Raw genomic sequence first — 243,793 nt, forward strand, 5'->3', positions numbered from 1 at the left:
ATTCCTTTACCTCAAGAAAACGTAGCTAAAGGTAAGCAGCCAGCAGGTAATTAAAAACAACTTACAATTTCACTCCTCCGTATCACGACACTTACCAATCTTTATTTTACCATTAGCGTGTGTACCAACGTGTGTATTAGTGATGGGCAGTCCGGCTCTTTCCATTGATTCGGCTCTTTCGGCTCAAGCGCTGGCTCTACATTTTAGTGAAGGCAGTCCGGCTCTTTTCATAGATTCGTCTCTTCTGGCTCGGCTCCCTTAGAAGAGCCGGCTCCCCTGCATGCATCTGAAGAGTCGGCTCTGCTCGTTCGCTACAAATAATCAGGGCTGCGTTCAGCCCCGACAAAATGTTGCACAACGTTTATTAAACAGAAACGGTGATGCATTGAACGCCCTGTTGTGATGACGTAAGAGTTGCAACTACGGTAGCTGAGAGGCCATTCTTTGTGTTCTTTTTTAAATGTTTCTGAGGACTGATGAAATCGTTATAAATGTGTGTTTAATACTGTAAAAGACCCTCAATGTTACAGTCACTGACCTTGCCGTCCAGAATGAAAGACAACATTCCAACTTGAACCCCTTGAGCAAGCTGTCTCTTTACTACCGCGTGGTTTGTTACATCTTGCCACTGATTGGGCCGACATTTCTGACACACCCACCAAACAAGAGAAAACGCTTCTAAAACCTGTTGCATTCCGTTGCACACCGTTTCCAGGTAACATGTTGTTCAACCCGGAAACTGTTGCAAAACGTTGCACACCGGTGTGAGATTGAACGTGCCCCAGCTCTTAGAGCCGCTCGTTCGCGAACGACCCATCACTAATACAGGCAACCGGAAGCAATCGCCGTTTTCCGGTTTGGTCACTTGACGTTCGACATCTAGCGTATTCTGTATGACTTGTCAGATGTTTTTTTGTAGCTGGATATATAACATTTGTTGAGTCTAAATATTAATGAGGATATGTTTTGGTTTTCCCTTTCCTCAAATGAAACAATCTTCAGTCTTAGGTTCTGATTTTAAGAGATAGACTTTTATTTTCCGGACAAAATAATAAGCCGAGCCTGATACGGTTTTTGATAAATCAAATTTTACTGTTGTTCTTATAATCATTTAGGGGGGCTTAGGAACATTTTGGGGTAGCTTCAGCCCCCCTAAAATAGGCCTAACGACGTCCCTGATAAGGAGTTTCAACCAACTCTGAGTTTAAACTTGAACTCTGAGTTGATTTACTCTGATATAGTAAACTCTGAGTTTTCGGTTACAGAAAAGCTGATCTGAGTTAGTTCAATCGACTCTGAGTAGGTTGACTCTGAAGCTGTGTCCCAATTCAGGGGCTGCGACCTTATAAGCATGCGACCTTAAATATGAGCACTCGGTCTTTCAAGGTGGCAGCCTCAGAAATCCGCGAAGAGAACTGGGGCACGTTCAATCTCACACCGGTGCGGAACGTTTTGCTACGGTTTCCGGGTTGAACGACATGTTTCCTTGAAACCGTGTGCAACGGAATGCAACAGGTTTTAGAAGCGTTTTCTCTTGTTTGGTGGGTGTGTCAGAAATGTCAGCCCAATCAGCGGCAAGATGTATAAAACCACGCGATAGTAAAGAGACAGCTCGCTAAATGGGTTCAAGTTGGAATGTTGTCTTTCATTCTGGACGGCAAGGTCGGTGACTGTAACATTGAGGGTCTTTTACAGTATTAAACACACATTTATAACGATTTCATCAGGCTTCAGAAACATTTAAAAAAGAACACAAAGAATGGCCTCTCAGCTACCGTAGTTGCAACTCTTGCGTCATCACAACAGGGCGTTCAACACATCACCGTTTCTGTTTAATAAACGTTGTTCAACGTTGTGCAACGTTTTGTCGGGGCTGAACGCAGCCCTGAAATGAGACGGTCTAACCTTCGGATGACCCATAATTGGCGTCACCTGCTGCGCCTGTTAGCAGGACATTGCGGAAACGTTTCTGACTTATTAAAATAAATATGAAATCAGAAAAATATTAATTTAGTTTAGAAAATATGACACGTTGATATAGATTAAACTATTCAACAGTATATTAAATTTAATTAATCAACCTTAGAAATATATGCATCATAAAAATAATAATATTAACACAAAACATAACTTATAATACTAAAACAGTGACAAACTTTTTTTTGATAAATACACACTTTTATTTAATGAAGGTTTTAATTGTTTATTTTATAATATCCAGCCGCCGTTGCAGGCGCGCAATGAATCTTGGGATATCCTCGGCTGATCCATTCGTTCTATCCTTAACAGCGCGGAGAAATGAGGACGCATTTTGAGGCTTCATTCTAAGCATCCTTCGAATTGCGGCCGAGATACGGCGGTTCGAAAAAAAAAACCGCTCGTCCGGAGTTTGCTCGCCCGTAGCGTCCGCTGCGTTCGTCCGCCGGAGTCGTGACTGGTCTCGTTCGAAAGGTCTTTCCCGGGGCTTTCCGGCGACGCCGGCCCCGAGTCCGTGCGACCAGCAATTGGTCAACCTCAATCGACTTAGGTTTTGGAGTGTTCGCGTTTCCAGCAGTTGGTCAACCTCAATCGACTTAGGTTTTGGAGCTTTCGCCTCTCCAGCAGTTGGTCAACCCCAACGACTTAGGCTCTTGAGCTTTCACTTCTCCAGCAGTTGGTCAACTCCATCAACTTAGGTTCTGGGGCGTTCGCTTCTCCTGCCATAGACTTAGGTTCTAGAGTTTTCGCCTCTCCGACAGTTGGTCAACCCCAATCGACTTAGGCTCTGGAGCTTTCACTTCTCCAGCAGTTGGTCAACCCCATCGACTTAGGTTCTGGAGCTTTCGCTTCTCCGACAGTTGGTCAACCCCGATCGACTTAGCTATATACCTGATGGCACCTGTTCGCCCTACCGTCCCCCGCGAAGGGGGAACCCGCCGGGTCCGCGGCCGGGAGGGTGCGCCTCGGTCGGCCCGGGGGACCGGAGATACTTCCGGTCGAAAATCCAAATTTCGTTACCGCGCCGCTCCGGCGCCTCGGGCCCGGGTCCTTCGACCTTCGGGTCGGTCGGTCCGCCGGAGGGGCCCTTTCGAATGAGCCAACCCGCGAGTATCTGGCCCTTTCCGCAGCGGAGATACAAGGTGCCGTCTCCGGATTTTCCCACGGCCGCTGCTCGGGCGCCTTAAGTCCCAGGACGTCGCCCTCGGGGTCGGTCGCTCTACCCGAGGGGACCTTTCGAACGAGCCCGCCCTCGACCCTCCGACCCTTTCCGCGGCCGAGATACGGCGGTTCAAAAAAAAAAAAACGCTCGTCCGGAGTTCGCGCGCCCGTAGCGTCCGCTGCGTTCGTCCGCCGGAGGCGCGGCCGGTCTCGTTCGAAAGGTCTCTCTCCGGGCTTTCCGGCGACGCCAGCCTCGGGTCCGTGCGACCCCGGGGGCCGGAGATACGGACTTCCACCGCTGCACCTTTAAACGGCCGTAGCTCGGGCGCCTTAAGACCGAGACCTTAGCCCTTTGGGTTCCTCATCCTCCAGGAGGGGCCCTTTCCATCGACCCCACCCCCGTCTCCGTACCCCCTCCCCCGGCCGAGATACGACCCCGGGAACATCGCCCCGTCAACCCGACCACCGTGCACCCGAGGCTGGCTTTGGACCCCGCGACGGACACCCTGGAGCTCGTACCCGGCGCACCGTTCGGTCCCTGCCATCCCACTCTTAAGCACTCCCCCACCGGACTAAGCCCCATCCTCCCGGCCCTTCTGGAGAACCAAACAGTTGGTCAACCCCAAAATTTCTCCAACCGTTGGTCAACCCGAAAGATTTTCCAGCAGTTGGTCAACCCCAATCGACTTAGGTTTTGGAGAGTTCCCGTTTCCAGCAGTTGGTCAACCTCAATCGACTTAGGTTTTGGAGCGTTCGAGTTTCCAGCAGTTGGTCAACCTCAATCGACATAGGTTTTGGAGTGTTCGCGTTTCCAGCAGTTGGTCAACCTCAATCGACTTAGGTTTTGGAGCGTTCGCGTTTCCAGCAGTTGGTCAACCTCAATCGACTTAGGCTCTGGAGCTTTCGCCTCTCCAGCAGTTGGTCAACCCCAACGACTTAGGCTCTTGAGCTTTCACTTCTCCAGCAGTTGGTCAACCCCATCGACTTAGGTTCTGGGGCGTTCGCTTCTCCTGCCATAGACTTAGGTTCTAGAGCTTTCGCCTCTCCGACAGTTGGTCAACCCCAATCGACTTAGGCTCTGGAGCTTTCACTTCTCCGGCAGATGGTCAACCCCATCGACTTAGGTTCTGGAGCTTTCGCCTCTCCGACAGTTGGTCAACCCCGATCGACTTAGCTATATACCTGATGGCACCTGTTCGCCCTACCGTCCCCCGCGAAGGGGGAACCCGCCGGGTCCGCGGCTGGGAGGGTGCGCCTCGGTCGGCCCGGGGGACCGGAGATACTTCCGGTCGAAAATCCGAAATTCGTTACAGCGCCGCTCCGGCGCCTCGGGCCCGGGTCCTTCGACCTTCGGATCGGTCGGTCCGCCGGAGGGGCCCTTTCGAACGAGCCCACCCGCGAGTATCTGGCCCTTTCCGCAGCGGAGATACGGGGGGCCGTCTCCGGATTTTCCCACGGCCGCTGCTCGGGCGCCTTAAGTCCCAGGACGTCGCCCTCGGGTTCGGTCGCTCTACCCGAGGGGACCTTTCGAACGAGCCCGCCCTCGACCCTCCGACCCTTTCCGCGGCCGAGATACGGCGGTTCGGAAAAAAAAAAACGCTCGTCCGGAGTTTGCTCGCCCGTAGCGTCCGCTGCCTTCGTCCGCCGGAGGCGTGACCGGTCTCGTTCGAAAAGTCTTTCCCGGGGCTTTCCGGCGACGCCAGCCCCGAGTCCGTGCGACCCCGTGGACCGGAGATACTTACGGTCGAATATCCGAATTTCGTTACCGCGCCGCTCCGGCGCCTCGGGCCCGGGGCCTTCGACCTTCAGGTCGATTGGTCCGCCGGAGGGGCCCTTTCGAACGAGCCCACCCGCGAGTATCTGGCCCCTTCCGCGGCGGAGATACGGGGGGCCGTCTCCGGATTTTCCCACTGCCGCTGCTCGGGCGCCTTAAGTCCGAGGACGTCGCCCTCGGGGTCGGTCGCTCTACCCGAGGGGACCTTTTGAACGAGCCCGCCCTCGACCCTCCGACCCTTTCCGCGGCCGAGATACGGCGGTTCGAAAAAAAAAAAAACGCTCGTCCGGAGTTCGCGCGCCCGTAGCGTCCGCTGCGTTCGTCCGCCGGAGGCGCGGCCGGTCTCGTTCGAAAGGTCTCTCTCGGGGCTTTCCGGGGACGCCGGCCTCGGGTCCGTGCGACCCCGGGGGCCGGAGATACGGACTTCCACCGCTGCACCTTTAAACGGCCGTAGCTCGGGCGCCTTAAGACCGAGACCTTAGCCCTTTGGGTCCCTCATCCTCCAGGAGGGGCCCTTTCCAACGACCCCACCCCCGTCTCCGTACCCCCTCCCCCGGCCGAGATACGACCCCGGGAACATCGCCCCGTCAACCCGACCACCGTGCACCCGAGGCCAGCCTCGGACCCCGCGACGGACACCCTGGAGCTCGTACCCGGCGCACCGTTCGGTCCCTGCCATCCCACTCTTAAGCACTCCCCCACCGGACTAAGCCCCATCCTCCCGGCCCTTCTGGAGAACCAAACAGTTGGTCAACCCCAAAATTTCTCCAACCGTTGGTCAACCCGAAAGATTTTCCAGCAGTTGGTCAACCCCAATCGACTTAGGTTTTGGAACGTTCGCGTTTCCAGCAGTTGGTCAACCTCAATCGACTTAGGTTTTGGAGCGTTCAAGTTTCCAGCAGTTGGTCAACCTCAATCGACTTAGGTTTTGGAGTGTTCGCGTTTCCAGCAGTTGGTCAACCTCAATCGACTTAGGTTTTATAGCGTTCGCGTTTCCAGCAGTTGGTCAACCTCAATCGACTTAGGCTCTGGAGCTTTCGCCTCTCCAGCAGTTGGTCAACCCCAACGACTTAGGCTCTTGAGCTTTCACTTCTCCAGCAGTTGGTCAACCCCATCGACTTAGGTTCTGGGGCGTTCGCTTCTCCTGCCATAGACTTAGGTTCTAGAGCTTTCGCCTCTCCGACAGTTGGTCAACCCCAATCGACTTAGGCTCTGGAGCTTTCACTTCTCCAGCAGTTGGTCAACCCCATCGACTTAGGTTCTGGAGCTTTCGCTTCTCCGACAGTTGGTCAACCCCGATCGACTTAGCTATATACCTGATGGCACCTGTTCGCCCTACCGTCCCCCGCGAAGGGGGAACCCGCCGGGTCCGCGGCCGGGAGGGTGCGCCTCGGTCGGCCCGGGGGACCGGAGATACTTCCGGTCGAAAATCCGAATTTCGTTACCGCGCCGCTCCGGCGCCTCGGGCCCGGGTCCTTCGACCTTCGGGTCGGTCGGTCTGCCGGAGGGGCCCTTTCGAACGAGCCCACCCGCGAGTATCTGGCCCTTTCCGCAGCGGAGATACGGGGTGCCGTCTCCGGATTTTCCCACGGCCGCTGCGCGGGCGCCTTAAGTCCCAGGACGTCGCCCTCGGGGTCGGTCGCTCTACCCGAGGGGACCTTTCAAACGAGCCCGCCCTCGACCCTCCGACCCTTTCCGCGGCCGAGATACGGCGGTTCGAAAAAAAAAACGCTCGTCCGGAGTTTGCTCGCCCGTAGCGTCCGCTGCGTTCGTCCGCCGGAGGCGTGGCCAGTCTCGTTCGAAAGGTCTTTCCCGGGGCTTTCCGGCGACGCCGGCCCCGAGTCCGTGCGACCCCGAAGACCGGAGATACTTTCGGTCAAATATCCGAATTTCGTTACCGCGCCGCTCCGGCGCCTCGGGCCCTGGTCCTTCGACCTTCGGGTCGATTGGTCCGCCGGAGGGGCCCTTTCGAACGAGCCCACCCGCGAGTATCTGGCCCTTTCCGCGGCGGAGATACGGGGGGGCCGTCTCCGTATTTTCCCACGGCCGCTGCTCGGGCGCCTTAAGTCCGAGGACGTCGCCCTCGGGGTCGGTCGCTCTACCCGAGGGGACCTTTCGAACGAGCCCGCCCTCGACCCTCCGACCCTTTCCGCGGCCGAGATACGGCGGTTCGAATAAAAAAACGCTCGTCCGGAGTTTGCTCGCCCGTAGCGTCCGCTGCGTTCGTCCGCCGGAGGCGTGACCGGTCTCGTTCGAAAGGTCTTTCCCGTGGCTTTCCGGCGACGCCGGCCCCGAGTCCGTGCGACCCCGTGGACCGGAGATACTTCCGGTCGAATATCCGAGTTTCGTTACCGCGCCGCTCCGGCGCCTCGGGCCCGGGGCCTTCGACCTTCGGGTCGATTGGTCCGCCGGAGGGGCCCTTTCGAACGAGCCCACCCGCGAGTATCTGGCCCTTTCCGCGGCGGAGATACGGGGGGCCGTCTCCGGATTTTCCCACGGCCGCTGCTCGGGCGCCTTAAGTCCGAGGACGTCGCCCTCGGGGTCGGTCGCTCTACCCGAGGGGACCTTTCGAACGAGCCCGCCTTCGACCCTCCGACCCTTTCCGCGGCCGAGATACGGCGGATCGAAAAAAAGAAAATGCTGGTCCGAAGTTCGCGCGCCCGTAGCGTCCGCTGCGTTCGTCCGCCGGAAGCGCGGCCGGTCTCGTTCGAAAGGTCTTTCCCGGGGCTTTTCGGCGACGCCGGCCCCGAGTCCGTGCGACCCCGGGGACCGGAGATACTTCCGGTCGAATTTCGGAAAACTTCGAACGGCCGTATCTCGGGCGCCTCGGGCCCGGGGCCTTCGAACTTCGGGTCGGTCGGTCCGCCGGAGGGGCCCTTTCGAACGAGCCCACCCGCAAGTATCTGGCCCCTTCCGCGGCGGAGATACGGGGGGCCGTCTCCGGATTTTCCGACTGCCGCTGCTCGGGCGCCTTAAGTCCGAGGACGTCGCCCTCGGGGTCGGTCGCTCTACCCGAGGGGACCTTTCGAACGAGCCCGCCCTCGACCCTCCGACCCTTTCCGCGGCCGAGATACGGCGGTTCGGAAAAAAAAAACGCTCGTCTGGAGTTTGCGCGCCCGTAGCGTCCGCTGCGTTCGTCCGGCGGAGGCGCGGCCGGTCTCGTTCGAAAGGTCTCTCAGGGCTTTCCGGGGACGCCGGCCTCGGGTCCGTGCGACCCCGGGGGCCGGAGATACGGACTTCCACCGCTGCACCTTTAAACGGCCGTAGCTCGGGCGCCTTAAGACCGAGACCTTAGCCCTTTGGGTCCCTCATCCTCCAGGAGGGGCCCTTTCCAACGACCCCACCCCCGTCTCTTGAGCTTTCACTTCTCCAGCAATTGGTCAACCCCATCGACTTAGGTTCTGGGGCGTTCGCTTCTCCTGCCATAGACTTAGGTTCTAGAGCTTTCGCCTCTCCGACAGTTGGTCAACCCCAATCGACTTAGGCTCTGGAGCTTTCACTTCTCCAGCAGTTGGTCAACCCCATCGACTTAGGTTCTGGAGCTTTCGCTTCTCCGACAGTTGGTCAACCCCGATCGACTTAGCTATATACCTGATGGCACCTGTTCGCCCTACCGTCCCCCGCGAAGGGGGAAACCGCCGGGTCCGCGGCCGGGAGGGTGCGCCTCGGTCGGCCCGGGGGACCGGAGATACTTCCGGTCGAAAATCCGAATTTCGTTACAGCGCCGCTCCGGCGCCTCGGGTCCAGGTCCTTCGACCTTCTGGTCGGTCGGTCCGCCGGAGGGGCCCTTTCGAACGAGCCCACCCGCGAGTATCTGGCCCTTTCCGCGGCGGAGATACGGGGGGCCGTCTCCGGATTTTCCCACGGCCGCTGCTCGGGCGCCTTAAGTCCGAGGACGTCGCCCTCGGGGTCGGTCGCTCTACCCGAGGGGACCTTTCGAACGAGCCCGCCCTCGACCCTCCGACCCTTTCCGCGGCCGAGATACGGCGGATCGAAAAAAAAACGCTGGTCCGGAGTTCGCGCGCCCGTAGCGTCCGCTGCGTTCGTCCGCCGGAGGCGCGGCCGGTCTCGTTCGAAAGGTCTTTCCCGGGGCTTTTCGGCGACGCCATCCCCGAGTCCGTGCGACCCCGGGGACCGGAGATACTTCCGGTCGAATTTCGGAAAACTTCGAACGGCCGTATCTCGGGCGCCTCGGGCCCGGGGCCTTCGAACTTCGGGTCGGTCGGTCCGCCGGAGGGGCCCTTTCGAACGAGCCCACCCGCGAGTATCTGGCCCCTTCCGCGGCGGAGATACGGGGGGCCGTCTCCGGATTTTCCCACTGCCGCTGCTCGGGCGCCTTAAGTCCGAGGACGTCGCCCTCGGGGTCGGTCGCTCTACCCGAAGGGACCTTTCGAACGAGCCCGCCCTCGACCCTCCGACCCTTTCCGCGGCCGAGATACGGCGGTTCGAAAAAAAAAAACGCTCGTCTGGAGTTCGCGCGCCCGTAGCGTCCGCTGCGTTCGTCCGCCGGAGGCGCGGCAGGTCTCGTTCGAAAGGTCTCTCTCGGGGCTTTCCGGGGACGCCGGCCTCGGCTCCGTGCGACCCCGGGGGCCGGAGATACGGACTTCCACCGCTGCACCTTTAAACGGCCGTAGCTCGGGCTCCTTAATACCGAGACGTTAGCCCTTTGGGTCCCTCATCCTACAGGAGGGGCTCTTTCCAACGACCCCACCCCCGTCTCCGTACCCCCTCCCCCGACCGAGATACGACCCCGGGAACATCGCGCCGTCTACCCGACCACCGTGCACCCGAGGCCATCCTCGGACCCCGCGACGGACACCCTGGAGCTCGTACCCGGCGCACCGTTCGGTCCCTGCCATCCCACTCTTAAGCACTCCCCCACCGGACTAAGCCCCATCCTCCCGGCCCTTCTGGAGAACCAAACAGTTGGTCAACCCCAAAATTTCTCCAACCGTTGGTCAACCCGAAAGATTTTCCAGCAGTTGGTCAACCCCAATCGACTTAGGTTTTGGAGCGTTCGAGTTTCCAGCAGTTGGTCAACCTCAATCGACTTAGGCTCTGGAGCTTTCGCCTCTCCAGCAGTTGGTCAACCCCAACGACTTAGGCTCTTGAGCTTTCACTTCTCCAGCAATTGGTCAACCCCATCGACTTAGGTTCTGGGGCGTTCGCTTCTCCTGCCATAGACTTAGGTTCTAGAGCTTTCGCCTCTCCGACAGTTGGTCAACCCCAATCGACTTAGGCTCTGGAGCTTTCACTTCTCCAGCAGTTGGTCAACCCCATCGACTTAGGTTCTGGAGCTTTCGCTTCTCCGACAGTTGGTCAACCCCGATCGACTTAGCTATATACCTGATGGCACCTGTTCGCCCTACCGTCCCCCGCGAAGGGGGATCCCGCCGGGTCCGCGGCCGGGAGGGTGCGCCTCGGTCGGCCCGGGGGACCGGAGATACTTCCGGTCGAAAATCCGAATTTCGTTACCGCGCCGCTCCGGCGCCTCGGGCCCGGGTCCTTCGACCTTTGGGTCGGTCGGTCCGCCGGAGGGGCCCTTTCGAACGAGCCCACCCGCGAGTATCTGGCCCTTTCCGCGGCGGAGATACGGGGGGCCGTCTCCGGATTTTCCCACGGCCGCTGCTCGGGCGCCTTAAGTCCGAGGACGTCGCCCTCGGGGTCGGTCGCTCTACCCGAGGGGACCTTTCGAACGAGCCCGCCCTCGACCCTCCGACCCTTTCCGCGGCCGAGATACGGCGGATCGAAAAAAAAAAAAACGCTGGTCCGGAGTTCGCGCGCCCGTAGCGTCCGCAGCGTTCGTCCGCCGGAGGCGTGGCCGGTTTCGTTCGAAAGGTCTTTCCCGGGGAATTTCGGAAAACTTCGAACGGCCGTATCTCGGGCGCCTCGGGCCCGGGGCCTTCGAACTTCGGGTCGGTCGGTCCGCCGGAGGGGCCCTTTCGAACGAGCCCACCCGCGAGTATCTGGCCCTTTCCGCAGCGGAGATACGGGGTGCCGTTTCCGGATTTTCCTACGGCCGCTGCTCGGGCGCCTTAAGTCCCAGGACGTCGCCCTCGGGGTCGGTCGCTCTACCCGAGGGGACCTTTCGAACGAGCCCGCCCTCGACCCTCTGACCCTTTCTGCGGCCGAGATACGGTGGTTCGAAAAAAAAAAACGCTGGTCCGGAGTTCGCGCGCCCGTAGCGTCCGCTGCGTTCGTCCGCCGGAGGCGCGGCCGGTCTCGTTCGAAAGGTCTTTCCCGGGGCTTTTCGGCGACGCCGGCCCCGAGTCCGTGCGACCCCGGGGACCGGAGATACTTCTGGTCGAATTTCGGAAAACTTCGAACGGCCGTATCTCGGGCGCCTCGGGCCCGGGGCCTTCGAACTTCGGGTCGGTCGGTCCGCCGGAGGGGCCCTTTCGAACGAGCCCACCCGCGAGTATCTGGCCCTTTCCGCAGCGGAGATACGGGGTGCCGTCTCCGTATTTTCCCACGGCCGCTGCTCGGGCGCCTTAAGTCCCAGGACGTCGCCCTCGGGGTCGGTCGCTCTACCCGAGGGGACCTTTCGAACGAGCCCGCCCTCGACCCTCCGACCCTTTCCGCGGCCGAGATACGGTGGTTCGAAAAAAAAAACGCTGGTCCGGAGTTCGCGCGCCCGTAGCGTCCGCTGCGTTCGTCCGCCGGAGGCGCGGCCGGTCTCGTTCGAAAGGTCTTTCCCGGGGCTTTCCGGCGACGCCGGCCCCGAGTCCGTGCGACCCCGTGGACCGGAGATACTTCCGGTCGAATATCCGAATTTCGTTACCGCGCCGCTCCGGCGCCTCGGGCCCGGGGCCTTCGACCTTCGGGTCGATTGGTCCGCCGGAGGGGCCCTTTCGAACGAGCCCACCCGCGAGTATCTGGCCCTTTCCGCGGCGGAGATACGGGGGGCCGTCTCCGGATTTTCCCACGGCCGCTGCTCGGGCGCCTTAAGTCCGAGGACGTCGCCCTCGGGGTCGGTCGCTCTACCCGAGGGGACCTTTCGAACGAGCCCGCCCTCGACCCTCCGACCCTTTCCGCGGCCGAGATACGGCGGATCGAAAAAAAAAAAAACGCTGGTCCGGAGTTCGCGCGCCCGTAGCGTCCGCTGCGTTCGTCTGCCGGAGGCGCTGCCGGTCTCGTTCGAAAGGTCTTTCCCGGGGCTTTTCGGCGATGCCGGCCCCGAGTCCGTGCGACCCCGGGGACCGGAGATACTTCCGGTCGAATTTCGGAAAACTTCGAACGACCGTATCTCGGGCGCCTCGGGCCCGGGGCCTTCGAACTTCGGGTCGGTCGGTCCGCCGGAGGGGCCCTTTCGAACGAGCCCACCCGCGAGTATCTGGCCCCTTCCGCGGCGGAGATACGGGGGGCCGTCTCCGGATTTTCCCACTGCCGCTGCTCGGGCGCCTTAAGTCCGAGGACGTCGCCCTCGGGGGCGGTCGCTCTACCCGAAGGGACCTTTCGAACGAGCCCGCCCTCGACCCTCCGACCCTTTCCGCGGCCGAGATACGGCGGTTCGAAAAAAAAAACGCTCGTCTGGAGTTCGCGCGCCCGTAGCGTCCGCTGCGTTCGTCCGCCGGAGGCGCGGCAGGTCTCGTTCGAAAGGTCTCTCTCGGGGCTTTCCGGGGACGCCTTTCCGGGGACGCCGGCCTCGGCTCTGTGCGACCCCGGGGGCCGGAGATACGGACTTCCACCGCTGCACCTTTAAACGGCCGTAGCTCGGGCGCCTTAAGACCGAGACCTTAGCCCTTTGGGTCCCTCATCCTACAGGAGGGGCTCTTTCCAACGACCCCACCCCCGTCTCCGTACCCCTTCCCCCGGCCGAGATACGACCCCGGGAACATCGCCCCGTCTACCCGACCACCGTGCACCCGAGGCCATCCTCGGACCCCGCGACGGACACCCTGGAGCTCGTACCCGGCGCACCGTTCGGTCCCTGCCATCCCACTCTTAAGCACTCCCCCACCGGACTAAGCCCCATCCTCCCGGCCCTTCTGGAGAACCAAACAGTTGGTCAACCCCAAAATTTCTCCAACCGTTGGTCAACCCGAAAGATTTTCCAGCAGTTGGTCAACCCCAATCGACTTAGGTTTTGGAGCGTTCGAGTTTCCAGCAGTTGGTCAACCTCAATCGACTTAGGCTCTGGAGCTTTCGCCTCTCCAGCAGTTGGTCAACCCCAACGACTTAGGCTCTTGAGCTTTCACTTCTCCAGCAATTGGTCAACCCCATCGACTTAGGTTCTGGGGCGTTCGCTTCTCCTGCCATAGACTTAGGTTCTAGAGCTTTCGCCTCTCCGACAGTTGGTCAACCCCAATCGACTTAGGCTCTGGAGCTTTCACTTCTCCAGCAGTTGGTCAACCCCATCGACTTAGGTTCTGGAGCTTTCGCTTCTCCGACAGTTGGTCAACCCCGATCGACTTAGCTATATACCTGATGGCACCTGTTCGCCCTACCGTCCCCCGCGAAGGGGGAACCCGCCGGGTCCGCGGCCGGGAGGGTGCGCCTCGGTCGGCCCGGGGGACCGGAGATACTTCCGGTCGAAAATCCGAATTTCGTTACCGCGCCGCTCCGGCGCCTCGGGCCCGGGTCCTTCGTCCTTCGGGTCGGTCGGTCCGCCGGAGGGGCCCTTTCGAACGAGCCTACCCGCGAGTATCTGGCCCCTTCCGCGGCGGAGATGCGGGGGGCCGTCTCCGGATTTTCCCACTGCCGCTGCTCGGGCGCCTTAAGTCCGAGGACGTCGCCCTCGGGGTCGGTCGCTCTACCCGAAGGGACCTTTCGAACGAGCCCGCCCTCGACCCTCCGACCCTTTCCGCGGCCGAGATACGGCGGTTCGAAAAAAAAAAAAACTCTCGTCTGGAGTTCGCGCGCCCGTAGCGTCCGCTGCGTTCGTCCGCCGGAGGCGCGGCAGGTCTCGTTCGAAAGGTCTCTCTCGGGGCTTTCCGGGGACGCCTGCCTCGGCTCCGTGCGATCCCGGGGGCCGGAGATACGGACTTCCACCGCTGCACCTTTAAACGGCCGTAGCTCGGGCGCCTTAAGACCGAGACCTTAGCCCTTTGGGTCCCTCATCCTACAGGAGGGGCTCTTTCCAACGACCCCACCCCCGTCTCCGTACCCCCTCCCCCGGCCGAGATACGACCCCGGGAACATCGCCCCGTCTACCCGACCACCGTGCACCCGAGGCCATCCTCGGACCCCGCGACGGACACCCTGGAGCTCGTACCCGGCGCACCGTTCGGTCCCTGCCATCCCACTCTTAAGCACTCCCCCACCGGACTAAGCCCCATCCTCCCGGCCCTTCTGGAGAACCAAACAGTTGGTCAACCCCAAAATTTCTCCAACCGTTGGTCAACCCGAAAGATTTTCCAGCAGTTGGTCAACCCCAATCGACTTAGGTTTTGGAGCGTTCGAGTTTCCAGCAGTTGGTCAACCTCAATCGACTTAGGCTCTGGAGCTTTCGCCTCTCCAGCAGTTGGTCAACCCCAACGACTTAGGCTCTTGAGCTTTCACTTCTCCAGCAATTGGTCAACCCCATCGACTTAGGTTCTGGGGCGTTCGCTTCTCCTGCCATAGACTTAGATTCTAGAGCTTTCGCCTCTCCGACAGTTGGTCAACCCCAATCGACTTAGGCTCTGGAGCTTTCACTTCTCCAGCAGTTGGTCAACCCCATCGACTTAGGTTCTGGAGCTTTCGCTTCTCCGACAGTTGGTCAACCCCGATCGACTTAGCTATATACCTGATGGCACCTGTTCGCCCTACCGTCCCCCGCGAAGGGGGAACCCGCCGGGTCCGCGGCCGGGAGGGTGCGCCTCGGTCGGCCCGGGGGACCGGAGATACTTCCGGTCGAATATCCGAATTTCGTTACCGCGCCGCTCCGGCGCCTCGGGCCCGGGGCCTTCGACCTTCGGGTCGAGTGGTCCGCCGGAGGGGCCCTTTCGAACGAGCCCACCCGCGAGTATCTGGCCCTTTCCGCAGCGGAGATACGGGGTGCCGTCTCCGGATTTTCCCACGGCCGCTGCTCGGGCGCCTTAAGTCCCAGGACGTCGCCCTCGGGGTCGGTCGCTCTACCCGAGGGGACCTTTCGAACGAGCCCGCCCTCGACCCTCCGACCCTTTCCGCGGCCGAGATACGGTGGTTCGAAAAAAAAAAACGCTGGTCCGGAGTTCGCGCGCCCGTAGCGTCCGCTGCGTTCGTCCGCCGGAGGCGCGGCCGGTCTCGTTCGAAAGGTCTTTCCCGGGGCTTTTCGGCGACGCCGGCCCCGAGTCCGTGCGACCCCGGGGACCGGAGATACTTCCGGTCGAATTTCGGAAAACTTCGAACGGCCGTATCTCGGGCGCCTCGGGCCCGGGGCCTTCGAACTTCGGGTCGGTCGGTCCGCCGGAGGGGCCCTTTCGAACGAACCCACCCGCGAGTATCTGGCCCCTTCCGCGGCGGAGATGCGGGGGGCCGTCTCCGGATTTTCCCACTGCCGCTGCTCGGGCGCCTTAAGTCCGAGGACGTCGCCCTCGGGGTCGGTCGCTCTACCCGAAGGGACCTTTCGAACGAGCCCGCCCTCGACCCTCCGACCCTTTCCGCGGCCGAGATACGGCGGTTCGAAAAAAAAAAAACTCTCGTCTGGAGTTCGCGCGCCCGTAGCGTCCGCTGCGTTCGTCCGCCGGAGGCGCGGCCGGTCTCGTTCGAAAGGTCTCTCTCGGGGCTTTCCGGGGACGCCGGCCTCGGCTCCGTGCGACCCCGGGGGCCGGAGATACGGACTTCCACCGCTGCACCTTTAAACGGCCGTAGCTCGGGCGCCTTAAGACCGAGACCTTAGCCCTTTGGGTCCCTCATCCTACAGGAGGGGCCCTTTCCAACGACCCCACCCCCGTCTCCGTACCCCCTCCCCCGGCCGAGATACGACCCCGGGAACATCGCCCCGTCTACCCGACCACCGTGCACCCGAGGCCGGCCTCGGACCCCGCGACGGACACCCTGGAGCTCGTACCCGGCGCACCGTTCGGTCCCTGCCATCCCACTCTTAAGCACTCCCCCACCGGACTAAGCCCCATCCTCCCGGCCCTTCTGGAGAACCAAACAGTTGGTCAACCCCAAAATTTCTCCAACCGTTGGTCAACCCGAAAGATTTTCCAGCAGTTGGTCAACCCCAATCGACTTAGGTTTTGGAGCGTTCGAGTTTCCAGCAGTTGGTCAACCTCAATCGACTTAGGCTCTGGAGCTTTCGCCTCTCCAGCAGTTGGTCAACCCCAACGACTTAGGCTCTTGAGCTTTCACTTCTCCAGCAATTGGTCAACCCCATCGACTTAGGTTCTGGGGCGTTCGCTTCTCCTGCCATAGACTTAGGTTCTAGAGCTTTCGCCTCTCCGACAGTTGGTCAACCCCAATCGACTTAGGCTCTGGAGCTTTCACTTCTCCAGCAGTTGGTCAACCCCATCGACTTAGGTTCTGGAGCTTTCGCTTCTCCGACAGTTGGTCAACCCCGATCGACTTAGCTATATACCTGATGGCACCTGTTCGCCCTACCGTCCCCCGCGAAGGGGGAACCCGCCGGGTCCGCGGCCGGGAGGGTGCGCCTCGGTCGGCCCGGGGGACCGGAGATACTTCCGGTCGAAAATCCGAATTTCGTTACCGCGCCGCTCCGGCGCCTCGGGCCCGGGTCCTTCGACCTTCGGGTCGGTCGGTCCGCCGGAGGGGCCCTTTCGAACGAGCCCACCCGCGAGTATCTGGCCCTTTCCGCGGCGGAGATACGGGGGGCCGTCTCCGGATTTTCCCACGGCCGCTGCTCGGGCGCCTTAAGTCCGAGGACGTCGCCCTCGGGGTCGGTCGCTCTACCCGAGGGGACCTTTCGAACGAGCCCGCCCTCGACCCTCCGACCCTTTCCGCGGCCGAGATACGGCGGATCGAAAAAAAAAAAAACGCTGGTCCGGAGTTCGCGCGCCCGTAGCGTCCGCTGCGTTCGTCCGCCGGAGGCGCGGCCGGTCTCGTTCGAAAGGTCTTTCCCGGGGCTTTTCGGCGACGCCGGCCCCGAGTCCGTGCGACCCCGGGGACCGGAGATACTTCCGGTCGAATTTCGGAAAACTTCGAACGGCCGTATCTCGGGCGCCTCGGGCCCGGGGCCTTCGACCTTCGGGTCGGTCGGTCCGCCGGAGGGGCCCTTTCGAACGAGCCCACCCGCGAGTATCTGGCCCCTTCCGCGGCGGAGATACGGGGGGCCGTCTCCGGATTTTCCCACTGCCGCTGCTCGGGCGCCTTAAGTCCGAGGACGTCGCCCTCGGGGTCGGTCGCTCTACCCGAGGCGACCTTTCGAACGAGCCCGCCCTCGACCCTCCGACCCTTTCCGCGGCCGAGATACGGCGGTTCGAAAAAAAAAAAACGCTCGTCTGGAGTTCGCGCGCCCGTAGCGTCCGCTGCGTTCGTCCGCCGGAGGCGCGGCCGGTCTCGTTCGAAAGGTCTCTCTCGGGGCTTTCCGGGGACGCCGGCCTCGGGTCCATGCGACCCCGGGGGCCGGAGATACGGACTTCCACCGCTGCACCTTTAAACGGCCGTAGCTCGGGCGCCTTAAGACCGAGACCTTAGCCCTTTGGGTCCCTTATCCTCCAGGAGGGGCCCTTTCCAACGACCCCACCCCCGTCTCCGTACCCCCTCCCCCGGCCGAGATACGACCCCGGGAACATCGCCCCGTCTACCCGACCACCGTGCACCCGAGGCCGGCCTCGGACCCCGCGACGGACACCCTGGAGCTCGTACCCGTCGCACCGTTCGGTCCCTGCCATCCCACTCTTAAGCACTCCCCCACCGGACTAAGCCCCATCCTCCCGGCCCTTCTGGAGAACCAAACAGTTGGTCAACCCCAAAATTTCTCCAACCGTTGGTCAACCCGAAAGATTTTCCAGCAGTTGGTCAACCCCAATCGACTTAGGTTTTGGAGCGTTCGCGTTTCCAGCAGTTGGTCAACCTCAATCGACTTAGGCTCTGGAGCTTTCGCCTCTCCAGCAGTTGGTCAACCCCAACGACTTAGGCTCTTGAGCTTTCACTTCTCCAGCAGTTGGTCAACCCCATCGACTTAGGTTCTGGGGCGTTCGCTTCTCCTGCCATAGACTTAGGTTCTAGAGCTTTCGCCTCTCCGACAGTTGGTCAACCCCAATCGACTTAGGCTCTGGAGCTTTCACTTCTCCAGCAGTTGGTCAACCCCATCGACTTAGGTTCTGGAGCTTTCGCCTCTCCGACAGTTGGTCAACCCCGATCGACTTAGCTATATACCCGATGGCACCTGTTCGCCCTACCGTCCCCCGCGAAGGGGGAACCCGCCGGGTCCGCGGCCGGGAGGGTGCGCCTCGGTCGGCCCGGGGGACCGGAGATACTTCCGGTCGAAAATCCGAATTTCGTTACCGCGCCGCTCCGGCGCCTCGGGCCCGGGTCCTTCGACCTTCGGGTCGGTCGGTCCGCCGGAGGGGCCCTTTCGAACGAGCCCACCCGCGAGTATCTGGCCCTTTCCGCAGCGGAGATACGGGGGGCCGTCTCCGGATTTTCCCACGGCCGCTGCTCGGGCGCCTTAAGTCCGAGGACGTCGCCCTCGGGGTCGGTCGCTCTACCCGAGGGGACCTTTCGAACGAGCCCGCCCTCGACCCTCCGACCCTTTCCGCGGCCGAGATACGGCGGTTCGAAAAAAAAAAAACGCTCGTCCGGAGTTCGCGCGCCCGTAGCGTCCGCTGCGTTCGTCCGCCGGAGGCGCGGCCGGTCTCGTTCGAAAGGTCTTTCCCGGGGCTTTCCGGCGACGCCGGCCCCGAGTCCGTGCGACCCCGTGGACCGGAGATACTTCCGGTCGAATATCCGAATTTCGTTAACGCGCCGCTCCGGCGCCTCGGGCCCGGGGCCTTCGACCTTCGGGTCGATTGTTCCGCCGGAGGGGCCCTTTCGAACGAGCCCACCCGCGAGTATCTGGCCCTTTCCGCGGCGGAGATACGGGGGGCCGTCTCCGGATTTTCCCACGGCCGCTGCTCGGGCGCCTTAAGTCCGAGGACGTCGCCCTCGGGGTCGGTCGCTCTACCCGAGGGGACCTTTCGAACGAGCCCGCCCTCGACCCTCCGACCCTTTCCGCGGCCGAGATACGGCGGATCGAAAAAAAAAAACGCTGGTCCGGAGTTCGCGCGCCCGTAGCGTCCGCTGCGTTCGTCCGCCGGAGGCGCGGCCGGTCTCGTTCGAAAGGTCTTTCCCGGGGCTTTTCGGCGACGCCGGCCCCGAGTCCGTGCGACCCCGGAGACCGGAGATACTTCCGGTCGAATTTCGGAAAACTTCGAACGGCCGTATCTCGGGCGCCTCGGGCCCGGGTCCTTCGACCTTCGGGTCGGTCGGTCCGCCGGAGGGGCCCTTTCGAACGAGCCCACCCGCGAGTATCTGGCCCCTTCCGCGGCGGAGATACGGGGGGCCGTCTCCGGATTTTCCCACTGCCGCTGCTCGGGCGCCTTAAGTCCGAGGACGTCGCCCTCGGGGTCGTTCGCTCTACCCGAGGCGACCTTTCGAACGAGCCCGCCCTCGACCCTCCGACCCTTTCCGCGGCCGAGATACGGCGGTTCGAAAAAAAAAAAAACGCTCGTCTGGAGTTCGCGCGCCCGTAGCGTCCGCTGCGTTCGTCCGCCGGAGGCGCGGCCGGTCTCGTTCGAAAGGTCTCTCTCGGGGCTTTCCGGGGACGCCGGCCTCGGGTCCGTGCGACCCCGGGGGCCGGAGATACGGACTTCCACCGCTGCACCTTTAAACGGCCGTAGCTCGGGCGCCTTAAGACCGAGACCTTAGCCCTTTGGGTCCCTTATCCTCCAGGAGGGGCCCTTTCCAACGACCCCACCCCCGTCTCCGTACCCCCTCCCCCGGCCGAGATACGACCCCGGGAACATCGCCCCGTCTACCCGACCACCGTGCACCCGAGGCCGGCCTCGGACCCCGCGACGGACACCCTGGAGCTCGTACCCGGCGCACCGTTCGGTCCCTGCCATCCCACTCTTAAGCACTCCCCCACCGGACTAAGCCCCATCCTCCCGGCCCTTCTGGAGAACCAAACAGTTGGTCAACCCCAAAATTTCTCCAACCGTTGGTCAACCCGAAAGATTTTCCAGCAGTTGGTCAACCCCAATCGACTTAGGTTTTGGAGCGTTCGAGTTTCCAGCAGTTGGTCAACCTCAATCGACTTAGGCTCTGGAGCTTTCGCCTCTCCAGCAGTTGGTCAACCCCAACGACTTAGGCTCTTGAGCTTTCACTTCTCCAGCAATTGGTCAACCCCATCGACTTAGGTTCTGGGGCGTTCGCTTCTCCTGCCATAGACTTAGGTTCTAGAGCTTTCGCCTCTCCGACAGTTGGTCAACCCCAATCGACTTAGGCTCTGGAGCTTTCACTTCTCCAGCAGTTGGTCAACCCCATCGACTTAGGTTCTGGAGCTTTCGCCTCTCCGACAGTTGGTCAACCCCGATCGACTTAGCTATATACCTGATGGCACCTGTTCGCCCTACCGTCCCCCGCGAAGGGGGAACCCGCCGGGTCCGCGGCCGGGAGGGTGCGCCTCGGTCGGCCCGGGGGACCGGAGATACTTCCGGTCGAATATCCGAATTTCGTTACCGCGCCGCTCCGGCGCCTCGGGCCCGGGGCCTTCGACCTTCGGGTCGATTGGTCCGCCGGAGGGGCCCTTTCGAACGAGCCCACCCGCGAGTATCTGGCCCTTTCCGCGGCGGAGATACGGGGGGCCGTCTCCGGATTTTCCCACGGCCGCTGCTCGGGCGCCTTAAGTCCGAGGACGTCGCCCTCGGGGTCGGTCGCTCTACCCGAGGGGACCTTTCGAACGAGCCCGCCCTCGACCCTCCGACCCTTTCCGCGGCCGAGATACGGCGGTTCGAAAAAAAAAAACGCTGGTCCGGAGTTCGCGCGCCCGTAGCGTCCGCTGCGTTCGTCCGCCGGAGGCGCGGCCGGTCTCGTTCGAAAGGTCTTTCCCGGGGCTTTTCGGCGACGCCGGCCCCGAGTCCGTGCGACCCCGGGGACCGGAGATACTTCCGGTCGAATTTCGGAAAACTTCGAACGGCCGTATCTCGGGCGCCTCGGGCCCGGGGCCTTCGACCTTCGGGTCGATTGTTCCGCCGGAGGGGCCCTTTCGAACGAGCCCACCCGCGAGTATCTGGCCCCTTCCGCGGCGGAGATACGGGGGGCCGTCTCCGGATTTTCCCACTGCCGCTGCTCGGGCGCCTTAAGTCCGAGGACGTCGCCCTCGGGGTCGGTCGCTCTACCCGAGGGGACCTTTCGAACGAGCCCGCCCTCGACCCTCCGACCCTTTCCGCGGCCGAGATACGGCGGTTCGAAAAAAAAAAAACGCTCGTCTGGAGTTCGCGCGCCCGTAGCGTCCGCTGCGTTCGTCCGCCGGAGGCGCGGCCGGTCTCGTTCGAAAGGTCTCTCTCGGGGCTTTCCGGGGACGCCGGCCTCGGGTCCATGCGACCCCGGGGGCCGGAGATACGGACTTCCACCGCTGCACCTTTAAACGGCCGTAGCTCGGGCGCCTTAAGACCGAGACCTTAGCCCTTTGGGTCCCTTATCCTCCAGGAGGGGCCCTTTCCAACGACCCCACCCCCGTCTCCGTACCCCCTCCCCCGGCCGAGATACGACCCCGGGAACATCGCCCCGTCTACCCGACCACCGTGCACCCGAGGCCGGCCTCGGACCCCGCGACGGACACCCTGGAGCTCGTACCCGTCGCACCGTTCGGTCCCTGCCATCCCACTCTTAAGCACTCCCCCACCGGACTAAGCCCCATCCTCCCGGCCCTTCTGGAGAACCAAACAGTTGGTCAACCCCAAAATTTCTCCAACCGTTGGTCAACCCGAAAGATTTTCCAGCAGTTGGTCAACCCCAATCGACTTAGGTTTTGGAGCGTTCGCGTTTCCAGCAGTTGGTCAACCTCAATCGACTTAGGCTCTGGAGCTTTCGCCTCTCCAGCAGTTGGTCAACCCCAACGACTTAGGCTCTTGAGCTTTCACTTCTCCAGCAGTTGGTCAACCCCTTCGACTTAGGTTCTGGGGCGTTCGCTTCTCCTGCCATAGACTTATGTTCTAGAGCTTTCTCCTCTCCGACTGTTGGTCAACCCCAATCGACTTAGGCTCTGGAGCTTTCACTTCTCCAGCAGTTGGTCAACCCCATCGACTTAGGTTCTGGAGCTTTCGCCTCTCCGACAGTTGGTCAACCCCGATCGACTTAGCTATATACCTGATGGCACCTGTTCGCCCTACCGTCCCCCGCGAAGGGGGAACCCGCCGGGTCCGCGGCCGGGAGGGTGCGCCTCGGTCGGCCCGGGGGACCGGAGATACTTCCGGTCGAAAATCCGAATTTCGTTACCGCGCCGCTCCGGCGCCTCGGGCCCGGGTCCTTCGACCTTCGGGTCGGTCGGTCCGCCGGAGGGGCCCTTTCGAACGAGCCCACCCGCGAGTATCTGGCCCTTTCCGCGGCGGAGATACGGGGGGCCGTCTCCGGATTTTCCCACGGCCGCTGCTCGGGCGCCTTAAGTCCGAGGACGTCGCCCTCGGGGTCGGTCGCTCTACCCGAGGGGACCTTTCAAACGAGCCCGCCCTCGACCCTCCGACCCTTTCCGCGGCCGAGATACGGCGGTTCGAAAAAAAAAAAACGCTCGTCCGGAGTTCGCGCGCCCGTAGCGTCCGCTGCGTTCGTCCGCCGGAGGCGCGGCCGGTCTCGTTCGAAAGGTCTTTCCCGGGGCTTTCCGGGGACGCCGACCCCGAGTCCGTGCGACCCCGTGGACCGGAGATACTTCCGGTCGAATATCCGAATTTCGTTAACGCGCCGCTCCGGCGCCTCGGGCCCGGGGCCTTCGACCTTCGGGTCGATTGTTCCGCCGGAGGGGCCCTTTCGAACGAGCCCACCCGCGAGTATCTGGCCCTTTCCTCGGCGGAGATACGGGGGGCCGTCTCCGGATTTTCCCACGGCCGCTGCTCGGGCGCCTTAAGTCCGAGGACGTCGCCCTCGGGGTCGGTCGCTCTACCCGAGGGGACCTTTCGAACGAGCCCGCCCTCGACCCTCCGACCCTTTCCGCGGCCGAGATACGGCGGATCGAAAAAAAAAAACGCTGGTCCGGAGTTCGCGCGCCCGTAGCGTCCGTTGCGTTCGTCCGCCGGAGGCGCGGCCGGTCTCGTTCGAAAGGTCTTTCCCGGGGCTTTTCGGCGACGCCGGCCCCGAGTCCGTGCGACCCCGGAGACCGGAGATACTTCCGGTCGAATTTCGGAAAACTTCGAACGGCCGTATCTCGGGCGCCTCGGGCCCGGGTCCTTCGACCTTCGGGTCGATTGTTCCGCCGGAGGGACCCTTTCGAACGAGCCCACCCGCGAGTATCTGGCCCCTTCCGCGGCGGAGATACGGGGGGCCGTCTCCGGATTTTCCCACTGCCGCTGCTCGGGCGCCTTAAGTCCGAGGACGTCGCCCTCGGGGTCGTTCGCTCTACCCGAGGCGACCTTTCGAACGAGCCCGCCCTCGACCCTCCGACCCTTTCCGCGGCCGAGATACGGCGGTTCGAAAAAAAAAAAACGCTCGTCCGGAGTTCGCGCGCCCGTAGCGTCCGCTGCGTTCGTCCGCCGGAGGCGCGGCCGGTCTCGTTCGAAAGGTCTCTCTCGGGGCTTTCCGGGGACGCCGGCCTCGGGTCCATGCGACCCCGGGGGCCGGAGATACGGACTTCCACCGCTGCACCTTTAAACGGCCGTAGCTCGGGCGCCTTAAGACCGAGACCTTAGCCCTTTGGGTCCCTTATCCTCCAGGAGGGGCCCTTTCCAACGACCCCACCCCCGTCTCCGTACCCCCTCCCCCGGCCGAGATACGACCCCGGGAACATCGCCCCGTCTACCCGACCACCGTGCACCCGAGGCCGGCCTCGGACCCCGCGACGGACACCCTGGAGCTCGTACCCGTCGCACCGTTCGGTCCCTGCCATCCCACTCTTAAGCACTCCCCCACCGGACTAAGCCCCATCCTCCCGGCCCTTCTGGAGAACCAAACAGTTGGTCAACCCCAAAATTTCTCCAACCGTTGGTCAACCCGAAAGATTTTCCAGCAGTTGGTCAACCCCAACGACTTAGGCTCTTGAGCTTTCACTTCTCCAGCAGTTGGTCAACCCCATCGACTTAGGTTCTGGGGCGTTCGCTTCTCCTGCCATCGACTTAGGTTCTGGAGCTTTCGCCTCTCCGACAGTTGGTCAACCCCGATCGACTTAGCTATATACCCGATGGCACCTGTTCGCCCTACCGTCCCCCGCGAAGGGGGAACCCGCCGGGTCCGCGGCCGGGAGGGTGCGCCTCGGTCGGCCCGGGGGACCGGAGATACTTCCGGTCGAAAATCCGAATTTCGTTACCGCGCCGCTCCGGCGCCTCGGGCCCGGGTCCTTCGACCTTCGGGTCGGTCGGTCCGCCGGAGGGGCCCTTTCGAACGAGCCCACCCGCGAGTATCTGGCCCTTTCCGCGGCGGAGATACGGGGGGCCGTCTCCGGATTTTCCCACGGCCGCTGCTCGGGCGCCTTAAGTCCGAGGACGTCGCCCTCGGGGTCGGTCGCTCTACCCGAGGGGACCTTTCAAACGAGCCCGCCCTCGACCCTCCGACCCTTTCCGCGGCCGAGATACGGCGGTTCGAAAAAAAAAAACGCTCGTCCGGAGTTCGCGCGCCCGTAGCGTCCGCTGCGTTCGTCCGCCGGAGGCGCGGCCGGTCTCGTTCGAAAGGTCTCTCTCGGGGCTTTCCGGCGACGCCGGCCCCGAGTCCGTGCGACCCCGTGGACCGGAGATACTTCCGGTCGAATATCCGAATTTCGTTACCGCGCCGCTCCGGCGCCTCGGGCCCGGGGCCTTCGACCTTCGGGTCGATTGTTCCGCCGGAGGGGCCCTTTCGAACGAGCCCACCCGCGAGTATCTGGCCCTTTCCGCGGCGGAGATACGGGGGGCCGTCTCCGGATTTTCCCACGGCCGCTGCTCGGGCGCCTTAAGTCCGAGGACGTCGCCCTCGGGGTCGGTCGCTCTACCCGAGGGGACCTTTCGAACGAGCCCGCCCTCGACCCTCCGACCCTTTCCGCGGCCGAGATACGGCGGATCGAAAAAAAAAAAACGCTGGTCCGGAGTTCGCGCGCCCGTAGCGTCCGCTGCGTTCGTCCGCCGGAGGCGCGGCCGGTCTCGTTCGAAAGGTCTTTCCCGGGGCTTTTCGGCGACGCCGGCCCCGAGTCCGTGCGACCCCGGAGACCGGAGATACTTCCGGTCGAATTTCGGAAAACTTCGAACGGCCGTATCTCGGGCGCCTCGGGCCCGGGGCCTTCGACCTTCGGGTCGGTCGGTCCGCCGGAGGGGCCCTTTCGAACGAGCCCACCCGCGAGTATCTGGCCCCTTCCGCGGCGGAGATACGGGGGGCCGTCTCCGGATTTTCCCACTGCCGCTGCTCGGGCGCCTTAAGTCCGAGGACGTCGCCCTCGGGGTCGGTCGCTCTACCCGAGGCGACCTTTCGAACGAGCCCGCCCTCGACCCTCCGACCCTTTCCGCGGCCGAGATACGGCGGTTCGAAAAAAAAAAAAACGCTCGTCCGGAGTTCGCGCGCCCGTAGCGTCCGCTGCGTTCGTCCGCCGGAGGCGCGGCCGGTCTCGTTCGAAAGGTCTCTCTCGGGGCTTTCCGGGGACGCCGGCCTCGGGTCCATGCGACCCCGGGGGCCGGAGATACGGACTTCCACCGCTGCACCTTTAAACGGCCGTAGCTCGGGCGCCTTAAGACCGAGACCTTAGCCCTTTGGGTCCCTTATCCTCCAGGAGGGGCCCTTTCCAACGACCCCACCCCCGTCTCCGTACCCCCTCCCCCGGCCGAGATACGACCCCGGGAACATCGCCCCGTCTACCCGACCACCGTGCACCCGAGGCCGGCCTCGGACCCCGCGACGGACACCCTGGAGCTCGTACCCGTCGCACCGTTCGGTCCCTGCCATCCCACTCTTAAGCACTCCCCCACCGGACTAAGCCCCATCCTCCCGGCCCTTCTGGAGAACCAAACAGTTGGTCAACCCCAAAATTTCTCCAACCGTTGGTCAACCCGAAAGATTTTCCAGCAGTTGGTCAACCCCAATCGACTTAGGTTTTGGAGCGTTCGCGTTTCCAGCAGTTGGTCAACCTCAATCGACTTAGGCTCTGGAGCTTTCGCCTCTCCAGCAGTTGGTCAACCCCAACGACTTAGGCTCTTGAGCTTTCACTTCTCCAGCAGTTGGTCAACCCCATCGACTTAGGTTCTGGGGCGTTCGCTTCTCCTGCCATAGACTTAGGTTCTAGAGCTTTCGCCTCTCCGACAGTTGGTCAACCCCAATCGACTTAGGCTCTGGAGCTTTCACTTCTCCAGCAGTTGGTCAACCCCATCGACTTAGGTTCTGGAGCTTTCGCCTCTCCGACAGTTGGTCAACCCCGATCGACTTAGCTATATACCTGATGGCACCTGTTCGCCCTACCGTCCCCCGCGAAGGGGGAACCCGCCGGGTCCGCGGCCGGGAGGGTGCGCCTCGGTCGGCCCGGGGGACCGGAGATACTTCCGGTCGAAAATCCGAATTTCGTTACCGCGCCGCTCCGGCGCCTCGGGCCCGGGTCCTTCGACCTTCGGGTCGGTCGGTCCGCCGGAGGGGCCCTTTCGAACGAGCCCACCCGCGAGTATCTGGCCCTTTCCGCGGCGGAGATACGGGGGGCCGTCTCCGGATTTTCCCACGGCCGCTGCTCGGGCGCCTTAAGTCCGAGGACGTCGCCCTCGGGGTCGGTCGCTCTACCCGAGGGGACCTTTCGAACGAGCCCGCCCTCGACCCTCCGACCCTTTCCGCGGCCGAGATACGGCGGTTCGAAAAAAAAAAAACGCTCGTCCGGAGTTCGCGCGCCCGTAGCGTCCGCTGCGTTCGTCCGCCGGAGGCGCGGCCGGTCTCGTTCGAAAGGTCTTTCCCGGGGCTTTCCGGGGACGCCGGCCCCGAGTCCGTGCGACCCCGTGGACCGGAGATACTTCCGGTCGAATATCCGAATTTCGTTAACGCGCCGCTCCGGCGCCTCGGGCCCGGGGCCTTCGACCTTCGGGTCGATTGGTCCGCCGGAGGGGCCCTTTCGAACGAGCCCACCCGCGAGTATCTGGCCCTTTCCTCGGCGGAGATACGGGGGGCCGTCTCCGGATTTTCCCACGGCCGCTGCTCGGGCGCCTTAAGTCCGAGGACGTCGCCTTCGGGGTCGGTCGCTCTACCCGAGGGGACCTTTCGAACGAGCCCGCCCTCGACCCTCCGACCCTTTCCGCGGCCGAGATACGGCGGATCGAAAAAAAAAAAACGCTGGTCCGGAGTTCGCGCGCCCGTAGCGTCCGTTGCGTTCGTCCGCCGGAGGCGCGGCCGGTCTCGTTCGAAAGGTCTTTCCCGGGGCTTTTCGGCGACGCCGGCCCCGAGTCCGTGCGACCCCGGAGACCGGAGATACTTCCGGTCGAATTTCGGAAAACTTCGAACGGCCGTATCTCGGGCGCCTCGGGCCCGGGTCCTTCGAACTTCGGGTCGGTCGGTCCGCCGGAGGGGCCCTTTCGAACGAGCCCACCCGCGAGTATCTGGCCCCTTCCGCGGCGGAGATACGGGGGGCCGTCTCCGGATTTTCCCACTGCCGCTGCTCGGGCGCCTTAAGTCCGAGGACGTCGCCCTCGGGGTCGTTCGCTCTACCCGAGGGGACCTTTCGAACGAGCCCGCCCTCGACCCTCCGACCCTTTCCGCGGCCGAGATACGGCGGTTCGAAAAAAAAAAAACGCTCGTCCGGAGTTCGCGCGCCCGTAGCGTCCGCTGCGTTCGTCCGCCGGAGGCGCGGCCGGTCTCGTTCGAAAGGTCTCTCTCGGGGCTTTCCGGGGACGCCGGCCTCGGGTCCATGCGACCCCGGGGGCCGGAGATACGGACTTCCACCGCTGCACCTTTAAACGGCCGTAGCTCGGGCGCCTTAAGACCGAGACCTTAGCCCTTTGGGTCCCTTATCCTCCAGGAGGGGCCCTTTCCAACGACCCCACCCCCGTCTCCGTACCCCCTCCCCCGGCCGAGATACGACCCCGGGAACATCGCCCCGTCTACCCGACCACCGTGCACCCGAGGCCGGCCTCGGACCCCGCGACGGACACCCTGGAGCTCGTACCCGTCGCACCGTTCGGTCCCTGCCATCCCACTCTTAAGCACTCCCCCACCGGACTAAGCCCCATCCTCCCGGCCCTTCTGGAGAACCAAACAGTTGGTCAACCCCAAAATTTCTCCAACCGTTGGTCAACCCGAAAGATTTTCCAGCAGTTGGTCAACCCCAATCGACTTAGGTTTTGGAGCGTTCGCGTTTCCAGCAGTTGGTCAACCTCAATCGACTTAGGCTCTGGAGCTTTCGCCTCTCCAGCAGTTGGTCAACCCCAACGACTTAGGCTCTTGAGCTTTCACTTCTCCAGCAGTTGGTCAACCCCATCGACTTAGGTTCTGGGGCGTTCGCTTCTCCTGCCATAGACTTAGGTTCTAGAGCTTTCGCCTCTCCGACAGTTGGTCAACCCCAATCGACTTAGGCTCTGGAGCTTTCACTTCTCCAGCAGTTGGTCAACCCCATCGACTTAGGTTCTGGAGCTTTCGCCTCTCCGACAGTTGGTCAACCCCGATCGACTTAGCTATATACCCGATGGCACCTGTTCGCCCTACCGTCCCCCGCGAAGGGGGAACCCGCCGGGTCCGCGGCCGGGAGGGTGCGCCTCGGTCGGCCCGGGGGACCGGAGATACTTCCGGTCGAAAATCCGAATTTCGTTACCGCGCCGCTCCGGCGCCTCGGGCCCGGGTCCTTCGACCTTCGGGTCGGTCGGTCCGCCGGAGGGGCCCTTTCGAACGAGCCCACCCGCGAGTATCTGGCCCTTTCCGCAGCGGAGATACGGGGGGCCGTCTCCGGATTTTCCCACGGCCGCTGCTCGGGCGCCTTAAGTCCGAGGACGTCGCCCTCGGGGTCGGTCGCTCTACCCGAGGGGACCTTTCAAACGAGCCCGCCCTCGACCCTCCGACCCTTTCCGCGGCCGAGATACGGCGGTTCGAAAAAAAAAAAACGCTCGTCCGGAGTTCGCGCGCCCGTAGCGTCCGCTGCGTTCGTCCGCCGGAGGCGCGGCCGGTCTCGTTCGAAAGGTCTCTCTCGGGGCTTTCCGGCGACGCCGGCCCCGAGTCCGTGCGACCCCGTGGACCGGAGATACTTCCGGTCGAATATCCGAATTTCGTTAACGCGCCGCTCCGGCGCCTCGGGCCCGGGGCCTTCGACCTTCGGGTCGATTGTTCCGCCGGAGGGGCCCTTTCGAACGAGCCCACCCGCGAGTATCTGGCCCTTTCCTCGGCGGAGATACGGGGGGCCGTCTCCGGATTTTCCCACGGCCGCTGCTCGGGCGCCTTAAGTCCGAGGACGTCGCCTTCGGGGTCGGTCGCTCTACCCGAGGGGACCTTTCGAACGAGCCCGCCCTCGACCCTCCGACCCTTTCCGCGGCCGAGATACGGCGGATCGAAAAAAAAAAAAACGCTGGTCCGGAGTTCGCGCGCCCGTAGCGTCCGTTGCGTTCGTCCGCCGGAGGCGCGGCCGGTCTCGTTCGAAAGGTCTTTCCCGGGGCTTTTCGGCGACGCCGGCCCCGAGTCCGTGCGACCCCGGAGACCGGAGATACTTCCGGTCGAATTTCGGAAAACTTCGAACGGCCGTATCTCGGGCGCCTCGGGCCCGGGTCCTTCGACCTTCGGGTCGATTGTTCCGCCGGAGGGACCCTTTCGAACGAGCCCACCCGCGAGTATCTGGCCCCTTCCGCGGCGGAGATACGGGGGGCCGTCTCCGGATTTTCCCACTGCCGCTGCTCGGGCGCCTTAAGTCCGAGGACGTCGCCCTCGGGGTCGTTCGCTCTACCCGAGGCGACCTTTCGAACGAGCCCGCCCTCGACCCTCCGACCCTTTCCGCGGCCGAGATACGGCGGTTCGAAAAAAAAAAAAACGCTCGTCCGGAGTTCGCGCGCCCGTAGCGTCCGCTGCGTTCGTCCGCCGGAGGCGCGGCCGGTCTCGTTCGAAAGGTCTCTCTCGGGGCTTTCCGGGGACGCCGGCCTCGGGTCCATGCGACCCCGGGGGCCGGAGATACGGACTTCCACCGCTGCACCTTTAAACGGCCGTAGCTCGGGCGCCTTAAGACCGAGACCTTAGCCCTTTGGGTCCCTTATCCTCCAGGAGGGGCCCTTTCCAACGACCCCACCCCCGTCTCCGTACCCCCTCCCCCGGCCGAGATACGACCCCGGGAACATCGCCCCGTCTACCCGACCACCGTGCACCCGAGGCCGGCCTCGGACCCCGCGACGGACACCCTGGAGCTCGTACCCGTCGCACCGTTCGGTCCCTGCCATCCCACTCTTAAGCACTCCCCCACCGGACTAAGCCCCATCCTCCCGGCCCTTCTGGAGAACCAAACAGTTGGTCAACCCCAAAATTTCTCCAACCGTTGGTCAACCCGAAAGATTTTCCAGCAGTTGGTCAACCCCAATCGACTTAGGTTTTGGAGCGTTCGCGTTTCCAGCAGTTGGTCAACCTCAATCGACTTAGGCTCTGGAGCTTTCGCCTCTCCAGCAGTTGGTCAACCCCAACGACTTAGGCTCTTGAGCTTTCACTTCTCCAGCAGTTGGTCAACCCCATCGACTTAGGTTCTGGGGCGTTCGCTTCTCCTGCCATAGACTTAGGTTCTAGAGCTTTCGCCTCTCCGACAGTTGGTCAACCCCAATCGACTTAGGCTCTGGAGCTTTCACTTCTCCAGCAGTTGGTCAACCCCATCGACTTAGGTTCTGGAGCTTTCGCCTCTCCGACAGTTGGTCAACCCCGATCGACTTAGCTATATACCTGATGGCACCTGTTCGCCCTACCGTCCCCCGCGAAGGGGGAACCCGCCGGGTCCGCGGCCGGGAGGGTGCGCCTCGGTCGGCCCGGGGGACCGGAGATACTTCCGGTCGAAAATCCGAATTTCGTTACCGCGCCGCTCCGGCGCCTCGGGCCCGGGTCCTTCGACCTTCGGGTCGGTCGGTCCGCCGGAGGGGCCCTTTCGAACGAGCCCACCCGCGAGTATCTGGCCCTTTCCGCGGCGGAGATACGGGGGGCCGTCTCCGGATTTTCCCACGGCCGCTGCTCGGGCGCCTTAAGTCCGAGGACGTCGCCCTCGGGGTCGGTCGCTCTACCCGAGGGGACCTTTCAAACGAGCCCGCCCTCGACCCTCCGACCCTTTCCGCGGCCGAGATACGGCGGTTCGAAAAAAAAAAAACGCTCGTCCGGAGTTCGCGCGCCCGTAGCGTCCGCTGCGTTCGTCCGCCGGAGGCGCGGCCGGTCTCGTTCGAAAGGTCTCTCTCGGGGCTTTCCGGCGACGCCGGCCCCGAGTCCGTGCGACCCCGTGGACCGGAGATACTTCCGGTCGAATATCCGAATTTCGTTAACGCGCCGCTCCGGCGCCTCGGGCCCGGGGCCTTCGACCTTCGGGTCGATTGGTCCGCCGGAGGGGCCCTTTCGAACGAGCCCACCCGCGAGTATCTGGCCCTTTCCTCGGCGGAGATACGGGGGGCCGTCTCCGGATTTTCCCACGGCCGCTGCTCGGGCGCCTTAAGTCCGAGGACGTCGCCCTCGGGGTCGGTCGCTCTACCCGAGGGGACCTTTCGAACGAGCCCGCCCTCGACCCTCCGACCCTTTCCGCGGCCGAGATACGGCGGATCGAAAAAAAAAAAACGCTGGTCCGGAGTTCGCGCGCCCGTAGCGTCCGCTGCGTTCGTCCGCCGGAGGCGCGGCCGGTCTCGTTCGAAAGGTCTTTCCCGGGGCTTTTCGGCGACGCCGGCCCCGAGTCCGTGCGACCCCGGGGACCGGAGATACTTCCGGTCGAATTTCGGAAAACTTCGAACGGCCGTATCTCGGGCGCCTCGGGCCCGGGTCCTTCGAACTTCGGGTCGGTCGGTCCGCCGGAGGGACCCTTTCGAACGAGCCCACCCGCGAGTATCTGGCCCCTTCCGCGGCGGAGATACGGGGGGCCGTCTCCGGATTTTCCCACTGCCGCTGCTCGGGCGCCTTAAGTCCGAGGACGTCGCCCTCGGGGTCGGTCGCTCTACCCGAGGCGACCTTTCGAACGAGCCCGCCCTCGACCCTCCGACCCTTTCCGCGGCCGAGATACGGCGGTTCGAAAAAAAAAAACCGCTCGTCTGGAGTTCGCGCGCCCGTAGCGTCCGCTGCGTTCGTCCGCCGGAGGCGCGGCCGGTCTCGTTCGAAAGGTCTCTCTCGGGGCTTTCCGGGGACGCCGGCCTCGGGTCCGTGCGACCCCGGGGGCCGGAGATACGGACTTCCACCGCTGCACCTTTAAACGGCCGTAGCTCGGGCGCCTTAAGACCGAGACCTTAGCCCTTTGGGTCCCTCATCCTCCAGGAGGGGCCCTTTCCAACGACCCCACCCCCGTCTCCGTACCCCCTCCCCCGGCCGAGATACGACCCCGGGAACATCGCCCCGTCTACCCGACCACCGTGCACCCGAGGCCGGCCTCGGACCCCGCGACGGACACCCTGGAGCTCGTACCCGTCGCACCGTTCGGTCCCTGCCATCCCACTCTTAAGCACTCCCCCACCGGACTAAGCCCCATCCTCCCGGCCCTTCTGGAGAACCAAACAGTTGGTCAACCCCAAAATTTCTCCAACCGTTGGTCAACCCGAAAGATTTTCCAGCAGTTGGTCAACCCCAATCGACTTAGGTTTTGGAGCGTTCGCGTTTCCAGCAGTTGGTCAACCTCAATCGACTTAGGCTCTGGAGCTTTCGCCTCTCCAGCAGTTGGTCAACCCCAACGACTTAGGCTCTTGAGCTTTCACTTCTCCAGCAGTTGGTCAACCCCATCGACTTAGGTTCTGGGGCGTTCGCTTCTCCTGCCATAGACTTAGGTTCTAGAGCTTTCGCCTCTCCGACAGTTGGTCAACCCCAATCGACTTAGGCTCTGGAGCTTTCACTTCTCCAGCAGTTGGTCAACCCCATCGACTTAGGTTCTGGAGCTTTCGCCTCTCCGACAGTTGGTCAACCCCGATCGACTTAGCTATATACCCGATGGCACCTGTTCGCCCTACCGTCCCCCGCGAAGGGGGAACCCGCCGGGTCCGCGGCCGGGAGGGTGCGCCTCGGTCGGCCCGGGGGACCGGAGATACTTCCGGTCGAAAATCCGAATTTCGTTACCGCGCCGCTCCGGCGCCTCGGGCCCGGGTCCTTCGACCTTCGGGTCGGTCGGTCCGCCGGAGGGGCCCTTTCGAACGAGCCCACCCGCGAGTATCTGGCCCTTTCCGCGGCGGAGATACGGGGGGCCGTCTCCGGATTTTCCCACGGCCGCTGCTCGGGCGCCTTAAGTCCGAGGACGTCGCCCTCGGGGTCGGTCGCTCTACCCGAGGGGACCTTTCAAACGAGCCCGCCCTCGACCCTCCGACCCTTTCCGCGGCCGAGATACGGCGGTTCGAAAAAAAAAAAACGCTCGTCCGGAGTTCGCGCGCCCGTAGCGTCCGCTGCGTTCGTCCGCCGGAGGCGCGGCCGGTCTCGTTCGAAAGGTCTTTCCCGGGGCTTTCCGGCGACGCCGGCCCCGAGTCCGTGCGACCCCGTGGACCGGAGATACTTCCGGTCGAATATCCGAATTTCGTTACCGCGCCGCTCCGGCGCCTCGGGCCCGGGGCCTTCGACCTTCGGGTCGATTGTTCCGCCGGAGGGGCCCTTTCGAACGAGCCCACCCGCGAGTATCTGGCCCTTTCCGCGGCGGAGATACGGGGGGCCGTCTCCGGATTTTCCCACGGCCGCTGCTCGGGCGCCTTAAGTCCGAGGACGTCGCCCTCGGGGTCGGTCGCTCTACCCGAGGGGACCTTTCGAACGAGCCCGCCCTCGACCCTCCGACCCTTTCCGCGGCCGAGATACGGCGGATCGAAAAAAAAAAAACGCTGGTCCGGAGTTCGCGCGCCCGTAGCGTCCGTTGCGTTCGTCCGCCGGAGGCGCGGCCGGTCTCGTTCGAAAGGTCTTTCCCGGGGCTTTTCGGCGACGCCGGCCCCGAGTCCGTGCGACCCCGGAGACCGGAGATACTTCCGGTCGAATTTCGGAAAACTTCGAACGGCCGTATCTCGGGCGCCTCGGGCCCGGGTCCTTCGACCTTCGGGTCGATTGTTCCGCCGGAGGGACCCTTTCGAACGAGCCCACCCGCGAGTATCTGGCCCCTTCCGCGGCGGAGATACGGGGGGCCGTCTCCGGATTTTCCCACTGCCGCTGCTCGGGCGCCTTAAGTCCGAGGACGTCGCCCTCGGGGTCGGTCGCTCTACCCGAGGCGACCTTTCGAACGAGCCCGCCCTCGACCCTCCGACCCTTTCCGCGGCCGAGATACGGCGGTTCGAAAAAAAAAAAAACGCTCGTCCGGAGTTCGCGCGCCCGTAGCGTCCGCTGCGTTCGTCCGCCGGAGGCGCGGCCGGTCTCGTTCGAAAGGTCTCTCTCGGGGCTTTCCGGGGACGCCGGCCTCGGGTCCATGCGACCCCGGGGGCCGGAGATACGGACTTCCACCGCTGCACCTTTAAACGGCCGTAGCTCGGGCGCCTTAAGACCGAGACCTTAGCCCTTTGGGTCCCTTATCCTCCAGGAGGGGCCCTTTCCAACGACCCCACCCCCGTCTCCGTACCCCCTCCCCCGGCCGAGATACGACCCCGGGAACATCGCCCCGTCTACCCGACCACCGTGCACCCGAGGCCGGCCTCGGACCCCGCGACGGACACCCTGGAGCTCGTACCCGTCGCACCGTTCGGTCCCTGCCATCCCACTCTTAAGCACTCCCCCACCGGACTAAGCCCCATCCTCCCGGCCCTTCTGGAGAACCAAACAGTTGGTCAACCCCAAAATTTCTCCAACCGTTGGTCAACCCGAAAGATTTTCCAGCAGTTGGTCAACCCCAATCGACTTAGGTTTTGGAGCGTTCGCGTTTCCAGCAGTTGGTCAACCTCAATCGACTTAGGCTCTGGAGCTTTCGCCTCTCCAGCAGTTGGTCAACCCCAACGACTTAGGCTCTTGAGCTTTCACTTCTCCAGCAGTTGGTCAACCCCATCGACTTAGGTTCTGGGGCGTTCGCTTCTCCTGCCATAGACTTAGGTTCTAGAGCTTTCGCCTCTCCGACAGTTGGTCAACCCCAATCGACTTAGGCTCTGGAGCTTTCACTTCTCCAGCAGTTGGTCAACCCCATCGACTTAGGTTCTGGAGCTTTCGCCTCTCCGACAGTTGGTCAACCCCGATCGACTTAGCTATATACCTGATGGCACCTGTTCGCCCTACCGTCCCCCGCGAAGGGGGAACCCGCCGGGTCCGCGGCCGGGAGGGTGCGCCTCGGTCGGCCCGGGGGACCGGAGATACTTCCGGTCGAAAATCCGAATTTCGTTACCGCGCCGCTCCGGCGCCTCGGGCCCGGGTCCTTCGACCTTCGGGTCGGTCGGTCCGCCGGAGGGGCCCTTTCGAACGAGCCCACCCGCGAGTATCTGGCCCTTTCCGCGGCGGAGATACGGGGGGCCGTCTCCGGATTTTCCCACGGCCGCTGCTCGGGCGCCTTAAGTCCGAGGACGTCGCCCTCGGGGTCGGTCGCTCTACCCGAGGGGACCTTTCGAACGAGCCCGCCCTCGACCCTCCGACCCTTTCCGCGGCCGAGATACGGCGGTTCGAAAAAAAAAAAACGCTCGTCCGGAGTTCGCGCGCCCGTAGCGTCCGCTGCGTTCGTCCGCCGGAGGCGCGGCCGGTCTCGTTCGAAAGGTCTTTCCCGGGGCTTTCCGGCGACGCCGGCCCCGAGTCCGTGCGACCCCGTGGACCGGAGATACTTCCGGTCGAATATCCGAATTTCGTTACCGCGCCGCTCCGGCGCCTCGGGCCCGGGGCCTTCGACCTTCGGGTCGATTGGTCCGCCGGAGGGGCCCTTTCGAACGAGCCCACCCGCGAGTATCTGGCCCTTTCCGCGGCGGAGATACGGGGGGCCGTCTCCGGATTTTCCCACGGCCGCTGCTCGGGCGCCTTAAGTCCGAGGACGTCGCCCTCGGGGTCGGTCGCTCTACCCGAGGGGACCTTTCGAACGAGCCCGCCCTCGACCCTCCGACCCTTTCCGCGGCCGAGATACGGCGGATCGAAAAAAAAAAAAACGCTGGTCCGGAGTTCGCGCGCCCGTAGCGTCCGCTGCGTTCGTCCGCCGGAGGCGCGGCCGGTCTCGTTCGAAAGGTCTTTCCCGGGGCTTTTCGGCGACGCCGGCCCCGAGTCCGTGCGACCCCGGGGACCGGAGATACTTCCGGTCGAATTTCGGAAAACTTCGAACGGCCGTATCTCGGGCGCCTCGGGCCCGGGGCCTTCGAACTTCGGGTCGGTCGGTCCGCCGGAGGGGCCCTTTCGAACGAGCCCACCCGCGAGTATCTGGCCCCTTCCGCGGCGGAGATACGGGGGGCCGTCTCCGGATTTTCCCACTGCTGCTGCTCGGGCGCCTTAAGTCCGAGGACGTCGCCCTCGGGGTCGGTCGCTCTACCCGAGGGGACCCTTCGAACGAGCCTGCCCTCGACCCTCCGACCCTTTCCGCGGCCGAGATACGGCGGTTCGAAAAAAAAAAAAACGCTCGTCTGGAGTTCGCGCGCCCGTAGCGTCCGCTGCGTTCGTCCGCCGGAGGCGCGGCCGGTCTCGTTCGAAAGGTCTCTCTCGGGGCTTTCCGGTGACGCCGGCCTCGGGTCCCTGCGACCCCGGGGGCCGGAGATACGGACTTCCACCGCTGCACCTTTAAACGGCCGTAGCTCGGGCGCCTTAAGACCGAGACCTTAGCCCTTTGGGTCCCTCATCCTCCAGGAGGGGCCCTTTCCAACGACCCCACCCCCGTCTCCGTACCCCCTCCCCCGGCCGAGATACGACCCCGGGAACATCGCCCCGTCTACCCGACCACCGTGCACCCGAGGCCGGCCTCGGACCCCGCGACGGACACCCTGGAGCTCGTACCCGGCGCACCGTTCGGTCCCTGCCATCCCACTCTTAAGCACTCCCCCACCGGACTAAGCCCCATCCTCCCGGCCCTTCTGGAGAACCAAACAGTTGGTCAACCCCAAAATTTCTCCAACCGTTGGTCAACCCGAAAGATTTTCCAGCAGTTGGTCAACCCCAATCGACTTAGGTTTTGGAGCGTTCGAGTTTCCAGCAGTTGGTCAACCTCAATCGACTTAGGCTCTGGAGCTTTCGCCTCTCCAGCAGTTGGTCAACCCCAACGACTTAGGCTCTTGAGCTTTCACTTCTCCAGCAATTGGTCAACCCCATCGACTTAGGTTCTGGGGCGTTCGCTTCTCCTGCCATAGACTTAGGTTCTAGAGCTTTCGCCTCTCCGACAGTTGGTCAACCCCAATCGACTTAGGCTCTGGAGCTTTCACTTCTCCAGCAGTTGGTCAACCCCATCGACTTAGGTTCTGGAGCTTTCGCTTCTCCGACAGTTGGTCAACCCCGATCGACTTAGCTATATACCTGATGGCACCTGTTCGCCCTACCGTCCCCCGCGAAGGGGGAACCCGCCGGGTCCGCGGCCGGGAGGGTGCGCCTCGGTCGGCCCGGGGGACCGGAGATACTTCCGGTCGAAAATCCGAATTTCGTTACCGCGCCGCTCCGGCGCCTCGGGCCCGGGTCCTTCGACCTTCGGGTCGGTCGGTCCGCCGGAGGGGCCCTTTCGAACGAGCCCACCCGCGAGTATCTGGCCCTTTCCGCGGCGGAGATACGGGGGGCCGTCTCCGGATTTTCCCACGGCCGCTGCTCGGGCGCCTTAAGTCCGAGGACGTCGCCCTCGGGGTCGGTCGCTCTACCCGAGGGGACCTTTCGAACGAGCCCGCCCTCGACCCTCCGACCCTTTCCGCGGCCGAGATACGGCGGTTCGAAAAAAAAAAAAACGCTCGTCCGGAGTTCGCGCGCCCGTAGCGTCCGCTGCGTTCGTCCGCCGGAGGCGCGGCCGGTCTCGTTCGAAAGGTCTTTCCCGGGGCTTTCCGGCGACGCCGGCCCCGAGTCCGTGCGACCCCGTGGACCGGAGATACTTCCGGTCGAATATCCGAATTTCGTTACCGCGCCGCTCCGGCGCCTCGGGCCCGGGGCCTTCGACCTTCGGGTCGATTGGTCCGCCGGAGGGGCCCTTTCGAACGAGCCCACCCGCGAGTATCTGGCCCTTTCCGCGGCGGAGATACGGGGGGCCGTCTCCGGATTTTCCCACGGCCGCTGCTCGGGCGCCTTAAGTCCGAGGACGTCGCCCTCGGGGTCGGTCGCTCTACCCGAGGGGACCTTTCGAACGAGCCCGCCCTCGACCCTCCGACCCTTTCCGCGGCCGAGATACGGCGGATCGAAAAAAAAAAAACGCTGGTCCGGAGTTCGCGCGCCCGTAGCGTCCGCTGCGTTCGTCCGCCGGAGGCGCGGCCGGTCTCGTTCGAAAGGTCTTTCCCGGGGCTTTTCGGCGACGCCGGCCCCGAGTCCGTGCGACCCCGGGGACCGGAGATACTTCCGGTCGAATTTCGGAAAACTTCGAACGGCCGTATCTCGGGCGCCTCGGGCCCGGGGCCTTCGACCTTCGGGTCGATTGTTCCGCCGGAGGGGCCCTTTCGAACGAGCCCACCCGCGAGTATCTGGCCCCTTCCGCGGCGGAGATACGGGGGGCCGTCTCCGGATTTTCCCACTGCCGCTGCTCGGGCGCCTTAAGTCCGAGGACGTCGCCCTCGGGGTCGGTCGCTCTACCCGAGGCGACCTTTCGAACGAGCCCGCCCTCGACCCTCCGACCCTTTCCGCGGCCGAGATACGGCGGTTCGAAAAAAAAAACGCTCGTCTGGAGTTCGCGCGCCCGTAGCGTCCGCTGCGTTCGTCCGCCGGAGGCGCGGCCGGTCTCGTTCGAAAGGTCTCTCTCGGGGCTTTCCGGGGACGCCGGCCTCGGGTCCGTGCGACCCCGGGGGCCGGAGATACGGACTTCCACCGCTGCACCTTTAAACGGCCGTAGCTCGGGCGCCTTAAGACCGAGACCTTAGCCCTTTGGGTCCCTCATCCTCCAGGAGGGGCCCTTTCCAACGACCCCACCCCCGTCTCCGTACCCCCTCCCCCGGCCGAGATACGACCCCGGGAACATCGCCCCGTCTACCCGACCACCGTGCACCCGAGGCCGGCCTCGGACCCCGCGACGGACACCCTGGAGCTCGTACCCGTCGCACCGTTCGGTCCCTGCCATCCCACTCTTAAGCACTCCCCCACCGGACTAAGCCCCATCCTCCCGGCCCTTCTGGAGAACCAAACAGTTGGTCAACCCCAAAATTTCTCCAACCGTTGGTCAACCCGAAAGATTTTCCAGCAGTTGGTCAACCCCAATCGACTTAGGTTTTGGAGCGTTCGAGTTTCCAGCAGTTGGTCAACCTCAATCGACTTAGGCTCTGGAGCTTTCGCCTCTCCAGCAGTTGGTCAACCCCAACGACTTAGGCTCTTGAGCTTTCACTTCTCCAGCAATTGGTCAACCCCATCGACTTAGGTTCTGGGGCGTTCGCTTCTCCTGCCATAGACTTAGGTTCTAGAGCTTTCGCCTCTCCGACAGTTGGTCAACCCCAATCGACTTAGGCTCTGGAGCTTTCACTTCTCCAGCAGTTGGTCAACCCCATCGACTTAGGTTCTGGAGCTTTCGCTTCTCCGACAGTTGGTCAACCCCGATCGACTTAGCTATATACCTGATGGCACCTGTTCGCCCTACCGTCCCCCGCGAAGGGGGAACCCGCCGGGTCCGCGGCCGGGAGGGTGCGCCTCGGTCGGCCCGGGGGACCGGAGATACTTCCGGTCGAAAATCCGAATTTCGTTACCGCGCCGCTCCGGCGCCTCGGGCCCGGGTCCTTCGACCTTCGGGTCGGTCGGTCCGCCGGAGGGGCCCTTTCGAACGAGCCCACCCGCGAGTATCTGGCCCTTTCCGCGGCGGAGATACGGGGTGCCGTCTCCGGATTTTCCCACGGCCGCTGCTCGGGCGCCTTAAGTCCGAGGACGTCGCCCTCGGGGTCGGTCGCTCTACCCGAGGGGACCTTTCGAACGAGCCCGCCCTCGACCCTCCGACCCTTTCCGCGGCCGAGATACGGCGGTTCGAAAAAAAAAAAACGCTCGTCCGGAGTTCGCGCGCCCGTAGCGTCCGCTGCGTTCGTCCGCCGGAGGCGCGGCCGGTCTCGTTCGAAAGGTCTTTCCCGGGGCTTTCCGGCGACGCCGGCCCCGAGTCCGTGCGACCCCGTGGACCGGAGATACTTCCGGTCGAATATCCGAATTTCGTTACCGCGCCGCTCCGGCGCCTCGGGCCCGGGGCCTTCGACCTTCGGGTCGATTGGTCCGCCGGAGGGGCCCTTTCGAACGAGCCCACCCGCGAGTATCTGGCCCTTTCCGCGGCGGAGATACGGGGGGCCGTCTCCGGATTTTCCCACGGCCGCTGCTCGGGCGCCTTAAGTCCGAGGACGTCGCCCTCGGGGTCGGTCGCTCTACCCGAGGGGACCTTTCGAACGAGCCCGCCCTCGACCCTCCGACCCTTTCCGCGGCCGAGATACGGCGGATCGAAAAAAAAAAACGCTGGTCCGGAGTTCGCGCGCCCGTAGCGTCCGCTGCGTTCGTCCGCCGGAGGCGCGGCCGGTCTCGTTCGAAAGGTCTTTCCCGGGGCTTTTCGGCGACGCCGGCCCCGAGTCCGTGCGACCCCGGGGACCGGAGATACTTCCGGTCGAATTTCGGAAAACTTCGAACGGCCGTATCTCGGGCGCCTCGGGCCCGGGGCCTTCGAACTTCGGGTCGGTCGGTCCGCCGGAGGGGCCCTTTCGAACGAGCCCACCCGCGAGTATCTGGCCCCTTCCGCGGCGGAGATACGGGGGGCCGTCTCCGGATTTTCCCACTGCCGCTGCTCGGGCGCCTTAAGTCCGAGGACGTCGCCCTCGGGGTCGGTCGCTCTACCCGAGGGGACCTTTCGAACGAGCCCGCCCTCGACCCTCCGACCCTTTCCGCGGCCGAGATACGGCGGTTCGAAAAAAAAAAAACCGCTCGTCTGGAGTTCGCGCGCCCGTAGCGTCCGCTGCGTTCGTCCGCCGGAGGCGCGGCCGGTCTCGTTCGAAAGGTCTCTCTCGGGGCTTTCCGGGGACGCCGGCCTCGGGTCCGTGCGACCCCGGGGGCCGGAGATACGGACTTCCACCGCTGCACCTTTAAACGGCCGTAGCTCGGGCGCCTTAAGACCGAGACCTTAGCCCTTTGGGTCCCTTATCCTCCAGGAGGGGCCCTTTCCAACGACCCCACCCCCGTCTCCGTACCCCCTCCCCCGGCCGAGATACGACCCCGGGAACATCGCCCCGTCTACCCGACCACCGTGCACCCGAGGCCGGCCTCGGACCCCGCGACGGACACCCTGGAGCTCGTACCCGTCGCACCGTTCGGTCCCTGCCATCCCACTCTTAAGCACTCCCCCACCGGACTAAGCCCCATCCTCCCGGCCCTTCTGGAGAACCAAACAGTTGGTCAACCCCAAAATTTCTCCAACCGTTGGTCAACCCGAAAGATTTTCCAGCAGTTGGTCAACCCCAATCGACTTAGGTTTTGGAGCGTTCGAGTTTCCAGCAGTTGGTCAACCTCAATCGACTTAGGCTCTGGAGCTTTCGCCTCTCCAGCAGTTGGTCAACCCCAACGACTTAGGCTCTTGAGCTTTCACTTCTCCAGCAATTGGTCAACCCCATCGACTTAGGTTCTGGGGCGTTCGCTTCTCCTGCCATAGACTTAGGTTCTAGAGCTTTCGCCTCTCCGACAGTTGGTCAACCCCAATCGACTTAGGCTCTGGAGCTTTCACTTCTCCAGCAGTTGGTCAACCCCATCGACTTAGGTTCTGGAGCTTTCGCTTCTCCGACAGTTGGTCAACCCCGATCGACTTAGCTATATACCTGATGGCACCTGTTCGCCCTACCGTCCCCCGCGAAGGGGGAACCCGCCGGGTCCGCGGCCGGGAGGGTGCGCCTCGGTCGGCCCGGGGGACCGGAGATACTTCCGGTCGAAAATCCGAATTTCGTTACCGCGCCGCTCCGGCGCCTCGGGCCCGGGTCCTTCGACCTTCGGGTCGGTCGGTCCGCCGGAGGGGCCCTTTCGAACGAGCCCACCCGCGAGTATCTGGCCCTTTCCGCAGCGGAGATACGGGGTGCCGTCTCCGGATTTTCCCACGGCCGCTGCTCGGGCGCCTTAAGTCCCAGGACGTCGCCCTCGGGGTCGGTCGCTCTACCCGAGGGGACCTTTCGAACGAGCCCGCCCTCGACCCTCCGACCCTTTCCGCGGCCGAGATACGGCGGTTCGAAAAAAAAAAAACGCTCGTCCGGAGTTCGCGCGCCCGTAGCGTCCGCTGCGTTCGTCCGCCGGAGGCGCGGCCGGTCTCGTTCGAAAGGTCTTTCCCGGGGCTTTCCGGCGACGCCGGCCCCGAGTCCGTGCGACCCCGTGGACCGGAGATACTTCCGGTCGAATATCCGAATTTCGTTACCGCGCCGCTCCGGCGCCTCGGGCCCGGGGCCTTCGACCTTCGGGTCGATTGGTCCGCCGGAGGGGCCCTTTCGAACGAGCCCACCCGCGAGTATCTGGCCCTTTCCGCGGCGGAGATACGGGGGGCCGTCTCCGGATTTTCCCACGGCCGCTGCTCGGGCGCCTTAAGTCCGAGGACGTCGCCCTCGGGGTCGGTCGCTCTACCCGAGGGGACCTTTCGAACGAGCCCGCCCTCGACCCTCCGACCCTTTCCGCGGCCGAGATACGGCGGATCGAAAAAAAAAAACGCTGGTCCGGAGTTCGCGCGCCCGTAGCGTCCGCTGCGTTCGTCCGCCGGAGGCGCGGCCGGTCTCGTTCGAAAGGTCTTTCCCGGGGCTTTTCGGCGACGCCGGCCCCGAGTCCGTGCGACCCCGGAGACCGGAGATACTTCCGGTCGAATTTCGGAAAACTTCGAACGGCCGTATCTCGGGCGCCTCGGGCCCGGGGCCTTCGACCTTCGGGTCGATTGTTCCGCCGGAGGGGCCCTTTCGAACGAGCCCACCCGCGAGTATCTGGCCCCTTCCGCGGCGGAGATACGGGGGGCCGTCTCCGGATTTTCCCACTGCCGCTGCTCGGGCGCCTTAAGTCCGAGGACGTCGCCCTCGGGGTCGGTCGCTCTACCCGAGGGGACCTTTCGAACGAGCCCGCCCTCGACCCTCCGACCCTTTCCGCGGCCGAGATACGGCGGTTCGAAAAAAAAAAAAACGCTCGTCTGGAGTTCGCGCGCCCGTAGCGTCCGCTGCGTTCGTCCGCCGGAGGCGCGGCCGGTCTCGTTCGAAAGGTCTCTCTCGGGGCTTTCCGGGGACGCCGGCCTCGGGTCCATGCGACCCCGGGGGCCGGAGATACGGACTTCCACCGCTGCACCTTTAAACGGCCGTAGCTCGGGCGCCTTAAGACCGAGACCTTAGCCCTTTGGGTCCCTTATCCTCCAGGAGGGGCCCTTTCCAACGACCCCACCCCCGTCTCCGTACCCCCTCCCCCGGCCGAGATACGACCCCGGGAACATCGCCCCGTCTACCCGACCACCGTGCACCCGAGGCCGGCCTCGGACCCCGCGACGGACACCCTGGAGCTCGTACCCGTCGCACCGTTCGGTCCCTGCCATCCCACTCTTAAGCACTCCCCCACCGGACTAAGCCCCATCCTCCCGGCCCTTCTGGAGAACCAAACAGTTGGTCAACCCCAAAATTTCTCCAACCGTTGGTCAACCCGAAAGATTTTCCAGCAGTTGGTCAACCCCAATCGACTTAGGTTTTGGAGCGTTCGAGTTTCCAGCAGTTGGTCAACCTCAATCGACTTAGGTTTTGGAGCTTTCGCGTTTCCAGCAGTTGGTCAACCTCAATCGACTTAGGTTTTGGAGCGTTTCGTCTTTCCAGCAGTTGGTCAACCTCAATCGACTTAGGTTTTGGAGTGTTCGCGTTTCCAGCAGTTGGTCAACCTCAATCGACTTAGGTTTTGGAGCGTTCGCGTTTCCAGCAGTTGGTCAACCTCAATCGACTTAGGTTCTAGAGCTTTCGCCTCTCCGACAGTTGGTCAACCCCAATCGACTTAGGCTCTGGAGCTTTCACTTCTCCAGCAGTTGGTCAACCCCATCGACTTAGGTTCTGGAGCTTTCGCCTCTCCGACAGTTGGTCAACCCCGATCGACTTAGCTATATACCCGATGGCACCTGTTCGCCCTACCGTCCCCCGCGAAGGGGGAACCCGCCGGGTCCGCGGCCGGGAGGGTGCGCCTCGGTCGGCCCGGGGGACCGGAGATACTTCCGGTCGAAAATCCGAATTTCGTTACCGCGCCGCTCCGGCGCCTCGGGCCCGGGTCCTTCGACCTTCGGGTCGGTCGGTCCGCCGGAGGGGCCCTTTCGAACGAGCCCACCCGCGAGTATCTGGCCCTTTCCGCGGCGGAGATACGGGGGGCCGTCTCCGGATTTTCCCACGGCCGCTGCTCGGGCGCCTTAAGTCCGAGGACGTCGCCTTCGGGGTCGGTCGCTCTACCCGAGGGGACCTTTCAAACGAGCCCGCCCTCGACCCTCCGACCCTTTCCGCGGCCGAGATACGGCGGTTCGAAAAAAAAAAAACGCTCGTCCGGAGTTCGCGCGCCCGTAGCGTCCGCTGCGTTCGTCCGCCGGAGGCGCGGCCGGTCTCGTTCGAAAGGTCTCTCTCGGGGCTTTCCGGGGACGCCGACCCCGAGTCCGTGCGACCCCGTGGACCGGAGATACTTCCGGTCGAATATCCGAATTTCGTTAACGCGCCGCTCCGGCGCCTCGGGCCCGGGGCCTTCGACCTTCGGGTCGATTGTTCCGCCGGAGGGGCCCTTTCGAACGAGCCCACCCGCGAGTATCTGGCCCTTTCCTCGGCGGAGATACGGGGGGCCGTCTCCGGATTTTCCCACGGCCGCTGCTCGGGCGCCTTAAGTCCGAGGACGTCGCCTTCGGGGTCGGTCGCTCTACCCGAGGGGACCTTTCGAACGAGCCCGCCCTCGACCCTCCGACCCTTTCCGCGGCCGAGATACGGCGGATCGAAAAAAAAAAAAACGCTGGTCCGGAGTTCGCGCGCCCGTAGCGTCCGTTGCGTTCGTCCGCCGGAGGCGCGGCCGGTCTCGTTCGAAAGGTCTTTCCCGGGGCTTTTCGGCGACGCCGGCCCCGAGTCCGTGCGACCCCGGAGACCGGAGATACTTCCGGTCGAATTTCGGAAAACTTCGAACGGCCGTATCTCGGGCGCCTCGGGCCCGGGTCCTTCGACCTTCGGGTCGATTGTTCCGCCGGAGGGACCCTTTCGAACGGGGACCTTTCGAACGAGCCCGCCCTCGACCCTCCGACCCTTTCCGCGGCCGAGATACGGCGGTTCGAAAAAAAAAAAACGCTCGTCTGGAGTTCGCGCGCCCGTAGCGTCCGCTGCGTTCGTCCGCCGGAGGCGCGGCCGGTCTCGTTCGAAAGGTCTCTCTCGGGGCTTTCCGGGGACGCCGGCCTCGGGTCCATGCGACCCCGGGGGCCGGAGATACGGACTTCCACCGCTGCACCTTTAAACGGCCGTAGCTCGGGCGCCTTAAGACCGAGACCTTAGCCCTTTGGGTCCCTTATCCTCCAGGAGGGGCCCTTTCCAACGACCCCACCCCCGTCTCCGTACCCCCTCCCCCGGCCGAGATACGACCCCGGGAACATCGCCCCGTCTACCCGACCACCGTGCACCCGAGGCCGGCCTCGGACCCCGCGACGGACACCCTGGAGCTCGTACCCGTCGCACCGTTCGGTCCCTGCCATCCCACTCTTAAGCACTCCCCCACCGGACTAAGCCCCATCCTCCCGGCCCTTCTGGAGAACCAAACAGTTGGTCAACCCCAAAATTTCTCCAACCGTTGGTCAACCCGAAAGATTTTCCAGCAGTTGGTCAACCCCAATCGACTTAGGTTTTGGAGCGTTCGAGTTTCCAGCAGTTGGTCAACCTCAATCGACTTAGGCTCTGGAGCTTTCGCCTCTCCAGCAGTTGGTCAACCCCAACGACTTAGGCTCTTGAGCTTTCACTTCTCCAGCAATTGGTCAACCCCATCGACTTAGGTTCTGGGGCGTTCGCTTCTCCTGCCATAGACTTAGGTTCTAGAGCTTTCGCCTCTCCGACAGTTGGTCAACCCCAATCGACTTAGGCTCTGGAGCTTTCACTTCTCCAGCAGTTGGTCAACCCCATCGACTTAGGTTCTGGAGCTTTCGCTTCTCCGACAGTTGGTCAACCCCGATCGACTTAGCTATATACCCGATGGCACCTGTTCGCCCTACCGTCCCCCGCGAAGGGGGAACCCGCCGGGTCCGCGGCCGGGAGGGTGCGCCTCGGTCGGCCCGGGGGACCGGAGATACTTCCGGTCGAAAATCCGAATTTCGTTACCGCGCCGCTCCGGCGCCTCGGGCCCGGGTCCTTCGACCTTCGGGTCGGTCGGTCCGCCGGAGGGGCCCTTTCGAACGAGCCCACCCGCGAGTATCTGGCCCTTTCCGCGGCGGAGATACGGGGGGCCGTCTCCGGATTTTCCCACGGCCGCTGCTCGGGCGCCTTAAGTCCGAGGACGTCGCCCTCGGGGTCGGTCGCTCTACCCGAGGGGACCTTTCGAACGAGCCCGCCCTCGACCCTCCGACCCTTTCCGCGGCCGAGATACGGCGGATCGAAAAAAAAAAAACGCTGGTCCGGAGTTCGCGCGCCCGTAGCGTCCGCTGCGTTCGTCCGCCGGAGGCGCGGCCGGTCTCGTTCGAAAGGTCTTTCCCGGGGCTTTTCGGCGACGCCGGCCCCGAGTCCGTGCGACCCCGGAGACCGGAGATACTTCCGGTCGAATTTCGGAAAACTTCGAACGGCCGTATCTCGGGCGCCTCGGGCCCGGGGCCTTCGACCTTCGGGTCGATTGTTCCGCCGGAGGGGCCCTTTCGAACGAGCCCACCCGCGAGTATCTGGCCCCTTCCGCGGCGGAGATACGGGGGGCCGTCTCCGGATTTTCCCACTGCCGCTGCTCGGGCGCCTTAAGTCCGAGGACGTCGCCCTCGGGGTCGGTCGCTCTACCCGAGGGGACCTTTCGAACGAGCCCGCCCTCGACCCTCCGACCCTTTCCGCGGCCGAGATACGGCGGTTCGAAAAAAAAAAAACGCTCGTCTGGAGTTCGCGCGCCCGTAGCGTCCGCTGCGTTCGTCCGCCGGAGGCGCGGCCGGTCTCGTTCGAAAGGTCTCTCTCGGGGCTTTCCGGGGACGCCGGCCTCGGGTCCGTGCGACCCCGGGGGCCGGAGATACGGACTTCCACCGCTGCACCTTTAAACGGCCGTAGCTCGGGCGCCTTAAGACCGAGACCTTAGCCCTTTGGGTCCCTCATCCTCCAGGAGGGGCCCTTTCCAACGACCCCACCCCCGTCTCCGTACCCCCTCCCCCGGCCGAGATACGACCCCGGGAACATCGCCCCGTCTACCCGACCACCGTGCACCCGAGGCCGGCCTCGGACCCCGCGACGGACACCCTGGAGCTCGTACCCGTCGCACCGTTCGGTCCCTGCCATCCCACTCTTAAGCACTCCCCCACCGGACTAAGCCCCATCCTCCCGGCCCTTCTGGAGAACCAAACAGTTGGTCAACCCCAAAATTTCTCCAACCGTTGGTCAACCCGAAAGATTTTCCAGCAGTTGGTCAACCCCAATCGACTTAGGTTTTGGAGCGTTCGCGTTTCCAGCAGTTGGTCAACCTCAATCGACTTAGGCTCTGGAGCTTTCGCCTCTCCAGCAGTTGGTCAACCCCAACGACTTAGGCTCTTGAGCTTTCACTTCTCCAGCAGTTGGTCAACCCCATCGACTTAGGTTCTGGGGCGTTCGCTTCTCCTGCCATAGACTTAGGTTCTAGAGCTTTCGCCTCTCCGACAGTTGGTCAACCCCAATCGACTTAGGCTCTGGAGCTTTCACTTCTCCAGCAGTTGGTCAACCCCATCGACTTAGGTTCTGGAGCTTTCGCTTCTCCGACAGTTGGTCAACCCCGATCGACTTAGCTATATACCTGATGGCACCTGTTCGCCCTACCGTCCCCCGCGAAGGGGGAACCCGCCGGGTCCGCGGCCGGGAGGGTGCGCCTCGGTCGGCCCGGGGGACCGGAGATACTTCCGGTCGAAAATCCGAATTTCGTTACCGCGCCGCTCCGGCGCCTCGGGCCCGGGTCCTTCGACCTTCGGGTCGGTCGGTCCGCCGGAGGGGCCCTTTCGAACGAGCCCACCCGCGAGTATCTGGCCCTTTCCGCAGCGGAGATACGGGGTGCCGTCTCCGGATTTTCCCACGGCCGCTGCTCGGGCGCCTTAAGTCCCAGGACGTCGCCCTCGGGGTCGGTCGCTCTACCCGAGGGGACCTTTCGAACGAGCCCGCCCTCGACCCTCCGACCCTTTCCGCGGCCGAGATACGGCGGTTCGAAAAAAAAAAAACGCTCGTCCGGAGTTTGCTCGCCCGTAGCGTCCGCTGCGTTCGTCCGCCGGAGGCGTGACCGGTCTCGTTCGAAAGGTCTTTCCCGGGGCTTTCCGGCGACGCCGGCCCCGAGTCCGTGCGACCCCGTGGACCGGAGATACTTCCGGTCGAATATCCGAATTTCGTTACCGCGCCGCTCCGGCGCCTCGGGTCCGGGGCCTTCGACCTTCGGGTCGATTGGTCCGCCGGAGGGGCCCTTTCGAACGAGCCCACCCGCGAGTATCTGGCCCTTTCCGCGGCGGAGATACGGGGGGCCGTCTCCGGATTTTCCCACGGCCGCTGCTCGGGCGCCTTAAGTCCGAGGACGTCGCCCTCGGGGTCGGTCGCTCTACCCGAGGGGACCTTTCGAACGAGCCCGCCCTCGACCCTCCGACCCTTTCCGCGGCCGAGATACGGCGGATCGAAAAAAAAAAACGCTGGTCCGGAGTTCGCGCGCCCGTAGCGTCCGCTGCGTTCGTCCGCCGGAGGCGCGGCCGGTCTCGTTCGAAAGGTCTTTCCCGGGGCTTTCCGGCGACGCCGGCCCCGAGTCCGTGCGACCCCGTGGACCGGAGATACTTCCGGTCGAATATCCGAATTTCGTTACCGCGCCGCTCCGGCGCCTCGGGCCCGGGGCCTTCGACCTTCGGGTCGATTGGTCCGCCGGAGGGGCCCTTTCGAACGAGCCCACCCGCGAGTATCTGGCCCTTTCCGCGGCGGAGATACGGGGGGCCGTCTCCGGATTTTCCCACGGCCGCTGCTCGGGCGCCTTAAGTCCGAGGACGTCGCCCTCGGGGTCGGTCGCTCTACCCGAGGGGACCTTTCGAACGAGCCCGCCCTCGACCCTCCGACCCTTTCCGCGGCCGAGATACGGCGGATCGAATAAAAAAAACGCTGGTCCGGAGTTCGCGCGCCCGTAGCGTCCGCTGCGTTCGTCCGCCGGAGGCGCGGCCGGTCTCGTTCGAAAGGTCTTTCCCGGGGCTTTTCGGCGACGCCGGCCCCGAGTCCGTGCGACCCCGGGGACCGGAGATACTTCCGGTCGAATTTCGGAAAACTTCGAACGGCCGTATCTCGGGCGCCTCGGGCCCGGGGCCTTCGAACTTCGGGTCGGTCGGTCCGCCGGAGGGGCCCTTTCGAACGAGCCCACCCGCGAGTATCTGGCCCCTTCCGCGGCGGAGATACGGGGGGCCGTCTCCGGATTTTCCCACTGCCGCTGCTCGGGCGCCTTAAGTCCGAGGACGTCGCCCTCGGGGTCGGTCGCTCTACCCGAGGGGACCTTTCGAACGAGCCCGCCCTCGACCCTCCGACCCTTTCCGCGGCCGAGATACGGCGGTTCGAAAAAAAAAAACGCTCGTCTGGAGTTCGCGCGCCCGTAGCGTCCGCTGCGTTCGTCCGCCGGAGGCGCGGCCGGTCTCGTTCGAAAGGTCTCTCTCGGGGCTTTCCGGGGACGCCGGCCTCGGGTCCGTGCGACCCCGGGGGCCGGAGATACGGACTTCCACCGCTGCACCTTTAAACGGCCGTAGCTCGGGCGCCTTAAGACCGAGACCTTAGCCCTTTGGGTCCCTCATCCTCCAGGAGGGGCCCTTTCCAACGACCCCACCCCCGTCTCCGTACCCCCTCCCCCGGCCGAGATACGACCCCGGGAACATCGCCCCGTCTACCCGACCACCGTGCACCCGAGGCCGGCCTCGGACCCCGCGACGGACACCCTGGAGCTCGTACCCGGCGCACCGTTCGGTCCCTGCCATCCCACTCTTAAGCACTCCCCCACCGGACTAAGCCCCATCCTCCCGGCCCTTCTGGAGAACCAAACAGTTGGTCAACCCCAAAATTTCTCCAACCGTTGGTCAACCCGAAAGATTTTCCAGCAGTTGGTCAACCCCAATCGACTTAGGTTTTGGAGCGTTCGAGTTTCCAGCAGTTGGTCAACCTCAATCGACTTAGGCTCTGGAGCTTTCGCCTCTCCAGCAGTTGGTCAACCCCAACGACTTAGGCTCTTGAGCTTTCACTTCTCCAGCAATTGGTCAACCCCATCGACTTAGGTTCTGGGGCGTTCGCTTCTCCTGCCATAGACTTAGGTTCTAGAGCTTTCGCCTCTCCGACAGTTGGTCAACCCCAATCGACTTAGGCTCTGGAGCTTTCACTTCTCCAGCAGTTGGTCAACCCCATCGACTTAGGTTCTGGAGCTTTCGCTTCTCCGACAGTTGGTCAACCCCGATCGACTTAGCTATATACCTGATGGCACCTGTTCGCCCTACCGTCCCCCGCGAAGGGGGAACCCGCCGGGTCCGCGGCCGGGAGGGTGCGCCTCGGTCGGCCCGGGGGACCGGAGATACTTCCGGTCGAAAATCCGAATTTCGTTACCGCGCCGCTCCGGCGCCTCGGGCCCGGGTCCTTCGACCTTCGGGTCGGTCGGTCCGCCGGAGGGGCCCTTTCGAACGAGCCCACCCGCGAGTATCTGGCCCTTTCCGCAGCGGAGATACGGGGTGCCGTCTCCGGATTTTCCCACGGCCGCTGCTCGGGCGCCTTAAGTCCCAGGACGTCGCCCTCGGGGTCGGTCGCTCTACCCGAGGGGACCTTTCGAACGAGCCCGCCCTCGACCCTCCGACCCTTTCCGCGGCCGAGATACGGCGGTTCGAAAAAAAAAAAACGCTCGTCCGGAGTTCGCGCGCCCGTAGCGTCCGCTGCGTTCGTCCGCCGGAGGCGCGGCCGGTCTCGTTCGAAAGGTCTTTCCCGGGGCTTTCCGGCGACGCCGGCCCCGAGTCCGTGCGACCCCGTGGACCGGAGATACTTCCGGTCGAATATCCGAATTTCGTTACCGCGCCGCTCCGGCGCCTCGGGCCCGGGGCCTTCGACCTTCGGGTCGATTGGTCCGCCGGAGGGGCCCTTTCGAACGAGCCCACCCGCGAGTATCTGGCCCTTTCCGCGGCGGAGATACGGGGGGCCGTCTCCGGATTTTCCCACGGCCGCTGCTCGGGCGCCTTAAGTCCGAGGACGTCGCCCTCGGGGTCGGTCGCTCTACCCGAGGGGACCTTTCGAACGAGCCCGCCCTCGACCCTCCGACCCTTTCCGCGGCCGAGATACGGCGGATCGAAAAAAAAAAAACGCTGGTCCGGAGTTCGCGCGCCCGTAGCGTCCGCTGCGTTCGTCCGCCGGAGGCGCGGCCGGTCTCGTTCGAAAGGTCTTTCCCGGGGCTTTTCGGCGACGCCGGCCCCGAGTCCGTGCGACCCCGGGGACCGGAGATACTTCCGGTCGAATTTCGGAAAACTTCGAACGGCCGTATCTCGGGCGCCTCGGGCCCGGGGCCTTCGAACTTCGGGTCGGTCGGTCCGCCGGAGGGGCCCTTTCGAACGAGCCCACCCGCGAGTATCTGGCCCCTTCCGCGGCGGAGATACGGGGGGCCGTCTCCGGATTTTCCCACTGCCGCTGCTCGGGCGCCTTAAGTCCGAGGACGTCGCCCTCGGGGTCGGTCGCTCTACCCGAGGGGACCTTTCGAACGAGCCCGCCCTCGACCCTCCGACCCTTTCCGCGGCCGAGATACGGCGGTTCGAAAAAAAAAAAAACGCTCGTCTGGAGTTCGCGCGCCCGTAGCGTCCGCTGCGTTCGTCCGCCGGAGGCGCGGCCGGTCTCGTTCGAAAGGTCTCTCTCGGGGCTTTCCGGGGACGCCGGCTTCGGGTCCGTGCGACCCCGGGGGCCGGAGATACGGACTTCCACCGCTGCACCTTTAAACGGCCGTAGCTCGGGCGCCTTAAGACCGAGACCTTAGCCCTTTGGGTCCCTCATCCTCCAGGAGGGGCCCTTTCCAACGACCCCACCCCCGTCTCCGTACCCCCTCCCCCGGCCGAGATACGACCCCGGGAACATCGCCCCGTCTACCCGACCACCGTGCACCCGAGGCCGGCCTCGGACCCCGCGACGGACACCCTGGAGCTCGTACCCGGCGCACCGTTCGGTCCCTGCCATCCCACTCTTAAGCACTCCCCCACCGGACTAAGCCCCATCCTCCCGGCCCTTCTGGAGAACCAAACAGTTGGTCAACCCCAAAATTTCTCCAACCGTTGGTCAACCCGAAAGATTTTCCAGCAGTTGGTCAACCCCAATCGACTTAGGTTTTGGAGCGTTCGCGTTTCCAGCAGTTGGTCAACCTCAATCGACTTAGGCTCTGGAGCTTTCGCCTCTCCAGCAGTTGGTCAACCCCAACGACTTAGGCTCTTGAGCTTTCACTTCTCCAGCAATTGGTCAACCCCATCGACTTAGGTTCTGGGGCGTTCGCTTCTCCTGCCATAGACTTAGGTTCTAGAGCTTTCGCCTCTCCGACAGTTGGTCAACCCCAATCGACTTAGGCTCTGGAGCTTTCACTTCTCCAGCAGTTGGTCAACCCCATCGACTTAGGTTCTGGAGCTTTCGCCTCTCCGACAGTTGGTCAACCCCGATCGACTTAGCTATATACCTGATGGCACCTGTTCGCCCTACCGTCCCCCGCGAAGGGGGAACCCGCCGGGTCCGCGGCCGGGAGGGTGCGCCTCGGTCGGCCCGGGGGACCGGAGATACTTCCGGTCGAAAATCCGAATTTCGTTACCGCGCCGCTCCGGCGCCTCGGGCCCGGGTCCTTCGACCTTCGGGTCGGTCGGTCCGCCGGAGGGGCCCTTTCGAACGAGCCCACCCGCGAGTATCTGGCCCTTTCCGCAGCGGAGATACGGGGTGCCGTCTCCGGATTTTCCCACGGCCGCTGCTCGGGCGCCTTAAGTCCCAGGACGTCGCCCTCGGGGTCGGTCGCTCTACCCGAGGGGACCTTTCGAACGAGCCCGCCCTCGACCCTCCGACCCTTTCCGCGGCCGAGATACGGCGGTTCGAAAAAAAAAAACGCTCGTCCGGAGTTCGCGCGCCCGTAGCGTCCGCTGCGTTCGTCCGCCGGAGGCGCGGCCGGTCTCGTTCGAAAGGTCTTTCCCGGGGCTTTCCGGCGACGCCGGCCCCGAGTCCGTGCGACCCCGTGGACCGGAGATACTTCCGGTCGAATTTCGGAAAACTTCGAACGGCCGTATCTCGGGCGCCTCGGGCCCGGGGCCTTCGACCTTCGGGTCGGTCGGTCCGCCGGAGGGGCCCTTTCGAACGAGCCCACCCGCGAGTATCTGGCCCCTTCCGCGGCGGAGATACGGGGGGCCGTCTCCGGATTTTCCCACGGCCGCTGCTCGGGCGCCTTAAGTCCGAGGACGTCGCCCTCGGGGTCGGTCGCTCTACCCGAGGGGACCTTTCGAACGAGCCCGCCCTCGACCCTCCGACCCTTTCCGCGGCCGAGATACGGCGGTTCGAAAAAAAAAAAACGCTCGTCTGGAGTTCGCGCGCCCGTAGCGTCCGCTGCGTTCGTCCGCCGGAGGCGCGGCCGGTCTCGTTCGAAAGGTCTCTCTCGGGGCTTTCCGGGGACGCCGGCCCCGAGTCCGTGCGACCCCGGGGGCCGGAGATACGGACTTCCACCGCTGCACCTTTAAACGGCCGTAGCTCGGGCGCCTTAAGACCGAGACCTTAGCCCTTTGGGTCCCTCATCCTCCAGGAGGGGCCCTTTCCAACGACCCCACCCCCGTCTCCGTACCCCCTCCCCCGGCCGAGATACGACCCCGGGAACATCGCCCCGTCTACCCGACCACCGTGCACCCGAGGCCGGCCTCGGACCCCGCGACGGACACCCTGGAGCTCGTACCCGGCGCACCGTTCGGTCCCTGCCATCCCACTCTTAAGCACTCCCCCACCGGACTAAGCCCCATCCTCCCGGCCCTTCTGGAGAACCAAACAGTTGGTCAACCCCAAAATTTCTCCAACCGTTGGTCAACCCGAAAGATTTTCCAGCAGTTGGTCAACCCCAATCGACTTAGGTTTTGGAGCGTTCGAGTTTCCAGCAGTTGGTCAACCTCAATCGACTTAGGCTCTGGAGCTTTCGCCTCTCCAGCAGTTGGTCAACCCCAACGACTTAGGCTCTTGAGCTTTCACTTCTCCAGCAGTTGGTCAACCCCATCGACTTAGGTTCTGGGGCGTTCGCTTCTCCTGCCATAGACTTAGGTTCTAGAGCTTTCGCCTCTCCGACAGTTGGTCAACCCCAATCGACTTAGGCTCTGGAGCTTTCACTTCTCCAGCAGTTGGTCAACCCCATCGACTTAGGTTCTGGAGCTTTCGCCTCTCCGACAGTTGGTCAACCCCGATCGACTTAGCTATATACCTGATGGCACCTGTTCGCCCTACCGTCCCCCGCGAAGGGGGAACCCGCCGGGTCCGCGGCCGGGAGGGTGCGCCTCGGTCGGCCCGGGGGACCGGAGATACTTCCGGTCGAAAATCCGAATTTCGTTACCGCGCCGCTCCGGCGCCTCGGGCCCGGGTCCTTCGACCTTCGGGTCGGTCGGTCCGCCGGAGGGGCCCTTTCGAACGAGCCCACCCGCGAGTATCTGGCCCTTTCCGCAGCGGAGATACGGGGTGCCGTCTCCGGATTTTCCCACGGCCGCTGCTCGGGCGCCTTAAGTCCCAGGACGTCGCCCTCGGGGTCGGTCGCTCTACCCGAGGGGACCTTTCGAACGAGCCCGCCCTCGACCCTCCGACCCTTTCCGCGGCCGAGATACGGCGGTTCGAAAAAAAAAAACGCTCGTCCGGAGTTCGCGCGCCCGTAGCGTCCGCTGCGTTCGTCCGCCGGAGGCGCGGCCGGTCTCGTTCGAAAGGTCTTTCCCGGGGCTTTCCGGCGACGCCGGCCCCGAGTCCGTGCGACCCCGTGGACCGGAGATACTTCCGGTCGAATATCCGAATTTCGTTACCGCGCCGCTCCGGCGCCTCGGGCCCGGGGCCTTCGACCTTCGGGTCGATTGGTCCGCCGGAGGGGCCCTTTCGAACGAGCCCACCCGCGAGTATCTGGCCCTTTCCGCGGCGGAGATACGGGGGGCCGTCTCCGGATTTTCCCACGGCCGCTGCTCGGGCGCCTTAAGTCCGAGGACGTCGCCCTCGGGGTCGGTCGCTCTACCCGAGGGGACCTTTCGAACGAGCCCGCCCTCGACCCTCCGACCCTTTCCGCGGCCGAGATACGGCGGATCGAAAAAAAAAAAACGCTGGTCCGGAGTTCGCGCGCCCGTAGCGTCCGCTGCGTTCGTCCGCCGGAGGCGCGGCCGGTCTCGTTCGAAAGGTCTTTCCCGGGGCTTTCCGGCGACGCCGGCCCCGAGTCCGTGCGACCCCGGGGACCGGAGATACTTCCGGTCGAATTTCGGAAAACTTCGAACGGCCGTATCTCGGGCGCCTCGGGCCCGAAGCCTTCGAACTTCGGGTCGGTCGGTCCGCCGGAGGGGCCCTTTCGAACGAGCCCACCCGCGAGTATCTGGCCCCTTCCGCGGCGGAGATACGGGGGGCCGTCTCCGGATTTTCCCACTGCCGCTGCTCGGGCGCCTTAAGTCCGAGGACGTCGCCCTCGGGGTCGGTCGCTCTACCCGAGGGGACCTTTCGAACGAGCCCGCCCTCGACCCTCCGACCCTTTCCGCGGCCGAGATACGGCGGTTCGAAAAAAAAAAAACGCTCGTCCGGAGTTCGCGCGCCCGTAGCGTCCGCTGCGTTCGTCCGCCGGAGGCGCGGCCGGTCTCGTTCGAAAGGTCTCTCTCGGGGCTTTCCGGGGACGCCGGCCTCGGGTCCGTGCGACCCCGGGGGCCGGAGATACGGACTTCCACCGCTGCACCTTTAAACGGCCGTAGCTCGGGCGCCTTAAGACCGAGACCTTAGCCCTTTGGGTCCCTCATCCTCCAGGAGGGGCCCTTTCCAACGACCCCACCCCCGTCTCCGTACCCCCTCCCCCGGCCGAGATACGACCCCGGGAACATCGCCCCGTCTACCCGACCACCGTGCACCCGAGGCCGGCCTCGGACCCCGCGACGGACACCCTGGAGCTCGTACCCGGCGCACCGTTCGGTCCCTGCCATCCCACTCTTAAGCACTCCCCCACCGGACTAAGCCCCATCCTCCCGGCCCTTCTGGAGAACCAAACAGTTGGTCAACCCCAAAATTTCTCCAACCGTTGGTCAACCCGAAAGATTTTCCAGCAGTTGGTCAACCCCAATCGACTTAGGTTTTGGAGCGTTCGAGTTTCCAGCAGTTGGTCAACCTCAATCGACTTAGGCTCTGGAGCTTTCGCCTCTCCAGCAGTTGGTCAACCCCAACGACTTAGGCTCTTGAGCTTTCACTTCTCCAGCAATTGGTCAACCCCATCGACTTAGGTTCTGGGGCGTTCGCTTCTCCTGCCATAGACTTAGGTTCTAGAGCTTTCGCCTCTCCGACAGTTGGTCAACCCCAATCGACTTAGGCTCTGGAGCTTTCACTTCTCCAGCAGTTGGTCAACCCCATCGACTTAGGTTCTGGAGCTTTCGCCTCTCCGACAGTTGGTCAACCCCGATCGACTTAGCTATATACCTGATGGCACCTGTTCGCCCTACCGTCCCCCGCGAAGGGGGAACCCGCCGGGTCCGCGGCCGGGAGGGTGCGCCTCGGTCGGCCCGGGGGACCGGAGATACTTCCGGTCGAAAATCCGAATTTCGTTACAGCGCCGCTCCGGCGCCTCGGGCCCGGGTCCTTCGACCTTCGGGTCGGTCGGTCCGCCGGAGGGGCCCTTTCGAATGAGCCCACCCGCGAGTATCTGGCCCTTTCCGCAGCGGAGATACGGGGTGCCGTCTCCGGATTTTCCCACGGCCGCTGCTCGGGCGCCTTAAGTCCCAGGACGTCGCCCTCGGGGTCGGTCGCTCTACCCGAGGGGACCTTTCGAACGAGCCCGCCCTCGACCCTCCGACCCTTTCCGCGGCCGAGATACGGCGGTTCGAAAAAAAAAAACGCTCGTCCGGAGTTCGCGCGCCCGTAGCGTCCGCTGCGTTCGTCCGCCGGAGGCGCGGCCGGTCTCGTTCGAAAGGTCTTTCCCGGGGCTTTCCGGCGACGCCGGCCCCGAGTCCGTGCGACCCCGTGGACCGGAGATACTTCCGGTCGAATATCCGAATTTCGTTACCGCGCCGCTCCGGCGCCTCGGGCCCGGGGCCTTCGACCTTCGGGTCGATTGGTCCGCCGGAGGGGCCCTTTCGAACGAGCCCACCCGCGAGTATCTGGCCCTTTCCGCGGCGGAGATACGGGGGGCCGTCTCCGGATTTTCCCACGGCCGCTGCTCGGGCGCCTTAAGTCCGAGGACGTCGCCCTCGGGGTCGGTCGCTCTACCCGAGGGGACCTTTCGAACGAGCCCGCCCTCGACCCTCCGACCCTTTCCGCGGCCGAGATACGGCGGATCGAAAAAAAAAAAACGCTGGTCCGGAGTTCGCGCGCCCGTAGCGTCCGCTGCGTTCGTCCGCCGGAGGCGCGGCCGGTCTCGTTCGAAAGGTCTTTCCCGGGGCTTTTCGGCGACGCCGGCCCCGAGTCCGTGCGACCCCGGGGACCGGAGATACTTCCGGTCGAATTTCGGAAAACTTCGAACGGCCGTATCTCGGGCGCCTCGGGCCCGGGCCTTCGAACTTCGGGTCGGTCGGTCCGCCGGAGGGGCCCTTTCGAACGAGCCCACCCGCGAGTATCTGGCCCCTTCCGCGGCGGAGATACGGGGGGCCGTCTCCGGATTTTCCCACTGCCGCTGCTCGGGCGCCTTAAGTCCGAGGACGTCGCCCTCGGGGTCGGTCGCTCTACCCGAGGGGACCTTTCGAACGAGCCCGCCCTCGACCCTCCGACCCTTTCCGCGGCCGAGATACGGCGGTTCGAAAAAAAAAAACGCTCGTCTGGAGTTCGCGCGCCCGTAGCGTCCGCTGCGTTCGTCCGCCGGAGGCGCGGCCGGTCTCGTTCGAAAGGTCTCTCTCGGGGCTTTCCGGGGACGCCGGCCTCGGGTCCGTGCGACCCCGGGGGCCGGAGATACGGACTTCCACCGCTGCACCTTTAAACGGCCGTAGCTCGGGCGCCTTAAGACCGAGACCTTAGCCCTTTGGGTCCCTCATCCTCCAGGAGGGGCCCTTTCCAACGACCCCACCCCCGTCTCCGTACCCCCTCCCCCGGCCGAGATACGACCCGGGAACATCGCCCCGTCTACCCGACCACCGTGCACCCGAGGCCGGCCTCGGACCCCGCGACGGACACCCTGGAGCTCGTACCCGGCGCACCGTTCGGTCCCTGCCATCCCACTCTTAAGCACTCCCCCACCGGACTAAGCCCCATCCTCCCGGCCCTTCTGGAGAACCAAACAGTTGGTCAACCCCAAAATTTCTCCAACCGTTGGTCAACCCGAAAGATTTTCCAGCAGTTGGTCAACCCCAATCGACTTAGGTTTTGGAGCGTTCGAGTTTCCAGCAGTTGGTCAACCTCAATCGACTTAGGCTCTGGAGCTTTCGCCTCTCCAGCAGTTGGTCAACCCCAACGACTTAGGCTCTTGAGCTTTCACTTCTCCAGCAATTGGTCAACCCCATCGACTTAGGTTCTGGGGCGTTCGCTTCTCCTGCCATAGACTTAGGTTCTAGAGCTTTCGCCTCTCCGACAGTTGGTCAACCCCAATCGACTTAGGCTCTGGAGCTTTCACTTCTCCAGCAGTTGGTCAACCCCATCGACTTAGGTTCTGGAGCTTTCGCTTCTCCGACAGTTGGTCAACCCCGATCGACTTAGCTATATACCTGATGGCACCTGTTCGCCCTACCGTCCCCCGCGAAGGGGGAACCCGCCGGGTCCGCGGCCGGGAGGGTGCGCCTCGGTCGGCCCGGGGGACCGGAGATACTTCCGGTCGAAAATCCGAATTTCGTTACCACGCCGCTCCGGCGCCTCGGGCCCGGGTCCTTCGACCTTCGGGTCGGTCGGTCCGCCGGAGGGGCCCTTTCGAACGAGCCCACCCGCGAGTATCTGGCCCTTTCCGCAGCGGAGATACGGGGTGCCGTCTCCGGATTTTCCCACGGCCGCTGCTCGGGCGCCTTAAGTCCCAGGACGTCGCCCTCGGGGTCGGTCGCTCTACCCGAGGGGACCTTTCGAACGAGCCCGCCCTCGACCCTCCGACCCTTTCCGCGGCCGAGATACGGCGGTTCGAAAAAAAAAAACGCTCGTCCGGAGTTCGCGCGCCCGTAGCGTCCGCTGCGTTCGTCCGCCGGAGGCGCGGCCGGTCTCGTTCGAAAGGTCTTTCCCGGGGCTTTCCGGCGACGCCGGCCCCGAGTCCGTGCGACCCCGTGGACCGGAGATACTTCCGGTCGAATATCCGAATTTCGTTACCGCGCCGCTCCGGCGCCTCGGGCCCGGGGCCTTCGACCTTCGGGTCGATTGGTCCGCCGGAGGGGCCCTTTCGAACGAGCCCACCCGCGAGTATCTGGCCCTTTCCGCGGCGGAGATACGGGGGGCCGTCTCCGGATTTTCCCACGGCCGCTGCTCGGGCGCCTTAAGTCCGAGGACGTCGCCCTCGGGGTCGGTCGCTCTACCCGAGGGGACCTTTCGAACGAGCCCGCCCTCGACCCTCCGACCCTTTCCGCGGCCGAGATACGGCGGATCGAAAAAAAAAAAACGCTGGTCCGGAGTTCGCGCGCCCGTAGCGTCCGCTGCGTTCGTCCGCCGGAGGCGCGGCCGGTCTCGTTCGAAAGGTCTTTCCCGGGGCTTTTCGGCGACGCCGGCCCCGAGTCCGTGCGACCCCGGGGACCGGAGATACTTCCGGTCGAATTTCGGAAAACTTCGAACGGCCGTATCTCGGGCGCCTCGGGCCCGGGGCCTTCGAACTTCGGGTCGGTCGGTCCGCCGGAGGGGCCCTTTCGAACGAGCCCACCCGAGAGTATCTGGCCCCTTCCGCGGCGGAGATGCGGGGGGCCGTCTCCGGATTTTCCCACTGCCGCTGCTCGGGCGCCTTAAGTCCGAGGACGTCGCCCTCGGGGTCGGTCGCTCTACCCGAAGGGACCTTTCGAACGAGCCCGCCCTCGACCCTCCGACCCTTTCCGCGGCCGAGATACGGCGGTTCGAAAAAAAAAAAAAACTCTCGTCTGGAGTTCGCCCGCCCGTAGCGTCCGCTGCGTTCGTCCGCCGGAGGCGCGGCAGGTCTCGTTCGAAAGGTCTCTCTCGGGGCTTTCCGGGGACGCCGGCCTCGGCTCCGTGCGACCCCGGGGGCCGGAGATACGGACTTCCACCGCTGCACCTTTAAACGGCCGTAGCTCGGGCGCCTTAAGACCGAGACCTTAGCCCTTTGGGTCCCTCATCCTAAAGGAGGGGCTCTTTCCAACGACCCCACCCCCGTCTCCGTACCCCCCTCTCCCGGCCGAGATACGACCCCGGGAACATCGCCCCGTCTACCCGACCACCGTGCACCCGAGGCCATCCTCGGACCTCGCGACGGACACCCTGGAGCTCGTACCCGGCGCACCGTTCGGTCCCTGCCATCCCACTCTTAAGCACTCCCCCACCGGACTAAGCCCCATCCTCCCGGCCCTTCTGGAGAACCAAACAGTTGGTCAACCCCAAAATTTCTCCAACCGTTGGTCAACCCGAAAGATTTTCCAGCAGTTGGTCAACCCCTATCGACTTAGGTTTTGGAGCGTTCGAGTTTCCAGCAGTTGGTCAACCTCAATCGACTTAGGCTCTGGAGCTTTCGCCTCTCCAGCAGTTGGTCAACCCCAACGACTTAGGCTCTTGAGCTTTCACTTCTCCAGCAATTGGTCAACCCCATCGACTTAGGTTCTGGGGCGTTCGCTTCTCCTGCCATAGACTTAGGTTCTAGAGCTTTCGCCTCTCCGACAGTTGGTCAACCCCAATCGACTTAGGCTCTGGAGCTTTCACTTCTCCAGCAGTTGGTCAACCCCATCGACTTAGGTTCTGGAGCTTTCGCTTCTCCGACAGTTGGTCAACCCCGATCGACTTAGCTATATACCTGATGGCACCTGTTCGCCCTACCGTCCCCCGCGAAGGGGGAACCCGCCGGGTCCGCGGCCGGGAGGGTGCGCCTCGGTCGGCCCGGGGGACCGGAGATACTTCCGGTCGAAAATCCGAATTTCGTTACCGCGCCGCTCCGGCGCCTCGGGCCCGGGTCCTTCGACCTTCGGGTCGGTCGGTCCGCCGGAGGGGCCCTTTCGAACGAGCCTACCCGCGAGTATCTGGCCCTTTCCGCAGCGGAGATACGGGGTGCCGTCTCCGGATTTTCCCACGGCCGCTGCTCGGGCAACTTAAGTCCCAGGACGTCGCCCTCGGGGTCGGTCGCTCTACCCGAGGGGACCTTTCGAACGAGCCCGCCCTCGACCCTCCGACCCTTTCCGCGGCCGAGATACGGTGGTTCGAAAAAAAAAAACGCTGGTCCGGAGTTCGCGCGCCCGTAGCGTCCGCTGCGTTCGTCCGCCGGAGGCGCGGCCGGTCTCGTTCGAAAGGTCTTTCCCGGGGCTTTTCGGCGACGCCGGCCCCGAGTCCGTGCGACCCCGGGGACCGGAGATACTTCCGGTCGAAATTCGGAAAACTTCGAACGGCCGTATCTCGGGCGCCTCGGGCCCGGGGCCTTCGAACTTCGGGTCGGTCGGTCCGCCGGAGGGGCCCTTTCGAACGAGCCCACCCGCGAGTATCTGGCCCTTTCCGCAGCGGAGATACGGGGTGCCGTCTCCGGATTTTCCCACGGCCGCTGCTCGGGCGCCTTAAGTCCCAGGACGTCGCCCTCGGGGTCGGTCGCTCTTCCCGAGGGGACCTTTCGAACGAGCCCGCCCTCGACCCTCCGACCCTTTCCGCGGCCGAGATACGGTGGTTCGAAAAAAAAAAAACGCTGGTCCGGAGTTCGCGCGCCCGTAGCGTCCGCTGCGTTCGTCCGCCGGAGGCGCGGCCGGTCTCGTTCGAAAGGTCTTTCCCGGGGCTTTCCGGCGACGCCGGCCCCGAGTCCGTGCGACCCCGTGGACCGGAGATACTTCCGGTCGAATATCCGAATTTCGTTACCGCGCCGCTCCGGCGCCTCGGGCCCGGGGCCTTCGACCTTCGGGTCGATTGGTCCGCCGGAGGGGCCCTTTCGAACGAGCCCACCCGCGAGTATCTAGCCCTTTCCGCGGCGGAGATACGGGGGGCCGTCTCCGGATTTTCCCACGGCCGCTGCTCGGGCGCCTTAAGTCCGAGGACGTCGCCCTCGGGGTCGGTCGCTCTACCCGAAGGGACCTTTCGAACGAGCCCGCCCTCGACCCTCCGACCCTTTCCGCGGCCGAGATACGGCGGTTCGAAAAAAAAAAAAACTCTCGTCTGGAGTTCGCGCGCCCGTAGCGTCCGCTGCGTTCGTCCGCCGGAGGCGCGGCAGGTCTCGTTCGAAAGGTCTCTCTCGGGGCTTTCCGGGGACGCCGGCCTCGGCTCCGTGCGACCCCGGGGGCCGGAGATACGGACTTCCACCGCTGCACCTTTAAACGGCCGTAGCTCGGGCGCCTTAAGACCGAGACCTTAGCCCTTTGGGTCCCTCATCCTACAGGAGGGGCTCTTTCCAACGACCCCACCCCCGTCTCCGTACCCCCTCCCCCGGCCGAGATACGACCCCGGGAACATCGCCCCGTCTACCCGACCACCGTGCACCCGAGGCCATCCTCGGACCCCGCGACGGACACCCTGGAGCTCGTACCCGGCGCACCGTTCGGTCCCTGCCATCCCACTCTTAAGCACTCCCCCACCGGACTAAGCCCCATCCTCCCGGCCCTTCTGGAGAACTAAACAGTTGGTCAACCCCAAAATTTCTCCAACCGTTGGTCAACCCGAAAGATTTTCCAGCAGTTGGTCAACCCCAATCGACTTAGGTTTTGGAGCTTTCGCCTCTCCAGCAGTTGGTCAACCCCAACGACTTAGGCTCTTGAGCTTTCACTTCTCCAGCAATTGGTCAACCCCATCGACTTAGGTTCTGGGGCGTTCGCTTCTCCTGCCATAGACTTAGGTTCTAGAGCTTTCGCCTCTCCGACAGTTGGTCAACCCCAATCGACTTAGGCTCTGGAGCTTTCACTTCTCCAGCAGTTGGTCAACCCCATCGACTTAGGTTCTGGAGCTTTCGCTTCTCCGACAGTTGGTCAACCCCAATCGACTTAGCTATATACCTGATGGCACCTGTTCGCCCTACCGTCCCCCGCGATGGGGGAACCCGCCGGGTCCGCGGCCGGGAGGGTGCGCCTCGGTCGGCCCGGGGGACCGGAGATACTTCCGGTCGAAAATCCGAATTTCGTTACCGCGCCGCTCCGGCGCCTCGGGCCCGGGTCCTTCGACCTTCGGGTCGGTCGGTCCGCCGGAGGGGCCCTTTCGAACGAGCCCACCCGCGAGTATCTGGCCCTTTCCGCAGCGGAGATACGGGGTGCCGTCTCCGGATTTTCCCACGGCCGCTGCTCGGGCGCCTTAAGTCCCAGGACGTCGCCCTCGGGGTCGGTCGCTCTACCCGAAGGGACCTTTCGAACGAGCCCGCCCTCGTCCCTCCGACCCTTTCCGCGGCCGAGATACGGTGGTTCGAAAAAAAAAAACGCTGGTCCGGAGTTCGCGCGCCCGTAGCGTCCGCTGCGTTCGTCCGCCGGAGGCGCGGCCGGTCTCGTTCAATTCAATTCAATTCAATTTTATTTATATAGCGCTTTTTACAATACTCAATTGTTTCAAAGCAGCTTTACATTAATAGAAGCAGTAAAAGCACAGAAAAATGACAGATAGCACAACATAATACACAATAGCATAAGCTGTCAAATTTGCTGAGGCTATGACTCGACATTATGAACGAGCGTATTACTAATGTAACGTCTAGGAGAAGAAGCTAAATTAAGCCCAAGCAGGCTACCTCCCCGGGGTAAAAAACCCCCTAGGAGAAAAAAAACAAAAAACCCCGGGTTGTTTAGCCGAGGAAATAAAAAATAAAAAGTCCTAGGAGGGAAAAACCCTTGGGAGATATATATGTATATAAACACATATAAACGGATAAGGAGATTAAGCGGGGATTAAGCGGAGATTAAGCGGGTTCTGCCGGTGGTCGTTGGTCAGGCATCAGCTGGGCATCACAGTGATGGACGACCAGTAGATCAGAGGTGAGTCGACTTTCACATCTACCGGAACTGGGTCTGTTTGTCCCATTGTCCTCAGGGTCGAGGACAGGACAGGGAGAGAAAAACAAAATCATATTAGCGTAGGGGCCGTTCACATGTAATGCAAGTGTCACACAGTGATGTGGTTTAATCAGCTTAGTTTCAGACAGACTAACTATTGCGGCATAATTATATTATCCACAGTTGAGGATTTTGCAAATTGGGGGCCCACTGCGACGGTATATATGGTAACTAAGGGTCACCTTCTGATTTTTAATATAAAGAGAAAATGAAACCTGTCGACCCGTTTGACTAAGGCCTGTAACCCCACTGTCCTCGTTAATGCAGGTTCAGTGGCAAACGGGTCTATATTGCATGCTATTTACAAGATCACGAGAAAACGCCAACATCGCAACCTGACCATACGTGCCAACCCGTTTGACTAAGGCTGGAGGCCCCACTGTCGTCGTTAATGCAGGTTCAGTGGCAAACGGGTCTGTATGGCATACTATTCACAAGACACAAAAAAGCGCCAAAATCGCAAACCGACCATACGTGCCAACCCGTTTGACTAAGGCTGGAAGCCCCACTGTCGTCGTTAATGCAGGTTCAGTGGCAAACGGGTCTGTATGGCATAGTATTCGCAATATAAAGAAAGCGCCAAAAGCCCAACCCAACCGTACGTGCCAACCCGTTTGACTAAGGCCGGATGCCCCACTGTCGTCGTTAATGCAGGTTCAGTGGCAAACGGGTTTGTATGGCATACTATTCACAAGAACACGAAAGTTCCAAAATCGCAATCCGACTATACGTTAAGATAAGGTTTTTATTTATTTATTTGGTAGGTCTGTTTTATGACCGCGAGTGCTTTGTTCGGTACAAATAACTATTTCGAGTTAAGTACTTTTACTAGACAAATTATGCGAATGCTTTGTTGAAGAGAAAAGTTTTAAGTCTAGATTTAAAATTATCGACTGTGTCTGATTCTCGGACATCGGTTGGTAAATCATTCCAGAGCTTAGGGGCTAAGTAGGAAAAAGACCTTCCACTTTTAGACACTTTTGATAGTCTAGGGATAATCAAGAGACCAGAATTTTGTGACCGTAGTGTGCGTGATGGATTGTATTCTGATAGTAATTCTCTAAGATATGAGGGTGCTAGGCCATTTAAAGCTTTGTAGGTGAGTAGTGATATTTTAAATTGTATGCGATATTTAACTGGTAGCCAGTGTAAAGATGCCAGAATTGGGCTTATGTGGTCGTACTTTTTAGATCGAGTAAGTACCCTTGCGGAAGCGTTTTGAACTAGCTGAAGCTTGTTTACTTGATTTGCATGGCATCCCCCGAGTAGCGAGTTACAATAGTCTATTCTAGAGGTCATAAAAGCATGGATAAGCTTCTCTGCGTCAGATGTAGACAGTATATGGCGTATTTTCGAGATATTTCTAAGGTGGAAGAAAGCTGTACGGCAGACGTTGGCGATATGACTATCGAAGGATAAGTTGCTGTCGAACATCACACCTAAGTTCCTTACCGTGGAAGATGGCACCACAGTGCAGCCATCTATGTGCAACGTGTAATCTGACATATTATGTTTGTAGCGATTCGGTTCAATAATAAGTATCTCTGTCTTATTGGAGTTCAGCTTAAGAAAGTTATGTGCCATCCAGTCACTAACATCGCTAAGGCAGTCTGTTAGCTTAGAAAACGTGTGTGTTTCGCTGGGATGTGAGGAGATGTAAAGCTGGGTATCATCCGCATAGCAGTGAAAACTTATGTTATGTTTCCTGATAATGTCTCCTAGAGGTAACATGTATAACGAGAACAGGATAGGACCTAAAACCGATCCCTGCGGTACACCGTATTTAACCAGGGAGTGATATGACTCTTCCTCGTTTACATAAACAAAGTGATAGCGATTGGTTAGATACGACCTAAACCATGCTAGCGCCTGACCACTGATACCAACATAGTTTTCTAGTCTATTGAGTAAGATTGTATGATCTATTGTGTCAAAGGCTGCACTAAGGTCTAATAATATAAGAATTGAGATTTCACCACGATCGGATGTTAATAGGAGGTCATTTGTAACTCTAAGCAACGCTGTCTCTGTGCTATGGTGGGGCCTGAATCCTGATTGGAACTTTTCATATGTACTATTATTTGTCAAAAATGTGCGTAACTGGCTTGCCATTACCTTTTCTAATATTTTTGAAAGAAAAGGGAGATTTGAGATTGGTCTAAAGTTATTAAGCTCTCCCTGATCAAGCTGTGGTTTTTTAATCAGCGGTTTAATAACTGCTAGTTTGAAAGATGTTGGAACGTATCCTATTTCTAGCGATGAGTTAAGGATATTTAGAACCGGGGTTGACACTACAGGAAATACCTCTTTAAGTAGTTTTGTGGGAACGGGGTCTAATATACAGGACGATGATTTGGATGACGTTACTAATTTAGAGAGCTCTTCTATTGTAGTAGGTTTAAATGAATCAAGATGTTCGTGTGGTAGTCTAGTGTTAAGTGAACTAACGGGTAGAGTGGTGGCTGCCTGTGTAGCTACGATGTTTTCCCTTATAGCCGTAATTTTGTTAGAAAAGAAGTTCATGAAGTCGTTACTATTGTGTTGGAGTTTACTATTGGTTTCTGTTTGTTCTTTGTTTCTAGTCAGTTTTGCAACGGTGCTAAAGAGGAAACGAGGGTTATTATGATTCTCATTTATAAGCTTGCTAAGATAGGTAGATCTGGCGGTTTTAATAGCCTGTCTGTAGTGTTTAACACTATCTTTCCATGCTGCACACCATACTTCTAATTTTGTGCTTCTATAATTTCTTTCCATTTTCCTAGTTGCCTTTTTAAGTGCTGCGGTGTGATGATCATACCATGGAGCTGGCGGTTTTTCTTTGATTCTCTTTTTTCGAATGGGAGCAACGGCATCCAATGTGTTAGAACAGACATTGTTTAGGTTTTCTATTACAATATCTAGATCATCACAGTTATCTGCATGTTCGAAAGGTCTTTCCCGGGGCTTTCCGGCGACGCCGGCCCCGAGTCCGTGCGACCCCGTGGACCGGAGATACTTCCGGTCGAATATCCGAATTTCGTTACCGCGCCGCTCCGGCGCCTCGGGCCCGGGGCCTTCGACCTTTGGGTCGATTGGTCCGCCGGAGGGGCCCTTTCGAACGAGCCCACCCGCGAGTATCTGGCCCTTTCCGCGGCGGAGATACGGGGGGCCGTCTCCGGATTTTCCCACGGCCGCTGCTCGGGCGCCTTAAGTCCGAGGACGTCGCCCTCGGGGTCGGTCGCTCTACCCGAGGGGACCTTTCGAACGAGCCCGCCCTCGACCCTCCGACCCTTTCCGCGGCCGAGATACGGCGGATCGAAAAAAAAAAAACGTTGGTCCGGAGTTCGCGCGCCCGTAGCGTCCGCTGAGTTCGTCCGCCGGAGGCGCGGCCGGTCTCGTTCGAAAGGTCTTTCCCGGGGCTTTTCGGCGACGCCGGCCGCGAGTCCGTGCGACCCCGGGGACCGGAGATACTTCCGGTCGAATTTCGGAAAACTTCGAACGGCCGTATCTCGGGCGCCTCGGGCCCAGGGCCTTCGAACTTCGGGTCGGTCGGTCCGCCGGAGGGGCCCTTTCGAACGAGCCCACCCGCGAGTATCTGGCCCCTTCCGCGGCGGAGATACGGGGGGCCGTCTCCGGATTTTCCCACTGCCGCTGCTCGGGCGCCTTAAGTCCGAGGACGTCGCCCTCGGGGTCGGTCGCTCTACCCGAAGGGACCTTTCGAACGAGCCCGCCCTCGACCCTCCGACCCTTTCCGCGGCCGAGATACGGCGGTTCGAAAAAAAAAAACGCTCGTCTGGAGTTCGCGCGCCCGTAGCGTCCGCTGCGTTCGTCCGCCGGAGGCGCGGCAGGTCTCGTTCGAAAGTTCTCTCTCGGGGCTTTCCGGGGACGCCGGCCTCGGCTCCGTGCGACCCCGGGGGCCGGAGATACGGACTTCCACCGCTGCACCTTTAAACGGCCGTAGCTCGGGCGCCTTAAGACCGAGACCTTAGCCCTTTGGGTCCCTCATCCTACAGGAGGGGCTCTTTCCAAAGACCCCACCCCCGTCTCCGTACCCCCTCCCCCGGCCGAGATACGACCTCGGGAACATCGCCCCGTCTACCCGACCACCGTGCACCCGAGGCCATCCTCGGACCTCGCGACGGACACCCTGGAGCTCGTACCCGGCGCACCGTTCGGTCCCTGCCATCCCACTCTTAAGCACTCCCCCACCGGACTAAGCCCCATCCTCCCGGCCCTTCTGGAGAACCAAACAGTTGGTCAACCCCAAAATTTCTCCAACCGTTGGTCAACCCGAAAGATTTTCCAGCAGTTTGTCAACCCCAATCGACTTAGGTTTTGGAGCGTTCGAGTTTCCAGCAGTTGGTCAACCTCAATCGACTTAGGCTCTGGAGCTTTCGCCTCTCCAGCAGTTGGTCAACCCCAACGACTTAGGCTCTTGAGCTTTCACTTCTCCAGCAATTGGTCAACCCCATCGACTTAGGTTCTGGGGCGTTCGCTTCTCCTGCCATAGACTTAGGTTCTAGAGCTTTCGCCTCTCCGACAGTTGGTCAACCCCAATCGACTTAGGCTCTGGAGCTTTCACTTCTCCAGCAGTTGGTCAACCCCATCGACTTAGGTTCTGGAGCTTTCGCTTCTCCGACAGTTGGTCAACCCCAATCGACTTAGCTATATACCTGATGGCACCTGTTCGCCCTACCGTCCCCCGCGATGGGGGAACCTGCCGGGTCCGCGGCCGGGAGGGTGCGCCTCGGTCGGCCCGGGGGACCGGAGATACTTCCGGTCGAAAATCCGAATTTCGTTACCACGCCGCTCCGGCGCCTCGGGCCCGGGTCCTTCGACCTTCGGGTCGGTCGGTCCGCCGGAGGGGCCCTTTCGAATGAGCCCACCCGCGAGTATCTGGCCCTTTCCGCAGCGGAGATACGGGGTGCCGTCTCCGGATTTTCCCACGGCCGCTGCTCGGGCGCCTTAAGTCCCAGGACGTCGCCCTCGGGGTCGGTCGCTCTACCCGAAGGGACCTTTCGAACGAGCCCGCCCTCGTCCCTCCGACCCTTTCCGCGGCCGAGATACGGTGGTTCGAAAAAAAAAAACGCTGGTCCGGAGTTCGCGCGCCCGTAGCGTCCGCTGCGTTCGTCCGCCGGAGGCGCGGCCGGTCTCGTTCGAAAGGTCTTTCCCGGGGCTTTCCGGCGACGCCGGCCCCGAGTCCGTGCGACCCCGTGGACCGGAGATACTTCCGGTCGAATATCCGAATTTCGTTACCGCGCCGCTCCGGCGCCTCGGGCCCGGGGCCTTCGACCTTCGGGTCGATTGGTCCGCCGGAGGGGCCCTTTCGAACGAGCCCACCCGCGAGTATCTGGCCCTTTCCGCGGCGGAGATACGGGGGGCCGTCTCCGGATTTTCCCACGGCCGCTGCTCGGGCGCCTTAAGTCCGAGGACGTCGCCCTCGGGGTCGGTCGCTCTACCCGAGGGGACCTTTCGAACGAGCCCGCCCTCGACCCTCCGACCCTTTCCGCGGCCGAGATACGGCGGATCGAAAAAAAAAAACGCTGGTCCGGAGTTCGCGCGCCCGTAGCGTCCGCTGAGTTCGTCCGCCGGAGGCGCGGCCGGTCTCGTTCGAAAGGTCTTTCCCGGGGCTTTTCGGCGACGCCGGCCGCGAGTCCGTGCGACCCCGGGGACCGGAGATACTTCCGGTCGAATTTCGGAAAACTTCGAACGGCCGTATCTCGGGCGCCTCGGGCCCAGGGCCTTCGAACTTCGGGTCGGTCGGTCCGCCGGAGGGGCCCTTTCGAACGAGCCCACCCGCGAGTATCTGGCCCCTTCCGCGGCGGAGATACGGGGGGCCGTCTCCGGATTTTCCCACTGCCGCTGCTCGGGCGCCTTAAGTCCGAGGACGTCGCCCTCGGGGTCGGTCGCTCTACCCGAAGGGACCTTTCGAACGAGCCCGCCCTCGACCCTCCGACCCTTTCCGCGGCCGAGATACGGCGGTTCGAAAAAAAAAAACGCTCGTCTGGAGTTCGCGCGCCCGTAGCGTCCGCTGCGTTCGTCCGCCGGAGGCGCGGCAGGTCTCGTTCGAAAGTTCTCTCTCGGGGCTTTCCGGGGACGCCGGCCTCGGCTCCGTGCGACCCCGGGGGCCGGAGATACGGACTTCCACCGCTGCACCTTTAAACGGCCGTAGCTCGGGCGCCTTAAGACCGAGACCTTAGCCCTTTGGGTCCCTCATCCTACAGGAGGGGCTCTTTCCAACGACCCCACCCCCGTCTCCGTACCCCCTCCCCCGGCCGAGATACGACCTCGGGAACATCGCCCCGTCTACCCGACCACCGTGCACCCGAGGCCATCCTCGGACCTCGCGACGGACACCCTGGAGCTCGTACCCGGCGCACCGTTCGGTCCCTGCCATCCCACTCTTAAGCACTCCCCCACCGGACTAAGCCCCATCCTCCCGGCCCTTCTGGAGAACCAAACAGTTGGTCAACCCCAAAATTTCTCCAACCGTTGGTCAACCCGAAAGATTTTCCAGCAGTTTGTCAACCCCAATCGACTTAGGTTTTGGAGCGTTCGAGTTTCCAGCAGTTGGTCAACCTCAATCGACTTAGGCTCTGGAGCTTTCGCCTCTCCAGCAGTTGGTCAACCCCAACGACTTAGGCTCTTGAGCTTTCACTTCTCCAGCAATTGGTCAACCCCATCGACTTAGGTTCTGGGGCGTTCGCTTCTCCTGCCATAGACTTAGGTTCTAGAGCTTTCGCCTCTCCGACAGTTGGTCAACCCCAATCGACTTAGGCTCTGGAGCTTTCACTTCTCCAGCAGTTGGTCAACCCCATCGACTTAGGTTCTGGAGCTTTCGCTTCTCCGACAGTTGGTCAACCCCAATCGACTTAGCTATATACCTGATGGCACCTGTTCGCCCTACCGTCCCCCGCGATGGGGGAACCCGCCGGGTCCGCGGCCGGGAGGGTGCGCCTCGGTCGGCCCGGGGGACCGGAGATACTTCCGGTCGAAAATCCGAATTTCGTTACCACGCCGCTCCGGCGCCTCGGGCCCGGGTCCTTCGACCTTCGGGTCGGTCGGTCCGCCGGAGGGGCCCTTTCGAATGAGCCCACCCGCGAGTATCTGGCCCTTTCCGCAGCGGAGATACGGGGTGCCGTCTCCGGATTTTCCCACGGCCGCTGCTCGGGCGCCTTAAGTCCCAGGACGTCGCCCTCGGGGTCGGTCGCTCTACCCGAAGGGACCTTTCGAACGAGCCCGCCCTCGTCCCTCCGACCCTTTCCGCGGCCGAGATACGGTGGTTCGAAAAAAAAAACGCTGGTCCGGAGTTCGCGCGCCCGTAGCGTCCGCTGCGTTCGTCCGCCGGAGGCGCGGCCGGTCTCGTTCGAAAGGTCTTTCCCGGGGCTTTCCGGCGACGCCGGCCCCGAGTCCGTGCGACCCCGTGGACCGGAGATACTTCCGGTCGAATATCCGAATTTCGTTACCGCGCCGCTCCGGCGCCTCGGGCCCGGGGCCTTCGACCTTCGGGTCGATTGGTCCGCCGGAGGGGCCCTTTCGAACGAGCCCACCCGCGAGTATCTGGCCCTTTCCGCGGCGGAGATACGGGGGGCCGTCTCCGGATTTTCCCACGGCCGCTGCTCGGGCGCCTTAAGTCCGAGGACGTCGCCCTCGGGGTCGGTCGCTCTACCCGAGGGGACCTTTCGAACGAGCCCGCCCTCGACCCTCCGACCCTTTCCGCGGCCGAGATACGGCGGATCGAAAAAAAAAAAACGCTGGTCCGGAGTTCGCGCGCCCGTAGCGTCCGCTGCGTTCGTCCGCCGGAGGCGCGGCCGGTCTCGTTCGAAAGGTCTTTCCCGGGGCTTTTCGGCGACGCCGGCCCCGAGTCCGTGCGACCCCGGGGACCGGAGATACTTCCGGTCGAATTTCGGAAAACTTCGAACGGCCGTATCTCGGGCGCCTCGGGCCCGGGGCCTTCGAACTTCGGGTCGGTCGGTCCGCCGGAGGGGCCCTTTCGAACGAGCCCACCCGAGAGTATCTGGCCCCTTCCGCGGCGGAGATGCGGGGGGCCGTCTCCGGATTTTCCCACTGCCGCTGCTCGGGCGCCTTAAGTCCGAGGACGTCGCCCTCGGGGTCGGTCGCTCTACCCGAAGGGACCTTTCGAACGAGCCCGCCCTCGACCCTCCGACCCTTTCCGCGGCCGAGATACGGCGGTTCGAAAAAAAAAAAAACTCTCGTCTGGAGTTCGCCCGCCCGTAGCGTCCGCTGCGTTCGTCCGCCGGAGGCGCGGCAGGTCTCGTTCGAAAGGTCTCTCTCGGGGCTTTCCGGGGACGCCGGCCTCGGCTCCGTGCGACCCCGGGGGCCGGAGATACGGACTTCCACCGCTGCACCTTTAAACGGCCGTAGCTCGGGCGCCTTAAGACCGAGACCTTAGCCCTTTGGGTCCCTCATCCTAAAGGAGGGGCTCTTTCCAACGACCCCACCCCCGTCTCCGTACCCCCCTCTCCCGGCCGAGATACGACCCCGGGAACATCGCCCCGTCTACCCGACCACCGTGCACCCGAGGCCATCCTCGGACCTCGCGACGGACACCCTGGAGCTCGTACCCGGCGCACCGTTCGGTCCCTGCCATCCCACTCTTAAGCACTCCCCCACCGGACTAAGCCCCATCCTCCCGGCCCTTCTGGAGAACCAAACAGTTGGTCAACCCCAAAATTTCTCCAACCGTTGGTCAACCCGAAAGATTTTCCAGCAGTTGGTCAACCCCTATCGACTTAGGTTTTGGAGCGTTCGAGTTTCCAGCAGTTGGTCAACCTCAATCGACTTAGGCTCTGGAGCTTTCGCCTCTCCAGCAGTTGGTCAACCCCAACGACTTAGGCTCTTGAGCTTTCACTTCTCCAGCAATTGGTCAACCCCATCGACTTAGGTTCTGGGGCGTTCGCTTCTCCTGCCATAGACTTAGGTTCTAGAGCTTTCGCCTCTCCGACAGTTGGTCAACCCCAATCGACTTAGGCTCTGGAGCTTTCACTTCTCCAGCAGTTGGTCAACCCCATCGACTTAGGTTCTGGAGCTTTCGCTTCTCCGACAGTTGGTCAACCCCGATCGACTTAGCTATATACCTGATGGCACCTGTTCGCCCTACCGTCCCCCGCGAAGGGGGAACCCGCCGGGTCCGCGGCCGGGAGGGTGCGCCTCGGTCGGCCCGGGGGACCGGAGATACTTCCGGTCGAAAATCCGAATTTCGTTACCGCGCCGCTCCGGCGCCTCGGGCCCGGGTCCTTCGACCTTCGGGTCGGTCGGTCCGCCGGAGGGGCCCTTTCGAACGAGCCTACCCGCGAGTATCTGGCCCTTTCCGCAGCGGAGATACGGGGTGCCGTCTCCGGATTTTCCCACGGCCGCTGCTCGGGCAACTTAAGTCCCAGGACGTCGCCCTCGGGGTCGGTCGCTCTACCCGAGGGGACCTTTCGAACGAGCCCGCCCTCGACCCTCCGACCCTTTCCGCGGCCGAGATACGGTGGTTCGAAAAAAAAAAACGCTGGTCCGGAGTTCGCGCGCCCGTAGCGTCCGCTGCGTTCGTCCGCCGGAGGCGCGGCCGGTCTCGTTCGAAAGGTCTTTCCCGGGGCTTTTCGGCGACGCCGGCCCCGAGTCCGTGCGACCCCGGGGACCGGAGATACTTCCGGTCGAAATTCGGAAAACTTCGAACGGCCGTATCTCGGGCGCCTCGGGCCCGGGGCCTTCGAACTTCGGGTCGGTCGGTCCGCCGGAGGGGCCCTTTCGAACGAGCCCACCCGCGAGTATCTGGCCCTTTCCGCAGCGGAGATACGGGGTGCCGTCTCCGGATTTTCCCACGGCCGCTGCTCGGGCGCCTTAAGTCCCAGGACGTCGCCCTCGGGGTCGGTCGCTCTTCCCGAGGGGACCTTTCGAACGAGCCCGCCCTCGACCCTCCGACCCTTTCCGCGGCCGAGATACGGTGGTTCGAAAAAAAAAAAACGCTGGTCCGGAGTTCGCGCGCCCGTAGCGTCCGCTGCGTTCGTCCGCCGGAGGCGCGGCCGGTCTCGTTCGAAAGGTCTTTCCCGGGGCTTTCCGGCGACGCCGGCCCCGAGTCCGTGCGACCCCGTGGACCGGAGATACTTCCGGTCGAATATCCGAATTTCGTTACCGCGCCGCTCCGGCGCCTCGGGCCCGGGGCCTTCGACCTTCGGGTCGATTGGTCCGCCGGAGGGGCCCTTTCGAACGAGCCCACCCGCGAGTATCTAGCCCTTTCCGCGGCGGAGATACGGGGGGCCGTCTCCGGATTTTCCCACGGCCGCTGCTCGGGCGCCTTAAGTCCGAGGACGTCGCCCTCGGGGTCGGTCGCTCTACCCGAAGGGACCTTTCGAACGAGCCCGCCCTCGACCCTCCGACCCTTTCCGCGGCCGAGATACGGCGGTTCGAAAAAAAAAAAAACTCTCGTCTGGAGTTCGCGCGCCCGTAGCGTCCGCTGCGTTCGTCCGCCGGAGGCGCGGCAGGTCTCGTTCGAAAGGTCTCTCTCGGGGCTTTCCGGGGACGCCGGCCTCGGCTCCGTGCGACCCCGGGGGCCGGAGATACGGACTTCCACCGCTGCACCTTTAAACGGCCGTAGCTCGGGCGCCTTAAGACCGAGACCTTAGCCCTTTGGGTCCCTCATCCTACAGGAGGGGCTCTTTCCAACGACCCCACCCCCGTCTCCGTACCCCCTCCCCCGGCCGAGATACGACCCCGGGAACATCGCCCCGTCTACCCGACCACCGTGCACCCGAGGCCATCCTCGGACCCCGCGACGGACACCCTGGAGCTCGTACCCGGCGCACCGTTCGGTCCCTGCCATCCCACTCTTAAGCACTCCCCCACCGGACTAAGCCCCATCCTCCCGGCCCTTCTGGAGAACTAAACAGTTGGTCAACCCCAAAATTTCTCCAACCGTTGGTCAACCCGAAAGATTTTCCAGCAGTTGGTCAACCCCAATCGACTTAGGTTTTGGAGCTTTCGCCTCTCCAGCAGTTGGTCAACCCCAACGACTTAGGCTCTTGAGCTTTCACTTCTCCAGCAATTGGTCAACCCCATCGACTTAGGTTCTGGGGCGTTCGCTTCTCCTGCCATAGACTTAGGTTCTAGAGCTTTCGCCTCTCCGACAGTTGGTCAACCCCAATCGACTTAGGCTCTGGAGCTTTCACTTCTCCAGCAGTTGGTCAACCCCATCGACTTAGGTTCTGGAGCTTTCGCTTCTCCGACAGTTGGTCAACCCCAATCGACTTAGCTATATACCTGATGGCACCTGTTCGCCCTACCGTCCCCCGCGATGGGGGAACCCGCCGGGTCCGCGGCCGGGAGGGTGCGCCTCGGTCGGCCCGGGGGACCGGAGATACTTCCGGTCGAAAATCCGAATTTCGTTACCGCGCCGCTCCGGCGCCTCGGGCCCGGGTCCTTCGACCTTCGGGTCGGTCGGTCCGCCGGAGGGGCCCTTTCGAACGAGCCCACCCGCGAGTATCTGGCCCTTTCCGCAGCGGAGATACGGGGTGCCGTCTCCGGATTTTCCCACGGCCGCTGCTCGGGCGCCTTAAGTCCCAGGACGTCGCCCTCGGGGTCGGTCGCTCTACCCGAAGGGACCTTTCGAACGAGCCCGCCCTCGTCCCTCCGACCCTTTCCGCGGCCGAGATACGGTGGTTCGAAAAAAAAAAACGCTGGTCCGGAGTTCGCGCGCCCGTAGCGTCCGCTGCGTTCGTCCGCCGGAGGCGCGGCCGGTCTCGTTCAATTCAATTCAATTCAATTTTATTTATATAGCGCTTTTTACAATACTCAATTGTTTCAAAGCAGCTTTACATTAATAGAAGCAGTAAAAGCACAGAAAAATGACAGATAGCACAACATAATACACAATAGCATAAGCTGTCAAATTTGCTGCGGCTATGACTCGACATTATGAACGAGCGTATTACTAATGTAACGTCTAGGAGAAGAAGCTAAATTAAGCCCAAGCAGGCTACCTCCCCGGGGTAAAAAACCCCCTAGGAGAAAAAAAACAAAAACCCCGGGTTGTTTAGCCGAGGAAATAAAAAATAAAAAGTCCTAGGAGGGAAAAACCCTTGGGAGATATATATGTATATAAACACATATAAACGGATAAGGAGATTAAGCGGGGATTAAGCGGAGATTAAGGGGGTTCTGCCGGTGGTCGTTGGTCAGGCATCAGCTGGGCATCACAGTGATGGACGACCAGTAGATCAGAGGTGAGTCGACTTTCACATCTACCGGAACTGGGTCTGTTTGTCCCATTGTCCTCAGGGTCGAGGACAGGACAGGGAGAGAAAAACAAAATCATATTAGCGTAGGGGCCGTTCACATGTAATGCAAGTGTCACACAGTGATGTGGTTTAATCAGCTTAGTTTCAGACAGACTAACTATTGCGGCATAATTATATTATCCACAGTTGAGGATTTTGCAAATTGGGGGCCCACTGCGACGGTATATATGGTAACTAAGGGTCACCTTCTGATTTTTAATATAAAGAGAAAATGAAACCTGTCGACCCGTTTGACTAAGGCCTGTAACCCCACTGTCATCGTTAATGCAGGTTCAGTGGCAAACGGGTCTATATTGCATGCTATTTACAAGATCACGAGAAAACGCCAGCATCGCAACCTGACCATACGTGCCAACCCGTTTGACTAAGGCTGGAGGCCCCACTGTCGTCGTTAATGCAGGTTCAGTGGCAAACGGGTCTGTATGGCATACTATTCACAAGACACAAAAAAGCGCCAAAATCGCAAACCGACCATACGTGCCAACCCGTTTGACTAAGGCTGGAAGCCCCGCTCTCGTCGTTAATGCAGGTTCAGTGGCAAACGGGTCTGTATGGAATAGTATTCGCAATATAAAGAAAGCGACAAAAGCCCAACCCAACCGTACGTGACAACCCGTTTGACTAAGTCCGGATGCACCACTGTCGTCGTTAATGCAGGTTCAGTGGCAAACGGGTTTGTATGGCATACTATTCACAAGAACACGAAAGTTCCAAAATCGCAATCCGACTATACGTTAAGATAAGGTTTTTATTTATTTATTTGGTTGGTCTGTTTTATGACCGCGAGTGCTTTGTTCGGTACAAATAACTATTTCGAGTTAAGTACTTTTACTAGACAAATTATGCGAATGCTTTGTTGAAGAGAAAAGTTTTAAGTCTAGATTTAAAATTATCGACTGTGTCTGATTCTCGGACATCGGTTGGTAAATCATTCCAGAGCTTAGGGGCTAAGTAGGAAAATGACCTTCCACTTTTAGACACTTTTGATAGTCTAGGGATAATCAAGAGACCAGAATTTTGTGACCGTAGTGTGCGTGATGGATTGTATTCTGATAGTAATTCTCTAAGATATGAGGGTGCTAGGCCATTTAAAGCTTTGTAGGTGAGTAGTGATATTTTAAATTGTATGCGATATTTAACTGGTAGCCAGTGTAAAGATGCCAGAATTGGGCTTATGTGGTCGTACTTTTTAGATCGAGTAAGTACCCTTGCGGAAGCGTTTTGAACTAGCTGAAGCTTGTTTACTTGATTTGCATGGCATCCCCCGAGTAGCGAGTTACAATAGTCTATTCTAGAGGTCATAAAAGCATGGATAAGCTTCTCTGCGTCAGATGTAGACAGTATATGGCGTATTTTCGAGATATTTCTAAGGTGGAAGAAAGCTGTACGGCAGACGTTGGCGATATGACTATCGAAGGATAAGTTGCTGTCGAACATCACACCTAAGTTCCTTACCGTGGAAGATGGCACCACAGTGCAGCCATCTATGTGCAACGTGTAATCTGACATATTATGTTTGTAGCGATTCGGTTCAATAATAAGTATCTCTGTCTTATTGGAGTTCAGCTTAAGAAAGTTATGTGCCATCCAGTCACTAACATCGCTAAGGCAGTCTGTTAGCTTAGAAAACGTGTGTGTTTCGCTGGGATGTGAGGAGATGTAAAGCTGGGTATCATCCGCATAGCAGTGAAAACTTATGTTATGTTTCCTGATAATGTCTCCTAGAGGTAACATGTATAACGAGAACAGGATAGGACCTAAAACCGATCCCTGCGGTACACCGTATTTAACCAGGGAGTGATATGACTCTTCCTCGTTTACATAAACAAAGTGATAGCGATTGGTTAGATACGACCTAAACCATGCTAGCGCCTGACCACTGATACCAACATAGTTTTCTAGTCTATTGAGTAAGATTGTATGATCTATTGTGTCAAAGGCTGCACTAAGGTCTAATAATATAAGAATTGAGATTTCACCACGATCGGATGTTAATAGGAGGTCATTTGTAACTCTAAGCAACGCTGTCTCTGTGCTATGGTGGGGCCTGAATCCTGATTGGAACTTTTCATATGTACTATTATTTGTCAAAAATGTGCGTAACTGGCTTGCCATTACCTTTTCTAATATTTTTGAAAGAAAAGGGAGATTTGAGATTGGTCTAAAGTTATTAAGCTCTCCCTGATCAAGCTGTGGTTTTTTAATCAGCGGTTTAATAACTGCTAGTTTGAAAGATGTTGGAACGTATCCTATTTCTAGCGATGAGTTAAGGATATTTAGAACCGGGGTTGACACTACAGGAAATACCTCTTTAAGTAGTTTTGTGGGAACGGGGTCTAATATACAGGACGATGATTTGGATGACGTTACTAATTTAGAGAGCTCTTCTATTGTAGTAGGTTTAAATGAATCAAGATGTTCGTGTGGTAGTCTAGTGTTAAGTGAACTAACGGGTAGAGTGGTGGCTGCCTGTGTAGCTACGATGTTTTCCCTTATAGCCGTAATTTTGTTAGAAAAGAAGTTCATGAAGTCGTTACTATTGTGTTGGAGTTTACTATTGGTTTCTGTTTGTTCTTTGTTTCTAGTCAGTTTTGCAACGGTGCTAAAGAGGAAACGAGGGTTATTATGATTCTCATTTATAAGCTTGCTAAGATAGGTAGATCTGGCGGTTTTAATAGCCTGTCTGTAGTGTTTAACACTATCTTTCCATGCTGCACACCATACTTCTAATTTTGTGCTTCTATAATTTCTTTCCATTTTCCTAGTTGCCTTTTTAAGTGCTGCGGTGTGATGATCATACCATGGAGCTGGCGGTTTTTCTTTGATTCTCTTTTTTCGAATGGGAGCAACGGCATCCAATGTGTTAGAACAGACATTGTTTAGGTTTTCTATTACAATATCTAGATCATCACAGTTATCTGCATGTTCGAAAGGTCTTTCCCGGGGCTTTCCGGCGACGCCGGCCCCGAGTCCGTGCGACCCCGTGGACCGGAGATACTTCCGGTCGAATATCCGAATTTCGTTACCGCGCCGCTCCGGCGCCTCGGGCCCGGGGCCTTCGACCTTCGGGTCGATTGGTCCGCCGGAGGGGCCCTTTCGAACGAGCCCACCCGCGAGTATCTGGCCCTTTCCGCGGCGGAGATACGGGGGGCCGTCTCCGGATTTTCCCACGGCCGCTGCTCGGGCGCCTTAAGTCCGAGGACGTCGCCCTCGGGGTCGGTCGCTCTACCCGAGGGGACCTTTCGAACGAGCCCGCCCTCGACCCTCCGACCCTTTCCGCGGCCGAGATACGGCGGATCGAAAAAAAAAAAACGCTGGTCCGGAGTTCGCGCGCCCGTAGCGTCCGCTGCGTTCGTCCGCCGGAGGCGCGGCCGGTCTCGTTCGAAAGGTCTTTCCCGGGGCTTTTCGGCGACGCCGGCCCCGAGTCCGTGCGACCCCGGGGACCGGAGATACTTCCGGTCGAATTTCGGAAAACTTCGAACGGCCGTATCTCGGGCGCCTCGGGCCCGGGGCCTTCGAACTTCGGGTCGGTCGGTCCGCCGGAGGGGCCCTTTCGAACGAGCCCACCCGCGAGTATCTGGCCCCTTCCGCGGCGGAGATGCGGGGGGCCGTCTACGGATTTTCCCACTGCCGCTGCTCGGGCGCCTTAAGTCCGAGGACGTCGCCCTCGGGGTCGGTCGCTCTACCCGAAGGGACCTTTCGAACGAGCCCGCCCTCGACCCTCCGACCCTTTCCGTGGCCGAGATACGGCGGTTCGAAAAAAAAAAACTCTCGTCTGGAGTTCGCGCGCCCGTAGCATCCGCTGCGTTCGTCCGCCGGAGGCGCGGCAGGTCTCGTTCGAAAGGTCTCTCTCGGGGCTTTCCGGGGACGCCGGCCTCGGCTCCGTGCGACCCCGGGGGCCGGAGATACGGACTTCCACCGCTGCACCTTTAAACGGCCGTAGCTCGGGCGCCTTAAGACCGAGACCTTAGCCCTTTGGGTCCCTCATCCTACAGGAGGGGCTCTTTCCAACGACCCCACCCGCGTCTCCGTACCCCCTCCCCCGGCCGAGATACGACCCCGGGAACATCGCCCCGTCTACCCGACCACCGTGCACCCGAGGCCATCCTCGGACCCCGCGACGGACACCCTGGAGCTCGTACCCGGCGCACCGTTCGGTCCCTGCCATCCCACTCTTAAGCACTCCCCCACCGGACTTAGCCCCATCCTCCCGGCCCTTCTGGAGAACCAAACAGTTGGTCAACCCCAAAATTTCTCCAACCGTTGGTCAACCCGAAAGATTTTCCAGCAGTTGGTCAACCCCAATCGACTTAGGTTTTGGAGCGTTCGAGTTTCCAGCAGTTGGTCAACCTCAATCGACTTAGGCTCTGGAGCTTTCGCCTCTCCAGCAGTTGGTCAACCCCAACGACTTAGGCTCTTGAGCTTTCACTTCTCCAGCAATTGGTCAACCCCATCGACTTAGGTTCTGGGGCGTTCGCTTCTCCTGCCATAGACTTAGGTTCTAGAGCTTTCGCCTCTCCGACAGTTGGTCAACCCCAATCGACTTAGGCTCTGGAGCTTTCACTTCTCCAGCAGTTGGTCAACCCCATCGACTTAGGTTCTGGAGCTTTCGCTTCTCCGACAGTTGGTCAACCCCGATCGACTTAGCTATATACCTGATGGCACCTGTTCGCCCTACCGTCCCCCGCGAAGGGGGAACCCGCCGGGTCCGCGACCGGGAGGGTGCGCCTCGGTCGGCCCGGGGGACCGGAGATACTTCCGGTCGAAAATCCGAATTTCGTTACCGCGCCGCTCCGGCGCCTCGGGCCCGGGTCCTTCGACCTTCGGGTCGGTCGGTCCGCCGGAGGGGCCCTTTCGAACGAGCCCACCCGCGAGTATCTGGCCCTTTCCGCAGCGGAGATACGGGGTGCCGTCTCCGGATTTTCCCACGGCCGCTGCTCGGGCGCCTTAAGTCCCAGGACGTCGCCCTCGGGGTCGGTCGCTCTACCCGAGGGGACCTTTCGAACGAGCCCGCCCTCGACCCTCCGACCCTTTCCGCGGCCGAGATACGGTGGTTCGAAAAAAAAAACGCTGGTCCGGAGTTCGCGCGCCCGTAGCGTCCGCTGCGTTCGTCCGCCGGAGGCGCGGCTGGTCTCGTTCGAAAGGTCTTTCCCGGGGCTTTTCGGCGACGCCGGCCCCGAGTCCGTGCGACCCCAGGGACCGGAGATACTTCCGGTCGAATTTCGGAAAACTTCGAACGGCCGTATCTCGGGCGCCTCGGGCCCGGGGCCTTCGAACTTCGGGTCGGTCGGTCCGCCGGAGGGGCCCTTTCGAACGAGCCCACCCGCGAGTATCTGGCCTTTTCCGCAGCGGAGATACGGGGTGCCGTCTCCGGATTTTCCCACGGCCGCTGCTCGGGCGCCTTAAGTCCCAGGACGTCGCCCTCGGGGTCGGTCGCTCTACCCGAGGGGACCTTTCGAACGAGCCCGCCCTCGACCCTCCGACCCTTTCCGCGGCCGAGATACGGTGGTTCGAAAAAAAAAAACGCTGGTCCGGAGTTCGCGCGCCCGTAGCGTCCGCTGCGTTCGTCCGCCGGAGGCGCGGCCGGTCTCGTTCGAAAGGTCTTTCTCGGGGCTTTCCGGCGACGCCGGCCCCGAGTCCGTGCGACCCCGTGGACCGGAGATACTTCCGGTCGAATATCCGAATTTCGTTACCGCGCCGCTCCGGCGCCTCGGGCCCGGGGCCTTCGACCTTCGGGTCGATTGGTCCGCCGGAGGGGCCCTTTCGAACGAGCCCACCCGCGAGTATCTAGCCCTTTCCGCGGCGGAGATACGGGGGGCCAACTCCGGATTTTCCCACGGCCGCTGCTCGGGCGCCTTAAGTCCGAGGACGTCGCCCTCGGGGTCGGTCGCTCTACCCGAGGGGACCTTTCGAACGAGCCCGCCCTCGACCCTCCGACCCTTTCCGCGGCCGAGATACGGCGGATCGAAAAAAAAAAAAACGCTGGTCCGGAGTTCGCGCGCCCGTAGCGTCCGCTGCGTTCGTCCGCCGGAGGCGCGGCCGGTCTCGTTCGAAAGGTCTTTCCCGGGGCTTTTCGGCGATGCCGGCCCCGAGTCCGTGCGACCCCGGGGACCGGAGATACTTCCGGTCGAATTTCGGAAAACTTCGAACGGCCGTATCTCGGGCGCCTCGGGCCCGGGGCCTTCGAACTTCGGGTCGGTCGGTCCGCCGGAGGGGCCCTTTCGAACGAGCCCACCCGCGAGTATCTGGCCCCTTCCGCGGCGGAGATACGGGGGGCCGTCTCCGGATTTTCCCACTGCCGCTGCTCGGGCGCCTTAAGTCCGAAGACGTCGCCCTCGGGGTCGGTCGCTCTACCCGAAGGGACCTTTCGAACGAGCCCGCCCTCGACCCTCCGACCCTTTCCGCGGCCGAGATACGGCGGTTCGAAAAAAAAAAAACGCTCGTCTGGAGTTCGCGCGCCCGTAGCGTCCGCTGCGTTCGTCCGCCGGAGGCGCGGCAGGTCTCGTTCGAAAGGTCTCTCTCGGGGCTTTCCGGGGACGCCGGCCTCGGCTCCGTGCGACCCCGGGGGCCGGAGATACGGACTTCCACCGCTGCACCTTTAAACGGCCGTAGCTTGGGCGCCTTAAGACCGAGACCTTAGCCCTTTGGGTCCCTCATCCTACAGGAGGGGCTCTTTCCAACGACCCCACCCCCGTCTCCGTACCCCATCCCCCGGCCGAGATACGACCCCGGGAACATCGCCCCGTCTACCCGACCACCGTGCACCCGAGGCCATCCTCGGACCCCGCGACGGACACCCTGGAGCTCGTACCCGGCGCACCGTTCGGTCCCTGCCATCCCACTCTTAAGCACTCCCCCACCGGACTAAGCCCCATCTTCCCGGCCCTTCTGGAGAACCAAACAGTTGGTCAACCCCAAAATTTCTCCAACCGTTGGTCAACCCGAAAGATTTTCCAGCAGTTGGTCAACCCCAACGACTTAGGCTCTTGAGCTTTCACTTCTCCAGCAATTGGTCAACCCCATCGACTTAGGTTCTGGGGCGTTCGCTTCTCCTGCCATAGACTTAGGTTCTAGAGCTTTCGCCTCTCCGACAGTTGGTCAACCCCAATCGACTTAGGCTCTGGAGCTTTCACTTCTCCAGCAGTTGGTCAACCCCATCGACTTAGGTTCTGGAGCTTTCGCTTCTCCGACAGTTGGTCAACCCCGATCGACTTAGCTATATACCTGATGGCACCTGTATGCCCTACCGTCCCCCGCGATGGGGGAACCCGCCGGGTCCGCGGCCGGGAGGGTGCGCCTCGGTCGGCCCGGGGGACCGGAGATACTTCCGGTCGAAAATCCGAATTTCGTTACCGCGCCGCTCCGGCGCCTCGGGCCCGGGTCCTTCGACCTTCGGGTCGGTCGGTCCGCCGGAGGGGCCCTTTCGAACGAGCCCACCCGCGAGTATCTGGCCCTTTCCGCAGCGGAGATACGGGGTGCCGTCTCCGGATTTTCCCACGGCCGCTGCTCGGGCGCCTTAAGTCCCAGGACGTCGCCCTCGGGGTCGGTCGCTCTACCCGAGGGGACCTTTCGAACGAGCCCGCCCTCGACCCTCCGACCCTTTCCGCGGCCGAGATACGGTGGTTCGAAAAAAAAACGCTGGTCCGGAGTTCGCGCGGCCGTAGCGTCCGCTGCGTTCGTCCGTCGGAGGCGCGGCAGGTCTCGTTCGAAAGGTCTCTCTCGGGGCTTTCCGGGGACGCCGGCCTCGGCTCCGTGCGACCCCGGGGGCCGGAGATACGGACTTCCACCGCTGCACCTTTAAACGGCCGTAGCTCGGGCGCCTTAAGACCGAGACCTTAGCCCTTTGGGTCCCTCATCCTACAGGAGGGGCTCTTTCCAACGACCCTACCCCCGTCTCCGTACCCTCTCCCCCGGCCGAGATACGACCCCGGGAACATCGCCCCGTCTACCCGACCACCGTGCACCCGAGGCCATCCTCGGACCCCGCGACGGACACCCTGGAGCTCGTACCCGGCGCACCGTTCGGTCCCTGCCATCCCACTCTTAAGCACTCCCCCACCGGACTAAGCCCCATCCTCCCGGCCCTTCTGGAGAACCAAACAGTTGGTCAACCCCAAAATTTCTCCAACCGTTGGTCAACCCGAAAGATTTTCCAGCAGTTGGTCAACCCCAATCGACTTAGGTTTTGGAGCGTTCGAGTTTCCAGCAGTTGGTCAACCTCAATCGACTTAGGCTCTGGAGCTTTCGCCTCTCCAGCAGTTGGTCAACCCCAACGACTTAGGCTCTTGAGCTTTCACTTCTCCAGCAATTGGTCAACCCCATCGACTTAGGTTCTGGGGCGTTCGCTTCTCCTGCCATAGACTTAGGTTCTAGAGCTTTCGCCTCTCCAGCAGTTGGTCAACCCCAACGACTTAGGCTCTTGAGCTTTCACTTCTCCAGCAGTTGGTCAACCCCATCGACTTAGGTTCTGGAGCTTTCGCTTCTCCGACAGTTGGTCAACCCCGATCGACTTAGCTATATACCTGATGGCACCTGTTCGCCCTACCGTCCCCCGCGAAGGGGGAACCCGCCGGGTCCGCGGCCGGGAGGGTGCGCCTCGGTCGGCCCGGGGGACCGGAGATACTTCCGGTCGAAAATCCGAATTTCGTTACCGCGCCACTCCGGCGCCTCGGGCCCGGGTCCTTCGACCTTCGGGTCGGTCGGTCCGCCGGAGGGGCCCTTTCGAACGAGCCCACCTGCGAGTATCTGGCCCTTTCCGCAGCGGAGATACGGGGTGCCTTCTCCGGATTTTCCCACGGCCGCTGCTCGGGCGCCTTAAGTCCCAGGACGTCGCCCTCGGGGTCGGTCGCTCTACCCGAGGGGACCTTTCGAACGAGCCCGCCCTCGACCCTCCGACCCTTTCCGCGGCCGAGATACGGTGGTTCGAAAAAAAAAAACGCTGGTCCGGAGTTCGCGCGCCCGTAGCGTCCGCTGCGTTCGTCCGCCGGAGGCGCGGCCGGTCTCGTTCGAAAGGTCTTTCCCGGGGCTTTCCGGCGACGCCGGCCCCGAGTCAGTGCGACCCCGTGGACCGGAGATACTTCCGGTCGAATATCCGAATTTCGTTACCGCGCCGCTCCGGCGCCTCGGGCCCGGGGCCTTCGACCTTCGGGTCGATTGGTCCGCCGGAGGGGCCCTTTCGAACGAGCCCACCTGCGAGTATCTGGCCCTTTCCGCGGCGGAGATACGGGGGGCCGTCTCCGGATTTTCCCACGGCCGCTGCTCGGGCGCCTTAAGTCCGAGGACGTCGCCCTCGGGGTCGGTCGCTCTACCCGAGGGGACCTTTCGAACGAGCCCGCCCTCGACCCTCCGACCCTTTCCGCGGCCGAGATACGGCGGATCGAAAAAAAAAAAAAACGCTGGTCCGGAGTTCGCGCGCCCGTAGCGTCCGCTGCGTTCGTCCGCCGGAGGCGCGGCCGGTCTCGTTCGAAAGGTATTTCCCGGGGCTTTTCGGCGACGCCGGCCCCGAGTCCGTGCGACCCCGGGGACCGGAGATACTTCCGGTCGAATTTCGGAAAACTTCGAACGGCCGTAACTCGGGCGCCTCGGGCCCGGGGCCTTCGAACTTCGGGTCGGTCGGTCCGCCGGAGGGGCCCTTTCGAACGAGCCCACCCGCGAGTATCTGGCCCCTTCCGCGGCGGAGATACGGGGGGCCGTCTCCGGATTTTCCCACTGCCGCTGCTCGGGCGCCTTAAGTCCGAGGACGTCGCCCTCGGGGTCGGTCGCTCTACCCGAAGGGACCTTTCGAACGAGCCCGCCCTCGACCCTCCGACCCTTTCCGCGGCCGAGATACGGCGGTTCAAAAAAAAAAAAAACGCTTGTCTGGAGTTCGCGCGCCCGTAGCGTTCGTCCGCCGGAGGCGCGGCAGGTCTCGTTCGAAAGGTCTCTCTCGGGGCTTTCCGGGGACGCCGGCCTCGGCTCCGTGCGACCCCGGGGGCCGGAGATACGGACTTCCACCGCTGCGCTTTTAAACGGCCGTAGCTCGGGCGCCTTAAGACCGAGACCTTAGCCCTTTGGGTCCCTCATCCTACAGGAGGGGCTCTTTCCAACGACCCCACCCCCGTCTCCGTACCCCCTCCCCCGGCCGAGATACGACCCCGGGAACATCGCCCCGTCTACCCGACCACCGTGCACCCGAGGCCATCCTCGGACCCCGCGACGGACACCCTGGAGCTCGTACCCGGCGCACCGTTCGGTCCCTGCCATCCCACTCTTAAGCACTCCCCCACCGGACTAAGCCACATCCTCCCGGCCCTTCTGGAGAACCAAACAGTTGGTCAACCCCAAAATTTCTCCAACCGTTGGTCAACCCGAAAGATTTTCCAGCAGTTGGTCAACCCCAATCGACTTAGGTTTTGGAGCGTTCGAGTTTCCAGCAGATGGTCAACCTCAATCGACTTAGGCTCTGGAGCTTTCGCCTCTCCAGCAGTTGGTCAACCCCAACGACTTAGGCTCTTGAGCTTTCACTTCTCCAGCAATTGGTCAACCCCATCGACTTAGGTTCTGGGGCGTTCGCTTCTCCTGCCATAGACTTAGGTTCTAGAGCTTTCGCCTCTCCGACAGTTGGTCAACCCCAATCGACTTAGGCTCTGGAGCTTTCACTTCTCCAGCAGTTGGTCAACCCCATCGATTTAGGTTCTGGAGCTTTCGCTTCTCCGACAGTTGGTCAACCCCGATCGACTTAGCTATATACCTGATGGCACCTGTTCGCCCTACCGTCCCCCGCGAAGGGGGTACCCGCCGGGTCCGCGGCCGGGAGGGTGCGCCTCGGTCGGCCCGGGGGACCAGGGGGACCAGGGTCCTTCGACCTTCGGGTCGGTCGGTCCGCCGGAGGGGCCCTTTCGAACGAGCCCACCCGCGAGTATCTGGCCCTTTCCGCAGCGGAGATACGGGGTGCCGTCTCCGGATTTTCCCACGGCCGCTGCTCGGGCGCCTTAAGTCCGAGGACGTCGCCCTTGGGGTCGGTCGCTCTACCCGAGGGGACCTTTCGAACGAGTCCGCCCTCGACCCTCCGACCCTTTCCGCGGCCGAGATACGGCGGATCGAAAAAAAAAAACACTGGTCCGGAGTTCGCGCGCCCGTAGCGTCCGCTGCGTTCGTCCGCCGGAGGCGCGGCCGGTCTCGTTCGAAAAGTCTTTCCCGGGGCTTTTCGGCGACGCCGGCCCCGAGTCCGTGCGACCCCGGGGACCGGAGATACTTCCGGTCGATTTTCGGAAAACTTCGAACGGCCGTATCTCGGGCGCCTCGGGCCCGGGGCCTACGAACTTCGGGTCTGTCGGTCCGCCGGAGGGGCCCTTTCGAACGAGCCCACCCGCGAGTATCTGGCCCTTTCCGCAGCGGAGATACGGGGTGCCGTCTCCGGATTTTCCCACGGCCGCTGCTCGGGCGCCTTAAGTCCCAGGACGTCGCCCTCGGGGTCGGTCGCTCTACCCGAGGGGACCTTTCGAACGAGCCCGCCCTCGACCCTCCGACCCTTTCCGCGGCCGAGATACGGTGGTTCGAAAAAAAAAAAACGCTGGTCCGGAGTTCGCGCGCCCGTAGCGTCCGCTGCGTTCGTCCGCCGGAGGCGCGGCCGGTCTCGTTCGAAAGGTCTTTCCCGGGGCTTTCCGGCGACGCCGGCCCCGAGTCCGTGCGACCCCGTGGACTGGAGATACTTCCGGTCGAATATCCGAATTTCGTTTTCCGCGCCGCTCCGGCGCCTCGGGCCCGGGGCCTTCGACCTTCGGGTCGATTGGTCCGCCGGAGGGGCCCTTTCGAACGAGCCCACCCGCGAGTATCTGGCCCTTTCCTCGGCGGAGATACGGGGGGCCGTCTCCGGATTTTCCCACGGCCGCTGCTCGGGCGCCTTAAGTCCGAGGACATCGCCCTCGGGGTCGGTCGCTCTACCCGAGGGGACCTTTCGAACGAGCCCGCCCTCGACCCTCCGACCCTTTCCGCGGCCGAGATACGGCGGATCGAAAAAAAAAAAACGCTGGTCCGGAGTTCGCGCGCCCGTAGCGTCCGCTGCGTTCGTCCGCCGGAGGCGCGGCCGGTCTCGTTCGAAAGGTCTTTCCCGGGGCTTTTCGGCGACGCCGGCCCCGAGTCCGTGCGACCCCGGGGACCGGAGATACTTCCGGTCGATTTTCGGAAAACTTCGAACGGCGGTATCTCGGGCGCCTCGGGCCCGGGGCCTTCGAACTTCAGGTCGGTCGGTCCGCCGGAGGGGCCCTTTCGAACGAGCCCACCCACGAGTATCTGGCCCTTTCCGCAGCGGAGATACGGGGTGCCGTCTCCGGATTTTCCCACGGCCGCTGCTCGGGCGCCTTAAGTCCCAGGACGTCGCCCTCGGGGTCGGTCGCTCTACCCGAGGGGACCTTTCGAACGAGCCCGCCCTCGACCCTCCGACCCTTTCCGCGGCCGAGATACGGTGGTTCTAAAATAAAAACGCTGGTCCGGAGTTCGCGCGCCCGTAGCGTCCGCTGCGTTCGTCCGCCGGAGGTCAACCCCGATCGACTTAGCTATATACCTGATGGCACCTGTTCGCCCTACCGTCCCCCGCGAAGGGGGAACCCGCCGGGTCCGCGGCCGGGAGGGTGCGCCTCGGTCGGCCGGGGGACCGGAGATACTTCCGGTCGAAAATCCGAATTTCGTTACCCGCGCCACTCCGGCGCCTCGGGCCCGGGTCCTTCGACCTTCGGGTCGGTCGGTCCGCCGGAGGGGCCCTTTCGAACGAGCCCACCCGCGAGTATCTGGCCCTTTCCGCAGCGGAGATACGGGGTGCCGTCTCCGGATTTTCCCACGGCCGCTGCTCGGGCGCCTTAAGTCCCAGGACGTCGCCCTCGGGGTCGGTCGCTCTACCCGAGGGGACCTTTCGAACGAGCCCGCCCTCGACCCTCCGACCCTTTCCGCGGCCGAGATACGGTGGTTCGAAAAAAAAAACGCTGGTCCGGAGTTCGCGCGCCCGTAGCGTCCGCTGCGTTCGTCCGCCGGAGGCGCGGCCGGTCTCGTTCGAAAGGTCTTTCCCGGGGCTTTCCGGCGACGCCGGCCCCGAGTCCGTGCGACCCCGTGGACCGGAGATACTTCCGGTCGAATATCCGAATTTCGTTACCGCGCCGCTCCGGCGCCTCGGGCCCGGGGCCTTCGACCTTCGGGTAGATTGGTCCGCCGGAGGGGCCCTTTCGAACGAGCCCACCCGCGAGTATCTGGCCCTTTCCGCGGCGGAGATACGGGGGGCCGTCTCCGGATTTTCCCACGGCCGCTGCTCGGGCGCCTTAAGTCCGAGGACGTCGCCCTCGGGGTCGGTCGCTCTACCCGAGGGGACCTTTCGAACGAGCCCGCCCTCGACCCTCCGACCCTTTCCGCGGCCGAGATACGGCGGATCGAAAAAAAAAAAAACGCTGGTCCGGCTTTTCGGCGACGCCGGCCCCGAGTCCGTGCGACCCCGGGGACCGGAGATACTTCCGGTCGAATTTCGGAAAACTTAGAACGGCCGTAACTCGGGCGCCTCGGGCCCGGGGCCTTCGAACTTCGGGTCGGTTGGTCCGCCGGAGGGGCCCTTTTGAACGAGCCCACCAGCGAGTATCTGGCCCCTTCCGCGGCGGAGATACGGGGGGCCGTCTCCGGATTTTCCCACTGCCGCTGCTCGGGCGCCTTAAGTCCGAGGACGTCGCCCTCGGGGTCGGTCGCTCTACCCGAAGGGACCTTTCGAACGAGCCCGCCCTCGACCCTCCGACCCTTTCCGTGGCCGAGATACGGCGGTTCGAAAAAAAAAAACGCTCGTCTGGAGTTCGCGCGCCCGTAGCGTCCGCTGCGTTCGTCCGCCGGAGGCGCGGCAGGTCTCGTTCGAAAGGTCTCTCTCGGGGCTTTCCGGGGACGCCGGCCTCGGCTCCGTGCGACCCCGGGGGCCGGAGATACGGACTTCCACCGCTGCACCTTTAAACGGCCGTAGCTCGGGCGCCTTAAGACCGAGACCTTAGCCCTTTGGGTCCCTCATCCTACAGGAGGGGCTCTTTCCAACGACCCCACCCCCGTCTCCGTACCCCCTCCCCCGGCCGAGATACGACCCCGGGAACATCGCCCCGTCTACCCGACCACCGTGCACCCGAGGCCATCCTCGGACCCCGCGACGGACACCCTGGAGCTCGTACCCGGCGCACCGTTCGGTCCCTGCCATCCCACTCTAAAGCACTCCCCCACCGGACTAAGCCCCATCCTCCCGGCCCTTCTGGAGAACCAAACAGTTGGTCAACCCCAAAATTTCTCCAACCGTTGGTCAACCCGAAAGATTTTCCAGCAGTTGGTCAACCCCAATCGACTTAGGTTTTGGAGCGTTCGAGTTTCCAGCAGTTGGTCAACCTCAATCGACTTAGGCTCTGGAGCTTTCGCCTCTCCAGCAGTTGGTCAACCCCAACGACTTAGGCTCTTGAGCTTTCACTTCTCCAGCAATTGGTCAATCCCATCGACTTAGGTTCTGGGGCGTTCGCTTCTCCTGCCATAGACTTAGGTTCTAGAGCTTTCGCCTCTCCGACAGTTGGTCAACCCCAATCGACTTAGGCTCTGGAGCTTTCACTTCTCCAGCAGTTGGTCAACCCCATCGACTTAGGTTCTGGAGCTTTCGCTTCTCCGACAGTTGGTCAACCCCGAAGGCGCGGCCGGTCTCGTTCGAAAGGTCTTTCCCGGGGCTTTCCGGCGACGCCGGCCCCGAGTCCGTGCGACCCCGTGGACCGGAGATACTTCCGGTCGAATATCCGAATTTCGTTACCGCGCCGCTCCGGCGCCTCGGGCCCGGGGCCTTCGACCTTCGGGTCGATTGGTCCGCCGGAGGGGCCCTTTCGAACGAGCCCACCCGCGAGTATCTGGCCCTTTCCGCGGCGGAGATACGGGGGGCCGTCTCCGGATTTTCCCACGGCTGCTGCTCGGGCGCCTTAAGTCCGAGGACGTCGCCCTCGGGGTCGGTCGCTCTACCCGAGGGGACCTTTCGAACGAGCCCGCCCTCGACCCTCCGACCCTTTCCGCGGCCGAGATACGGCGGATCGAAAAAAAAAAAAACGCTGGTCCGGAGTTCGCGCGCCCGTAGCGGCCGGTCTCGTTCGAAAGGTCTTTCCCGGGGCTTTTCGGCGACGCCGGCCCCGAGTCCGTGCGACCCCGGGGACCGGAGATACTTCCGGTCGAATTTCGGAAAACTTCGAACGGCCGTATCTCGGGCGCCTCGGGCCCGGGGCCTTCGAACTTCGGGTCGGTCGGTCCGCCGGAGGGGCCCTTTCGAACGAGCCCACCCGCTAGTATCTGGCCCCTTCCGCGGCGGAGATACGGGGGGGCCGTCTCCGGATTTTCCCACTGCCGCTGCTCGGGCGCCTTAAGTCCGAGGACGTCGCCCTCGGGGTCGGTCGCTCTACCCGAAGGGACCTTTCGAACGAGCCCGCCCTCGACCCTCCGACCCTTTCCGCGGCCGAGATACGGCGGTTCGAAAAAAAAAAAACGCTCGTCTGGAGTTCGCGCGCCCGTAGCGTCCGCTGCGTTCGTCCGCCGGAGGCGCGGCAGGTCTCGTTCGAAAGGTCTCTCTCGGGGCTTTCCGGGGACGCCGGCCTCGGCTCCGTGCGACCCCGGGGGCCGGAGATACGGACTTCCACCGCTGCACCTTTAAACGGCCGTAGCTCGGGCGCCTTAAAGGAACACGCCCACATTTTGGGAATTTAGCTTATTCACCGTATCCCCCAGAGTTAGATAAGTCCATACATACCTCTCTCATCTCCGTGCGTGCTGTAACTCTGTCTGACGCAGCCCCCGCTAGCTTAGCTTAGCACAAAGACTGGAAATGCATGGCTCCAGCTAGTATACTGCTCCCAATAAGTGACAAAATAACGCGATCATTTTCCTATTTATGTGTTGTGATTTGTATAGTCAAACCGTGTACAAATAACAAGGTGATATGAGACACAGCGATCTTTTAACAGTATACATACTGAGAACTATATTCTCTGAAGACGAAGCACTGCCGCATGGGCGGAGTGATCTGCTCGCAGCACACGAGAAGCCCCTGGTGAGGAGCAGAGAATTCGGTCAGAGTTGTGCAAATCACTCCGCCCATGCGGCAGTGCTTCGTCTTCAGAGAATATAGTTCTCAGTATGTATACTGTTAAAAGATCGCTGTGTCTCATATCACCTTGTTATTTGTACACGGTTTGACTATACAAATCACAACACATAAATAGGAAAATGATCGCGTTGTTTTGTCGCTTGTTGGGAGCGGTATACTAGCTGGAGCCATGCATTTCCGGTCTTTGTGCTAAGCTAAGCTAGCGGGGGCTGCGTCAGACAGAGTTACAGCACGCACGGAGATGAGAGAGGTATGTATGGACTTATCTAACTCTGGGGGATACGGTGAATAAGCTAAATTCCCAAAATGTGGGCGTGTTCCTTTAAGACCGAGACCTTAGCCCTTTGGGTCCCTCATCCTACAGGAGGGGCTCTTTCCAACGACCCCACCCCCGTCTCCGTACCCCCTCCCCCGGCCGAGATACGACCCCGGGAACATCGCCCCGTCTACCCGACCACCGTGCACCCGAGGCCATCCTCGGACCCCGCGACGGACACCCTGGAGCTCGTACCCGGCGCACCGTTCGGTCCCTGCCATCCCACTCTTAAGCACTCCCCCACCGGACTAAGCCCCATCCTCCCGGCCCTTATGGAGAACCAAACAGTTGGTCAACCCCAAAATTTCTCCAACCGTTGGTCAACCCGAAAGATTTTCCAGCAGTTGGTCAACCCCAATCGACTTAGGTTTTGGAGCGTTCGAGTTTCCAGCAGTTGGTCAACCTCAATCGACTTAGGCTCTGGAGCTTTCGCCTCTCCAGCAGTTGGTCAACCCCAACGACTTAGGCTCTTGAGCTTTCACTTCTCCAGCAATTGGTCAACCCCATCGACTTAGGTTCTGGGGCGTTCGCTTCTCCTGCCATAGACTTAGGTTCTAGAGCTTTCGCCTCTCCGACAGTTGGTCAACCCCAATCGACTTAGGCTCTGGAGCTTTCACTTCTCCAGCAGTTGGTCAACCCCATCGACTTAGGTTCTGGAGCTTTCGCTTCTCCGACAGTTGGTCAACCCCGATCGACTTAGCTATATACCTGATGGCACCTGTTCGCCCTACCGTCCCCCGCGAAGGGGGAACCCGCCGGGTCCGCGGCCGGGAGGGTGCGCCTCGGTCGGCCCGGGGGACCGGAGATACTTCCGGTCGAAAATCCGAATTTCGTTACCCGCGCCGCTCCGGCGCCTCGGGCCCGGGTCCTTCGACCTTCGGGTCGGTCGGTCCGCCGGAGGGGCCCTTTCGAACGAGCCCACCCGCGAGTATCTGGCCCTTTCCGCAGCGGAGATACGGGGTGCCGTCTCCGGATTTTCCCACGGCCGCTGCTCGGGCGCCTTAAGTCCCAGGACGTCGCCCTCGGGGTCGGTCGCTCTACCCGAGGGGACCTTTCAAACGAGCCCGCCCTCGACCCTCCGACCCTTTCCGCGGCCGAGATACGGTGGTTCGAAAAAAAAAAACGCTGGTCCGGAGTTCGCGCGCCCGTAGCGTCCGCTGCGTTCGTCCGCCGGAGGCGCGGCCGGTCTCGTTCGAAAGGTCTTTCCCGGGGCTTTCTGGCGACGCTGGCCCCGAGTCCGTGCGACCCCGTGGACCGGAGATACTTCCGGTCGAATATCCGAATTTCGTTACCGCGCCGCTCCGGCGCCTCGGGCCCGGGGCCTTCGACCTTCGGGTCGATTGGTCCGCCGGAGGGGCCCTTTCGAACGAGCCCACCCGCGAGTATCTGGCCCTTTCCGCGGCGGAGATACGGGGGGCCGTCTCCGGATTTTCCCACGGCCGCTGCTCGGGCGCCTTAAGTCCGAGGACGTCGGTCGCTCTACCCGAGGGGACCTTTCGAACGAGCCCTCCCTCGACCCTCCGACCCTTTCCGCGGCCGAGATACGGCGGATCGAAAAAAAAAAAACGCTGGTACGGAGTTCGCGCGCCCGTAGCGTCCGCTGCGTTCGTCCGCCGGAGGCGCGGCCGGTCTCGTTCGAAAGGTCTTTCCCGGGGCTTTTCGGCGACGCCGGCCCCGAGTCCGTGCGACCCCGGGGACCGGAGATACTTCCGGTCGATTTTCGGAAAACTTCGAACGGCGGTATCTCGGGCGCCTCGGGCCCGGGGCCTTCGAACTTCAGGTCGGTCGGTCCGCCGGAGGGGCCCTTTCGAACGAGCCCACCCACGAGTATCTGGCCCTTTCCGCAGCGGAGATACGGGGTGCCGTCTCCGGATTTTCCCACGGCCGCTGCTCGGGCGCCTTAAGTCCCAGGACGTCGCCCTCGGGGTCGGTCGCTCTACCCGAGGGGACCTTTTGAACGAGCCCGCCCTCGACCCTCCGACCCCTTTCCGCGGCCGAGATACGGTGGTTCTAAAATAAAAACGCTGGTCCGGAGTTCGCGCGCCCGTAGCGTCCGCTGCGTTCGTCCGCCGGAGGTCAACCCCGATCGACTTAGCTATATACCTGATGGCACCTGTTCGCCCTACCGTCCCCCGCGAAGGGGGAACCCGCCGGGTCCGCGGCCGGGAGGGTGCGCCTCGGTCGGCCGGGGGACCGGAGATACTTCCGGTCGAAAATCCGAATTTCGTTACCGCGCCACTCCGGCGCCTCGGGCCCGGGTCCTTCGACCTTCGGGTCGGTCGGTCCGCCGGAGGGGCCCTTTCGAACGAGCCCACCCGCGAGTATCTGGCCCTTTCCGCAGCGGAGATACGGGGTGCCGTCTCCGGATTTTCCCACGGCCGCTGCTCGGGCGCCTTAAGTCCCAGGACGTCGCCCTCGGGGTCGGTCGCTCTACCCGAGGGGACCTTTCGAACGAGCCCGCCCTCGACCCTCCGACCCTTTCCGCGGCCGAGATACGGTGGTTCGAAAAAAAAAAACGCTGGTCCGGAGTTCGCGCGCCCGTAGCGTCCGCTGCGTTCGTCCGCCGGAGGCGCGGCCGGTCTCGTTCGAAAGGTCTTTCCCGGGGCTTTCCGGCGACGCCGGCCCCGAGTCCGTGCGACCCCGTGGACCGGAGATACTTCCGGTCGATTATCCGAATTTCGTTACCGCGCCGCTCCGGCGCCTCGGGCCCGGGGCCTTCGACCTTCGGGTAGATTGGTCCGCCGGAGGGGCCCTTTCGAACGAGCCCACCCGCGAGTATCTGGCCCTTTCCGCGGCGGAGATACGGGGGGCCGTCTCCGGATTTTCCCACGGCCGCTGCTCGGGCGCCTTAAGTCCGAGGACGTCGCCCTCGGGGTCGGTCGCTCTACCCGAGGGGACCTTTCGAACGAGCCCGCCCTCGACCCTCCGACCCTTTCCACGGCCGAGATACGGCGGATCGAAAAAAAAAAAAAACGCTGGTCCGGCTTTTCGGCGACGCCGGCCCCGAGTCCGTGCGACCCCGGGGACCGGAGATACTTCCGGTCGAATTTCGGAAAACTTAGAACGGCCGTAACTCGGGCGCCTCGGGCCCGGGGCCTTCGAACTTCGGGTCGGTTGGTCCGCCGGAGGGGCCCTTTTGAACGAGCCCACCAGCGAGTATCTGGCCCCTTCCGCGGCGGAGATACGGGGGGCCGTCTCCGGATTTTCCCACTGCCGCTGCTCGGGCGCCTTAAGTCCGAGGACGTCGCCCTCGGGGTCGGTCGCTCTACCCGAAGGGACCTTTCGAACGAGCCTGCCCTCGACCCTCCGACCCTTTCCGCGGCCGAGATACGGCGGTTCAAAAAAAAAAAAACGCTCGTCTGGAGTTCGCGCGCCCGTAGCGTCCGCTGCGTTCGTCCGCCGGAGGCGCGGCAGGTCTCGTTCGAAAGGTCTCTCTCGGGGCTTTCCGGGGACGCCGGCCTCGGCTCCGTGCGACCCCGGGGGCCGGAGATACGGACTTCCACCGCTGCACCTTTAAACGGCCGTAGCTCGGGCGCCTTAAGACCGTGACCTTAGCCCTTTGGGTCCCTCATCCTACAGGAGGGGCTCTTTCCAACGACCCCACCCCCGTCTCCGTACCCCCTCCCCCGGCCGAGATACGACCCCGGGAACATCGCCCCGTCTACCCGACCACCGTGCACCCGAGGCCATCCTCGGACCCCGCGACGGACACCCTGGAGCTCGTACCCGGCGCACCGTTCGGTCCCTGCCATCCCACTCTTAAGCACTCCCCCACCGGACTAAGCCCCATCCTCCCGGCCCTTCTGGAGAACCAAACAGTTGGTCAACCCCAAAATTTCTCCAACCGTTGGTCAACCCGAAAGATTTTCCAGCAGTTGGTCAACCCCAATCGACTTAGGTTTTGGAGCGTTCGAGTTTCCAGCAGTTGGTCAACCTCAATCGACTTAGGCTCTGGAGCTTTCGCCTCTCCAGCAGTTGGTCAACCCCAACGACTTAGGCTCTTGAGCTTTCACTTCTCCAGCAATTGGTCAACCCCATCGACTTCGGTTCTGGGGCGTTCGCTTCTCCTGCCATAGACTTAGGTTCTAGAGCTTTCGCCTCTCCGACAGTTGGTCAACCCCAATCGACTTAGGCTCTGGAGCTTTCACTTCTCCAGCAGTTGGTCAACCCCATCGACTTAGGTTCTGGAGCTTTCGCTTCTCCGACAGTTGGTCAACCCCGAAGGCGCGGCCGGTCTCGTTCGAAAGGTCTTTCCCGGGGCTTTCCGGCGACGCCGGCTCCGAGTCCGTGCGACCCCGTGGACCGGAGATACTTCCGGTCGAATATCCGAATTTCGTTACCGCGCCGCTCCGGCGCCTCGGGCCCGGGGCCTTCGACCTTCGGGTCGATTGGTCCGCCGGAGGGGCCCTTTCGAACGAGCCCACCCGCGAGTATCTGGCCCTTTCCGCGGCGGAGATACGGGGGGCCGTCTCCGGATTTTCCCACGGCCGCTGCTCGGGCGCCTTAAGTCCGAGGACGTCGCCCTCGGGGTCGGTCGCTCTACCCGAGGGGACCTTTCGAACGAGCCCGCCCTCGACCCTCCGACACTTTCCGCGGCCGAGATACGGTGGTTCGAAAAAAAAAGACGCTGGTCCGGAGTTCGCGCGCCCGTAGCGTCCGCTGCGTTCGTCCGCCGGAGGCGCGGCCGGTCTCGTTCGAAAGGTCTTTCCCGGGGCTTTTCGGCGACGCCGGCCCCGAGTCCGTGCGACCCCGTGGACCGGAGACACTTCCGGTCGAATATCCGAATTTCGTTACCGCGCCGCTCCGGCGCCTCGGGCCCGGGGCCTTCGACCTTCGGGTCGATTGGTCCGCCGGAGGGGCCCTTTCGAACGAGCCCACCCGCGAGTATCTGGCCCTTTCCGCGGCGGAGATACGGGGGGCCGTCTCCGGATTTTCCCACGGCCGCTGCTCGGGCGCCTTAAGTCCGAGGACGTCGCCCTCGGGGTCGGTCGCTCTACCCGAGGGGACCTTTCGAACGAGCCCGCCCTCGACCCTCCGACCCTTTCCGCGGCCGAGATACGGCGGATCGAAAAAAAAAAACGCTGGTCCGGAGTTCGCGCGCCCGTAGCGTCAGCTGCGTTCGTCCGCCGGAGGCGCGGCCGGTCTCGTTCGAAAGGTCTTTCCCGGGGCTTTTCGGCGACGCCGGCCCCGAGTCCGTGCGACCCCGGGGACCGGAGATACTTCCGGTCGAATTTCGGAAAACTTCGAACGGCCGTATCTCGGGCGCCTCGGGCCCGGGGCCTTCGAACTTCGGGTCGGTCGGTCCGCCGGAGGGGCCCTTTCGAACGAGCCCACCCGCGAGTATCTGGCCCTTTCCGTGGCGGAGATACGGGGGGCCGTCTCCGGATTTTCCCACTGCCGCTGCTCGGGCGCCTTAAGTCCGAGGACGTCGCCCTCGGGGTCGGTCGCTCTACCCGAAGGGACCTTTCGAAGGAGCCCGCACTCGACCCTCCGACCCTTTCCGCGGCCGAGATACGGCGGTTCGAAAAAAAAAAAACGCTCGTCTGGAGTTCGCGCGCCCGTAGCGTCCGCTGCGTTCGTCCGCCGGAGGCGCGGCCGGTCTCGTTCGAAAGGTCTCTCTCGGGGCTTTCCGGGGACGCCGGCCTCGGCTCCGTGCGACCCCGGGGGCCGGAGATACGGACTTCCACCGCTGCACCTTTAAACGGCCGTAGCTCGGGCGCCTTAAGACCGAGACCTTAGCCCTTTGGGTCCCTCATCCTACAGGAAGGGCTCTTTCCAACGACCCCACCCCCGTCTCCGTACCCCCTCCCCCGGCCGAGATACGACCCCGGGAACATCGCCCCGTCTACCCGACCACCGTGCACCCGAGGCCATCCTCGGACCACGCGACGGACACCCTGGAGCTCGTACCCGGCGCACCGTTCGGTCCCTGCCATCCCACTCTTAAGCACTCCCTCACCGGACTAAGCCCCATCCTCCCGGCCCTTCTGGAGAACCAAACAGTTGGTCAACCCCAAAATTTCTCCAACCGTTGGTCAACCCGAAAGATTTTCCAGCAGTTGGTCAACCCCAATCGACTTAGGTTTTGGAGCGTTCGAGTTTCCAGCAGTTGGTCAACCTCAATCGACTTAGGCTCTGGAGCTTTCGCCTCTCCAGCAGTTGGTCAACCCTAACGACTTAGGCTCTTGAGCTTTCACTTCTCCAGCAATTGGTCAACCCCATCGACTTAGGTTCTGGGGCGTTCGCTTCTCCTGCCATAGACTTAGGTTCTAGAGCTTTCGCCTCTCCGACAGTTGGTCAACCCCAATCGACTTAGGCTCTGGAGCTTTCACTTCTCCAGCAGTTGGTCAACCCCATCGACTTAGGTTCTGGAGCTTTCGCTTCTCCGACAGTTGGTCAACCCCGATCGACTTAGCTATATACCTGATGGCACCTGTTCGCCCTACCGTCCCCCGCGAAGGGGGAACCCGCCGGGTCCGTGGCCGGGAGGGTGCGCCTCGGTCGGCCCGGGGGACCGGAGATACTTCCGGTCGAAAATCCGAATTTCGTTACCGCGTTGCTCCGGCGCCTCGGGCCCGGGCCCTTCGACCTTCGGGTCGGTCGGTCCGCCGGAGGGGCCCTTTCGAACGAGCCCACCCGCGAGTATCTGGCCCTTTCCGCGGCGGAGATACGGGGGGCCGTCTCCGGATTTTCCCACGGCTGCTGCTCGGGCGCCTTAAGTCCCAGGACGTCGCCCTCGGGGTCGGTCGCTCTACCCGAGGGGACCTTTCGAACGAGCCCGCCCTCGACCCTTCGACCCTTTCCGCGGCCGAGATACGGCGGTTCGAAACAAAAAAAACGCTGGTCCGGAGTTCGCGCGCCCGTAGCGTCCGCTGCGTTCGTCCGCCGGAGGCGCGGCCGGTCTCGTTCGAAAGGTCTTTCCCGGGGCTTTCCGGCGACGCCGGCCACGAGTCCGTGCGACCCCGTGGACCGGAGATACTTCCGGTCGAATATCCGAATTTCGTTACCGCGCCGTTCCGGCGCCTCGGGCCCGGGGCCTTCGACCTTCGGGTCGATTGGTCCGCCGGAGGGGCCCTTTCGAACGAGCCCACCCGCGAGTATCTGGCCCTTTCCGCGGCGGAGATACGGGGGGCCGTCTCCGGATTTTCCCACGGCCGCTGCTCGGGCGCCTTAAGTCCGAGGACGTCGCCCTCGGGGCCCGCTGCGTTCGTCCGCCGGAGGCGCGGCCGATCTCGTTCGAAAGGTCTTTCCCAGGGCTTCCACCATACAGGGCTTCCACCATACGGCGCCGGAGATACGGACTTCCACCGCTGCACCTTTAAACGGCCGTAGCTCGGGCGCCTTAAGACCGAGACCTTAGCCCTTTGGGTCCCTCATCCTCCAGGAGGGGCCCTTTCCAACGACCCCACCCCCGTCTCCGTACCCCCTCCCCCGGCCGAGATACGACCCCGGGAACATCGCCCCGTCTACCCGACCACCATGCACCCGAGGCCGGCCTCGGACCCCGCGACGGACACCCTGGAGCTCGTACCCGGCGCACCGTTCGGTCCCTGCCATCCCACTCTTAAGCACTCCCCCACCGGACTAAGCCCCATCCTCCCGGCCCTTCTGGAGAACCAAACAGTTGGTCAACCCCAAAATTTCTCCAACCGTTGGTCAACCCGAAAGATTTTCCAGCAGTTGGTCAACCCCAATCGACTTAGGTTTTGGAGCGTTCGAGTTTCCAGCAGTTGGTCAACCTCAATCGACTTAGGCTCTGGAGCTTTCGCCTCTCCAGCAGTTGGTCAACCCCAACGACTTAGGCTCTTGAGCTTTCACTTCTCCAGCAATTGGTCAACCCCATCGACTTAGGTTCTGGGGCGTTCGCTTCTCCTGCCATAGACTTAGGTTCTAGAGCTTTCGCCTCTCCGACAGTTGGTCAACCCCAATCGACTTAGGCTCTGGAGCTTTCACTTCTCCAGCAGTTGGTCAACCCCATCGACTTAGGTTCTGGAGCTTTCGCTTCTCCAGCAGTTGGTCAACCCCATCGACTTAGGTTATGGAGCTTTCGCTTCTCCAGCAGTTGGTCAACCCCATCGACTTAGGTTCTGGAGCTTTCGCTTCTCCAGCAGTTGGTCAACCCCATCGACTTAGGTTCTGGAGCTTTCACTTCTCCAGCAGTTGGTCAACCCCATCGACTTAGGTTCTGGAGCTTTCGCTTCTCCAGCAGTTGGTCAACCCCATCGACTTAGGTTCTGGAGCTTTCGCTTCTCCAGCAGTTGGTCAACCCCATCGACTTAGGTTCTGGAGCTTTCACTTCTCCGACAGTTGGTCAACCCCGATCGACTTAGCTATATACCTGATGGCACCTGTTCGCCCTACCGTCCCCCGCGAAGGGGGAACCCGCCTGGTCCGCGGCCGTGAGGGTGCGCCTCGGTCGGCCCGGGGGACCGGAGATACTTCCGGTCGAAAATCCGAATTTCGTTACCGCGCCGCTCCGGCGCCTCGGGCCCGGGTCCTTCGACCTTCGGGTCGGTCGGTCCGCCGGAGGGGCCCTCTCGAACGAGCCCACCCGCGAGTATCTGGCCCTTTCCGCAGCGGAGATACGGGGTGCCGTATCCGGATTTTCCCACTGCCGCTGCTCGTAAACTTATATAACTTATATCTTTTTGCCCTTCCAACATTTTATTAATTGGATTTTTTACAGTGTACATTACGAGACAAAAGGCAGGGGGGCTTGGTTTCAGTGTTAGGGTTGTCATACAATGACATTCCTTTTTCATGAAACTGGATGTTTTTGGGTGGGGCATCGTTTTAATTAAAACAAGACCCACGGCAAACAATTCATTCATCTGTAACATGCAGGAAAACACCACCATTTTTGAAAAGTATGAGATTACAATGACAAACTGTGATATATACAGAGTTTAATGTTATGAATTATATAGGTCAGATGTTTATGCCTCTATTAAAGCTTGCAGTGCATCCTGGTCCAACCTTAATCATCAGGTTTTATCCATGCAGACTGCAGAAGAAGAAGAATCCTAAATTAAACTTACATTAAACTTATACTGATAATATAATTAATAATGAATCATTCTGTATCTCTCTCAGTCTCTCTTTGAATTTTGCTGCATTGGTTAGACATAGAGTATTTTTCACTCTTTGTTTTGATTGCAGTCATTTGCTAAAATCAGACTAAAGTTTCTTTTATTTCTCATTAATGTACACTCAGCATGTTTTTTGCACATTTAATAAAAAGAAAAACTGAAATATCACATCACATGTTCAATAAGTATTCAGACCCTTTGCTGTGATACTAAAGCAATAAACCCCAAGAAGCAGGGGGTTACCAGTGCATTTTATAACAGCTAAGGGGCGTTGTTAGGCACGACGCGAAGCGGAGTGCCTAAAACCCCCTTAGCTGTTATAAAATGCACTGGTAACCCAACGCTTCAAGGGGTTTATTGCGTTTATAAAATGGTTACTTCATATGCATAACGTTAGCAGGATTTTATAAGATAAAACACAAATAAGTTGTAATTATATTAGTACAAATATTACTCTTCCGCCAAACAAAGTAGTTCCTCAGAATCAAGTGTGGCTGCAACAGAGTGCAGTTCACAAACAACACAGACGCAGCAAAGATACAATGAAAATATGATTAAAGACGGTGGTAATTATTTTTATATATCAACATTCATCTAAAATATACATTAACATTTATATCGTGCAACTGTTGAAGTGATGATCAAATATGCTTGGAAGCATGATTAACTCTTTCCCCGTCAGCATTTTTTTTTTTAAGTTGCCACCCAGTTTTAGTTGAATGCCTTACAGAAAAATTATCTTCTTTAAAAAAACATTAAATATCAAATGAAAGAACAGTCCATCCGCTTTCCAACAACATCAAAAAACGTTTCATCCTACCTTAATTTGTTCTCTTATCAGTCATCATCACCTTTCAAATTTTCAGCTAAATGCGCAGATAATTCCATTTTTGAGAAGAACTTTGTAAGAGATCAGGGGCCCGTTTCAGAAAGGTGGTTAAGTGAAAATTCTGAGTTTGTTAACCCTGAAATAAGGGAAACTCTGAGTTTTCCGTTTCAAAAAGGGAGGTAGGTTAAACCTGAGACAGCGCGGTAAGTCAAGCCTGTTTCAGAAGTAGAGGTAACTTATACTCAGAGTCTGTTTCCGGAGTAACATACTCTGTGAACCTAACCTGGTCGGGAGCAGGTTTTATCCTGTAAACTCTGAGTTTCTTGTGGTCTCCTCCCCATTTTTAAAGGAGTAGCGGTGTTTAATCTAGTTGATTTAGTACATTCATTCATTGTGCACATTTTTATCATGTACACTGTAAAAAAAATTTAGCTGTCTTTAAGTTATAATTAATTTGCCAGTGCAAACCATTTTAACTTACGACTTTATATTTTTATATATTAAACTAAACTTTCAACTAAAAAAAATTAAAACAGTAAATTGAAATGACTTGTAAAGCTAATATGATATACTTAGGTGCATAGATCGTCTTAGTGACTAAAATGTCATGTACTTTTATAGAGAATCCTGTAGATGATGATGTTGCATTCATTTGTAGAAAGTTAGATTTATGTTGCGAGTGGATTTTAAGACCCCGAGTGGTTTTTTGTCATATGCACTTACATTTATGTGAGCGAAATTATTATTTTTTGCAGTCATTTTAGATATATAAATATCCTTATATGACTAATATCACTTTTTGTGGTGCTCTTACATCTATACAGTTGCCTTGACATGTCTTACGCATCTACTCATCATTAACGCTGGTCTAGTGGGTAGTGCTGTGTTCAGTAGTTAGGGCAGACGTACTGTCGGCGATCGGAGTTCGAATCCCGGCTCGGCGAACTTTTGTTTTTATTCATGACAAACATTTGTAAAGTTCGTAGCCTTATATGACAAAGTATTATGCTTAATTTTATTTTAGCTGAGCTGCTGTCATATTTTTGTCCATGGGATTGCATGTGCATGTAAATGAATATAATAACGTACAGTCCTCAGTTTATTTACTTCGGATATTTTAACTCTGATGAAAAATTAAATGTACGCATTTACTAGAGTAACAATTTACAAAAAACAACTATTTTCTTTAAAATATATGCTCGTAGTTGCTGTACACTTGCAGTAACACTTTCAGTTTTAGTAGTAAAAATGATTAAGACCTCTTTGTCACGTGCTGTTGCAATGGTAAATCATAATATCTGAGATCCATTGATGATGGCTTTTCATTGTGGCTGTGCACGCGCTTAACTCAAGCTGTGTCCCAATTCAGGGGCTGCGACCTTCTAAGGACGTATTTTAAGACCGATTGCGTCACAGCAGCGCGACTTGAGGCCGGTGGGGGAGTGCTTAAGAGTGGGATGGCAGGGACCGAACGGTGCGCCGGGTACGAGCTCCAGGGTGTCCGTTGCGGGGTCCGAGGCCGGCATCAGGTGCACGGTGGTCGGGTAGACGGGGCGATGTTCCCGGGGTCGTATCTCGGCCGGGGGAGGGGGTACGGAGACGGGGGTGGGGTTGTTGGAAAGGGCCCCTCCTGGAGGATGAGGGACCCAAAGGGCTAAGGTCTCGGTCTTAAGGCGCCCGAGCTACGGCCGTGTAAAGGTGCAGCGGTGGAAGTCCGTATCTCCGGCCCCCGGGGTCGCACGGACCCGAGGCCGGCAAAGGCACAGTCTCCTGAAAATGCGTATAAATAGCACGAAGTGTAAAACTCGTGCAATACATACGCCAAATTCCACTTTGGCGTGCATATGATACGCAAGTCCTTCCAATTCACTTAAACGGGGCATCTTTTTTTGTCGTTTTATTTATTGGTTTTATTTTAACCCCAACTCTAACCCCAACTCCAAGCGACCATGACTTAAATATGGACAAAAACATGGAGAAACCTGTATATTACAGTTTTTTTTCGATTGCTAAACGACAGTGGGCACAACTGTCACATGTGCAAAACTCTAACTACAGTCTGCACAGCAGCAGTTCATGTGGACCAAACTCTAGTTCGTTTTTCATTGGTTAAACACAGTTTTCAAAACTTTACACACTTATCCCATGACTTAAACCACAACCTGCACAACACTGTGAATATACAGCACTTTGTTCAAATGCTAACACACTGCTGTCAAAACTGTGAACCACACATTCAAAACAGAATTGATTTCAGCATTGTGCCTTTCAAACACTGCTAACTGCAATTTCATATAAATATGAATTCCAATTTCATATATATATATTTCATTTATATATTTCATTTATATATAATATTACTTTTGATATAAATATGATAGGAAGAGCTCAGAAAGACTAATTTTGGAAATAGAACAAGGAAGACGGGTTTGTGGAGGGAGAAGGGTGGCAGGGCCTGATGCTATAGAGAGGCAGGATTAGCCCCTCAATTATTTGTTTGAATTACAGTATGCATGTCACGGCTAGGGGCTGGCTGCTAAACCTAAAGCCACGCCCCTTCTCAATTTCCACCTCGAGGAGGTCCCCAAAGCCACACCCAATGACCAAACAACACGAGAGCAGGTAAGTATTAAAACAAACTTTATTTAAATATTTAAAATACTGGGGGAAATGGGAAAAAGGGGCAATTAAAACTAACTCCTCTCTGCCTTCCAGACAGGCCACAGCACGGGAGAGTGGCAGAAAGGGGAAGAGCGACGGGGGCTCCAGGGGCTGGTGACCCAAGTGTAGGGGGGAGGGGACAGGGGAACACAGGCTCCTGCCAATCCCACTATCCGTGGCGCCCTCCTCTTCTCTCCTGGAGGCAAAAGACAAGCAGTATGAATTTGGGGTTGTATCTCTCTCTCTCTACTATGATACCTGCGCCACGTCGGGCCGATACTCCTCTGCTCACTCCACTGGGTGTTTCTCTCCACAGGGTTGGACTGGGACGCGAAGACTCGTTCAACCTGGGCTAGGATCGCTTTCGCCTATTGGCTGGCTGGTAACTCGCGGTAAGTATGGTCCTCCTTACACAGGTCACTCTCCTGACCTTCACTCTCGCCTGGTCTCTCTCCTCACAGGCCACTTGGACACAAGGACACAGTTAGTGCAGCTTAATTACTCCTCACCTCTCTGCAGTTTACAGCTCAGGCGTATGTGTCTGCCCACAGTTCGTTCTACTGACGTTCACTCTTGGACTCTCTTCCTTTTCGGGCAGCTTGTATACAATAACACAGTTAGTGCAACTTGGGTACTTCTCACCTCTCTGCTGTTTACAGCTCAGGCGTGTGTGACTGTCCACAGTTCGTTCTACTGACGTTCACTCTTGTTCTCTCTTCCTTTAAGGGCAGCATGGATACAATAACACAGTAAGTGCAACTTGGGTAATTCTCACCTCTCTGCTGTTTACAGCTCAGGCGTGTGCGACTGTCCACAGTTCGTTCTACTGACGTTCACTCCTGTTCTCTCTTCCTTTACAGGCAGCTTGGATACAATAACACAGTTAGTGCAGCTTGGGTACTTCTCACCTCTCTGCTGTTTACAACTCTGGGTAGCGCAGCTTTTCCTCAGCTCGCTATACGGTGTTTCGGTCGACAATACTCAGGGCGGCTTACGACAACTGGCCTGCACAGCAGGCAAACGGCGACGATCTCCCTAAAGGAGCGCCGGGGGCAAAAACCCTCTCGGCGAGTCCGTTGGTCAGCAGGGGGGCGAATCGTCACACCGTCTCACCGGGCCGAGCGCTGCCCTGTCCTCAATGCCCGTAGGCCGATCGAATACCAGACAGGGGCGCCCCTTTGTAGAGACCACGGGGCGGCGGAACTCCTTCGCCCTTCACTCTGCCACAGATGGAACACACAGGTAAAGTAGCAATATACAGGTACGTGTTTGTACTCACACACACTGCCAGCTTCCAGGTTTTCACCGCCGCACTCTGCAACTGTCAACACACCGACGGGGCAACTTCCACGGCCCACACCGTCACTGTTCACTTAAATCGCACACAGCATACAATAGTTAGTGTTCACACAGCCGTCAGCCTCTCCGTCTCTTCCTCAGTGGAGGGGATGATGCGGGGTACGTCTGACAAGACACACAGCACTTGCACAGCAACCCACAGCAAATACACAGCACCACTTCAACGTGAAAGGTTTTCAAAGGACATAAACTCACCCACCACTCTACAGGTGCACACACGCGACGCCCAGCGTCTTCCACTTCGCTAAGGGCCGATGGGGGCGATGACACTACGGCCGGGGCTTTTAGGTCTGCTGCTATGGCGATGTAATCCACTTATTCCTGCGGCTCGCCCACCACGCTCGATCGGGGGTAGGGCCGCTTTTCCTCTTCCTAGAGCGTTCAATAACACACAAGTTGGCAGCTATGGTTGCAGATCGAATCTAGAGCCGATACTCACAGCGATCTCCTTGGTAAACAGTTTACAACCAGCTTCGTTTCCTTAATCCTTGGTTACTCCAAACGTGTCACATTTACCGTTGTCTTCTTCTACCCACAGGGTTTCTGCTTACGGTAGCATCCACTGAGAACTATGAGAGGGAAAGAGAGAAAGTGCAACCAACTGCCAAGCGTAACGGACGAGCACAGCTCCGTACTTCAACTCAACACTAACGCAACAAACTGTGGTTTACACTGTCCTAAAATACTCCTCTGTATGCTGTAATCCTCCAATCAACCGGCGATTTCCTTAAACGCCCACAGCTGCGCTCCATTTCGCTGATTACAGCCCTTGCGATGCTACCGGATGTCCGGTGTTTCCTCTTCCCGGTCTGGGCGGAAACATCCGGGCGGAACCAAAGTTTCCCGACTTCCGGTTCCGCCCAAAAGATCGTCACCTTGTGACATGTACTTTTAGTTTCTACCTTTTTTCCTCATTTCTATAATTCCATAAATTACTCCGGAATATTGAAGCAAACTGCTAATTTTCATTTACCTTAAAGAATTGTTCTTGTCTAAATATTTCAATAAATCATGTGATAAATCAATCAATAAATTCTTTGAAGAACATTTTACTTTGTATGAAGTCACTGAAATTGTTGAAACTGTAAAGATAAAAAGTTAGTATTTTCTGTATTGGTGTTTGATGTTAGTGTTTTTCCTCTTTGTGTGTTCTGAATGACAGTGTGTGTTATCTCAGTGAGGGTTGTGTTCAGTGTTTGGCTGCACTGAGCTGTTTTGAGTCACGTTTTAAGAGTTGTGCTCAGGTGAATTTTGGTATTGCAGGTTGTAGTTAGAGTTTTGCACATGTCTCCAGTTGTGCCCACTGTCGTTTAGCAATCGAAAAAAACTGTAAATATGATAGGTAGAGCTCAGAACGACAAATTTTGGAAATGGAACAAGGAAGACGGGTTTGTGGAGGGAGAAGGGTGGCATGTAGTGGCCTGATGGTAGGAGAGGCAGGATTAGCCCCTCATTTATTTGTTTGAATTACAGTATGTACTTTTAGTTTCTACCTTTTTTTCTCATTACTGTAATTTCATAAATTACTCCAGACTATTGAAGCAAACTGCTAATTTTCATTTACCTTAAAGAATTGTTCTGTTCTAAAAATTTCAATAAATCATGTGATCAATCAATCAATCAATAAATAATTATTTGAAGAAAACATTACTTTATGAAGTCACTGAAATTGTTCAATCTGTAAAGATAAAAAGTTAGTATTTTGTGTATTGGTGTTTGATGTTAGTGTTTTTTCACTCAGTGTGTTGTGAATGACAGTGTGTGTTATCTCAGTGAGGGTTGTGTTTAGTGTTTGGCTGCACTGAGCTGTTTTGAGTCATGTGTTTAGAGTTGTGTTGCTTGAAGTGAGTTTTGCAGGTGATATGTACAGTTTGGCTCACGTGACTTTTGGTATTGCGGACTGTGGTTGGAGTTTTGCACGTGTGGCTCCAGTTGTGCCCACTGTCATTTAGCAAAAAAACTGTAAATAACCTTATTAAGCTAATCTAAAATCTAACCCTAAACCCAAGCGAAAATGGTTTAAAAAACAGAAAAAAATAGAGAAACCAACAAATAAAACGACAAAAAAGATGCCACGCCCAAGTGAATGGGAAGGACTTGCATATCATATGCACGCCAAAGTGGAATTTGGCGTATGTATTGCATGAGTTTAACACTTCGTGCTATTTATACGCAACCTCAGGAGACTGGGTAGAAAGGCAATACATATCGATAGTAGAAACACTGATCAGCAACACTGTGATTGGCCGGTTGTTACAATGGCCAAGAACACGCCCATTTTTAACCCCTGCAGTCTGAGAGCTATTGATGAAAACTTTTTATGACACTGAATTTAAAAACCCACTTAAAGCTACTTTTGTACATAAATCACCAAAAATAATGTAAAATTTTCTGTAAAAATATAATCTTGATATCTTTGCTTGTCAAAGATTGAAATGAATGATTGTAATTAAAATTTGATGCTCCTAAAGTACTTTCAGTCTCTTTTAAAAACAGTGAAATGCTATTTTGTCTGTTTGTAACAGCAACATAAAAAGCAGAATAAAAAACACAGGTGGTGGTCCTGCATCTTCATATAATGTGCTGGCTGGAGTGATGTCTCTAAACTGATTGATTATACAGATCATCTCTGGAGCAGTTGCTCTTTCTTAAACCCACAGCCAATGCAACAATTTAATTTCTGATAAATAAAATTTGAATTGTAGTTTATTAGAAAATTGTGTTTTTCTCTCTGTGGTGCACTTGTAGATAATACACCAACACTTTCAGCAGCTCTCAAGAATGTGTTAAATTAAGTATGATGTGCAGTAAGCGAATGGTAATGTTATTCTACATCAAAAGATTATAAAGTGCAACTGTTTCTGAGCAATGCACACGACAGTAAAGAAATCCTCTCAGATTACAGTCCTTTAGAGAAACTATATGCAAGTGGTTAAATAAGTTTACTTCAATTGCATTATTCTTAACTGATTTCTGACTATATTAGCATTATTAGCAGTATTCCACGTTAACTGAAAGTCCTGCATCTGCTGAGTCTGCATAGAAAAGTCTAGTAAAGAAGATAAAGATATGTGAAAATAAAAAAACTTATTTGGTTATTTTGGTCATTTTTGTCACAGGAAAGGGACAGGGTAACATATTTGTAGACAACGTTTTAAAGATAGATCAGATACTAATTACTAAACGAAAACCCTTTCATGCATGACATTGTGAGCTACTTGACAATCTAAAGACAAAACTAAAATAGGAGATAAGTTTATTCAAATGAAAATTATATCACACTGAGTAATAGTCTTTATTGTACATAACATCTATTAGTGCTGGGTATAATTAATTGCTGTTTTTATTAAGGAAAATTCAAACAAATTTAAAATGAATGTGATCAGCATGTTTGTCTTGTCATTCGTTTAAGAATAATAATCAAAACACCTGTTACACAAAAACAAGTTGCACAAGTACAGAAAAAGAATACTTGTTATATTATATATTTTTAAATAACATTGCTAAAAGATTTCATTAATATATCCTTTTTTATTTCGTGTTGAATTTGAAAAGCTCTTTATATTAAATCATGCATCTTACGCAGATTGCGCTCGTATAATGGAGAATACGCGACTGCGTCAGACTTTCTGTATCACATCCGCTTAAAAAGGTACAAACTAATCTTGTTTACATTAAATAAGTCTGCTCCGGAGCAGGTTTGAGCTTACGGACCTGTTGCTATGACAGCAAGTCTAGGATGAGCTTCGAAGAACCAAACGATCCAAGATCATGCCAAATCGTCAACAATCAAATCCAGCCAACTGAGTTAGCGACGTACGAAGAACGGGCCCCTGGTCAATATGTGGACTTATGACAGCTATGTTTCCTGACAACAAAATGCTCATAATATTACTGTTATTTGGTAACAAAATGAAATTTTAAGAGTTGTTCAGGCGTGAATGTATGTGCTTTAAGTTTAAATATGCGGTAAAAGATAGCGTCTATTTAAAAATGTGCTCGGACACTTTCGGACGGAGAAGAGCTCCAGATGAGCTCCAGAAAATCAGCAGCGCTTAAGCGCTCACACCCCGCCCAGCGCAGCCTCGCCTCTGCAAGCCCATCAGACTGCTGGCTCTGTTATCTCTGTGGCGTTTAAACATGCGATTTAATTAATTTTAATTTCTTATACTCAATAATAAAAGGTTTACCGGTATGTTTTAAAATATATTTTAGGATTGCACTTAAATGATATCGCTGTTGAATGATATTTCATATCTTTCACATTTGTTCCCAGTCAACATTGATATGTGGGCCCCACGTGGGCCCCATCTGGGCAGCATGGGTTATATGTGGGCATGGGCTTCATATGGGCAATATATGTGGGTCCCATGTGGGTTTCCTATGTGGGCCCCATATGGGTTTGCCCATGTGGGATAATAATGTGGGGCACTCATGGCACCTATGTGGGCAAAACATGTTTATGCTTGAAATACATCTTTATACATTTACAATCTTAAAATAATAACCTTTGGTTGATTGTCACTTTTAAAAAGAGCAAATAATATAACAGATATGATTTGATCAGTATAAAACATTTTAAATAAAAAATGCATTCTTTTTTTTACATTTAATTAACATTGCTATGTGGGCCTCACATAGGTCCCATATGGGCAACATGGGTTTTATGTGGGCGTAACATGGGCAATATATATGGGTCCCATGTGGGTTGACTATGTGGGTCCCATATAGGTATGCCCATGTTGGATGATAATATGGGACCTATGTGGGCAAAATAATTTCATGCTTAAAATACATTTTATATACATTTAAACTCTTAAAATTATTACTTTTGGTTGATAGTCACTTTTATAAAAAGAGCAAATAATATCACAGATAGGATCTGACCAGTATAAAACATTTTAAATAAAAATGCATTATTGTTTACATTTAATTGTTATATTTATAATGTTTACCTGCCAATTATTAATTTTAATTTGCACAGTTGAGCATGAGTGAAAATAAGAAATGTCATAAAGTTCATCAATTTGTTAGTGTCTTAAATAAAGAAATGTTTCAAACATTCTGGAAGGAGCAGGAGCTTGATTAGTGGGTGTTTCATATAAGGAGATCTGGGCTGCGTTCAGCCCCGACTAAACGTTGCACAACGTTTATTAAACTGAAACGGTGATGCGTTGAACGCCCTGTTGTGATGACGCAAGAGTTGCAACTACGGTAGCTGAGGGGCCATTCTTTGTGTTCTTTTTTAAATGTTTCTGAGGACTGATGAAATCGTTATAAATGTGTGTTTAATACTGTAAAAGACCCTCAATGTTACATCCAGAATGAAAGACAACATTCCAACTTGAACCCATTGAGCGAGCTGTCTCTTTACTATCACGTGGTTTTATACATCTTGCCGCTGATTGGGCTGACATTTCTGACACACCCACCAAACAAGAGAAAACACTTCTAAAACCTGTTGCATTCCGTTGCACACCGTTTCAAGGAAACATGTCGGTCAACGCGGAAACCGTAGCAAAACAGTGCGCACCGGTGTGAGATTGAGCGTGCCCCTGTTCACTGCTACGACACATTATGCTTGACAAAGTAGTCCTGCTTCAAATGTTTTAAATTGTGATTTTTTTCACACAATATAATATCATATTTTAAATAATCTTTGCTTAAATAGGCAAACTTTTAAAATTACAACTATAAAGATGATAAACATTTACACTACAAGAATTTCCGCTCAGGCGCAAGGATACAGATTCTACCGAAGCAGCAGGAGTCCCTCACAATGGTTACACTTGTAATTTATGAGTTGTGTTTTTAGATAATGTAATACTACGGTGCAAGTTCACAAACTGCACAGCGATGAATCAAAGCAAACGTGCAAGGACATTTAATGAGTTTGGCTGTGGATGCTTTGGAAGTTCTTCATAAAACGTTTGAGCAAAGATTAATTGATGATCAGAATTAAGACCATCTCCAGAACAGTGAGCAATATTTGTGGGGTTTTTTTTTGAGTCTCAAGTATTTTACAGTTTTTTACGATTGCTATGACACCTCCTTCAATACCTTTAACAAATTTTCTAAACTCTTAACGCACCAACACACCTAAAACACACAACTGGCAAAATAGTTAATTTTATCCTCAAAATCACACATTGTAAACTAAACTCTCACACTTTTTACAAAAACACTGTAAACATGTTTCAGAATCAACTACTATACCAGATCACCAACACATGTTCTCTTCCAACAAAAACATTTAGTCAATCATAACACAATGTCATGAAAAACACAAACATAAGGTGGAAAAACAAAAACTGCATAAGTTTATGTGTAAATCTGTCCTTATAGACTGTAGTAGATTATAGACTATAGATTATAGTTTTTTTGAAAACTTTTTTATATTTTTGTTTAGTTGGGTTTAGTAAATGCATGTATTATGATTGTTTTGCTGCAGCAATTCAAGACAAAAATGGATCATCCATCTTAGAGTACGTTACCTAACCCTAACCCTAACAAAAAAAGTAGACATAATTGCTGCAGTAAAGAACTTACAGTAGGCTATTTACGACATTACTGCAAGATATTCAATATTACTTCCATTTACAGTAAAAAAGTAAAAATAAACAAATACAAACAGAAAAAGCCACTGAAGAATAAAGCAAAAAAGAAAAGCTCATCATCTAATCTATTGCGTTTCTATTTGGCCACATGTTCTCATTCACATTACACCTGATTTTTCTCTGGCAAGGCATCTTGTGAAGAACCTTTTGCCATGTCTCTGACAGTGTTCAGGTGTGATGTCTGGGAATGCACCATCTATTGCATCCAGGTGGGACTTGAGGAAAATCTTCCCCTTGACCTGGTGGTCTTCAGTTGACTTGTGCAGCCATATATCTTATTTTTTGTGTTGCTCATATTGTTCCTTTTCCACACAAGATCAACCTATAGAGGCCCTCCTTTACTCTACTGTATACCATATAGTCATGCAATTGAAAGAACCTGAGTGTGTTTCCTAGGTGGGAATCAGCTGTGATTTATATATTTGCATTGGTACAATAAATTGTTTTTCAATCCCAATGGAATAAAATACAGGGGATATATTTATGTTTCAATTCATCATATAAACAGCTGTTTACTTTGACTATAAGTGAGGTTTAGCACATGATGTTATCTGTTTTGACATGCTGTGTTAAAGCATTTGTAAATTTGACATTAAAAATCTATTGTATTGGTCTTGTTTGAGTTTGTGTATAAAAGAAGTTAAAGCATTTTAAATTTTTGTTAATTGCATTTTGTGTTAAAGCAACAAGAATTGTGTTAATAGTATAGCTTACACAGGTGGATGTAGTGCTAACTGTGTTAAGAGTTTTGAAAACTTGTTAAAAGTATTGAAAAATCTGTCATAGCAATCGTAAAAAACTGTAAGAGTTTGACTTCTTTCAATTGTTATTTAAGTGTTATGTTAAATTGTTAGTCATTTCCTTCATTAGCAGTTTTGAAATGTTAATGATTATTTTAGCATCAAAAGTGTTATAAATTGACAATAAAGTATTTTGATGTATTGAACCTTTACAATTTTTTATTTAATTTTTCATATTGCACCTCCTTCATGTTTTGTGATGTTATCGATGAATGAACTGTTGAATATTTATGCTGAAAACTGATATTTACGGAACTGAAATTATTTTGCTTTTATTGGTTTTCAATTTAAAACAAATATATTATTTAAGTAAATTACAATTAAGCATTAAAAGTATAATTATTACATAATAAAAGACCAGTCTAGTACCCATTAAAAACCCATACTGGGGCCTGGTAAATAATGTGGGCTTCAGTAAATGGGGCCAATATGGGCCCATGTGTGTTGCCCACATGGGCCCCACATAAGCCCCACTCAGTTTCTATATCAAATTCATGTGGGCAACCCATGTGGGGCCATAGTGGAACCCATGGACAAACCCATATAGGGCCCACATAGGAAGCCCATATGGGGCCCACATGGGCCCCACCTTGCAATGTTGGCTGGGTTATAACTGGGCTGCGTACTGCCTGCGAATTTGAACTTCAGAGCTGAAGGAGCGAGTGGAGAAATAGTCCCAATATCATAACAATCTTAAATAAAACTTCTAAATATACCCGTACGTGTGTGTACCCGTGTGCGTGTGTGCATGTATGTATGTATGTATGTATGTGCGTGTGTCTATGTATTTTTGAATTTAAAATGTTTTAGCTTGGAAGGATCTGGATTACAGGTCATTTCATCTGAGATCAATCCGCACATATAACAGCTGGAATCACTTACTGTTTCACACAAGGACACCAGCCGTTTCCTCAAGTTCACGTCAGGTAAGTGTTTGTAATTAAATGTTAATTTTAGAATATATTTATCTGCAAAGACGCAAATACTCGACGTTTTTGTAATGATATTTTTGTAAAGATATATTTAGAAGTGTGTTATGTTATGTGTCCGAAGTAAAGTGGAGCTATTTTAGTTAAGATAGCCTGGATATAGGGTTGGTTTAACGGACAGGGTTTAGAACTCTGTCTTTATTATAATTGGGACATTTTTACAAACAAACCTTATAAAATACAATACTGGCGTGCATTTTGAGACAAAACAATAGCACTCATATGTTAAGAGATGTCAGTAAGTTATTTTAGTCAGTGAAAAGCCCTGTCCGAGAAAACCGCCCAATAGTGTTTAATTATGCGTGATGTCTGAGGGAAATTTGGCCTAACGTTAACGTTATTTAGGAATAAAGTCTTTCACCGTCAAGCTTTATTATATTAAACATGTTATTTATGTATGTGTGTGTGTTTATATTCCTCTGTTTATCAAACCAGAGCGGAGATGATGTGAGAGGCAGACCAGAGGGATAAATAGCGAGACAGTTTCCACTTGGACGGGCTGAAGAAAGTCTCCTAAATGACCCTGCAGATGTTCTGACTGACTTTGGCGTGCTTTTTGGACTGTTTTATGTCCTCTATTTAAAGAAGACTTAATTCTGTATGTTCAGTCTGTATGATAAGTGAATAAGTGAATAAAAAGCTTTTGTTTTTATGTGAGTGAAGTTAATTATTTTGTTAACAACACCAGCATAAAGTATTAAATAATTTAAAAATGTTATAAAAAATCCCAAATAATAAATATTAATTGAAGTAACACACAAAACATTGAGTTAATACTTCAATTTTAATTGACAGAGTCTTTGCTGTAAGTTTTTAAAGATTCAACTGATTAAAACATTTTTGCTGAATGAACTATAAAGCTAATTGAGCAAACATACTTTTTTATATTTCAGTCAAGTTTGGGCCAACTAAAAAACATCAATCCAGGAAACACTTTGGAGACAGAAATTGAGTGAACGTAAAGTTTCTGTAGAACTAGTTACCAAAAAATAATTCATTGAGCCAACAATTTATTTTTTACAGTGTAGAAGAATTTTGATACAGTAACCAAGAATTATCCATCCTAAAACGACAATACGGACTACCGGCACTTACGGGAACTTGACTGTAAATTTCGTCACCGCCCCTTTTTGGGGGATAAAAACCAGACCCTCCATTGACCTCCACCCAAAACAGCGGAACAAAGCAACGCTCCCACACAGCCGGCAGGCGTAAATATCTTATGAAATCACTCAGATTAAACATGTTGAGCAATTATTAATTGTCCACCCCGCCCGCCACAGAGCACGAAAGACACACCAACACACTCAACCTGGTCAACACAAAAACATGTCCCCCCCACTCCCCCAGCGTCAAATTTGTGTAACAACGCCATCCAGTGATTGCTGGGAATATCGCTAAGCCAGTTAGTTGTATGGCTCAATGGAAAAGTGCACTCATTACTCTAAATATAAAGACATAATAAATAAATAAGAAGTAACTTTCAAATACAAAGTAAAATCATTCACTTGCTTCCCTGTTGACTCGATGAGGTACGAGTAAATGTCCGGGTAAGACACCTCTGGCCAATAGGGAGCGTTGTTAAACAAATTTGACGCTCTGAGACCGAAAGGGACATGTTTTTATATTGACCAAATTAAATGTGTTAATGTATCTTTCGCGCTCTATGGCAGGCAGGGTGGACAGATAATTACTCAACATGTTTAATCTGAGTGATTTTATAAGTTATTTACGCCTGCCAGCTGTGTACGAACATTGCTTTGTTCCGCTATTTTGAATGGAAGTCAATGGAAGGTCTACTCTGTTTTTCCCCAAAAGTGGGCATGAACCTGTTCAGAGACATTCTATGACGTTGCGCCGGTTGTGCGTATACGCTGCGTCCCAAACCGCCCACCTCCACACCATATAGTAGGCAAACAGCACGAGAAGTAGTGCTTTTCGCCCACCATACAGCACGGAAGCATGCGGCCTGGGACGCAGCCATAACTATTTTACACGCAGCTTTTTCATGTGTGGATGCTGGTCAAGAAAAAAAATAAAATAACACGGTCTAACTTTGAAATGCATTGTTGTAACGCGCTCGTTACTAAGACTGTAACGAGTAAAATATTAGCAAAAATTTATTAGTAATGCGTTATATTACTGCGTTACAGCAAAAACTAATATATTACTGTAATATATTATACTTTGTAATGTTTTGTAACGTTACTCCCAACACTGGTCTCAAACAATAGTTAATTTAACAGACAAATGCTACAAAGTCACTCGCAGTATAGGGTCAAACAATTTGCTTACCAAATTTAAATTTTGTATTACTTTTACAACAGGTCCACAAAAGAAGACACAGAAAACACAAGTGTGAAAATGCTGAAGTAAATAATGGAAAGGATTTATTGTTTGTCATGTATACAAAGTTGTGGTCTAGTTGGAGAGTCGGGCTTGTATCCTGAAGGATGCAGATTTGCTCCTCAGGCTCTGCAGTGATTGTAGCCATACAATACATGACAATCACATCATCTTTACCAGAAGGAGCTCATGGAGAACAGAAGCGTCCATAAAACAGAATGGTGTTGGTGGGATTGTGTCGGATGAAAAACAGGAAGGGATGATCAGCATTGAAAGCCTTTGGAATGTTGAAGCGTCCACTATCACACATACAGACCATACCAGTAGCTGCTGCTGCTTCTGTTCCCTCTTCAGTGACCTCAAGAAAGGTTTTATGAATCACCTCAGACACCACCAGATCATTATTGTGGGAAAGGTCTGAAAAATTTGCCTTCCCCTTCTTAAAAGCATCCACCATTCCCAGTTTCACCAGTAGATTCTTCATGTCATAAGTTTCTTCCAGCTTGAATTTAGGAAGAGATAATGCAAGGTATTGTATCTTCATGTTGTCAGGTTTGGTCCACTCCATGAGCTTCTCATAGGTCAGTGTTTTCTCCAGCTGTATAAGAGAGTTATGTTAATGTCTTTCTGTTGATGTGAAATAAAGCTTTAAATATTCTCAATCTCTCCTGTCTCACCTTCTGAAGTCCAGTGGTGTCGTCTTCAATCTCATTTGGAAGGATGATCAACATACTCATATTCCTCCCGACATACGGCAGCTCCAGGATCTGACTGTTCACCTCTGGGATGAAGGTCAGAGGAAAGTCTTTATCCTGATTCATCATCTCCACTGGTTTAGTTTCATTCTGTCAAACATCAATGAGAACATGATCAGTAATCCTTCATGTCAAAATACTGAAGCTCATACATAAGAAGACCTTTGAATCTAACCTTGTTCACTTTAAATGGTTGATCAACAGTGTCTCGATATAGGAATTTACTCTCCCAGTTCCCTTTGAAGTAGAGGGCGTTCACCAAAACCAAACGTGTCATATTATTAAGGATCCCCTGTGCCAGCAAATCCTTGATCCTCCCTGAGATACAAATATATTAAATACAACCTTGGAAACTCTGTACAGCACAAATTAAGACAAAGCCTGCATCCAAATACCCACACTTGTGTTCTTGTCCACTTGAGAGCGCGTGCATGAGACAGACAGTGCGCAAGACTGTTCTGTCTTAAAACTGGAAAGTGCAGTGCCCTTAACCCAAACTAAACCCATACTCTCTCAAATACTGCTTTGGAGCGGTATTCAAGGCTAATCTAATCCCATCATGCATCATGTTCGGGATGTAAATCGTGAGACTTTTACCCAAACCTCGCGAGATGTCACAGAAACCTTTAATTTTAAGATAATAAATGGATATGACATATTTTGATAGTAAAACAGAATTTCATTGCAAACATTGTTATGTATTTTGTAAAACATCTGCAAATGCTTTTATCACATAATTACAAAAAACATTTATTGTGTTGTTTATTCATTGACTACTTAATAAACAAACTTTATTAAAGCTGCTTGCACAAAACGAAGAGTTTTTTTACAGGCGCAAACAATTCTGCTTCTAAAAGTTTCAGATAAGTGTATATAATAATCTAAAAGTTTAGCAAATGTTAATTTCAGAGTGCTATGTGTTCATTTTATTAAAGAAGAACTTAAATAGCCTAAATAAAAAACAAATAGGTTTTGGTGCAAATTGCTGCCACTACCTGGCTATTGACTTTTTCACACTTGCTAATTGTATCCCATTTTATGGGGGGGGGGGACCGAAGATCCGGAGGGCCGTGGCGGAGCTGGTGGCTCTCCCGACCGATGTGGAGGCGGGGATGCAGACCTTCGTTGCAGAGCCAAAGGGGACGAACCCCCAGAAGACGTCCGGAGATCGAAGGAGCCCAAGCGAGCTGGCAGGGTGGAAGGAGGGACGGTGAAGGAGTGAGTGGAGTCCAAAGGTGAGGGCGGGCTGACAAGGGACCAGGGCGGAGCCGGAGAGGTGAGGGAGCCTGGTGGAGATGGTGAAGAGATGGGAGTGGATGAAAAGGAGGGAGGAGAGACCTAAGACGAGGCCGCTGGACTGATGGGCTGAGGCGACCTCCTGTTCTCCTCCCCCATCCCCAGAGACAGCTAGCAAAGAAGGCGCACATCGGCCCAACCTACCCAGCGACGCCAACACGCTAAGGGTGAGCTAGGGGTTGACTCTGTGCCAGGTGGTGATGAGCTGCTGGACTGGCTGGTAAATGGAGAGGAGGAGGGAGAGAGAGGCGGGCGGGACCTGCGACAACGGTGAAGATGATGGGAAGCTGGATGGAACTTGCAGGGACAATAAGGAGAGGAGGCAGTCCACTGCACAATCCAGCAAAAAGTCATAAGCTCCAAGCACCATCGAAAGCTCACCCTCAGCGGTGGGAGTGTGGACAGAGCTCTCATCAACTTCCACTCTGACTCCAACGTCGCTCAACGGTGAAGCTGGCTCGTGCACCTGGCCTGGGGAGAGGACTTCCGGGGTGCCGGCGACGCTGGGCTCAGGGGGTTAATCTGGCTTACCGTTTACGCAGGCAATGTCCTCTGAGGTGTTGGGCGAGTCACAGCAGGTCAGCACCCACTCCACAAAAGCGGCGAAATTGTTCCAGGGACCGTTCGTTGGCAGGCACGTCCAACATATAATTTAAGCCAACTCTATAGAAATCAGAGCGAGTTCTCAGGATAATGTGTTGCCTCACATTCACCTATTCACTCATTCATTCAAACACTGACGGCAGTGTCAGCCATGCAAGGCGCCATCCAGCTCATCGGGAGCAGCTGGGGTTAGGTGTCTCGCTCAAGGACACCTCTACACTTGGTCAGGTGGAGCCGAGGATTGAAACACCAAGCTTCCGGTTTGTAGACAACCTACATGAGCTACTGCCACCTCAGGTGGTCAAGTGCAAAGACCACTGGTGTGGGTATTTGAACGCAGCCATACTTTCAAGTACTTCTGTACAAAAGGCCCTCTGCCGGACATTTTATGCTACTTAACATGTGTTCTAATATGTGTTAACCACATGACTTAAACTCGTCATTTCATTGGTAGACGTTAACTAAACTATATCGTTCATGTTCGGAAATGTCTAAATGCTAGAAAGTTTGCACAAGTTGTTGCCTATCGTGGCTGGCTGCTATCTGGTCCATTCATAACAGTTTGTTAGCATTGTGTGCGTACATTCAAAAAGTAAGTAGCTTAATATTTTTTTAATCTGTTAGATTTGATTTCATTGTGTTATTAGTGCTACTAAATGTTTATTTATACTATTTAAGTATTACTCGGTACACACATAATCTTGATTGTAAGTTAATATCAATGTAAACATGTTAGATAAGACTTTGATAGCAATTATTCTGATTATTACTTAAAGATGTTTATTTTGCTAATTGAATGATTGAGTTAAAGTGAATATTTTCCAATCTAAGGTAATTTACACATATTGTAATGATGTGAAGACATTTTAATGCTATTGCATTATTACTTTCTACTTTCTAAGTCATTGTATAATGTTTAAATATTACTGTTTCTTATTCTTATTGTGCTCACAGTTTTCTTTATTAAGCTTTTGCAGAACCACACACATATACATACGCATCTGTACCTATTTGAATTGGAAACAGTAAAGTTGTTTAATAAGGACATGGACCGAGTGATTTATTGTTCTGTCTGAACATTCTGCAGCGTTTGCCATACAATTTAAACGGCACCTTTTCACTTTCATACAACTTCATTGCAAGGAACCATCAAAGAGAAATTAATGTTGTGAGTGTATGGTAACTTTTAAGTTTAAGAAAGTTTTAACCTTGTGTCGTTTTCTCCACCCAGTTGTTGATGTTGACGCGTGCAGCTTCTGAGTTTTTTATGAAGTCCACAGACTCCAGTCCAGCCTGGTAGTATTTTTGTGAGTCACTAATAAATTTCTATAACACAACAAATGAAATGAAGTGAAAGTCACATTAGATCTGAGAATCTTTATTAACACGAGTGAATAAACTCATCTTATATCAATAAACTGATAGGATTTCTCTCCATACAGACGATTGGCAAGACTCAACATATATGGCACTCCTGGTTCGTTCAACTCGCTCATGAGTTTGTTGTAGCTGGAATGAATTTGGTCCTCCTGCTGAACAGAATATTTCTCTGTACATCAACACTAATAAATAATTCATAATGAAATAGATACTGGCAAAGAGCTGTAATGTATTATTACAGCAAATAAATCAAACATTGTTATTGTTACTGTAAAGTCATGAGGTTTGTATCTCATGAATTCATACTGAACCTGATCAGCTGTCTCAGTATCTGGTCCAGATTTGTTAAGACACAGAACCTACAACCACATTCATAAAAATAAACAACTATTTCAATAACTCAAACAAATCCACAATACTCTCATAAATCTGTGCATTAAAGTAAAAAATGCCCAAAGATGCAGAAACTGGACTTTATGTGTCATCACCTGTAAGATCTGATCTTTTGTGTTTCCTTTAGCACCAAGTGACACCATGGCCAGAGCCGAGGAGATACTGAGAGGAGAGTAGAAGACATTTCCACTAGTGTTTATCTCACTGATCTTCTTAAACACATTGAGAGAGAATTGTGTGTTTGCTGCTGACAAAGACTCCATTTTCACAACCTGTGAAGAGAGATTGAGAGAGAAATTCAGTGTTCGAATTATGTCAAAGCTTATGGGGGGTCCCCTAGCTAAGCTCCACCCCCTCATTATAGGGTCGCTGTGATTTCACAAAGTAAGATGTGTTCGTCCTTGATCAACAATCATCTGATCCTGGTTTTAATCAAAGAAACCCCAAATTACCCTTAACTCAAACTCTAAATATTTTTACCCCTCAAATTAGTGTGAAACACTTGCAAGGCCAGAAATTCAACACATAATAGAGGAGAAATAGACTCATTATGAAATTACATAATTTTACTATATAGTAGTGGTTAAATGCATTACATTGCGTTTTTTGAGTCATAGATAGAATAATTTTCGGATCAGCAAAATGGGGGTGGGAAAATAACATAAGTTAAGTGTGCATCCATTTAAGTGTGTGTGTGCGTCATTGTCTTTGCACACACAACACAACAGCTCACTTTAACATCTTGGGCTCAAATTGTTTAAAATCGCTTATATGTTAACATTTTTCCAAGGTTTAAAAAACACATGCAAAATATACTTTCTATAAATAGTTATTTATTTCTAAAAGATGCGTATTTGAGAGATAAGTTTTAAAGAGATTATCATTTAAGCGTGATTTCTTCTGCTTTCCCAATAAAATATTTCATGTGACTGGGTGGACCAGCCGTAAGTCTGAGTGGGTAGCCTCGCCAGTCGCCACTGTTATGAAATAATTGTTTGAGAAGATTTTTTTTTAAAACTTAAACCTAAAGATTACTAAAGATTCTTACCGCAACTGAGGTAGAAAATACTACACACGCCACACGCAGATACAAACATTAACTCGTCTGTCAATTCCTCCAGAAAACAGCATGAGGCGCACTTGCGAGTTTCTTTATTTCAGACAGAAGTCATTTGAATAAGTTAATTAGTACAAATAACGGACAGCATCGGTTTGTGACACGCAAAATGAGAATTTTAAGTTCATGTAGTATTTTAATTTAAATTAAAACCAGGCGACCCCTCTAATTTATATTTTTGTGAACCCCCAGACCCCTTAAATTCGAACACTGGAGAGAATTAGTTATTCGTGGACAATTAATTCAATTGCAAAAAAATAATTTTATTTAAGTATGACATACATTAATACATTATCGATGTGGTCTTACACAAGAAATCGTTTATTGAGTTCTCAAGAAATAAAGCAACAAAGAGATGAATGAAATAAAAGTCTTACGTAATGATCTTCTCTTCTGTGTCGCAGCTGAATGAATGAACTTGTGAGTTCGTTGAGGATCTTGTTTATAAGAACGATGCCTCGCCCTAAGATGAAAGAAGAGCGATGTTGTCGTCTGACTAGAGAGATGACGTTTTTTGTAGGAGGAGCCAAACTGGTTGCAGAAAGTGACTGCTCCGCAGTAGCTGTGAGAAGTGTTTTAGCATTAACCCGTGATTGTTATTGATCCGGTGTTCTGTCGAAGCCTGATTCCCCTATATGTTTCTCTTTAGTGCAATGTTTCTTATAGCGTTTTCATCACTTTACGTTCATTTTTTAGATAAATAAAAAGTTTAAATGGGTTGGCTACTGATATGCATGTAATGTAGGGGAGAGCGGGGTATGTTGTCACACTTTTCACACTGTCTAACATTTACTGAGCACCATACATCAAAATGGTATAAATCTCATACCAAATGAAAGAAGGAAGTCTTGGGCACATATGTTGTATTCATAACATCTTTATATCTTATCTCATTACAGAGTTGTAGACTGTTGAATAGTGACTGTGCACTTGTGACAATTTGCCCCATCGGAGGGTAAGTTGTCACACTAGGGCGGGTAAGTTGTCACACTAGATTATCTAAAAATAAGAACACAACTACTTAATTGTGAATATTGATTTTAATTTTTAAACTCAAACCAAACTGGAAATATAAACATCCGTGCCTGGAGAATCTGGAAAAACAATTATTTCGATCCAAATAATGCACATTTCAATTAAGTGGCAAGACCACTTTTCTTTGAACTTTGGTTCAAATGTTCTATGGCTTTCACATAAAACCAGATAACTGAATGGAACGCTGCAGATAACTTGCTTAACTTAACATGTTTAACCTCTGAACAAAACAGATGCCCTGTATGACTAATAGGACTCATCTCCAGAATCACAATTCTGACACACATAAATTGCCTGGCCTGAGGTGCAAGCATCATGGGCCCAATTGTTGCATTTTACACATTTTACCCATGTCTCCTTTGGACGACTCTTTGAAAATGGCTCTACACAGACGAGGCAGAAGCACTCTTCATCATCTGATGATGACTCTTGCATGATTTTTCTTCTTTTAGCTGCCTTGTTTTTCATAGGTCCAGATTTCTGCTTCCCTTTCTTTTGAAACAGCTTTTTGCTAGATTGAGGCTTATTCTTTTCTATATCATGTTTTCTGAGCATGTTCGATGTGTTTGTTTGTACAGGGGCAAGTTGTCAGATGTGACGACTTGCCCCAAAGTCATTGAGACAACTTGCCCCATACTTACTTGTGTGCTAATGTTGTCTAAATCTCAAGTTTAGCTCATCATATCACTTTAGCTAAAGTATCAAAAGACACTTTACGGTCTCCTCTATTTTGTGCAAAATAATCATTTTAAACATTCACACCTAACAAAGTTGTATTGCATAAAATGTAAAGTGATTTTTTTTTACTTTTTAAGCAGAAAAGTAAGAAAATTGTGCTAACCTCAGATTACAGTGATCTTGACCACATGTGAACAGGAAGTTGACTATAGAAGAAGAAGTCACATAAAGTGGCTATTTGATTTTTGAGATAGAGCCTCTAGTGTTGGAGTTATTAACAGTGTGACAACTTACCCGTGTGACAACTTACCCCGCTCTCCCCTATATGTATTGCTCTTTTTTGCTAAATCAATTATTTTTACAGTCTGAATCGCTATAAAGTACATATAAAAGCAATACTATCATGTTTTATATATATGTATTAACGTTAATTAAATAATTAAATATATTTATCATTTTCATGTTTTCTATTATTTCTTCCTTTTATTTATACCTTACGTGTTTGTTCTAAAACTATTATAAAAGTATTATGTTTACACATAAATTAAATATAATTAATGTTTTTAAAGATACATAGTGATTTTCCTTTGTTTTCTGTTGTTTAATTAATATAAACGACACAAACATAAGCAGATTAGAACTGCTACTTCAAACCAACACAAAGATCTGTTTTTTTTCTGAACTGTTTGCAATCACTTTAAGACATAACTGATTGTTTTTATGAGACTAGTTGCCAAGACTTTCGAAATAATTTTGTGTTTGAATGCTTTAGGAAAAGCGCATCTCCATGCGTCCACTTATGAGTGTTCATCCATTTAAGTGTGTGTGTGCGTCATTGTCTTTGCGCACACAAAACAGCTCACTTTAACATATTGCGCTCAAATTGTTTAAAATCGCTTGCATGTTTTCCAAGGTTTAAAAACACATGCAAAATATACTTTCTATAAATAGTTATTTATTTCTAAAAGATGTGTATGTGAGAGATAAGTTTTAAAGAGACTATCATTTATTATCATTTAAGCGTGATTTCTTCTGCTTTCCCAATAAATATTTTATGTGACTGGGTGGACCAAAAAAAATAATAATAGTTTTATTAAGTATGACATAAATTAATACATTATCGATGTGGTCTTACACAAGAAATCGTTTATTGAGTTCTCAAGAAATAAAGCAACAAAGAGCTGAATGAAATAAAAGTCTTACGTAATGATTTCATCGCTCGAGTCTGTCCGTTTTAACTGAATCAATGCTGTAGACTTTCTTTCACATTTGTCTGCAACAAAAGACAAAACAGACAACTTTCCTATCTATTTAACCATCTCAAGGAGGATCAGAAGAAATGGACAGCATGTGAGTTAAATATGAGTATCACAGCAAAGGGTCTGAATACTTATTGAACATGTGATGTGATATTTCAGTTTTTCTTTTTTATTAAATGTGCAAAATTTTTTGCTGAGTGTACATTAATGAGAAATAAAATAAACTTTTTTTGATTTTAGCAAATTACTGCAATGAAACAAAAGAGTGAAAAATTTAAAGGGGTTTGAATACTCTCCGTACTGAGAACCGCAGTACTCGAGATCGTCATTCAGTCTAACCAATGCAGTAAAATTCAAAGCGATATTGAGAGAGATACAGAATGATTTATTACTAATTATATTATCAGTATAAGTTTAATGTAAGTTTAATTTAGGATTTTTCTTCTTCTGCAGTCTGCATGGATAAAACCTGATGATTAAGGTTGGACCAGGATGCACTGCAAGCTTCAATAGAGGCATATACATCTGACCTATATAATTCATAACATTAAACTCTGTATATATCACAGTTTGTCATTGTAATCTCATACTTTTCAAAAACGGTGGAGTTTTCCTGCATGTTACGGATGAATTAATTGTTTGCCGTGGGTCTTGTTTTAACAAAAACATCCAGTTTCATGAAAAGGAATGTCATTGTACAACCCAGTCTCACCCCATGGCGTCAATATTTGACGACACTTGACCATGCGTCAATATGTTGACGCGGAGGGTATACCTTTCGCGTCATTTTTTGACGAACTGGGGACTTCAATACTATTAAGTCCGTTGCATTCTCTTTCCTATTTTCTTACCATTTTCTACCATTTTCGCGTCGGTTTAGGGTTAGAATTACATAATGACATCCCTACCCAAACCTTTCCCTAACCCCAATGCCAGGCGACAACTGTTTAATTTCGCGTACCTAATAGTATTGAAGTCCCCAGTTCGTCAAAAAATGACGCGAAAGGTATACCCTCCGCGTCAACATATTGACGCATGGTCAACACCGAAACCAAGCCCCCCTGCCTTTTTAACACGGTCTCACACCCATGGCGTCAATATTTGACGACCTGGCCTTTTGTCTCATAATGTAAAATAATTTTGATACGTTCGCATACAGTAACCAAGAATTATCCATCCTAATACGGCAATTACTCTCATATTAAAAACTTTACCAGTTGCAGTGTTGGGGGTAACGCATTACAAGTAACGTGCATTACGTAATAATGTTACTTTTCTGAAGTTACGAGTAAAGTAACGCATTACTTTATAAATGTACACATTAATATTTGAGTTCTTTTTTTTAAAAGTAATGTGAGTTACTTTTCGGTTTTACTAATTTGATTTAATAACAACACAACGTACTGAATTAAACTGAATGTAGTCACACAGAATTACGCACCAGATGCGTGCGCGCCTCAGCGAGAACAGTTTTGAGTCTGAAACCAAGATGGCAGGCCAGAGCTTGATATTTTTGCAATGGAAATGTGCGATTTCTGAACTTCTCATTCATAAAAACATGTGCAAGGGTTTAGAGATCAAGCCTCAGCCAAGTAAGAAAAAGTAATGCAAAAGTAATTTAAAAGTAACAGAAGCATTACTTTCCATTAAAAGTAAGTAAAGCAATTAGATACTTTTTGGGAAGTAACTTAATATTGTAATGCATTTTTCCCCAACACTGACCAGTTGAACCCAAGGATTAAGCTATACTGTAGTGTATTCTGCCCATCTGTAGACGTGCTCTTCTGGTCAAAGTAAAAAAGTATTGTAGACACAGTTAACATGGAAAGATATGTAATATTGTAATTCTGGGACATTTGCATTCATACAGAAGGCAATTTTCTGGTATCAATGTGCTGTGTGAAAGAGGTTTTAGTGTTAGTTAATGCAAGTACAATGTTCATGTTCAATGTTTAGGTTGGCTCAGTGAGTAGCACTGTTGCCTCACAGACAGACGGTCCCCAGTTCGAGTCCCGGCTAGGTCAGGTGACGTTTCCATTTGGAGTTTGCATTCCCTGTGCCAGCGTGAGTTTACTCTGGTTTCCTCCCACAGGCCAAAAACATGCAAGTTAGTTGAATTTGAGATATCAAATTGCCTCTCTCCTAACCTGTGTGTGGATTAACTGGTTCTTGCCATCAATATCCATAGATGTTGGAATGGTGTGAAGAATTAAGAAAGAAGAAATGTTTAAATTAACATGTACTAAGATTAATAAATGCAGTATGAGTGTTAATGTCAGTACATGTTAACCAATAGTACCTTATTAAAGAGTGTTACCTAAATGTATTAAGAAATAGTTTCATGTTCTCATAGACCTCTACATACAGTACATCTTAAAAGAGCTATATCGTCATCTAGTGGTGGAGGTAAGCTACACAAGGTTTATGATACATAGTTGGTATTTAGTCTTTCAATGAAATAGGAATCACAAACTTATAGTACCAAGTTAAATGTAAAATAGTACCAAAGTAAAATTTCCCTTTAAAACAGAGTTGCTATTTTTGTGTTTTGTTGGAATCCAGTTAAAGTATAGGTTTCAAAAAATACTGTACAAAGTTCTTATTGCATGTCTTTTTGCTTTGGTTTGACTAGAAAAAATGCTGAGCAAAGTCTTTTTGTTTTATACCAAAATTATTTAATCCATCATTTTAACAAAAGAAAAACAGAGGCACTTAAGGGTTAAATTAAACACTTTGACTACATAACAATATAATTATCAGCATTAATCCAAACGAGAACCTTCAGAAATCTCCAGCAGGAGGAGCTCATGGAGAGCAGAAGCGTCCATAAAACAAAATGGTGTTGGTGGGATTGTGTCGGATGAAGAACAGGAAGGGATGATCAGCGTTGAAGAACTGTGGAATCTGTACCATCCTGGTCATCATGACAACGCCAGTAGCTGCAGCTGCTTCTGTTCCCTCTTCATTGACTTCAACAAATGATTTATGAATCACCTCAGACACCACCAGATCATTTTGGTGGGACATGCCTGAAAAATTTGCCTTCCCCATCTCAAAAGCATCCACCATTCCCAGTTTCACCAGTAGATTCTTCATGTTGTAAGATTCTTCCAGCTTGAACTTAGGAAAAGATATCTGAACGTCTTGTATCCTCATGCTGTCAGGTTTGGTCCACTCCATGAGCTTCTCATAGGTCAGTGTTTTCTCCAGCTGGATAAGAGAGTTATGTTAATGTCTATCTGATGATGTGAAATAAAGCTTTAAACACTCTTAATCTCTCCTGTCTCAGCTGCTGAAGTCCAGTGGTGTCGTCTTCAATCTCCTTTGGAAGGATGATCAACATACTCAGATTCTTCCCGACATACGGCAGCTCCAGGATCTGACTGTTCACCTCTGGGATGAAGGTCAGAGGAAACTTGAACTTCTGATTCATCATCTTCACTGGTTTAGTTTCATTCTGTCAAACATCAATGAGAACATGATAAGTATCCTTCATGTCAAAATAAAGAAGATCATACACAAGAAGATCATTGAATCTCACCTTGTTCACTTTAAACTGTTGATCAACTGTGGCTTCCTTTGGGAATTTTTTCTCCCAGTTCCCTTTGAAGTAGATGGCATTCACCAAAACCAAACGCGTCAAATCATTGAGGATCCCCTGTGCCAGCAAGTCTTTGATCTTCCCTGAGATACAAATAAGATATTTAATAGCCAACTCAAGAGCCCTACTTAAAAAAATTACCTTTAATTATAACAGTACATTACAGTAATTTAATTTATAAGAACTTTCATGTTGGTCTTTAACCTTGTGTCTTTTTCTCCACCCAGTTGTTGATGTTGACGCGTGCAGCTTCTGAGTTTTTTATGAAGTCCACAGACTCCAGTCCAGCCTGGTAGTATTTTTGTGCATCACTAATGAATTTCTATAACACAACAAATGAAATGAAAGTCACATTAGATCTGAGAATCTTTATTAACACGAGTGAGAGACTGAATAAACTCATCTTACACCAATAAACTGATAGGATTTCTCTCCATACAGACGATTGGCAAGACTCAACATATATGGGACTCCTGGTTTGTTCAACTCGTTCATGAGTTTGCTGTAGCTGAAATGAATTTGTTCTTCAGGTGTTGGCTGGGATTTCTGTTGGCAAAAATAAAAAAAACTTTGAAATACACATTAGTCTACTATAAAAAGGCACTTGCCAAGTCCTCATGAAAATTAACCATGTTATTTGTGGTAAAAGTTTTTTTGTTTGAACTGTACTAAAACCATGGTTAATTTTTGCAAACGAATGCCAAAACGGTAGGGCGAGTTGGCCGTTACCATTTAACAGGGCACGCATGGTGACGATAGACAGCATTTTTAACTAATGCTAACAGAACCTTTCTGCAATGTGTTATTCACATATGTGACCCTGGACCACAAAACCATAACAAGGGTACATTTTTTAAAATTGAAATTTTGACAGCATCTGAAAGTTTGTTAGGATGGGACAAAATCAAAATATTGAGAAAATCGCCTTTAAAGGCAGGGTCCATGATCTCCGAAAGCCAATGTTGACATCTGAAATCACCTAAACAAACACGCCCCTACCCCAATCTTTTGATAGACCCCACCCCACACATACGCAACCCAGGCAATGATATCGTTTAGTAGACACGCCCCTTACTGCTGATTGGCTACAAGTGTGTTTTGGTAGTCTGCCCGACTCCCTTTTTTTCCATGTTTTTCAAAAATCATGCATCCCGCCTTTAAAGTTGTCCAAATAAAACTCTAATCAACTGCATCCACTCACAAAAATAAAGTTTTAGATATATTTACGTTAGGAAATTTACAGCATATTTTACATAATATCCTAATGAATATTTTAATAATTTTGACCCATACAATGTTTTTTGGCTTTTGCTACATATATACCTAGTATAGAAAAAAATACTCATGGCTGGTAAATGTTTTGAAGTCACCTGCAAAAAGTTAGTTTTTGGCCCTGTCAAACATTGTTACCGCTACTGTAAAGTCATGACGTTTGTGCCTCATGTAAATATTCATACTGAACCTTGAGGAAAGAAGGTATCTGAAATTTCTGAGTCTGCTGCATCATTTGTGGTTCAGATTGACCCTTGGTACAGACGGGCATCTGAGGTTTCTGGGTGTGCTGCTCAAGCGCTGGTCCATGTGCTGAAGTCGCAGCATCAGATTTCACAAGTTTGTTAAGACACAGAGCCTACATCAATGAGAGAAAATAATAAATACAACTCCAATATTTTAATAACCCAAGCGTTTGTGAATAGATGTATAGATGAATGTGTATTTAATTGTGAATATGCATTCATTTCAGTGCAACAGTTTACATGAATTGTATTCTGTTCAATTTCTTAACTAGATACTGTGACAACCTGCATATACTGTAAAAAATTGCTGTAATTATGCAGCTGGTTCGCAGTAACTTACTGTAGAAAATAAAGACTGAAAATGTTTCATGTTTATTCAACTTTGAACAAACTGTTGCCAGTAAATAACATAAATGTAAAATCTACAGTAAGTTACTGGCAGCTAGTTACCAGTAATACCCAGTAATTAAAACTGCAGAATTACATCCGTAAAAAAATCTGTAGAAATTACAGTGTTATTGCAGCTGGGTTGCCGGTAACTTACCGTAGATTTAAATTTATGTTATTTACTGACAAGAGTTTGTTCAAAGATAAATAAATTTTAAATATTAACAAGTCTTTATCTTTACAAAATAAAACTATTCAGTAACAGCCTCATGCAAAGCATTCTGGGAACCAGAAATCATCATCAATCTTTTTCTGTTTTTTGCTTAAGATTTTGTTTCCCAGGGTGTTTTGCTTGATGCTGTTTTTTTGGTTTTGCTCTGTAAAGACAAAGACTTGTAAATGTTTAATGTTCATTTAACTTTGAACAAAATGTTGCCAGTAAATAAAATAAATTAAAATCTACAGTAAGTTACCGGCAACCCAGCTGCAATAACACTGTAATTTCTACGGATTTTTTTACAGTGTACAGTTTGAGTGATCTTATGTTTAATCCAAACAGCCATACTAAAACCATAGCAAGACCCAACCCAGTATGACAGACTCTCTTCCTGTGTCCTGCCCTTCAACAAAATCAATTTAAACATGAAACCATGAAAAGTCTTGTCTGAACGTGCACAAAAGAGCTCTACATTACAGGAATAAACACATCATGGTCACATCTGAAAGACATGCAAATACTGTACTGACACTCCTGCTTCTTTGTAGGATCATTACCTCATTTGACCTGCCATACTTTGAAAAAATATTTTTTTTTTAATGCAAGGGTTCCCAAACTTTTCATGACATGACTCAGACAAGTAAAACCTACCTTAGGACCCACCAAAATATTTATTTTGAAGAAATATGTGAAAAAACACACAACATTTTATTTTAGAGAAGAGTGGCTCATATTGTCCTTGTTTGAACATAACATTATCCAATAACTCACCTTATCAAATTGTGCACCCTACAAGTGGGTCCCGACCCACAGAATTGCAACCCCGTGCTTTAAAGGGTTCACATCATGTGCAAAAATGTATTTTAAAATAAACGTGTTTATTATACTACTTTCAGGACTCAAAGCTTACTCTCCCGTCTACAAAGATCATTTATTGAAGCTAAGCTGGAAAACAGCTTTTTGACATTTTGATTCAAACACAAAGTGCACATTTACTTGTCAACTACAGCCAACATGTTCTCTCAACGTCACAGTTAGATAATAAAGAGAAATCAGAACATGCAATTATTCATAAGCATCAAAAGAAACCCAAATCTCCATCACTCCTAACAGTTTTGTCCATTAAAGATAAACTGTTACATCACCTGTAAGATCTGATCATGTGTGTTTCCTTTAGCACCAAGTGACACCATGGCCAGAGCCGAGGAGATGCTGAGAGGAGAGTAGAAGACATTTCCACTAGTGTTTATCTCACTGATCTTCTTAAACACATTGAGAGAGAAATGTGTGTTTGCTGCAGACAAAGACTCCATTTTCACAACCTGAACAAAAGTCAAAGAGAGATTGTAAGAGATATGATTAATTACTAATATTATAACAAGTACAATTGAAAAATTAACATTAAGAAAACAGTCCCTACACTGTAAAAAAATTTGCTGTAATTATGCAGCTGGTTGCCAGTAACTTACTGTAAAAGATAAAGACTGAAAATGTTTCATGTTCATTTAACTTTGAACAAACTGTTGCCAGTAAATAACATACATGTAAAATCTACAGTAAGTTACTGGCAGCTAGTTACCAGTAATAACCAGTAATACTGTAATTTCTACAGAAATCCTTTAAAGTGTAGATGTCACTGGGGCAGTACTCCTAAAAAAAGCACCTACACTGTAAAAAAAATCCATAGAAATTACAATGGTATTGCAGCTGGGTTGCCGGTAAATTACTGTAGATTTAAATTTATCTTATTTACTGGCAAGAGTTTGTTCAAAGTTGAATAAATTTGAAATATTTACAAGTCTTTATCTTTACAGAATAAAACTATCCAATAACAACCTCATGCAAAGCATTCTGGGTTTTTTTGCTTCAGATTTTGTTTCCCAGAACGTTTTGCTTGATGGCTGTTTTTCTAGTTTTATTCTGTAAAGACAAAGACCTGCAAATGTCTAATGTTCATTCAACTTTGAACAAAATGTTGCCAGTAATAACATAAATTTAAATCTACGGCAAGTTACCGGCAACCCAGCTGCAAATTTATACGGAATTTTTTTACAGTGTGTAAACCTTTGAGGTACTAATATGAACTCTTTAGGTGTACTTTTCAAAACGGTGCTGCTCCTGTGACAACTGGGGAGCATTTTTGACTATTTTTCTGACAGTGTAATCGTGACCGTAAAATTGTGCAGAACATTAATGTCATACAATTGAACATTGCATATTTTCAGCTTTAAATGAAATAAAATCAGATTGTCAGTGTGGTTTTATACCTTGTATTTCTATAAAAATTTAGCATTTCTCAGTTCATATTTTCTCAGTCATTAACGACTAAACATAATCCCTTCTGATTTCTAGTTTTGCAATCAGACATATCTTTATTTTTACACATTACTACACAGACAAATCTCAGTGTTTAGGAATGTTTTGCTTCTGTTAGTGTATATTTGAAAGTATATTACAGCATAATACAGTAAAAATCACATAAAAGTAACAAAGAGAGCAAAGAAATAAAAGCAATAGTTACAATACTCAGGAACGATGATGATCTCCTGTGTGTCTCAGCTATATGAATTGTTTGTCATGGGTGTTGATTTTAAGAACGAAGCCTCGCCCTAAAACCCAGCACCTCATGGAAGAGGAATGTTGTCGTTTGACAGCTCTGTACCACACCAGATAAAGAATCACCTTCACTGAATCAATGCTACTGACTTTCATTTGCCTTTTTAAATGAGTCTGCATTTATCATGAAATATCATTAAGCTACTTGTTGCATGCAAAAAATAAGGCACTTTATTGCAGAATGATATTTGAATCTATGCAGAGGTTTATAACACACACAGCAGTTACAGCCAGGTCACTGTTTTTGTGGGTAATTTTGGATATGATTAAATATTTAATATTGAAAGTGTGATGTTGTCATCACTACATCTCACAGTAAACAGAGATTTGTGTTATATGGGTGTTACATTGTTCTCAGGTTTGGAGCAAGTATAAACACATCAAGAATACACATTGTCAATCAAAGCTGATGATCAGGATTACATTCAGGCCTGAAACAATGTCAGAGCTGTCAAACCAGATTCTGTTTTACAGATGTGAAGCTTAAAGCATCTTGTTTCTTCTTGTAAATGTAATATGTCATGATTAGTCTGCTGAAATAAAACTGTATATTTTAATTTACACACCGGGTAAAAACAAAGACGACCATCACTTTACCAAACCCAGCTGTTGACTCATAAGCAGGTGTGGTCTCGTGGGTTTGGGGCTTGTTCATACGATGTAGATGGCAAAGACTTGAACACAGCTTAGTCAAGTGACGTGAACAAACACGTGGGTTTGGGTGAACAGTTCAGATATCTACACATTTCTTGCACAATCTACAAGATATATATTTTATTTGAAGATGTTGTCATATATTACACAACAAATTTTAACTGAGTTTACCAAATTACACACCCTTGGTTCTTGCATCATGCGTTGGCTCATCATACATCAGCGTTTCTCAAAGGCCCCACTGGTGGGAAATAGGAACATTACAAGTGGGGCATGACAAACAAAAGGACATTTGATCATTTGTGTGCCCACATCTATTCATTTCTTTATTTATTGACCATACACTTAAAACGACACATTTAAGTATAAACCTAACTTGTCACGCTGAACAATAGCCTACAACAAAGAATTAATGTTGGAATGTTCATTGAAGAGGAACAAAAACTTTAATGTGGAGAGGCGGTATAGACGGTAACGGGTATAAAAGTCAACAATGGATAAGTTTGGGACACGGAATGAAAAGAAAACTGGAGATTCTGCAGTTTGGACCTAATCAACCAAAAGTCAAACTATGGCATAACACAAATGCAACTGGGGGAATTATGTTGGTGACTGAAAGCATCCAAAATAAACTTCACATTTAATCTGTGCTCTTACTGACAGCTTTTTCTGTAATATTCAGTGCAAGTTATCTATTTCAAAAAAGATATTTTAAAATAAAATTGTAGTTTTCTAATAACAGAAATAAATCTGTTTGGCACATGTGTAGTTTTTTTCTAAACTTAATTTCATGCATTTAACCATACACCTTCAGATTAAAACATTTTTTAAATCATAGTTAACATTTTAGTCAAGTGTGTCCAAACTTTTGGCCTGTACTTTACATGAGGTTGAGTAAATAATGACATACTCAAACTGTATTTTGGGTGAACTATCCCTAGGCTGAAATAATGTACTTTCAATTTTAGAGCATAATTTTAAATATTTTTTTTACAATGTAAGAGTGAGTAAATCAAAGTATTTCTAGATGTACAGTATATGTCAAACTGTGTAAATAATGATTTTCTTAATTTTTAAAGGGGACATTTCATGAAAATCTGACTTTTTCCATGTTTAAGTGCTATAATTGGGTTTTCAGTGTTTCTATCACCTAGAAAATACGAAAATGATCAACCCAGTTACTTATTTCTGGTAAACCATTCTCTGCAAGCATATAAAAAAGCTTATTGAAATTTGGCTCCACTTGTGATGTCAAAAGGGGATCTTATTATAATAATACCGCCCCTTAATCTGCACTATCCAACCAAGTCACTGCCATTTAGTGCAGAGATCAGCTCATTTGCATTTAAATGGATTTAAAAACTGCATATTTTTGCCCACACCTACAAAGCTGCAATTTTAACATGCTATAATAAATGATCTGTGGTATTTTGAGCTAAAACTTCACATACATACTCTGGGGACACCAAAGATTTATTTGACATCTTAAAAAAGTCTTGCGAAATGTTCTCTTTTAGAGAGGGAAAAGGCATCTGTATTTTTTTATTAAACTATGCGTCTTGCTTTCCTCACTTTCCACAGAAATTTGAGCAAAGGTTAACAGTTTCTTTATTTGAAAGTGTAGCAACATGCTCTTGCAGTGAATCGTGGAAACCATAGATATATGTATACATACTAGATGCCACATTAGCCGCAATACTCAAGTCGTCCGCTATATTGGACTGATTTAAGGTGGTACATAAACCAGTGGTGACCGGTCTACTGTGTTCCTGCAGAATTGTAACATCTAAAAAAACACAGATGCAGATTGTTTTTCCCGTAGGTCCTTTTTTTAAAAAGAAAAAATGTTTTAAAAAAGGTTTCTGTAAACCTCCTTTAAGAAGGTCAAACACTTTTGCTGCGTGACAATTGAACTCTGACCTACATGCACCGTTTTCATGCAATTTTTCTTTTATCCCCTTAGAGGGCTTTGCTGAAAAATAAAAAAATAATATTAATGGACTCTGCCAAAAAATATCTGAAAGAGATTTGATAAATGTTTAATATGAGCTGAGAACATTTGGACAATATCATTATCTCATTTTTGACCGAGGTGGCATTTAATGGCTGACTAATCCTTCCATATAAGTGATTGTGATTTTAAATTTGGTTTTGTAATCAAGTGCATTTTATGCACTTTATTAGCAGCAGGAACAAAGAATACTGAATCTTTACAGAGAAGATAAAATTACCATATGGATTTATAAACTATATTTATAATGTAAGAAAGAGTACACACCTGACCATAACCCCAGTCTAGAACTTTCATTGTACAATCATTCAAAACAAATGAGAATCTTTAGAAACAAAACTCTTCAGATCAAACCAGCAGGAGGAGCTCATGGAGAGCAGAAGCGTCCATAAAACAGAATGGTGTTGGTGGGATTGTGTCGGATGAAGAACAGGAAGGGATGATCAGCATTGAATATCTTCAGAGACACAAACCTGCAGGATTGTAGCATCATGCCAACACCAGTAGCCGCAGCTGCTTCTGTTCCCTCTTCATTGACTTCAACAAAAGTTTTATGAATCACCTCAGACACCGCCAGATTTTGGGGGGACATGCCTGAAAAATTTGCCTTCCCCTTCTCAAAAGCATCCAGCATTCCCAGTTTCACCAGTAGATTCTTCATGTCATATGTTTCCTCCAGCTTGAATTTAGGAAGAGATATCTGAACGTTTTCTACAATCATGTTGTCAGGTTTGGTCCACTCCATGAGCTTCTCATAGGTCAGTGTTTTCTCCAGCTGGATAAGAGAGTTATGTTAATGTCTATCTGATGATGTGAAATAAAGCTTTAAACACTCTCAATCTCTCCTCTCTTACCTGCTGAAGTCCAGTGGTGTCGTCTTCAATCTCATTTGGAAGGATGATCAACATACTCAGATTCTTCCCGACATACGGCAGCTCCAGGATCTTACTGTTCACCTCTGGGATGAAGGTCAGAGGAAACTTGAACTTCTGTTTCATCATCTTGACTGGTTTAGTTTCATTCTGTCAAACATCAATAAGAACACAAGAGTTATAACCCCTTGTGTTATAATCCGATTGTTCATGTTGTACATTAGGTAGAGTATTGCAATAGTCACATATTCAATCCCCAGGGATTAAAAAGATCAGTTTAATGTACTGTTAGTTCTTTTGGATAGTATTATCTTCCAAATGCACTAATGTAAATGTTTTAACTTTTTATAAACAACACACAAAATAATCATTGAATCTCACCTTGTTCACTTTAAACTGTTGATCATCAGTGGCTTGCTTTAGGAATTTTTTCTCCCAGTTCGCCTTTAAGTAGATGGCGTTCACCAAAACCAAACTCGTCATTTCATTGAGGATCCCCTGTGGCAGCAAATCTTTGATCTTCCCTGAGATACATATTGCCAATAAATTAAGTGCATGGTGTGAACAATAAAAGAAATGTTTGATAAACTTCAGTGCTAAAAGGTAAAAGAATCTATAATAACTTTGCATTTTAACAAGGTTCACAGTTGTTTTAACCTTGTGTGTTTTCCTCCACCCAGTTGTTGATGTTGACGCGTGCAGCTTCTGAGTTTTTTATGAAGTCCACAGACTCCAGTCCAGCCTGGTAGTATTTTTGTGAGTCACTAATGAATTTCTATAACACAGCAAATGAAGTGAATTGAGTGTCACATTAGATCTGAGAATCTTTACTAACATGAGTGAGAGACTGAATAAACTCATCTTACATCAATAAACTGATAGGATTTCTCTCCATACAGACGATTGGCAAGACTCAACATATATGGGACTCCTGGTTCGTTCAACTCGCTCATGAGTTTGTTGTAGCTGGAATGAATTTGGTTCTCCTGCTGAACAGAATATTTCTCTTTACATCAACACTAATAAATTATAATTTGACAAATAAATCAAAACATTTTATTGTTACTGTAAAGTTATGAGGTTTTTGTCTCATGTATTCATAATGAACCTGATCAGCTGTCTCAGTATCTGGTCCAGATTTGTTAAGACACAGAACCTACAACAACATTCAAAGGAGAATTAATTAAAAACACACACATATACTTTTCTAATAACTCAAACACACCACTCTTATAATGCTGTGCATTAAAGTAAAAATGCCCAAAGATGCAGAATCTGAACTTTATGTGTCATCACCTGTAAGATCTGATCTTTTGTGTTTCCTTTAGCACCAAGTGACACCATGGCCAGAGCCGAGGAGATACTGAGAGGAGAGTAGAAGACATTTCCACTAGTGTTTATCTCACTGATCTTCTTAAACACATTGAGAGAGAATTGTGTGTTTGCTGCTGACAAAGACTCCATTTTCACAACCTGAACAAAAGTGAAAAAACATGAATGTGATTGTCATTTACTGTCAGTTATTGCACACAAATTTCTTATTTCAACTCCCCAATAGAAATAATTGGCACATTCTCCCCCAATATTTGATATTTTTAATGCTTGTCTGCTGCAATCCATTATGCACCGCTATTGCCAAGAGTAAAGGCAGTAACGTTAGCTAGTGTAAAAAATTTTTTAATGACAACACTGGAGCATAAGTCACAAACTTTCAGAAATCTGTTCCCTCTATGGGCCTGTCCCAATATTCACACTACGCCCCAAGGTCTTCCTCGAAGTGGACACTTGTTGAAAGTGCACTTAGCAGAGTAAGTGCGCAAGGGTCCGAAGCTGTGAAGAGCAGAATTGGGACAGTTCTGCACACGTCACTATCTACGTCACTTCTGTTGTGATCTGCGGCTGGATTCACCAAAACATTCTTAAGACAAAAAATAAGAAAGTTCTTTAGATAAATTATAAGAAGTTTGTAAGAATGTTCCTAAGTGCAATTCTTGAACATTTCTTAAGAAGTTCTCAAATATTTACTTAACCTGGAATGTTAAATCTGATGCGCACTTGCGAAAGGGGTGCATTAAGTGCGCTTATGATCACCCCTGGAGAGCATCATTAGAGGATCGGGACACCTTACAGTCTTGCACCCCTTAGCAAGAACGTGCATTGAGAGGGCACGGAAGTGCGGATATTGGGACAGGGCCTATGTTTCCCTTTAGTGTAGTGTTTCTTCATCACGTTATGCTTATTTTTTATTTAGAAAGATTAAAGATTTGAATGGGTTATACCATAAAAGCAAAAATATGTATTCTTTAATACCATATTTTTTCCATTTTCTATTATTTCTTTTTACCTTATATCTTATATTCTTCCTTTTTGTCCCTATTGTTTTACTATTTTATTATGTTTACATACAAATGAATATGCATAGGCCTGTTTATATATTATGAACACTTCACATCATCTGTGTATGTGTGCTATATTTATAATATATTATAAATTAATTATAATATAATTATAATTATATAATAAATATACAATATAATATATAGCACACACACACACACACACACACACACACACACACACACACACACACACACACACACACACACACACACACACACACACACACACACACATACACATGTGACGTGTTAATAATATATAAACAGGCCTATGCATATTCATTTGTATGTAAAAATACTAAACAGTTTGTTCTAAACAGTTTTAGAACAAACACGTAGGCTATAAATATAAGGACGAATAATAGAAAACAGAAAAATTATGAGATCTTTAATAAAGTATTATATAGAATACATAGTATTGCTTTTATATGTACTTTAGCGATTCATACTGTAAACATAATCGATTTACTAATAAAGAACACACATCAGCCAAGCCTTTTATTCTATCTAAAAATAAACGGAAAAAACCTGTTCAAAAACGCTATCAACATTACACTAAAGATAAACATGGGAAACAGACTTCGACAAAATACCCAAGTAACAAACACATGCTAAAATTAAAGCATTACCTAAAATATTGCTGTTCGGAGTCACAGATGTATGAGATGTTTGTCACGCGTGTTATTCTAAATTTAACCTGACGACTTAACACAGTCTTATTAGACTAGAGACGTGCACGTTTCATTTTCATAAAACATAACTGTCTCGATGCTTCATTAAATCATCACTGTGTTACTGTACAAAAACACAATTGTTAAATACTTAGAACATCGCATTTTGCCTCAAACTTTGTCTGTACTCTGTACGACAGTGAAATGTTAAGCCCCCCGGTGGGAGTGAAGCTCACAAAACAACAACTCCCACAATGCATCTGTAATGTGCAGCAGTGACGCTTCGCACTGCGATTGGATGCTTAACTTTTTATCGACTCCGCTTTCACTTTACAACATACGTGTTCATTGGTATTTGCTTAATAACATTGTAATGTTGGGAAAATATTTCATTCATAAATGTACATAAATCCCTTCCACTAATTATCTTAAAAAAATACTTGGTGTTTTTACAAAACCATTGACAAAATGAGAAATCAGAAGCTGCTTGATTTTTTAATATTATATGATTTATTGTATTATTGCCCTTAATTCTTTTTTCCTTTCTTCTCACTCTATATTTAAGTTATGATTTTAAATGTGTATTTTTTATCCTCTAAATATTTTTTATTTATTCATGAGTATGCTAGGGCTGTCAAAAGATTAGCCTGATCGTGATTAATCACATACAAAATAAGAGTTTGTGTTTTGCATAATATTTGTGTGCGTGCATATTTTATGTATATATAAATACACACATACATGTATGAATTTAAGAAAAATGTTATTTAGGTATATTTAATTATTAATATAATATATAAAAATATATTTAAATATACATGTAAATATATATAATAATTACACACAGTGCACACACATAAATTTTGCAAAAACTTTTAATTTGTATACAATAATTTTTTTGACAGTCCTAGAATATGCTTTTTGATTATACTGTGTTAAGCCTTTCATTCCAATCTTCATGTAGAATGAATACATTTCCCTATGTTGTATCAAAACGTTTGCATTAAAAAAAAACCTTTTTGTTGACTCAAACAATACTTCTACTTTTTTATAGTTATTACGCTGTTTTCTTGTGCCCACTATTTACATTATATGGTGGCACACTAATGTTACCATCTTATGATTTTGACTGTGCACTTATTTTAACTGAGAGCACGAATGTTTAAAGCAGCCCTGATTACAGTTCTAAAATGTTGTTTTATTGATATTATTTTTATTTATCACAACTACAAGATCTACATATGAAGTACTTGCCTTACATGTAAAGTATCAGTCATGTTTAGTTCAATTTTTAATATTGTTTAAAAGCATGCTCCCTGGTATTCTTTATTATGGTCTGTGACATCACATTATTTCAACTAATGAAAATGCACTTATTTCGTTTATCACAAAATAATCTGCAAGGATAGGAAAAAACATTTGGTTATGTTCAGTATATAAACACATCATATGCATTTATAAACTATTCTTATAACTGAAAGCTTTGATTAGATATGAGATACTGCACACAGCTCATGACCAGAACCCCAGTCTAGAGCTCTTCAGAAGGTCAAACCATCAGCAGGAGCTCATGGAGAGCAGAAGCGTCCATAAAACAGAATGGTGTTGGTGGGATTGTGTCGGATGAAGAACAGGAAGGGATGATCAGCATTGAAGATCTGTGGAGGTGTGTAGCTTAGTAGCATCATGACAGCACCAGTAGCTGCAGCTGCTTCTGTTCCTTCTTCATTGACTTCAACAAAGGATTTATGAATCACCTCAGACACCACCAGATCATTTTTGGGGGACATGCCTGAAAAATTTGCCTTTTCCTTCTCAAAAGCATCCACCATTCCCAGTTTCACCAGTAGATTCTTCATGTCATAAGTTTCTTCCAGCTTGAATTGAGGCAGAGATATCTGGACGTCTAGTAGTTCCACGTTGTCAGGTTTGGTCCACTCCATGAGCTTCTCATAGTTCAGCGTTTTCTCCAGCTGGATAAGAGAGTTATGTTAATGTCTATCTGATGATGTTAAATAAAGCTTTAAACACTCTCAATCTCTCCTGACTCACCTTCTGAAGTCCAGTGGTGTCGTCTTCAATCTCATCAGGAAGGATGATCAACATACTCAGATTCTTCCCGACATACGGCAGCTCCAGGATCTTACTGTTCACCTCTGGGACGAAGATCAAAGGAAACTCTGACTCCTGTTTCATCATCTTCACTGGTTTAGTTTCATTCTGTCAAACATCAATGAGAACACAAGAGTTATAACCCCTCATATCTCATGACTGTTACCTGCATTAACAATCAGATCATTGAATCTCACCTTGTTCACTTTAAACTGTTGATCAACTGTGGCTTCCTTTGGGAATTTTTTCTCCCAGTTCCCTTTGAAGTAGATGGCGTTCACCAAAACCAAACGAGTCAAATCATTGAGGATCCCCTGTGCCAGCAAGTCTTTGATCTTCCCTGAGATACAAATAAGATAATTAATTTTTTTACCATGTGGCACTTTCCAAGTTTCAAAAATGATTCACAGTTGTTTTAACCTTGTGTGTTTTCCTCCACCCAGTTGTTGATGTTGACGCGTGCAGCTTCTGAGTTTTTTATGAAGTCCACAGACTCCAGTCCAGCCTGGTAGTATTTTTGTGAGTCAGTAATGAATTTCTATAACAGAGCAAATGAAATGAAGTGAAAGTCACATTAGATCTGAGAATCTTTATTAACACGAGTGAGAGACTGAATAAACTCATCTTACATCAATAAACTGATAGGATTTCTCTCCATACAGACGATTGGCAAGACTCAACATATATGGGACTCCTGGTTTGTTCAACTCGCTCATGAGTTTGTTGTAACTGGAATGAATTTGGTCCTCCTGCAGAACAGAAGATTTCTCTTTACATCGACACTAATAAATATAATTGGACAAATACATCAAACACTGTTATTGTTATTATAAAGTCATAAGGGTTGTGTCTCATGTATTCATTTTGAACCTGATCAGCTGTCTTAGGCTTCTTGCTCTGGTGCAGAACTGCTGGTCCACATTTGTTAAGACACAGAACCTACAACAACATAGATTTTGAGATTTTGACCACAAAATACAACTTTACAATTTTAATAACCCAAAGTTTATTGAAAAAATGTGAATTGAATACGCATTCTTAAGTGTTATTCTGTTCATGTAATGAATAGAAGTGAAGATTCGGCCCGTGGTTTATAATGAAGTGCTTGAGATTATACCTGTTTTTTTTTTTTTAAAGACAAACTTTAGGTTGGTGGATTAGTTTCAACAACCTGCACATAGACCTCTCTTATTTCATTAACACTGGATGATTTGTGATTTCTGTACCTGTGCATCTGTACTGATGTTTAACCATAAACAACCAAAATAACCAACCTTTAACTGTGCCCTGCCCTTCCAGTGAATCTATTTTAAATCATGTCTCAACACGCACTAAACAGCTTGGCATTGTTCAATAGAATTATTGAGCTTGATTATTTGTTCATTTAATTTTATTAAATATTAATTGTGAAAATATTGTACATATATATATATATATATATATATATATATATATACAGCACTGTGCAACAGTCTTAGGCCACCATGCCAGAATTAGATTTGTTGTCTTTGCAATGTAATAGTGATCTTATGTAATTGTTTCTCAGTCTCTTTAATAGAATACATCCAGAAAATACAGGAAATAGTAGTATTAAAAACAGTATAAAACGAAAACTGATGTGTCAAGTTTTTTTGGGGGAAACTTCCCTTCCACTGAAACAAAAGCAGGAAACTGCACGATCTCTTAAACCTAAATCAAATTAAATCAACTTAATTTTTAAAGAAATTTGTCTTTTTACTTCATGCTGCTCAAAAATGCTCAAGATGTGTTTAGTGCCAAGACAGGTCACAAAGACTATGCCTAAAGAAGACATTAGTCCTGAAAATTTAAAGTTTTTTTTTACATATTATTTTCTGTTTGTATCTTAATAAAATAGATTGGAAAATAAACATGGATGGACATTATATGGAAACATGGAATATTATATGAAATATGGACATTAAAACTTCTAAAACAACAAGTCTGGTGGTGGTGGTCTAAGACTTTTGCACAGTACTGTAATATATCCACACTTTCAGATAAATGATAGCTTCTTCTAGTCAGTCCTGCTGCAGAGAAAACATCTTGGCTTGCAAAAAACATGTTTTTGTTAAAACACTCCTGCTTGTTTGTAGGCAAATTTTCCTTCCTTGTGACATTTGAGGAAATCAAAATCTCCATTACTCACAACACTTCCGTATATGAAAGATCAAAACCCAAAGATGCAGAATGGAATCTATATATATATATAGATATATGTGTCATCACCTGTAAGATCTGATCATGTGTGTTTCCTTTAGCACCAAGTGACACCATGGCCAGAGCCGAGGAGATGCTGAGAGGAGAGTAGAAGACATTTCCACTAGTGTTTATCTCACTGATCTTCTTAAACACATTGAGAGAGAATTGTGTGTTTGCTGCAGACAAAGACTCCATTTTCACAACCTGAACAAAGTGAAAGTGAAAGAGAGAATAAGTATATTAGTTAGAGTATAGGCCTGCAGCACATTGTATAAAGTATCAAATAGATGAATAAAATAAACATCATTACCTATTCCTCTGCAAAGACGATTTGCCTACTATGTCAAAGACGAACGAGTCCTTGTCACGAGTGTTTGTATGTTGCCACGCCCTAAATTCAGCATGAACAACAAAAACAACACATTCTTCTTAGTGACTGCAACACTTAACATTTTCATAAAAATGTGCATTCTTCATTAACGTGAACTGTATGCAGTTGTGTTACAATACAAGCTGTGTACAATTACGTTATGATAATAATTTAAAACGTCGCATTTGTGTGTAAATAAACGTGTCAATGCACTTTATGCGCGCCAGTGCGATTGATGCTCGTGGCCGTTTCTCAAACGGAAGGATGCATCCTTCGGAGGTCGCATTTGCAGGCTGCATACGTCATAGAAAATGGTATTTTTTCAAAATTTTAACAATTATAAAGTATATTCTTAGTTAATCTTAAAAGTGTTGCAATATGCCTGACTTCCGAATGTAATGCTCAGTTAACTGAAATAAACCAGACTTGATGACGTATGCAGCCTGCATGTGCGACCTCCGGAAGATGCAGCCTTCCGTTTGAAAATACTGTAATCAGAAAATAGAAATACCATATGCATTTAATCCTCGTGTTCTGTTACTATCTTCATATTGGAGTTCAGTATTAAAATAAAGATGTATATATACATTTAGGAAATTTTTTATTTATATACCGTTTTTTTATTTATATATAATATAGAATATATACAAATATAAATAAATAAATATAAACATGTTAATGTTTCTTAAATACATACATGAATGTGTGTGTATTTATATATACATAATAATTACAGACAGCACAAACTCATATGTTATGCAAAAAATTACTTTTATTTTGTATGAGATTAATCTAGATTAATCTATGCCCAAACTTTTTAATTCTCTATGGGGTGGTTTCCCCGACAGGGATCAGCTCAAACCAGGACTAGGCCTTAGTTTAAATAAAAAACATAACCAATTTTAACAAACATACCCTACTAAAAACATTACTTGTGTGCATTTTGAGGCAAAACAATGGGCACTGATGTATTTTAAGATATGTCAGTGCAAGTTGTTTTCAGTTTGGACAGCTCTTAAAAATGTTTTAGTCTAGAACTAGTCTAATCCCTGTCCGGGAAACCGCCCCTATATACGTTTAATGTGTTTTAGGAGATATGATGTAGTTTTTTCTATTTACCACCCATTTACGGAAAAAAAAATCTAATTCTAAAAATTCTAATCTAAGTTAAAAATAGGTTGTTTCTGGATATTAATCTAAGTGCAAGAGGAGTTTTACCATCTGTGGTTAGAAAAAAATGTGTTTTAATCATAGCCTACATATCCAGCAGAGGGCCATAGAGATCCATTCATTTTTTGGATGTGACCCACTGCTCCTATCACAACTTTTGTGAAACATTTTGTGGATTCATATATGGATGGCCGAGGTATGCTTTGGGCTTTTCTGCATGTGTGTGCATGAATGTCTCACCCATGTCTTTTGAATATGTGGCTGATTTTCTTTGCCAAATTCTTTGCCATGTTGCATTTGTGCTCAAATCCCAGGCCTTATACAGTGGGGAAAATAAGTATTTGACACGTCCGCATTTTCATCAGTAAGGGTGGGCCATTGACACAAAACCTCCACCAGATGCAGCCATCAAGCCAAACACCGAACTCATACAAAGAAATCAGAACATTCAAGTACACAAGTCAAGCCACAATAAACAAAGTGAAATGACAGGGAACAAGCATTGAACACACTTTATGTAAAAAAGCCTTTGTTGGTGATTACAGCTTCTAGACGCCTCTTGTATGGAGAGACCAGTTGTATGAGCCATATTCATTTTGTATTATTTATTTTGTGTTATGTAATTTTGCCATGTGCCACTAGAGGGCGGTATGAGCGTATGGCTCAGCTGATCTTGGGTCAGCCCGGGTGATTTAACCTAAAGGAAATTCAGACACAGGTGTTGATTTAAGAAATAGTTATTTTAATTATTTAAAGATTTATATAGATGGATCTAAGAATAAAAAGGAATGTGTGGGAGTTGGAATATATATTCCAGAATTTAAAATCCATGTTTCCAAAAGACTATCTGATCGGTTATCAGTATATACAGCAGAAATAGTAGCAGCCATTATTGCACTACAGTGGGTGGAAGAGGTCAGACCTGATAGGGTGGTTCTGTGCTCAGATGCTTTGGCCATAATTAAAAGTATTCAGTCATTAACATCAATCAGAGAGGTCTTACTATTAGAACTTTTTAACAGTTTATATAGATTACAAAGGGGTGGCATAGATGTTCAGTTTTGTTGGGTGCCAGCGCATGAAGGGGTTAAAGGGAACGAGGTGGCAGATAAACTGGCTAAAGAGGCACTACTAGAGGTAATTACAGTAACAATTCCATTAGGAAAAGGTGAAGGTAAAGCTGTGGTTAAGAAGAAAGGCCTTGAAATATGGCAGAAATGGTGGGAGGAAGACAGGAAAGGTAGAAGATATTACAAAATACAAAAAAGTGTCAGTATAAAGAATCACATGGAAACGACTAGGCGTGAGGAAATAGTAATAACACGATTAAGAGTGGATCACACAGGATTGAATGGTACATTATTTTTAATGGGGACAAGGAATAGTGAGAACTGTGAAAATTGTGGGGTTAAAGAAAATGTTGAACATGTATTATTGTATTGTACATTGAATGAGGTGGAAAGACAGATTTTTAAAGATAAGGTTCAGGAGGTAGGACGGGAATGGAATCTGGTAGGGATACTGGGATCCGAAGGAGAGGGAATTAGAATGATTAGGAAGGCACTATTTATCTTTTTAAAAAACTCAGGATTGTGGAGTAGGATCTAAAATGAAATGATATACATACTCCAGTACAGTAGGTGGCGGCATGCACCTAAACGTTGTTTGCAGTCCGCCATTAAATAAGAGAAGAAGAAGAAGAAGAAGACACAGGTGTTGCGAATTTGGGAAGCAAACAGTTTTCGACTGTGCTTTGGTGTTTAGCTTGCTACAGGGAACAATAGGTTTTGTTGTTTTTGGTATGTATTATGAGTCAAGTTATTGCCGCTGTATGATATACATAAGGAAAATAAACTTGCTAGATAATATAATACGCAATTGTCTCAATGTTGATTGGTGTAAGCTGCACGGGCACACGTCAAAACTTTATACACTCTATGTGCAACCAGTACTAGACTTTGTTAGGACATAGTCAGTACATTTAGGTCGGAAACTGCTTCAATGGATAATCGTTCATCGTAAGGACGCGGAACGGTTATATTGTGGATTTAACTGTGTTCGTTTGGAAACCCCGGATTTGAGGTGGGCAAATGTTTGGAGTTGCCGATTGCTGAAAGGAGCTCTACAAGAGCGAGTTAAAGGGTCAACGGAATACCAACATCATTACGTCAGGACACCATTCATCAAGCCGGCCAACGCACTATTGGGGTATGTGATGATCAGCGCTGATATTATGAATGGCCATGTTAATTTGTGTGTACACATTCGCGTAAAACCAATGCATTGGTAGCAACTCGTAACCATCTAAAAATAACTTTGTGCGTTTAGACTAACTGTTGCGCAACCCAAAACTGTTTTCGGGGTTTTTGATTAAATAAGCCAATTCACTTTGTGTGGTCATTATGGCTGAAAAGGAAAATGGCCAGCTTGGCCCTGAGACTGAACTTTGTGTGAATGAAGGGGTAAAAACTGTAACTGAAAAACGTGTGGTTAAATTAACACCCAAAGCTTTGTTGGAAAAAATAAGCACTTTAGAAAAGGAAAGAAAGTCTAAATTTGGTAAACTAGCAAACAAAAAGAAATCTATTGCTAAATTAATGGGTGATAAAAAGCATGTAAATCAGGTTGAAAATGAATTTAACACGTTTAATGAGTTGTGCGATGAAATACAGCATGTACATACATCTTTATTGGGTTTATTGCCTGCTGATGAAGCAGACAAACATGAAATATGGTACAGAGCTAAAATGTTGAATTTCAATGAGTTTTTTGTGGGTACAAATCAATGGTTGTATGACACCAAAACTTGTTCAGTTACCAAAATGGATGATGATAATGATGATATGCCGGTTCAAATTGAAACTCAAACTTTTGATGTCAATGCTGAAAATGGAAATGAGGTTGATTTCAGCAATGTAAGAAGAACTGCTAGTGGAAATGATGAGGAAGAGGAGGATCAGATTCAACCTCAAGACAGCATTTCAAACGTGCAGTCAAGGCACTGTGACTCAAGTAAAGGATCCTCCAGTAGTAGATCGTCCACTTCTTCAGCCAGATGCAGGGCGAGGGCAGAACAGGCCGCTCTCTTGGCTCGAGCTGCTGCCTTGAAGGACAATCAGGCATTGGAGGAACAGGAGCTCATCTTGAGGAAAAGGAATTAGCAGCTTGAGCTGGATACTGAGATAGCTGCCACTTCTGCTAAACTAGCAGTGTTACAGGTCGGTGGTAGCGTCCATTCAAGGCAATCTGATGGAATGGCTTCCTATATCAGGAAAGGGGCTAGATCTAAGCTCTCGCCCACTTCTCTCAATCCACAGGCCTCAGTATTTGTACCTATTCCCTCACAGGGACATGTTTATCCACCACTACAAAGCAATGCTTCACAATTAGTCACATCAACTATTTTGCCAAAGCCAGCTGTCATTCAAGACTTACAACACACTGTAGGCCAACAAGTGTTTCCACCCGTACAAGACCAACATCAGACAGCAGGACTCTACAATTTGCTGCAACAACAGAATGACATAACAGCTCTCCTTGTTAAAATGCAAACTTCACAACTGCTGCCGCGCAATTCCAATTTATGATGGAGATCCTTTAAGGTTCAACACATTTATGAAGGCGTTTGAGTACTGCGTGGAAGTAAAGACCAGCTGCAAAGGAGACTGTTTGTACTACCTTGAGCAATTTACAAGGGGGCAGCCAAGGGATATGGTGCGTAGCTGCCTTCATATGACTGCAGATAAAGGATTCACTGTTGCTAAAAAATTGCTAAAGGAGCATTTTGGAAATGAGTTTAAGATAACAGAGGCATATATGGAGAAGGTCACAGGATGGCCAAGTATCAAAGCCGAGGACTCCAAAGCACTTAAAGCTTATGGACTCTTCCTCCGTGAGTGTTCCAACGCTATGGATGATCTTCAGTACTTAGAAGAACTTAACATGCAAGCAAACATAAAGATTTTGAGTCAGAAGCTTCCGTATAAACTCAGAGATGGGTGGAGAGCAAGGGCATGTGAGATACTGGAGAGAACTGGTCGAAGAGCACGATTCTTAGACATTGTGGAGTACATCGAGCGCCAGGTCAGAATAATTTCAGATCCAGTCTTTGGTGACATACAGGATAGTTCACCTGTTATCAAAGGAGCTACAAAAGGAAGCAAGTTTCATGTGAAACCTAGGCTGGGAAGAAATAGCTTTGCAACACAGGTGGTCATTGAGGACGGATACAGCAAACCAGATCTTAACAAGAAGGAAAAGGCTCAGAACAAAGGGACATTCTTTACCAATAATGATTCTATTTCCTGCCTGTATTGTGGTGCAAGTAATCATGTTTTGGAACAATGTTTTAAACTGGGAAAGAAGACACACAGGGAGAAACTAGACTTTCCAAAGGAGAAAGGTCTGTGTTTCGCTTGCTTGTGCACAGGACACTTGAGTAAGAATTGCGACAGGCGCATAATTTGCAACAAGTGCAACCGAACGCACCCCAGTGTTTTGCACATAGGAGAGAAGGAAAGGGTTACTCAAATGGATCAAAAGGATGGTGAGCAGAAAATTACTGAGCAGTCAAATTCTTCTAACAGCTGTGCAACATCCTCTGCTTGTTGTCATATAGGGGCTGGCCACTGCAATGGAATTCTTCCCATTTTACCTGTTAAAGTGAAGTGCTTAAAGGGAAACAAGGTTATTGAAACGTATGCTTTTCTGGACCCAGGGAGCACAGGAACTTTCTGCACCAGGAAGCTCATTGATAAGTTGAACATGGAAGGACGCAAATGCAAGATTCATATACGCACCTTAGGCCATAATAATGCAGTAGAAAGCTCCGTTGTTGACGGTCTGGAAATTTCTGGAGTTTCTGGTGAGTCCTTCTATCCACTTTCGTAAGATTCTTACGAAGATCTTGAGAGAGTTCTTTGCTTTTACCCATCATGAAGTCTTTCCTGTGTGCCTCCTGGGTAATGAGAAGTCTTTATAGGCCATCAATTAGGACTAAAGCAACTGATATCAATTAGTATTGATAGGGGGCAGGGTTTATCTCTCAATACTGACAGATTGCAGGTGATCTCCTGGCTTTATGCCATTTTGGACTTTGTTCTCTTTGTGTGTTCGATACTTATTCCCTGTGTCATTTCACTTAATTTATTATGACTCAACTTGTATACTTAAATGTTCTGATTTCTTTGTATGAATTCAATATTTGGCTTGATGGCTACATCTGGTGGAAATTTTGTGTCAATAGCCCACTTAAAAATCCCCTTACTGATAAAAATGCTGATGTGTCAAATACTTTTTTATATTGGATTTATAAAAAAAAACTGCTTATGTGTTTCCTATAGCACCAAGTGACACCATGGTCAGAGCTGAGGAGATACTGAGAGGAGAGTAGAAGACATTTCCACTAGTGTTTATCTCGCTGATCCTCTTAAACACGTCAAGATACAATTCTTAAATGTTTTTTAGCTATACAATTTTATTTACCACAATTACAAAATCTACCTAGAGTATGAAGTACTTGCGTAATGTAAAGTATCTGTAACAGGCATGTTTAGTTCAATCCTTAAAGTTGTTTAATAGCATCTGTAATGAAATGCATTTTATGCAAGCATAGGGAAACAAAAATCTGGTTATATTCAGTATATAAACACAACATTTGCATTTATAAACTGTTCTTATACACCGTAACCTTTTCTTAGATACGAGATACAGAACACAGCTCATGACCATAACCCCAGTCTAGAGCTCTTCAGAAGGTCAAACCAGCAGGAGGAGCTCATGGAGAGCAGAAGCGTCCATAAAACAGAATGGTGTTGGTGAGATTGTGTCGGATGAAGAACAGGAAGGGATGATCAGCATTGAAGATCTTTGGAGGGGTATAGTACATACTACAGGTCATCATGACAATACCAGTAGCCGCTGCTGCTTCTGTTCCCTCTTCATTGACTTCAACAAAGGATTTATGAATCACCTCAGACACCACAAGATCATTTTTGGAGGACATGCCTGAAAAATTTGCCTTCCCCTTCTGAAAAGCATCCACCATTCCCAGTTTCACCAGCAGATTCTTCATGTCATAAGTTTCTTCCAGCTTGAATTGAGGCAGAGATATCTCTACTTTATCAGAAGTCATGTTGTCAGATTTGGTCCACTCCATGAGCTTCTCATAGGTCAGTGTTTTCTCCAGCTGGATAAGAGAGTTATGTTAATGTCCCGTTAGTGGATAATTTCACCCCTTAAAACTCAACTTGAGCATCAAAACAGCGTAAAAGTATTTTTCCTGTGATAATAATTACTTCATTGTTGTTTATGATAAAAGAGACACTCGCGTTTGCCAGATACTCACAATCTCATGCGTACTTGGAGTTTACTGTTAAGAGAGTGTCTTGCATGTATTTTGTGAATGTGAGCGTCTTTTTTATCATAAATGGTTTTGACGCGTGTGCAGCAGGCACTTATTTTGACAAAACTCGTGATGCAAAAGGTTCACATGACTCAACAAACACATATTTTGAAAACACGAGCAACACATATTTTGAATTGGCGCCCTCGGAAGACCAGTCAAGAGCCGCCACTTTTATAAACCTGTATATATTTCTTAATTCTGATATACACAAAGAAGATATTTTGAGGAATGTTTAACCAAACCGATCAAAAGCCCCACAGTAGGAAAAAAAATGCTATAGAAGTCAATGGTGCTTCTGGTCGGTAACTCTTTCTATGTGTCGGCACACATTTAAGTCGTTTTGTACGCGTGTATGCGACGTAATGTTTCCTCTTGGCTTAAAATAATTAAAGCAATTATAATAAACTTTCATAAGTCCAAAAATAAAGTCAGATATGCCAATCCATTTATTAACATAAAGAAAAATAAAACACTTCTGAAATCAACTTAACTCTCAACATAAATCAACTTAAAGATTTGCCTACAGCACGCCGTGTCTCACGGTCAAAAACCATGCACCTCGCTGTGCGCCACACCTGCAGTAATTAGTCCCCGTCTTAAGAAGACTAGTGGCAGATCACAGCGCCAACCCATGCCAATATGCAGAATGGCTCCAACACTATGGATTTTCAGTTTGTGCTATTCATGATAATTCATGTTATTTTACCCAATCTCTCCTGTCTCACCTTCTGAAGTCCAGTGGTGTCATCTTCAATCTCATTTGGAAGGATGATCAACATACTCAGATTCCTCCCGATATACGACAGCTCCAGGATCTGACTGTTCACCTCTGGGATGAAGGCCAGAGAACAGTGTGACGTCTGATTCATCATCTTCACTGGTTTAGTTTCATTCTGCCAAACATCAATGAAATCATAATACATTAACCCTTCATGTCAAAATACTGAAGTTCATACACAAGAAGATCATTGAATCTCACCTTGTTCACTTTAAACTGTTGATCAACAGTGTCTTCCTTTAGGAATATTTTTTCCCAAGTCCCTTTGAAGTAGAGGGCGTTCACCAAAACCAACCGCGTTGAATCATTGAGGAACCCCACAGCCACCAAATCCTTGATCTTTCCTGTGATACAAATAGATATTAAATAACCAACTTGTTAATTTATATAGCACAAATCAAGACAAACTTTAAAGTACTTCACTGCAAGGAAGCATCAAAGAGACATTTATGTTGTAAGCATATGTTAACATTAACTTTTAAAAAGATTCACAGTGGTTTTAACCTTGTGTCTTTTTCTCCACCCAGTTGTTGATGTTGACGCGTGCAGCTTCAGAGTTTTTTATAAAGTCCACAGACTCCAGTCCAGCCTGGTAGTATTTTTGTGAGTCAGTAATAAATTTCTATAACACAACAAATGAAATGAAGTGAAAGTCACATTAGATCTGAGAATCTTTATTAACACAAGTGAGAGACTGAATAAACTCATCTTACACCAATAAACTGATAGGATTTCTCTCCATACAGACGATTGGCAAGACTCAACATATATGGGACTCCTGGTTCGTTCAACTCGCTCATGAGTTTGTTGTAGCTGGAATGAATGAGATCCTCCTGCTGAAAAGAAGATTTCTCTGTACATCGACACAAATATAATTGGACAAATACATCAAACACTGTTATTGTAAAGTCATGAGGTTTGTGTCTCATGTATTCATACTGAACCTGATCAGCTGTCTCAGTATCTGGTCCAGATTTGTTAAGACACAGAACCTACAACAACATAGATGAAAAATTGACAAAAAATACAACTTTCTCAATTCTAATAACCTAAAATTTCACGTGAATACACTTTTGAAATAAATGTGTAAAACTGTGAATTAAATACGCATTCATAGATGTCATTTACTGAATTTTGTGGTAGAAAGTAGTAAAATTTTCAAAAACATGAAATGGAGTTTAAATTATATGTACCCTAAATGAGCCAAGTGGAATGGATTTGAGGAAGTAGCAGGCTGTAGCTAAAATGCGGAACGGAGTTTAATTTATTATGGCATTCCTCTTTAGTCGAATGGGTTTGGCTGACGGCGCCAGGTAAGCTCAAACGGCTCTGACCGTTTTTAGGACAGTGAAAACAGCGCTATAGAGATAAGTAAATTATGTAAAAAATACTGTGTTTTTTACATACAAACCATGAACACATTGTTATATTGTGCACCGTAAACACAATCAAGGCTTTGAAAACACAAGAAAAACGTGACCTTTAACAATGGATAATTTGGGATTTCTTAATTTTTTTTAGCATAGACAAAACTAGAGATGGAATTAAATATAATTATAGTTGAATTTGGGCTCATTTGATTATTTGTTCATATGTTATATGGTTTTGGGTTTAATATTTCACATGCTTTTGCTGAAAAAATAAAACAAGTATATCCACATGCTCAGGTGAATGTCGTTAACAATAAGTCCTACCGCAAAGAAAACAGCTCTGCCTTTATCCAAGAGACTATATTTTTATTGAAACACTCCTGCTTATTTGTAGGCATGCATTGTCCTTTCATGGGACATTTATAAGCACCCGAGTAACCCAATTCTCAATTGCTCACAACAGTTCTGTATATAAAAGCCCAAAGGCGCAGAAACTGAACTCTGTGTTACATTACCTGTAAGATCTGATCTTTTGTGTTTCCTTTAGCACCAAGTGACACCATGGCAAGAGCCGAGGAGATGCTGAGAGGAGAGTAGAAGACATTTTTTCCACTAGTGTTTATCTCACTGATCTTCTTAAACACATTGAGAGAGAATTGTGTGTTTGCTGCAGACAAAGACTCCATTTTCACAACCTGAACAAAAGTGAAAGTGAGACTGAGAGAGATACAGAATGATTCATTGCAAATGGTATTATTAGAGAGTATAGGCCTACTGTCCATTGTATAAAGAAACAAGGTCATTTTTCAATTGGGGTGGGGCAAATGAGAGGCAAACATTTGTAAAAATCTTGTTTGTTTTCTTTTTAAAAATATATTGTTATGCATTTAAAATTAGTTTAATATGCCATTAAAATTGAAGCTTAATAACATTTTTAATTTTAAAAATTTTTTAATCATTGTTACGGCTGGCTCATAAACCGCAACATAAAAGAGGAGAACAACAAATGATTCAAACAATAAACCAATTTATTGTCAACACACAAAAAAAACATTAAACAACATACGTCTAGGGAAAAAAAAAGAACCCGCGCGTGTGGTAACTAAATATGCATAAAGTCTGACACAAACAATCATAGGGAAAAAAAAATATAAAGGGGGGAAAATGTATATATATTATAAAAAAAATAGAGAGAGCGAGACTCAGGCGCCACAGATCTTTTATACCCACACCACATAAGAGGGTTGATTACAAATAGAATGCACCTGTTACCCAACTAACATCTGCACTGTTTAGCAGAGCCAGCAGGGGGAAACAGGGAGGCGTAACACCTCCCCCACAAAAGTATTCCTCCAAGGAATGCAGAAGAGAGAAGAAAACACTTCCAATTATTTCCCCACTCCACTTGGTTCCGGCTTCCTGGGCCCTAGGAAACAGGATAGAAAGAGAAGAGAAGGAAATAGGGAGCACAACAAAACATACAAACTCACACTCGAGATAAGGCATCTGCAATGACATTTTCACTGCCTCGAATATGTTTAATGTCAAGGGAAAATGGTTGTAAAATGAGACACCATCTCATTATCCTCTGGTTGTGATTTTTCATTCGATGTAAAAACACCAAAGGATTATGGTCTGTATAGACCACAATGGGACTAGCCGAAGACCCCAAATAAACTTCAAAATGTTGAATAGCTAGGACAAGGGCAAGTGCCTCCTTTTCAACAACGGAGTAAACTCTCTGATGAACATTAAATTTTTTTGAAAAGTAACAGATTGGATGCTCTACTCCATCTTGACTCCTCTGTAAGAGAACAGCTCCAGCTCCCGTATCACTTGCATCTACAGCCAAACAAAAAGGCTGAGAAAAATCTGGTGCAACAAGCACGGGGGCACAAGCCAACAGAGCTTTAGCTCCATCAAATGCCTGCTGAGCAACAGTGGTCCACTCAAAAGGTACTTTAGTGCTTATAAGGTCGGTCAAGGGTGACACAATGGATGCAAAATTTGGGCAGAACCCACGATAATACCCAGACATTCCCAGAAACCTACGCAATTCTCTGCGATTTGTAGGTACTGGAAAAGCACAGATAGCCTCAATTTTCGCATCAATTGGACGAACCTGTCCATTTCCCACGATCTTACCTAAATAAGTGACAGTAGCCTTTCCAAATTCACATTTTGCCAGATTTAAAGTTAAAGAGGCCTCTGTCAAACGAACAAAAAACTCCCTTATCTGGACTAAGTGGTCTGCCCAGGATGAGCTAAACAAGACCACATCATCCAAATAAGCCTCACAACCAGCTAATCCAGACAACACCTTGTTAACAAGGCGCTGGAAAGTGGCTGGAGCATTTCGAACGCCAAATGGCATAACACGGTATTGTAGGAAGTCGTCAGGTGTTACAAATGCAGAAAGTTCCCTTGCCCTAGAAGTCAATGGGACCTGCCAATACCCCTTTAAAAGATCAAATTTGCTCACAAACTTGGCAGAACCCACTCGGTCCACACAATCATCTATGCGGGGTAAAGGATAACAATCAGGCTTAGTGATGGAATTCAACTTACGATAGTCGGTACAAAACCTATAAGATCCATCAGGCTTATTTACGAGAAGACAGGGGGAACTCCAAGCACTAAAACTGGGCTCAGCCAAGTTGTTCTTCAATAAGTAAACAACCTCCTTTTTTAACAATTCACGCTTCATAGGATTTACCCTATATGCATGCTGCTTGATTGGTAAAGCACTTCCCACATCAATGTCGTGTTCAATAATGGTAGTGCAACTAGGCACATCAGAAAACAGGTTAGGAAAAGACTCCACTAACTGAAGAATGTCACTTTTCTCAGACTCAGAGAGATGGGGTAAATGATGGATCAAGTTTTCGTACATCTCCGAGTTATCCAATCGTCCCTCAATAATACCTCGGGAAGGAAGATTGACGTAGTCATCTCCAATACAATCCAGAGACAAGCCGTTTAAAGAGGAAGTTTCCTTTTCACTCAAATGTGAGGAATCAAACACAGTGGTTACTAAACCAACAGAAGATGCAAGAGGAAAATAAGGCTTTAAAAGATTTATGTGGCAAACCTGTACTCCCTTACGTCGTTCTGGTGTTTTTAACAGATAATTCTGTCCAGAGAGGCATTTTAAAACAGGGTAAGGACCTGCAAAACGGGCTTGAAAAGGGTTATTTACAAGAGGCAACAAAGCTAATACTTGGTCTCCAACCTTAAACTTTCGAGACACGGCTTGCTTATTAAATAACCTTTCCATCTTTCTTTGCGACTTTCCCAGCTTCCTTTGGGCAATTGCACGAGCTTCATACAGCCGATATCGAAACCCACTTACGTAATCAAGAACATTTTTAGAGGGTTCAATGGGGATCCAGTTATCAGCAAGAACTGCAGTAGGACCACGAACTTCATGTCCGAAGACCAAGTCATTGGGACTAAATCCAGTACTCTCCTGAATAACTTCTCTAACACCCATAAGCAGCCAAGGCAACCCCTCCTCCCAATCAGAGCCAAGATCCACACAATATGACCGCAGCAATGACTTCAGGGTCTGATGAAATCTTTCTAGGGCTCCTTGACTCTGAGGGTGGTATGCACTGGAAATGTTATGGCTGATTTTTAACTGTCGCAAAGCTTTAGCAAATTGGTGACTCATAAAATTAGAGCCCTGATCAGACTGGATAGTTCTAGGAATGCCAAACGTTGACATAAAATCAGTTAAAGCTCTGAGAATAGACTTTGTAGTGATGGACCTAACAGGATACACAGCTGGATATCGAGTAGACAAACACATAACTGTAAGTAAGTACTGATGACCTGTCTTTGATCTAGGTAAGGGACCTACACAATCAACAAGCAAATACTCAAATGGCTTTGATATTGCTGGAATAGGTTGGAGAGGAGCCACAGGGATTTTCTGGTTTGGCTTACCAGTGAGTTGGCACACATGACAAGTTCGAATAAACTTGGACACATCTCTTTTTAATTTGGGCCAAAAGAATTTTCGCTGCAGTCGATCATACGTTTTCCGCACACCCATATGTCCAGCCACTCCATCATGAGCTAACCTGATCACAGATTGTCTAAATTTAAGAGGAACTACCACTTGAATATAAGATTTGGTAATTGGTTCAGTTTCACTGACCCACCGTCTAAGCAACAACCCCTCTTTTAAAAAGTAGCAGGAAGGTAACGAAGTCTCAATATCTCCTTCAGGACACACAATTGAAAACAAAGATTTAAGAGTTGCATCAGCTAACTGTTCTTGAATCAAGTTCTCTCGAGAAACGTTTAAAAGAGAAGACAAAAATTGTTCTGATATCCCATCCTCCTGAGAAACACGTTTCTCAGAAAAGTAATCAGATGAATCCTGAATGATGTTATCAGTTAAGGTCATGCTAAGTGATACATCTTCACCTGTCTCACTACCAACTTCCTTAGAGGGTAAATCACTTTCCTCAGCATAATTCTCAGAACAAACAGGTAAAGTTCCCTCTAAGGTTACCTCACAGTCGGGATTTAAAGAAACTTCACCTTCACACAGTTGGTTGGCTTTTAGTTGTTTTCCTCTAGCTCGGGTAACAGCACAGGTAGGAAACACATGGGGAAACTTTTTCCCACACTCATCAGGAATATCTGTAAACACAGGCTTGGAGACTACAACAGTAGATGGTACAGATTTTAATGTTCCCCAAACATTTCCCTGAGCAAGATCATTCCCCAGTATAAAAGTAACCCCTGGCACAGGGAGAGAAGATCGTACTCCAACAATCACCTCACCAGTTACAAGATCAGAAGAAAGATGTACCTTATGTAAGGGAACTTTTAAGAAAGTCATTTCTATCCCCCTAATCAACACATCCTTCCCTGTTGCTGTCTGACATGAGAGTGGAAGAATTCCCTCTAACAAAAAGGACTGAGCCGCTCCAGTGTCTCTCAGAATTTGCACAGAAACTTTTTCCTCTTGTCCTGGCAGAGACACAAAACCAGTAGTGATAAATGGAGCATACTCTGTATAATGATCCCCAACGTTAGCCTGAGTTGATATCACCTTAGTACACGCAGAATTCTGTTCGTATGCACAAATCTTCAGTGGCTCAAGCCCAACTAATCCAACTGGCTTAGCTGACTTCTTTAAAGCGTTACATTCAGAGATTTTATGTCCTACTTTATGACAATAAAAGCAGACCACCCTACCTTTTTTATCAGATGGAACATTCAAATTCACAGGGGGTACACTTGCCACCGTACCTGATGTAACTATTGGAGGTGTCCACCGATTTCTAAATAACTTTTTATTCTGATCACTTGATGCTCTATCAGGAAAAGAAACTCTGTGAGTCAGAACAAATTCATCAGCTAACACAGCTGCATTTGCTAAGGTCAAGGCCTTTTGTTCATTCAAATAGGTAGATACCGAGCCTGGTACACAGTTTTTAAACTCCTCTACAAGAATTAACTCCCTCAACTGGTTCAAGGTTTCTACCTTCTGAGAATGACACCATCTTGTAAACATCATTTCCTTTTCCCGAGCGAATTCAACATAAGTTTGTTTTTCAAGTTTTTTGTAACCCCGAAATCGTTGTCGATAAGCCTCAGGCACTAATTCATATGCTCTCAAAATGGCGATTTTTACCTGTTTAAAATCTACACTTTCTTCTTCAGAAAGAGAAGCAAACACCTCCTGAGCCTTCCCTGTCAAAACACACTGCAAAAGTAAAGTCCAGACTTTTTCTGGCCATTTTAGAGAAACAGCAACTCTTTCGAAATGGGCAAAATACTTGTCTACATCACGTTCACAAAATGGAGGAACCATCTTAATGTTTCGACCAACATCAAAAGAAGTCTGCCCTACCGGAACGGACTTAGAAGCTTCAGCTTTTTTAACTTCCAGTTCAAGCTCTAGCATTTTCATCTCATACTGCCTCTGTTCACGTTCACTCTCACGTGCATACTCTAATTTTTTCAACTCAAACTGAGCACGCTCACGCTCCTGTTCAAGCTCCAATTTTTTAAACTGAACACGTTTTTCCCATTCTCTCTCTTGCAATACTTGAGTATCTTCAAACGATAGTTTCCCAGTTTCAAACTGTGTTTGTTTTTCTCTTGACATTAAATCGCTCTCTACACTTGGAGGCAATACCTTACCACAACTACTCTCATCTCCTATAACAAGAACTCCTTTAATTATCAACTGGCTTTTAACAGCCTTTAACAAATCTTCCTTGCGCTTCTTATCACTACTAGTCAAAACAATAGCATAACTCTCTGCAAGTTCTAGAAGTTGTTCTTTGGTGCACCTATCTAGAAACCTTTCAGAAAATTCTACATTCAATTCCTCGTTGGACGTCATTTTGAACCAGTATTAAAAAAATTCACACAATGAAGATTAGTTAATAAATTGACTTCCTAAAATATGAAGTGCCAGAAAACATCCTAGACTTAAATGATTATTCAATATTACCCCTATTGACATAATCTTTCATACAGCCTAGCTAAATAATCCACTATAACAACACTAGAACACATAAGATGAATAACAAACCCAAATTCATTAGTTTTATGATTCAAATTATTCTCCACAGACCATAGTCTGTTTCAATACCACAATTCCAGTGTTTTAAAGTGAACACAAAATCAAAACCGATTTACACCAGTAATTTTTGTATGACGTGCATCATCCCGCGATGCAGTGTTAATTTACAAATAGTAAACACTCTCGTGTCATACAATACTCAATAGGCTACAACAGTGATTTCACCCCGATAATCATATAACCTACTGTTGTCCCTAACACAAGACTTCCGTGTAAACAAAACCAATGTTTTAACCGGTCTACACAAACGTCCACCTATGTCCTACAATGGCATACTAGCACATAGTACCAACACGCGAGAGAAAAAAAAAAATGCTCTCTTTGTAATTTATTTTAAGCGAAACACAGGGAGAGAGAAAAAATTAGAGTACTCACCAGGATTTCCATTGGCTTTACATCTCCGATATGTCTGCCTGTTGAAACTAACCTAACTAGTCTTCAAAGGACTGCCGGGCTCGAGGCGACTTGAAACGCTAAACCTCGTAACAGCTGTTCCCCAAATGAGTTCAGCTGCGCGAGAAGCGTACCCCCACCCAGGATTTCCTTCCAAAAACTCCAAACAAAAATAGAAAGAAATCAACAAAACAACAAACAGCGTTCCGACGGAAGGACCGCGCACAGGCAGCCCAGCTGAAACACTCTAACTAACCGGAGTGCAAGCCGATTCTCAGGAAATCCTGAAGAGACAATAAAAATACTCCCTCAAACAAAAACGCTCAAAATCCGGGACAAGACCCCATTTTTATGTTACGGCTGGCTCATAAACCGCAACATAAAAGAGGAGAACAACAAATGATTCAAACAATAAACCAATTTATTGTCAACACACAAAAAAAACATTAAACAACATACGTCTAGGGAAAAAAAAGAACACGCGCGTGTGGTAACTAAATATGCATAAAGTCTGACACAAACAATCATAGGGAAAAAAAAATATAAAGGGGGGAAAATGTATATATACTATAAAAAAAATAGAGAGAGCGAGACTCAGGCGCCACAGATCTTTTATACCCACACCACATAAGAGGGTTAATTACAAATAGAATGCACCTGTTACCCAACTAACATCTGCACTGTTTAGCAGAGCCAGCAGGGGGAAACAGGGAGGCGTAACAATCATACACTGGTGAAACATACACTTTTAGATTTTTAAGATCAGGGGACATTTAGGAAATATAAGTAGGCCCTATGTATGTATTTATCAAAATTTTGATTAAAATATTATAATATTATTTATAAAATATAAACATACCATACAAAAAAAATGTATTTGTTAATAGTGCACGAATAGTGTTATCCTACAGAATACAAACATTGAAACATAAAGTTTATAAAGTAGAAGGACACCACTTGCCACCACAAATGAAGAATGACCTAACAAACAGGTGGATAAAATAAAATCATTACCTATTCCTCGAAAGTCGAGTTGCCTCCTATGAGTCACAGATGAATGAGGTCTTGTGGCGAGGATTTTTATTATAACGTACGCTGCCACACCCTAAATATACATGAACAATAAACACAACACATTCGTCTCATGTGACTGTAACACACACTAGAACTGTGTGCAGTTTGTTTTCATTAAATCGTCCTTGTGCTATACTATATGCAGTTTTAGGCTACTTTACAAGCTGTGTACTTATGTTACTATAATATTCAAAAGTCGCATTTGCGTGAAAACGTGTTTATGTGAGCAGGTGAGAGTGAAGCATTCTTATGGAAGGCTGCATCCTTCAGAGGTCGCATTTGTAGGCTGCATACGTGCTATTGGGACAGCCTATGATGTCGTGATTACCTCTAGGAATTTGGAAATAAATTTCATCCAAATTCCAGAGATGGGCAGGGCGGTGCTCAAACTTTAAAAAATGGCGAAAGGGAGAAGGATTTCTGCAGATAATATGCTTTAGTTCATGCTATTAGTTTGTATCTGCAACAGATTTATTGTCTAATCTTTATTCTCTAACCAATAGACACCATCACAGAAAATCTATTGGTTTTATTGGGAGTTTTATTGGTTCTAATGGAATATCTATTGCCCAAAACACACTACAGTGTATTGGTCTTTGTTCTAATGGTATGTATTGGTTCTATTGATTCTATGTATTGGTTCTAATAGAATATGGCCCAAAACACACTACAGTGTAGTATTTTTAATGGTAAAAGCTAATGGTTCCTATTGGTATTTTAATGGAAACCATTAGAATTTAATGTAATTGTTTTTTAGCAGGGTTGTACGCCTTATGTAGAAGTTACATTGTGTTACATTAATTGCCATTTGAAAAACTTTTGTTTTTCACAACTTTAAAATTTTTCACTGTGCCTTGCATCTTTATGAAAAGAAAAGCACAAAGCCCTGATTACAATTCATTTTTAGTGCATTATAGACCAGGGGTTGATAATGAGCCTAATGAGAAGATGAAAATACCATAAGCACTTAATCCTCATGTTTTGGTTGTATTTTGATGTCACAAGGTGACGATCTTTTTGGGCGGAACCAAAAGTCGGGAAACTTTGGTTCCGCCCGGATGTTTCCGCCCAGACCGGGAAGAGGAAACACCGGACATCCGGTAGCATCGCGAGGGCTGTAATCAGCCAAACCAAGCGCAGCTGTGGGCGGTTAAGAGAAACGCCGGTGGATTGGAGGACTACAGCACACAGAGGAGTATTTAAGAACAGTGTAAATCACAGTTTGGGCGCGTAGTGTGTGAGTTGAGGTGTGGAGCTGTGCTCGTCCGTTACACATTTGCAGTTGGTTGTACTTTCTCTCTCTCTCTCTCTCGTAGTTCTCAGTGGATGCTACAGTAAGAGAAAACCCTGTGGGTAGAAGAAAACATCGGTAATTGTGACACGTTTGGAGTAACTAAGGAGGAAGGAAACGAAACAGTTTGTAAACCATTTACCAAGAGGACCGCTGTGAGTATTGGCTCTGGATTGAACTGAAGTGTAACTACTGACCTGTGTATTATTGAACGCCTCCAGGAAGAGGAAGGCGGCCCTACCCCTGATCTAGCGCGGTAGGTGAGCCGCAGGAATAGTTGGATTCAGTAGCCATAGCAGCAGAACTAAAAACTCCGGCCGTAGTGCCATCGCCCCCATCTGACCCCAGCGAAGTGGAGGACGTCGGGCGTCTCGTGTGTACACTTGTAGTGTGGTGGGTGAGTCCATGTAATTTGAAAACCTTTCACGTTGAAGTGGTGCTGTGTATTTGCCGTGGGTTGCTGTGCAAGTGCTGTGTGTCTTGTCAGACGTACCCCGCATCAACCCTTCTACTGAGGAAGAGACGGAGAGGCTGACGGTCGTGAGTAACATCAATTATTGTACGCTGTGTGCGATGCGAGTGTAAAGTGACGGTGTGGGCTTTGGAAGTCGCCCCCGTCTGTGTGTCGACAGTTTCAGAGTGTGGCGGTGAAGACTTGGAAGCTGGCAGTGCGTGTGTGAGTACAACCACGAGCCTGTATATTGCTACTTTACCTGTGTGTTCTATCTTGTGGCAGAGTGAGAGGCGAAGGAGTTCCGCCGCCCCGTGGTCTCTACAAAATGGCGCCCCTGTCCGGTATTCGATCGGCCTACGGGCATTGAGGATAGGGCAGCGCTCGGCCCGGTGAGACGGTGTGACGGTTCGCCCCCTGCTGATCAGCGCATTCGCCGAGAGGGTTTTTGCCCCCGGCGCCCCCTGGGAAAACCATCGCCGTTCGCTTTTCTGTGCAGGCCAGCTGTCGTAAGCCCGCCCCCGTGCATTGTCGACCAGAACGCCGTATAGCGAGCTGAGGGAGAGCTGCACATACCCAGAGCTGTAAACAGCAGAGAGGTGAGAAGTATCCAAGTTGCACTAACTGTGTTGTTGTGTCCAAGCTGCCTGTAAAGGAAGAGAGAACGAGAGTGAACGTCAGTAGAACGAACTGTGGACAGTTATACAGACCCCGAGCTGTAAACAGCAGAGAGGTGAGAAGTATCCAAGTTGCACTAACTGTGTGTTGTGTCCAAGCTGCCTGCAAAAGAAGAGAGAACGAGAGTGAACGTCAGAAGATCGAACTGTGGACTGTTATACAGACCCCGAGCTGTAAACAGCAGAGAGGTGAGAAGTATCCAAGTTGCACTAACTGTGTTGTTGTGTCCAAGCTGCCTGTAAAGGAAGAGAGAACGAGAGTGAACGTCAGTAGAACGAACTGTGGACAGTTATACATACCCCGAGCTGTAAACAGCAGAGAGGTGAGAAGTATCCAAGTTGCACTAACTGTGTTGTTGCGTCCAGGCTGCCTGTGAAGAGAGAGAAAAGACGGGAGTGAATGTCAGGAGAGTGACCTGTGGAAAAAACCATACTTACCAAGAACTATAAGCAAGCAGACAGGTGAGGACGATCCCAGTCCAGGTTCAACGAGTCTTCGTGTCCCAGTCGTAGCCTGTGGAAAGAAACATAAAGTGGAGTGAGCAGTGAAGTATCGGCCCAATGTGACACAGGTACCGCAGTTAAAGAGAGAGATAAACCCCAAGTTCACACTATTTTGTCTTTGCCTCCAGGAGAGAAGAGGAGGGCGCCATGGACAGCGGAGTTGGCAGGAGCCTGTGTTCCCCGTCCCCTCCCCCCTATATCTTGGTCACCAGCCCCTGGAACCCCCGTTGCCCTCTTCCCCTTTCTGCCACCTTCCCGTGCTGTGGTCTGCCTGGAAGGCAGAGAGGAAGCTAGTTTTAATTGCCCCTTCCCCATTCCCCAAGTTATTTTAAATATTTAAATAAAGTTTGTTTTAATACTTTCCTGCTCTCGTGTTGTCTGGTCATTGGGTTGGCTTGGGGACCTCCTCGAGGTGGAAGTTGAGAAGGGGCGTGGCTTTAGTTATTTACAGCCAGCCCCTAGCCGTGACAGATTTTGGCGTAGTCGGCAGGATTCCACCTCGAGTTGAGTAACCAGGGTCGCCCAATGACCGACAACGCGGGGCCCGCATTCCCACCCCGTGCCACGTCCATCATCATGGGTAGCCCATGGATGCCGAAGTATGGAGGAGCGGAGTCAGAGGTCCGACTGACAGAGTGGAAGGCCCAATTAGAATACTTGGCCGACCTGCAGGGCCTTAGCGCCGCCCAGGGGCTCCAGTTTGTACTAAACTCCCTAGAGGGAGAAGCCCGGCGAGAGGTGCAAGCCGCCCCTGAAGCAGTTAGAGCCACCGCCCAGACCGTATTCCAGTTTCTCACCGACCAATATGGTGACCATACCCCCGTAGCTGTCCTCCGTTCCCAGTTTTTTAACTTTAAGCAAGGCCCCCGACAAACCATTAGAGCGTTTGCCCTGAGGCTGCAGGAGCAGTTCACCCGATTACAGGCCCGACGCGATCATGGGCTGGGAGACGGGGAGAACCTTCTACGCGACCAGTTCCTCCTGGGGATGAAGGAGGGCCCCGTGAGGCAGAGCCTGAGGGTCCAGTTTCGGAGGGACCCCGGGCTCACCTTTGAAGACCTTAAGAAAGAGGCACTGGCCTTGGAAGGTGATGAGGTCGAAGTCAGTGAGGCCCCAGTATGCGCGGCGGTGAGCGAAACGGCACCCACACCACCTGAGCGGGCGGATTAGAAGCAGGCCCTGAAGGCAGAATTGTTGAAGGACGTCCAGGAACAGATATTGGAGCTGTCTAAAGCTCTCCTGGGAGAGTTGCGCCAAGGAAGGGCGCGGGAGGAACCGAGGCCGGCCCCCCGAGAACGAACTTACTCGGAGCGAGGCCGAGAGCCATCCGGACGTCCAGACCGCTTTAACCGACCCCGCTTTGAATGGGATGACCAAGGGCGGCCCATTTGCAATCGCTGTGGTAAACCAGGACATATCAGCCGCCAGTGTGGGCCTCGTAGGGCATCGGAAGGGGTTTTTTAGTTCGGCCGGCCACAGTGGGTCGTGTGGCCGGGAACCCTCGGGAAGACCCCAGAAGCAATAACCCCAGGCACCAGATGATCGGGCATAGCCCAATAGCGGAGGTAAAAGTGTGTGGCAAGACAGTACAATGCCTGGTAGATACGGGCTCTCAGGTAACGTTGTTTGCAGAAAGCCTTTCACAAGAAATATTTGGGAAGCAAGGAACACAAGGGGCAGAGGCCCCCTGGCTGACGTTGCGAGGCGCAAATGGCCTAGAGATCCCTTACGTCGGTTACCGACTAACAGACTTAGAAGTCCATGGGGTGTTAGTCCCCCAAAAAGGTGTGATCATTGTCGAAGACAGGTGTTTGGGTGCCCATCGAGCCCTACTGGGCATGAACGTCCTCTCTGAATGTTGGGAAGAGTTATTTCAGGCTAAGCCTGGCCCCAGGATCTCACCTGCCGAGAGGCCCAAATGGGAGCGTGTAGTCGCCGACTGTCGTCGAGTCCAGATGGCCCAGGTCCGTAGAGACCGAGAAGAGGTAGGAAGAGTGATGTGTCGATTTGCCTTGTCTATTCCCCCCAGAAGTGAGGCCATTGTGTGGGCGAGAGTGCCCCCTCGAGAAGTCGACCCTGAGGAGTGGGTATTGGTTGAGCCTCATGCAGACTGCCCTCAAGTGGAAGTGGCACGGGGCCTAGCGGCGGTCCGCCGGGGGAGAGTCCCCGTGAAAGTACGTAATGAACACCCCTACGCAGTCCACTTACATCGACACCAACGACTGGCCCGACTAACGGCGGTCGCACCCCATCAGGTGAGAGAGGAGAGAGACGTCAGCTTCCGTCAGGTGTGCCCCTCTGTGATTGAGGTGGCCCTGACGCAGATGGATGCCCCCACGAACGACAGGAAGAGTGAGGTGCCGAAACATCTTGAGGGTGAGTCGCTACAAGGGAAAAATTTGGAACCGGTACAGACACAGAAACTCCAGGCGCTTCTTCGGAAATGGCAACATGTGTTTGCAAGTCATGAGGAAGACTATGGGTGCACCAGAGTGGTGGAACACCACATCCCGACTGGGGACGCCGGACCGAGCAGAGAGAGATATCGGCCGATTCCACCTACCCTATACACAGAGGTACGCACACTCTTGCAGGGCCTGCTGGAGCGAGGCATCGTTCGGGAGAGCAGTAGCCCGTGGGCGGCCCCCATCGTGCTTGTACAGAAGAAGTCAGGGGCCTGGAGGTTCTGTGTGGATTATCGTAAGCTCAACCTGGTAACCAAGAAAGATGCTTTTCCCCTACCACGGATTGAAGACTCCCTTGCCAGTCTCACGCGGTCCGCATGGTACTCCACTCTGGATTTGGCCAGTGGGTATTGGCAGGTGGCCAAGGCAGATCGAGAAAAGACCGCCTTTACGACCCCGTTTGGATTATTTGAGTGGGAACGGATGCCCTTCGGGCTTTGTAACGCTCCGGCCACGTTCCAGCGACTGATGCAGCGCTGTCTTGGAGGTCAGTTAATGGAGTCAGTTTTTGTATATTTGGATGATGTGATTGTGTACTCCCCAGATTTCGATTCCCACCTTCAGCACCTCGAAGAGGTCTTCCAGGCCATGGAAAGATACGGGCTGAAGCTGCAACCTGATAAATGCCATCTGTTGAGGCGAGAAGTCCATTTCCTGGGTCACGTGGTCAGCGCCGCGGGGGTGTCCGTGGATCCCGGAAAAGTCTCTGCAGTAAGGGACTGGATTGCACCCAAAACCGTGAGGCAAGTACGATCATTTCTGGGATTTGTGGGGTATTACAGACGATTCATCAAAGACTTTTCAAAGATTGCTAAACCTCTTAACCAGCTGCTGGTTGGTACAGGGCGAAACCGGGGACGTGGGTCACCCTCAATCAACTGGGATGACCCTTGTGAGGCTGCGTTTCAGAGACTAAAACAGGAACTGTTACAGGCACCCATTTTGGCGTACGCAGACTTCACTAAGCCATTTGTTCTGTACACAGACGCAAGCAACCTGGGGCTGGGGGCCGTATTGGCCCAACGACACGAAGGAAAGGAGCGGGTGATCGCCTATGCAAGCCGAAGCCTCCACCCAGCAGAGAGGAACGACGCGAATTACAGCTCGTTTAAACTGGAATTGCTGGCCCTGAAGTGGGCCCTAAGTGAAAAGTTTAAAGACTACCTTTGGGGTGCCACGGTAACAGTAATCACGGATAATAATCCTCTGGTGCATTTGCAGACGGCGAAGTTGGGGGCCGTGGAACAGCGGTGGGTAGCCCAGCTGGCTAACTTCGACTACCACTTGCAGTACCGACCTGGGCGAGAGCACACAAACGCTGATGTCCTTTCGAGGCTGCCGGAGATGGACGACCCCGGGTGCCGGGGAGGAAAAGAAGAGGACAGCCAGAGGGAGGACTATATGACAGGGGCCGTGGACGCCCCAGGAGGACAACAGGAGGCCGTCCCCGGGAACTGGGGGTGGGACCCCCGTCGGTGGATGGAGAGGCAAGCCCGGGATCAGGATATGTGTTAGGTGAAGACGTGGGTGGAGCAGGGGCGACGGCCGACGTCGCCAGAAAGACTAGCCCAGACGGAGACGGGGAAAAGGCTACTGGGGCAGTGGGACAAGCTGGAACTGCAGGAAGGAGTGCTGTGCAGAAAGGTCAGTGACCCGAAACTGGGCGAGGAGGTGCGCCAGATTGTGGTGCCCGCTGATCAGACGACAGCATTAGTCTCGGCCTACCATGATCAGCTGGGGCATCAGGGACAAGAGAGGACCATATCACTGCTGCGCAGATTTTTCTATTGGCCAGGGCTGGAAGCCACGGTTCGTAGTTTGATCCAGGCTTGTCCCAGGTGTATGCTGTTCAAATCCCGGCGAGAGGCTCGAGCGCCGATGGTGCCCATCCATGCTAAAGCCCCCCTCCATATTATGGCCATGGACTTCCTGACATTGGGCTGGCCGCAAGACCGCTACCAAAACATCTTGGTGATCACCGACCTATTCACCAAATACGCATGGGCAGTCCCCACCCTCGACCAGACAGCTAATACCACCGCGACGGCTCTCTGGAGGAACGTCTTTCAGACGTTTGGATGCCCGGAGTTCTTGCACTCGGATCAAGGGGCCAACTTTGAGTCGAAGGTGATCCGAGAGTTATGCCAGTTGTATGGGTGTACCAAGACCCACACGACGTCGTACCATCCCCAAGGAAATGGCAGCTGCGAGAGGTTCAATCAGACCCTGTTGGGGTTACTGGGGACCCTAGATCAACGGCAGCAGAGCGACTGGGTGAGTGCTTTACCGAATCTACTACAGGCATATAATAACAGTGTACATAGTACGACGGGGTATGCCCCTACTTACCTGATGTTCGGCAGACATGTGCGGATGCCCACGGACCTGGTCTTAGGAGTGGCAGCCGGCCAGGAGGAAGGGAGCGTGACTGAGTGGGTGGGACGCCATCACCAGCGACTACACTTCGCCTACGAGCAAGTATCGAGGAGAATACAGACAACAGGGGAGAAGAACAAGCGGTTGTATGACCGGACGGCCCGGGACGCCCCCCTGCTACCAGGAGAGAGGGTCTTGGCGAGGGACAATAGGCGGCAAGGCAAGGGAAAGCTAAGCGACCGCTGGGAGACCATCCCGTATGTGATTTGTAGGCAGCAGAGACCGGGACAGCCGGTGTACACCATCCGGCCGGAAGGAAAGGCCGGCCCGGAGCGGGTGGTACACCGGAACATGATTCGCCCCTGCCCCAACTATCCTGAAGCAGCAGAGAAAAGGGTTGTGGAGCCGGTGCCGGCGGCCCCCTGGATGGGAGGATGGGCTGTGGTACCAGGCCGACCCGTGGTGGCGTTGCCCCCGGCTGCCCCGAGAGAGCGAGAGTTGGCACTCGAACCAGCTGAACCCCCGGCCGCCCAGAGGCAGCGAGAGTTAGCACCCGAGCCAGCTGAACCCCCGGGACAACCAGAGCTAGCACACGAGCCAGCTGAACCTGATTCACCCGTGAGACGCTCCCAACGGGAGAACCGAGGCCGCCCCCCTGCCCATTACGGTGAGTGGACGACTCCTAGGCATTCCAGGGACTAGAATGCATTGGCGGGGGAGGATGTCACAAGGTGACGATCTTTTGGGCGGAACCAAAAGTCGGGAAACTTTGGTTCCGCCCGGATGTTTCCGCCCAGACCGGGAAGAGGAAACACCTGACATCCGGTAGCATCGCGAGGGCTGTAATCAGCGAAATCAAGCGCAGCTGTGCGTGTTTAAGAGGAACGCCGGTTGATTGGAGGATTACAGCACACAGAAGAGTATTTAAGAGCAGTGTAAATCACAGTTTGGTTGCGTAGTGTGTGAGTTGAGGTGCGAAGCTGTGCTCGTCTGTTACACATTGGCAGTTGGTTGTACTTTCTCTCTCTCTCTCTCGTAGTCCTCAGTGGATGCTACAGTAAGAGGAAACCCTGTGGGTAGAAGAAAACATCGGTAATTGTGACACGTTTGGAGTAACTAAGGAGGAAGGAAACGAAACAGTTTGCAAACTATTTACCAAGAGGACCGCTGTGAGTATTGGCTCTGGATTTAACTGAAGTGTAATTACTAACCTGTGTATTATTGAACGCCTCCAGGAAGAGGAAGGCGGCCCTACCCCTGATCTAGCGCGGTAGGTGAGCCGCAGGAATAAGTGGATTCAGTAGCCATAGCAGCAGAACTAAAAACTCCGGCCGTAGTGCCATCGCCCCCATCTGACCCCAGCGAAGTGGAGGACGTCGGGCGTCTCGTGTGTACACTTGTAGTGTGGTGGGTGAGTCCATGTAATTTGAAAACCTTTCATGTTGAAGTGGTGCTGTGTATTTGCTGTGGGTTGCTGTGCAAGTGCTGTGTGTCTTGTCAGACGTACCCCGCATCATCCCTTCTACTGAGGAAGAGACGGAGAGGCTGACGGTTGTGAGTAACATCATTTATTGTACGCTGTGTGCGATGCGAGTGTAAAGTGACGGTGTGGGCTTTGGAAGTCGCCCCCGTCTGTGTGTCGACAGTTTCAGAGTGTGGCGGTGAAGACTTGGAAGCTGGCAGTGCGTGTGTGAGTACAACCACGAGCCTGTATATTGCTACTTTACCTGTGTGTTCTACCTTGTGGCAGAGTGAGAGGCAAAGGAGTTCCGCCGCCCCGTGGTCTCTACAAAGGGGCGCCCCTGTCCGGTATTCGATCGGCCTACGGGCATTGAGGATAGGGCAGCGCTCGGCCCGGTGAGACGGTGTGACGGTTCGCCCCCTGCTGATCAGCGCATTCGCCGAGAGGGTTTTTGCCCCCGGCGCCCCCTGGGAAAACCATCGCCGTTCGCCCTTCTGTGCAGGCCAGCTGTCGTAAGCCCGCCCCCGTGCATTGTCGACCAGAACGCCGTATAGCGAGCTGAGGGAGAGCTGCACATGCCCGAGCTGTAAACAGCAGAGAGGTGAGAAGTATCCAAGTTGCACTAACTGTGTTGTTGTGTCCAAGCTGCCTGTAAAGGAAGAGAGAACGAGAGTGAACGTCAGTAGAACGAACTGTGGACAGTTATACGGACCCCGAGCTGTAAACAGCAGAGAGGTGAGAAGTATCCAAGTTGCACTAACTGTGTTGTTGTGTCCAAGCTGCCTGTAAAGGAAGAGAGAACGAGAGTGAACGTCAGTAGAACGAACTGTGGACAGTTATACATGCCCCGAGCTGTAAACAGCAGAGAGGTGAGAAGTATCCAAGTTGCACTAACTGTGTTGTTGTGTCCAAGCTGCCTGTAAAGGAAGAGAGAACGAGAGTGAACGTCAGTAGAACGAACTGTGGACAGTTATACATACCCCGAGCTGTAAACAGCAGAGAGGTGAGACGTATCCAAGTTGCACTAACTGTGTTGCGTCCAGGCTGTCTGTGAAGAGAGAGAAAAGACGGGAGTGAATGTCGGGAGAGTGACCTGTGGAAAAACCATACTTACCAAGAGCTATAAGCAAGCAGACAGGTGAGGACGATCCCAGTCCAGGTTAAACGAGTCTTCGTGTCCCAGTCGTAGCCTGTGGAAAGAAACATAAAGTGGAGTGAGCAGTGAAGAATCTGCCCAACGTGACACAGGTACCGCAGTTAAAGAGAGAGATAAACCCCAAGTTCACACTATTTTGTCTTTGCCTCCAGGAGAGAAGAGGAGGGCGCCAAGGATAGCGGAGTTGGCAGGAGCCTGTGTTCCCCGTCCCCTCCCCCTTATATCTTGGTCACCAGCCCCTGGAACCCCCGTTGCCCTCTTCCCCTTTCTGCCACCTTCCCGTGCTGTGGTCTGCCTGGAAGGCAGAGAGGAAGCTAGTTTTAATTGCCCCTTCCCCATTCCCCAAGTTATTTTAAATATTTAAATAAAGTTTGTTTTAATACTTACCTGCTCTCGTGTTGTCTGGTCATTGGGTTGGCTTGGGGACCTCCTCGAGGTGGAAGTTGAGAAGGGGCGTGGCTTTAGTTATTTACAGCCAGCCCCTAGCCGTGACATTTACGCTCATCATGTTTGGGGTCAGTATGAAAATCAATAAAAAAAAATTAATTTTGTTTACTTCTCATCTTTAAGTTTATTATGTTTTTTGGGATAGCCTTATATGAAGTTTTTTTTTACCTATTTACCCCCCAAATTTTCTCAACTACACCGTTAGCTTGCATAAAATATTGCATTTTTATGAAGATTTTTTTTTTATTCTAAAAATTCTAAATTAAATATAGGTTGTTCGGATATTGACTTATGTTTTAAAGGCAGAGTTCTGCCATCTGTTGGTTAGAGAAAAACCTGTAATTACAGTTTTAGAAAAAATGTGTTTTGATCACAAATACCCAACAGAGGGCCTTAGAGATCCATTCATTTTTCTGGATGTGACCCACTGCTTCTATCACAACATTTGTGAAACATTTTGTGAAGTCATATATGGACGGCTTAGTGCCTAGGTCTTACTTACCCGTGTTCTGAATTTGTGGCGGATTTTCTTTGCCAATTTGATTTTTGATTTTCCATGTTGCATTTGTGCTCAGGTACCAGCTGGCCTTATTTTTCATTTGCCAAATGAAAAAAAAACTCGTATTTTATTGCATTTCCCATTCATTTCTAAACACATGTGTGGCTTTTTTAAAAACCTTCAGAACAACTGAATCAAACCCAGCTTTAATGTGCCCTGCAATGGGTACCAACCTGTACCTTTTAAAAGGGTACCACCTCAGTGACAGTCTTTATACTTTTGTTTTTGAGAGTGTACATTAATAAAGATAAATATAAAGAAAAATACCTGGTATTGTTATGCAATTTATACAATATCTGGAATTTAATTTTCAAGGTTTGGTGTTGATTTTTATAACACAAGCAGAAACATTTATTATAAAGATCATTTATTGAACCCAACATATACAAATGTATTATATATGCATATAAACCCAATACCCTCTTACAAAATCTCTGGACAAATCTCTGACGTGTAAGTCACACAATGCCAAACATAAGGAAAATACACAGAATTAAGAGGACATTCTAAGTGTATTCTAATATATTGAAGTGAAATGGAATAAAAAACATCTTGAAAATTCAGCAGCACATAATATCATTCTCAATATCATTTCAACACTTTCTTCCTCTATCTTTGCCATCACTCACAACCGTTCATCTATTAATTAAAGAGAAAATTGCTCTAAACGTGCAGAAATTTAGGATATGTGTCATCACCTGTAAGATCTGATCTTTTGTGTTTCCTTTAGCACCAAGTGACACCATGGCCAGAGCCGAGGAGATGCTGAGAGGAGAGTAGAAGACATTTCCACTAGTGTTTATATCACTGATCTTCTTAAACACATTGAGATTACAGTTGTTAAATGTTGTTTTATTGCTATATCTTTTACAGAATCTACCCTAGAGTATGAAGTACTTGCCTAACATGTAAAGTATCTGTCACAGGCATGTTTAGTTCCATTCTTAAAGTTGTTTAATAGTATTGTTCCCTGGTACTTTTATACTTGATTTTGTAATGAAGTGCATTTTATGTAAGAATAGGGAAACAAACATTTGGTTATATTCAAATTAAAACCTTTGATTAGATACTAGATACAGTACACAGCTCATGACCATAACCCCAGTCTAGAACTTTCATTGTACAATCATTCAAAACAAACGAGAACATTCAGAAACAAAACTCTTCAGAAGGTCAACCCATCAAGAGGAGCTCATGGAGAGCAGAAGCGTCCATAAAACAGAATGGTTGTTGGTGGGATTGTGTCGGATGAAGAACAGGAAGGGATGATCAGCATTGAAGAACTGTGGAGGCATGAAGCTTTCTAGCATCATGACAACACCAGTAGCCGCTGCTGCTTCTGTTCCCTCTTCATTGACTTCAACAAATGATTTATGAATCACCTCAGACACCACCAGATCATTTTGGGGGGACATGCCTGAAAAATTTGCCTTCCCCATCTCAAAAGCATCTACCATTCCCAGTTTTACCAGTAGATTCTTCATGTCATAAGTTTCTTCCAGCTTGAATTGAGGCAGAGATATTTGAATTTTATCTACAATCATCTTGTCAGGTTTGGTCCACTCCATGAGCTTCTCATAGGTCAGTGTTTTCTCCAGCTGTATAAGAGATTTATGTTAATGTCTATCTGATGATGTGAAATAAAGCTTTAAACACTCTCAATCTCTCCTGTCTCACCTGCTGAAGTCCAGTGGTGTCGTCTTCAATCTCATTTGGAAGGATGATAAACATACTCAGATTCTTCCCGACATACGGCAGCTCCAGGATCTGACTGTTCACCTCTGGGATGAACGCCACAGGAAACTCTGACTCCTGACTCATCATCTTCACTGGTTTAGTTTCATTCTGTCAAACATCAATGAGAACACAAGAGTTATAACCCCTCATATCTCATTACTGTTCCCTGCATTAACAATCAGATCAAGATCATTGCATCTCACCTTGTTCACTTTAAATTCTTGATCAAAAGTGTCTTCCTTTAGGAATTTTTTCTCCCAGTTCCCTTTGAAGTAGATGGCGTTCACCAAAACCAAATCTGTCAAATCATTGACGATCCCCTGTGCCAGCAAGTCTTTGATCTTCCCTTGTGATACAAATTGATATTAAATTTTTTACATATGGCACTTTCCAAGTTTTAAAAAGGATTCACAGTGGTTTTAACCTTGTGTGTTTTCCTCCACCCAGTTGTTGATGTTGACGCGTGCAGCTTCAGAGTTTTTTATGAAGTCCACAGACTCCAGTCCAGCCTGGTAGTATTTTTGTGAGTCACTAATAAATTTCTATAACAAAACAAATTAAATGAAGTGAAAGTCACATTAGATCTGAGAATCTTTATTAACACGAGTGAGAGACTGAATAAACTCATCTTACATCAATAAACTGATAGGATTTCTCTCCATACAGACGATTGGCAAGACTCAACATATATGGCACTCCTGGTTTGTTCAACTCGCTCATGAGTTTGTTGTAGCTTGAATGAATGAGATCCTCCTGCAGAACAGAATATTTCTCTGTACATCATCAACAATAAATATAATTTGACAATACAACAAACACTTGTTACTGTAAAGTTATGAGGTTTGGGTTTCATGTATTCATACTGAACCTGATCATCTGTCTTATCTGGTCCAGATTTGTTAAGACACAGAACCTACAAGAACATGGATTAATTAATGGACAAAAAAAACAAGTGTATACCAAAAATCCAGAAATCTATCAAAAATGTGTAAAATTTTGAATATGCATTCATAATAAAAGGTTTGACGTTATACTTGTGTTTAAATAAAATAAGACATACTGTAAGATGAAAGATCAGTTTCAACAACCTGCACATAGACCTCTCATATTTCAATAACACTGGATAATTTGTAACTGTGCATCTGTACTGTTTAACCATAACAAGCCAAAATAACCTACCTTTAACTGTGCCCTGCCCTTTCAGTGAATCCATTTAAAATCATGTCTCAACACACACTAAACAGTTTGGCAGTGACAAAACTAGAGATTACATTTTTCAATAGAATTATGGTTGAATTTGATTTTCCGTTCATATAAATGTATTATCTATTAATTGTGAAGATATTGTACCCATTTCAAAACAATAGGTTATATCCACAATAGGGCTGGGTATTGGCAAGGGCCTCACGATACGATGCGTATCACTATATGCGTTGCATGTTGCGATACATTGCAATACTTTCTTTTTTTTTTTATCAAAAATGTAAAAAATAGAGCTGATTTTTTTACACTTTTTTTAAAGCCAAATTGCATCCACACGTCGGCTTTGAAAGCTGCACGGTTTTTTATATTCTGCCATTTTCTAACTCCCGCTAACTTCTGAGACATTGGCCGAATGGCCGTATATGACAGACATCTGGACAGCGACAACTACAGGAGCGGCGGAGGCGGCCACTTGACGCACACAGAGGGATTTGATGGGTTTTTAAAAATATCGATAGTAGAGATTGAAATCGATACACTATCGTGGAAAAATTTATCACGATAGCTAGCTGCATCGATATTTTTGCACAGCCCTAATCCACAACAAGCCTACATTATGTATCCATTATTACATCACACACACAAAAAAACAAGCATATTCACATGCTCGGGTAAATGACAGATTCTTGTCAAGACAATTTTTTATATTAAAGTAAAAATGCCCAAAGATGCAGAAACTGGACTTTATGTGTCATCACCTGTAAGATCTGATCTTTTGTGTTTCCTTCAGCACCAAGTGACACCATGGCCAGAGCCGAGGAGATGCTGAGAGGAGAGTAGAAGACATTTCCACTAGTGTTTATCTCACTGATCTTCTCAAACACATTGAGAGAGAATTGTGTGTTTGCTGCTGACAAAAAATCCATTTTCAGAACCTGAATAAAAGTCAAAGAGAGAATGAGAGAGATTATTTATTAGTGTTAGTATTAGTATAGGCTTACTGTACTTTTATAAAACTACAAACATATAAATAAAATAAAATCAATACCTATTCCTCTGCAAAGACTATTTATCTCCTGTGTGTCACAGATAAATGAGTTGCTCTTGTCGTGAGTGTTTTTATTATAACATTGCCTCGCCCTAAATTCACCATGAACATTAAACAACACATTCTTCTGATGATGTAACTGCAACACACACTTAACATATAACTGTCCCAACCAACATTGACATGTGAGCCTCACGTGGGTCCTATCTAGGCAGCATGGCTTACATGTGGGCAACGCTTCACGTGTGCAATATATGTGGGTCCCATGCAGGTTTCACTATGTGGGTCACATATAGGTTTGCCCATGTGGGATGATAATATGGGACCCTCTGTGAGCAAAATAATTATGCTTGAAATATATCTTATACATTTAACCCTTGAAATAATTAGTTTTGGTTGATTCTCAATTTTATACAAAGAGCAAATAATATCATGGATATGATTTTATCAGTATAAAACTTTTTTAAAAAAGCATTATTTTTTATTGTGACATTTCGTTTTGATAATGATAATATTAATTATAATGTTCACCTGCCTATGAATTTATCAAATATTATAATAATAATTTTATTTTATACTTTTATAAGTCAAAAGTTAAAGAAACTAGTTAAAGAAACTATCGAACATTCAGGAAGAAGCTGGATGAGTGGAATCAGGTGTTTCATCATGAGACATCATTATAACCTGCTACGACATGCTTGACAAAGTAATCCTGCTTTGAATGTTTGTAATTGCGAATTTCTTCACCTAATATAATATCATATTTCATAATCTTTGCTAAAATAGGCAAATTTTTTAAATTACAACTACAAAGATGATAAACATTTAACTTACAAGAATTCCTGCTCAAGCACAAGGATACAGTTTCTACCAGAGCAGCAGGAGGCTCTCAAAACCATTAATAAAAAGATTTGCATACACTTATTTTTAGAAAATGTAATACTATGGTGCAAATTCACGGACTGCACAGCGATAAATCAAAGCATTTAAATAAGTTTGGCGGTGGATGCTTCAAGTTCTACATAAAACTGTAGAGCAAAGATTAAATGATGGTCAGAATTTCTCCAGAACAGTGAGCAATGTTTGTGTTGTTTTTGACTCCCAAGTAAGAGTTTGACTCTTGCTTGTTTTAAGTGTTATGTTAAATTGTTAGTCATTACTTGCATTAGCACTTTTAAAATTGTTAATTATTTTAGTGTTGAAAGTGTAATAAAATGACAATTTTGATATACTGAATCTTTACAGTTATTTTCCATATTGCACCTCCTTCATGTTTTGTGATGTTATAGATGAGTGAACTGTTGATATATTGTATATTTTGTAAAGGTTCAGTATATCAAAATTGTCATTTTATTACACTTTCAACACTAAAATAATCAACAATTTTAAAACTGCTAATGCATATACATATATACATATACATACTGTACATATACATATACTGTACATATACATATACTGTACATATATAGAACTGAAATTATGTTGCTTTTATCGGTTATCAATTTTAATTAAATATATTATTTAAATAAATATAGAGGAAATTACAATCAATCATTAAAGGTATAATTACTACATAAGGGACCAGTCCAGTACCCATTAAAAACCCATACTGGGCCCTGGTATTTAACATGTGGGCTTCATTAAGTGGGGGCAATATATGTCCTATGTGTGTGGACAAAGCAATATAGGGGCTACATATAAAGTCCATTTTGGGCCCCACCTCACAATGGCTGAATCCGAAATCGCATACTTACTGTGTAGGTACTGAATTTCATTGGGTACCTACTTAACGTGCGCTAAGGCAGTATGTACGTTCGCGTTAAGTATGTACAGCATTCGCCATGTTGACGTTATCATGTGACATATGACGTAGTAGACTTGTTCGAGTTCATGCGGAACCACAAGAACCGACGGGGGCGGCGCAAGATGGCGGCCAGGGCGGATGTTGGTATTCAAGGCTAAGGTTTAAAACCTGATTTTCTCACCTTAAACGCAATAATTGATCGACGCAAACAACTGTAAATACTTTACCTTTTTTTGTGTGATAATATAACGATCTTGGATATTTGCTGGTGAAGGCTCCTTGTCAGATTATCGAATTTAAGTTAACGTAAATGTAACGTCAATTAAGAGTGCAGCTGGAGAGTTATCAACGATGGCAGACAAAAGACCAAGAGACCACGGTAAAAAGACAAACAAGATGCTTCCGCTAACTTCAAAAAACAGAGATTCAATCGAAACTGTTTTGGAAGTGGTAAAATTAGATAAGATGCATTCATACACCAGTACCGACCCGATAACTTCCGAATGTACCCCTCTTCCTGACTCAGCTCCGTGCACTCCTATAAGCAAAAAAGGGAAAACAGAACCTACACTCTCTGAGTTGCAAGATAATATTGTGAGACTTTTGGCGGAGAAAATCAAAGAGAATACGAACAGTCTTGCAAGTTTGATTAAGAAAAACACTGATACCATTGAGGCTTTGAAGGAGTCGTCGGAGTTTCTTTTTAAGGAAGTCCAAGAATTGAAGACGGAAACCAATACAGTCAAGAAAACAAGTGATGAGCACCAGAAAAAAATAATCAGTTTAGAAGACAGGCTAAATGATATGGAACGCTATCACAGGAGATGGAATCTAAGATTGTATGGTCTACCGGAGCAGGAAGGAGAGGACGTTAAACAACGAATGATAAATGTATGTAAAGCAGTCACTCAGGATAACGAGGAAGATCTACGCTTCCAAATTGACGGGAGTCATAGGATTGGACGGAGAGAAGATGGAAAAGTTCGGCCAGTGATAACAAGATTTACATCCAGAACGGCCAAAGAAAAGGTCTGGAAATGCGCAAAGACATCGGAATTCCTTAAGACTAAGAAACTTAAATTCGGTGAAGATCTTACTACAAAGGACAAGGAGACACGGAGCAAATTATGGCCACAGATTGAGGAGGCGCGAAAGCAAGGAAAGAAAGCCTTTTTCGTCGGAGCCAAAGCTATAATTGAGGGTAAAGAAATTAAACTGTGATTAATAAGTTGATAACTTATGCTTTCATTGGGAAGCATAAATTCTCTCCCTAAATATGCATAGCATTGTTGTGATATGCTTTATTATACATATTGTTTAATGTACCATTTTAGGGACAATGTTGTATAAACTCTTGTTTGTTCTATAACAAAATAATATTTGAAAGGTGTAGGAAATCCTTTAAACTCGCGTTCTACGTTAAACGCTTTTTCTACTTACTGTTAACATAGTGTTCTATTGTTCAAAGTGTCTTTATCACTTTATTCGTTCAATGTGAGGGGTATACGAGATACGCTTAAGAGGAAAGCTGTTTTTTTATTTTGTAAAACTTTCAAAGCAGATTTTTATTTTTTACAAGAAACCCATGCTTTAATTTCAGATTTAAGTTTTTGGAAAAATCAATGGGGAGATAATATCTGGATGGCTTATGGGAACAATACTTCTGCTGGTGTAGCTATTTTAAAAGGTTCCTTTCAAGGTAAAATAATGAAAAATATTGCTCATAATTCAGGAAGATGGATAATTCTAGTTGTTGAATTTAAGTCAGATATCTTTATTTTGGGTAATATAGATGGTCATAATAATAGTAATACAAATAGAATTCTTTTTGAGGAGTTTGAACAAGAAATAAATGTGTTAATGAGTTCATTTTTGAATGCAAAATTAATACTTGGGGGGGACTGGAACTGTATAAGTGATCCCACTAAAGATTGTCACCCACAAAGATCTTTAAAACGTTCTTATAGAGAATTTAACAATATCTGTGTACATTTGGATTGTTGTGATATATGGAGACAAAGAAATCAGAATCAAGTACAGTTTACTTGGAATAACAAGGATTTTTCTAGGAGATCGAGGATTGATTTTTGGTTAATATCAAATGATTTAGCCAACCATGTTGAAGAAACAAAAATAGAACCCTCAATATTTTCTGATCATAAAATGATCTCTCTACTTATAAACATAAGAAACCATTCAAATAGGTATAATCCAAACTATTGGAAGTTAAACAGCACGCTTTTGAGGGATAAATTCTTCAGAGAAGAAGTCATTAAAATTATTAATGATAATTGGAGGAAGGCTAAAGAAGAAAGAATATATGGAAAACATTGGGAATATACTAAATTTCAAATTCGTATTATGGCAGTCAAAAGGGGAAAGGATTTATCGAAAGAAAAAAGACTGAGACAAGATAAAATTTTTAAGGAAATCATTTCTATTTATGACAATAGCAATCAAACTCAAAATGATCTTAATAAGTTATCTGAGTTGCAATTGGAATTGGACAGTATCTATCAAAATTTAGCACAAGGTGCCTTTATTCGTTCTAGACGTAAATGGTTAGAATATGGTGAAAGGAATACAAAATATTTTCATAGTTTAGAAAAAAGAAATATCACTGTAAATAGCTTACATAAACTTAAAATAAATGGCCATATTTCTGAAGATCCCACAAACATTTCCAAATTTGTAGAAGAATTTTATAAACAAATATACTCTGAGCATAACACTGGTCAAAGTTTAAATTTCCTTTCTCAAATTAAAAACAAAGCACATATTATTGATGAAGCTCAGAAGGAAGTTTGTGATCAAGATATTGTTTTAGAAGAAATTAAAAAAAGTATTAATAAATTGAAAGATAACAAATCTCCAGGTAATGATGGCCTTACCGGTGAATTTTATAAAGTTTTTCAAGATTATATTACTGAATTCTTGTTGATGGTTTTTAAGGAGGCTATAGAAAACTGCAAGCTTCCTCCTTCTATGTGTCAGGGATTAATCACTCTGATACCTAAACCTGGTAAAGATTGTTTGTTGCTAGACAATTGGAGACCCATAACTTTAATCAACAATGACGCTAAAGTGTTAGCTCACATTTTTGCTCAGAGAATAAAATTATGTTTGGATACAATTATAGATGACATTCAGTCAGGTTTTATGCAAGGGAGACATATCAGCAATAATATTAGATTAATTCTAGATTTGATTGATTATGAGCCTTATATAGGCCTAACTGACAACAGTTACATTTTGTTTATAGATATATATAAAGCCTTTGATACTGTAAAACATGATTTTTTATTTGACTTACTAGACTTTTTTGGCTTTGGAAAATACTTTAAAAGAGCAATACAAACTTTATATAGTGATTGCAACAGTTCAGTTAAACTTCCATGGGGAACTACTCATAGATTTGAAATTTTCAGAGGCATAAAGCAAGGAGATCCTGCTGCTCCATTTTTATTTCTGTTAGTCATGCAAGCAATGGCATTACACATAAATAATGATTCCTTTCAAGGTATTCAAATTTTAGATAGAGAAATTAAATGTTGTCAGCTAGCTGATGATACAGCAATATTTTTGAAGAATGAAATGCAGGTTAAAAAAGTTATAGATTGTCTTAATGTGTTCTCTGAGGTTTCAGGTTTATCCCTTAACATTAAGAAATGTACCCTTTTTCCACTTAAAGATGACAGTAGGCCTATCCATTTGACTGAATATGAAGGAATTCCAATAAAGAATGAAGTAACATATTTGGGAATAAAAATATGCAAAAATCAAACCGATAGAGTACAATCAAACTTCCAACCAGTTATTTCAAAAATTAAGAACAAATTTGATATGTGGCTAATGAGGGATTTATCGCTCAAAGGTAGAGTCATATTATCAAAGACTGAAGGACTATCTCGTGTAGTTTATCTTGCAAAAGTATTGGATGTTCCTAAAATGGTTACCCAAAAAAATTGATTCTATTCTGTTTAATTTCTTATGGAATAATAAGCCTCACTACCTAAATAAAAATATTTTATGTAATCCATACAATCAGGGGGGTTTGAATGTGATCGATATACATTCTTCTAACATTACTTTTAAATTAAATTGGATTAAACATTTTATTAAACATAAAGATAAAATATGGTATATAATCCCAAACTTTATTTTCAAAAAAGTTGGTGGTATAGAGTTTCTCCTAAAGTGTGATTATGACATTAACAAACTTCCTCTTCAATTATCTAACTTTCACAGACAGGCTCTTTTATGTTGGCTCCTTATTTATAAACACAATTTTTCTCCCCACAGACATATCATTTGGAATAATAAATATATTAAATATAAGAATAAATCAATATTTTACGACAATTGGGTTCAAAATTATATTTTATTGCTTTCACAATTGATTAATGACAAAGGTTATTTGCTTTCATATTCTGAATTTTTAAAGAAATTTAATATCCCAATATTGCCAAAAGAATATAGTATTGTATTTGATGCTATTCCAGCTGGTTTTTTAAGACTATTACAGGGTAATACAGATTCAGAAAAGAAATTGACCTTTCAAAAAGAAATTCTTTTAGATGGGATTAATATTAAAGATTTCAAATGTAATAATAGGTTTTTTAGAAGCTTGATTCACCACCCTGTAACATGTAGAAGCAAACAATATTGGGGAAATATTTTTGGGAATTTGAATTGGCCTTTAATTTGGACTTACAATAATAAGTTTTGTATTACTAACAAAGTTACTGAGGTTTATTTTAAAATTATACATCTAATTTACCCGACGAACCAATTCCTGCAAAAATTCAAAAAGGATCTTTCAGACTCTTGTGTATTTTGTAATATTAATAATGAAACTATTGTACATCTTTTCTTTGATTGCATATATACAAGATTTTTTTGGATCGATATTGAAAATTTGTTTGAATTATTCTGTGGAGAGAAAATCAAAATACAGAAAAAAGATGTTTTTTTCTTTTATGGAGAAAATGATTTGCTTAAAAGTCATATATTTTTTTTAAATCTTATTATCTTATATGGTAAGTTTTACATACATAAATGCAAATGGGCTCGGACTAAGCCCAATATTACCCAATTTAAGGTTCAGATGAAGAGTTATTTTGAAACATTGAAAGGACTCTCAAACCCTAAAGCTACCAAGACTATGGCATATTATAATGCGTTAAATTCCTCTTTTTGAAATAATTGTATTGTATACCCTCTTTATTTTATTTTTTATTTATTTTATTTTTTTAGTTATTTTATTTTTTTTCTCTTTTTTCCTTAAAGTGTATTTCTTTTACTTTAAATGTTATTTGTAATCGTTATGCTTGCTATGGTGTTACATGATGTTTTGATTGTATCATTATTTTAATACATAATAAAGCATTAAAAAAAAAAAAAAAAAAAAAAAAACCACAAGAACCGACAGGAGGTTGACATCACAATACCGCGAGAGCAACTCGAAATCAGACTTCTCAGTATGATTTCTGGAATCGCTCTCACGGTACTTTGATGTCATCCACCTGTTGATTCTTACAGCGGTGCATAAACTCAAACAAACCTAATAACAGACATGAAAACGTATGCGTGTGTATGAGGGACAGGTGCACTAACACCTGATTGCATCAGTAACTTGATCTGTAACAGTGTTACAGATATATTACACATTATTTTGTAGGGCACAAAATAAGTAAAACAAGCAGATTGTAATTTAATATCTATTGTCAGATGACAGCTGTGCTTGAATACAAACTAGACAATGCAGCCAATGTGATTATATACATTTTAGTGAAGCAATCTCTTGTATTTACTTAAAACGACAGGAAACATGAATAAAAAAATGAATGAATAAAACCATCACAATAAACTTTCCCATATGAAACAAAAGTTTATTCAAATGTATTTTTCTAACAAACCATCACATATTTACTGTCAGCTCAACACAGCTGTGACAATTCTACAGCTTTATTTTCATGAATCAGCTGAGCACTTTAATTGTGGTATATCCTGGGTCTGTGCGTGAAGTCAGGGTGCTGAGGAACAGTCCTGTGTAACGTATCAAAATCACCCGATTGGTTGGTCTCCGGTCGATTGCTTTGTTTTCCCGTGGCATCATGGGAAAGCTGGGATAGAAGTGTCCATCCGATGCACGCTTCAGAATCGGGGCGGACTCAGTAGGTCATCCGGGGATTTCTCGCCTACTGATTTTATGGATACTGAGGATTCGGACGTACTACTCTGTTCACGTGCTGTTTCCCCTACTACATTTTCAGTAAGTAGGCGGTTTCGGACAATACTTAAGTACACGTGCCTCTGAATCTCGCGAGAAATAGTCCAAAATCCCGCAAATTCTCGCCTACCCTTTTACGTATACTGAGGTTTCGGACATACTATTCGTTCGCCTACTGCTTTTTGCCTACTATATAGTATGGCAGTATGCGATTTCGGATTCAGCCAATGTTGGCTGGGATGTGCATTTTTCATTAAATCGTCTTTGTGCTTCTACTATATGCAGATGTACAATCTTTGTACACTTACATTACTACAGTGCTTCTCAAATAGTGGGGCGGGACCCCCAGGGGGGGCTCGAAGCGACACCAGGGGGGGCGCACGAGACCCCGGGGAAAGTACTTTTTCAGGAAGTGATTTTTTTGCACTGTCACTTAAAGACATTACACCCCAATCACGCTGATAAGCCGCTTGAGTTTTTTATTATTATTTATTGATTATATTTAATTTAATTTTTCAGTATTAAATGGTCAAAAAATATTATACTTCAAATAAGGGTTGATTTTTTTTATTTCAGGCAAATTGATGCATTTTAAGTCTTTTCTGTCACAGACTAAAAAACAATGTTAATAAAGTTATTATTTGTTGTAAGTTGATTGATATTTCTTTTTTGTGTTTTCTTTAATGTTAATAAGGATGCAATGTTTTGCAGATGTGTAATTTTATAGATAAATTATACTATTTACAGTCGCGGCGGAGAGTTGGGGGGGGCGCAAAATGTTTACTTCTTCCTAGGGGGGGCGTGACAGAAAATAATTGAGAAACACTGCATTACTATAATATTTTTTTGAAGTCGCATTTGCGTACGGGTGTGAGTGAAGCTCATGGTCGTTTCTCAAATGGAAGGCTGCATACTTCGGAGGGCGCATTTGCAGGCTGCATACGTCATAAAGACTTATTTCAAAATATTAACAATAATAAAGTTTACTATTGTAAACGTTTGGCAATATGCTGTACTTGCGAATGTAGTGCTCAGTTAATTGAAATAGACGTATGCAGCCTGCATATGCGACCTCCAGATGATGCAGCCACTACTCCCATAATGCATTTGCACTTTGGCCTTAAATATCATCAATACAAGTTTCACAGGTAAAAGTTGTACATGGACGTGTCATAGGTACTTACTGAAGGAGGACAAAGTGTAGACCCAAGAGCAGATTATTAAACTAAACTAAAATGAACCAACATCATAACGTGGCATTAACATCCAGTAAGTATCACATCATTAAACAAAGCTTGACAAACCAACACAAGAGGGCTCATATAGGGACAGTGAACCAATCAGAACATGACACATAAGGGAATAGGGAAACAAGAGACAACATGGCAGGACAAGATTTCAAAATCAAAGACATGAACATGAAAAACAACACTTCATATAAAGACTTAAACAAAACACAAAACACCACTCTGACAGGACGGTCCTCTGATGTTGTGTTTACCTCTGGAAGTTCGAAAAGAAATTTAATCCCAAATTCCGCAGATGGGTGGGTGTCAAACTTTAAAAATGGTGAAAGGGGGAAGGACTTCTGCTTTGGCAGATATGCTTTAGTTTACGCTATTTGTATCTGCAACAGCTTCATTGTATTGTCTTAAAGGGACAATGTGTAGTTTTTTAAGTATTTTATTAGTGAAAATCAATGTCTTTATTCATAAATATGTCCTCATTGGTGTAAAATGATCTGACTTCTTTGCTTAGAATTTCTTATTTTATTTACATTGAACGAGTAAGTCCAATTTCCCCAAGACACGTAAGTATGAAGTCTTTCCAACAAAAAACACCTGAACACAAGTTCGTAATCACGACTTTAGACTTATTAAATTTCCAATAGCACGTGAATGCAGCATTACTGTCTCAAAGTGTGTTCCTAAAGTCTGTCATAATTAAAGGTCCTGTTCTTCCTGTGTTTTTGAAGTTTTGATTGTGTTTACAGTGCGCCAGTGCTTTAAGTGGGCCGGAACGCCCCGGTACTCAGTACCGCCACTTCTAAAAATAGCTCTTGAGCGTACCACCACCTCTACGTGCGCCCAGAACGTGCTTTTAGCGTACCGGAACGCTCATCTGTTTAAAAATCAGAGGTTTAATTTAATCATTTGGCTGCGCTCCGCTTTTCAGAGCGCCCTTAATGTACGCTTCCTAATTAGTTCTACCGAGAGCAGAGACTACATTACCCATACACCCTTGCGTTTACAAGTTAAAAGCGCATGCGTCCTTCAGTCAGTGTCAACGTGCTCTGGAGAGGTGTGTGTTTGTGTGTGAAACGCGCAACCATAGCTGCTCGGTTAAAATGAAAATACAATGAACACGTAATATGCCCTCCTTGTTTTAGACTCTGAGTAGTAAAAGAACAAGGTCAGAATCAGAGGACTCGCTGACATCCCACCAAGCCAGAATGATAGCTGCAGGTCAGACGCAAGCCTTGTAGGTACGTGATAATCTCCGCTGTCGCGGCTTTCAGTTTGGTTCCCCTCGACGCAACTTCGGATTTCCTCAGGCGATGTGCAGAAAACACTCTTGAAATTGTAATATACATTTAGTTTAATTGCTAAACTAAAAGTAAACGAAATTTCAATGAATTTAAACGACGTGCACAGTAGTTTTACCACTCGCAAAATGGAAAACAATGGGACAAAATAAATGACTTTAATTAGAGTTTCAAATGGCCAGTATTTGGTTATTCTTGACCCCATAGACATGGTCTTGGTGTCATTTTAATGTTTTTTTTTCAAGCTTTTTCTATCTGAACCACTAGTTTTAGCATTTAACCATGCTGAAAATTTTACTCACATATCTACCTTTTGCACATTTTATTTATGTTCAAAAACTCTTTCTACAGTAGCTCTTTCTAATGGTATTTTTTTCAAAATCCTTTTGCACATTTTATTTATGTTCAGTGGCTATTTCTAGCTCAAGCAAATCCACAAATTTATAAAAGGATTAATTATTTTTTACAAGGTCGTCTGTTGACTGCTAAATATAAAACCCCTTCAATATAGGAGTCGAGTCAGCAAAAAAAATAAATAAAATAGAGTACCGGCACCTCTTTTGGGCCACTTAAAGCACTGCAGTGCGCAATACAACACATGTTTATATTTCAAATGTAAAACAACGCTGTATATTTCACACACTTTACTTATCTGTATAGCGCTGTTTTCACTGTCATCAAAACGGGCTGATGTCTTCCTTGTTCTATGAAGTCCCTACTTCAGAAAATACGTATAGAGTTCTGATTGTGTAGTTTGTTTAGTGTGTTGTGATTCGATAGCAGCTTAGCTTGCTGTTAGCTTAGCTGGCGACTGACAAATTCCTTTGGGCGGAGTTTAGTCAAAAAACTGTTCTAGTGATGTCATTAAAGCAGCATTACAAACAGATTTAAAAGAGGAACTATATTTTATGGCGTAATAGCACTTTTGGGAGTACTTCGACTCAGCTGAAAAGTCCGCTCCCCTTCTCCCTCTCATAATGGGAGAAGGAGGGTGTTACTGCGCCGAGTCGAAGTACTCCCAAAAGTGCTATTACGCCATAAAATGTAGCTCCTCTTTTAAATCCGCTTAGAAAAGCGCTACGTTTTATTTTGTACCACCAAACTTGCTCGTGTGGCTGCTCGTCTTGGATGGGAGGGGCGTTGATGTGTTTGGTCACTTCTGGCTTTGTCTCTGGATGGTGCCGTTGAGTGGATGGGGCTAGGCTGGGTGCTGTCGAGGCGTCGCGGCGCGCTCCGGCGCTTGCGTGCACGCACGCAGATGATGGAGGGATGTATCAACGGTTCTTGGTTGAGGTAATAACATATTTAAATATTGAAAATGAGTAGACTGTTCCTTTAAGTTAAATATAGGTTGTTTCTGGATATTGATCTAGGTGTAAGAGGCAGAGCCATCTGTTGGTTAGAGAAAAACCTGTTGGAATTAGTTTTAGAAAAAATGTGTTTTGATCATATATACCCAACAAAGGACCTTAGAGATCCATTCATTTATCCTATCACAACTTTTGTGATGCATTTTCTGCATTCCTAGGTCTCCCGCCATGTGTTCTGAATTTGTATCTGCAATGGATCCCAACCTGTACTCTTTGAAAGGGTATTGACCCGCCCCACTGATAGTCTTAGTACTTTTGTTTTTGTGAGAGTTTACATCAGTAAATAGATAAAAGAGAGCAATAACAGTTATTTTCATGTAAAGTCTGGAATAAAATTTTCAATGTTTGGGCTTCATTCATATAACACAAGCAAAACATTTATTATAAAGACCATTTATTGAACCCAACATAAACAAACATATTATATATGCATATAAACCCAATACCCTCCTACAAAAATCTCTGGACATTATGTGTAAGTCACACAATGCCACACATAAGAAAAATACACAAAATTAAGAGGATATAGCATCCTACACTTTCTTCCTCTATCAATGCCATCACTCACAACAGTTTATCTTTCAATCAAAGAGAAAATGGCTATAAAGGTGCAAACATTCAAGATATGTGTCATCATCTGTAAGATCTGATCTTTTGTGTTTCCTTTAGCACCAAGTGACGCATGGCCAGAGCCGAGGAGATACTGAGAGGAGAGTAGAAGACACTTTCACTAGTGTTTATCTCACTGATCTTCTTAAACACATTGAGATTACAATTCCTAAATGTTGTTTTATTTACATTTATATCTTTTATGAACCATGACTACAGAATCTAACCTATGAAGTACTTGCCTAACCTGTAAAGTATCTGTCACGGGCATGTTTAGTTCAATTCTTAAAGTTGTTTAATAGCATTGTTTCCTAGTACTCCTATACTTAATTTTGTAATGAAGTGCATTTTATGTAAGAATAGGGAAACAAACATTTGGTTATTTTCAAACTAAAACCTTTGATTAGATACGAGATACAGTACAGAGCTCATGACCATAACCCCAGTCTAGAACTTTCATTGTACAATCATTCAAAACAAACGAGAACATTCAGAAACGAAACTCTTCAGAAGGTCAACCCATCAAGAGGAGCTCATGGAGAGCAGAAACGTCCATAAAACAGAATGGTGTTGGTGGGATTGTGTCGGATAAAAAACAGGAAGGGATGATCAGCATTGAAGAACTGTGGAGGCATGCTTAGTAACCCCATGACAACGCCAGTAGCCGCTGCTGCTTCTGTTCCTTCTTCATTGACTTCAACAAATGATTTATGAATCACCTCAGACACCACCAGATCATTTTTGGGGGACATGCCTGAAAAATTTGCCTTCCCCTTCTCAAAAGCATCCGCCATTCCCAGTTTCACCAGTAGATTCTTCATGTTGTAAGTTTCTTCCAGCTTGAATTTGGGCAGAGATATTTGAATTTTTTCTACACTCATGTTGTCACGCTTGGTCCACTCCATGAGCTTCTCATAGGTCAGTGTTTTCTCCAGCTGGATAAGAGAGTTATTTTAATGTCTATCTGATGATGTTAAATAAAGCTTTAAACACTCTCAATCTCTCCTGTCTCACCTGCTGAAGTCCAGTGGTGTCGTCTTCAATCTCATTTGGAAGGATGATAAACATACTCAGATTCTTCCCGACATACGGCAGCTCCAGGATCTGACTGTTCACCTCTGGGATGAAGGCCAGAAGAAACTTTGATGTCTGTTTCATCATCTTCACTGGTTTAGTTTCATTCTGTCAAACATCAATGAGAACACAAGAGTTATAACCGCTCATATCTCATGACTGTTACCTGCATTACAATCATGAATCTCACCTTGTTCACTTTAAACTGTTGATCAACAGTGGCTTCCTTTGGGAATTTTTTCTCCCAGTTTCCCTTGAAGTAGATGGCGTTCACCAAAACCAAACGCGTCAAATCATTGACGATCCCCTGTGCCAGCAAGTCTTTAATCTTCCCTTGTGATACAACTTGATATTAAATTTTGAGACCGTATGGCAATTTTTCAGTTTCAAAAATGTTCACAGTGGTTTTAACCTTGTGTCGTTTTCTCCACCCATTTGTTGATGTTGACGCGTGCAGCTTCTGAGTTTTTTATGAAGTCCACAGACTCCAGTCCAGCCTTGTAGTATTTTTTTGTGTCACTAATGAATTTCTATAACAGAGCAAATGAAATGAAGTGAAAGTCACATTAGATCTGAGAATCTTTATTAACACGAGTGAGAGACTGAATAAACTCATCTTACATCAATAAACTGATAGGATTTCTCTCCATACAGACGATTGGCAAGACTCAACATATATGGGACTCCTGGTTTGTTCAACTCGCTCATGAGTTTGTTGTAGCTGGAATGAATTTGGTCCTCCTGCTGAACAGAAGATTTCTCTATACATCGACACTAATAAATATAATTTAAATGGATGTAATGCATTAATCAAAAAATCAAACACTGTTATTGTAACTATAAAGTCATAAGGTTTGTGTCTCATGTATTTATACTGAACCTTGAGGTGAGAAGAAATCTGGGGCTCCAGGGGCTTTTGCAGTTTTGGGGGTTGACACTGACTCTTCACAGGTTCCTGGGGTTTCGGAGTTTGCTGCATCATTGGTTCAGATTGACTCTTGACACACACAGGTATGTCGGATTTCTTAATCTCATGCATTTTTGGAGGGTCACCTTTGACACAAACAGGTATGTCGGATTTCTTAATCTCATGCATTTTTGGTGGGTCACCTTTGACACAAACAGGTATGTCGGATTTCTTAATCTCATGCATTATTGGTGGGTCACCTTTGACACAAACAGGTATGTCGGATTGCTTAATCTCTTGCACATTTGGCATCATTGGCCGGTCAGCCTTGACACAGATAGGTAAGTCCTCTATCTTCATCTGCAGCAGAGCTGGTTCAGATTTTTTAAGACACAAAACCTACAACAACATAGATGGAAAAATTGGCAATCAAATATAACTTCACAGTTCTAATAACTCAAAATCTATTGTGAATACAGTTATCAAATAAATGTACGAAATTGTCAATTGAATATGCATTCAGTACTGTGCAACAGTTTACATAAATGTTATTTTGTTCACATAATGAATAAAAGTGAATGTACACAGACTTTATGTGTCATCACCTGTAAGATCTGATCTTTTGTGTTTTCTTTAGCACCAAGTGACACCATGGCCAGAGCCAATGAGATGCTGAGAGGAGAGTAGAAGACATTTCCACTAGTGTTTATCTCACTGATCTTCTCAAACACATTGAGAGAGAATTGTGTGTTTGCTGCAGACAAAGACTCCATTTTCACAACCTGGACAAAGTGAAAGAGAGATTGAGAGAGATAAAGAATTATGAATTGCTATTTTAAATGGTATTATAATTGTTGCATTCAATTGAAACATTAATTTTATTTTGTCATGTTTCCCATTTTGTGCTCGAGCTGCATGGACAAAACCTGATGATGGGGTTCTTAAAGTGGTGGTCTGCTAAATAATTTACTATATAAAAATGTGGCATTTATGGTTATGATCTTTAAGTTTTATATACTCTAATATTAGCACTGCATCAAACGCAAGAATCCTAAGACTGTGCGTGCGTTCCTTTTAAAGATGCTCAACATTAAGAGCTGCAGATAGTAGTGTGGAAAAGATGAGCGTCAAAATAAGATGATTCCTTTACAAATACTGCAGAAAATGAAAAAACAGCAGAGTAAAATTATAATCTTGTATTTACCACAGCAGAGTACACAGAAAAGGTTTATGCCACTTGCTGAGAAGGGTATTCCTACACAACCGGAGGCTGCAGTTTCAGGACCGCAGTTCTAGGACCCTAATTTTGTGTAAAAGTGGGCAGCGCCCCCTACAGCACTGAATAAACAAAAGCACTAATTTAAAAGCGGGGTGCATGATCTCTAAAAGCCAATGTTGACATTTAAAATCACATAAACAAACACACACCTACCTCAATTGAATCTGGACCTTCTTTTGAAAAACCTGCACATACGCAACCCAGGCAATGATGTTGGTTATTAGACACGCCCCCTTACTGCTGATTGGCTACAAGTGTGTTTTGGTACTTGGCCCGACTCCCTTTTCCAAAGTGATTTTAAAAAATCATGCACCCCACCTTTAAGATGGATGACATGGGCAGCGGACTGAGAGTACGGATTTAATTACGTTTTATTTTAGTATGTTGATGCATTTTAAATAATAAAAAAGAAATACATTTATAAAGACATACTACTGAGATTAATATCTTGATACAATTTACAAACATTACTACAAACTAAACCACCAGGGTCCTAGAACTGCGGACCTGAAACTGCATATATCATCCAGTTCGGTAGGTGGCGCTGTCACAAAAAAAGCGTGAGTCTGCAGTTTCAGGACCCCAGTTCTGGGACCCTATTCCTAGAACTGCGGTCCTAAAAGTGCAACCAGCCTCTGATTGTGCAGGAATACACGATTGCGCTTGTTGCGTACCGTCGAAGAACGTATTCTTTGGTACCGTGTGAAACGCCCCCCACTCCAAACGCTAAATTAAACATCTCGCGAGATTTGGCCGTAGCTGTATCTCCTCTAGCTAGAACCGAAGAAATAGCGGTGTGTGTGGCTCCAGGGGAAATGAATCTTGTGCAACACTTTCAGGTAAGTTTACATTCCTTTGAATCTTTATGTTTTGACTGTTGAGATAACTAAAATAACATACAACCCTGTATATCCAATTCATGCCATATTATTTATATGACACTATGTTGTGTTGCGTTTTGAAACATGGTAATTAGCGATTTGTGCTCAAGACATTTGTTTACATCTGTTGTGTGGTGAATGTTAAAGTCTATGCCGTTCTTTGCAAATAAAATATTTGAAGAATCAACATCTGCTAAACTGAAGGCTTGGATGCTATTTTCACTAAACAACTGTTTTAATAACAACATAACCATAGGACGTATCAGTTTTGCTTTATGTAAATGCAGTTTTCTTAAAGCCAAGTTTGAATTTACCAACAAGCCTGTTTATTTCAAGGTGCATTCAGTAATTCTCAGAAAGAATTGCTTGTATTTATATGAACACATATGTCACACATGCATTCTTTCATTTCTAATACTTTATTTATTTATTTTTTAATGTATTAATTCTGAATGTTGTTACAAAAGTTGCAGAAAGGTTTTAGCAGCTTCACAGTCACTGACACAATCTGTCAGCTGCACAGCTACAGAATAAATGAAGAGTTTGGTTCCAAAACGCAATAAATCCATTTTGACAAATTTTGGTAAAAACGTGTTTTCTATACCAAGAAAGTGACAAGATGAAAACAACTATTTTCTGTTACAAACTTTCACACAGCATCTTTAGGTTATAAAAACATAAAAAATTAAAATCCATAAGTTGATTTTCAAAGATTTATTATAAAAACGGATTATTTTTTCCACAAAATGCAATAAATCCATGACAAGTTTTTATTCAAAATGCTATAAATCTATTGAATCAATAGCCTATATAAATGTGCATTCATCTTTGCCATGTTATATTCATTTAGTTGACTAGTTGTACACACTAATTAAAAATATAAACATTAATGTCATTAATCAAAACACTTACTTTGTCATATTAAGAACCCTGTCATTGCGGTTACTTGACGTCTTCGCTTAACGTCTTTCACAGCGATCGACTGTAAAATGTTTTTGGTCCTGCTCGATTTTCGTTGACTTTGAGTAAAATTATGTACAGTTTTTCATAAGATCCTCTGGGGTCAATGTGTTAGCATGAGAAGCTTGATGCTGTCGGGAGAACAAGCACCCGTCTCCCGAGTGCCTCTCAGGGAAATTGTTAGATGCTGATGGCTTACGTTTCTTTCCCATCACAGAAAACCATCACAGGTTTAGCGATGCAATTAAAGTATTATTTTGTTTTGTTTGTTGATCACGTAGTACAAAGTAGATGAGGAAAACCAGGACTCCGTGTACTACGCGCGTCCGCCATTGCTTGTTTACATTGCGTGAACGGTGGGCTGTAATATCAGAAATGGAGTTATTGCGTTCTGTTAAAAAGTGGGAGTGGCGTTTGTCGCACTTTGGGAAAAAAGGGAGAAAAGATGACAGAATAACACGGCGGATATTGGATTTTGCGTAAAATTAAGAATTTACTTTTAACTACTGACCTGATATAATACTGATTTTGGCAGTAACTCATTTTTTTCAAAAATGGCGTTTATTGCGTTTTGGAACCAAACTCTTCAAATATTATTAATATTTTTGTGTAACTGTAATTTGTACAGCAAGCAGTATACAATTATAAATAACAATTGTAAAAGATTGTGTGTCTGTGATTTCTTATTACAGATCTGCTTAGGAAACCCAATTGGCCAGCAGCATTTGCAAAAAAAAAACCATAAATGTTTCTATTAATGTTTAAAAACCCACACAATTTAGAGTATATTGTACATTGCATAAAGTATCAAACAGATGAATAATATAAAATCATTACCTATTCCCCCGAATTGACGATTTGCCTCCTATGAGATGAGTAAGTTGTTTGCCGCAAGTTTTTTTTTATAGCGGTGCTACGCCCTAAATTCAGCATGAAAATTAAACACAACACATTCTTCTTATGTGACTGTAAAGCTGTGGACACACCTTAGGATTTTTCTCACAGATTATTAATGTAATTTGATCATAACTAGTCTCTTCCAGTTGTGCTCAGTCTTTGTTTACAATCACTGATTAAAATCATTTATGCGAGAAAGACTCTTTAAGTCTTTTGAGTCTAATGTTTTCCCCAAGTTCCCAGCATGAGAGCGTAGTTGGCATCCTAAAAGTGAGAGGTGGTTTTTCTTGTATTTTCTCATTTTTTTTAAACCATTGTCGCTTGGGTTTGGGGTTAAATTTGGGATTTGCTTTAGGATGTCATTTAATATATAGGTTTCTCCATGTTTGGTCTAATTCTAAACCATGGTCGCGTGGAGTTGGGGTTAGAATTGGGGATTAAATGTCATTTTATTTAATAAAAACTTGCTTTAACCCTAAACCGAAGCGACAATGGGAAAAGAACAGAAAAATAGAAACCAATACATAAAATGACACAAAATTGGAATTTGGCCTATGTATTGCACAACTTTTTACACTGCATGCTATTTACACCAATTTCATGAAAAGTTGTTATGAGTAGATATATACATATCCAGGGTATAAAAAGTCTACACACCCCTGTTAAAATTGCAGGTTTTTGAGATTAAACCAAGAAATAAAACCAAGATGAATCATTTCGGTATCTGTTCCACCTTTATCCAAATTCCAAGCTGTATATTAAAGTGAATAATAATCATTTTGGGGTGAAAAATGGAAAGTAAAAATGTTATAATAGCCAGGTTGCATAAGTGTGCACACCCCAAAACTTATTTGAAGCGCCTTTAGATGTGATCATAGCATGAAATTTTAATCAGTAAGTGTCAATCAGTTTTGCACATATTGACTTTGCAATATTTAGTCATTTTTCATTGCAAATGCTTTCAAACTCTGTCAAATTTGTTGTGTGTCTCCTTTGCACAGCCCTCTTCAGATCACCCCATAGATTTTCGATAGGATTTAGATCTGGACTCTGGCTGGGCCATTCCAAAACCTTGATCTTGTTTTAATGAAGTCATTCCTTTTGTTCATTTGGAGGTGTGCTTCGGGTCGTTTTCATGCTGCAAAGTGAAATTCCTCTCCACCTTAACTTGTGTTTTGGCAGAAGCCTTAAAGGATTAGTCCATTTTCTTAAAAAAAGAAAAAAATCCAAATCATTTACTCACCGCCATGTCATTCAGGATGTTGATGTCTTTCTTTGTTCAGTCGAGAGGAGGTTGTGTTTTTTGAGGAAAACATTCCAAGATTTTTCTCGTTTTAATGGACTTAAATGGACCCCAACACTTAATGCAGTTTAAAATTGCAGTTTCAAAGGACTCTAAACAATCCCAAACTAGGCATAAGGGTCTTATCTAGCAAAATGATTGTTATTTTTGGCAAGAAAAATAAAAATATGCACTTTTAAACCACAACTTCTCGCCTTCCGTTTGTGTGACGCACCAGCGCGACCTCATGTAATTGCGTATTGACATCTAAAGGTCATGTGTTACATATGAAACGCATATTTGCGGACCATTTTAAACAATAAACTGACACAAAGACATTAATTAGTATCATTCCACATACAACAATGTCGGCAGGGTCCTCTTTTTCCACATTTGTAAACACTGGGGCGTAGTTTCACATACGTCATCCGCGACCTCTTGACGTGATGACGTATTGTATGAGGTCGCGCTGGGGCGTCACAGGACCGGAGGAATAAGAAAAGTTGTGGTTTAAAAGTGCATATTTTTTATTTTTCTTGCCAAAAATCGGTAGATAAGACCCTTATGCCTCTTTTGGGATCATTTAGAGTCCTTTGAAACTGCAATTTTAAACGGCATTAAAACTGGTGTTGGGGTCCATTAAAGTCCATTAAAATGAGAAAAATCCTGGAATGTTTTCCTCAGAAAACATTAATTTCTTCTCGACTGAACAAAGAAAGACATCAACATTTTGGATGACATGGTGGTGAGTAAATTATCTGGATATTTTTTTTAAGAAAATGGACTAATCCTTTAAGGCAGGGGTGCCCAACCCTGTTCCTGGAGGGCTACCATCATGCAGATTTTAGCTCCAACCCCAATGAAACACAACTGAAGCAGCTACTGAAAGTGTTCAAGGTTGCTTGATAATTGCAGTGAGATGTGTTTGAGCAGGGTTGGAATTGAAGTATGCAGGACGGTAGCCCTCCAGGAGCAGGGTTGGGCACCCCTGCCTTCAGTTTTTGGGTGAAACTTTACTGGTATTTGGAGCTATTCATTAATCCATCCACCCAGATTAAAGGCTCGGTTCCAGCTGAAGAAAAGCAGCCAAAAAGCCTGATGCTGTCACTTCCATGCTTTACTGTGGGCATGGTGTTCCTTTAGTGATGTGCTGCTGTTGTTGTTTTTTTGGGGACCAAACATATATTTCGGTATTACGGAATAAGGACAAAGTTCAACTTTGGTCTAATCAGACTATACCACACAATATTTTCCATGGTTTTCGAAGATAGAATTTTTTTTTACAAACTTTAGATAGTCTTGGATGTTTTATGGTTAGAAAAGGCTCATAGCCCAATAATGAAGAATTTGGGAGATTACTGTCATATGTAGGGAGCAACCAGTACTAGCCAGATATTGTTGCAATATTTTTTAATGTTGCTCTAATGTAGGGTTCACACCAGACGCGGTAGATGCGGCAAGCGTGAGTGATTTACATGTTAAGTCAATGCAAAGACGTGATTAGGCATCCTGCGGCGAAGTACACGCGGTAAGCGCTGCGTGAATGATGCAGAACACGCAAACTGAGTGTTGCCGCGGGGAAAATCTGAACTTCGGTGGATTTCTGCACCACGTTAACCAATCAGGACGTTACTGTAGTAGTGATGTGATTACAGGATGCGAGCGGAGTGGGGGAGTCTGACATGCAGACACTGACCCTGTTTTGCACGTCCACAGACATTCAAGAGGGGTGCAAGAGTGACGTTCATACGCTGACCCTGTTTTGCACGTCCACAGACATCCATAAGGGGTCATAGTCTGACGTTTATACACTGAACCTTTTTGGCACGTCCACAGACATTCAAGAGGGGTGCAAGAGTGACTTCCAGACACTGACCCTGTTTTGCACGTCCACAGACATCCATGAGGGGTCGTAGTCTGACGTTCATACACTGAACCTTTTTGGTACGTTCACAGACATCCAAAAGGGGTGCAAGAGTGACGTCCAGACACTGACCCTCTATTGCACGCCCAGCTGACGTTTAAAAGTGGGTCTGAACTAACGGACGTTATACAGACATGATCTGAATGTCTCCCAGACGTTCCATGTTTGGTAGGGCTGGGTATTGTTAGGAATTTTACAATTCGATTTGATTTCGATTCTTGAGGCTTCGATTCAATTCGATTCGATTCAATTCGATATTGATTTGGTTGCTTCGGTATCGATTCAATAATAAGTAAATACACAAGCAATTAAGTACCTGAGTATATTTTTAAATAATGTGTGTAGTATTACTAATGTTTGATCACATTGATGGTGTAGGCTTGAAAGAAGTGCTGCTGTTTGCCATCTTTGATCTTTCTGTTTTGATAAAGCGTGTCTTGTACAACGCTGAACGCTCTCACTAGAGTGTTGCCCACAGCGCCGCCACTGGCCGGGGGGCTGAATCGATTCATAGGATTTGATGAATCGATATTGAATTGAAAAACAAATAATTGCAATGCATTGATGAATCGATATTTTTACCCAGCCCTAATGTTTGGTGGGTATACTAATGTAATATAATAATAATTTTATTATTATATATATTTAGGTAGATTAAACGGGAAGTGGTCGGTGGTTGCTGGTCAGACACCATCTAGGCATCTCGTTAAAGGTAAGCCAGTAGATTAGTGGTGTGATGAGCTTTACGGAAGCAGGAACTGAGTCTGTTAGTCTGTGTTCTCGGGATGGATGATGAGATGGGGAAAGAGAAACAAAATCCTATTAGCGTCCGTTCACATGTAATGCAAGTATCATACAGTATAATTGTTGAATATCTTCTCGGTTCAGGATATACTAATTATTGCGGCATAAGTATATTACCCAGACGAACTATGTGAATGCTTTGTTCCGGACAAGCTAACTATTGCGGCATAAGTATATTTACAAGATGAGTTATGTGAATGCTTTTGTTAAAGAGATATGTCTTTAGTTTAGACTTAAATTGATCAAAATATGAATAAAAGAAACATCATTGAAGTTATTGATAATTGGATCTTTCTAAGCAAATGTTTAAATAGGCGCTATACTTACTAAGAATGCATATTTGAATATTATACATATATATTATCGCATGACCTAATCTTAAAACTAAGCTTTGTGATCAAGAAACTGTAATATTAAGAAACAGCTATTTCATCTATTGAGTTATTATGACAATCAAAACAAACAGCCAACAGGGTTACCTGTCATTCTGGTCTTCAAATCCGTGGTGGTAGAAAGTAGTTCCCCAACAAAGAGGCTTTTACAATCACTTCGTTGTTGTTTTCTAATTTTCTTTTTCAAACTTGTGCCGTCAAAATTTTGTATAAAAGCAATATCGCTGCATATATCAGTTATCTCCCTTGTTCAGTAGTCACGGCACTGATCAGGGGGTCTGACATTTTAGGGCTCCTAACAAGTAAAAACCGAGAGTGAAATGACTGATAACTGATAATGCTGGGTACACACCAAAAGATAATCGGGCTGATTTTGGGCCGATTTCCCCCCTTCCGACAATCCTAGCTATGTCCCGAGTATCGCGATGGTTTTGCAGATTATCTTATCAGATTGTCCCTTCGTGTGAGTTGTGTTAAGAGTGTCCGAACCTGCTCGGAAGAACGTCGGAGCCGCGCCGATCGCAAATCGTAAATATTCAACATGTTGAATATTTACGATCAGAAATCCCAATGTGTGTGGGGAATCCCGAGGACAAACGCGAGCACGCTATTGAGATTATCACATGAAACGAAACCATATCCAATCAGAAAGCCAGATGAGGGAAGACGGAAGCAGTAATGGCACGGCACAAAGGCCGCTTCTCATTTCCAGGCTGCATAAACGTCATCAAGACTGTCTCAGAATATTAACAGTTATTGACTATTATTCCTAGTTTATCGTATATTGTTGTAATATACTTAAGACTTTCGAATGTAATGCTCAGTTAACTTGAATAAACCAGGTTTCATGACGTATGCAGCCTGAATATGCGACCTTCGCAGGCTACAGCCTTCGGATTGAGAAACGGCCAAAGTGAAGTTGATGTGGACAGCAGAGATGGAGGATCAGCTTCTTGATTTGTGGCAACAGCACGAATGTTTATACAACGTGTCTTGTAAAAATTATTCCAAGCACTATAATTGAAATGTCTTCCTGCATATCGTCCGCCATTCTGAAGTCTCGCGAGATTTTGTGGGATTTCCTGTGTTCACAGTCGAGACTCTGGTTAAAAATCTGTTTGTGTTTGGTGTGCTGTCTTTAACACATAATGGCACACCACACACTATAGGAGCAAAACGGTTAAATCTAGGATTTTTTATCCTCATGTTAGTGGTCTATCACATTTTTAAAATCTTATAAGATGTAAAAAATCTTTTGGTGTGTACCCAGCATAAGAGCCAATATATTCTGGCTGTGAGTAACCCACTTCTACCCTAATCTTGAAATTGGTTACATGCCATTTTTTGCCAAAGTAGCTTGGATATGTACTATATTCCATCATGTAAGTCATGTCAACAGGTGTTCAAGGTGTTTGCTTTCATTTCTTTTACATGTTCTTGTCTATTTTTGGGCTATGGTTAAACGTCTATTAGACTTTCACTGACAGCCCAAATGTTGCCCTGTTTTAGCCAAAATGGTCTGAATCACAGGCTTGTTTCTTTCCCTTAAAACTCCCATTGATGCTCCCCATGTATCCTTACTGGAAATCATGTGACCTTTTTTGAAGCTATCCGAATAAAATTGTTCGCTTCACCACTTATACATTTCTAACTGTGCTTTAACATCTTTATAAAGAAGAAAACAAGTGATCAAAGCATTGAGCCCTGCTTGCAGTTCATATGTTGTTTTACTAGTAGTTGTTACTGAACATTTAAAGCATACAATTATATTTTAACGTAATGTTGTAGTTCAGTTGTTAAAGTTGTCAGTAACATTCAATGATCAGATGATGTTACTGACATTGTCAGTGACATCATCTGATCATTGAATGTTACTGCAAGTTTTTTTAGAAGTTGACAAATCACTTATTTCTATTATCACACAAACAAATGATTGATTTAAAATTATAAACCTCATTTCTGAACTTTTATTGTTCAATCATTCAAATCAAATGAGAACCTTCAGAAAGAAACTCTTGAGAACCAGCAGGAGGAGCTCATGGAGAGCAGAAGCGTCCATAAAACAGAATGGTGTTGGTGGGATTGTGTCGAATGAAGAACAGGAAGGGATGATCAGCATTGAAGAACTGTGGAGGGGTGCATAGTAGTAACCCCATGTAAACACCAGTAGCCGCTGCTGCTTCTGTTCCTTCTTCATTGACTTCAACAAATGATTTATGAATCACCTCAGACACCACCAGATCATTTTTGGGGGACATGCCTGAAAAATTTGCCTTCCCCTTCTCAAAAGCATCCACCATTCCCAGTTTCACCAGTAGATTCTTCATGTCATAAGTTTCTTCTAGCTTGAATTTAGGCAGAGATATCTGAACGTCTTGTGGATACATCTTGTCAGGCTTGGTCCACTCCATGAGCTTCTCATAGGTCAGTGTTTTCTCCAGCTGGATAAGAGAGTTATGTTAATGTATTTGTTGATGTTAAATAAAGCTTTAAACACTCTCAATCTCTCCTGACTCACCTTCTGAAGTCCAGTGGTGTCGTCTTCAATCTCATCTGGAAGGATGATCAACATACTCAGATTCTTCCCGACATACGGCAGCTCCAGGATCTGACTGTTCACCTCTGGGATGAAGTTCATAGGAAACTCTGACTTCTGATTCATCATCTTCACTGGTTTAGTTTCATTCTGTCAAACATCAATGAGAACATGATCAGTAATCCTTCATGTCAAAATACTGAAGTTAATTTATAAGAAGACCTTTTGAATCTCACCTTGTTCACTTTAAACTGTTTATCAACAGTGCCTTCCTTTTTGAATTTTTCCTCCCAGTTTCCCTTGAAGTAGATGGCGTTCACCAAAACCAAACGCGTCAAATCATTGAGGATCCCCTGTGCCAGCAAGTCTTTGATCTTCCCTTTGATACAAATTGACAAAAAAATTTACTATGTGGACAAATTTGAAAATTATCTTATAATATTCACCCTGATGTTATTAAAGGCACTCTAAGCGAATCTCTGTGACTTCAGTTCTTGTTGATGTTCAAAGTATTGTCAAACAAAACCAAGCATAGCTAACTCCTCCCCTCCCTGCCGTGCTTTCTGAACAAGTCATGAATGTGCCCAACCCTCCTCCCAAATCCTTCTTGTCGTTTATTGGCTGGAACACTTTATGTTTCGTGGTGGTAGGTTTGACCACTTTGTTTTTGTTTGTTTGTGGAGCCTGGGCTGTCTACAGAGACCGCATTTTTTACAGTGTGTTCAGGGGACAGCCAGCTAGCAGATAGTGATGAGATGTTTACTGTATGAAACAAAAAATGTTTTATGGCCTAAAGTCTAAATGAGATTTAAAGTTATTGACGTGACACCATACTAAATGTAGCTCATCACTTACATTAATACCCAACATATTGATTGCTAAATCTTCAAAAGTCTTCAACTGTCCAGTTTTGGTGAGCTCGTGCAAATTGTACCCTCTTTTTCCTATTTGTAGTAGAGATGAGTGGTACCCGGTGGGGTCTTCTGCTGTTGTAGCCCTTTCGCCTCAAGGTTGTGCGTGTTGTGGCTTCACAAATGCTTTGCTGCATACCTCGGTTGTAACGAGTGGTTATTTCAGTCAAAGTTGCTCTTTTATCAGCTTAAATCAGTCGGCCCATTCTCCTTTGACCTCTAGCAACAACAAGGCATTTTCCCCCACAGGACTGCCACATACTGGATGTTCTTCCCTTTTCACACCATTCTTTGTAAACCCTAGAAATGGTTGTGCGTGAAAATCCCAGTAACTGAGCAGATTGTGAAATACTCAGACCCAGAGATGGGCATAAATACATGGAAATGTATTTCAAATACAAATACAAAATATTGTGTCGAAAAATGTATTTAAATACAAATACAAAATACTGTGAGGAAAAATGTATTTAAATACAAATACAGTATTTTGTATTTTGAAAATACACAAAATACATGTGAAATTGGTGATTCTGTGCAAGTATCCCTATTAGGCTGAAATCTATCTGGGTCTATTTCTGAATGCCAAAAAGCATTTAGATGTGTGCAACTGCGTAGAAACTTTCATTTTATTTTACGTACCTCTTGCTTTCCCCTGCCCTGTAAAAAATAAAAAACTAGAAAAAAAAAAACTTGGTAACACTTTACTTGAAGGGGTGTGCATAAGGCTGACATGACACATTCATAATCATAACATGACATGTGTCATGAACATAAAGAAGATTTTATGCACGTTTGTGACGGCTGCCATTGGGTGTCATTTGCTTAATTGTGTGGTTTTTGGTGCAAAGATGACATTGTTTGAGTTGTTTTTGTTGTGACAGCTTGACACATAAACCAATACAACACAACTTGTTATAAATTATAAACAATAATTATCAAACTTAAGAAACTACCTAGCTTTGTGGGTTAACATTACATTAAACCATTATTTAAATGGCATGACGTGTTAATACTATGTCAAATATTATTAATACTCGGTCAAATTAACATTATGAACTGAAGAAAATTCATGATGCTGTTATAAAAACGGGGCTGTGTTTCCTACCCTCCACCGACATTTTCAGAGTGTGCTTGTAGCAGCTAGGAGGCTGCTCAGGTTGCAGCAACAGTATAATTTGTCCAGTTAAAAGTTGTTCTATCACTGAAATAATTTTAGAGACATTATTTAAAGGTAAAAAAACTACATAGTGTTGCTTTAATGTCAAGTTGTCATAACAAAGACATCTCAAACAATGTCATCTTTGCAATAAAAATGACATAATTGAACAAATGACACTTATTGACAGTTGTCATAAACATCCATAAAATCTCCTTCATATTCATGACACGTGTCATGTTATGATTATGAATGTGTCATGTCGGCCTTATGAACACCCCTTCAAGTAATGTGATGTTTTATAAAAACATCATAAAAACTTTTTCATGTGTCGTCAAAATGACCCACAACCTAATCAGTTTATATGTTAAGAAATCCATGCATTTACAAACGTCTCACGAGACAAATTATTCGGCAAACTAATTCCTCTCATTGCTGCTTTTTGATGGTTTTGAGAACAATTACTCACAAGTCGTCCTCTGTCATTTCACAGAATTATACAATGGAAAGCACGTCAAGCATAAAAGCCTTTTAGGTTTACACAGTTTTTCAATATTTTTACTATGTTCTTACCTGATGAATGAATACATGCCTATCTTTTTTCAATACTGTATGTGCACTTAATCTTTGCACAGCATGTCATGAATGTGTTAGCAGGGATGAATTTAGAAGCCACCAAACACTTCCATGTTTTCCCTATTTAAAGACTGTTACATAGTTACACAAGTAAGTATGGTGGCACAAAATAAAACGTGATTTTTAAGTGAATAAAAAATGAGAACTATATTGTATGGCGGAAGAGCACTTAGTTTGCAGCACTTCAACCTCTGGCGCAGTAACATCATTACTCCTGTGAAGATGTTACTGCGCACTGAGGTCAAAATGCTGCAAACTAAGTGCTCTTTCTCCATGCATTGAAAAAAGATAGTTATGTATTAATTTGTCTAAGTTGAGGTAAGAACATAGTAAAATATAAAAAAAAATTGTGGTTTTCCTTTAAGTCAAAAGTGTAGGCCAATTTGTCAGCGTTCCACACTCTGTCTCAGTCGTGCAATGTGCAAGTGCAACTGTAGCGTGCAACTGCCTGCCAACGTGCAAGTATGAATTTGAATTTCCTTTTGCGACAGTTATAACACAAATCACATCACACCCAATAACTCAATCGCCTTCGCTTTATTTCCCACTCCAACATTTCAATTATTGCCCACTAAAAGCTGCACAGATATATTTGCTTACCTGAACTCTGGTGTCTGGTCTGAACTAGTTGATGCATGAAAACAGCACCCTGACTGGTTGACTGGCTCAAAGTATTTTGAGTATTTTAAAAATACAAAAATACTCATTTTAAATGTATTTAAATACAAATTACATTGCTTTTTTTTCAAAGGCTTTAAAATACAAAATACAAAATACTATTTTGTATTTCAAATACGTATTTTAAATACATGTATTTGAAATACTGCCCATCCCTGCTCAGACCGGCCCGTCTGGCACCAACAACCATGCCACGCTCAAAATTGCTTAAATCACATTTCTTTTTCTATTCAGACATTCAGTTTGGAGTTCAGAATTTTTTTTAAATTTCCAGTTTACCTTTGGGCCTATGGAATTTAAATGATTTCACATTTTGTTGATCTAAGCAGTTCATAATCATTTAGGATTAACCTTGTGTGTTTTCCTCCACCCAGTTGTTGATGTTGACGCGTGCAGCTTCAGAGTTTTTTATAAAGTCCACAGACTCCAGTCCAGCCTGGTAGTATTTCTGTGAGTCACTAATAAATTTCTATAACACAACAAATGAAATGAAGTGAAAGTCACATTAGATCTTTATTAACACGAGTGAGAGACTGAATAAACTCATCTTACATCAATAAACTGATAGGATTTCTCTCCATAAAGACGATTGGCAAGATTCAACATATATGGCACTCCTGGTTTGTTCAACTTACTCATGAGTTTGTTGTAGCTGGAATGAATTTGGTCCTCCTGCTGAACAGAAGATCTCTCTTTACATCGACACTAATAAATATAATTTGACAAATTCATCAAACACTGTTATTGTTACTGTAAAGTCATGAGGTTTGGGTCTCATGTATTCATACTGAACCTGATCAGCTGTCTTATCTGGTCCAGATTTGTTAAGACACAGAACCTACAAGAACATGGATGGCAGAATTTAAAATGAGAGGTAACTGCACAATTCAGTACCCAAACGTCTCTTGTAAATGCACTACATCTAAATAGTTAAAAATGCACTAGAAATATTAAAGGAACAGTATGTAGTATTGTGGCCAAAACTGGTATTGCAATCACAAAACTGGTGGCTAAAACTGGTACTGCAATCACACAACTGGTGGCCAATACACAAAATGACAACATAAACATCAGTTGAGGGCTGCAACTCCACATTTTAAATGACAATATCTTGGCCAGACCACTGTTGTCAATGATATAAGTATTTGAAATGAAAATTATTTCTTAATGTCTAGTGACATATCAGGGCCATTTTATGATTAATTGATATAAATTTCTTACATACTGTTCCTTTAAAATTCTGCAGAATTAATGATTTTATAAACACATTCTTTTTAAAGTTTTTTGGTGGTGGTGATGGCACAGTGAATAAGACACTCGCCTTTGGTGTGAGAGACCTGGGTTTGAATCCACTGTGACACACCATTGTGTCCCTGAGCAAGACGCTTAACCCCTAGTTGCTCCAGAGGCATGGGACCTCTGACATATAGCAATTGTAAGTCGCTTTGGATAAAAGCGTCAGCTAAATGAATAAGTGAAAAAGTAAAAAGTATTACTGTGTGACGTCCCAGTAACAGTCTTTGAACCTTTGTTTTTGAAAGTGTAAATGGAGAACCAGGTTTTGGGCTTGATTCATATAACACAAGCTGAAACATTTATTATAAAGACAATTTATTGAACCCAACATATTATAAATACACTCTTACAAAAATCTCTGGACGTTATGGGCCCTATTTTAACGATCTAAGCGCATTGTCTAAAGCGCTTGGTCTAAATGGGCGTGTCCGATGCCACTTTTGCTAATTTGACAACGGGAAAAATGGTTTGTGTGCCGAGTGCGCGGTCGAAAAGGGTTGTTCCTATTCTCCTAATGAGTAATGGAATGGGTGTGTTTTGGGCGTAACGTGCAATAAACCAATGAGAGTCTTGAAAAGCCAGTTGTGCTGGTGGTATGTCTAATCCCTATTTGGATGACGGACTTTGTAAACTGAAAAACTTAGCGGAGGAAGAAGACCACCGGTTTAAGAATAACGTTAAAAAAAGTGTTATTTTTATTTTTATTGAAATTTTAATTTTTTGGATTAAAACCTTTAAAAGAAGTTTTTTTTCAGTCATAGAAGTACAAAAAGCAGGCTTTTAATTGCTGTAAATGTATTGATATTCTACATAATCATTGTAATCTTATAAAATAATTTGCAAATATGCAAGAAAAGGTTTGTACTCTAAGAAAACAAACAAGAGATAAAGAATTAAAAAAATGTGCGGAGAGCCGAAGCGTTTCAGCACTCGGACAGCACAATGGGATTTTTTAAAAGTATTACTTAAAAATGTTTCTCATCTCACCATATCCACAGGTACAGAGTCATCATATACAATAAATCCGTCAGGTAGCATTTTAAAAAAAACATTTAAAAATAGATGTATTTGTTTAAAGCAAAGCATTTATTTACTTACCAGGCTTCAGGTGAAGCAGCTCTTTACGCCTTCTAACGTCTCATAATCGGTCCTCATTTATGTCCAAGAGACTCAATAATAATCTTTTACATTTTAATCCTTAATCTTTCATATTTAAAAGTGTTTTTGTGCTGCTGCGCATACATATTTGTGATAAGCAAACCTGCGTTGTTGTCCCTTTTATAGGTACATTTCTAATGTGGTTATTAAATAACAAAAACATTATTGCGCCAATGGTCAATGGCGTAGTCTGTTTTAGTTGCCTCAAAATAGCAACGTGCCAACAATGCACCTGAACACACCTCTTTCAGACCAGAACGCCCATGGGTACAAAATTGGGCGCAAATGCATTTGCTATTTAAACAATGTGGTGCTAAATGTGATAATGATAATTGCGCTGGGTTGAAACTAGCAAAAGGGTAGAGGTTAGATTTGAGGTTTCGGTTAGAATGTTATTTTATGCATTGGCGCTACATGTTTGTCTTCCGCTTTTAAAACTATTCTCGCCTGAAGTTGGGGTTTGGATGTCTTAAATGTAATAGAAAGTCATTCTAACCCCAAGCGACAATGGTAAAAAAATAGGCTTGACACGGACACAAAAACTATTTATAGAAATTTGTGCTGTGTGACACAAAAAGGACATTTGTGCTCAGTGGCATGAAAAAATTTCGTACCATGAACACAAATAAATGAATCAAATATTTTGTGACTATAACCTGTGAAATTGGGTTGCAAGGAAATTACACCTAATTATGAGAGTATTATTAATAATTAATTAATTTTAGCATAATAAGTGAATTGAAGTGAAATAGAATAAAAAAATATATGATGTGTCTTTAAAATTCAGCTGCACATACTATCATTCTCAATTTCAATCCAACACTTTCTTCCTCTATGCCACCACAACCGTTCATCTCAATCAAAGAGAAATTGCCATAAAAGTACAAAAAGATATTTGACATAATCACCTGTAAGGTCTGATCTTTTGTGTTTCCTTTAGCACCAAGTGACACCATGGCCAAAGCCTATGGAATTACATTTGTGTCAAATCAAACGCACGCAACCCCCGCAAAAACAAACAAAAATACACATTGACAAAAGAAAAAAACCATCCGCAAACAAAAACAATCAACCAACCAGCAAAAAAATGAACACCATCTCCAAATATACTGCATTCTTTGTTTATAGTTTTCTAAGTTTCACTTTCACTAAATATAGTTTTGAATGTGCTGCAAATGTTTTCGTTTTCACTTTCCAATTTTTTGTTTGCGCTTCGCAAATTTACGTTCTCCACCCCGACACAAACCTCCCGCGAGGGGTGGGCCCAACAGCGGTTCGCTCTTATTGGCTTGTGAGATTTTGATTGACAGCTCATTGAACCGGAACCCCGGAACAGAAGGTGGCGGTAGTGCGCCAATAAGCTGGATCCCAACCACTGTTAAAAATAACAAGAAGAAGACGATCGGACGCAGTTTATCAGCGGAGCTGCAAGTAGTCTAAACAAACGGTAATAAGAGTATATTAAAGAACATTATTGATAATACACGGATATTTTACACGTCAGCAGAGGAATTACAATAGTTCAAGATGAGTAATCGAGAGGCTCACGGTCCAAAGCACCAACACCATCCTCCTCGGCCGGACAATCGAGGCAGCCTGAGGTAAGTTTGTAATAACTATCAAAATAAATAGAATAATCCCACTGCAAGATTTATTCATGTGTGAAGGCTGCAACAGTTGTGTTAAACTGTATATGAATGGTATTGCATTTCTCAAAGCAGAGCAAAGATCGTTATGTAAAAGACCCATTTGTTCCATAGTCTACTTTGGCACATTTAGGCTTACAATGGATATGTGAAACGCAAAGATAATGATCTTTCTTTAATTGTGGTTAGGCAAACAATTCTATCTTTATTATTGTCCATAAAAAACAAATGTAAGATTTTAGCCTAATTCCGCTTTTTATTTTATATTACTTATCAGGACCAAAGAGTGTAATTTCTCCAGGTAGGCACTGAACCAGTTCATGTTGTTCTCTGTATATAAAATACCAATTTAAAGGGGCTTTGGTAAATTTTTAGGTTTTTTTAGTTTATGTTTTTATTAGATTTGAAATGTAACGAGTTCAGCATAGAATTCATGTTAGCTATTTCTACAAGAACAAGTGTGAGAACATATTTTGCAGCGAATGTTTAGTTTAAATCAATTTTAATTCAAATCAATTAATCTTTAATGCACGTTTACAAGAGCACTGCAAGGTTAAAATGAAGCCTTGAAAGGGGTAGTAATGTTTGCTGTTACTGGTGGGACAGAAAGCTCTCTTTGAAAAGATAACATTTTAAAGATCTTTACTTGTGTTCAGAAGATGAACCAAAGTCTTAAGGGTTTGGAACGACATGATGGTGAGTAAATGACGACAGAATTGTCTTATTTAGGCGTATTAGCAGCACTCTAAACATGCATATCTGCACCACATCTGGTGGTATTCAGCCTACCTGCCCTTAATGTAGGAATGCCACTAATTTGGTTTCCATAATACTTCACATGATGATTTACTATGGACAGACATTGCTTTTTTATAAGCTACGATTTGACCATACTTTTCTCTTTTTTTTTTTAGAATTAATTGAGCCTCTATGGTGTGATGTTTGGTCAGCTGTCTCTTGTACTATGAAGAACTGCAATGGAAGAAGAGACAGTGCTTGATTCGGCAGGTGAACTGCACATATTTTGTAAGACCAGATTTCATTTTAGAATATTTATCAAGAATTAACGTTTCATTTTTCATCTTTTATTTTTATTCATAATTCTAGCCAGGTAGATGGCATGACATTAAACTCTTAATCAACAACAACAACAACAACAAAAAAACACTGTAATAATACATCCTTCCCCCAAACTATTTTGCAAAGTCATTACTCATTATCATAGTAAGTAGCGTGCTGTCCCCTTCCCCTTAAAGCAAATGTGGTCTCAAGACTCATCCAATGCCATGTGTAAATAGGACTTATGTTACATGAGATTGGAATGACATTAACTAAATATCAGGATTTTTATTCTTGACATTCATGTACTTGCATATAGTTACTTTGGCATTATGTAATTATGTGTCCTTAGAAATGTATCAAACTAAATTTGGTTAGCATTATAACACATTGTTTCTTTTTCAGATGGTGGAGCAACTTTTTTAAGAGGAAATTGTTGACAATGTCACAGAGGATGATGGTGTGGTCGTGGTGCCAGAGATCTATTGTCCTTTGTCAGACCAAAAGCCTTTGATATCACCATTGAATGTCTAGGAGTTATACCAACAGACACTTGATGTCATCCAAAGACTGTGCTCCATTTAAATTGTAAAAGTCATTTTCAGGTTTACAAGATACAAAAGCTGGTTCACAGATGTACCTTTCCTTTAAAACTATTTCCCACCAGTAATCACAATGGAGACACATCTCTGACTGCTGGGATTCCCCTCTTATTGTGATTCATATGCATGTGCAGAGTTATTCATGGCAACACTTTATAGCGTTGTGCTGGTAATTTATCTTTATATATCATGCCTTCTCACTACATCTGTCTGCCTGTGCTTTACATATCTGAGAGTCAACGCAGATAAACATGAGGACAAATGCAATGCAAGACGTTATGCATGTTATATATCGGCATATGGATGATTAGATTAGAAACTTTTGTGTGTTTAAACATCACATGACATAGAAAATTGACTGTCCTCCATTTTCCTCCTTAGATTTAATTTGTACTTTAGACGTCAATGGGTACACTCTCATGTGTGCTTACCATCATTTATCAAAATATCTTCTCAGCAGAATAAAGAAACTTAAATAGGTTTACAACAACATGAGACTGAGTAAATAATAACAGAATTTTCATTTTTGTGTGAACTAAGTCCTTTAAGACTCTGTAAACCATTCAGATGCATGTAAAATCATTAACAACTGTTAAACAGCATCTATAAATGATAAAAAAGGACATTACTATTGGGAGAACCATTTTGTCTAGACATTTGAGTTCATTTCAACTGAAACTCTGTAAAAGTAAGCATCATGTTGCACTGCTGTTTCCATTCTTTCTTTAAATTCATTTGCTTGGCCTTCGATGCATGCATGTGTGATCAAAGTTATTATCAGTTATTTTGAAGGCGTTTTTCTCTGACAGAAGCAGGTGCCTGTCAACCACTGCATGGGACAGAAAGTGCTGCCTCGTCCTGAGTTTCGCCGTCTAGGGCAGTAAAATAAACAATAAGCATTTAATGACATCACTACATCTAGCACAAGAGTCATTCAACACTAATACTTTAAAATGTATAACTTGTTTGTAACTAATTGTTGCTTTAGAAAACCGCAAATTTACAGACAAGGTTAAGATAAGAACCCTGAAATTTTGAAGCTGGTCACCCTGTGCACGGCTAACAGCAAAAACCTCCTCAGCAGCACATCAATGAAGCTTGCAGTGGGATTATTCTATTTATTTTGATAGTTATTAAAAACTTAACTTACCTCAGGTAAGGTTGCCTCGATTGTCCGGCCGAGGAGGATGGTGTTGTTGCTCCAGACCGTGAGCCTCCCGATTACTCATCTTGAACTATTGTTATTCCTCTGCTGACGTGTAAAATATCCGTGTTTTATCATTAAATAAATATACTCTTATTACCGTTTGTTTAGACTACTTGCAGCTCCGCTGATAAACTGCGTCCGATCGTCTTCTTCTTGTTATTTTTAACAGCGGTTGGGATCCAGCTTATTGGTGCACTACTGCCACCTTCTGTTCCGGGGTTCCGGTTCAATGAGCTGTCAATCAAAATCTCACAAGCCAATAAGAGCGAACCGCTGTTAAGCCCGCCCCTCACGAGAGGTTTGTGTCAAAATGGAGAACGTAAATTTGCGAAGCGCAAACGAAAACTTGGAAAGTGAAAACGAAAACATTTGCAGCACATTCAAAACTATATTTAGTGAAAGTGAAACTTAGAAAACTATAAACAAAGAATGCAGTATATTTAAAGATGATGTTAATGTTTTTGCTAGTTAGTTGATTGTTTTTATTTTCAGATAGTTTTTTTCTTTTATCAATGTATATTTTTGTTTGTTTTTGCAAAAGTTGCGTGCGTTTAATTTGACACAAATGTAATTCCATAAAAGCCGAGGAGATACTGAGAGGAGAGTAGAAGACATTTCCACTAGTGTTTATCTCACTGATCTTCTTAAACACATTGAGAGAGAATTGTGTGTTTGCTGCTGACAAAGACTCCATTTTCATAAGCTGAGGAACAAACAACAGGAGAGAGAAGGAGAGGTGATTGAAAGTAAAAAAATTGTGCAGAATGTTTTCCATTCAATTGCACAAAATCATAAAAAAGACAAATATTTGTCAGCGAATCATCAGGATCAATCCATGATTTGTTCCGATTCTATGATATAACCCTTAAGAAGTTACTTCATCTTATAATAAAGATTAAAATAAATGAAAATGTTTATTTTCTGGTGATCTATACTAAGAAATTAAATAAAATCATAAATCTGTACCTTGGATATTCAGCAGAAATGTTTAATATTCTCTGTATGTCCTTGACTGAGTGATCTGGCTGTTTTGGGTGCCTGACTAATAAATGTTTTTAATGCAAATCTAGTTATCTTGCACTATAATTTAACCTCTTAACTGTCACACCACCATATTGAGTTGGGGGGTGTGTGAAAAGTTGATTTGCACCTTCAAATTAATATAACTCTGGCATTTTTTGGGCTAGAAGCCTAATCTTGGTCTTGTTTTAAATTTTCAAGTGAAAATATTAAACAAAAAATGTTATTTAAATTTATTTTAATAATGAAAAATAATGCAATATATATTAGTTTTATAAATAAAAATATAAAAATGTAAATGTTTCACAAAATAAATAATGTAAACATGAAGGCATAAGTCTCAAGTAGTTGTGGTCCAAATTTCAAGTTAAAATCACAAAATAATGTGATTTGTGTCACTCTTTCGGTCGTTTGATCAACAAAGGCCACTAGGTGTCAACGGTTTGTTGCATATTCTTGTCACAAATTATTAAATTACTGTCACTGCATTATTATTACTGCTAAAATGTTTTAAAATATGAAACCACATTCTTAGAGCTTTCCAATGATATATAGTTTGATACATTAATATGCATTCCTATGGGGGGGTCATGTAAAAAAAACTGTATACATTACTACATTATTTCTATCATCAGATGACCTTAAAGTATGAAAACTACATTCTGAGAGCTTTCTAGTGATATATATTTTTTCGTGATTTTTTAGGTTTAGAGTAGGGGTTAAGTGTTAGAAATATGTATAACAAATTGGGCCCACCTGTGTCCCATGATATTATGTCACTATGTCATAATTTTCCAAAAATGGTGATGATATATGAAAACTACACTCTTATAGCTTTCCAAAGATATATAGTTTGTCAATATTTTTATGCTTAGATTAGGGTATTAGTGTTATAAATATATAAAAACACTGAGGTCCCACCTATGGGCCCATGACCTTTTAGAAAATGGCTTGCACTATATAATTATTTTCCCAAATGATGATGATAAATGACAACTACTGTACACTCTTAGAGCTTTCAAATGATATATAGTTTGTCATTATTAGATTCGAATTTATATGCAAAATACTGAAGCAATAGTTGGCATCCCGCTGGCAGAACAGTGACATTTAGCAGGATTATCAATGTTTTAGGCGCACTCTTATCATAAATCAATTACTCTCCCTAAATAATTTATATTATAAAACACTGAAAATATCTGTATTCTAGAAGCTTAGAAAGATTTGATAAACATTTACATCCAAAATATTGAAGTAAAGTCAGGTGTTCCTCAGGAGAAACGGTGACAATTTTAACCTGACCTCACCCTTCAAAATTACTTCTAAGTAAAAAAAAAATGTAGTTATATATTCTCATGTTTATGAATTCTTGAATAATATACATTTCAACAGACAAAACCTGACAATGTTTTATTGTTTTTCCTCAATTTATTATAATGCTATGTTAGACAATGTTGATATGTGAGCAACAATATCTATTACACCTCAAAAAGCAAACTGTCAATTATTAAATGGGACATTTCACAAGACTTTTAAGATTCGGTCTCCAGAGTACGTATGTTAAGTTTTAGCTCAAAATACCAAATATATATTTTTTTATAGCATTAAAATTGCCACTTTGTAGGTGAGAGCAACAATTTACCATTTTGTGTGTGTCCTTTTAAATGCAAATGAGTTGATCTCTGCACTAAATGGCAGTGCTGTGGTTGGATAGTGCAGATTAAGGGGCGGTCTTATCCCCTTCTGACATCACAGGGGGAGCAAAATTTCACCTATTTTTTCACAAGCTTGCAGAGAATGGTTTAGCAAAACTAAGTTACTGGGTTGTTCTTTTTCACATTTTCTAGGTTGGGAGAAGCACTTGGGACCCAATTATAATAATAAACTTTATTTTCTAAAGCACCTTTAAATGTAGATCTCAGTGCTGAACAACAACAAATACTACACCGTATAAAATAATACAACATGCAAAAATATGAAGAGATATACAAATGAAAACAACAACAAATAAAACAACAATTTTAAAAATAAATAAATAATAGAAATGTTCAATTAAAAGCTACCCTAAAAAATAATTTTAAGGCAAGATTTAAAAATGCTAAGAGGTTTACCTTGCCTTATCTCAATAGGTAAAGAATTGGACAGTTTTGGAGCTAATGAAGTAAACGTCCTGTCACCCATCAATCTTAAACGGGTTAATGGAACAGTTTAAAGTCCAGTTTCAGATGAGCGAAGGTCACTTGGTGGAGTGTAAGGAATTAAAAGCTCAGACAAATATTGATGTGCCAACCCATGCAAAGTATTGTAAGCAAGCATCAAAATTTTTAAATCAACCCTAAAACTAACAGGAAGCAAATGTAAAGACTCCAAGACCGGAGTAATATGATCTCTCATCCTAGTTCTAGTAAAGATTTTGCAGCCGAATTTTGCACTACCTGCAATTTTTATAAGGTAGCGTTTGATGCCCCGCCAACAATGCATTACAATAATCAATCAATTATAGCACTTAGACATGGAAAAAGTCTGATTTTCATGATTTGTCCCCTTAAAATGTCTTCATTTTGCCTTTAGTTATAATCAATTCAAAATAACAATGATTAAAATATGGCTGTGAATCATTTTGGGCATGATCGTGTGAGATTTGTAAAAAAGGGTGTCAACTCTTGCACTGTATACAGTTTTGATTCAAAGCCAAAGTGTTGAACATCTGACTTGCGAAATCTCATATTCTTTATTTAAAGCATGCCAGGTTTGTCACATGGCTTGTAACAGATGCACAATGACCTACTGTACTCAAACTTTGCTTTCCCTTTAGTTCACTGCACATAAATGTGTTAAATTAAGAACTGCATGAGAAATATCACATCATTCTGGACTGATGATCATATAACTTCACATCAGCATGGCAAACAGCATTCATTTTTTGATAGATTTGGATTTGATTTTAAAAATAATGATAGGCTAAAAGTGGTTGACAGGTGAGATGTTTTATTACGCATTGGCTGCTCCCGGGCAGGGCGTACGTGTGAATTTCACAAGCTCCAACTGAACACTTAATATGGCACAGATAACAGGAATGCTCTTGATGGGAAAAAAACTATGTGGGTGTCAGCATAGCTAAGAAATTATATTGAACAAAAGAGATGCATTTACTGCACTGACATGGTTTGTGTGTGAGTTAATTCTCCTCGTAAGTCCTTATTTCCAGAAGAGACTTTCACACATATTGTAAATGTGTACTTCTGATTCAAAAGCTGCAATATAACATTTGATGTTTATTTAATGGGGGCCCAGGTGAGCAAAGATTTAAATGTTAGCATGTTTGCTGTCATTCAAGACAACTGTAGGTGCTGCTATTTAAATCTTAGTGGTGTTGAAGTTAAATCTTGTTTTTTTGTCCATCATTATCATCACCAAATAGAAAATTGATTGAAATAAACATTTCAAACCCCCATACAGCAATAAAATAAATTTCTCTGGCAAAACAAATATGTTTTAAATATATGCTAAATACACTTTAAGTAAAGCTTAATTAAATATATTTTTAATTTGAAAATGTATAAATTATAAGTGTAAAAAGTATGTATAAAATATAAAATTATAAGCATATTTTTGCTGTTGAAAATATATTTAATTTTAACCTTTTTTAAGCCTGTTATGTCAGGTTTGTAACACATCTTCCAATGCCACATGAATATAAATGCTTTAAAAGATATTTAATTAAGAAAAATGGCTTTGAAAATATTTCAGCACAATTTTTTGTATATTTTGAAATATATTTAAATGATATTTGAAAATATTAATCTCCATATGGCCAGCAAGCAATTTTGCATTGAAAAAACATCTAACAGCCATCCAATCACAGCCCAGACATCTAAAACAAGGTGAAATTTAGGCTGAGAACACATCTAAACATAACCCCCGAACTTGTGTGCACTGTTGACTTTGCTTACATGATGGAATATCAGACATATCACACGTTATTTTGACAAAAACATGTAACTAAATTCAAGTTTATTTTGGCTAGAAATGGGTTACTCATAGCCGCACTACACTCATCTAAAGGATTATTAGGAACACCATACTAATACTGTGTTTGACCTCTTTTCGCCTCCAGATCTGCCTTAATTCTATGTTGCATTGATTCAACAAGGTGCTGAAAGCATTCTTTATACATGTTGGCCCATATTGATAGGATAGCATCTTGCAGTTGATGGAGATTTGTGGGATGCACATCCAGTGCACCACATCCCAAAGATGCTCTATTGGGTTGAGATCTGGTGACTGTGGGGGCCATTTTAGTACAGTGAACTCATTGTCATGTTTACACCAAATTCTGGCTCTACCATCTGAATGTATCAACAGAAATCGAGACTCATCAGACCAGGCAACATTTTTCCAGTCTTCAACTGTTCAATTTTGGTGAGCTCGTGAAAATTATAGCCTCTTTTTCCTATTTGTAGTGGAGATGAGTGGTACTCGGTGGGGTCTTCTGCTGTTGTAGCCCATCCGCCTAAAGGTTGTGTTTGTTGTGGCTTCACAAATGCTTTGCTGCATACCTCGGTTGTAATAAGTGGTTATTTCAGTCAAAGTTGCTCTTCTATCAGCTTAAATCAGTCGGCTCATTCTCCTCTGACCTCTAGCATCAACAAGGCATTTTTGCCCACAGGACTGCCGCATACTGGATGTTTTTTCCTTTTCACACCATTCTTTGTAAACCCCAGAAATGGTTGTGCGTAAAAATTCCAGTAACTGAGCAGATTGTGAAATACTCAGACCGGCCCGTCTAGCACCAACAACCATGCCACGCTCAAAATTGCTTAAATCAACTTTCTTTCCAATTCTGACATTCAGTTCAGGAGATTGTCTTGACCAGGACCACACTCCTAAATGCATTGAAGCAACTGCCATGTGATTGGTTGATTAGATAATTGCATTAATGAGAAATAAAACAGGTGTTCCTAATAATCCTTTAGGTGAGTGTATATCAGGTCTATAGTTAACTTAAACAGTGAAATGTCGACTTTTGCTTGCTGGGAACATTCATAAGTTTTTGGTTTTTCAAGCAAACAGCCGGTCCAGCCGGTCAGATGCTTAAACACATGCATACATGACACACTTCACCTTTACAGATCAGTCTTTTTAAGTTATGGGCTTCGTTAAAATGGCAACATGAAAAATAAAAAGTAGTTTTTAAAGTGACAGTCTCCCTAAAAAACTGGGGACACCTTTACCAGCCTCACGAGGCCAAAACAAGCTTTTATACAAAGAGTTTGTATATCTGTCTACATAGAGATTATTGAAAATTATATTTGTCTGTCCATGTAATTTCTATAGGCTGTCGTGATTGGTTGATCTGTTTGCAGCTGAAGAGGGATTTGGTTCCCAGGCATGAATAGCCGTTCCAGAGCCTTCTAAATAATGGAGACTAAAGAAACTTAATGCAGCACATCAAGAGGACAGAGACATCTGTCAGGTGTGCATGTGTGCGGTCTCGCCAAACCACGGTTCTGGATCAAATACACCTTTAAATGTAACAGGATTGTTTAAAAAGATTAAAGGTAATTTACAGAAAATGCTGGAGTTACATGAATGCAAATGCTGTAAAACTTTGAAGTTACTTGTAGAGATGCATAGATATGTCTAATATATCATGTTAAAAAAATAAACACATCTAAAACAAATACACAAGCAATGCATTCCCTTACTATACAGTTATCAACAAGTACAATAGATGTTCCAGAGGTAAGTGACACCTGAAAATCATACATTTTTAATAAAGTCTGTCTCTATATGTTTCACTGCACACTTCAGATCAAATTACAATGAAACAAGTTACAGAAAACCAATGTGTCAGGTGAAATAATAAAACAGCAAACATTATTTAGGTATACTGGAGTTAGCAATGGCCCCTATAGATGGTTTCAGTACAACAACATAAACATTTTATTTTTGACAAGGTATTTGTTTTAGAGATCAGTTTAGCCACTAGCCAGACTGATAAAAGCTTCAGATTCGGGCGCGTAAAAATGAGAACATGCGTGCATCCGAAGAAACCCCCTATAGTAACTTTTTCAAACACATGAAAGTTTAACAAACTGGAAACTTATCTCTTATAAAATCAGCCAAATACAGACACATTTGCACATGTGTCATTGGGTGATCCTCACGAAAACTTGGTTTTAAAAATGTCAAGCATGAAAATGTAAAAATTGCTTAAATTTACTTTTTTTTCCCACCAGACATTGAAAAACAAAGTCTGGAGTAAATGGGAACATTAATTTAAAAACTTTTACTTGTCATTTAACACTTTTTGTAACATAATTTAAAAAATTAGTTCTAAAAAATCTCATTACCGCAACAGTCAGAAAACATCAACACTGACATATTTTCAAAATGACATGACAAACCTGAAAGAACATAATTTGGAGATTCTGCACATCTGCGTTTAAAATCAAAGTATTATGCTTCTATTAATTAAATTAACATTTAATAAGCATCTGTTGCGGTAATGATAATCAAAATGTCGTGTAAGCATTCTGACAAGACAATATTTCAAATTCACTGTAAAAAAATGATCTTACCTGGTAGCCATTTGAAGTAACTGGTCCATGTGCTTGGTCACTAAAAATCAAACTTTATTAAAATTCTGTATGTGTGCTTAAACTGTTCTCAAAAAGTGTTGCGGAAGATGAGAACACCAGGCATGGACACATCATTTTCCAAATTTTTCTTCATTATTATTATACATGAATATTCAGTAAATATTTTTTCTGTCATCTAAAGTAGTCTAGCAAAACATCCATTTATTTTTTTTCTTAATTTTTTTGTGTTAATTTAATTAAATTACAACATAACGCATTTTCAAACACAGCCGGACACATTGCGGTAATGAGAATTTCAGCAGAAAATGAGATAAAATTTCCAATTATAAATTCTTATGTTGAAATCACACATTGTGCAAGGTAGAACACAGTATTGTGTTAATTCTGATGCTTTATAATGTTACTATATTACACATTTTAAAGCTAAAATCATTAGTGCCGTGGTGTTTCAATGGTTTCGTGAGAATCACCCCATTACTGTAACACTTTCAGATGTAAAGTACAATGATCGTATTAATCAAATTCATATATTTTCATTATATTTTGTTATAGTTTATCTTGAACAAGGTTTCATTGGACATTGTCACTATCAAACATCCTCAATATCTGACCTCTTTGGTATCTGTAAAAGTACAGTGTGTGAGGTTAATGTTACATGGCCTGCGCTTCTTACAGCAACCAACAATGACGGCTCAACCATTAGCAGACCTGCCTGAAATATTCAGTAGGAAACCCATACCTGTTTCCAGGTAACCAATGCAGGGTTTTTAACCATGTCACCGTGTTTGTGCTCTTTCATCTGCTTGTTCACATCGAAATCAAGGACTCAACCAGTGAGCTTTGCATTGAAAGACAGTAGATGAAACATTGAAGAGATGCTCATTTTGATTTTGAACTAAAACTGGATGTCATCTTGTATGATCTGTTATAATCGAATGGAACAGGAATATTGAAAAAGATCAATTCGAAGGCCTGGAGATTGTTGATGGTGGAGGCTTTTTATGAAGTTTTGGTCACATTAAGGAGTTTTTGAAGGTGTCCATCATGAACCCCATGTGGAAAGTTTATAAGAGTAAAGTGATGAAGACGCTCAACCCAGACATGGAGGAAGACCCGGTGGAGGAGGTAAATCACCATACGGACTGTGAGCATGCTAACTGTGTGTGTGTTTGAAAGGTGCTAATATATTATTTTAGGTACAGATGTGTATACATTTGGTAACAGGATGTATCTTTATATGAACTCTTTAAACGTAAATGTATATGTGTTTTTTGAAAGGGTACTGCCCCAGTGAGAGCAATGGACCATTTTTTGAGCCATTTTTCATTATGTCAATAAATTAAAACTACAATCTAAAAATGTCTGGGTTATTTTTAATCTATGTTGGATAAATATTGGACAGAATACACCGATGGGTTAAAATTGACTCAATGCTGGCTTGTTTGACGCTCGTATTTTAAAAGTGTAGTATCAATTTTAAAGGTTTAATACATTATGCTTTTCCGTCTATTTCTCTAAAAGATTATATTAAATGGTAAGTGCACATGTTTTTAAATGCATGCAGTTTCAGGATGCATGCAGATATTTTAAAAACTCTTTAAATGCCTGATGGATGGGAACCTGAGCCACTTTTAAATGCCCTGTAACTGGATCTCAACCAGAGCTCGACTCGAGGATTAGAATGGCATTTCAGTGAATAAACCAGACAGATAATATACACTTGGGCGTGTTTGGACTGTTGGCAGATTCCTCACCATTCTCATCGGTCCTTCTGTCTTCTCTTATAACAGCGAAGTTTCTATAGCCTAAACAACTATAACACACAACTATAACCAACCGATGTAGACAAACCTTCACCAAAATGTGCACATGTAATTTGTTTGTACAAGTCAAGCTTTTTGCAGAGTATATTAGAGAGCAATACAAGCAAGTGTAAATACTGTACTGTGCAGTACCATGCAAACCTTCATACTGATAAGATCCTGCTTTAGTTTCACCACAAGAGGGAGACTAAATATTCATGTCACATTTTGTTTTGTCTTGGATTATTGTTTGTGTAGGTCAGTGATGTATCTGAAGATATGACAACTATCCAGGAAGACGATGGACCAAGTGCAGTGTCACAACTGGCCAAGCGAGTAAGATGGAAATAATCCTTTATTTAAAGGGGAGATTTCACAAGACTTTTTTAAGATGATAAATAAATCTTTGGTGTCTCCAGAGTACGAATGTGACCTCAAAATACCCCACAGATAATTTATTATATCATGTTAAAAGTGACACTTTGTAGGTGTGAGCAGAAATGTGCCATTTTTGGGTGTCCTTTAAAATGCAAATGAGTTGATCTCTGCACTAAATGGCAGTGCTGTGGTTGGATAGTGCAGATTATGGAGCGGTATTATCCCCTACTGACATCACAAGGGGAGCCACATTTCAGTGAGCTATTTTTTCACATGCTTGCAGAGAATGGTTTACCAAAACTAAGATAATGGGTTGATCTTTAACACATTTTCTAGGTTTGATAGAAGCACTGGGGACCCAATTATAGCACTTAAAGGTATAGCGGGAAGGGATTTTCTTGAATTTTAGAAAAGAACCACCTTCAAAAATTCAATTGCGCAACAATCCTGATTGACAACTAGGAGGACCAATAGTCTTGATGATCCATCCGGAAAACGAAAATCCTCCGCAATACCTTTAAACATGGAAAACGTCAGATTTTCATGATGTGTCCTCTTAAATTGAATGTCATTTCTGTTAGCTGAATTTTTTTATGTATGCTATTCTTCCCTAGTGGGACTCTAAATACGGCCCATGTTCTGTGCGTAGAGCATTTGTTAACTGTATTTATTTATTTATACATAATTTTGGGTAACCATGTTTTTCCTCAGATGCAGGGAGCAGGAGTAAAGGGCTGGAAAAGTGTTTCAGGGTTCTTCCATAAAGATGATGAGCACCAGCTACTGGAGGCTGAGAACCAACCGGCTGCAGATCAGTGTGTATTATAATTACATTTACAGTTACATTAAATCATTTAGCCAACATGTTTATCTAAAGTGGCTTAGAAATGAGGGAGCATTCAACATTTTGTCCTAAGAATTTCACAACTTTAAGACCCCATCTGTAAAACAATATTTGCTATTTATATGCTTTTGTCAAATTTTTTTGAAAATCACATATAATTATTGTACATCAGAAGAAAGCATAATTCATGTCAAATTGAAAACTTCATCTACAATCTTAATTATAGTCTTAACTCCATACCATCCCATACAGGAAAAACAAAATAAATAATATATTTCTCTGGCTAAAAATAGGCCTTTTAAATATATGCTAAATACATTTTGAAAGTAAATCTTAATTAAATATATTTTTTAATTTGAAAATATATTTAGTTTTAACCTTCATCAACATTATTTCAAAATGTATTTCAGTATTTCTAATTTTACAACACATACAGCAAAAAAAATATTTTTTCTGGCCAAAATATAAAAGTTTTTAGGCTAAAGTATCTAAATTTTTTAGTATATTTTTGCACTTACTAATAATGAAAATAAATGCTTTAAAATATATTTGAAAATATGAAAAAAATGCCAAATTATTTCAAAATATATTTCAGCAAAACTATTTTTGGCCATTTTTTGTATATTTTAAAAAATATTTTTTAAAGGTGCAGTGTGTAATTTTTAGAAGAATCTTTTGACAGAAATGCAAAATAATATACTATATTATCAGGGGTGTATAAAGACCTTTCATAATGAACCGTTATGTTTTTATTACCTTAGAATGAGACGTTTTATCTACATACACCGAGGGTCCCCTTACGTGGAAGTCGCCATTTTGTGCTGCCATGTTTTTTATAGAAGTCCTTAACGGACAAACCTTTTTCACAAAGTTGTCTCCGACAATGACATGTTTTTCCAGTGGTGGATACTGTTACTTTTCTATGCGTTTCAAGAGCGAGGGGTGAGCAGTGGACTGAGCCGTTGGTTGCAATTCGCAACCTCACCACTAGATGCCGCTAAAATTTACACACTGCACCTTTAAATTATATTTGATTTTTTTTTGGCCGTATGCTTGACATTTGTAATGTGATGGTGATGGCAAATGGCTCTGAGCTTGTGTTCTGGGGTTAGTTGTATACAAAATCCATTTGATGGATGAGTTCCCTACAAACATGTTAGCAGTTCAACTAACTTTAATTTACGTGATAAACAAGATTCTCCTCAGACTGTTGCTCATGAGGTGAAAGATAAATGGACGACAGACGTTTTTAGTTTAAATGTTTATAGCGCCCCCTTCAGCTACATTCAATACGCTTGTATATATGCATTATACCTCAAGCCTAAGTTTTAATAAATGTACAGAAATGTATTTCTGTATATATGGATGATACACTTAACATTTAGATATTTCCTCAAAATGTATTCAGTCTATTCCAATAACTGTATACTTCATATTTCATATTTTTATATGTGCAGTCCGCTGGCAATGAAACCAGAGGAGCCTCCGCGACCCAACAAGCGCCTCACAGGATTTTGGGATAATTTTGCGACCAAATGGCACCAGGCAGCACCGATGAGGGAAACGGAGGCAGCGGCGGCCTCGGAGACAGGAGGTGACGGCAGTCAGGAGCTGGAGAATGAGGCCGGCGGGAGAAGAGAGGATGGGGATTATCAGGCCGGGCAGGAAAGTGATGCAGGTGAGGGTGGCACCAGCATAGGCAACAGCTTCTCCAAATATGCAACACTGGGAGAAAATGAGGACACGCCCACCTTCAAGTGGAACTTTGTCACCAACAAACTGGCTGAGCTGAAGACTAAAAGCATGGCTAAGAGCAACTAGTCGATGACCAAACACTAGAGAAGGGTTCAAACCACACAGGCCACAGTGCTTTATATGAGCCTTAAGATGTATATGATGATCATATTTTACACAACTAGTTAAAAAATATTCATTTTGATTGGTCAGATTGTGATCTGTCTTGACCAGGAATGGTTAGCCTTAATTTCTTGATGGTGAAGTGTGTTATTTTATCAATGTTGAAATGCTTTCTTCAATCCCAGATATGCAGAAATATGATGTATATAACAAAAACTGTCAAATCCTAAAAAATTATGGTTCTGAAAGGGTTCTTCGCAGCAATGCAATAAAGAAACCATTTTTGGTTCACCAAAGAATATTTTAATTCAAAGGTTGTTTAAAGGACCATTTCTTTCTACCCTTTACAGCGTGAAGAACCTTTATCCACTATAAATAACATTCTTTTGTTTAACAGCCAAAAATGGTTCTTCTGTGGCATTATTTAGCACCTTTATACTCTGGGACTGTCAAAATATTGCTTTTTACACTAGTAGCCCAACAAAGCAACATCAGTTTAACTGAGTTCTGGGAGGGACTATCTGTTTGTCCAACTAATGGAAGACGGGTGGAGTCTTTTATTGTTTGGACACCTGTCATTGAAACTGCAAAGAAAAAAAACACCAGACGCTTCATCTTTAAAAGAGATAAACACATCAGGGAATTATGAGACTAAAGTATTGATGATATGTAGATGACTATGAAATAAGGATGTAGTCAAATAGCATTCATCAAAAGTTGTGTGCAAATTAGACGATAGCTAAATCAAATTAACAACCATCTTACAATAATATATTTTCACAACAGAAACTCCACATTTTTTCCTTTTTCTCAACTGGACTTGCAATGAATTGAAGGTTAAGCTCAACAATACCACATACAGTAGCAACATCATCTAGCAGAACATCCTAGCAACTAGCTTAAAGAGGCTAGAAATACCCTATCAACCTGTCAGAACACCATAACCGCCCCAGCAATACTCTAGATAACAGTCAGAACACTTAGCAACTCACTATCAATGCTCTAGAAAACCACCAGATCACCATAGCAACCAGTCAGAACACCCTAGTAACCACTTAGCAATGCTCAATAAAACCTCCAGATCACCATAGCACCCAGTCAGAACACCCTAGTAATCGCCAGTAACCACCTAGCAATGCTCTAGAAAACCACCAGATCACCATAGCAACCAGTCAGAACAACCTAGTAACCGCTCTAGTAACCACCTAGCAATGCTCTAGAAAACCACCAGATCACCATAGTAACCAGTCAGAACACCCTAGTAACCGCCCTAGTAACCACTTAGCAATGCTCTAGAAAACCACCAAAACATCCTAGAAACCAGTCAGAACACCATAGCAACCAGTCAGAGCACCCTAGTAACCGCCCTAGCAATGCTCTTGAAAATCACCAGAACACTATAGCAACCAGTCAGAACACCCTAGTAACCACTTAGCAATGCTCTAGAAAACCACCAGATCACCATAGCAACCAGTCAGAACACCCTAGTAACCACTTAGCAATGCTCTAGAAAACCACCAGATCACCATAGCAACCAGTCAGAACACCCTAGTAACCACCTAGCAATGCTCTAGACAATTACCAGAACACTATAGCAACCAGTCAGAACACCCTAGTAACCACTTAGCAATGCTCTAGAAAACCACCAGATCACCATAGCAACCAGTTAGAACACCCTAGTAACCACTTAGCAATGCTCTAGAAAACCACCAGATCACCATAGCAACCAGTCAGAACACCCTAGTAACCACCTAGCAAGTCTAGACAACTACCAGAACACTATAGCAACCAGTCAGAACACCCTAGTAACCACCTAGCAATACTCTAGAAAACCACCAGATCACCATAACAACCAGTCAGAACAACCTAGTAACCGCTCTAGTAACCACCTAGCAATGCTCTAGAAAACCACCAGATCACCATAGTAACCAGTCAGAACACTATAGCAACCAGTCAGAACACCTTAGTAACCACTTAGCAATACTCTAGAAAAACACCAGATCACCATAACAACCAGTCAGAACAACCTAGTAACCACCCTAGTAACCACCTAGCAATCCTCTAGAAAACCACCAGATCACCATAGCAACCAGTCAGAACACCATAGCAACCAGTCAGAGCACCCTAGTAACCGCCCTAGCAATGCTCTAGGAAATCACCAGAACACCATAGCAACCAGTCAGAACACCCTGGTAACCGCCCTAGTAACCCCCTAGCAATGCTCTAGAAAACCACCAGAACAGCCTAGAAACCAGTCAGAACACTATAGCAACCAGTCAGAACACCCTAGAAACCACCTAGCAGTGCCCTAGAAACCAGTCAGAACACTCTAGCAATGATGTTAGTAGATGAAACACGTTTGTAATTTTAACAAATAAATTACCTAATTAAAGTTAAGATTACAATAAATGTGTTCTGAATTCAGGGGAAAATGTGGAATAAATGTGATCCCCAAAAATTTGAATGAATGATTTATCAGTTTCATATGGTCTGTTGTATATCAAAGACAATACTTTTTGTGTATTGTAAATACAGTTAAAAATGTTTATTTTATTCTCATTTTTGAGGTGTAGGTTTACAGAATATGTGTCCAGGTTTAATGCAGTGTGGTGCCTGTTGCATAATGTTCCTAATAATATATATATATATATATTTATTATTAATATATAAAAATAATAATACAAATAATATAAATTATTTTGTTATTATATCTTCCTGTGTCCAAGGTGATGTGATGTATGCACAATGTCTGTTCTGTCTGTTTCTGTTGTCTATGTTCAACGTTTGCTCTATTTTCGAATCACATTGAATGAGTTGACCTGTCTTTTGTTTTATTTTATGGTATAATAAAGATATGTGGCAAAGACTAACAAGCTCTTATGATGTTATTTTTGAATTGGAATACAGAATATTTATTTTCATTAAAAATAGCCTTGGGGATGATTTTTGATTTTCAAAAAGCGTTTGATCTGTCAGAATTTGGGAAACCAATCCGGTTGGGTTTGACTGTAATGTGCAGCGCTAAACAGCAGAGGGCACTGCAGGATTTATATCATCCGGATATGTTTGGTTGTTTCAATGTTGCAAACTTAGCAAATTCGTCTCTTTCTGAATTACAGTTTGCCAGTACATATAAACAACAAGTACATTAAGATTAAGAAGTGTAAAGCCTTACCCACTGAAAAAAATAATTTTAAGACATTTTCTTCACTTCTATAAAAAACAACAAAATGCAACATCTTATTCAAAATACAAGTGAAAACTAAACGGGAAAATCATATGCAGTTAACAATACATTGGGTAAATAATTTATACAATCTTGGGTGAAAACAGGGGCTCCACCAAAGGTTTTTAGGCAGCTGATCACGCCAGGCGTTGTTCTAAAAACGAGCGCATGAGGGCGCTAGAAGCGCAAATGTGCTGACGTGCTTGTAAAACAGCCACTAAAGTATTGTCTTATAAATTATATTGTAGCCTATCTGATTTTGCAAACAATTTGTTTAATCCATGTGCGTTAATATTTTGGTATCACGGGGTGTTATATATAATCGACAATCTATATTAAATGTTATGTTGTTTTTTAGTAAAGGCAGGATGTTTCGGTTGGATGCGCCTACCTCTCCTCCATCGTGATTGGACCAGATAGGACGGCTGGATAAATCGACTTTACAACTTTTTTTATAAATACAAATATTAGGACCAGATTGACAGTTGTTTCACAGTATCTTACAAAGTAACTTCTGAAAATGTACAAGAACTAAATTAATATAATTGTATTTGTTTTGTAATATAATTAATATTAAAAATCACTTTAGCCAATGGGGGGCCGTAAGAACCTACATAGATATGACGTCAAAGCATCGCGAGAGCGATTCGAAATAAGCCTTTTTGAATTACTCTCGCGATACTTTGATGTCATACGCATGTCAGTTCTCGCGGCACCACATGATGTCAAACACACCTAAAACTGTTTGGCGTGTCTATAGCGTTGAATTGAGTAATTAGGATGTTATGTTGTTCATATAAATCTTTGACAAAGTTGTAATTAGTAACTAACCAAAACAACCGTAGCAACACCTTGACAACCAGCCTCAACCCTCGAGTATGGGTGACTGTTTACCTTCACATCGGAAAATGTAAGTTTGCATTTTACTGTTGTAAAGTAAAAAATGTGGGATCTCCTTCAAACTGCGTAAGCTGCTTATATCAAGTTCCTCCAATTGTACAAACAATGTTAATCAGTATTAACTCATATTATTGCGGAAACTTTGGTTACCATGGTAATCTTCTGTAAGGACAAGCTCTCACTATTATTAAGCATATCCTGTGTTTCATACAATAACTAAAGTCTCATTCATTAAAGGTCACATATTGTGTTTTTTGGACTGCTTGCATGACCATGTTTATGACGTCAGGTGTTTATTATCTTATGTAAGTATGTCATGGCATATTGCTCCATGTTTCCATCTATGACCTACAGGTAAACTTTTTAACATATGGGTGTTATGAGAAGTGGTGGCACCCATGCACAAAGATTTACAGCAGACAGATGAGCATGAATATACACAAAACTAATATGGGTCCAGATGTATTGATTTTCAGTTTTACTTCAGTTTTATTTCAAAATAACCCTGCACAACTTGTTTTGAGCAGTCTGCAATTTTCTTTTAATCCGTTTTATAATACCACTTTACCAAAATAAAGCTGCATATAGTGAGCTTGTACTAAGGCATCAGCAAGCTTTGCATATCCAAGGAAACTGCCTGTCTTGCAAAAAATTGAATTTGATTACAAAATTTTGAGTGAGCTGATGCTGCCATACATTCTCCTGGTGATCTACTATCTAAAATACATTTCTTCTTGTTTAGGTGTAATAATTAAAACGTGGACATTAAACTCTAATTTAGAAAACAATTCAACTTAGCCGCCGAGCCAAGTAATATCGCTTCAGTTTTCCCCAAATGTAATGAAAAATTATTTTGACTAAACCATTTGGAGACCTCTTTAATCTCTCTGCTTAACTCATTTTCAATACTTGTTTTCCCCTCCTAAAACAATTATTACTGCATCATCTGGATTTTAAAAGGTTAATTTGAAGCCATTTTAAATCAATAATATATAATAAAAAAAATAATGGGCCTAAAACACTCCCCTGTGGAACTCCACATAAAACCAGGCAAACAATCTGAAAGTTTACCATTTAAATCCAGTATTTTACACCTATTTGTAAGGCAAGACGAGTGGCAATGGACGAAGTGATGCTTAACATTATGTCTTTAAAACATGGTATGTGCACAAAAACATGTATTTTAAAACGTTATTTACTTTTATTACATATGACATATCAGTGTGGCTGTATTGCAGTGATTTTAGTGTATGACTTTCGTGACGTTTCATGACTTTCATGAAGTTCTGTTTCAACAAAAATTTATGCTATATTTTTACTGATTTATGTCGTCCTATCGTGGCTATTTTTCGGCAGGGACATGATTTTGTGCAGTTGGACCAATGCATTTTGAAAGATTTCCTTTTGCCCTTGTGATGTTCATTGTATTTGCATATAAGAGATCAAGACATGGGATTTTGGTGAGTAAATTATTAGAATTACAATTTTTCCTTAAAATCACATGAGAGTCTGTTAAAATCTCTCCAAAGGAAAACATTTGGTAACAATGATTTGTGCTAAATGTGCTAAATTATCACAAAAATAATTTCCTAATCCTAAGTGTCTTAAAAAGCGAAACTATTAGGTGTTATGTGTGAAATTCTTTTTGCATTTTTGTACTTTTTCAGACAACCATAATAAACCACATACCACCTCAGCCCCTGACTTTAGTCATCCACATATAAACCAGCGGACAGACACCCCTGCCAGCACCTGTGACTGAATGAAGGCCTGTGACTCATCTGAGGAGGCAACAGGTCCATCTGGAGCAAATCTGTCTAAACATCACCACACACACACACAGGTATATTCACTTCTACTTTACCCCCCTACAAATACAGACGTGCCTGAGGCCAGGTGTAGTTTCCCATGTTGAGACGCTCACACACAGACACAAATGTAATTACCAGTACAACGGTGAACAAATGTTAGCTGTTATTGAGGTAAGTGTTGACCTCCTCACCTGTGTTTCTTCTCTGATGGAGCAGAATCGCCCATCTGTTTCTTTTTGATGTGTCAGTTGAAAGCCTTTTAGTCTATCACCTTAAAACTTCACTATTTCGCTGGCATTTCGAAAGCACAGGGCATGCATTATTCACTGAAGGAATAATGCAAAGTTGCAAACTTAACTTAGTGCTAAGCTTAATTTGCATGCTAGGGCTGCAAAATATATTGACGCTTGGTGGTTTGCAATAATTGAATGATTTTAATACTTTAAAAAGTTATGCATAGTCAAAGTTTTATGTTGATAGAGATAGCAAAGAGGGATGTGAAACGTGCAATTTTTAGTTTTTGCATTTCTCTTCAGTATTGTCAGACTTGAAGTTTTATGACTTTAAGTTCTTTTTCAACCAAATTTAATGCCAATTTATATGTATTGTAGTTAGGTGGTTAATTTCTACGTTTTTGTAAGATTTCCATTCATCCATATGACCTTCATTTAATTTGCATGTAAGAGATCAAAACAGTCACATGGGATTTTGGTGATAAAATTAAAATTTTTGTTGCTTAAATTACACAAGAACCTGTAAAATTACAAAACATCTCTCCAAAGAAAAATATATTGGTAATAATATTTTTTTGCAAAATTATCACAAAAATAATTTCCTTATTAGGGTCTTAATTAATGCAAGTTTTTTTATGCAACTTAATTAATGCAAGTTTTATGTGTGAAATATGACCTTATTTGTATGCTAGGGCTGAAAAATATACAGAAGCTACTGAAATATTGCGAATGCGATTTGCAATAATTGAATTGGATTTAATACTTCAAAAAGTTATGCATAGTCAAAGTGAGTGATGCTTCAATTTCCCAGAAAGAATGTGAACCATGCATGTTGTTATATCATTTTGCATTTTATTATAATTCAAACTGCATATTGCATTTCTCTTCAATATTGTGCAGCCTTATTGCATGTTGTAATTTACTATTAAGAAGGATGAAGATGATTTATATACTTTTTGGACTGTACAGCATCAGACACCTACATTTAACTTCAGTCTTGCACTTGTTTGGTTTTATGTTACAGTATAATGCTCTTCTTCATTGTTTTGATAAATGACTTCTGCCATCATCAATAGAAAACGTACATGCATGCAGTAAGTTTGTAAATAAGACTATAAAAACTTATTTTCATGTGACGGCTTTATTTAAAAACAGATCTAAGTTGTTTCTGAATTGAAAGCACCTGGATGGATTGCAGATGGTTAGTGAATAACTTTATATACTTTATATCATGTGCTAAAGAATCTGTTTAGTGAATTCACCACCAAATATTTTTTTAGATATCTAAAGAATCCTGTATGTTTCTTTAGTGAATATCTGAATGTGGGATAAAAGTTCATTATTTATGTTTAGCCTGCAGGCCACAGGAGCAGTTTCCTGAGAGACTTCTTTGCTTGGTCAAAGATTTTAAGAGATTACGGGCTCATTTGAGCCTGTAATCTTGTTTTTTCTTTCACATTCACCCCCGTTCGGCCTCTGAATTTTCCATGATAAAATGTGACCTAGTTTAAGTTCAAGAGACCTGACAACAATTCCACCAAACGTGATTGATTTTTCAGTGTTATTCATCAGTTGGTGAACGTCATCTGGTTATGGCTTCTATCCCATGACATTCACAAATCAATGTCATGTGTGCATTGCCTACGAGCATGAATATTGATATATGAACTCTTCTTTCAGTGATGAAATTCACCAACACAAATGTTTCCTGCCACACAAGTTGTCTTATGTAAGCATAAATTATTCTCCAGTTTAATGGCGCAAGCATTTGTTGGTATGTTAATGATTTTGCTACTGCCTCAGTTATGCATGAAATGCAGTTGAAAAGCATCTTTAAAGTTTAGCGGTTTATGTGATAAAACTGTTGTGTGTTTGTTGTGTATTGTATTTTGGGCTGTGAGTGTGTGATGGCTCTCGTTGACCCTTATCCTGGTGTCCGTTTACTGTTTCTACAGCTGTTTGGGATGTTGTCTTTGCTTTGCACCCGTGCTGCCAATAGCACTTCAAATCCCCTTCCTACTGTTTCCTACAAGCCCCCTAAGGCCAAGCCGAGAGTCAATGACTGAACGTATACTTCATATAGATGTACGCTGTACCTGGCAGTGCCTGGTCCTGTTAAACAGGGAAGATCTCAGATATCCCACTCTATTTTCACCTACCCCGATCTGCTCAGGGTCAAACATTCCCCCGTGTCTGACCTGTCAGCAACATGCCTCTGAAAACAGAGTTGCTTCTTGTGTTCCTCATAAAATTCTGCTGGCCGTGAACTCTCAGCCCTCTATTCCTGGATCGGGGTACCAGGCTGTGTCTGCGAAATATGGGTCGTTTTTTTCAGAGTCGTCTGATTTTATTGTCTTGTGCTATTGGGAGTTTTTGGTTAAATTAACTTTTTCCCCGCCAGCAGTTTTTTTTTTTTTAAAGTTGCCAGCCAGTGGCAGCATTTTTTTTATGATTTTCACAAAGGTTTAATGCCTTACAGAAAATGTTCTTCTTTAAATATATAAACATACAATATATGAAATGAAAGAACAGACCCTCCGGTTTAAAAAAAATATATATATATATAATCCTACCTTCATTTGTTCTTTTTATCACCTCTCAGATATGGATAGGTTTCTTCAAAAATACAAAATTTTGAGTAAAAAGCTGAGATAATTGCATTTTTGTGAATGACTTTTAATAAAAAGGGGGTTACTTCCGGGTTTTATAAGTTGTGTAAGAACACCATCTGGTGGATAATAGCTGAAATATGGATTGCCGGAAATGGATTGTCAGGGACGTGTTTTCTCTTAATTGACGAGTTTACTTGTCAATGGCGGGGAAAGAGTTAAAAATAACCTGACTTTTTACTAGTTTAACCAATAAACCATCCGAACAATTCATTGGGAATCAGTTTAGTTGGCCATTTACATGAAGATAAGCTCTTTGTTTGGAGTCAGTTTTTTGTGCTCATTTTTCCGTGGCATTCTCACAGATCTGCGCATTTTTCCGTGGCCCTGCTACAGACTGTCTTTTTCCGTGGCATTCTCACGGATTGGTTACTCAACTGTTTTGTCCTATTTTCTTACCATTTTCGCTTAGGTTTAGGGTTAGATTTACATGAAATGACATCCTTACCCAAACCCAACTCTAACCCCAACGCCAGGCGACAATTGTTTAAAGTTTAGAAAATATAAACGAATAAATCAGAAAAAATAGTATAAACCAATATTTAAAGTGACATACTAACGCAAACACCAAATCTAACCCTAAACCGAAGTGAAAATGGTTTGAAAATAGGAAAAAGCAGTTGAGTAACCAATCCGTGAGAATGCCACGGAAAAAGACAGTCCGTAGCAGGGCCACGGAAAAATGCGGAGATCCGTGAGAATGCCACAGAAAAATGAGCACAAAATTCCGTGACTAACCCACGGAACTTTGTGAGATCATGTTGCGATAGGTCTCAGGTGAGATCAATCTGTTTAGGGTTGTAGATAGATTAGATTCACATACACAGTGTTCCCACGGGTCCTTGAAATCCTTGAAAGTTTGTGAATCTGGGGGAAAAATATTCAAGGCCCTGGGACGTTTTTAAAAAATATACATAGATACAGGTCATTGAAAGTGCTTGAATCTATTTTACGCATGAAGTTTTCTGGAAAAAATCCATATTATTCCCTGTGTAGTGAAGGATAATATCATAAAAATTCTAGAATTCTAGACACTAAACTGTTCACTTTAAATGCTTATATCTTCTGTATGCGTATGTAATGTTGATTCATACCAAAATGCTTTTTTGCATAGTAACTGTTGTTCCCTGAGAAGGGAACGAGACACTGCGTCTCCCTTGCCATACTTTCTGTGTCCCTGTAAGCCGTCTTTGGTAATATTTCAGATAGCGATATACTTCCTGGCTCCCGCGTCACCCTGTCTTTGTCTTTAAGCCTCACCATTGGTTAAATTTAATATACACATTCAGACGCACTTACCCCTGGAGGCGTCCCCAAAGTGTCACCGCAGTGACGCAGCACAAGTTCCCTTGAAAGGGAACTGTAACAATGTATCTTAAAAGGTAACACGATGTAACCTTGCTCTCACTTGAAATGTGTCCTCACATTTAGTCCTTGAATTTGAGGGTATTGCACCTGGAAAGTCCTTGAGAGGTCCTTGAATTTGAAGTTAACTAAGGTGTGGGAACCCTGCATACAGTAACACATTTTCATATAGCTGATGCGATTGTCCTTATAAGCCCTCAAGCATTTGTGCTCTTTGTTCATCTGCAGGGTAAGAGAGTTTAGCTGATCTGTATTAATGTGCTTGTTTTTTGGATTTGATTTAGGAACACTGGTACTCAGAAGTGAACACTCATTTGCAATTTCTGTAAAGATTATTGCATAAGGTATGTTTAGCAAATGTTGTATTTCAAAAGTGGATTTCTTGAAGTTTGAGATTTTAGTTTATACAGGGCAGATACAGATCTGTACTCTGTTTGTTGCTTAAATTTTAAATTACAAGGTTTTATACCACGGCTCTGTTGAATGCTTTATTCTGATTGGTTGAGAAGTCTTCCACAGGGTGTTGATTATTTTTCTGTAAAACGCAAACCTAACCTGTCAAATGTCTTAACCGTGGTATAAAATTGACTCCGGTCCTTTGAATTATTTAAAAAAAAATAATACACCTGCAGTGTAATGGCACTCCAGTGTGCCTTATTTTCGAATAATTAATGAGCCCGTCGTCAATTATTCCTTATATATACAGTATGTATGATTAAATTATGAGGGGTTAGTTTAACTTTTTCACACACAATAATACAAAGACAACGTGTCCAGGATTTGTCCGGGGATCGTTTGATTTTGGTTTATTTATACTGCCAATGATTTTTTGGAATCTGTGCGTGCGTTCACACACATCCCGTAAAAATCCCGTAAAAACAGGTGATGTTTTCTTATTATCCACAATTGCTCTCTCGTGAAACCACGTGCATGCATTTATTTTCTGATTTGATCATAAAGCACATGATGTGTGGTTATGCTGGTGAACGATTTCAGCTTCAACCCAAATAGTCACGAGCTCCCTATTCTCTTCTTCATTCCAGATTCCAGACATTTCTCATCATGATTTTTGATATGCAGTTAAAACCCTCATGTAAAAGAGCTAAACCATAACTTCTTGTTACGATGACACACACATCTACGGCACGCCCCTAATATGAAATTGTTTCTGCCTTTTGTTCACACAGGACACATGCCGTAAATGTTACGGCAATGTTACTAGGTCCCCTTTATGGGAGCGATCCCAGACATTGGACATGTTTGCGTTCACACAAAAGGCACTTTTTAGTACTTTACTGGGGTCAACATGTTGTGTGTATGGGGTTTATATGACTAATAACACATCTGGCTTAATGTCGCAGACATTTGAAGGTAAATACTGAGGTGTGTTACCACCCCAGTAAAATGTAATATTTTTTTATAAAACACGTGTACAGGTTAGATGATTGAGGCCTGATTTCAGGAAATCTCATTTTGAGATCCCAGTCACCTGCTGTAGCTTCACGGATGAGAGGTACAATGTTATTCGTCATGTTCCATATAGGACTCCATGATAAATGTGTTGAGTCCAGAAACATGCTCTGATTGTAATACAGCGTGTTGATCTAGCTGTCTGCCATCAGGGGGTTTGTTTGAAGCTTGGTACCGCGGTGGATGAACGTATCTCTCTGTGTCACTCCGGCTAGGGTTAAATACAGAACAGCTCATCCTAAAAACTTTGGGCGAGGTTACACCCCAACAAGTCTTTGATGAGCCGTTTCTCATTGGAGCCCTGCAGATGGTTTGAGTGCAGGCAAGGATACACATGCGCTCATACACACACACAAACAAACAAACAGATGGGCTTTTCCCATGGAAAGCATATGGCCTTTTTCCAGCTCTCGGAGCTAAACATACTAATTTCTCCGTATCTTTTCTCCGTATCTTTTGTCCTTTCCTGAATTACCCTGGACTTACCTGATCCCAGGAAAAATACCCATAAAGCCCAGCGTTAGCCTCACAAGACTGTGGGAACGGCTGGTCTACTCTTCAAAAAACTGGCAATTACAGGAAGGAGGACAAAATTAGACTGAAATCCATCCGCCCATCACTACACGCTACTTTATAATCAAACTTATCTCTCTTCTCATCCTCCTTACATGTTGGATGATATATGTTTGGTTTAAGATGGGTGATTTATGCACACATCAAACTAGAAATCTTAATATAAAAAGTATAAATTATATTTTGTATACAAGAAAGCGAAAACATATTTTAGGACCTTTAAGGCTCTTTGCATTACAATCTAAAAACTTATGGATTACTATTTTAACCTGTGGTTTGGTATAGGGATGCACCGATAGGATTTTTTTGGGCCGATACCGATTCCGATTTAAACAGACAACTTCTGGCCGATGCCGATACCGATATTAAACACTCGTATACAATACTATACAGTTGGTCTATTAGCTATTTTATTTTTGCATCAAATTATTTTTACTGAACATGGATTGGATCTAATTAACATTCAACTGACCAACATAATAAGAGAGGCACAAATTAAGCTAAAACAAATATATTAAGACAGCATGACAACCTTCAAAGGTGGTTTTTGCTATTCAGCATTTATTTGATAAACAACATTAACTCATTTTTTACATATAATGGTTTTCTTTATGCAGTTAATTAATAAACAATCGGTATCGGCCTTTCTCGTGCTATTGCCGATATGCCGATGGTTTCAAATTCTTTAAAAAAATCGGCCGATAAATATCGGTGGCCGATACATCGGTGCATCACTAGTTTGGTAACAACAACCCAGAATTGGGTCAGTTTAACCCAGCATTGTAGAATAACCCATTGTCTCTTAAATCTCATTAATGTAATGTTATTTTGTATTAAAGTAAAACAAATCAACATAAAGGCAGTACAACAAATACATTATGATATATAAAAAGTCTAAAACTCTCGTAAATTTCCAATCTCTCCGTTTTTTCCACAAACCAGTAATAAGTTACACACATACATTATGAAATGCTTTAAATATTTATACGAAATACGGAAAAGACGAATGTGTAACATTAATAAGGTTTTCCAAGGTTTACTGCGGTAAAACACGACACAGCTGTTGGCCTGATGTTGCTCCAGGTTAACCGGTGTAATTTGACCTCAATACTGAAGTCTCTGAATCTCTGCAAACAGCAGCGCTTGAAACTAAAGGGCACTCGCGGGCCAACAGGTTCATGTGCTTGGTTACAAAAATAACTTGCAGTATTTCTCATAGTCATATTACGTGACACAGTGAGTGTATTAAACATATAAAAGTGATGGATTGATTTAAAAAGGAATCAGTTTGTATGTGTAGCTTATAAGCAACTTTAACAAGATTGTATTGGTCTCTTGTGCAGAGACGTAAGGCATCGTGTTACTCTGTAGGTCTTTACCCCCAATAACATCAAAGTCTGAACGTCTCCTTCACGGCCATCATCTTCTCCAGCAGCACAAGCTAAGCTCTGTGTCCTGTTTGTGTTGCTCTTTAACCTCATGGTAAAACCATTATTGGGTTGTTGCTCCTTTTGGTGTTTGTGTCAGTAATGTGCTCTTCTGGTTCCCGTAAGATCCTGTAGGTCAACCAAACACAAGCTCCCGTGTGTTTTAAAATGTTGGTTGTAGAAAAATGAATTAAAAATACAAAACTGCTGATTATCTTAAAGGGGGCGAAATCCACTTTACAAGGTGTTTGGACCCTACGAAATCCACCCACTTCTTGTTTTTTTAATCTCCGTTAAGCCAAAGTATTATCATTAAAAATGCGTTTTGATTCTCTTATCAATGTGAGGTCACATTAATAATTCTCTGCCCACTTACAGTCCAGCATTACCATAATTTCCACCCTCAGCAAGTTGTACTCTGTCCAATATTAAGTCGTTTACATTTATGCATTTTGCAGATGATTTTATCAAAAGCAACTTATAGTGCAACATTATTTTATTATCAGTATGTGGCGTTGAACCCATGACCTTTTGCATAGCTTAGAACTAATCCACAAACATTAGCCAAATTACATTTATTTATTTATTGTTGTAGTGTAGTCATTTTAGTTTACATTTTTATATATAGCTCTGTGTTTTTGCATACGTGAAGACACATATCTGTCCAAAAGTTTCGCTATAGTTCTCATGTTGGCAGCAGAAACCATCAAATGATTTGTCTGGTTTTCCTGTGATTTTCTAGTAAACACGCTCTGACCTTTGATTCTCGCTCTGATTCTCAGGTCATTACAAAGAGCTGTAATTCACAAGCAGGTTTCCAAAGTGTCATTCTCTCTCGATCGCTCTCTCTCTCTCTCTCTCTTTGACCCCTCAGAAGGAAGGTTACGCCTGAGAGACCGAAGTGAAAAGGACTATCCTCTGATTTATGACCTTCTGATGCTATTGGATCTTCTTCTCCAGGATGGTTTTTGTGAAGGACTGAAACAGACACTCCCCGAAACCCCTTAAGAGTTTTAAGTTTCCTGAGCCCACTGAAGAGAGTTTTGAAGCTTTAGCGCACGTGCAAAGTTTGCAATGAAGAACTTGTAGGAAGGGAAGCATTAACTTATATATTGCAGGGCTCCCACGGGTCCTTGAAATCCTTGAAAGTTTGTGAATTTGTAGGAAAAATTCAAGGCCCTGGGAAGTTTTTGAAAATATACATACATAGATACAGGATATTGAAAGTGCTTGAATCTATTTTATCGGTTTAAATGCTTATATCTTTTGTATGAGAATGTTGATTCATACCAAAATGTTTTTTTGAAAAGTTGTGTTTGACACATGAAAACGTCTCGGGTTATGTATGTAACTGTTGTTCCCTGAGAAGGGAACGAGATGCTGTGTCTCTCTTGCTATACTTCATGATCCCTGTAATGCCGTCTTTGGCAATATTTCAGATAGTGATATACTTCCTGACTCCCGCGTCACCCTGTCTTTGTCAATAAGCCTCGCCATTGGTTGAATTTGATATACACATTCAGACACACTTACCCCTGGAGGCGTCCCCAAAGTGTCACTGCAGTGACGCAGTGCGAGTTCCCTCAAAAGGGAATTGTAACAATGTATCTTAAAAGGTAACACGATGTAACCTTGCTCTCACTTGAAATGTGTTCCCACATTTAGTCCTTATATTTGAGGGTTTTGGACCTGAAAAGTCCTTGAAAGGTCCTTAACTTTAATGTTAACTAAGGTGTGGGAACCCTGATATAAGAGATGCACCGATACTACATTTTTCTGTCGGTAACCGATTATTACGAGTGATGTCTGCCGATACTTATAACAGATACCAATAGTTTGGTGCTTTTACCTTTATTTGCTTTTAAATTAATGATACAATTTTGTAAAAAATGCAAATAAACTTTATTCTCTCTATTTCATCAACTTTTTGTTAACCCCTAACCCTTGCATACTAACCAGTTACTTAAATTAAATCTTAACTCACATTAACTAAATTCTGAATATTAAAGTATATTCCTGCCTCATTTTTTTAACTATCGGCTCTTAATTTACTTTTACGGGATTATTGGCCAATACATTGGTGCATCTCTATATATATGTATTAAGTAAAGTGTAATTTATTTAAAATGTGCAGTTATGCGTCAGAAGTATATCAGTATCTTGCAGTTGCTTTAAACTCCGTCTGAACTCTATGGGTCAATTTACAGACAGGGTTTAGATTAATCCAGGACTAGGCTTTAGTTATATTAAGAATTTTAAGTAGTTTATACAAATATACCTTACAAAAAACACTACTGTAAAGTATGGCACTGATATATGGTAAGATATGTGAGTGCAAGCTGTTTTCAGACAACTCAAACATGCATTTTAATCTTGGACTAAACCTGAGCCCTGTCTGAAAAACCGCCCCTATAATAGAAGATAAATAACACCTCTAGTTCCTGTCTGAGGATGTTGCCGTCTTATTTTTAGACTTGAACAATGTTTCTTTGCAGCTGTAAGTCTATATTTCTTCCTGTTGCAGTTTCGTGCTATTTTTAGCATTGTTATTTAAATATCCT

At 48.2% G+C, this 243,793-nt stretch overlaps 4 protein-coding genes, 3 long non-coding RNA genes and 1 pseudogene across 28 annotated transcripts; 3 read left to right on the forward strand and 5 right to left on the reverse strand.

The window, feature by feature from the left end:
• Positions 1-117,874: 117,874 nt before the first annotated feature.
• On the reverse strand, positions 117,875-176,011 carry LOC129448842 (leukocyte elastase inhibitor). Of its 19 annotated transcripts, none has more exons than XM_073872600.1 (8): positions 145,965-146,371; positions 145,682-145,858; positions 144,305-144,373; positions 139,119-139,238; positions 138,910-139,027; positions 118,792-118,934; positions 118,539-118,706; positions 117,875-118,459 (listed from the first exon to the last, which is right to left on the reverse strand). In XM_073872600.1, exons 2-8 carry the CDS (start codon positions 145,847-145,849, stop codon positions 118,049-118,051), a joined length of 1,197 nt encoding a protein of 398 aa, XP_073728701.1. In that variant the 5' UTR covers positions 145,850-145,858; positions 145,965-146,371; the 3' UTR covers positions 117,875-118,048. The 19 variants fall into 19 exon arrangements, with proteins under 19 accessions (XP_073728701.1, XP_073728700.1, XP_073728704.1 ...); XM_073872599.1 differs by lacking the exons at positions 138,910-139,027; positions 139,119-139,238 and adding exons at positions 121,724-121,841; positions 144,064-144,183 and having other exon boundaries at positions 145,965-146,354; XM_073872603.1 differs by lacking the exons at positions 138,910-139,027; positions 144,305-144,373; positions 145,682-145,858; positions 145,965-146,371 and adding exons at positions 121,724-121,841; positions 139,361-139,408; positions 139,549-139,725; positions 141,281-142,077.
• Positions 129,030-134,771, reverse strand: LOC129448840 (leukocyte elastase inhibitor-like). The gene is made up of 8 exons (XM_073872609.1): positions 134,621-134,771; positions 133,245-133,421; positions 131,441-131,608; positions 130,387-130,524; positions 130,183-130,300; positions 129,919-130,061; positions 129,664-129,834; positions 129,030-129,584 (listed from the first exon to the last, which is right to left on the reverse strand). Exons 2-8 carry the CDS (start codon positions 133,410-133,412, stop codon positions 129,183-129,185), a joined length of 1,308 nt encoding a protein of 435 aa, XP_073728710.1. The 5' UTR covers positions 133,413-133,421; positions 134,621-134,771; the 3' UTR covers positions 129,030-129,182.
• Positions 148,918-155,285, forward strand: LOC141367315 (uncharacterized). The gene is made up of 3 exons (XR_012371655.1): positions 148,918-149,402; positions 154,906-154,981; positions 155,125-155,285. It is a non-coding gene; the product is annotated as an uncharacterized lncRNA (long non-coding RNA).
• Positions 176,012-176,386: 375 nt separating the features above from the next.
• LOC141349231 (leukocyte elastase inhibitor-like) lies at positions 176,387-188,518 on the reverse strand (annotated as a pseudogene).
• Positions 188,519-191,535: 3,017 nt separating this feature from the next.
• On the reverse strand, positions 191,536-211,498 carry LOC141349032 (leukocyte elastase inhibitor-like). Of its 4 annotated transcripts, none has more exons than XM_073872588.1 (8): positions 197,706-197,846; positions 194,354-194,530; positions 193,722-194,147; positions 193,463-193,585; positions 193,254-193,371; positions 193,032-193,174; positions 192,782-192,949; positions 191,537-192,702 (listed from the first exon to the last, which is right to left on the reverse strand). In XM_073872588.1, the coding sequence occupies exons 2-8, from the start codon at positions 194,519-194,521 to the stop codon at positions 192,301-192,303; spliced, it is 1,548 nt and encodes a 515-aa protein (XP_073728689.1). In that variant the 5' UTR covers positions 194,522-194,530; positions 197,706-197,846; the 3' UTR covers positions 191,537-192,300. The 4 variants fall into 4 exon arrangements, with proteins under 4 accessions (XP_073728692.1, XP_073728689.1, XP_073728690.1 ...); XM_073872589.1 differs by lacking the exon at positions 197,706-197,846 and adding an exon at positions 194,953-195,089; XM_073872590.1 differs by having other exon boundaries at positions 191,538-192,702; positions 193,463-193,582.
• A 598-nt stretch (positions 211,499-212,096) lies between these two features.
• On the forward strand, positions 212,097-213,902 carry LOC129422968 (uncharacterized). Its single transcript, XR_012371654.1, has 3 exons — positions 212,097-212,139; positions 213,099-213,210; positions 213,649-213,902. It is a non-coding gene; the product is annotated as an uncharacterized lncRNA (long non-coding RNA).
• Positions 213,903-214,199: 297 nt separating this feature from the next.
• LOC129444577 (uncharacterized) lies at positions 214,200-215,343 on the reverse strand. Its single transcript, XR_008644541.2, has 2 exons — positions 214,996-215,343; positions 214,200-214,717 (listed from the first exon to the last, which is right to left on the reverse strand). It is a non-coding gene; the product is annotated as an uncharacterized lncRNA (long non-coding RNA).
• Positions 215,344-223,259: 7,916 nt separating this feature from the next.
• On the forward strand, positions 223,260-228,636 carry LOC129448987 (uncharacterized protein C1orf232). The gene is made up of 4 exons (XM_055211725.2): positions 223,260-223,802; positions 224,738-224,815; positions 225,569-225,672; positions 227,159-228,636. The coding sequence occupies exons 1-4, from the start codon at positions 223,722-223,724 to the stop codon at positions 227,520-227,522; spliced, it is 627 nt and encodes a 208-aa protein (XP_055067700.2). The 5' UTR covers positions 223,260-223,721; the 3' UTR covers positions 227,523-228,636.
• Positions 228,637-243,793: the final 15,157 nt, after the last annotated feature.

This window comes from Misgurnus anguillicaudatus, chromosome 10 (genome assembly GCF_027580225.2).
Source record: "Misgurnus anguillicaudatus chromosome 10, ASM2758022v2, whole genome shotgun sequence".
Taxonomy (NCBI): Eukaryota; Metazoa; Chordata; class Actinopteri; order Cypriniformes; family Cobitidae; genus Misgurnus; species Misgurnus anguillicaudatus.

Bases quoted from the DNA above. Each gene is read 5' to 3' on its own strand.
- LOC129448840 (XM_073872609.1), bottom strand. From the start codon at position 133,412: ATGGAGTCTTTGTCTGCAGCAAACACACATTTCTCTCTCAATGTGTTT. The intron at 131,609-133,244 runs GTGATGTAACAG...TCATTGATGTAG, and splicing joins CACATGATCAGATCTTACAG to GCTCTGTGTCTTAACAAACT. The intron at 130,062-130,182 runs GTTAAAGACCAA...TTTGTATCTCAG, and splicing joins GGTGGAGAAAAAGACACAAG to GGAAGATCAAAGACTTGCTG.
- LOC129448842 (XM_073872597.1), bottom strand. From the start codon at position 156,551: ATGACCTTGTTTCTTTATACAATGGACAGTAGGCCTATACTCTCTAAT. The intron at 155,371-156,263 runs GTAATGTAACAC...ATGTTGTTGTAG, and splicing joins CAAAAGATCAGATCTTACAG to GTTCTGTGTCTTAACAAATC. The intron at 155,215-155,322 runs GTTCAGTATGAA...TCTTCTTTTCAG, and splicing joins ATACTGAGACAGCTGATCAG to CAGGAGGATCTCATTCATTC.
- LOC141349032 (XM_073872588.1), bottom strand. From the start codon at position 194,521: ATGGAGTCTTTGTCTGCAGCAAACACACAATTCTCTCTCAATGTGTTT. The intron at 193,372-193,462 runs GTAAGATGAGTT...GCTCTGTTATAG, and splicing joins AATCCTATCAGTTTATTGAT to AAATTCATTAGTGACACAAA. The intron at 193,175-193,253 runs GTTAAAACCACT...TTGTATCACAAG, and splicing joins GGTGGAGAAAACGACACAAG to GGAAGATTAAAGACTTGCTG.
- LOC129448987 (XM_055211725.2), top strand. From the start codon at position 223,722: ATGAACCCCATGTGGAAAGTTTATAAGAGTAAAGTGATGAAGACGCTC. The intron at 223,803-224,737 runs GTAAATCACCAT...TTGTTTGTGTAG, and splicing joins AGGAAGACCCGGTGGAGGAG to GTCAGTGATGTATCTGAAGA. The intron at 224,816-225,568 runs GTAAGATGGAAA...GTTTTTCCTCAG, and splicing joins TGTCACAACTGGCCAAGCGA to ATGCAGGGAGCAGGAGTAAA.